This window comes from Meles meles, chromosome 2, assembly GCF_922984935.1.
Source record: "Meles meles chromosome 2, mMelMel3.1 paternal haplotype, whole genome shotgun sequence".
NCBI classification, from domain to species: Eukaryota; Metazoa; Chordata; class Mammalia; order Carnivora; family Mustelidae; genus Meles; species Meles meles.
In genome coordinates, this window is record NC_060067.1 from 89522066 (window position 1) to 89810423 (window position 288358).

Genomic DNA, 288358 nt, shown 5'->3' on the forward strand with positions numbered 1-288358 from the left:
TGGTCATACACTGTCCAGGGTCTGCACTTCAGGAAGTATTTCTGGTGTATTCTGTGTGCACTCAGCTATTGGGTTTTGGCTGCTCTTTCCCACTGGTCTGTACTCTGCAGAGCTCCTCCTTGCCTATGGTGGGGAGTGTTTGGAACTTTATCTAGATGTGCTTTGATTTGTTTCTAGAAAAAAGCATGGAAAAAAAGAAAGGCAAAAAAAAAGCAAAACAAAAAAAAAAAAGCAATCAAAAACAAAAAACTGTAAGCCTGATTCCAAAGGAGGAAAACAAAAAAAGAAGATAAAGTGAAAAAGAGGCCTGATCAAAAAAAAAAAAGGACAAAGAAAAAAGCAAGGAAGCAAGCAAGCAAGCAAGCGAGCGATTGGAGGAGGAAATGAAAAAACAAGGAACTATAAGCCTGATTCCAAAGGGGGGGAAAAATAAGGGGGAAAAAAATACAGCCTTGGTCCTATTTCCACCAGAACCGAAGAGGGTGCTGTAAGGCACTGTATGATCAGTAGACTCGGGGCATGTGGCATGCTGCCAGTGTTGCTCTTCTGGGTGAGAAGTGCCCTGTGCTGGCTCAGTCACTCCTGCCCAGGCGAAAAAACACTTGGCAAGCACAGGGGGGCAGGCTTTGGTTTAAGCGGCTCTACTAGGGGCTGCTGTGCTGCTCTCTGAAGTCCAATCCTGTGTGTAGTGAGGATAACGTGGTGCAACCCTGCTCTCTCATCCAGAGAAGCAGGAAATCTCACACTTCTTGCTCTTCAGAAGCTCTGAACTTTTTACTAAAGGCCTTCATCATGCCTGGCACCACAGCTATCCCTGCCCTTTATATTTAGTGTGGCTGGGATTCAAAATTTCAAATCTTTAATAAGGAGTGGGCACCAGTCGGATCTGCTCCCTCCTCTGGGTTAGAGTCTTGCTGCTCTCTGACTAGTGCCCTTTGTCCCACAAAAACAGTCCCACGCCTGCATGGTGGACGGATTCTATGCTGTTGCACCACAAAGAGCAGTGACTGGGTTATCTACCTTCTGCACACACGTTTGTCCCCTCCCGATGAAAGGCTGTGTTTGTTGGCTGTTTGTTGGCGCATGCAGGGTCTTTTATCCTTTGAGAGGCAATATGCCCTCCTCCAAATATATTCCAGGAATGGTAATGATCTCTCTGCCAGTGTGACCCAGGAGATCCCTGTACCACTTTGTGCATGCTCTGAACCACAGCCCTCCTCTCCAAGATCGCAGGTCACAGCTCTGCTCTGGTGAAAGTCACACACTTCCAGAACCTGAGTTTTGAAAAAAACCTGTGACACTCAGTTCCCATCTCCCTAGTCTGGGGTCCGAGAGATTTTCTTCTTGTGCAAACCCAACACCGCACAATCTCAACAACCACCCCCTCCTCCACCTCCTTCTATTTTCTATTTTCCCCTGGAGAAAAGGGCTTCTTCCCTCCATATCTCTGAAGTTTTTTGTCTTCCCCAATTCATTTCCATGCACCTTGCATGTGCCATGCTGTCTCCCTCCAACCACGGAGATCCTCCTTCCAATCCTCAGATGGATTTCTTAGATGTTCTTACTGACTGAACCTCAATACAGTGGTGTTTGAGGATAAGAAAGCCCAGGTTCCCCTTACTTCTCAATCTTAACTCTTTCCACAAGGATTTTCTTTTTTTAAGTTAGTTAGTTAGTTAGTTTGCTTATTTATTTATCTTAGAGACAGAGAGCAAGTGCAGGGGAGCAGGAGGAGCAGAGAGAGAGGGACAAGCAGACTTGGTGCTGAGCTGGATCCCATGACCCTGAGATCATGAGCTGAGCTGAAATTAAGAGTCTGACTCTTAACCAGCTGAGCCACCCAGGTGCTCCATGATTTGATTTTTGTAAGTTTTAATCATCTTCTATGAAAACATTCAGTAATAGCATAGGCATCTATTATAAAAAAAATATCAAAAGAAGAAAACACTCAAAAAGAACTACAGAGTGAAACCAATTATTGTGACTTTATTACAATAGTTACAAACAATATTTTAGTTGTAATCATATCACAATTACTCAAACTATATACAAATAGGTATTTATACAAGACTACATTTTAAAAAAAGAAAAGGCAATTAATGACCAAAAAAAAAAAAATCACATTATCAACGACATTTTTTCTAAAAGTTATGGCCAATAACAAAAATTCACAGTTACTCTGAAAATATTTTAAAGATGCAGGAACCATATTGCACATAATACAATTATAAATGCTACTGAGCAGATTTATATATTTTAATCTAGTTTTTCACAAAATGTACATTATCATGCAATACTTCACTGTATACAGAATGGTAGAAATAGAAATAAACAGGTTAACTTACAAACTTTCAATATAATGGCCACAAAATTAGAGTTATTTTAAGTTATACTGAAAATAATTTTACTATACAAAAAAAAAACCACTCCAGTGTAATAAAACTTAACAGACACAATCTTAATTTGTTCACAGATCAAGTTACTTTTTTTAGTGTTCTTCTTTGTCTTTTCCTTTCTTTTCCTTTTCATCCTGTAGTGCAGTACCTAGTTTTTTTATAAGAACTGACAGAACCTTGTCAAGGGGGTCCATGACTCCTCTTTGAAGCCATTTAGGAATAGTAGTCCTGGCATGATGAAAGCCCAGTTTTTGAAGAATATAATCAACACCTACTGGATCAATCTTTCTTCCAGTCCAAGAAATTAATCTAAAATTACAAATAATAGGTATTAAGGAATACAGTGTCATAACACAGTCCTGAAGGTAGGTTCAAGAACATCATTAAGCCTCCATAATATGCTCATGACGGACTGTTCTCAGTAGGTGCAACTGAATAATCTAAGTTATAATTCGTCGGTTTATTTTAACAGTATTCAAAAAATGTGATTCTATGTATTCTTTTTTTTTTTTTTTAAGATTTTATTTATTTGACAGACAAAGATCACAAGTAGCCAGAGAGGCAGGCAGAGAGAGAAGAGGAAGCAGGCTCCCAGGTGAGCAGAGAGTCCGATGCGGGGCTCGATCCCAGGACCCTGAGATCATGACCCGAGCCAAAGGCAGAGGCTTTAACCCACTGAGCCACCCAGGCGCCCCGATTCTATGTATTCTTGAGAGCCTATGTGTAGCAATGGATTTAAATGAATTTCATTCTGATTATTTTATTTTAGGCCTCTTAAGTTACAGGGTCATCTTGACATTTAAAGAACATCTGGTTCATTGTAAAAGATGTTAACTTGATGGGAGGAATCCTTTTACAATGTGTACATATATCAAATTATGACACCATCCACTTAAAATATCTTACATGTTTTGTGAATTATACCTCAATAAAGCTGAGAAAAAAAATAAGAGTTCAACATATATGTGGCATAATGGGGGGGGGGATAAAAGGCTGAGACTTCCTGAGTTTTTGCTATGTGCTAAACATGTTTGGGAAAAACCATTTTCTTCCTATTTCCTTCCATATAGAGGAGCAGCCATTAGTGAAACACACCTGGTCTTTCTCTGTTCCTGTATTAATATCCTATATTAATGATTTATCTGATTGGCAAGTTAACTGAGGAACTGGGTTGTGTAGGTCAGTACTCTCTTCCCTACCTTAAGGGCCACTCATTTTGACTATTGCTCCATGCAATAGGTTTCTCAAGGACAGGGCCCTAAATAGGTTAGCCCCAGACTGTTCACAGCTGCCTACAGCTGGTTGAGTTCACAGGGCTGCCAACTGCAGAACTCAAGGTGGGGGAGGGCATACAATTCTGGTGTTCTTCATGATGAAGATCCTGTAGGTAAGTCCAAACCTGGACTCAGTAGTAGAAGGCCATTATTGCCAGACCACATTCTCTGCTATGAGCTTTATCACTATTACAACTGTCATTTTGATTTCCAGCTGCCTCTCTCTCACTTTTAATTGCTTCTGAACTTGGGGAGGAAAAGAGGGTACGAAGCACTGATCTGCTAAGACTCTACTAGTTATAAGCATTTTGCATTAATTAACTCATTTAACCATTGTAACAACCTTACAAGGTAGGTAATACTGTTTACCAAATTTTTCTTATGAGGCAACTGAAGGAGAAATACGTTAGGTCTTTTGGCCAAGATCATTCAATTTACTATGCTATCTAAACAGGACTTAGAGCTAGAGCTCTTCAACATTCTCTCTACCACTACACCATATTAACTAGTTTCTTGATGGTATGCTTTAAAAAAAAAAAAAAAAAAAGAATGGCAAATTAAACTTTTTACGCTCCTTTTAAATTAAAGGATACTTAATTTCATTATAAAGTTACAAATACAAAACAAATGTTCTCGGTAGTTTTCTGCATTAGGATATTTGCAATATTTTAATTTTGTTCTGAGTATTGACACTGTTAATACTTCTTGTGAGTATGTGTATTGTTAACTAATACCAATTTTTATTTTATTTTTTAAAAAATATTTTATTTATTTATCAGAGAGAAACAGAGAGAGAGTGAGAGTACAAGCTGGGGGAGGGGCAAAGGGAGAAGGAGAAGCAGACTCCCTGCTGGGCAGGGAGCCTAATGTGGGGCTTGATCCCAAGACTCTGAGATCATGACTGAGCTGAAGGCAGACACTTAACCAACTGAGCCACTCAGGTGCCCCCACTACCAAATTTTATTATAAATTATTAACACAATGTCACTACTTTCTGCTTATACATGAGTCCACTGTGTAATGGATATTTGGTTGCTATGGAATTATTTTGTGGCATAAATGTCTGAAATAATAACCTTATCTAAAAGAAATCTGTACTGTTCTGCAGAAATGTGCCAGAGTATGATGGACTTTCTATCGATACTGTTATTCCATGATTCACAGTTAAAATTTGATTAACAAAGCAGATGAGAGGAAAGATAAAAACAATAGGAAGGTTGTGAGTGGTAACCATAACAAGGACACTAGTTACAGCAGCCATTATAACTGTAATTAAGATTGGAAAATACTTTGGAAATTTTAATATGAAAATAAGTACCACTAGTTACAGCAGCCATTATAACTGTAATTAAGATTGGAAAATACTTTGGAAATTTTAATATGAAAATAAGTTGACATAATTGGGATCATAACTGTAGTAGAACAGTCTCTGTAAATGAACCTGAATCTGCCAGCATTAAATTCAACATTTCGGGATTGTTGAATTGCTTATTGTTTAGCACGCAGACAGAACAACTCTGTGACATTGTAGGTTCTATTACACTGTTGTAACATGTGTGAGAAATTGTAATAATTCCTTAATGATGATGTATGGCTGTTATTGTGTCGTCCCAAACTAAGAAACAAAAAAGTTTACTGCAGGTCCCTTAAACACCTGAAAATAATATTCTGGTAAAAAAGATGGTTAAAAAAAATAAGAGGGGCGCCTGAGTGGCTCAGTGGGTTAAGGCCTCTACCTTCAGCTCAGGTCATGATCCCAGAGTCCTAGGATGGAGCCCCGCATCGAGCCCAGCATCGGGCTCTCTGCTCAGCGGGGAGCCTGCTTCCTCCTCTGTCTTTGCCTGCCTCTCTGCCTACTTGTCTGTCAAATAAGTAAATAAAGTCTTAAAAAAAAAAAAGAAAAGAAAAAAAATAAGAGCAATGGTGGACATGGAGTTATTCTCATCTGTTAGTGATTAACTGATGCAATGTCACACAGTGGAGAGTGCTGAGCTAGTTGTGGCGGCTGTGCTTCTTTTGTGTTGTGCTAGAAGCACTTAAAAAAGCAGAAAGGAGCAGAAAACATGGCCAAAAGTTAGTGATGGTAGAAGTAGCTAACTTCAAAAAACTGTTTTTGGTAAACTGTATGTAACTTGCTCCATTATTTATGAACATTTTCTCATGATAACCCCACAGGACACAGGGAAATATATATATCCACTACTTACCTGAGAGTGGGTTCTAGATGCCATGTGTTGCACATAAAATCTCTCCAGTCCACAGTCGTATAAGTGATGCTGTCCTCTCTGTCTCTGTCAGAGGAATTGTCATCATGTATAATAATTGGGCTTTTCTGTCCTGGTCGAGTAGATAAAATCCGAGGTGGAAAAATGGCTATAATGAAAATGATAGATTAATATTACAAATAGATATCTTATAAATTTATTTTAAATCACCATATGAACAGTGTAATTGGCTCCATTTGTCATTTTACTTATGAACAGTCCAATTAATTTAATTACCTTTCTGAAAAACTAGTATTTTAAAATAAGTCATAAATAACTGCCAGTTATTGTTATTTCTTAGAGAAAGACAATGTCAAAGTTAGCATGTCACTTTTTTTTTTTTTTGAGGAATAGCATATATTTTACATATATTTGTGTGCTTAAACTAATGGTAAAGAATGCTGAGATTTATTTGATAGCAAGGATGGCTGCAGTGGACTTTATATATGTAAAATATGTTTTATATTTTATATATGTAAAATACATTTTACATATATTTGCATGCTTAAGACCAATGGTAAAGAATGCTGAGATTTATTTGATAGCAAAGAATGGCTGCAGGTTGACATTTTTTAGCAATTTTATTGAGATACAATTCATGTATCATACAGTTCACTCATTTAAAATGTACTATTCAAGGGCACCAGGGTGGTTCAGATGGTTAAGCATCTACCTTTGGCTCAGATCATGATCACAGGGTCCTGGGACTGAGTCCTGGATCTCTCTCTGTCTTTCTCTCTGTCTCTCACGAATAAATAAATAAAATCTTAAAAAAAAAAAAAAGTGTACCACTCGATAGTTTTAGGATGTTACTGTCTCTCTATATATTTGAACACTGGTACTAAGTTAGGAACTTTTTATGTCAGCAGTCTTTCACTCTTTATAGTGAATACGCAAATGTTTTATGAAAGACAAATTCTTTTTAAATTGGTGATCATAATATATATAAAATTAAAATCAAATCTGAGACAATGTAGCTTTCATTTGGCAAACTTTAATGTATATAGCATTTCTCTTAGAGCAGAGGTTTTCAAGACACAAATTGGGCATAAAATATTTGATAAATTAGGTAATATGACAGGCATTATGTAACTTTGGTTTTAACTTTATCATGAATTAACAGTAGGGATAAATATTCATTGGGAATGAGCCTAGGAATAAAACTGTCCTTACATTCACATTAATTAAGAATATAGATGTCTTCAGTTACTGCCTCCTCACAGTCACTCTGCTTTTATTTCTGGTAGTTGTTATAGTGCTACAGTATCTTGATGTTCTAGAAATATGTTGATTCTAGTCTAGCCTTACATGCTGTTTAAGATTATTCTCAGGCATGTTTATGCTTATTTTGGTCAAACTAATTGCTTTTAGTTTTTAATTACAAAATACACTTATAACTATTAAAACATTTTTATTTATAATTGAAATTCCTAAAAACAATAACATTTGTTTATTGTAAATCTGATAATCCTTATTTCCTTTTTCCCATTAAAATAGTGTTATACAAGTTTGACTTTCTACTTTTAAATATAATTCATACGTAATAAATTAATTTCAGGTGTACAACAAGGTGATTTAGCAAGTACATACATTTTGAAATGCTTGCCACGAGAAGTATATTAAAATAATACTGATTATATCCCTTATGTTGTACTTTTAATCCCCATGACTTATTTTATAACTGGAAGTTTGTAGCTCTTAATTCCCCTTATGCATTTCGCCCATTTTCCCACTCCTCTCCCCTCTGGCAACCACCAGGTTGTCCTCATTGGGTCTGTTTCTTTCTTTTTTGTTGTTGTGCAAGAGTTTGTATCTAAAATTTTTTTTTTAATATGCACAGTTCATGGCAGACCAAAACCAAAACATATTTTATAAAATGACAAAAATTTCACATAATAACTGCAAAAGAAAACTGGCAGATTTTTATATAGACACGGACTAGAAAAGAATTCTGAACTTCATAGGTTTATTCAGAGTCTCTGTTATTTGTCCCACATTAAAAATTAAGGCACAGAGAAAAACAAGAGTATTACTAGGGACTGGTATATGTTGGTGCTTTAAGTGAAGACTGGATCTAATTATATATAATATTTCCGATTATATGGTTTTAGTCATTTAAGTTTCAACTAATGTCTCACAGATTTCTTCCAGTCATCATTACTGATTTTACTCTCACTGGGTTTTTGGCACGTAGATTGAACAGTAATGGAGCAGCAATTCAATCTATGTTATGCTACTTCTGCATTGTTTTTTGATCATCTGTTTTCTTCACTTAAACATTCATCATGAGGCCATCTTGAAATACCTGCTAGACAAATTTTATCTTTTTGCTCATTATGAAAATGAAGCATTATAGGGTGACCTAAACAAATAGCATGTATTCCAATCAATTAAAAAAAAATCACATCTGCTATTTTACTACTATATATTCATATATTTGTACAATAAATACTTATTGGGTAAAGACCATATGTTTGGAGACTATTCCATATCATTATATTTCTGACGACTTCATTCTTTTAAATACTACAGAGTATTCCATTTCATTATATGGACACCATAATCTATTCAACCAGTTCTATAGGGATATTAAGGTTACCATATGTTTCTTAATGGACAAACATGTAAATTTCCAGGAGATAAACCAATGGTAGCTAGCTCATAAAAATAAAACACAACCACTGAAGTCCAAATTATTTATTTATGAAAAGATAATGTTTTCTGCATTTAAAAAGGTTTATCTAGGGGCGCCTGGGTGGCTCAGTGGGTTAAGCCGCTGCCTTCGGCTCGGGTCATGATCTCAGGGTCCTGGGATCGAGTCCCGCATCGGGCTCTCTGCTCAGCAGCGAGCCTGCTTCCCCCTCCTCTCTCTCTCTCTCTCTGCCTGCCTCTCTGTCTATTTGTGATCTCTGTCAAATAAATAAATAAAAATATTAAAAAAAAAGGTTTATCTACTTATTTAATTCTGTTTTCCTAACAATGCATATAATTCATGCTATTATGTAGTTGTTTTTTTGAGCCATTTCATTTGACTAGCAATATTTCCTCAAAGAGCTTTTCCTTCTCTTCTTCCTTTGTGAGATTTTCCTACAAGGCCTGATAATGTACATAACAAACATGGAAACATTTTGTAAAGTATAAAACACCATTCAGCGTGAGTTATGTTTAGAAAAAGAATGTCACAGACATAGCAGACCCTCAGAAACTCTGTCACATAGTTTTACTATTATTTACATTTATTTCACTGATTGATATTTACAACTCAAAGGAAGGAGACACATTCCACTCATTTTATCACTAGACCATAAAAATCCATTTAAATGGTACTGACAACAGCCTTTGCTGAAACTGGAAAGAAAAAAAAAAAAAAAGAAAACGCTACTCACCTTTTTCTTTTTCTTTAAGATAAGCTGACACTAAATCATGAAGAAACATGATGAGCTCAGCATCCATAGTCACACAAATGTGGTCAGTGAACTCTGTCACCACACTACATTCTACCTTCGGCTTCAGGCTGGCATCTGTAATGGCAAAGTTCTATAGTAAAAGATTTAATGAGATATGTCCCTTTCTCTTCCGGTTTATAAGGGATTTACAAGGGTTCATGTAAATGCATCCATTTAAATGCAACTATAGACAACTGAGTAGTTTCTGTATGTGATTTACAAATGATGATATAGTTTACTGAACACTTTCCAAGTATATGCCACTTACTCCTCATAAAACGCTCTGAATGAAATCCTATTATTGTCCCCCATTTTACTGAGGAGAAAGAGGTACAAATGGATTAAATTATTTGCCAGAAGCCAAAAGCTGGGAAGAAAAACTAAGTAAATAAATTAGACTTTATCACTATTACACAAATAACTTGTGAGAAAACAGTAATTCGAAGTTCCTTTAGAATTTTCTTAGTAACTTTAAAAACTATTTTTCTACATACCCTGTAATGAAGGTTCCTGTGGTTCTTGAACATGAATGGATTTAAATTCAAGCTGCATCCTTGGTAATGCAAAGATAGTCTCTGTTTCATGATTGTAGCTAGAACCTCCTCTGAATCCACTCAACAAACTAGAATTCTTCACTGTAGTGCTATTCTCAGTATTATTAGCATCAACGTTACGAAGCAGGTTTAGCTCTACATGGACAATAATAAAGACAAAAACAATCAAATTAAACCAATAAGCAATGATAAACCTATAGCTTTCATGACACTATCATACACAGAATTTTAGAAGCGGGAAAATAATGACCCAGATTTTTAAAAGTAGAGCCATATAAAGCTTTGGTCTTGAGAATAGTTACCTATATATATTAATCTATTGAAATATATTTACATATAAATATAGTGATATGTTTACATATATATGTAGTGTTTTACTCATATATATAGATAGTGATGTGTATCACTATTCTCAAGACTGAAGCTTTTTAACATGATTTTTGGATAAATCTAATACACTTTGTTTTTGTCAAACTTTAAAATGAATATAATTTTTAACTAAATTTCTGTCTAAATTTAAGACTTTCATTAGGCTCAGAGTTCTCCATTGATTGAATACTTTACTCTTACATAGAATTCTCAAATAAATATGTTCCTCACCTTGAAATAAGGTAGAAGTCCTGATTTTCCCCAACATAAGTGCTACAGTTTTCTTATAAAAATTAGCAGTTCTCAGGTACTCGGGTAGCAGTGCAGTTTGCTAATAGCCCCTCCATGGTATCCCAGCCAAAAGAACCCTTTCCTCAAAAATCTCTCTTTGGAAGGCAGCATAGTCAGTACGTAATAGTCAATACATGCATAATCTTTTAATTTACTTCCTTAATCTCCTTTGTTCTCAGAACCTTTTTAATAGTCTCTAATCCCTGGCGCTGCCTATTCCATAGTAACTACGTTCAGTGGTGCCCAAGTCATCTTTCCCATTTTGAAAGGTGGTTATTTTTAAGGAAAACATTCAAGTCTTAGCAGGTCTCACTGTAGTCACTTTTCCATGATTGATAATATCAGTACTATAAACTTGAACACAAAAACAGCCACAAAATAAGAATTTTCCTGGCTACATTATTACAAGACTTGATTCTAATCAAATGGAAAAAACCCATCAAAAGCACTCTTCTTAAACTAACTTCATAGGAATATTATTATTATTACCTTTTTTTTTAAAGATATTATTTATTTATTTGACAGAGAGAGATCACAAGTAGGCAGAGAGGCAGGCAGAGAGAGAGAAGGAAGCAGGCTCCCCGCTGAGCAGAGAGCCTGATGTGGGGCTCGATCCCAGGACCCTGGGATCATGACCTGAGCCGAAGGCAGAGGCTTTAACCCACTGAGCCACCCAGGCACCCCGGAATATTATTTTCATTTTATTCCAACCACCCCAAACCTTAAAGTTGGTGGCACTCTATTACTTAGTTATGTAATAACTTTACCAAGCTTCTCATGTTTAGCATCACTACAAAAATATTTTACTAACTATAATAAACTTCGTTTATTTAAACCAACTTTATTTTGAATATTTTCAGTTACATCTAAAATAATTTTTAGTCTATGAGATGTTACACTACCAGGATGGTAAATCAGGTATTAATATTGTTATTTATGAGTAAAATGAAACTAGTTTAATTAAAGAATTGAAAATTCTACCTCCTCTTAAATTCTAAACACAGGCAACAGAGCCCCGAATAAAGAAAATAAATCTCTCCAAAGACATAAATTTTTAACCTTCATTCCTTGTGGCTGTAACATAGTTGAACCATTCTTTTACACTTGCTACTCCATGGGGTGGGTTTTCATGGCGACGTCTTGTTATCTTGGTTATTGTTGCCATAGGACTTTCCAAAGCCCCACATGGTTTGGTAACCATGGTATTGTGGCCCAGATGAAAATCTAATGTTTGTACTATATATGTAGAATGATCACTAGACCCTAGAAGAAAAATAAAAGTTTCTTGATGTTAACAAACTACATTTAGATGCAAGAAAACAGTTGTGACTCTAGATTAATAGATTTAGTTAACTCATACATAGATAAGGGTGTAAAAAAGTGAGAAGTAAGAAAAAAAAATCACAAATGGTTTTTCTTTCGTTTAGTTATAACTGAATTTATCCCTGGTGATGAGCAGCATCCATTTTTTCCCTTCATCATTAAGAAATCACAGATTAGGAAATAATAACTAAAAGGAAGGAGGTTTATCACTGTAAATACAGGTAAAAGCATAGCCTTACCAATAAAATTTATAGTTTTAGTCTTGACTATTTCCTTAAACTACCACCATTAGTCTTTATATTTTTATATTATTTATAATAACTATTATTATGACTATGGCCAGCCACAACAGCAGAAACTTTAATTGCCTAAAAACAGAATAAGATGGCAAGTTCAGAAGAAAGTTCTTTAACATGTTTCAGATTTTACAGATATTAATTCACTGGCAACGAACTCCTTGACATGTTAAGTACATGAGAACAGAGTTGGACTTCAGAAATATAATGAAAACATACAAAAGACATGAGAAAGGAAAATTACTGTCATTTATAATCATATTAGAAGGTAAGAAAAGGTAAAAGTTACAAATGTGTCAGTTTACCATCTTCCCAGATTTTCTGAGCTTCGGTCCAAAAAGCAATATTTGGTTCTTCTAAGTGAAAAAGGGCCCAGGATTTTGAACGGAAATTTGGACCATGGAAACAAGCCAGTGTCATGTGATTTCCATGTAAGCTCATTGATCCTCCAAACTGCATTCCATTTTCTGGTAATGGAATCTGAAATAAGGATATGTGGCATCCTGATACCACCTTCAATACTCCAGGCCAATGTCGATGATGAGCTGCATCGAGCACTGCAAGAAAACCAAAAACCACTTATTCTCAAAGGCCTCACAAACACCCTGAATGACAGGTAGGAAGGCAGCAAGTGGCTATTTTCTATAGCTGAAGTGATGCGGGTAAGAGATGAAAACAATTCAATACCTGGTTAACTTTAAGTAGAAGCTAACAAAAATAAAGTATGGGAAAAGAAACTGCGTAAGGATGGATAGAACTAATGAAAGTAGAAAGTAGTAACTTGCTAATAATAACTACAACTTAACACTTCAGTAATGATTCATGATTTATAAAGTGCTGGCATTAACTTTTATACAATTTTCACAATAGCTCTGTAAATTAGGGATTTGATCTAGAATCTTTTCAAGTGAAGCAGAAGAGGGGTTAAGTGAACTAGTGATTAGAAGATCTATAAGTCAAATAGAGGTCCTCTAATTTTTTTTTTTTTAACACGCTTATAGCCTAGCTACTCAAAAGTGAAGTCTGAGGACCAGCAGCATCAGCATCACCTGGCAACTTGTTAGATAGAAACAGAGCCAAGTCCACCCTATACCTTCTGTATCAAAATCTGTATTTTAATGGGATTTCCAAGTGTTTCAGGTACACGTTAAAGTTTGAGAAGCACTAATCAGACGTAACATTCATATTTATATTTCTCACTTATCCCAATAATGTCCTTTTTGGCTGTTTTCCACAACTCTCATTCCAGGTAGTTAGCATGTCTCTTTAGTTTCCTTTAATCTAAAAACAGTTCCCTAAGCCTGGTTTGTTTTTCAAGACAAGGACTTTTTTTTTTAAGAATCTAGGTCAGGAGTTTTGGGGAACACTCTCTAATTTGTATATACCTGACCACCAATTCTAGTTTAAAGGAAATATTGGGATAACAGGATAAATGAAACTATAAGCAAACAACTGAAAAAAAATTTTAGAAGACAGGACAACTGGCCAAGTCTCTTCAACAAGTCAGGTTATTAGAAAAAGGACTATGCTGAATTAAGAGAGTAAAGGAACATAACCAGATTTAACCTGGGATCTTGACTCTGATATATTGGTTTAGACAAACCAGTTTTAAGAACAATTTTAGGTCATTTATAGGATGTGGTTAGAAAGCCAGAGGAGAGAAATATTTAGCAAAATGGAAAACTGGATACATATATGGTACCGATACTCTATGGTACATAAATATTATTTGGATACTATTCACTAGACAAGGTTATAAAACAATATGAACAATATTTTGGTAAAAAGCATATGTCTTATATAGGTTTATAGAAAATTATCTGAAAGTATATACTCTAAATTGTTTAGAGTGATGATTTCTGGGTGGAATGTGATGTTTCAATTTTTGCTTATACATATTTCCTAGGCTTTTCCAATGCACATGTCTGCTTCTGTGATTATAAAAAGAGTTATTTAAAATGATCCCCATGGGCGCCTGGGTGACTCAGTGGGTTAAGCCTCTGCCTTCAGCTTGGGTCATGATCTCAGGGTCTTGGGATCGAGGCCGCATCAGGCTCTGCTCAGCAGGGAGTCTGCTTCCCCCTCTCTCTCTGTCTGCCTCTCCGCCTATTTGTGATCTCTCTCTCTCATCAAATAAATAAATAAAATCTTAATAAAATAAAATAATCCTGATTCTGACACTTTTCACTACTTTTACCTCTCTGGTTAAAGCTGTAATCATTTGCTGCCTGGACCCTTCCGACAGCCTTCTTAATATAACTATGCTTGCAACAACACTAATGGGAATTACTGCATTGGTCTCTACTCCCACTCTTTGCCACCTATAGTCTATTCTTCACACAGCAGCCAGAGTGATTCTTCAAAAAGGAGTATTTTAAGAAAAAGTAAATCAAATATGAAAACTGTTCAGAACTCTCCAATAGCTAACCACCATATTCAAAATCTTTTCTGTGGCCATTCATGTCTAACACTTTCTGGCTTGCTCACTCTGTTCCACTGAAGCAGCCACCTTAATGATCCTCAAATAAGCTGAGTTTCTTCTGCGATAGGAGCTTTGCACTTTTTGATAGGCCCTGTCCCCAGAACTCTCTTCCCCAGTAGAGATCTTTCTAGCCTAGAACTTTAAAAGGCTTCTCTGACCACCCTTTCTAAACTAGTTAGCCTCACACACTATTATTCTTTATCTCCTTCCCCTGCTTTCTTAGCATGTCTTTCTATCTAAAATTATGTGACATATTTAGTTAGCAAATTAATTATGGTCTATCTCTCCCATTAAAACAAAGCTTTATGTAGGTGGGAACTTTGCCTAATAGTATATCTCTTATGCCTAAAACAATGCTTAAGAAAAAAGTTGATTTGGGCGCCTGGGTGGCTCAGTGGTTTAAGCCGCTGCCTTTGGCTCGGGTCGTGATCTCGGGGTCCTGGGATCGAGTCCCGCATTGGGCTCTCTGCTCGGCGGGGAGCCTGCTTCCCTCTCACTCTCTCTGCCTGCCTCTCTGTCTACTTGTATCTCTCTCTGTCAAATAAATAAATAAAATCTTAAAAAAAAAAAAAAAGTTGATTTGCTGATTGAATTCCTGAGTGAAAATAATAATCTGCCTAATATGAAACAGCTAATAAATCCAAACTCAAACATTTTTATTCCACAGCCCATGTTCTAAACCAGAACATGGTATTGTCATAACTAGTATTCAAGAGCACGGAATGGGTATGGTTATAGGTGAGTTATGGCAGGGGAAGGAGGTAATATGTCATGACTTCACAAATGATGCCCTTTAATTCTAGTGGTGAGTAGGAAATCAGGTACTTGCTGAGTAAATAGAATAAAGAGCATATGGATCACTAAGTATGGTACATAGGTATTATTTTAAATCAAGACTGTAACACAACATTTAGTGAAAGATAAAGCATATATAGAGGCTTAACTCTTAATTCTTACATTGTTCTTGTGAACTTCTCTCTAGGTTATTAGTCATTGTCTTAGGTGGAAGATACGGAACAGGTCCCCAGGTAGACAGAGCTCGTTTGCTGGTGTCAAACTGTTGTGTGAAAAATTCCTGGAGCTTCATTCCTATTTTTATCAGGTCTGGTGTAGTTGATCTTGATATCATTACTTGGAAAATATCCCACTTCAAATCTCCATGGACAAATATTTCACTAAAGCATAAAACAGAAATATCATATATCTTACAGAAGATAACTAAAAAGAAACAAACAAATTAAAAAAACAAGGAAAATTCCATTCTCCACCCAGATTTTTCTTTCATATTAGTTGCATAATATAAAGTCATTTTGTCAGAAAAACGAATTGTTTTCTCACTGGGTGAGAGAAAACATATTAAAAGCAGTCACACAAAGTGTCCAGAAAGTAACATTTTACTAAATACCTTTTATCAGTCATGCTTGAATCCAGTGTATTATACAGATTTACTTTCCATTCATCCTGAAGCTTCAGGTCAGCATTACTGAAGATACCCATGAGGATACTTGAGCCCATGTAATCAACACGAGCTTCAGTAGAACCCATAGTAATCTGAATCTTGTGACTAGGTTGCTGATTTGGATGTTCAGAAATATGAGCTAAAACAGAAACAATAATTACCTTCATAGAAATGGCTAATGGGGAAAACTTACCAAAATCAATTTTCAAAAATTTGTTTTCAGTTGTAAAATTTCAACATACCAACCATCTCCAAAGCATTTACATCTATGGTCCCTCCAACTACTCCTCCCTTAGAATCCAACTGTGATCTTCCCAGACCAACGGACATGCTTATCTCTCGATCTCGATTACTTCCTACTGACAGACGGCCCTGGCTCTTCAAACCACTAGTTGTCCAACTGGAGAAAAGAAAAAGGGTTGTTAATTAGACAGACAGTTTTCAACATCATGAATTAAAACAGGAGTTAGAAGATTTTAAAAAGTCTGCCAAAACAATACATTTCTTATAAAAACTATGGTAAATGTTTGAATATTGATAATAAAGCATATTACACTGTTTTCCTTACAATTTTCTCTCTTTAGAGAACATATTCCATGTTGTTTTATATTACAACTGTATAAGATAAAACCATTTTTAAGATAAAGCAATTTATAGCTTTTTTTCTACTGTCTCAAGAAAAATTACAACTAATCATTAATTTTTCTTATATCTGAATAGCTTACGTTGTATTTCCCATTACATTACTCATATTCATTTGAACGTTTAATTGCTTCAAGTTGATGGCAAACACGACCAATGTTTCCCATGGGGTCCCTTGTTGGCTGGCTGCTTTGTTCGATTTGTTAAAAGGAGTTGATGTTTTTGAAAGTGAATCTAAAAACAGGAAAATCAAATGCACATTCACTCACATAGGTGCTCAGAAAATTAATAGTTACCACTCTTACCACTATCGTCCCGAAAGTAAAAATATGGTATTCTTAATTAAAACCTAACATTTAATAGCTGCCATTTTGCCTCGAAAATAGTAGCTACCATTTACTGAAGGGCTGTTAGTCTTCTTGAAAGCTCATAAAGTTCTTTACAATATCCATTTTATATGAGGAAATTCTGGTGTGCATGGGGTGCAGCAGCACAGATCATCACCCTGGGATTTTCTTAACAAAGGAGAAAATCATAAGTTGCTGCTGCCAAATAGAGGACTTGAAGGCAGGGACCATTCTGAAATGCAGATGTCTGCTGAGGCGCCCGTCTGCTGGGTTCCTGTGGGCTCAGTGTGTAACTTGAATCCTGCATTTATTCATTATACTCTTATATCACTTTTATATGTTCAGATACAAATAGAGTGCCGAGCACATAAAAGAGTTCAAAAAACACTGGCTGAATAAAAGAATGCCTGAACGGATGAATACCAAAGATTAACTTTTTCATACATGAGTCTGACATTCAGAAAAAAAAAAAAGATCAACTTTTTCAAAATTAAACATCTTTTACAATGTTGTAGGTTTGTTTTACTTCTAAAAATAACCACACTGTGTGGAACAAACTAATAATATGCTCATTCCTCTCTTCTCTTCCTTTTCAAAGCTACTAGCCACCCAAGCTTCTCTTCTTCTGGCAAATACTTTGAAGTGTTTGTTGTTTATGGTTTTTGGTATTAACCACCCCCCCACCATCTTCCATAAAAATCTGCAAGATTATATTTTCCTAGAGTTGAGGCAGAAATCTGGGAGCAACAAATTAAGATTTTTATCTTGCAGGCACTGAGGGATACTGATAACAAAGAGAACGGTATTACCTCTTCGGGGAACTGAAGAATCAGACACACTCCTTGATCTTATGGAAGCTGGGGATTTTAGGCTCTGTGCTGCTGTCCCTGGTGACATGGTGCTGTTTGTCATATGCTCATTGAATACATTAGGTGACTGAGGCATGTGGGTGAAAGAGGCTGACTGACTAGGCTGCTCCCAGGTCCTGCAGTAAGCTTTTCTTGATGATTCAGGTGAAAGATGCTGGCTTACCCCTTCAATGGAATCAGGTGTCCCTGGGCCAGAAGCTGTTAAAAAAAAAAAAAAAAAAAAATTAACAGAACAAAATTAATCAGGGTACAATATTCATGTTATAAAATAATAAATTTTATGACTCTACCTTTTCTAATCATATATTCCTCCTAGTTTTCTATTTGAGAACTATACAGCAATTTACAGTTTGCAAAGTATATTCCAGCATGTTATTCTATTTAATTCTCATGGAAGTTCCTGAGAGGGGCAACACAGGCACTCTTTTTTCCACTTTACAAATAAGGGAATAGGTGGCTCAGTCAGTTAAGCATCTGACTCTTGAAATCAGCTCAGGTCATAATCTCAGGGTTGTCAGATCCAGCCATGGTTAGGCTCCGTGTTGGGTGGGGAGCCTGCTTGGGATTCTCTCTCTTCCTCTCCCTCTGCCCCTCCCAACCCCCGCCACGTCATGCATGTGTGCACCCTCTCTCTCATAAATAAATAAATAAATAGGGGATAGACTCACACCTGGATTTCTAGTATTTTCTACTGTATCCTGTTAACTCTACCTTTCACTTACACAGTATGCTACTACATCAACATCTAAGTCTAAGAGAAAATAATGCAGGCAATGTGATAGCATATCCCCAACATTTTCTGTTTCCCATGCTTAATTAACCATGATTAATTTGGACAGTTAGGTGGTATTTCTGCATTTTCAGATTTTATAAATTATAGAATAATCATTATAGAATATCAGCCTGGTGAATGCAATGTCTAAGAGGGCGAGCTTTTTGTGATCGCCAATATCAATGTATCCCCAATGGTTAGCACATTAGAGACACTCAGCAGACATTTGCTGAATGAGTGAATGAATTACATGGTACAACTTAGCAAGTAAGACAAAGTTTGTGGTATCAATCATTGATTCCTATTACTACTATAACCAAAATTAAAAGTAACCTAAGTATAATTACAATTACATAGCAAGCTTACTTGGCAAATTTATAGTTTGGTCTCCAAGGAATAGGCGTCTTGCAATACTTCTTCTATACCAGGCTCTTGGAAATGCCAGAATTTCACTGAGTCGACGCATATCATATTTAAAGGAGGCAGACCCTATATCACATACAGCTGATAAATAAATAAACAAAATCTGTTAGAGAACAGATTTCTAAAACCTTTAATATTGTCGTATGGTAGGTATGACATATTACACAACTGAATTATAATAATGTTATAAATAATGAAATACCAAAAAAAGTTACATGGTATGATTAGCAAGTGATATTGTTCCTTCCACAAATGATAAAAATAGCACATTCTTACACTACTCCCATTTCTTTTTTTGAGGTGAGGGCAACTTGGAATTCTACTGTCAGTTTATCACGAAAATCTGAGAAGTTCTAAAGATCAGACTTATTGACAGCTTTCAGTTTAACACAGGGTTCTTCTCAAATATGGAAACGGAATAATCACGATGGCCAGGAACACAAACTTCCTCAAAAGTAGTTGCAAACCAAATAGTGTGTGGCAAGAACTACTGTTTTCCTTTTAGACAAAGAGCAGGGACTTGTCAGTCTGAAGGCATTGTGATGGCTGCTTTTTGGGGTTCTGCTCTGAGCACTCTTCTGCCCCTGTTTTACATGCTCTTCTGTTCCTCCACCAGAGCTTCTTCCATAAGGAGTTACACACCAGTGTCCCCCAAACTAACATTTCTGTTTCAGCCTGAGTCTATAACCCATAGCCCATCAGCCAATTATCTACCAGACTCTCCCACATAAACACCCTATTAGGCTCTTCCTTATTTTTGATCTAAGTTAATGATGGTCCACTGTCCCTTCAGTCACCTAAGCTAAAAACTCGAGGCATCCCTGTCTCCTCTACTCCTTACACAACTTGTACTCAAGCTTGTGGGTTCCATTTCTCTCAAAACCATTCCCTCTTCTTTTTTATTGTCACAGTTCAGGGCTTTAATCCCTATTGCTCGGTCTATTTCAACAGTCTTTTCAAGCATCTCTCACATTTTTCACGCTGCCATCGATTCTTTCTAAAACACCAATTTGAAGCATTATCCCATTCCCCTTTTTTAGTGTAAACATGTTATTTTATAATCCATATACAAATTTATTATGTGTGGTAAGAACACTTAAGATGAGATCTATCTTCACAGATTTTTTTTTTGTCTTCACAGATTTTAAAGTGTACAATACAATACTGTCCTCTTTAGCCACAGTATTGTCATTGCATTTCTTAAAAACCTCTAATGGCTTTTCACTGCCCAAAGGATCAGAACCTGTTCTTTAGCCTGCCATAGGAGTCTCCCAACAATCTAGTCCTGCTCTGTTTTACCAGCTTTCCCTCTAGCCACTTCCTCTCTCTCGGGACATTTAACTATACAACAGTTGAATGTTCAGTTACACTATGCTTTGCCTCAGTGAAATGAAGTATGATCCAAGAGCATACTTTTTGATGCTTCTGTACCATTAAAGACCATGTTGCTATAGCCAAGAATCTACTTACATAATTTTGAAGATCTGGCCCAAATATCATTTCTTTTGTGAAGCCTTCCTTCTCTGATCTCCTGAATAAAACAATTTGTTTCTTCCTCTTTATATAAACCTCCATTACAGCATTAATCACACTGCACTGTCATTTATTTGTCTACTTTTAAGACTTTTCCTTACTCATGCCGACACCCTGAATCATCTAGGAGAGTAGTGGCACAAGTTCACTGTAACATATAGACTCAGTGTATGTCTGTTGAAGATTAGCTCTAAGTGTACTTACTATATTTGTGCAATTACTAACTTTAAAGGTTTTCACTCCCATAGTACTTCCAATTCTTCAAAATATTTCACATGCATATAATTTTAAACAGTCACAACATAAAGAAAATGAGCAAGTGATTTGTCCATAGGTTTATGGATAGTTACAAAGCTAGCAATACACATGCACACAGCTTAAGATCTCATGACACTATGTAAAAAATTTTTAACCATCATCCCTCATTAGTGTTTTAAGAATTCACAATCAGAAAACTAAGCTAATGAAAAATCAGAAATTTTACCAATTCATGGTAGAAAAGTGAAGAAAAGAAGTTTTCAGTGATTTAACTAATCATATTTTGGCCTTTGCGTGACATTTCTATGCATTTACCTAGAAATCATATTGTGTTTTTTTTTCCATTTTATTTATTTTTTCAGCGTAACAGTATTCATTGTTTTTGCACAACACCCAGTGCTCCATGCAAAACGTGCCCTCCCCATTACCCACCACCTGTTCCCCCAACCTCCCACCCCTGACCCTTCAAAACCCTCAGGTTGTTTTTCAGAGTCCATAGTCTCTTACGGTTTGCCTCCCCTTCCAAATTTTTTTTTTTTTTTAATAAACATATAATGTATTTTTATCCCCAGGGGTACAGGTCTGTGAATCGCCAGGTTTACATTGGGGAGGGTATGTGCTATCGTGAGTGCTGTGAAGTGTGTAAACCTGGCGATTCATAGAAATCATATTCTTAACGTCGCTTACTTGAATTGAGATAGTACGTTGGCCTAGAATGTAATTCCTCTCATTTAAATCATTCATCACTAAAAGCTTAATACTATTAAATGTATTTAATATATAAACACTATTAAAAAGAAGACCCTTACTTAATTCCAAAAAATAGCATTTTTAGAAACTATACAAGTACCAGATATATTGATTAGTGTAGTGTCCATTTTGCTTGCAGACTTGCTTACAGACTGACTTTCAAAAAATGAGGCACCTCCTGAACGCCTTATCCGAGACAAACTCACTTTTACAAATTCAAGGTTTATACTGAGTGAGTCTTTTCGACCAGTGACTGATGTGGGTTCTTCATCCACATTCCCTTTAAAACAAAAACAAAAAGACAACACACACACACACGTACACACACATAAATACATGTATATATATACATATATGCAACTATCTAGTTAAATGAAATTATCTAATACACTGGAATATGCCATCAATTAAAATCACTTTAAGTGAGGCTAAAAATTTAAGAATGATCTAATGAGTATTAGCATTCTCAACAATAGATTTAATAGTTTCAAGCCCATAAACAATAGTGATTTTTACAATACTTCCCCAACAAAAACTAGCACTGACATGGAGTATATGTTTTTGTTACTTCTCTAAGTAAATCAAGAGACATTCAGTAATATCAACATCTCATGCATTTTTAGTGGTAAATCTGCACTTTAAAATGACAGTGAAATTTAAGTTGGCTAAATAATGATAAGAAGGAAAAGCAGCAGCAGCAGAAGGTAGTTTCATTTTAAATTGACAAATGTGATGCACACACTTTAAAAACTTACTATTTATAGAATACAATTTCCTATACAAATAATGATGTGGTAGAACATTTAAACATTTAAGTAAAATAAATATTCTTTTAAATCCAAAGACTGTTGTGCTGCATATGTCACTTACAAAATATTGTTTAAAATTCTTTAAACAATTAATTCACCTGAATTATTTATTTCATATTTCTACTTATGCAGAGACAGGATATTGTCCCAAAGAAAAATGAAGTTTCTGATCTTGTTTTATATCCATTATTAAAGGTACTGTGATTTCTAAAAAGATCAAACCTTCAAAACGTGCTATAAATTCAAAAAGATGGAAACACTCTAAGTATACCTAGTCCTCCTGATCCAGATGTGAGCCCAGAAACAGCAGTTTTTTGTTTCCCTGCTCCGTACGGATGAAATACATAAAGGGAAAAGTCAGACATGCATGCAGTGAAGCTCAAACCAGATGAACTGCTGCTAGAACTGGTCAGATCTGACTGACTACTACTATGTCGACTTCTGCCAAGAGGGCTGCCCAGGCCGGATGAACCTATAATGTAAACCAGAAATCCAAAATATTTATAAGCCACAGAAAACTTTAAAAGCCTGTCACTTAATATATTCTTAAGAACCAAACAAGACTTGAAATTAAAATGGAAATACACAAACATTAATTGATCAATAGATTTAAAACCATCATATCAAAGTAAAGACTTAGATGTACTTTCCAATTAATTTTTTCTGTTAACTGGGGTTAAATACCATGTTCATCTTTGAGACAATTATTTAGACATTTGATTGGCCAACTCCATAGTTTCCCATTTCTTTTCTCCTTTGCTCCATTGGAAGCAGGTAGTAGAAGAGCCAAAAAATAGCTGGGGCTTAAGCGAAGGGGGAGAACGAACTATAAAAAATCCAAATCATATAACTGGAGTCCACATTTCCATAGCCAGCAGTGGAAATAGAGTAAGGTACAAAAATGCAGAAAGTTAAAATCTCTTTCTCTGAGAAGCAAGTATCCCCATTGGCACCACTTACCACAGGTGTATAGACTAATTCAAAATACACTTTAAATGTAAAAAATATGAGTAAAGCATCTTAAGAGAACATTATATGGCTTTGCTAATAATTTCAAAACATGTATTTCCAAAATATATAGACCTCCTTTGGATTCATATTACAACTGGTTACTTGGCATCCTACTAGAATGTGTCAAAAGCATTTAAAGCTTACCAAGTCCAAAACTGAATTCTTGATCTTTATCCCCAATCTGTTTTTCTTCCAGTGTCTCCCATCTCCAGTAAGTGACATTTCCAAGGACATTGCTTAGCCAGAATCCTGGGAGTTATCTGTCATCCTTCCCAGTTCAAACTCTCTATCACGCAATTTATTACCATTGTCATTTCATGTCTAAGAACATATACTAAGCCTGTCCATTTCTCTGCATCTCACTATTGTTACTCTAGTCTAAGAAGTTATCAGCTCTGGTACTGCTGAAATAGCCAACTGTTCTTCCTGCTTTCTTCTACTCTTGTTCTCCTCCAATCAACTACCACACTGCAGTCGGACTGGTGGTGTTCCAAAGGTATAAATCAGAATCTCATGTCTACTCTCCTGTTTCACCTTCAGTGGCTTCCCCACATGATCTGGCTCTTTCCTGTCTCTCTAAATCTTTTTCATACCAATCTACCTTTTATTTGCCATACTCCATTTACGCTAGTTGTTTTTGTTTTTTAAACTTGCCAAATTCTTTCCTGCTTCATGGATTTTGCATTCTCTACCTAAAGTGTTCATCATCCCAACTCTCTGCTTGGCTAACCCGTACTCACCCACTTCACATTTCCACTTAAAATATGCTTGTTTGCTTATTATCTGTTTCTCCAAATTCAACTTAGGTCAACATTAGCAGCAACGTATCTGCTAGCTAGGTTCACTACCATCTCTTCAACCCCTGGCACTGACCCAGACCCCAATAAAGTTCAATAAAGATCCTTTGAAACAACAGATACTGCTGGGGTGCCTGGGTGACTCAGTTGGTTAAGTGTCTGCCTTCAGCCCAGGTCATGATTTCAGGGTCCTGGGATCGAGCCTCAAGTTGGGCTTCTGAGTAGGGAGCCTGCTTCTCCCTCTCCCTCTTCCTGAACCCAGCAGGAAAAGAGAAATCATAAAGATCAGAGCAGAAATCAATGAAATAGAAACCAAAAGAACAGTAGAACAAATCAATAAAACTAGGAGCTGGTTCTTTGAAAGAATTAATAAGATTGATAAACCCCTGGCCAGACTTATCCAAAAGAAAAGAGAAAGGACCCAATTTAATAAAATCATGAATGAAAGAGGAGAGATTATAACCAACACCAAAGAAATACAAACAATTATAAGAACATATTATGAGCAACTATATGCCTGCAAATCTGAAAATCTGGAAGAAATGGATGCACTCCTAGAGACGTATAAACTACCGAAACTGAACCAGGAAGAAACAGAATATCTGAACAGACCCATAACCAGTAAGGAAATTGAAGCAGTCATCAAAAATACTTCAACAAACAAGAGCCCAGGGCCAGAAGGCTTCCCAGGGGAATTCTACCAAACAGTTAAAGAAGAATTAATACCAATTCTCCTGAAATTGTTCCAAAAAATAGAAATGGAAGGAAAAGTTCCAAACTCATTTTATGAGGCCAGCATTACCTTGATCCCAAAACCAGACAAAGACCCCACCAAAAAGGAGAATTATAGACCAATATCCTTGATGAACACGGATGCGAAAATTCTCACTAAAATACTAGCCAACAGGATCCAACAGTACATTAAAAGGATTATTCACCAGGACCAAGTGAGATTTACTCCTAGGCATGGCTAAAATTAACAAGTCAGGAAACAACAGATGTTGGTGAGGATGTGGAGAAAGGGGAACCCTCCTACACTGTTGGTGGGAATGCAAGCTGGTGCAGCCACTCTGGAAAACAGCAAGGAGTTTCCTTAAAAGTTGAAAAGAGAGCTACCCTATGACCCAGCAATCGCACTACTGAGTATTTACTCAAAAGATACAAAGTAGTGATCTGAAGGGGCACATGTACTAGAGGGTATTATGCTGAGCGGAGTAAGTCAATTAGAGAAAGACAATTATCATATGATCTCCCTGATATGAGGAATTTGAGAGGCAAAGTGGAGGGCTTGGGGGGTAGGGAAGGAAAAAATGAAACAAGGTGAAACAGACCATAAGAGCCTCTTAATATTACAAAACAAACTGAGGGTTGCTGGGGCAGGGGGGTTATGGAGATGGTGGTTATGTTATGGACATTGGGGAGGGTATGTGATATGGTGAATGCTATGAAGTGTATAAGCCTGACGATTCACAGATCTGTAGCCCTGGGGTAAATAATATATTATATGTTAATAAAAATATTTAAATTAAAAATAAATTAAAAAAACATTTTAGCCCATCACATTAACAATGATTAAAAATAAATTTAAACATTGGGGAGGGGAGGCGAACCATAAGAGACTATGGACTCTAAAAAACAACCTGAGGGTTTTGAAGGGTCAGGGGTGGGAGGTTGGGGGAACAGGTGGTGGGTAATGGGGAGGGCACGTTTTGCATGGAGCACTGGGTGTTGTGCAAAAAGAATGAATATTGTTACGCTGAAAAAAAAAAAAAAATAGAGTGAAGACTTCAAAAAAAAAAAAAAATAAATTTAAAGCGTAATGTTAGGAAGAACACAGTGAACCTGGTGTTTATACACACTGTGATGAGGATGCAGAAATCTTATATTTACTAGAAGAGTAAAACATATCAAACACTTTAAAAATGTTCACTCTCTCTGACTCAGGAATTCCACTATTAAGAATTTATCCTAAGGATGTTGATTTATATACAAAGATATTCAACTCAATATTATTTACAAAATAGAAAACAAAAAGCTCAGGTAGTCTCAAATGTATGATCAAAATGATGGATTATCAAGAAATCATTAAAGTTATTTTAACGATGAATATTTAATACTTTGGGAAAACTTATATTTTAAGTTTTTAGAAGATACATAGCAGAAAAGATCATATTTAAATTTTGCCTGGGAAGAAGAATGTATCTACAAAAATGCTGGAGAGTAGGAGAGTAGGTAGGAAGTGATAATATGGTTATCTCTGATAAAAGGTATTATTTTCATTTTTAGTACTCTTGTTTTCCGTATTCTCTATAATGAACAGTGAGTTAATTTTATAATAAAAAGTATGTTTTTCAAAAACTGACACTGTAACTCCAATATTTTTACAGACCACAACACAATTCCAACAGCAATATTCTGGAGCTAAGTGTGACAGTGGGCTACCACATTAGCAAACATTTATTTCTAAAATATCAACTTTTTGTTTTCCTATTTTAGGATGAAAACTTTCAAAGATTCCCACTGCAAAGCAATGTTTTGCTTTAGCCACTACATGCACTACATGCAAAAATATCCCATGGGGGGCGTGCCTGGGTGGCTCAGTGGGTTAAAGCCTCTGCCTTCAGCTCAGGTCATGATCCCAGGGTCCTGGGATCGAGCCCCGCATGGGGCTCTCTGCTCAGCAGGGAGCCTGTTTCCCTTCCTCTCTCTCTGTCTGCCTCTCTGCCTACCTGTGATCTCTGTCTGTCAAATAAATAAATAAAATCTTTAGAAGAAAAAAAAAAATATCCCATGGGGGCTTTTTTTACCTCTGGTTATGAACCACCCTCTTAATGATAGTTCTCTTATTAATAATTATCAATTTCCATTCATTCTGTCTCTTTACAGTCAATAAAATATCATTTGCATATGCGATTTTTTTATGATTTTTAGAGCAGAAATGACTCTAAGCTTTAATAAAGTGAACACTGACTATTTCACCAGGAAATCATTGGTTGTATGTTAAAAACAAAATCTTTCATGAAATGGACATTTGAGATATATATATATATATATATATATATATATATATATATACAGACACACACACACATATAAAATTATGATTGAATACACACACACACACACACACACACACTACCCCTCATACAATTTTAATTCACGGTGATAAATTCTTACAAGATAACACTCTATGTCTTATTTTCCATTTGTAACACTGATTAAATATAAAAAATAGAGCATAAAACATTCAAAAGTACTTAAATGTATAATATGACAGTTACTTCATAATGCTTATAGGGTGTACATTCAAGCCAACCAAAAAATGCTAACCAACTGCCATTCCCTTGTACCAAAATATACTAAAAAAAACTTTGATCTCTCTATATTTTTCTATAAATGCTGTAATTCTCATATATTCTCCTTTTCCAAATTTATTTTTTTTAGAAACACATACTAATTCTAGTATTTGGCTTTCAACCAGCAGAGTAAAAGAGCGTTTCTTTACCAGGTATTCCAGTTTTGCTTGCAGAGGTCTTTGTTCCACTTGGAGTAGCATTACCTCCAGGGGATAAAGTTTCTGTGGGATAAGTGGTCCCTAAAGTCTCCAGTTCACCTCGGTTTGAAGAAAATACCAAGTCCAGGGATGGCAGCTTTAGCATGCATTCTACTCTGGATACTGGTAAGCAACTAAACTTGATCTGTGAGGGCTAAGAAGTGCAGAAAGGAAAAAAAAAGTTTCTAGGTACTAGTTAAAAAATTTCACACTGGATTCCAAAAAACGTAATTAATTTCCATTTCAGTCCACATATAGCAAATTATTGGAGACTTTAAAGGATTTTGTGTTTAATGTCCTAGCTCTTTCAAACAGATACATTATATATTAACCAAAATTTATTAACAAAATGGTATTTTAGGAATCACCTCGAGTGATATATATTTAGATTATTCAGGTAATTCAGAACACTAAAGATGTCAATGTTCATATTACACTTGTTCACAATCAAATTTTGAAAAGTAATTCCTCTTATACTAAAATTTTTTAAAAGCTATGGTAATAACAGAAATTTTATAAACTCTCAAGCCCTCCCCCATTACATGTTTTCATCATATCTTCAAAAGGCTAATGCAAAACTCCCTACTGAAGACTTTTTGGCCAAACAGCTATTGTAGAAAATCGTTTGAATAGACGACCATTAGTGTTTCTTTTATTCTTGAGATTATCAGATTTTAGTTGAAGGTAAACTGAAGCCTAAAGTTTGGTTACAAGTAGTTTTAGTAGTTTTCAAATCCTCTTCAATAAATGGACTCAATCAGATGCTAATATACTCCCAAAGGGCGAGTTATAAGACTGCATTTTACAATAAAATATTAAATAAAAATTCCATAACTAAGCTAAAATCTAACAAAGGTACTACTGTGTGACTTACATCTCAATTACACTTTATATTTGCCCATAAAGGACCATAATGGCAAGAAATACAGGTGTCATAATAAAAAAGGGCAGAAAATTCTTAAAAAAAAAAGGGTTTTAACTTTGCATTTTTGTTTTTGCCAAAGAAGTATAAGATCTAAATTTTGAAAGCCCAAAGATCTATGAACCTCCTCAGCAGAAAAGTAAATACACACATAAAATTGTCCATACACTTCTCAGAGGTTCAGGTGATCTTTAAGCCATTATAGGTATACTAAAGGTCCAGGAATCTAAGGTTAAAGAAACTTTAAGGGAAATAATACTGGAAATATTAAAATAAACTTAAGAAAAACATTTTTCTTTAAAACAAAAAGAATAAATGAAGTATACCCACCTGAACTCGTACATAAACCACAACATCTACAGGGAAGGAAGAGTAAGAAGATGTTGAAGATGATACTAATGACGTTGTCGATTCTTCCATAGGATCGGGTATTTCAAAATGTCCCATATCTTCATCTTGTGAACTGACAGCTGTTAAAATATTTAGTTTTATTATTAGGGCAAAGGCAAACTATTTTTTAAAAGACTTATTTATTTATTTGAAAGAGAAAGAGAAGATGTGTGTGTGCAAGTGGCAGAGGGGGTGGGGGCTGGTGGGGCGGAGCAGATGGAGAGAAAGAATCTTAACCAGACTCCAAGATCAGTATGGAGCCTGATGGGGGACTCCATCTCACGACCCGGAGATAATGACCTGAGCCAAAATCAATACTTGGACACTTAATAGATTACACAAGCCAGACACTCTGGGTAAACTATTTATCAAAAGATCCTTTCTTGGGACACCTCGGTGGCTCAGTTGGTTAAGCATCTGCTTTTGGCTCAGGTCATGGTCCCAGCGGCCTGGGATCAAGCCCTGCATCAGGCTCCCTGCACAGACGGGAGCCTGCTTCTCCTTCTCCCTCTCCCTCTGCCATTCCCCCCACTTGTGCTCTCTGGCTCTGTCAAATAAATAAAATCTTAAAAAAAAAAAAAAAAAAAAAAAAGATCCTTTCTCTTATGCTACTACTGAGATCAGGGATATGAACACACAGAAATGTGCTTCTGTAGCCCATCGTTCTACACATCTTTCCCTATTCAAACCTCTTGCTCATTTCTCCAAATTCCAATCCCCCTCCTATTATAACAAACACTGTGCAAAGAAAATTAAGCCTTTGCCCTCAATAAGTTTCCAGTCCAAGAGGGAAGCCAATGTGGGAATTAAGGATGTTAATTTTGTCTCTAACTAGCTATGGCTGTGGGAAAATCATATAACCGCACAAGATTTATTTTATTTGTAAATGAGGACTAGATGATTTCTCAAGTTCTTTTTCAGTTCTACAATTCTGGATCACTGAATATATTATATCATAATGTATAACATCATTAAAAATCCTTCTAAGTAATAGAATTTTAAAAATATTTATGATGCAGGAGCAACGGGGTGGCTCAGTCGGTTCAGCATCTGCTTCTTGATTTCAGATCAGGTCATGATCTCAGGATCCTGAAATCAAGCTCCACATTGCGTTCTGGACTGGGCATGGAGCCTGCTTATGGTTCTCTCTCCCACTCCCTCTGCAACACCCTCTCCCCAACTGTGCTTGCACTCTCTCAAAAAAAAAAAAAAAAAATTGTGATGGGGAAGTAAATACGTAAGGAGGATACTTACTTGTATAATTCCTTTCAATTGGTGTAATTGGGATAGTTTCCAGAGCTTTTTCCAGAAAATCTAACAGGCAGGGACTAATAACCATTTCTTCTGGCAATGACTGAAGTGCTACCCAAGCATATAATTTGGCTGTTTTTACTCCTCCACTTCCTTTTCCTTTGGCTAAAACATTTACAAATGTGAGGTGAATTTAATAGTTCCCATACAACATATAATTTTGTGAGAAATCAGAACTATGTATGACAGTTTAATCAGGTGAAGATTCTTATTCCTAAACTATATAAGAACACAATAAAAACAGCAGATTGACAAATATGATATATTAATATTAGAATATAAAGATAATGATGCATATAATACAAGTTATTCCTACTTGCTCTAGGTCACAAATGTTGCTTCAATTTTTTAAAATTTGCTTATCTCATTTAGCATTATTTTGTCTACTTAAGAAGATAAAGAGAAACTTGACTAACAATATTTTTTGTTAAGTGAGGAAAAATGTTGTTTTCAGGCTTTCCTGTTCCTGTAGTTCTTAGCTTGTAGATCTTTATGATGCCTCCCTGCATGACTCCCGTCCCTCTTTCCTTCAGAAAGGAAATATTTCTGGGTAAGTAGAATGAATATAATAGCTAAGACTCAGCTAACTTTGGCTTAGGTTTCCACCCCCAACATGTATTAGTTTTGTGAACCTAGAAAAGCAAGAACTTCTATGAACCTGAACTTCCCTCATTTATAAAATGGGGATAATAATATCTGTCCTATACTTAATGGGCATAGATGTGCCTTGCCAATTCAAAAGCGATATAAAAATATTATGCATTATTATCACATTAGATATTTTAAAAGATTTATATATCAAATTCCATCTCTCAAATGAAACTTTTTGAACTAATTCTTTCAGCCCTATGTTCCCTTTTTTAGGGGGAAATTTTACTATATATATATATGGTATAATTCATGTGGTGTGGTAGTCAGATTCCAAAATAGCTTCAGTGTCCCTTGCCTCCTGGTATTCATGCCTTTGTAAAGTTTTCTCCCACACTGACTAGGGCTGACCTGTATGCTCAATAAGATATTGTGGAAGTGATGGTTTGTGACTTCTGAGACTAAGCCATGAAAGATACTGCAACTTTAGTAGCTATGTTCTCTTTTGGATCACTCTCTTCCAGGGAAGTCAGTTGCCTTGTTATAGGAACACTTAAACAGCCAGTGGATGGGCCCAAATGGGGAGGAACTAAAGTACCAGTTTGCCCACCATGTGAATGGGATGTGATGGAAGTAGGTCTTCCAGGCCCAGTTGAGCATTCTGATGACACAGCCTAGCCAACATCTTGATTGCAATGTCACAAAAGACTGTCAAGTTAGATTCACCAGCCAAACTGCTCCTGTATTTCTGATCCACAAACTGTGTTTGAGGTTATAGGCTACCAGGTTTGGGATTATTTGTTATGCAGGAATAGAGAATTAATAAATGTGGTTAAGACCAATGTAGTTTGTCTTAAAAGTATAAGTATAATGTGTCCACTTAGATCAAAAACTCACAAATGTGAACTATATAAAAATTTTTCTAAGTAAATAGATCTAAAAAGTTAAGTAAGTAATCTATTTGGCATATTAAGATTCTTTTAACAGTGATATCCTAGGTAGTATCAGTTTGAAAAATAGCCAAAAGTTGGGCCAGACTTCTATATGTGAGTTTTATACCATCATTATTGACAAGTCTATGGGATTTTTTTCTTTACATGTGAATTTGCAAGAAATTCTCAATAAAGCAAGTAAGTAATGACTAAAAGGTTACCAAAAAAATTAAAAATAAAGCATATTTTCCCGAAATACCTGAGGGAATAGGTGGGGGTTGGGGAGGAAGTAAGGTGTTAGTCTTGCTCTGGACATTGCAAGGTAAAGGAGGAGAAGGAGGAGATGGTGCACTATCTTTCATACCATACAGCTTGGACTCTTTAGAGAGCGTTCTTGGCAAGGAAGATCCTCTGGAGGCATTGGGTGATTCGGTCTTTAGTGTCTTGGAATTGTAATGCAACTGTATTGAGACAAATAAACTTTCAAAATTAAAATAATGAAGATGAGAAAAACCAACATATGTAAAAAAATGTGGAAGAAAGAACACCAATCCAGGGGTCAGAAGACCCAGTTCCAGCTTTTTACAAGTTAACACTGTGATACTAGCAAGATTCTTAGCTGTTTTTCATTTAAATTTTAAAAAGTCATCCCAGATATTAAGTTCCTCCTAGCTTAATGTTATAGGAGTCTATCACTCTATAATCTAAAAAAGTTGTTTAAGTTGGACAAGGAAAGGTTTAGCAAATGATATGACTATCATATAAAAGTAACTTTGTACTAACAAAGTTCAATGGAGAAGCTGTATAAAAGAAGTGGCAACCTGAAATTTGGATCTTCTTATGTTCAGAATATAGTTATATCAGAGAAAAATGTTGGAAAGTCTCACTTTAATATAATTGGTAAAGGAAGAACATGCATGACAGAAAATAAACACTGCGAAGAATAATCTAATCCTAGACTTTAAGGTTTTTACCTTTACATCAACTCCAGGAATGTAAAATACTGTTGTTTCTAAGTCACTAGACTTTGTCTGTAGAGATGATGGTACTTTCTTGCCAGTCATTAAGTGGGTGGTAGAAGCATAATTGGTTTGAAACTTCTTCTTTTTTGAAGGAGAATCTTGATCTAAACTCCTGGAACTTCTATCGTAACTCCTATAAATAGAAAAATGATTTTTATCTTTTTAAAAAGGCATTCATCTCCTTTTGTTTATAATCAAACTTTTACTTATACACTAAGTGGAATATAATCCTTCATTAATAAAACTGAAAAAGGAAAGCTCATTAGTGCTTGTAGCTAAATTGGCTAACACCATGCATGGATGACATTCATATTGTATGCTCTGTAACTACATAGGGCAGCCACCTTTAATCTTTCCTGAGGTCACAGGTGTTTCACATGAACGTATTAGGTTGAGCCAAATGAAATTGCCCTTTACACAGGTAAAACCAGTTGAATATCAGCAATCTATTTTAATGAATTAACATGCTTTTTATCATTACTACTACATTTGTACGAATTTAACTGCTTAAGTGCCTTTTTTATCTTCTCATTTTATAAAGCCATCCTTAGAAAAAAAGACCACTTAAAAATCTTTTTTTTTTTTTTAAATGTAATCTCTATACTCAATATGGGGCTCGAGGTCGCATGGTCTACCGACTGAACCTGCCAGGTGCCCATAAAAATCTTTTATTGTGAAAAATTTCAAACATGCAAAAAGTAAACAGAATGGTAAACTGTAAACTCCTAGGGCTCCATCTTCCAGCTTCAACAGTTGTCAGCATTCTGCCCCCTTTTTTAATTGACATCTCCAGTCACTTCCCATATATTGTCTCAATTATTATTTTCTTTAGTTCTTTTTAAGATTAGGAGAGAAAGGCAAAAATTCAAAGAAAAAATAATCTATTCTTCAGCCTATTTACACCACCACTTTTTCAATGATGGAGATAAATGGTGAAGCTACATTCCAATATACTAAGGCCTCTTTGTCCCCAGTTTCCCAATCTTTCTTTTTTTCTGAATTCACCAAAACTCTGAATAACCAAGAAATCTCTGAGTACTGCACTGTTCTTTAAAATAGAAATATTCACAATACAAGAAGAGAGACTGAGAAATTTCGGCTTATTTAAAGGAAAATTACAAAGACACAACTCTTTTAATTAAATTGCTAGAATCTAAAGAAGAAATTCATTTCCAGTTGTCAGAAAATTTTATATACTTGTTTAAGGAAATAGCATGTTATACAATTAACCACTCAAACTTAAAACTCTGATTAAATCCACTCTTTAAATCTGCATTTTGGGAGATGGGTGAAAAAGTTGTTTGTAATTCAGGGTTACAGCAATAAAGTTAAATGTACCCTTTTCTGACCAAATTCTTACCTTCTCAAGCTTATATCATCATGTTCTTGTAGAAGGGTAGTTGGGTGGAGAACACATTTTCCACTATCAATTTCCACCCGTATATCAAGTTCAAAGTCAATATTTCTCTCTGTAGCTGTGCCACTAAGACTTCGGTTGACTGGAGCTGTGGGCCAGCGTTCTGTAAATAGCTGATGAACAGCAGCAAAGCCTGTTGCTTTTTTACGAGATGTGTGTCTAGAGAAAGAACTGACTGTTACATTTTACTGAATTCGAAGAATTTTCAACAAACTATTTCCCAATATGTTATGTGAGCAACAGTCTGTAAATAAATTTTACCATTTTATAAATTCATACATATTAATCAATTAGCTCGTACTAATTGAAAATTTTCCCAAGTTTGATGGAGTCACACTTTATTCAACAACCATGCACTCAGTAACTATTATGTGCCAGCTGACGTGCTAGGTGCTGAGGACACAGGCATAATCACTCCTATTTGAGGAGTCTGAATGTCAGTGTATGAACTATATTCTACATTTGTGAGATTTCATTTTTGCAAATTGTGAAATGCTATTTTTCTGATTTTATTAAAAGAACAAAGAATAGGGAAAGAAAAAAAATAATGTCATATGGAGATAAATTACATTAGTAAACCATAGCTATGTTTCTTTTTTTTTTTTTTAAGATTTTATTTATTTATTTGAAAGACAGAGATCACAAGTAGGCAGAGAGGCAGGCAGAGAAAGAGAGAGGAGGAAGCAGGCTCCTGCCAAGCAGAGAGCCCGATGCGAGACTCAATCCCAGGACCCTGAGATCATGACCTGAGCCGAAGGCAGAGGCTTAAACCACTGTCTCACTTTGGCTAGGCACATTAAGATTTTTTTCTGTAAAATTTAATAGTTACACATGATTCTGCAAAGCTCAGTTCTAGGCTCTGAAATACTACCTATGGGTCTCAAAACAAAAAGGCCACTTACGAGGGTTTCCGGTAAATATAAAACCTTTCCCTCTCATGGTCTTCATCCTTTTCATCCTTCTCAGAATCTTCACTAGTAGAAGACAAACTGTCATCCCGTCGGCCCTCTTCAGGCTGGAAAGGAATGCCTGATGAATAGCCTCCTGGAGTTTTGGGAGAACTGAACACGGAATATGATCCTTCACTATTTGCGGAGTAATGGGATGGTCCTTCAATGGTTACTGACAGAAGGTCCAGTTCTGTCTCTTCTGGAAACTGAGTGTAAAAAGAGAAGATGTGAGTCAGGTTCACATTATACATCTCTTACTTAAAAAAAGAAAAAGAAAAAATACATGTTTAAGCATTTAAAATTCTCTCAAGAGTTGAATTTCCTCACCCTGAACCGTCGTCATATGAAATGGCACACCAAGGAAGGAAGGTCTTACCACAGACAGACACACTACTGACATACTAAAAATTAGAGTGAAATTTAACATTATACAAACATATCAGCCTGCTAATTAGTACATACTGTGTAATTCTTTAAGCATAGTTAAACATGCTGTGGAGACAAAGCAAACAATGTGATCAACTGTAAATCAGAAGGGCAAGAGAGTAATAAGTGATGAAAGAGCATGCAGTGTCCCTAGAGAAAGTATTTCATGCTTCTGGATGCTTTTTATAGCTAGCTTTTAAAAATGAGTCCCTAAAAAAAAAAAAAAAAAAAAAAAAAAAGAGTCTCTATTTGGCTGTAAACAACAGATGTGTCAATCATTATGTGAATCAAACTTATAAATACTATTTTTTTTTCGTTAGCCACCAACAAGTTTTATTAAAAGCAAACTGCTCATTCAAAAGTGATCATGGAAAGATGAAAAACATCCTGTTCACCAATAGACTGTTTTAATTCTCTCACTATAGGAAACAAACTTTTCATTTTTAGGGAAGGTTAAGTGTAACTTCAGTAGACAGCAATACAGAAAGATTCTGTCACATGGACTAGTTTCTTCAGTTAATTGCTTCTAGCAATTAACTGGGATAGATACATTTACAGAACTGGCTGTGCTTGAGCCTTCTTTGCAAGCAGCTTTAGATCTGCAATGCACTTGGCAATTGTCTCCTTTTCCTGGTGTACAGAGATGCTCTGCACCACATGCTTCTCCACCCAGTTTATCATGTGCTCTTGTTCCTTTCGACGCATCATGTTCTGCACAGAGATGTGATAGTCCAGGCGATTCTTCACCTCCCTGTATACCCTGTGCAGCCGCTCCCGGTAAGTAAGCTCCAGTGCCATAGCAATGTTGTTCCTCTGGACATCAAAAAGGTAATGGCGCTTGTCAACCAGTGCCTGCTGTGACTTCTCCGTATCAATTGCATCCTGGATCTGTTTGATGGAAGCCTGTTTCGCCTCTTCTAGTTGGGCAATTTTTTTTGCTCATTGAGTTTATCAGCAAATTCTCCAATAGAGGCACCATATTTTTTAGCTACAAAGATAAGCAACCCTATTGTTGATATGGCAGAGAAGGTCTCTGCAGTAATCACATATATTTCTTTGGACAGAAAATACAGGTAAGTCCAGTTCCAAGCACATTCGGTCCTGTTACACCAGTTTTGGGATAAAGGAACTGAAAGAATTCTTCAGGAATCAGGCCCAAACAAACTTTTCCTCCATGCTCAGGAAGAGGTGGTACAGGGGCAAGACTTGGCTGCCCTGTGTGGAAGATCGTTTTTGCCTGCAATACCCCTGGACCGAGAAGGGCTGCATTCTTCAGACAGGGGGCCGCTGCAGCGGCCGCAGAAAAAAACACCCGGGACAGCATGGTCAAAAGGGTCCGCCATAATTACTATTTCTTAAGGTGAAGAGTTTATTATAAACACTATGTCACTGAGAATTGCACCAGAAGGCCACTGTATTTAAGTAGATCAAAAAAACAAAACAAAACAATAACAAAACTTCCTATGACCTAATTTGTTTTTCCAATTTGAGACTTGCTCAAATATCCTTTGAAAATGGGATAAGCCTTTGTAAAGTGTTAAGTGCAAGGTAATGTAATTTGTTGATACTATTAAATACAACAAAATTAGATACACAAAAATAGAGTACTATAATAAAAATGTCTTACATGCAGAATTTAGCTTTTCCTTATTTTTTTACAATATATATGTTATTTAGTAATTAAGTAAAACAGATTTTATTCATCAGAACATCTTCAATTTTTTAAAAGTAAGAATTGGTGCAATCCCTTTGTTTTATATTTATTTTACATATAACCATGCCTTAATGATCTATTCCATAATTTGGGATTTTTATATGCTATTTTTTTTTAAACAAATAGCTTGCATTACTATTTAAAAATAGGACTTGAACCAATTCAAATATTAATGACTGAGAATTGCTTGATCATTTCAAAACATACTTGATCATTTCAAAACATACAAATAAATCAAATCACTGGTTTTACATCTGAAACTGATAAAATGTCATGTCTCAATAAAAAAAAAATGGATGGGGAAAAATCAACTAGGAGAATCCCTCAATTCAATTCTTTTTTTTTTTTTTAGTATATGTGCTGCCGAAGCGAGCACCCTCAATTCAATTCTTTAAATGATTTATTTCCAAGTTCATTTTTAGAAAAAAAAAAGGACATGTTTATCAAGCTCCCCATAATCTCATAGTTCTTTTTTTTTTTTTTTAAGATTTTATTTATTTGACAGAGAGAGAGAAACAGTGAGAGAGAGAACACAAGCAGGGGGCAGTGGGAGAGGAAGAAGCAGGCTTCCGGCCGAGCAGGTAGCTCAACGTGGGGTTCAATCCCAGGACCCTGGGATCAGAGTCCAAGCTGAAGGCAGACGCTTAATTGACTGAGCCATTCAAGCACCCCTATAATCTTACAGTTCTAAAACAAAATTCAGTTTGACTAAGTTCAGTGTAACGGCGGGATATGTACTAAAACTATAGCTTAAGAGGGCAGGGAAACAAAATGTATGTGGAATAAGTGCCAGTTTTTAATGTAACATGATGGAAAATTTCTAGACAAAGATTTATATACCTAGTGTACAGATATATTCTTAAAATTTAATTTTACTTTCATGACTTATATTCAAGGAAAATATACGGTTCGTAAAAATGTTCATTCAACTTTTAAGACGTTGAGTGGCACATTTTCCATAATGTTTTGAACATAATTTTTAAATGGATTTTTAAAATAAATGTATGCTTTTTTAATATGTACACAGTGACTCCAAAGAAATAGCATTCAATGATTAATTTGTTGTTCTGAGAGAAGTTTGACTCTAGTTTCAATTAGTTAAAATTTTTTTTAAAGAAAAGATTCATTTTGCCATTGAATGTAGGGAAAAGAGATTCACTTAGAGATTAGCAAATAACTAATAAATAGCAGTTTTTGATTTATGATTTGGTTAATTTGGTAAGCTGATTTAGAAATTCTGGAGATTCAGTAATTAATATTATACAAAGAAATACAGGACTAAAATGTTTTCATGCAAGAGCTTATAAAATATACATGATGAAAAAGAATTCAAACAATCTTAAAGCTTTATGTAAAATATTTTTGAGGTCTGAGTTTAGTATAAAATGAAAGGAAGACATTTTGAAAGCAGATTTTCAGGGTGGTTAATTAGTTTTAAAGCAAAATTTATATTGTTCTTAATAAGTACCTGAAAATACCCTTCCCCAGGACAGCTGGATTGTGGCGTACTTCCCCATATTGTTTTTTTCAACTTAATTAAAATAATAAGAAAATATATAAAAACTCATGAAAAATTAAAAAAACAATGGTTTAAAAGCAAACAAACATTCAAAAAACAAAACAAACATGTTAACATAAATTTTAACATATATAAAATTAAATATAACTTTTAAGCTGACCTTCTAACTTCTGGTTTCTGCTATTACCTCTATATGTTCTGAACTAAAATACATAATAAGATAAATTAAGTATAAACATTCCACATTTACACTTGTGTAAAAGACCTAGTTTAATATGGATTCATACTTGAAAGGAAAATTATTCAACGAAGTCTTTCTACCTAAGATCAAGCAGTATGGAATCTTTATTCTAGGTGCAAAACACTAACATGAGCAGCATGGCTCTCAAATGCTAGCACAGAGGCAGTGTCTTGCTGTTTGGTAATTTAAAGACACTTCACCCATCACACCTGGCACTTTCACTGTAGGTAGGAATTCGTATTTTGAAACTGTAACTACTGTAATTTTGTAATTACTAAAAATTATTTGACACTGTGTATCTCTAACAAATAATATCTCTCTTACTGTATCTTGGATATTGAAAGTTACTCTGGGTCCGGGAGATGCTGCATCCACACGGATTTCAGGTAGCTCCTCAGTTTCTCCTATTCGAGAACTGGAAGAAAAATATGACGTTACAAAACATTAACATTCTTTTTTTAAAATATCCCTGGACTTTATAAAGGTTTAACAAATGTCAGTAAATTTTTTACTGACACTAAATATTTCTAAATATTTACCTTATCCAAGGATTAAACTTTTGGTATCCCATTCCTTAATCTTTAGCATCTCATTAAAAAACAAAACAAAACTGAACGTTTTGATTAACATGAAATTTTCTGAAACTAAACCATATTAAAAAAATATATACTTCTTACTTTAAATGCTCATTTATTAGTAAGACAGTATTTTTCTTTAATACGTAGAATTTCCATTTTTTCATATGCTAAATATGTACGTAGTCACATCTCTTCTAAAATGGCAAACTTACAGCAGCAGTTACTAATCTGCGCATACTCATTTCTTTGAATAGTACATAAGTTTACACATAAACTTGTCTAAATAGCAATGTACTTCTTTTCTAAAAAGCACACAGTGATTGTGGTATAAATACACTAGAAGAATTCCTCAAATAAACTTTTTAGTTGGACAGTATCCATTATTACTAGTATTTGACTAATAAGGTTAATTTTTGCTCCCTTAATTATGTAATTTCCCCAAGTAGAACACAAGAAATTAGTAGTGGATCTTCATAAAGCAGTCAGCAATTATATTACTTGTTTCAGTGATGAAAATAAGTATTACCTTGCTCTTTCCATTCGTTTAAGAGGAGGTCTTCCAGAAGCAGAAATGCTTTTTGAACGGCTATAACTTGGTTTGTAACCCAAACCCCACTTATCCTTTAGAGAAGCAGCCTAATGAAATGGGAGAGGAAGGGTGATTTTAGACAGCTGCTTATTGTCATAATATCTGACTACAGGTAAAATATTCTATTCAACAAAATAGTATGTTTTCCCCAGGTCAATAACATGCTACTTTAAATTTGTCTTTAGGGGCACCTGGGTGGCTCTGTGGGTTAAAGCCTCTGCCTTCAGCTCAGGTCATGGTCCTAGGGTCCTGAGATCGAGCCCCGCATCAGGCTCTCTGCTCAGCGGGGAGCCTGCTTCCCCCTCTCTCTCTGCTTGCCTCTCTGCCTACTTGTGATCTCTATCAAATAAACAAAATCTTTTAAAAAAATTGTCTTTAAATGTTATTTAACAGTATAGATGGATCAAAGTAGAGCAGGACTCAGCCACTCTTTAGTCCTAACGTCAAGTAGAAGGGTTGTACAATGGAAATATGGTTCACTGTTTGGCCTGAGAGAAAAAAGAAAAAGATTGGGAACAGGATGAGGGGTATAGAAATAAGGTGAGAAGAAAGGAAACAAAGAGGAAAGAAAGGCCAAAAAAAAAAAAAAAAAAGAGAGAGAGAATTAAAAGGAAAGATTCTGGGAGAAAGCTGGGTGGCAGGAGGAGGTGAAAGGGAGATCAGCGGAGAGCAGGAAGGGGAGAGGAAGAGGCTGGGATGGGGAGACCAGCTGGGGTCATCTTAAGTACCACCCACAGGCATGCCTGCCACAGCACTCCATTATAAGAAAGAAAAGGAAAGGGTGACCTCAACACTCTACTTATCTCTAAATGTGTAATTAGGGTCTAGATATTGAAATGATTCCAAGACAATGGAGATATGGAATGCAAGAGGACTGAGGAGGAAGTGAGGTGAGGAAGACAGATGAGATATATGCTAAGAACACTGATAAAAGTTCAAGAATTTCCCAAATTCTCTCTACCTAGTTTTTGTGTTTTTTTTTTTAAGATTTTATTTATTTATTTGACAGAGAGAGAGATCACAAGTAGGCAGAGAGGCAGGCAGAGAGAGAGGAGGAAGCAGGCTCCCCGTGGAGCAGAGAGCCGATGCGGGGCTCGATCCCAGGACCCTGAGATCATGACCTGAGCCGAAGGCAGCAGCTTAATCCACTGAGCCACCAGGCGCCCCTCTCTCTACCTAGGTTTATTTTTAACAATTACCAAATATAAACTACCTTATAAATAGTACATAAGCAGTACTTTAATTTTATTGTATGATTGTTATACAGTAGCAAAAATTTTAAACAAAAACTTATGCATTACAGATCATCACTATCCATTTACTATCATCAGAAGCCAGTGATGAATAACTCAAACTGGATTTTATCTTCAATTTGAATAAACAATTTAGAACAGTTTTCAAACTAGGATGTCTGGGAGTCTGGGGTGGTCAAGGAAGGTCAAGCCAATAAACCTGAATCCCTGCAAACTTTCCCCTCTTCTTCTGGTCCTAGCAGCTCTGATTTAATGCTTTTTTTTTTTTCACCTCTTTTTTAAAATTTATTTATTTTTTCAGCGTAACAGTATTCATTGTTTTTGCACACCACCCAGTGCTCCATGCAAAACGTGCCCTTGATTTAATGCTTTTTATGTATTAGGGTGCAACTAAAAAATGGAGGGTTCTGCTGATTATTTAAGAAAAAAAAAAGGTTAAGAACCTATCTCTTCTGAAAAAAGTAGTTTTTCCACTAACAAGACCACCGTGACCCAAGGCAACCTACCTCCACTTGAATACATTTTAGAACTATTTTCTACTATATGTTTATAGTATATCTATCTACATACTTATTTCACTTATTCAGCAACTGACTTATTCAGCAACTGGACCAAAAAAATGTGGTAGGAAATGGGGTCAAAGATAAATAACTTGTTGTTAAAGAAACTCATGTTCTAGTTAGTACAAGCTAAGAAAAGAGAATGAACTGCTGAGAGTACACAGTGGTGAAAAGGTAACGTCAGCTGTGGAAAATGGGACGGGTATAAAATGGACATGTCAAAAGACTCATATTTGAGTTAGACACTAAAAAGACACTACGGTTTTATGAAAGGTGGATAAAAAGTATTGGCTAAGGACAGACTGCAGAGTCCCATGATTTGGGTTTAATTTTGGCTCCACCAAGGTTAATGACTGTATTACCTTGGTCAAATTACTTGACTACTGTCTCAGCGTCCTCATTTTTAAAATGGGGAAAATAATACATGCTACCTCCTTTGGCTATTATAAAATTTAAATGGGTTGTTAAATGTAAAATGCTTTAAATAGCGCCTAGTACCTAGTAGATATAGGATGTACAAATCAAGTGGTATTATCACTAGAAATGGAGAACGAAAGAGAACATAAGTATGGTCACAAAGTTTCATAAAGTGAAAAATAAAAGAACGGTCTACTCCAATAATAAAATTCTTAAATGTTTACTCACTCGCATACTGGATCTCCGTAATTTCTTACGAACATCTCTTCGAATATCATTCACAGCAACAGATTCTAACTGTTGATAACGCTGAATTTCTTGGTTTATGGTTCCTTCACTTGCACCTAATTTTCTGGATGCAAAATAAATACCACAATTAGTGTAAAGGGGTGACAGAGTAAGACTGATTTATATTTGCTCCCTTTGAATTCTTTCACTTTCAGAATATCAAAGATATATGGACAGGCCAAAATCCTTAAAGTTAACACTCATACATAGTAAACTGTTAAAAAGCTCTCTAATATTTTAGGAAACGGCTCTTTCCCACTTCCACATTAATAGCCTCCATGACAATCTCATGAAAGCTATGGACTCACTCTGCAGAATAATGTCGGAATGTAAAATTATACATATATTTAAGCCTCAGGTAAAATTTAAAGGGAGGATGTATATTTTGCTACAAGTCTCTTTTAACCCCCAAGAGCAAAACTCACACTGCAATGTAAGTCAACAGGAAAATGTGAATTGCTGTATCGTAATTAATTTACAGATCACTTTTTAGGTAATACCTTTCATTGTACAAAATGCACATTATTTGTTTAGAGTTCCTGAATGCAAAAACCACAGACACAGGTGATATATGAAGATCAGAAAAGATGAGGCATGACTATCACCTTTTGGGAAAACAAAAATTTCGAAGTTTGACTATTAGGATACTTTGTCTTCTAGAGCAAGTATTATTTAATCAATAATATGCAGCAGGCAATAGATAAAGAAAAAAATATTACCACCACCTACTCCCCACCTCTCTACTCACCTTATATCCATCTCAGTTTTAGAGAATTATTAATACAAGCAGGCAAAAAAAAAGCATGAACTTTGACTTCAGACACACACAAGTTCAAATCCCACTTCTTTTTTTAAAATTTTTTAATTTATTTTTATTTTTTATAAACATATAATATATTTTTATCCCAGGGGTACAGGTCTGTGAATCACCAGGTTTACACACTTCACAGCACTCACCATAGCACATACCCTCCCCAATGTCCATAACCCCACTCCTCTTTTCCTAACCCCCCCTCCCCCCAGCAACCCTCAGTTTGTTTTGTGAGATTAAGAGTCACTTATGGTCAAATCCCACTTCTTTAACCTCTCTGAGCCAGTTTTCTCATCTATAAAGTTTGGACAATGCCATCTAACCTCACAGAAATCTTGTGAGGATTATATTGAAATAACATGTCAGATTCACAATTGGTGCTTAATAAATGCTAAATTTGTTTCCTTCCTTAAAAATTTACATTCCAGACACATGTTGTGATGAGAACTGGATGTTACACGCAACTAAGGAATTGTTGAACACCTACATTCAAAACTAATGATGCACTGTATATTGGTTAACTGAACATTAAAAAAAAATTTACATTCCAGAAATACCAATGTTAGCAAAAGACTAACACATATGTTAATATACATATGTGAAGATATATGTAGATATATACACATATGTAGAGACATGTATATATGATACATAGTCTGTCATTAAACTGCCCAGAAATGGGGAGTTGTGATGAGAGCTGGACAGAACTTTACACCTAACTTCATCACTAATGAATGTATGATCTTGAGCAAGTTATCAAACTCTACTGGACCTTGGTGATCTCATTTATAAATTAAGGGGGAGTGTACTGGCCCAAATCCAGTTTTCTCCCTATTTCTCCCTAAAAAAAAAATAAAAAAACTAAAAAAATAAATTTAAAATTCTATGATTCCATTATTAAAAATATTATATTATATTAAAATCATTACACATACTTAAGATCATCTATTACTTTGGCCTGTTCGTTCAGTTCTCTGATATCCACTATACGCTTCATAATTTTTCTTCCTCTAAGTTCTCCTGGCTGGCTACAAGATGCTCCTTGTCTTCGATAATCTACAGCTTCCTGAAAAATCAAAAGCATGTCTGTCAATACCACTTTAGGTCACACCGCAAATCTATACTATCACAAGAATAACACCTTAAATCAAAGGAAGCATGCAAGAATCAAAGACATCTGTATCAATTAAGATGATTGGAATTCTCCAGTGATTCAAATCCCTTCATTTTCACAAGGAATCTATGTAGCTGCTACCTACATTTCCCCATGAGTGAGCTCTGCATGCTTTCAAATGGGACTGGCTAGACTGAGGGGAGCCCCACTTCTCTGGGTCACACAGATACTCTGCAGGAACAGAATGGCGCTGATTTGGGGGCGTCAGGCCTAGCAGGTGATTTACAAGTCGCTGCCCAAAGGTGAGCTTGTGGCCATCTCCACTTACTGAACTTCCATCTGAACTCTAAATGATAAACAGTAACATTAATTTCTTTCCAAGAACAAGACTATTTCATGAAATAGTTAAAAGCTATTTAAAAAATTTTTAAACCAATACCATAATAAAAGCCAAGAGTAACTTGCTTTTTAACCTACCAAATAATTTATACTTTAAAATATGCAGTACAGAGGGAAATACATTTTTTAAATATATATTTTGTGTACATGCACTTTGTTTTTCGGATTCATTTTTAGCACCTTTATTGAGATATAATCCACATGCCATAAAATTCACCCATTTAAAATGAACAATTTATTGGTTTTGAGTATATTCACAAAGTTGTACAACTGTCACCACAATCTGTTTAGAACATTTTCACCACCCACCCCCAAATGAAACCTCATAACTAACAGCAGTCTTTCTCCATTCCCCATCCCCAACTCCCCCAGCTCGCAGCAACCACTAATGTACCGTCTGTCTCTACAGGTTTGCTTTCACTTTGTTTTTACCATTAGTACATTACCTATAGGTTAAGGCACAAGTCTGTTGACAGCTAATAAGAAAAGTATCAATGAAAAGACAATAATATGAAATATTTAAAAATTATAAAATATAGACACAGGAAACCATCACTCTCTTCCTTCCTCTGCAATTATCAACTACAATATAATAAATAACATTAAGTCAATCTTTTCCCTGTCTCAGGGTAAAGGCCAGTCCAGAAAAGTCTAACAGTGAGTTTACTTACAGTATGGATAGTGGGAGACATAGTATCAACTTCATCCTCATCTGACAGGTCAGCTATGTTCACTGAATTCAGATCAGCAATGTCATCTATGTCCTCCTCTCCTGTCAGTGTCGTAAGGGTATTGCCCAGAGCATTAAGTCTTTTGCCAATGTTAGGATCCATATGGACATCGATCCCACACATCTTCCACAAAACATTGAGTGTCCACGTTCCAGCACTACTACTTTCTGTTTAAACAAAGAGAAGTGGCATTTTTGGTAAGTCTTGAGTTCGGATATTTAAATCAATCTATATTTCAGGAATAAAATGGATGATGGCCTTATTTAACAACTAATCTCTCTCACAACTAGGTCTTGGATTGATTTCCCTCTGCAGAGTGTGCACCTTTGTTTCCTCTGTGCAGCACCCTTCTTTCTCCTGTGAACTATGGATTCCCTCTTCTCCCCACTCCTGAACTGATCTACCCTCCCATGGCTATAATGGGAATTTCCACGACCCTCTCTCATTAGCCAGAGTTGGATAAGTAGGCCAGGTGAGAGTCAAAGTTGGGAATCTAAAAACCCTTCTCTGGACTTCAGGAAAAAAATGGTCCCTTCTCCAGTGCTTGAGGGAGGGGGAATAAGGTTCATGGGCTATTGGCAGCCATATCTTCTGGCACGTGTAAGGAGGAGGTCAGCAGTATGAAGAAAATGAAGCAGCCAGAGAGGAGCAAAGAAGCAAGCCCTGGTGGCAGTCGAAATCTTGGATCCAGGAGTTCCTGAGGGCCTCTGAACTGACCTTGTTCCTTATCTTCACTGAGATAGCCACTTTGAAGCTTAACTGTGATCTGCATGTATCCTAACTCCCCCTTTCAGTTAAGCTAGTTTGCATGGGTTGTTGTCACTTATAAACCAGAGTTCTGACAATGACTTTTATGTGACCTTTCTCCAAATACATATACGTTTATCTCAGTTATCACTCATTTCTTCTAACATTACTCCTGGAAATTTCCTAACCTTTTCAGTTCTCCACCAGTGGGACTGTTGGCCTTGCTACTTTCTGAGGCAAGTTACTTAGGATAAGCACCAAGGCTTGGTTTGGGGAGGATAACAAGAAATAGTAAGGAGAGAAAGGAAATCTACTAACTTTAATCAGCTTCTACTCGCACAGACATTTTGAGAGCCCTTAAATAGCTCCCTTTAGCTTACCCTCACTCTTTACTAAGTAAAATCAATAAAAATTTACATTGTACTATCATCTTAGTCAAGACAGGTTATAACTTCTAGAGTTATCTCCTAACCAGTTTCCTGAGATTTTTTTCCTTTCTTATCTTTGAAAGTGTCTGCTTTCTTGCTCACAAAAATTCAGTGGCTCTCCCACTTTCTACCAAATTAAGTTCAGACTTCTTCTTATTATCCTTTAATATTTTTCCCATATTATTTTTCACATAACTCTGTCCACCCAGTCTGGACAATTCTGACTAGACACTGGTTTCATAGCATAACTAATATTCTGCCTGCCTGAATTTTCTGACCCATACCCTTCCAGGTTTTGCTTCAGAAACAATTTTGTCTGTCAAGTCCATGTTCAAAAATACTTGTTAAATATTAACAACTCTGGGCCACCTGGGTAGCTCAGTTGGTAAAGTGTCTGCCTTTGGCTCAGGTCCTGATCCCAGGGTCCTGGGATCAATCCTGCCTTCAGGCTCCCTGCTCTGTGGGGAGCCTGCCTCTCCCTCTGCCTCTGCCTCTCTCTCTGCCTCTTATGTCTCTAATCCTAGTATCCCTCCAAATTTGAAAATTTTCTCTTTCCTCAGTAGATTTCAGAAGCAATTAGAATTTCATATTTTATTGAACTTACCACTTATAGCTTAGTCATGCTGCAGAGCTTCAACTACATTAGAATTCAAATTTATACAGAGTAAAAAAGTATACCTTCTCTTTGTCTTTCCTAAAACTGTTTGCAGTATATCAGCAAGTGTCTAATAAATGATTGTTAAATAGATAAAAATATGCTAATATTATTATAAAAATGGTTTTTTTAAATCAGGGAACACCAGAATTAGTTTAAAGACTCAATGTTAATATAAAGGCTTTATCTATGTGTGTATATATGTATATTTACATATATAGGTATAAAAGAGCAGAATTCTAATTTATTTATGTAAAAAAGGTAATACCAGCCATGAACTTACCAGCAGCTGCTTGTCCTGTAGTCCTAGAACATACTTCATAGGTGCCATCTGGAACTACACCTGCATAAAATCACCCCAAAAATAGTTTTCAATAAAATTATGCTTGTGATTAAATACTATAATTAAATCCTGTACTATAATACCAAAGATTATTATCTAAATATAAATAGGATCACTAGCCTCTTTAGGCCTTAATTTCTGAACTGCAGAATGAAACATGAAACATCTACCTTAGATGTCTTGTAATATTCCATATCTCAACATTTTTTATTTTATGCTTTTAAGAATTTAGCTGCAGCTTTATCTTAACATTCTGCACGTGACAATACCTGACTGACTCTGAAACTCTAGTTTCCAGATGCTATGACAATTTGTGCCATCCTGTGAATGACACTTTGAAAACGCAAATGGTTTAAAAATAATTTTCTGTTAATGAGAACTTCCACATTTAGGTCACAGACATGATTTATTAGCCTTGTCTTTCCATGGATCATTTTATGAGGAAAAAAATGACTGACTGCCATGATGTCAGTCTCATAACAATTAAGCTCCTAAGGTCATGGACCTATCCCTGGAACATATCTAAATTTACGTCTGAAAAATTTACTACCACTTAGCTTTAATCTGATAACTTCAACTTCAAAAAAAAAGAAAGAAAAAAAAGAGGTGAACTAAATCAACAATTTTAAATAGTAAAGGGGCATACCATCTTTGAGACAACTTTTCAAAAAGTGAAGCATAAGGACAGGATTAAGACTCTTTCTCAGTAATCCTTTATAGAAACAAAATTTCAGTCTAAACCTGACAGTCCTAAATGTTAAATGAAATGTCCTTTTGCAATTCATTCTGTAACCTAAGTTGGTATTCAAATGTTACTCAAATCTGAGTTGCAGAAATACTATAGCTTATTTTGAGAGAAACAGTCTATTAAGTGGCAATATCTATGATGTAGGTTTTTAAAAGATAGTGCCAATAACTTTAAAATCTAAATTATAGTTTTGAACCATATGGTACCTGTGTTTCACATACAAATTACAGAATATGAGAGAAAAATGTCTTGTCTTAGGGTAAAAGATTGCCTAATTAACCTTTAAAAGTCATGGTTATAAATCAGAACAAAAGGGACTTAGGTAACTCAAATCTAAGAATGCTGTAATGAAAAGAAAACCTTCTGAAATTTGAGTAACATAATAGAGGCCAAATGAAAGCTAGTAAATAAAAAAAAGGATAGAAAACTTCTAGGACTTTCAATCCCAAGAATTGTTAGAGAATTTTTAAAAATTAATTTTTAAAAAATTACATAAATTCATATATTATTGAGCCATGATGAATTAAAAAGGAATATTAAGATTTGGCGGAGTAGATCCAAATCCTCAAGGTGAGGAGAAGGAAATCAGTTAGGCTCTTCCCTGTTTTGCCTATGGTCTCTGAGTCAGAGACAGAATGCTGTGTTGGATCAACAATTAGTCTGAATCCAGGATAGCAATTTTTCCCGCTCTTTTGATCTCATGTTACCCAGGTGTTAACACAGAGCTTGAGGCTTTCAAACATCTCCTTTACTCCCCCCCCCATACTCCAGTTTCAAACTTTAATGGTTTATATAATTTTTATAAGTGAATGTTAGTGAAGAGTCTGATCTTTTCTATCTACTTATATGATCCTTTGAATCCTATATACAGATTTTTCTAATTTTTACTGTACTTCCTAGAAAACATTATCCCCCTATAGAGGCAATTCACCCAGATCACCTTTTTTTCCTAGGGCCTGATTTTAAAATGATCTATTAAAAAAAAATCCTACAGCATAACTCTATTGTTCGTTGTTTCTCTACCCTAATTCAAACCTTTCTGAAAATACTTAATGTCATTTCTGTTCTATTTATTATTACTAATAAAAAACTATTTTTCCCGTTATAATTTAGAATATTTGTATCAATAAAACAAATACTCAATGCTTCTGCTTCATTTCCAAGACACCAAACAAAAAGCATGTCATAAAAATAAGTCATTTAGTAGCCTACAAAAACTAAAACAAATAATTTTCAGCATATTAGCATTCTACTTAGTTGGTATAATATACACTGAGGTGCTGAGTTATTGTTTATAGATTTTTAATATATGATTTTGATTCAGGGGCATATTTCTTAGGCATTTTACCTTTATAATAAACTGTTAAGGAAATGGTATTCTCTCTTTGCTTCCAAATATATTTATCCATTTTAATGATTATAAAAAAGGTGAAGATACCATCTTACTAGAAATTAGTAATTTAAATTTATTTTAAGGAAAAAAAGACAGAAAAGTTATTAGGGACTTTTAAAAATATATATAACAATCTATAGAAGCTTATTTGCAAAGATTTCTGATGAAGGCTATATTTCTTCTTATGAATTTTAGGCGTAAGTACTTTGATATCAAGTTCTCCTAGTAACTTGAAGTATTTCACAGAAATTCCACTATTTTACCTATGAATTATTTAAGTGAGAAGCAGTCATAACCAGAATTCCACCCATAATTTGATCTAGGTTTTAGTCAAAGTGAAATGCCAAAACTTCAATTTTTGATATAAAAATTATGAAAAGTTTTCTTGTTCTTTAAAGAAGATCCAGAACTGGGAAGATTTTCTTCCAATGGAAGAGGGAAAAAAACTGCATAAACAACTGCATACCACCTTTTGTAAAGTAAGTATTAATTTTGGTTTAGAGATTGGCTGAGGAATTTTAGTTTGCAACCTTAATTCCTCAGTTTTTCTTTACTAGAAGATTAATGTGATTCATTAACTCTGCTATAACATTTCTTATATTAAAATAAAAATAAAACCACGTACCTTCAAAACTATACATAAACACAGCTTTAGTTATACCCAACCTTGAGTATTATGGAATCAAAGGAATTCACACAAGTTACACATTGTAGCTTACAAATTTAGACACGTGAATTTATTCGTATCAATATTATTTTATGGCTGGAGTTCCTGTTTCTTGTTATCTACAACCTGTTGATCTATGTCATATGATGAACTGGATCTTACACATTTATCACTTCCTTTGAAGATCCCCACAGAGCAAAGATGCTTTATTTGGTCATTCACGAATCAATCATAGGAAAAAATCAGGTAGTAAACGAATCTTCAAATGCTAGACTATCAAGAAGAATGCCTAGTTGATTCACTTGCCAAGACTATTGAAAGCTGCAGTTTTTCACAAATATGACCTATCTTTAACTAAAAAGAGCCCTTATTTCAGAAAGTCCAATAACATTCCTATAAGCTAAGCATCTTTTGGTTTTACAAATGAAGACACTGTTTTTCTGTTTGTTTGTTTTTTTTTAATTAAAAAAATTCTAATCCTCATGTAGAAAATAAAAGGCACTCACAGGCATTCATCACTAGATCGCCACGAATTTCTGGTTTCCAGTCATCCCACGACGTCTCAAAGCCATCAGCAAAACGAATACAAAAGTTTTTGAAATGCCCTTTACTAACCAGAGATTCTGAAGAACAAGCAGTGATGAGAGTACTTTCAATGGTCAATACTAAAGCAGAACCAATGTCAAGGTCTCCAGTGTGATTAGACTGCAAAATATATTAAAAAATAAAAGACAGAATGTTTTAAATTTGTAAATTCTCACAGGATTCGTAGGAACAGAAGTTTAGAAAAAGTCAAGACTAGAAATCTTCATTAAAAAGCAGCTTAGAAAGTTGTCTACTTTTAAAATTTAAATTGTTGAAGTGAATACATATGCCATGAGCATCTTTTCTTTTTATTATGTTCAATTAGCCAGCATATAGTACATCATTAGTTTTTGATGTAGTGCTCAATGACTCATTAATTGCGTATAACACCCAGGGCTCATCACCACCCGTGCCCTCCTTAATACCCATCATCTGGTTACCCCATCCCACCAACCCCTCTTTTCTGTAACCCTCGGTTTGTTTTCGGAGTCCAGAGTCTCTCATGGTTTGTCTCTCTCTATCTAAGTTCTTCACATTCAGTTTTCCCTCCTTTCCTCTATGGTCCTCTATGCTATTCCTTATGTTCCACGAAAGAGTAGAATATTAGTTGTCTTCATCTTTTTTTTTTTTTTTAACTTGCAAAAGGTTAAAAAAGGTTAGAGGAGAGAGCATGAGCAGGTGAGGGGGAGAGGGAGACAATCTTAAGCAGAGTCCATTTGGCATAGAGCCCCAGCAGGGCTCCACGTGAGTCTCCATGTGGGGTTTGATCTCACTACCTTGAGATCATGACCTAAGCTGAAATCAACAGTGTGACACTTAACTGAGCCATGGAGGTGCCCCTAATTATCTAGTTTTCTATCCCAAGCTTCTGTTTTAGATAACTGCCTCTGGTGTATATGGCTTTCCTGAGCTCTGTCCATAATGCCATTAAAAAAACAACATTCTTCAACTCCTGAGGCATGTTGCCAATCACTGACCCAGAATTTTTCTTCACAATGTCTTGCTTAAAAATACTAAAAGTTAAACTCATTCAGCAACTGGTTATAGGTTAAGGTAAATTTTAACAGTAAAACAGACCACTGAATTTGATATAATTGTAACCTCTTAGGTTCAACCCCTGATAGGGGTTTATGGTCCTTTGTTTGTCTCATATGCATGTCCATAAATTATGAAAATTTTTGCTTTATCTGGTATACATAACTTGGAAATTTCATTACCATTAAATATGGCAGCTTACAGGCATTTTGAAATCCTCCACCTTATTTTATTTTATTTCTTTTCAGCGTAACAGAATTCATTGTTTTTGCACCACACCCAGTGCTCCATGCAATATGTGCCCTCCTTAATACCCACCACCAGGCTCACCCACTCTCCCACCCCCCCCCAAACCCTCAGGTTGTTTTTCAGAGTCCACAGTCTCTCATGGTTCATCTCCCCCTCCAACTTCCCTCAACTCCCTTCTCCTCTCCATCTCCCCATGTCCTCCATGTTATTTGTTATGCTCCACAAATAAGTGGAACCATATGATAATTGACTCTCTCTGCTTGACTTATTTCACTCAGCATAATCTCTTCCAGTCCCGTCCATGTTGATACAAAAGTTGGGTATTCATCCTTTCAGATGGAGGTATAATACTCCACAGTGTATATCCTCCACCCTATTTTAGATGAGGTTACTAAACATTATTAAACAATATTCTCAAATGTTCTTTTGCTTCTATTTTATTAACAATTATATGCCAAAGACTTGTTTGTTAAAAAACAAAACAATAAAAAGATTCTGAAAACAAAGCTGCTTATTTTTCCAGGTAAAAATTAAGATTCACCAGAGCACCTGGGTGGCACAGGGGGTTAATCCTCTGCCTTTGGCTCAGGTCATGAACCCAGGGTCCTGGGATCGAGCCCTGCATCGGGCTCTCTGCTCAAAGGGAAGCCTGCTTCCCCCTCTCTCTCTGCCTGTCTCTCTGCCTACTTCTGAACCCTCTCTCTGTCAAATAAACAAAATCTTAAAAAAAAAATTAAGATTTATCATATAGGTATCAATCTCGTCATAATTCTGTGACAAAGTGCTTCTGAGCAAAGTCTCATTAGATTCATATTTAATAATGGCTCAAGGAACCCAATCTTACTTGCTATTTACTAAACTCAAGTTATAAACTGTTAATCCAAAAAATTATTATACTCTATATACACAGAAATGGTAAGTAGAATGCTGTACTCTTAATCTTGGACTATGATTTGATTTTTTGTACCTGTGCGGTATTCGTGATGGGCAGGCATATTCCCAGATCATTCACAGTAAGCTGGAGGAAGAGAGTCCCAAAGGCCTGGGCTGATGTTTGCTGGATACCTGGTAGCATATCTACTACCTCCTTTGTAGCCATATGAATATCTTTATGTAAAGCCATTCGTTGTTCATTCCAGTTGTCATAGGCGGCCTTATAATTCAGCCAAAACAGCACAGCTTTTTATAATTAAGGTGGGTTGGAAAGAAAATTAAAATCAAAGCTGTAAGGCTACAAGGCAAGTAAAACTCAGTAGTTGTAAAATCTGGCTGATTAGTAAAAATTACTCCCACAAGAAAATTATAGCATTAGAATTAAAAAGGATCTAAGAGGATATAGTCAATTTGACAAATGAAAGCAGGCAACTGTATAATGGCAGAAAGAAGAAAATATTCCAGGTCCATTTTTTCACTTAACAGATTATTTGTGAAATGCCTATTAGACGTTATGTACTAGGATGCAACAGAAATGATATGAAAACAGAACATGGTCCCTGACCTTATAAAGCTTGCTGTTATACTGTTAAAAATTCTTGAAGGAGAGAAACCTAACAGTAGGAGTATACATTAAAAAGATAGGACCTGCAAAGAAAGGTCAAGACATCGAAGTCTGTAACAAGAATGGAACCTTAAGGGAAACCTTCATTTAATGCAGTGTAAAGAAGGTGGAACCTAAAGAGGGAGAAACTGAAGAGGCTACGGAAGCAGAAGGAAAAGCAAACGTCATGGAAACTAAGAGTAGAAAGTACTTTAAGGAGTTGTTGAAAGCTGATGACAGGTTAGTAAGATGTGGAATGAAAAAAAGTGCACAGAATTTAGCAAAATAAAACATTATATATAACACTGCCAAAAGAATAGTTTTCTAACAGACTTAACACCAGCTAATGCCTACCACCAATTTAAATCTTAAATGGTTTCATAAAAGGTTCTTCATTACTTCTACAATTCCAACATATATTAGACTCTATCTGTTCAGCCTTATTTCCTATTATTTTCTTTTATGAAAACTGCTACATGTTTTAGACTACTGTATTAATATACATTCATTTTCTTTCTCATTTGGTAAATATTTATTTAGTTTTTACTATAAGCTAGGGACTGTTCTAGACTGTCATATACAAAGGTAAATAAGACTAGCTTCATTTCCTTGTCTCCCTGGTGAACTCCTGACTCCAAGTCAAATCTGAAGGATTAGCTTCTCCTCTTAGAAACACAGGCAAAGTTAGAAGACTCCCTCAGTTGGGGAACAGGTATCTCCAACTCCTCTCTGTAGTGTACTTTGCTCTCTCCCACTGGACTGAGAGGTCCCTGAGGGCAGGGATCCTGTTTTCTATATCTCTATTCCACTTCCAGACAGTAAATGTTTACAGAATAAATGAATAAAGACAGTGCCAGAAAAATGGATGCAACAGTTTTTGAAACCAAAAACTTAGCATTACAATTAAAATTCTGAATCAGACATCCTATATATCCATGTAGAAAAGAAATGACTTTAAAAAAGTAAAGTAAGTTTAAAAAATGAATAAGCAAAACATTTTTCTTGGATGCTCACATTTCAGAATTAGGAGCCATTCAGCTATCAAGCATTTACACTGGTAAACTACAGATGATTTTTATCCAACATTGCCAAAACATTTCTAAATCCAACAAGATAGTGTTGATGGACTTTATCTTACCTCTGTCAAAGGCCACAGGTTGTGCATAAACAATTGGTCTATTCAAGGTAATAAGCACAGCTTCCCTATCTGAAGAACCACTGATTTCTTCTCGGAGGGCATTTCTTAATCCAATTCTGGTTTTAAAATAAGCAACTTGATGAAAATCAGAACCAGCTTCCTCATAAACCTAAAATAAAATTAAAAGCTCAATAAAAGCAAGTAATGGAAGACATTTTGATAAAAAACCTAAAAGTTTTAACAATTAATAGTATTATTCATCAAATGAACTACTGTATACTTTTCTCAGTTTTATTTGTCAATGATACATTCCTTATATTCTATACCATAAACACCTGAAATTAATAAAGAACATGAATGGGTAAATAAAAAGTAAGTATGAAGTCATACATAAAATTCATAGAAAAGCTAGAACAAGGTCTATATTCCTTTTTTGTTTGTTTGTTTTGTTTTTTATTTGATAGAGAATATAAGTAGGCAGAGAAGAAGGCAGAAAGAGAAGGGGAAGCGGGCTCCCCGCTGAGCAGGGAGCCCAAAGCATGGCTCGATTCTAGGACCCCGGGTTCATGACCTGAGCCAAAGGCAGAGGCTTTAACCCACTGAGCCACCCAGGCCCTCCAAGGTCCATATTCGTAATGTCAACATATTAACTGTTCTAAGATAATTAGATCCTTTCTTTTCTTAATATGTGTTTCCATTTGGAAAAAAATTACTGTTTTTTTAAAAATGGCAAGAAATTTTTCTTCATTTCCCCACATAATGTTTAATACAGCCATTCAATTTAGAAAGTACAACTGATAATCCTTTAATTAATTCTTCAAATAAAAGAAGGAAAAAGGTTAAAATCTACATAATAATTTCTAGCAAAATAAGAATAAAAAAAATGCCCCAATGAGCTATGAAAATTTTACTTTTAAAAAACAAAATCTGATTTATTACTGTGAATGTGTATGTATGTGTGTGTACAACTTTCTATACATATATACACATACATGTATAGACATATATACACATATGTGTATACACTTATATACAAATATGTGTGTAATATATATGTGTACATACATACGTAAAACCTGGTATATGTAAAGCTTTCTATGTTTAATATTACAGTATGCAAAACTTGCCAATATTAAACAGGCAGTTAAGAAACTTAGTAACATTTTAAAAACTGACCAATTGTTAGTACACAGTGCTAAAATAAAAAAAAATTCTAACAAAATCAAGAGCAATTATAAACAAGTATTTATGAAGATGCTGAATTAAGCTTCATGAGATTGCACTTGCACTAAACTATAGCAATACTCCACCCAAAAACACTCAATGAAATGCCAAACTAAAACTGTAAAGGCCTTCTTTTTTTTTTTTTTTTAAAGATTTTATTTATTTGAAAGAGAGAGAGAGATCACAAGTAGGCAGTAGGCAGAGAGGCAGGCAGAGAGAGAGGGGGAAGCAGGCTCCCCGCTGAGCAGAGAGCCCGATGTGGGGCTTGATCCCAGGACCCTGGGACATGCCTGAGCCGAAGGCAGAGGCTTAACCCACTGAGCCACCCAGGCGCCCCATGTATAGGCCTTCTTAAATGACATCTTTCTCCAATTTAAAATTGGAAATTTAGGAATGTTACATTCTTTTTTAAAGTATAAAGTAATTCAAATTTACATACATTTATATAATTATATATAATATATAATATAATATTAAATATATGTATTTAAAAGCCAAAATTCTAATATCAGCATATTCTGTACTCACCTGATGTTTGACAATTTGTCCTAATGCCAGATTTAAATCCACTTGACATTTACCAAACAGTTTCAAATAGCTGCTACTCCCTGGTGAAGCTTTGGTTTGAAGTCGGTTCGAAAGTTCCAGCTCTATCAATCCAGTTTCAAATCTCACAGCTCTCATTGATGGAGTAGTGGCTGTTACTTGAATACCCTAGAGCAGGGAATTTTTTAACTCTTAAATTTTATTTTAATACTTTGTACTTTACATCTGAATTGTTCATGAGTTAAATTCGTTAATTATAATTAATCGTTAGGTGACAGTATTTTAACACTGCTATCTTTTTTTTTTTTTAAAGATTTTATTTATTTATTTGACAGAGATCACAAGCAGGCAGAGAGGCAGGCAGAGAAAGAGGGGGAAGCAAGCCCTCCACTGAGCAGAGAGCCCGATGTGGGGCTTGATCCCAGGACCCTGAGACCATGACCCGAGCCAAAGGCAGAGGCCTAACCCACTGAACCACCCAGGCGCCCCAACATTGCTATCTTAAGTACTGGAAATATTAAGGTTTCTATTAAGGTACTACTGTTAATTGGACAAATGTACAAAATACTTCTTACAGAGTAACTTACAGCTATAATAATTAGAAAAAATTGATATATTTATCAGAAGGGGCAGTTAAATAAATTGTTACAACTGTATAAAAGATAGGACAGCTATTAAGGAAGATAAAGTTGATCTATATGTTCTGACATGAAAAGGTATCCAAGCATAAATATATGCATAAACATATGCATATATAAAAGTACAAACAGAGAAAAGTCCTAAAGGACATTCAATTGCTAAAGCTTTTCCTCTTGAGTGGATGGGATCATACTTCATTTTTATTTTCTACTCACACATTTATGTATAATATGAATTCCTACAATGAGAATACATTAAATATTTAGAAAAATACTTCGAAAAGTATAATTACTTATATGTTACCTTAAACTGCAAGTTCAGAGAATAGAGTAGAATTTTAGGCTTATCTCCATCTGTTGTTCCATCATGTTCATTCCAAAGAGGAATAGGCTGCTCCCCACCTAAAAAGATTAAATAATTGAGGGTCTGGGGCAATCACTTTAAGAGGAAAATAATAATAATTTTGTGCAAAAACAGTTATTTTCTTTTTTCTGATCATTAACTTATTCTTTAGTACAGACTGTAGCCATGACACATTTCACTGACACAGATTTTTGTAAGTTAGGGATAATACTGCATATATAGGCATTTATTAAGAACATTTTATAAGGACTAAAAACATTATGTGTATAATTAAACAAATGTAATTATATATCTCAGAAAATGTATCTGAGGGGAAAAAAGTAAACTGAATTGATTTCTTAAACCAAATACGTGAACCTGTTATTTACATTTATATATGCTGCAAACAAGATTAAAAGAAAAAATAAAGATGATGAAATTTTTTTATTTTCTAAATTTTAAATTTATTTATTTTTTTCAGTGTAACAGTATTCATTGAAGATGATGAAATTTTAAAATAAGGTAATACGTCCTAATAATAAAGAGTGTGACAGCAAAGGTTTGTCCTACAAATTAAAAAAAAAAAAAGGAGGAAAATTTCCTCAATTTAAAAATATCTACAAAGGTCTACAGTTAAAATGATATGCTCAATCATGAAAAGCCTGAAACTTCCCTAGGCTTAGATAAAGTATAAGGCAAGGATGACTCCTCTTACCATTTCTGTTCAACATCATACGTAAAGTCCTAGCTAATGCAATAATACAAGAAAAGGAAAGAAAAGATACAGAGTTTGGGAAGGAGAAAATAAAATTATCTTTGTTGTTCACAAATGACAAGATTATATATGTGGAAAATCTGACAAAACTGACAAAAAAAAACACAAAAAACAACAAAACTGCTGGAACCCATAAGGGATTATTGCAAGGCTACAGGATTACAAGGTTACAGGTCAATCACTTTTCTGTATACTGTATAATGTATACTATATACTGTATAATGAAGAGTGGAATTTGAAGTTAAAAACACAATTCCTCTTATATTAACATCACAAAAGTTAAGTTAATCAGGTATAAATTAACAATATATGAATAAGATCTACATGAGGAAAACTAAAATTCTGAGGAAAGTATCAAAGAAGAACTAAATAAATGGAGAGGTATTTCATGTTCATAAACAAGAAAACTCAATATTGTCAAGATGTCAGTTCTTCCCAATTTCAGTTTTAAATTCAATGCAATTCCAATCAAAATCTAGCAAGTTATTTTGTGGATATCAACAAATTGATTCTAAAGTATGTATGGAAAGACAAAAGACCCAGAATAGCCAAGGAGAACAAAACTAGAGCACTGACACTTTCTGACTTCAAGACTACAGTAGACAAGGGAGTGTGGGGTTGGTGAAAGAACAAACAAATAATACATCACTGGAACAAAATGAAAAGCCGAGAAACAGACCCAAACAGTGAACTGATCTTTGACAAAAACAAAAAGGCAATACAATGAAGGAAAGTCAGTTTTTTCAGTAGACGATGCTGGGGTAAGTGGATACTGACATGCAAAAAAAATGAATCTAGACATAGACCTTATACCTTTCACAAAAATTAACTCTAAATGGGTCACAGATAAAAATGTAAAATGTAAAACTATAAAGTCCTATAAAATAACATAAGATAAAACATAAATAATCTTCCATATGGTGAGGACTTTTTAGATACAACACCAAAGGCATAATCCATGAAAGAAAGAACTGATAAACTACACTTCACTAAAATTAAGAACTTCTATTCTACAAAAGACAATGTCAAGAGAATGAGAAGACAAACTGTAACTGGGAGAAAATAATTCCAAAAAATACATGTGATAAAGGACTGTTGTCTAAAAATATGCGAAGAACTCTAAAAACTAAAAAAGATAACAAACATGATTAAAAAATGGGCCAGGGGCACCTGGGTGGCTCAGTGGGTTAAAGCCTCTGCCTTTGGCTCAGGTCATGATCCTGGAGTCCTGGGATCAAGCCCTGCATGGGGCTCTCTGCTCAGCAGGGAGTCTGCTTCCCCCTCTCTCTCTGCCTGCCTCTCTGCCTGCTTGTGATGTCTATCAAATAAATGAATAAAATCTTCAAAAAAAAAAAAAATGGGCCAAAGACCTTAACAGACATTTCACCTAAAAAGATACACAGATGGTAAATAAGCACAAGAAAAGGTCCTTTACAGAGCATCATCATATCATCAGGAAATGAAAATTAAAACAATAGTAAGATACCACTATAAATCCATTAGAATAGCCAAAATTTGGAACACTGAAACACCAAATGCTGATAACGATATGAAGCAGCAATATCCCTCATTCATTCTTGGTGAGAATGCAAAACAGTATAGCCACTTTGGATGATTTTGGTAGTTTCCTATTAAATTAAACATATTCTTACCGTATGACCCAGCAATCATACTCCTTGGTTGCAATCCAAAGGAGATGAAAATTTATGTCCACACAAAAGCTTACATACAGATGTTTGTAGCAGCTTTATTCATAATTGCCAAAATGTGGAAGCGACCAAGGGACGGATAAATAGGTAGAGCACTAAGAAGTTTTAGGGCAGTGAAACTACTCTGTAGGATACTATAATGGTAGATACATGTCATTATTCATTTGTCTAAAGCCACAAAGTGTACAACACCAAGAGTGAACCCTAATGTAAACGATGGACTTTGGGTGATAATGGTGTGCGGATGCAGATTCATCAGTTGTAACTCAAGTGCCAGTCTGGTGGGGAACGTTGATAATGGGGGAGGCTATACATGACTGGAGGCAGGAGATACCCGGGAATTTCTGTAACTTCCCTCAATTTGCTGTGGAACAAAAATTGCTCTAAAAGTTAATTTTTAAAAAAAGCCTATTTGTTTTGTTGATCCTATCACTGCCTTGAGTATCTTTTATGTAGTCACAGAAATTTTTTTCTCTTAAAATTTAAAAGCAAGAGTTCTGCCTCTTACAAAATATACTGCACCATAATTTTAGCTTACAGAAATATTAGAGACACTATTAGTTATATTAACTCTACATTTTTTTTACCTCATTTTAAATTAAATATATAATTGGCCCAATTCTCAGAAGGTAACCTCCTTATATATTTCTAAGATGGCTGTCCATATTCAAAACTAAATCTCTTCTGTTTACTAGGTCAGTGCTTATCTACATCTTTCTAAAACCCAGAGAGTCTGTGGACAGTAAAATTGTAAGAACTGATTCCTCAAAAAAAGAATTTTACTAACAAACTTAATGATTGCTGTAATGAGTATTTCTATACAACAGAAAATGCCTAGAGCTAAATTTAATATTAAAGACAAGCATAAGGAAAAAGTGTAAGAAATAAAGAAATAAGGCAATAACTATGAAGATTATGGTAAAGTAGGGAAGCAATACAGAGATTAGAATACTAAGAAACTTGGCTACAAGGGTTCAAAGTATTCCCTCTCAATAGCACTCTCCGGTTTTGTAAAATCTCTGCTCCATAAGGTCCTGGGGCCAGCTAGATGATAAATGACTTACTTTCAGCTCTTTTCCTAGAGTTCACTCTATTGTCAGGAAGAAATGGTTCAGGGATTAGACCTAGCCACTGAATGACTTTGGTATCTGGATTCTTCACAGTGATTAGTAAACATTCATGGTTAGAACGTTAATTTCTAGTTTTCCTTTCCAGCTCATTCTCCATAGACCTAGGAATATACTTGCAATTCCTCACTGACTGCAATTCGGAAGTTAAGAAAAGCCTTTCCTTATGGAGGGCACGTATTGCATGGAGCACTAGGTGTGGTGCATAAACAATGAATTTTGGAACACTGAAAAGAAATAAAAGAAAAGAAAAGAAAAGCTTTTCTTTCTCTTTCATCAAAACTACCTTAAGGGCAACTCATAGTGCTAGTCTGATACTAGAACTCTACAATGTTAGCTTTTTAACCATCAAAGATTCAAAATTACTTTAAGAGTCTATTTATTTAAAAAAAGAGTCTATATATTTTTATGTTTTTTCATTATACATATTTAGTAACAACAGACTTGAAAATATTCTTTAGAACTCATACAAACCAACCAGCTTAAAATATTCTTAACTTCCATATCTCAATTTTCTAATGCAATTTTAATCAGGTAAATGGGCCACATTAAAACTTCTGTATATTCCCCAAACAGAGGCACCTTCAGTGGCAGAAAGAACTTTGCTATTTATTTTTTCTTCTTACTTAATGGTTTGTATTCAACTATTTTCAGAAAAATTCCAAGGCTACCAATTGAGCTAATTTTTTAAAACTTAACTTGTGAAATTCTATAGCTCTACTGTGCCTCTTCAATATAATCATTTAGTAGTTCCCTGACTTCAGATAAAATCAGAACCAGCCCATGAGAATCAGGAAAATCTGTTCACATGGGTACTACACAATTTAATTCCCTACTGCAATGAGTTTTGTCCCCCTTTGGGGCCTTATTGAATACTTGTCCTTAAGCTCTACCTGCATCTTCTCTACCTCTCCTTTCTTGCCGAAGAGATTTCATTTATGAGGTTTGGGAACAGGATTTCTTCTGTAGAGTCTTTTCTGATTTCTTCAACTAGTTTAGCTTCTCCTCTGGCACAGACACAGCACCCTGTTCTTGTCATTCATAGAACTCATTAAAATTATAATTGAATACCCAAATACTTAATAAATCTGTTAAGTGAATGAATTTATTCATCAACATGGAGGAATCTCCTCTTGATAGTAATTTGTAGATGTGGCTTCACTATTATTTTAACATGATTATATCCATACTGGAAATATTTAGTCTCAAGAATTTTTATGCAGTCAACTTATTTTCCATTCTAATACCTCTTAAAACTTTATCTTATGAATATGATATACTTTTATGTATATGTATATGTAAAGCATATGACCACTTTATCTTATGAATCTTTTTAAAATCAAACATATATTTCCTCTTTAAATATAAAACTGTTATTAAGATGCTCATTTGTAATCTACTTTTGATGCATAATAAAAATATAAGGGTTACTACAGATGATTTACTGGGTAACAAGCAGAGTCATCATATGGTATAAAGTTAAAATCTTATCTTGATCCATATCTTGCTCCCAAATGAGTAATATAAGTTTGGTTAATAGACATATACTGTTAGCTCTTCTTGTGGGGGTGGGGAAGAAGCATAAAGGAGCTTTGTGAAATTTATAAATCATAAATGTATATATTATACAATGACAAAAGTAATAAGCAAAAGAATCTGTAGGTGGAAAAGCCAGAAAAGGAATGCAGAGTTTTAGGGAGTTACTCAACAACTATATCTAAATGATAAGATCAATACTCATACCACAGATAAATGAAACATCATGGGCCCACTGAGAATAAAAATCTGCTATATATTCTATATTACAAGGTACCAGATTATCTTACCAGAAACTTTCTGTATTACTTCATTAACTTCCTTCATGAACACTTTCTGTACAAATACCAAGTGGTTTAGAAGATCAGTTGTGAGATTATGTTCAAAGGAACCAACCTGCCAAGCAAAATCAGAATATTAGATTAACAATATTCACTATATTAGTTGTAAATACCTCTTTTGCTCACATAGGTCAACCCAAACTCTGAAGAAAAACAATGAATTATCAACATATTATTTGAAAAACAGGTTAAAAAAATATTCAGATCGCCCAATATTTACTGGTCTGACATTATCATGGGTCATTCCTTAATTTTTTTTTAATAACAGGAGTCAATAAAGTATCTTTTTTCTATCTTTCAAGAGTGAATGAAATTTATACTTTATGTAACCTGCTAATCTCAAAACTGAAATTTTGTCTAGAGTACTTTTTATTTTCAATGACTACTATTATAGTTAGTGGTAGAACCATGGACAAGTATCATTACACGTGAAAGTAAATTTATTTGCACATTCAAATATTTATTGACCATCTACTTTGTACATCATTATATGTTAAGGACATAGCTGTGAATAAAAACAACAAAATCATGGCTCTCATGAGGCTAATATTCGCATGAAATAGCAAATCAGATATATTCAACCAGCTTTGATATATCTCTTTAATTAGTATAAAGTGTAAGATTTCTGGGAAGAATTGAAGCTGAGTATTATAGTAAAGATAAGTTGAAACACCCTTATGAGAAAGACAAATGCTTCAAACTTGCCACTTTGTTAGCAGCAATGGCCACAGTCGCCAAACTGTGGAAAGAACCAAGATGCCCTTCAGTGGACGAATGGATAAGGAAGATGTGGTCCATATACACTATGGAGTATTATGCCTCCATCAGAAAGGATGTATACCCAACTTTTGTATCAACATAGACGGGACTGGAAGAGATTACGCTGAGTGAAATAAGTCAAGCAGAGAGAGTCAATTATCATATGGTTTCACTTACTTGTGGAGCATAAGAAATAACACGGAGGACATGGGGCGAGACGGAGAGGAGATGGGAGTTGGGGGAAACTGGAGGGGGAGACTAACCATGAGAGACTATGGACTCTGAAAAACAATATCAGGGTTTTGAAGGGGCGGGGGATGGGAGTTTGGGTGCACCTGGTAGTGGGTATTATGGAGGACACATATTGCATGGAGCACTGGGTATTGTGCAAAAACAATGAATACTGTTACGCTGAAAATAAAAAATTTAAAATAAAAAAAAATTTAGAAAAAGACACGTATATCTCACTGTGATTTTGTACTTTAATACACCACATATATTCAGGCTAAAAAACAAATTAAGAAATCAAAATAGATTTAGTAGTCTTTACTTAAATGAGAAGTCACATAAAGTCTAAGTTGCACCAGTCACTTTTTATTTTGTATAGAGTAGTACAGAATGGGCTAAGATGAGTTTCATGTGTATTTATTTTAAGCCACAGTAAAACAGGCAACTGTCTGAGGAATGCAACTTTAGATTCTTTCAAGAGTCTGTATTTAACTGCATTCGTAGCAAATCTGGGATTGTGTTCTTCCCCAATTACAAACTTTATACCTCACTAATAGCCAATATTAGTAAGGAATTATGCAACATACTGTATCAGATTTATTTTCTGTCAAATGAGGTATTAAGAATAGTATTGCTAGAGTTTGGAGCACGTATTTTTCAGAATAGAAAACACAAACAAAATATGCTTTATAATCTACCTTTTAAATAAATATCTGACTTCTAGAATTTTATATACTATTTTTTTTATTTTTATTTTTTCTCATTTTATTTATTTTTTCAGCGTAACAGTATTCATTCTTTTTGCACAACACCCAGTGCTCCATGCAAAACGTGCCCTCCCCATTACCCACCACCTGTTCCCCCAACCTCCCACCCCTGACCCTGCAAAACCCTCAGGTTGCCCCAACCTCCCACCCCTGACCCTTCAAAACCCTCAGGTTGTTTTTCAGAGTCCATAGTCTCTTATGGTTCGCCTCCCCTCCCCAATGTCCATAGCCCACTCCCCCTCTCCCAATCCCACCTCCCCCCAGCAACCCCCAGTTTGTTTTGTGAGATTAAGAGTCATTTATGGTTTGTCTCCCTCCCAATCCCATCTTGTTTCATTTACTCTTCTCCTATCCCCCTACCCCCCCGTGTTGCTATATACTATTTTTTTTGTACACTCACTTTTCATATAAAGAAATCCTAACCTTTAGAGAGGCAGCAGGTTAAGCAGTGTCTAAAGAAGGTAAACCAAACTTAAATATCTCCCATAGCGCTAATATTTCTAGCAAAGAACTCAAAGAGCACTCTCACAGATGCTTCACATTCTAGAGAGTAAAACTTACAAAAAGAAATAGTTAGAAAGTTGCTTTTTGATAAAGTTGCCACTGTTTCTGACAAACTGACAAAGAAAGCTGACACCCACACTGTGTAAGAATTCTACATTGCTCATTTGACTGTGGAAAGATTTAGGGAAGTTATTTCATTCCTTTCAGCTTTAACTTTCTGCTATATTAAATTAGCATAATAACAGATGACTTGCTTACCACAAGTCAAGTAAAAAATATGTATCAGAAGGTTTTTTAAACTTATGACAGTTGTAACAATATAAAGTGAAAAAATAATGATGGAATCACATATGCTGGTTTTCAACTTCCCTTAGTAAAGAAATTAGTCTGAATTTAACTGTAATTATTTTATTTGTATGACCTTTAGATTGCTAATAAATATGAAAAAAAGATTGTTAATAATTATGTCTTCCTGATGAATCATGTAACCTCCTGAAGCCTCAGATTTTTCACTTACAAAATGAGAACAAATATATATGCCTCTTAGGATTGATTGAAGTATTATACAAGTCAATGCATATAAGTGCTATTAGCTTTTTTATAACCAAATGAACCATAAAGTATTAAGGAGAAAGATATGAAACCTAATGTAAGAAGTACAAATTCAAAGATGAGTAATAAAAAAAGCATATTTACATAAAACTATAGAGAGACAGAAATATACGCACATGTGTACAAACACATACCCCAGGTTTGGTATAAAATTCTATAAGAATAAATGATTTAATGATCTGTCCTGAAAGTTAGACCTAAAGCTTCAAGACTCCTAAATGACAAAGCATAAGGGAATTAAAAAGTACTTACTTCTGCCACACAACGTAGATAATTTCCCTGTAAATAGTACCCTTGTTTAGAAGGTAGTTCATCAATACTCCACACCTGATCTGAATAACTATCATGTTCTTCCATTATGTATTTCCCTGACATAGTAACAGGAGGAAGGTTGAGACTGGCAGAAGGAGGAATGGTTGACATATCTGTGGCAGAAACTTTCGAAGTAAAACGTAATCTGTGATTTGGCAGCTCAAATGTAAACCTGGTCTGTGCACCTATAAGACATAAGAAAAGTTACTGTTTGTTCAGTGCTCATTCACTCCTTTGTTCAAAAAATGATTTCTAAAAAAATGCATACATATCCCAAATAAAACAAATCCTTATATATACGCATGGGTACAACAGTCAGTCAGTATTATTACGCCAGAAAGTATTATTTATTAAGCCTACAAAGTGCCAGAGAAACACCTACTAATGTTCTTTATTTCACAGAAGGTAGAACAGAAAGAAACTGTCCTTATCACAGAAGAGTTTTAACAAGAGAAATTAAGTGTAAAAAAAATTATCATCCATATTCACATTCATTCTGCTTTATTAGCAGAGAAGTCAGCACCTAACAACTAGGCTCCTATAAGTGATTCAGTGAAAACTATTAAATCTTTGTACTCACTGAAAATATTCACCAGGTATAAAATTATGCAAACACATGTATTTTTGACCTTAACAATAATTATTAACAGGACCATATACCAAATAAGGATATGCTGTGAGTTTTAGTTTACTAAAACTACTGTTGGTTCTAAACACTTAAATCAATAATTTGGCATGCAATTGTTCAAATAATTATAAATATACAACCATATTATTATTCAAGCCATATTTCTCCAGCTATTTATGAAGGTATTAAGGAGTAGAAAAAGCCTTGTTAAAATCAAGATCTATTATCACCCATTGTATATACTGTGTAATGTATACACACATGCTCCTTTGCAACCAATAAAGTCTTACACTGTTCTTTTTTTCCTTTTTTTAACATATACTGTATTATTTGTTTCAGGGGTACAGGTCTGTGATTCATCAGTCTTACACAATTCACAGCACTCACCATAGCATATACCCTCGCCAATGTCCATAACCCAGCCATCCCAACCCTCCCACACCACTCCCCTCCAGCAACCCTCAGTTTGTTTCCTGAGATTAAGTCTTAAACTGTTCTATATATTACCAATTCTCTCCACTCAAACATCATTAGTTTATTTTGCCTATATATATATTATAATTTAATAAATGTGCCTAGTGCTCTCAATTGTGTCAGAAATAATTTTCTTTTTTCAAAATACTAGTAAAAAAGATCACTCATATGTTACATTCACTGTATTCACTAACTATACAATAATGTTTATACTTGAAATGAGTTAGGCATAAACAGAAAAAAGTTTCTTCACCAAATGTTGTATACAACTGTGAGTGGCCAGACAGATCATGACTGCTCTAACTTCTTACTAACTCCAACCAGGCAACTCAGTGACTATCACTTGCAGGATGAAAAGGTGGTGGCTACCACAGTGTAATTACTGTGTAATTACCATTTCTATACTACCACCAGCATTACCAAGTACAAACATCTAGACTGAAGTAATCCTAGGCCTCAAGTCATCCCTTATCACTAGTGTGGTCATTCTTTTGCTATTTTTGTCCCTTTCCTTCATTTTGAGAAGAACTATGTGTTCCTATCTGTCTAGATATTTGATATTACATTTACTTTGCTCCTAAATATTCGTATCTTCCTAGTTCCAAATGCCTATTTGGCTTTTGACCTACTGTCTTTGTTGAATCCTATATCACATGGATGCCCTGAAAAAATGGCCAAGATGAGTCTAATTTATTGTCAACTCAACAGCCAAAGGCCCAATACTTTTGACTCTGACAAATCTGGAAGCTCCCTTCATAGTGCTTCTCTTTCTAGTAATAGAAAGATCTAAACGTTCAGAAAAATCCCTCTCAATAAAGAAAAGTTAAAATGCTAGGAGTAGGAATAAAGATATACATGTAAATATATAAAAATACATATATGTATTTATATATATTTATATATGTCTATGTATGCACATGTTTAAATCAGTAATACAACTTACATTAATGGTATAAAGGAGAAAAAACATTTTAATTTCAATAGATGTAGGAAAAAAGCATCTGATAATATTCACCAGTTTCTCTTCATAGAAACTCTTAACACACTAAGAAGTCAATTTTGTTAAATTCCCTGATAAAGAGAATCTAGAAAAACCTTATAGCAAACATCACATTGATGAAATATTGATTTCTTTAAGAAATAAGAGTAAGACAAGGATGCCCACAATACCCCCTTTTCTGAACATTGTAGCAGAGCACAATAAGAAAAAGAAATAAAAATTCTTAAGGACTGGAAAGGAAGAAAAACAAAAGCATCATTTGCAAATGGTACAAGTATCTACTTAGGAAATTCTAAAGAATCTTGTTAGCACTAAAAAAAAGTTCATTATGGCACTGAGTATAAAATTAACATAAAAGGATCAAGTGCATTTGTACATCTTACCACCAGATTAGAAAATGCCATTTTACAAAATATCCCATTTGTACTAACTAAACAACAATAACAGTAACATAAGGTACCTAGGAATTTATGCAAATAATTATATTTTGTGACAGAGCCACAAAAACCTTAGGTTGAAATATTTTATTTTAAACTTTGTAGAAAAACACTGTAGAAGACCTAAAGAGACAAAGAAGTACATATTTGAGAATAGAAGAGTTAAATATTATATCAATTCTCAGTATTAATCAATACTGTCAATTCTCTGCCTGGGTTAAACGTCTGCCTTCGACTCAGGCTCAGGCTGTGATCTGGGATAGAGCCCCACACTGGGCTCTCTGCTCAGCGGGGAGCCTGTTTCTCCCTCTTACTCTCCCTCTGCCTGCCACTCAACCTGCTTGTGCTCTCTGTCAAGTAAATAAATAGAATCTTATATTCCCAATTCTCCCCAAGTAAATCTATGGATTTAATAAAATTCTTGTAAGAATCCAAATAGGTTTCTTCAAAGAACTTGACAAACTGACTTCTAAAATGAATATGAAAGAGTAATTAAAAATAATCAAGATAACTCCTTAAAAAAATGTCAGATAGCAATATGAGACTGTAAATAGGTGGTGCAAATAGGCCAATGAAGCATAATAAAGAACTTTGAAACAGACCCGACATATATCAGCACTTAAGAGATAACAATAATGGACTATGTATCAACCAAAAAAAAGGACAGATCAGTCAGTAACTGATGGTGCAGTAACTGATTAGACAAATGCATATCAAATTAAAGAAAAAAATAATTCCATATGGACTAAAAACTTAAAAAGAAACATTGAAAAACATTTAACAGAAAACATAAGAGAATAGCTTCATAATCCTGAGAAGATAAGAAATTCTTTAATATATAAAAATACATATCACCCAAGAAAATACTGGTAAATTCAATTACTTTAAAATTAAGAATATTTGTCGGTCAAAAGACAAGAAAGTGAAATAAGCCTCTAATGAGATGAAAATGTATGTTAAACCTATAATACTAAAAGTATAACATAAAACATATAAGGAATTCCTGTGGACAAAAAAAAATACAAACGATTCAATGGCAAAATGTGCAAAAAACAATAACCATCAACAGGCACTTCATAAAAGAAAACATATAAGGATATCTTAATAAAAAATCAGCTTAATTAAAGAAAAATAAATTAACATTGCAGTGAAATACCATTCCACATTTACCATACAAAGCAAAAATTTAAAAGTCAGAATATACCAATTGTTGACAAGGATGTGGAATAATGGGAACTCTTAATCTAATACAGGAAGGACAGTAAATACTGGTGAACACAAGTACTTTGGGAAACAATTTTGTACTTTCTAATAAAATTGAAGATGCATTTACCCTACAATCTAGCTGTAACACTCCTAAGTAAATATCCTTGAGAAACTCATGCACAAGTACTAAGAGATGTATGTGAGAACTGTAATAGCAAAAATATAAAATGAGCCAAAGATCCATCGACAGTAGAGTAGCTAAGTTGTAATAATCACTTAATGGACTATTAGGTGTTAGTGAAAACTGAATGAACCACAGATACATGAATGAATAGATGAATCTCAAACAAAATGTATAGCAAAAATTTTCCAATTAAAAAATACATTAGTGGGAGTTCATACAAATAAATTTCAAAACAAGCCATTTATGAGTATATAGTATATACATACATGGTAAAACTATACAGAAAAGCAAAGGAATGGGTAACACAAAATTTATGGTTAGTGGTTATTCCATTAAGAGTCTTGAAGAAAATCTGGTAGTGCTAATATTCTTTGAAGGAGCCTTCACAGTACTGGTAATGTTTTCATTCTTAGTTTGTATAATTGGTTGGTAAGGTCACAGTTCTTTATTATTCTTGAAACTATGTGTATATAACTTACATGCTTTTTATATATGGTAAGTTCCAGAATAAAAATACAGCAGCAAAAAATTTTTGGAGGGAGTATATAAGGATCACAATATCTTATAAAAGTAGCTATTTCGAAGAAGCCAAATAACCTCTGGTTTGCACCCAATTCACCAATGAGAAAATAAACCAAGTTATTCAGACTATAAAGAAATGAAGAAAGGTGGAAATTGATTTAACTTAAGTTTGATTAGAAATGGCCTCAATAGTTGAATAGCTCTGAAGAGTTCAAATAAAAAAGGGTCCCTGCTGGTCATTCAAGGAAGATGTAACTGGTATTTTTTACCTGACTGAAGCGCATCATTAATGAAATTTAAAAGTGCTCTCATTAAAATTATTTAAATTTTAATATAATATCTTCAAAACAAAATGTACTTTTCATCAAAATATTACTAACTTCTCAAACCAATCATAAATTTTAAGAGACTGAATTCATTGTTACCTGTCATTCCATGACTTCTCATTCTTCCCATTTTGTATTCTGCTTTCAGAGATGGTAAAAGCGCTGCTCCAATGGCTATACCATCTAACATGGCACTGAATTTAAGAACAATGGGCTTCTTTTCTAAACCTTCGGGTAACTGAGGAAATTCATTTGTTTCAATAGGAGTTTGATTAACACTTGTTGGAGTTTTTTCAGAAGGTAGGGGTGTTGCAATATCTTCTTTCATAGGCTGTGGGCTATAAAACAAAAAAATCACTTAAAAATATGTAATTAGAACAGCTACCATTTTATTCTATGAAATTACTAAAATTCAAAATGAAAAATAGCGAAAATTAACTGTATACAGAGGTCTTCTAATACCAGACCATCTTAAGACTTCCTAAAAAAAGCCACAGAAAAATGATGATCTAGAAAAGTAAACAAGAAATAATTAAAATACAAATGAATGTTATACTGTCAAGGCCAATGATATCCTTAATTTGAAACTAGAGTTAAGACTCATGTTTGATTTCAAATTCTACGACTTAAGCATTGTGCACTTTACTAATTCCTCTAAACTACTGTTAACACACCAAAGACCAATTTAAAGTATTACACAGAACCAGAGAACTTGAAGAAATAACTTACGCTGTAGAAGGCTGTCTGATAAGATCTGAGATCTGCTTAGATAGTTGGTGGGAACTTCGAACCATCATGCTATGTAAGGTGGCAGGGTGCTGGGGAATGTTGATGCTGATAGCTCCTACTTTGAACACGGCAGCATTGTTAGTCTTCAACCCTCTCTGGGCACTGTAGAGGGCTTGTGACTTGGCAATACTACATTTCACTACAGTTCTATTAATAAAGAAGGAGGAGCATTAAAAGAGAGCCAATAAATAAAGAGCAATGTTGAAAAAGTATTTTAAGAGTAAGACAATGCTTTTAAATCATTCAATGAAGTAAATGACTTAAGATTTTTCATGCATTTAAATCATATATTGAGGAAATACTTTATAAAAACATTGAAATATATTTATTTTATATTGTTTGCATTGAAAACCATTCTATATCTTAACAGAGTTTATGGAAGAAAACATGTATGTGCTTATAAGTAAAAGAATGAACACTGACATACTACATGTATACAACACACAAAATTCCATCTTTATTTTTCCTCTATTCAGAACTCTTTTTGCCCCCAGCTTATTTTAGGGATATGTGTAACGACTAAGAAAGCATAGATGCTGAATATCTAACAAAATACTCACTATACTTGCTATACTTCTTAGAATCTAATCAAAGGAATTCATCAATCATCTAATATGTTGGAAGAAATTAACAAGAAGGAAAAAATTTAACTTCTCTTTTCCATTTTTTTAAAATTTTCAACAAGTGTCAAAGAAATGTTAGAAGTCCATTTCATGATAAGTAACTACTACTTAGTTAAAAATTAGTAAGCTTCACTGACATAGACATAAAGCAGAGATACCATCTTTCTTGATTTCTTTTCTCGCTTAAAATGACTACAACAGTTCATTGAGCATGGTGGCACTCACTGAATTTTGTGAAACAATAAGCAGAAAGAAGTAAAGCAGAGGAATGACTCCCTCCACTATAGCTGTGGAATTCCACAGATAATGTGTGATGTATGTAGAAGCCATGATGAAGCCGTTTTCATGTACAGAATGCAAAGGTTCATGTCAATGAACTGCGCCACAGAGGGCCTGGTTAGTAAAAGAATACCTTCAAACATAAATATTATCTTTCAAATGGGCAAAAGATTCTTGACAATAAATAGATTTAGCCAAACAACATATAAAATGCAAATTTCATTTTAACTACAGGTCGGTTCACATACATTTATCTCTACTTAGACTGTAGAGGATTTGCTGAGAATTTATTTACAGTCTCAAGGATCTAAGCAATCAATTTATCACATTTAACTTATATTAAAATAAACCCTGAGAAGCGTAATAATGGCTCTATCAGAGGTGTTGATTATTTACAATGAAATCCAAGTATTACATAAAATTAAAAAAAATTACTGGAGAACTATATGGTTTTCTTCTACAAAGGCAACTATTTTTTCAGAGACTATCCACTGACTAGAAAAAAAAGTAATCTATGAAATTGGTCTAACCAGCATGAAAATAGATTTGGGGATACTGACTAGTTATTGAATTTGGAATCTTTTCTTAAATATTATAATAAATAAAGCTACTTTTGTCATAAATGAGATTTCATTTTAAATTCAATTTCAACATAAGCCAGAACACTCAGATGGTGCTAAAATGCAAATAACTTTTTACTTGTGAACAGTATCCATCTACTGAATGAAACTAAATATATAAAGAACTCTACCTTGTTGTCATGACAGTAAAATTCTATATCTATCTCACTGTTTTTTACCTTTATACAGCAAAAGTAAAAATGGAAAGCTAATGGGGCTGACTGCTCTCTTATTTTGGATCCTACTATGATATTTCCACTGAAAATTCTTATGTTAAGGACTTCAGGTGCTCTGTGCTGTCCAGCACCAGAGGGTCCCATTCACAGTGTAGTCTGTATAAACGATGCCTACCACTACAATGTGAGTGTTCTTTTAGCTGGACAACATGATAGACCTATCCTGTTCAAACAAGACTAGAAACTACAGAGGATGTCTGATTAACATTAACTCCTGCAAACTATGCGTGTTAAAGACATAAGGAGACCCAGAATGAAGAATTAAAGTTTACAAGCTGCTAGGTGAGTTATCTATTCATAATTTCATTCTTGAAGAGAGTTGTCACTTAATCTAGGTCCTACAGTATGTAGTGTGTATAAGACTTTTACACAAGAAAGAAGTGGTCAAAATCTCTCTGAAGAAAAGACTATAACAACATGTAGCACCCTAGACATGCCTCATATACACAAAAAGTTCATGGCAAATGACCAAACAATCTTGTTAAAGAATTCATTGACAGTGGTAGTTTACCCTCTTAAGGTTCTGATAGATCTATTGTGATCAGCTACAATGACTACAGTGCCTAATGAGGCAAGTACGTTTTCCCCATCTTTTTTTACTTCCTGAGTCCAGGCTATAGGGTCTTAAATGCAGGCCCCATCCTTTGCTATTCTATAAACTGAGTGAGTAGTCTGAGGATGTACTCTGGGGCTTCATTATCTCTATCTCCACCCCAATGCAAGACTCATGTAATGGATACTTAAATTACTGACAGTCAGTATAGATTACTACCACAAAATATCAGATATATTTGGGTCAAATCAAGCCCCTCAAAATATAAAAGCGCATACGGTAAAAGCTATACATAATATCTGTCAACAGAGTAGTAAACTCTCCTCATCTTATTTTTCTTTTAACTCTCTTCATCTTAATAAAACTATATGGTTGAGATTGTCATTGCTTTCACATATTAAGGTGTTAATAATTATTTTTGTAATTAGTGAAAGCTCATACACAAGTGAAACTTATTAGTTTCTATTATCACATCAGATGTTAAGAGGGATTTATGATAATATAAATCTTAACAGTGAGGTATCTTAAAAAAAGTACAAGCAACACATAACTAGTGTTAAAATCTTTCAATAAAACCAAGTGTGAATTATCAAAAGGTAGCCCTTATTACCTCTGTGTGTTCCTTGAATGTCAGTAAACTTTAATCTATAAAAGGATCTACATAAAAGCTACAAAATAACAACTACATACATTCACAGCCATGCAGATAATCTAAATATTTCTTTAAAACTATTCAATACTATGTTAATCACAAAGCCCATGGGGGAAAAAAATAGTATGACATACAGAAACTCTTGTTTGGCTGTGCTTGTAGGAGATGTAGGAAAATCCTCCAGTCTATAGATGAAGATTCAAGAGAAAGCAGGAAAACAAAAAGGAAGCAAATAAACATTCATACATAAATTAGTTACAGTATGATCAATCATCTGGAATGCTTTTCTTATTTCCCACTTTGTAAATTCTCCCTCAAAGAAACTTCTCAATTTTTTTTTTTTTTTAGATTCATTTCCTTTTAACTGAAATCGGAAATGAAAAACTAAAGACTAAATCCAGAACATCTTAACACTACTAGACTTTGGCACTAAATAATTAACTTTTATTTTTCCAGAAAAAAAGTTAAGGGGGCTTTACCTGTTTTTGTTTTTCCCAAAGGCAAGAAATATAACTATATAATACTTTTTAAAAATCTGTTTTATAAATACGTTTTGCAAGTCTAGAGACTATTTGAAGCCCTTAAGAGATAACAGATAATAGAGATAAAAGGTTCAAGAGGAAAGAGGAAATATGACACCTGAGACAACTAGAGAAATTTGTTATACTTGCTGCAAAAGTTAAAGTAACCACGGTACTTTCAATTTAGAGCCAGCAAAGGAACCATGGAACTGAAGGTCTGCAGTGACATTTAGCAGAAGCACAGGTTCAGACAACAATTCTGACTGTACGATTTTAAGTATTTTAGACACACACTTTTATCTTTCCGAATCTCAATTTATTGCTCTGTAAAGTGCAATAAAACCACCCCAGTTCACAGGATTCAGATTAGGATTAAATCTATGTGAGGCTCCTGGCTCACAATAGGTCCTTGTTAGGATTGCAATTACTGCATCATAATCCTTACTCCCACAATGAATTATCAGAAAAGATCTTGTCTGTCTTAACTTCTATAATTTCCTCGTCTTACCAGACTGCCTAGGAAATGCGATCTGGACCATGTAGGGCAGCTATGATGAAATATACTCTTTGGATCTAGGTTTACAGTTCCAAACTATCCCAGCAAGCCTTAATGAACCATTTCAAGGAAATGTTCTCTAAGATAGTTATCACATCACTCATGTTTAAAATATGAATAGAACTGTTACTAGTCAATACATGATTAATACTTAATTTTTATGCAGGTGCACAAAATCTTCTATTTAGTCAGTATTTAGTATGACAGATTCACTATAAGATGACAGAACATTAACTAGTTATAACATTAAGAAACAGCATATTCTCAAAATCTGACCTAAGTTATCAAAGCTGCTCCAATGAAAAGAAGTTAGGAATTAAGATATATACCCCCAAGCGTATGAACAAAAGTCAATGGTTAAATTCAATTCAGAATAGATCTAAGAGGAGGACTTAAAAAGAAAAGGTTAAGAGCAAAGAATCAAGAGAAAAGTGATAAGGTATGGTATACTCACTATTAAAGTTTACCTATATTATTTTACAAGTCTCATAGACCTTATTATTAAATTCTTTATATGAAAAATGGCAAGATACAATAAAGAATGGCATGAATTTGAGTAATGATTACTTAACCTAAAATCAAGAGACGATCTGTATTCTTTGACTAAAATTTTTAACTATGTAAATTATGTAAGCTTTTGCATGTTATATGTTTAACTGAAATTTGCATTATAATCATATTTTGTTATACGATCTTACAGTGTTGCTGGAGTCAGTTTTTTTGAGGGGTGTGGGGGTGGTAAACCAATTGTAGAAAGGGAAAAAAATTATTTTTCTGAAAACATTTCATTTGGTGATATTCTTAATGACAGAACTATAGTATCTGGTAACATAATGTATATACATCTCAAAACTCAGTATGTATGGGATTCATCCAATGAATTTTAACTTTTCTATAAAACTGTAATAAACAGTTTTAAGATAGTAATAAAAATTGACACACTTACTGTATATTTGGTGTAATCCCTTCAAGCAGCACAATATTAACCCCACCAATATGAGCAGTGGCACACGTCTCAGTCATCTTTTGATGTAAAACATCTTAAAAGTAAGAAAAAAGAATTATGTGAAATCTGGAAATAAAATAATTGTACTTTGTATTAAAGTTGCATTTTATCCATAATACATTCATTGATAAAAGATAATTCAAAAGTTTTATTTATAATAAAACTTAAATTATTTCTGAACTACTTAAAATATTTTTATTTCTATGCATCACATATATATATATATACACACATCTTATATGTCAAATTGGAATAATGACAAATATAGTTCAATATGCCATTCATGTATTAAATAGCCTAATAGCATTTTAAATCTTAGAAGTAATACTTGGTATAGAAAACATGGAAAATTTTAAACAATAGGAAAAGAAACTATATAAAGCAGCATTCCTGATCCATATAATAGGGAAAGTTCATTTTTTGAAGAAAAACTGCCAAGTAGGAATTTTAGAGACGTGGCATTGGCTTTTTTCAGAAAAGTAGAACTACAGTGTTAGAATGTCATCTTACCTTTCATTTTTTCCTTAAGTGTAAAGCTACCATGGATCCTCTTGAGTTCTGATTCCATTGTTAGCCCCCCAATGTCCGCCTCTAGGTGTGTGCGGTTCACCATGCCAATCCCAAACACTATGAGAGTAACATGCTGAGGTTCAGAAGTCACCAAGCTACGTTTTCTCTGTGTCTTAGTCAAACTATTACTGTCTTGTTCATTTTCAAACACAACTTTACATGTTGGCTCTGTAGGGCTCCGAACTCCTTTAAAAGGAAACAAAACATACGGAATATAAAAATCGAAGAACACTCCAAACACCATCTTAACCTTTCTTCATATTCCAAACCAGCCCTCTTACTCACCAAAATGACTTGTAAAATTTTTCAACATTTTCCCATGATCATACTGACAGTAAAATAATAAATATTTGAAAGCAGGTATGCTTGAATCTTTAAGACCAAACTGTGTATGGAAGGACAGGAAATGGGGTGGCGCATTATCTGACTGCCATTACTACCTTTTCTCCATGGATGACTGGCAATTTTCTTGGCATTTCAATTATTGACTTACAATATTAAGAAAACATGATCAACAACCTGTCCATTTTAGTATTACTGCTGTTCTAAAAAAAAATATAAAGATATCCATTACCTGCTGGTCCAAATGTTTCTGAAGACTTTTCCAATATTCCTGTTGGATCAGAGATAAGTGAATAGAAATTAAGTAATTTATACATATTCTGCCAGCACTCAGCTGAAGGCTCACTTTGTTCTGACACTGTAATTGAATCAGAGTCATCCATATGAATAGTCATATGGTCCACCACATCTTTTGAACCTTTCCTAGACACTTTTGAAGTTCTTCTTTCAGATCTTCCTAATGAATTTTTGTTTCGAGATTCCTTTTTGTTATTTTCATTGTTGGTCCGTTTGTTCTTTGCATTGTTTACTCTATTGCCACCATTCAGACTTCCTCTAGAACTGCGGCTGAAGTCAGACGAGCGAAAATCCCGATGTTTTCTGGTTTTGAAGGTAGGTGTTGGGGAGGCCGATCCAGCTGTATATCTGCTAAGTTTAATGTCAGTCTGAGTTGCTTTGATGTCATCTATCATTGTACTAAATTGATGAATAAGACGAACCAAAGCCATATCTACATGCTGGCTTATTGACTGACAAGAAATAGTAAAGTTACAGTGAAAGGTATTATAATACCGTTTGTTGAGATCATGAAAAGAAAGAGCACTGGTAGAGTTCTGAGGGGTGCACACAGACTTTTCCATTACAACAGCACTGATGCTGAAGGTTTCCAACATTAATGCTGGTTTGAACTCAAGTGGAGGAAGATTCACATGACCTTGTCTAAAAATGAGGAGAAAAGAAAAAAATGTCAAGACTTTATTTCCTTTTTCCCAGAGATGCACAATCTTTATTAGTTTGTTAGCAAAGAAACCTCCAAGGTAAAACATCTTATAAAACATTTAAATAATTTTAAGCAAGAGATCAAGTAGAATTTGCTTTCTCATGAGGCCAACCTTTTATATGTTGGAAACTAGGCCTTAAAACTTCCCTCTTGATCTTATTCCATAACTGACTAGTTAAAATCAGATTTATGTTAATTATTTCAGTGAAGTAATTAAACATTTTCCTTGCCAATATGGTAGTATACTCCAATGGTAATGGAATTTAAAGTCAATTATCGTCAATTAGGGTGCCTCCCTTAAACATTCTCTCCCCATCTGTTAAATACATTGTTTATAAATTTAATCTCACTGCATTTATATAAATTAATTTGCTATTTAAAATGAAAGCCTACTAGCTTACTTTGCCAAAATGAAAGTGGGGAGGAATACAACTGGAAAAAATGAAAAATGCACATTAAAAAACTATGAAAATTATTTGGCAAATCCTCCTGCTTATCTGAAAATTTTCATATAGGAATATTATAGTCAATTTTTATATTTAAAAGCCAAACTGTCACAGATTTCTATAAACCAGCTGCCAATAACAATAAACTACAGGCCACCAAAACTGAAAAAAAAATTATTTTTTCCTTCTTCTTCCATGTACAATATGAATGTATAGTCACATAGGTCAAATTTTTCTAATAGAAAAAAGAAACAGAAGCTGCTTTGATGTTCTCAATTTAACTTAAAGATTTTATAGAGAATAATTCTTTAATGAATATTGTTTTAAGAAAAACCCTACTTTGGAGTATAATCCATGAAAATGTACAAGCTCATAGTAAGGCTACAATCATTGTTAAGCCTGTAGTCAAAGAACGAAAGACTGGATTTTGATAAGTAGAATGGACAGGAGAGAGAAGGCTCAAAAGAAATTAAAATAATCCACAATTGCAAAAACAAGAATTGAAAATATCTAAGGGAAGTAAGAAAGTCTCAAAGAGAGGAGATTCAAGTAAAAGGAGGAAAAAACAGTGGTATATAATGAAGCAGTCACTTATGACAAAAGTTGCCATACAGATAAAGAGCTGGTGTGGGCACCGTAGAGACAAAGTTAAAATTAAATTTTAAAAATATTTATTAAGTCCCTATTATGTTCAACTATCTTGTCTAGGGACAGCAAAGATATGAGGAAACTGATGTTTCTAGGAACTTCTACATGCCAGAATCTATGCTAAATGATTTAATGTCCTGGCTTTACAGGATGGGATATATATGTTTACACAAGAAACTATAACCCAGTAATAATGTATAGTAACTAGCAGAATGAATAACATTCCAAATGTTGAGGAAAAAAACCCTGAAATTAATAACCAGGAAAAGTGTACTGTGACAGAAATCTCCAAATAAATAGAGTTTAAGGTGGAACAACAGGAGATCTGATAAATAAAAGCTAACCATGGACCAGTAACAAGAATGTAGAGTACTCAGAACTGATGTAGCAGTAGAAAATGAAAAGGAATGTTAAGTTCAGCTAGATCAAATGCAATAAGTTCAAAGTGAACTTAAATGCAGTAAGTTCTCTGTGAATAAAGTATGGTCAGATGAAGTTCTAGTCCATGGCAGGCAGTATTATTTAGCATTTAGTAAGCCAATAAGTAGGCTGTAACTATAATTATTCAAATACATATAATCTAATTATATATAAATTAATTATATCTACTGATGACACATATACTGTGCATACATATGTGTATATATATATATGAAAGTCAGCTATTGCAAATAGAAATACAAGTTTAGCACTGAGCTTTTAACAGTAATTACGGAGTATAAGTTCATATTAATATTTTGGAGTCTGAATTTATGATTCCAATGTGAATGGATTTCAGTTACCATGGTTTAGTCACATAACACCAGTTTCCTAATAACATGGTTTAAATCTTAAACTAAAATGTATTGCGAATAACTGCATCAAGTACAAACTTGCTGCTAGCTCTTCAGTCCACCAATCACTATGTAAATAACAGATGGACACCATGATCATTAACCGATCACATTATGTATGTCAGTGATTGGTCGATGTACATTTGTTATTCATTTCAAGCACAGACAGTAAAGCTTGTAATTGCGTTGCCTCCTCATGATAAATCCACGTGACATTTTAAAAAAATCGATAATCAAAAGGGAACTGGACAGCAAAGATAAAAATGCAGAAACAAAACAAAAAAAATGATAATGCCATGGTGAAATTAAAATAAAAGTAAATGGAGTTACAGAAGAAATAGCTAACTGCAGAAATGTTGATACTTCTACTGTTCTAGAAACTATACATACACAGCTAGAGGAACTCAGTGAAGGCAAACTTACTGGCATAAAGAGGAAAGTGGCTGTAAAAAAAAAAAAAAAAAAAAAAGGATGACAATATCCCAGAGAAGTGATAAGTGATGCTGGCAAAAAATTTCATAGTAAAAGGAACTCATAATGGTATTTCATGACATTAAAAGTACAAAGGAAAAAGTGTTGGAAACTCAGCGGTGCTTAGAATGGAGTATAGCATTACACCAAGGTACATAAAGGATGCTCTTTCTGCATTGCAAGTTATATAATAAGATAGCAAGGGCTATTCAAACTATCCTTTGATGAGAATTTTAGAATAAAGTAGGACACTTTAATTCTCGGTGTTTTTAATGTTTTAAATGATAATGTACTAAGTATTAGTTTTACTATATTTTTCATTTCCCTACACATTTATAATAAGCAGTAATAGAAAGTTTAATGTTTTAACAAACATTTTTTCCAGGTCACAAAACAAAGGTAATTTTCCCTCACTACTCTTGATAATCATTAAGGACACTTTGTGGTGCTTTGGATTGCCAGTCATTGTTACGGTGTGACACTACTATGAAAAGCAGTGACTGTCTTATATTTAACAGAAAAGACAAGGAAACTTCCATGTTCCTGTCATTAGAAAATCCTCGGATATCTAGACCTGAAATAAAATTTGAGAAAGCTGTATTTTTTATTAATAATTGCCATAAAAATGTTTACTTTGTCAAATTATTTAAAATTTTAAATAGAATACTTCAAATGGAAAACATATTTCACTTAGTTATATGTGTGATACATGTGCATTTTACTTTTAATTTACCACCCTGCAAAAACCTAAATTGGATGAAACCAAGAATGCCGCAAAACCTCTTGTCATAATTGCCACCTATATCCATATTCTACTATTCCTAGCTACATCAGCAAGACCCATGCAAAGTAAAATTTAATGTTCACAAAAAGATAATCAATTATTATTATGGGCATAATATCTCCTATTCAAACAGTAAGGAAACTAAAGAACTATCCCTGATAATAATGACGATAAAAGATGGTTCTTAACTTTCACCATGCTACATTTAGCATTCCTGTGTATTTGTTTCTCATGGCCATACTCTCAATATGACTTCTACCCTGTTTCTAACAGAAAATACTACAAGTTGGCTCAGAATGGAAGTTAGGAATAATTTTAAGTAAGATATGTAAAATTACAATGCAGAAGATCCTAAAAATTCAGCTACTACTGCAACAGTAAACAAATTCTGAGGATATATATAACAAATGTACTTTAGATATTAAAATTACTCTCATTAGCATTAGAGGAAAATAAAGTTAAAAAAAGATGTTATAACCTGTATACAACATTTTACACAAAAAGAACAATAACACAAGACACCTTCTTGCTCTTTTGCCTTTTCTCTCTTTGGCTGTGTCCGAATCCACAATATCTGCTCTAAGGCAGTCCAAAGTCCCTGAAAATGAAAGGTGTTCTCCGAAGTACATTCGGTAGCAGAGTGGCATTGCATCCTGTGACTGAATACCCGTATGACTGAGAAGAGGTTTGAAAACAACCTAAAAGATATAACACATTCATTAATTAGCTTAATTTATAATTCGTCATTTACTGTGGCTTTTTTCTTACCCTACCTCAATACATATATCATATATCAATGTTGTACTGTGACCAAAAAAAAGTACTTGTGTAGTAAATATAACTCTAATTGTACTTAAAACTTAACAGTATTTTTCAACACCCATTATGTGCAACTCATTCTCAAATTAATCACAAGGACAAAGATTCCTCCCTCCTGCCTAAGCATCTGAAAGGACAAGGGAAATAAAATTGTGAATTAATTTAAATCATTCTACGTCTTGCTTTTAAAAAAGGTATGAATAGGGGCGCCTGGGTGGTACAGTGGGTTAAAGCCTCTGCCTTCGGCTCAGGTCATGATCTTGGAGTCCTGTGATCAAGCCCCGCATCAGGCTCTCTGCTCAGCAGGGAGTCTGCTTCCCCCTCTGTCTCTGCCTGCTTCTCTGCCTTGTGATCTGCCGGTCAAATAAATAAATAATAAAAAAAAAAGGTATGAATATACACTGTTTCCATAAAAATCTGGTATATTAGAATGGTTTATCACCTTCCTATGTTAATATTAAAAATATTTCATATGTAATATTATGAACATCTGACCTCTTTTTAAATAGTATCACTTGGTTGTAACAGTCATTGAACATTTATTTTCTGACCAAAAAAACCCAAAACCGTCCTTTACATTTTAAGTACCATACAAGCTTATGGAAATAGATCACTCTGGTTATACCTCTTATTAACTGATTTTGTAGTCATGAAGAGGTAACCCAAAGAGAAGCAACTATATGTGTTCAGCAGTTGATCACTATAATCACTCTACTTATTCTTTGCTGCATAGTTCCTTTTCTTCCTTCTACATCCAAAATATAGTGCTATCCAGTACTGCCCGTGGGCCTCTTACAATCCTTTCACTGTATATCTCCCTTAGTGATATTTTTCTGAAAGTTAAATGATACTATTAAAATGGATAGGTGCCATTTATGTATTAAGACCTAAGTCTACATGTTCAATTATCTCTAGGTCATCTCATTTGTTTGTACTTGGGAAGACAGGCTACTCTTATGAAGGTCAAATGGCCTATAACAGAGAACTCCAACAATTATACACTAGAGTGGAACCATAGGGAGAAATTCCCTCTCCCATATGTACTTGCTTGGGATATTCTTTCTTGGGTTTTATCCCTTTCATTCTAATGGGAAAAACTTTTCCCTCTTCAAGGTCCAAACCAGCCTCCATCTTTTCTACTGTTTGTCATTTATTTATCCCCCATCTTGTTAATCCTCCATACCTATCAGAAACTTTGATTTTTTACTTAATTTCTTCTTTTTCTTTTCAATCCCAATTTATCATCCTGAATGACTTCTTCGACCATGGAGATAACTCAACCAACACTTCAGTTCCAAAGTTATGTGACTTCTTTTCCCCCCACAATCTTGGCTTCAACGCCATTTTAGCAACTTCCTAACACCTATTTCTCTTTTTACATCTGCTTTGAATCAATCTTCTTATACTCCTATAGCTGAGCTGCTAGCAACAATGAAAGAAATTATATAATTGCATTCACTGGTACCCTAACACTAACCTAAACTCTTAACAAGGCTCTCAGCACATCTGGCAGTCCTTTTAGAGAGTCTTGGTAAGCTCTCATTCATATTCACGCCAGCCTGTACATGTATCTATATCACCTTACAAAGCATTTTACTGAATTATTTAGTAATCCTGTTTCTGTATATTTTAGAATCTTATATATAAAACAATATAATTATCTCTAAAAATATGTGCTGAATGCTAATAACTATAATTGATGTAATCTATAGGACAAAACAACAATAAAAGGGTTATTTATTTTCCCACTCTCTTTTAGTAAAAAAAATGAAGTCCCTAAAAGCTACTCCAATGTATTGGAGAAATAAATCTGAAGAAAATTTAGAAGTGCCTGACACATTTCTTAACATAAAATTACCTTCTACTATAAGAGAAAATTGAAACTATCATCAATCTGCAAACTTATCTCTATAACTGTGAACTGTCCTTATTGCCTTCTTAGTTTCTCAGAGGAAAAAAGTAATTTTTTCTGTCTAAAACATCTGTCTCTGTGAGTGACTCTAAATTCCAACACTCTTCATCCCTCTCTAAATCCTGCTCTATCAGTTTACCCTTCTTTTTATCTTTTTTTCTGATCGGGACTTTCCTAATTTCTCCTAAGTATGCAACTATGGTGGAGTCTCTCTCATTCTGAAAAAATAACATCTCTTAATACCCATGGTCCCACTCACTCACTTGCCTTGTGATCACTCAGACTAAAATATACATTTAAAAGGATTTTGCTCTCCTTTCTTACATTTAATCAATTGAATAAGACCTCCATATTTTGCCATTTTTACCTTATCAAAGCCACAACCATCTAAGTTAAAAGCTTCATTTACCACTTATGTGAACTATTTCAATAACTTATCTTTTTACCTATAGTGTCTCTACTTCAATCCATTTAACACATTGCTACCCATATAATATTTTTACATGTATAGTTCAAGTCACTTGTTTTCCTCTGCTGTAAAATCTTCAGGGCTTCCTAACCACTCCCTCAGTGAAGTCTTAACGTAACATTTAACACAGCCTTCCAAAGGACAGGGTTAAATTTAGCTTTCTAGTTATGTTATTGAGCCAATCTGTATCTCCATATAACAAAAATGTTACTATATGAGAGAACTAATTATATACCACTCTTCTGTTTAATGCATATCTATCTACAGATGCTAAATTTGCATTTGTAATTAACCCATGTACTTTTAAAAGGCTCTTCCATTTTTGCATGAAGACTTTAGACAGACAAGCTCAGAAAAAAGATTTTCACTAGAATTCCAAGGTGAATATGACTGGACGGCTCCAGTTGCTAAGAATTATCTAATGAGGAGTTAATATATTTGCAGACAAACAGACTGGCTCACCTGTGCATCAGCAAGCTGCACAGCAGGAAACCCTTGGTTGGCTTCTTCTACACCTGCCACATCATCCTGACTAGTGCTATGCTGAGAATGTGTTCCATCCAAAGTATTCTGGTCACTAGATAAGACCGTGTTGAAATCTGAGGCTGAGGGTATTGTAGGAAGATTGGGTGCAACACCTAACAGAGTAAATGTTCAAGAGTAAAATCTGAATTATGAGGAAATAAAAACAACATAAAAGGGCACAGAAAAGTAAACTTATGAAGTCCGTATTATAGCAGTATTACCAGACCATTTAAACTGAATGAAGGTAAGAAACAGAACTTTTTGGTCATTTTACAGACAAGATTTAATAATAAAAATGAATTTAAACTAAAATTTCAGAAAATATCAGTCATCCTCATACATGAAGTCTGTATTCGAGCCAGTCAGTTCAAAATACAGAATTTTTTGGCCAGAAGATCTTTCAAAAGCATTTGCTATCTCATCAGTTTTGCACTGAGGAGCAGAGTTACAGACAGCAGCAGGGCAAAATTCACAGATGTCACAAAGTCCTACATATAAATTTCTTCCCAATTATCTTTCCTGAGGCAGAACAAAAATAAAATGGCACTATTTCTTTCCTCTGTATTCCCTTTATCCTCTAACTCCCCCAGGCAAAGGATCTGTGATAAAGATGAAATGTTCTTTTCTGGTTTTCTCAAAATTTAAACTGCAGTAGTGAGACTAGAGCTGGCAGAAACACTGTCCTTCTACCTTCTTCAACTAAGAGCCAATGATAAGAATTAGAATGCAGTCATAGTTAGGATCAGTTCCAGATTCAAGAGTGACCCACATACCAGCAAAACAAAGGTCTGAGTGGTAGTCACTTATAAGCACATTTCATAATATCACATTTTCTATATGAATAGAATTTGCTAGTGATGCAAATAGCTATCACATGGGCCAATTTCAGCTGCCTTCAGTACCTAGGATCAAAGTCTACTACACATATTCTTTAAAAAAATTTTCTGTAAAGAATATATGTATCTAAAAAAAGAAAAGAATATATGCATCTAATAAATTTGGAAAAATACCCTCCAAAAGAAAAAACAGAAAATGAAGGGTGGCACCACCTATGTTTCTGCAGATAGCCACTAACATTTCTTGGTGAATTCCCTGCCAGTGTTCTTACTGTTTATATGCATTATTTTAAATTAATAAACTGTCCTCATTGCCTCCTCAAAGGCAAAATCTTACTTTATTCCTTTTAGTACACCTTTAGGCTTAATTATTTAAGTAACTATAAGAGTGAAAGAATGCTAGTTATCGTATCTCAGTGGAATCTGAATAAACTAAAATATTTTCTGTATTATAGGCACATTATGCCATATTCTTCATATTTTTTCATTAATCTCCTTTTGGTATTTTGAAAATTAAGTCAGCCACATTAACTGGACATTTTAAACTCTTTAAATTATATACGATCTAGAGGACATGAACAGACATTTCTGCAAAGAAGACATCCAGATGGCCAACAGACACATGAAAAAGTGCTCCACATCACTGGGCATCAGGGAAATACAAATCAAAACCACAATGAGATATCACCTCACACCAGTCAGAATGGCTAAAATTAACAAGTCAGGAAATGACAGATGCTGGCGAGGATGTAGAGAAAGGGGAACCCTCCTACACTGTTGGTGGGAATGCAAGCTGGTGCAACCACTCTGGAAAACAGCATGGAGGTTCCTCAAAATGTTGAAAATAGAACTACCCTATGACCCAGCAATTGCACTACTGGGTATTTACCCTAAAGATACAAACGTAGTGATCCAAAGGGGCACGTGCACCCGAATGTTTATAGCAGCAATGTCTACAATAGCCAAACTATGGAAAGAACCTAGATGTCCATCAACAGATGACTGGATAAAGAAGATGTGGTATATATACACAATGAAATACTATGCAGCCATCAAAAGAAATGAAATCTTGCCATTTGTGACAACGTGGATGGAACTAGAGGGTATCACGCTTAGTGAAATAAGTCAATTGGAGAAAGACAACTATCATATGATCTCCCTGATATGAGGACGTGGAGATGCAACATGGGGGGTTAGGGGGATAGGAGAAGAATAAATGAAACAAGATGGGATTGGGAGGGAGACAAACCATAAATGACTCTTAATCTCACAAAACAAACTGGGGATTGCTGGGGGGAGGTGGGGTTGGGAGAGGGGGAGGGGCTTATGGACATTGTGGAGGGTATGTGCTATCGTGAGTGCTGTGAAGTGTGTAAACCTAGTGATTCACAGACCTGTACCCCTGGGGATAAAAATCCATTATATGTTTATAAAAAAAAAAAGAAAGGATGAATACCCAACTTTTGTAGCAACATGGACGGGACTGGAAGTGATTATGCTGAGTGAAATAAGTCAAGCAGAGAGAGTCAAGTATCATATGGTTTCACTTATTTGTGGAGCATAACAAATGACATGGAGGACATTGGGAGATGGAGAGGAGAAGGAAGTTGAGGGAAATTGGAAGGGGAGGTGAACCATAAGAGACTATGGACTCTGAAAAACAACCTGAGGGTTTTGAAGGGGCGGGGGTGGGAGGTTGGGGGAACCAGGTGGTGGATAATAGGGAGGGCATGTATTGCATGGAGCACTGGGTGTTGTGCAAAAACAATGACTACTGTTATGCTGAAAAAATAAATAAATAAATAAATTACATACGATCTCACATTTGACATATCTGTCTTTCCACAAGAACACCAAGTGACTGCTTACAATTCATACTGAATTCTCAATTCAGTATTATCAAAGGCATTTCATAAATGGGCAAATTTCAACTAAACAGTATTAAACATTTGAGATGTTTAGAGCATTCTGTGAAAAATAGAATTTTGTTAAAATTAACATATGTCCCTTAGACAGTTAAGCAAAATAACATTATAACTCAATACCTGATGGAAGACTATTGTGTGCTGATTTTGTAACAGGAGATTCCTGTACCACACTTCCACGATTACCCACAGCATTTGACATCCAATTATAGAAACTCACAGATGATGGCTCAGAGAGCAAGGGATGTTCAGATAACATATCAGTGGCCATTGTATTTCCTGAAAATAAAATTTTATTGAGTATAGTATTACTTATGTAATAAGCAGAAAATGTGATTTATGTAATTATTTTTTAAAAGTCAGACTAAATTGTTGTTTGCAGATGTTTTCAAACTCAGTGCACGATGTTCATATTTGGATATTGAGGCACCAATAAATAACTTATTTTAATATAAAAAGAAGAAATTCACTGTTGGATGGTTTAAACATCATACCATACCATGACTAGGTTGATAATAATATCTAATGCTACAATTTAGAAATGCAAACTAAGAGTATGAAGACACCAGAAGTTACAAAGAGAACAGTTTCCCAGAATACTTTTTCAAAGATGAGGTATAAAATACAGATTAGGTATGCAACCAAAGTATAAAGCAAAATAAACTTAAGTTCTGTTTTTTGTTTTTTAATTCTCACATAGAAGTAAACTTGTAATTGTCAAAACCAAAGATGTACCTGCTCTCGTTAGGGAGCTGCTTTTTACAGCTGCACTACTTCTTTGAGGAGTCCCTTCTAGGAGATTGTGCAAGCTTGGGAAGCTTCCAGTCAGGTAGCTAAGCAGGCTCTCCTTCCTTGGACTCTCCTTCACTGGCATCCCAGCACGGCCAACATGCACAGGAGAATCTGTGGCAGTGTCCCCACTGGTATAGCTCAAAGAATGATATGGGTGAATACCCTACAACAGAACAACATAGGGCTCTTTCTTATGCTTATAAAAATGACTGCTAATAACAACCACAACTAGTACTGTTATTACTGCTAGTTACTATTCACATTAATACCAAAACAGATTGTGCCTACTAGGATTGTGGTGAATCTCAAATATACATAAAAGTGTTTTAAAACTTTACAGTACAATACAAAGGACAGCCTTTATTATCATTCACTTATTTTAACAATGAATTATTAATTCCTTTTGAAATCTGAAGAGTGTGTCTGGTGGCAAGATATCGATCCCAAAATTCTTAATACTATACTACCCTTGTTGGTACCCTGATAATGAAAATCTGTAAGAGATTCTTTGTAGAGTTCTTTTTCTTTCTTTCTTTTTTAAAATATTTCATTTATTTATTTGACAGAAAGAGATGGCAAGTAGGCAGAGAAGCAGGCGGGAGGGGGGGAAGCAGGCTCCCTGCTAACAGAGATCCCGAAGTGGGGCTCGATCCCAGGACCCTGGGATCATGACCTGAGCCGAAAGCGAGGCTTTAACCCACTGAGCCACCCAGGCGCACCTCTCTGTAAAGTTCTAATATGCCAAAAATCATTTCCAGCAATACTCTGAGGAAAAATAAAAAATTGCAGAATTGCCCATCTCAATCTGTTCTGACACATCTAAGGTTAGAATTTCAGATCAGTTTAAAATCATACAAGAAAAGACTATATAGACAGAAAGATCCTGAAAAGAGGAGATCTGAAACAAAGAGTTGTAATTCAATTTTTTGGAGGACTTCTATAATTCATAAACAAAGGAATGTTTGTGGGCTAGGAAAAACCATCAAATGGGAAAAAAAATCTGAGACTGATTAAGAAGTTGAGAATTTAAAAGTATCCTGGCTTCAAACTACACTATAGAAATAGAATAAGCCTAATAATTCAAACTTTTAAAAAATGTATATTAAACGATTACTGAACGTTTTAATTAAAAGAGCAATACCTTAAACAGAATAAAAACTTTAAAAGCACAAAGACAATCTAATAAATTGTATCCCCTGAGCTCCAGTCTACTAGATTCCTTCCCCTAGAAGTACTCTTGTTTCTTGTCTATTCTCTTTAAATAATTTATAACTATATAAGCACATGTACATATTTATCTTTGTTTAAGACACAGATACATATTGTCCTACGTTTTGTTTTTACTTTAATCTAGGCATTTCGGTGACCATTCCCTATCCACTTAGAGATCAATTTCATCTTTCTGAGGTCTTCATGGTATGCATCTCTGTGTCAGGGGACACTAGTTTACTGGCCCTCAAATAGTCATTTATATTGGTTCCATTATTTTCTTATTATAAACAGTGTTGTAAAGAACATTATTGCACATGTGTCTTTGGGCATTTATGAGCATTCCTTTCTTTAGAATGAATTCCTGGGCATGAACATACTGGGTGAAAGAATCTTACATATTAAATTTTGATACAGATTGCCAAATTGGTCTTCGAAGAGTTTGTGACAATTTACACTCCCACCAGTACCGCAGAAGAGTGTCTGCTTTCCCTTATCTTCATCAACATACACCATTCAAATGTGTTAGTGTTTTCAATCTGATCGGTGGAAATGGAAATCTCACATTTTAACTTACATTTCTTTAATTTTAAGAGGATACATGTTCATATTTGTGTATTTCTCTGTGAACTCCCCATTAACTAATTTTCTACTTGTGTTAGTGATGAGAAAAAATATCTTTATATATGAGGAAATTAGTCCATAGTCATATGTCTTTCTGTTTTGTTTATAATACATTATTTTTTCTGTGTAGAAATTTTATATTTTAATACAGCAAAACTGTTAGTCATTTACCTTATGGATTCTGAGCATTAATGTAAGTCTATACTGAAACTTTCAAAGAAAGTTAAAATATTGTCTGTCATTTTCATTGCTCAGAAAAGGAAACTAACAAAACATAAATAACCCATGACAACAACAAATAACTTACATACTTATTACGTGCCAGGTATTGTTTAAGCATTTTTCATGTATTAACAGTTATTTTTTGGCATCCATATTCTGGAAAAAGTTACTGTAATCTCCATCTTACAGATAGGGAAACTGACATGCAGTATAGTTAAAAATTTGTTCAGTCACAGAACAACTAAGTGTCAGAGGCAGAATTGAAACCAAGGCTGTCTGGCTCCCAAGGTGATAGTTAACCACCTTGCTATTTAAATGTCTTACCAAGCACTGGATAAGTTTCTTAAAGCAGCATAATAATTAAAGTCATAAAATAATTCAATTCAAACTGTTATGTTGCTAATCATGTTCAACTATAAAAATATTTATTATTACTCAATTATTAAATTATTAATTCTTGAATATAAAATATTCAATATAAAATACTATTTGAATATTTAAATTTAAATACCTAATATTTGAATTTGAGATATCAGAAATTTAGGTCTTCCCTGGAAATCTACTCTAACCAAAAAACAACAATAATGTACCTTTATTTATTTTTTTTTAAAGATTTTATTTATTTATCAGACAGAGATCAAATAGAGAGGCAGGCAGAGAGAGAGAGGGGGAAGAAGGCTCCCCACCAAGCAGAGAGCCTGATGTGGGGCTTGATCCCAGGACTCTGGGATCATGACCTGTGCCGAAGGCAGAGGCTTTAACCCACTGAGCCACCCAGGTGCCCCTGTACCTTTATTTTTAATGCAGAGTCACTATGGGTATGAGTCTTAGAAAGTTTCCTCATTATCTCAGCTCCAGTTACAGGTCCAGAGCCACCAGGTGGAGGACGGTTGGCTATTCCTTCTAATAGCATTGTGTGTTCACTGACTGTGGCTGAAACAGTAAAAAAGAATAAGTGGGCTACAGATTATCATTTTCTTGAAATATTAACACCACTGTTCCTGGTGGTATAATTACACTCAACTTTATATATTCCTTGAGTAAAAGGGAGATCATATGATAGTTGTCTTTCTCCGATTGACTTATTTCACTAAGCATGATACGCTCTAGTTCCATCCACGTCGTCGCAAATGGCAAGATTTCATTTCTTTTGATGGCTGCATAGTATTCCATTGTGTAAAAATTAAATTAACTAAATTTCCTTGAAATTAATTGTGGAATCTGCTATATTATTTTTTGTCTTTTTTTTTTTTTAAGATTTTATTTATTTATTTGACAGACAGAGAACAAGTAGGCAGAGACGCAGGCAGAGAGAGAGGAGGAAGCAGACTCCCTGCTGAGCAGAGAGCCTGATGCGGGGCTTGATCCCAGGACCCTGAGATCATGACCTGAGCCAAAGGCGGAAGCTTTAACCCACTGAGCCACCCAGGCAGGCCTATTTTTTGTCTTTCTTTCACTCTCCCAACCCCAATCTTCTCACTCAGTCTCAAGAAAGAAACAAATAGCTTGTATTCAGTCCCTTCACATCTCAACCAAAGGGTTTAGAGAGAAAAAAACCAACTAAGCTAAAAGTACAGAAATTTCAGATTAACCCAGGAATGTCCAGATAGTTAATTAGAAGGGAGCCAACATGAGGTTTGGTATTATGACACTGAAATCAGGACCTGAGCCAAAATCAAGAGTTGGATGCTTAACCAAATGAGCTACCCAAGCACCCTTCCTCATAGCATATTCACTTTAAGTATAAAGTTGTTTTTTTTTTTAAAGACAATAAAAAAATCTGGATAAAGTATTATATATCAGTGTTCTGAGACCTTTAGTTTTAAGGCAACTGTCCTTTTTCATGGTACTTTCAACTTTTTCAAAATATCATAATTCAATATTATTGAATATTAGATGCTGTGATAACAAAAATTTACCTCTGAAAAAGCATTCAAGTGTGCACATATATTTCTGAAATGCACATCTACCATCTGTGTTCTGGCATAGTCTTGATGCTGGCAGAATTATAGGCTGAATGCATGACTCTAAACACTACATAAATGCAGAATCAACCAGGCACCAGGTAAAATTCAAAGACTTCTCTAAGTGGTGTAGGAAAGATGATGAACAAATATAAATATGAATTTCATTTTTTTTCAAATGTGAATTTTAAAAGGAAGTTAACATGCTTCACTCAAATATTCTAGCTATGCAAAGATGTCTGTTATTGTACAGGATAGATTAAAGAAATCTATCATATTTCATGAAATTAAATGTAAAAACCAAAAGTCATTATTATCATTCCTTTGGACTAATACAAATCATACTTATATACTTAAGCCATAACATTTTCAAATTTGGGACACAAACGATCAAAATTATCACATACATATGTTACCAAGTTACAATATTTGACTAAAATATTTACAAATTACCTGCATCAAATTCAAATTCTGCTCCATCAGCACTGGTGTCACTTTGAAGACCACCTCCATTGTCTAGCCCAAGTCCGTCTTCATGTTCGTGGTCCACAGCTGATTGAGGTTTCAGTGGCTGAGCTGGTCTGTGTAAGCTAACTCCTTTAAAGGCTGGTGTCACCACAATAAACTTCATCCACTGTCTTGCCAGTGCAACTAAACCTTTCTTTAAAGTTACCAAAGCAGGAAGACCATCACTCTGTAACAACAATGATGAAATAATGTTACCACTTAAGTGCTTTGCATACATTTATTCATTTAAATCTCATAACCCCCATTAGAGATGAAGAAACTAGAATTTATGTGTTATAATTTGTCCACAAAAGAGAGTATTTCAAGCTGACAAGAGAACTCAATTTCTAAACACAACAGTGCGTCTTTCTGTCATAAACAATGCAGTACCAGGTGAATAAGAGGCTAAACATGGGGTGCAAAATTGGAATTCTCCTTAAGAAGTACTCAATCCACTTTACCTTTATTGTTCTATTGAGGAAATCAAATGTATTTTGAGCTATCCAGGATACTCATTAAACAAAGAGGAAATGAAATTACTCCCTTCAAAGATTAGGTAACCACCATTATTTTAACATTAGAAAAAACAAATTATTATAGTTAAATGCCGGACACAGATGGATATGTAACTGTTTTGAAAGTTAAATATATTATCAGTAACAATTACATAATTTAGAATATACTTTATCCCACATGGTAATGATTATAAGAAAGAAAATTTGGTTATTTTTCCAACTGGCACCTTAGCCTAAGAGTAAAATATCCAAATCCCCTCCAACCCTTCTTATAATTCCCTGTGTTAAGAGAAATGGCTCTAATAGAAGAGAGCCATTTCTTAAACAACAGAAATCACCTCATTTACTTTCTGAGGAACATGAGATCTCGTTGCCTGTCCTTTCATTCTTAGACTCAAGTAAGGAAAACCATACTGTGTATTTTCCTCTTACACGAAAAGCTTAATCTCGGCAGAGCATCCATCCATGGGAAATGCCTGCCATTCTGTATGTTTCAAGGTCTCTCTGCCTATGACTAGACAGGCAAGTTAGCCTTGCACTGTGGGCCTCCAGTCTTCATTTCACAGGGTAGGAGTAAAAAGCACTATAGTAGTCTCAGGTCTAAGTACCTTTTTCAAATCTACCATTCACTAGAGATTCTCTCATTGGAGGTTATCAGAAGTTTAACTGGCTATTACATATTGATCTTAATTTGGCTAAACCTTTTGTGCATTTTCTATTGACCAAAAGGTTGGCGAGATGAGAGATCTCAAGTTCTAAACCCCTAATGATGAGGTGTTACCTTCTATAGTGCTTTTCTAGAGGCAGACATATATTGTATTCATTTTGTGTTATTAAATACTCTCCCCATAACCATTAGCTAGCCCTTCTTTTATTAAACATTTCTGTGAAATTTCATGCTGGTGATTCTTGCTTGAAATTCTTTAAACCTCTGGCTTCAAAGACATTTTTTCCTGATTCTCCTACCTCTTCCTTTCCCTCCTCCGCGTTCTTTGTAGCTCTCTCCACCTTCCTTTCATGCCTCCCCCACTTTAATTTTGGTGTACTTCAGATATCCATTCTTGACCAGCTTCTCCCTCAACATACTATCATTTCTAGAAGGCTCATCCATAACCACAGCTTCCAACACCTTCATGCTGGCACTTCCCAGATCATTCATCTCAGCCCATTGCTGTCTGTAAGCTCATATTTTCTTTTTTTTCTTAAAGATTTTATTTATTTATTTGACAGAGATCACAAGTAGGGAGAGAGGCAGGCAGAGAGAGAGAGAGGAGGAAGCAGGCTCCCTGCCAAGCAGAGAGCCCGATGAGGGGCTCGATCCCAGGACCCTGGGATCATGACCTGAGGGAAAAGCAGAGGCTTTAACCCACTGAGCCACTCAGGCGCCCCTGTAAGCTCATATTTTTAACCATATTTCTCCTTTGGACTTCCCAGCTGCATCTCAAACTGTGGGCCAATGAATGGCTCCTCAAAAGGACAGAGGATTCTTCTTCTTCTTCTTTTAAAGATTTATTTATTTATGATAGAGAGACAGACTGGGAGCATGAGCAGGGAGAGGAACAGAGAGGGGGGATGAAAAAATCCAAGTAGACTCCACATGGAGCCCAACACAGGGCTTGATCTCACAACCCTGAGATCTTGACCTGAGCCAAAACTAAGAATAGGATGCTAACTGACTGGGCCACTCAGGCACCCCAAGAATAGAGGCTTCTTTAAAGCTAACATATGGTTTCAGTAACTCACCATTGTAGCATCATCAATGATGGAGTAATTTGCCTGGTGCAGGTAGTGATGTAGTATATTGCAAAGTAAACATGAAGGATTTTCTTGGAGAAAACGGGCAACTTTTGTAAGTCTGTTGTATTTACTTCTTAAGGGAAAATGTACACTTTTATTCTGAAACAAAGCAAAAACAATAGATACAGAGTGATGATGTATCAAAGACACTGCAAATAGAAGATATCCAGTAATCAAGAACTTGCAGGTCTGTTGTTTTCCAACAATGATGAATAATTAGAGATCATGTTCTATAATAAACTGTATTGGATACCTTGTATTGTTGATAGACATACCTCTAATGCTTCTGTCATTATGCATCCCATAACAGCACAAATTCTCAAGGTGCCCTCAGTTTCTAATTTGTTTAAGGATGATTTGAGTTGATCAATGGGAACAAGCCATGCACCAACAGCTGGAGTTGCAGTGCTTAGAAGATTCAGCTGCCTTTGAAAATTAAAAAAAAAAAAATTATAAAAACATCTGTCAAGACTGGTATTTCAAACAATCTTCCATACTTACTATACTTAGTGGCCATTTTACTTAGGCAAAATTACTTTTCATTTTGGCTATCAGATAAATTATAAACATATAAGTAGAAAATGTGAAGAAAAGATAATAGAAAAGAAGGAAACATTAAAACCTATTAGATGTGACAGTAAGAAGTTCATGGTGGTGTGACATATAATAGTAAAACTAAAGCCCTACGAAAGCAAAAGGGTCAAACAAGATAAGAATAATGTCTACAGAAAGCATAAGATAAGAAAGATGGTAGGAAGGTGGCAACCCTAATGCTAGATAGATCAGAAAAATAACTTAAAAATAACTGAAACAGAATTGTAGGTTATTTAAAATGAAAAAAAAATCAAGGAATAGTACTACATGTTTAAAACTTTTTACCTAGAAAATGCATGTGTAGGAGATCTCACATTGGTGGGAGCTGCAAAACTAAACCAAATTTCCTTGATGGTCAACTTCATGCTACATGAATCTGGAGGTGGAGGCATCAGAGGTAGATCTTTTTTCAAATCATCAGATTCAACTCCTTCATCCTACATAAAATCAAAAATCAAAAACTTCTAATGTATAGCTGCTTAAAACCACTAGTGCCAAAGTAAATGTTTAAAGCACAAAATCTTCCCATCGAATCAAGTTCTACTGGTGACACCTTATATAAAACAGGTAACATAAACTTTGCTCAGCCTAACCCTGATTCTGAGAAATACCTATAGATCCTTGAAGCTCTACAGAGCAAAGACTGAAAAACCACTGCACACTGTAGTAAGCCATAAGTCACAGATCCTAGAACTGAATGCTTCTCTTGATCACTTCATTCAATTACATCTGTTTAGGGATATTTAAGTGTTTTTTTTTTCCAGATGAAAAAAGTGAGAGAAAGAGGTTTTGTGACTTGTCAAAATTCATACAACTATTAAGGAGAATGAATAATAGAATCAATGTCTTCTACTTCCTACTACAATCTGTTTTCCATTCCATTTTAACAATATATTTCAAATTTCCAAAAACAAATGCCACAAAAATACTAGTATAGTCCATGTTCTAAATAAATAATACTCTATAATAAAATAGTCTTATTTATCTTCTATGCAGCAATCTGAATCAGTGTTAAGAAGTAGCAATTTTTTAAAATGTATAATCACTCTTTAGAATGCAGGGAGGTAAGCATAATATTAAAGAAATAAACAAAAAAGTCTACCACCTGTTATGTCTCTTCATAGTTCTCTAATTCACTTTTAGTTATTACTGGTCAAGATAAAAGACTGGCATTTCCTCATGGGATGATTAAAGAATGAAGAATATCCACAAAATAGCTCCGAATCCTAAAACAATGTGAACTATAGGCAATAGTTTACAAAACAATGTGAATTGTAGGCAATAGTTATTTTAAAGTTAGCAGATGCTAAATATAAGTCCACATTCCTTATCAGCAGCTCTAAATCGCACAACATTCTGAGAAATCTAAATATTTTTGTGTAAATGTGGCATCAAAACCTGATCTGAATTTGATAAGAGGCTATTTATTCCACTTGGAATTTTTATGAATGTTGTGCTGCAAAAGTATTTATATATTTCAAGATGGAGTGCTGTCCCAGATTCCACTAAGAGCTTATGTAACATATAAAACACATACCATATTACCTTTCTGTTAAAGGAAAAAACATCTGAATTCTCAAATATATCTGTCCTGTGGGTTTCAGATAAGGTTGTGAGCTAGGCACTAAGGTTTATAAAAGATAAAAAGAAAGTCTTCAGGAACTGAAAATTTTAAAAAGGGAAGGCAGCTTATAGATAATAAGTAACTAATTATAATAGTATGTGAAGCAAAGCAATAATAAACTTGGATTTAGGTTCACTGAATTTTTGATACCTATGGCATGTGTAAATGAAGATAGCTAACCAATGGGAAAGAGCGTCATCAAATTATGGAGCAGGACTAGAAAATGAAGTAAATCAGGGAGTGGACATACAGAATTCAAAAAAAAAAAAAAAAAAAAAAAAGGTAGCCAAGAACAACATGGGAAGAATACCCACACTGAAGGACAAAGAACTAAATAAGGACACGGATCAAGAAAAGTCAGAGAATCCAAAGAAAGCAATGTTACAAAATTTAGGGATATTCAGCAAAGAGAGGAGGACCACAGAAATCAAGGAAGACACCCGAGTTTCTGTCAAGTACTTCAGGGGGATAGAAGGAGAAGGAAACAACAGCTGGGTTCTTCCCAGTTCTTTTGTCCAGTGAGTAGCTATTGTATTTTTTAATTTCCTTCATTAAAGTGCTAATCCCTAACCACCACTTAAATACATCCAAAGACCTCACAAGAAAACTGTGATTAGACTCCTAAACTATGGGGTGTCTGGGTGGCTCAGTGGGTTAAAGCCTCTGCTTTCGGCTCAGGTCATGATCCAAGGGTCCTGGGATGGAGCTCTGCATTGGGCTCTCTGCTCGGTGGGTAGCCTTCCTCCTCCTCTTTCTCTCCTTTCCTCTCTGCCTACTTATGATCTCTGTCTGTCAAATAAATTTTTTTAAAAAATCTTTAAAGAAAAAAAAAGACTCCCAAACTATGTATCAAATCAAAATAAATATTTCAAAAAATAAACTACCTGAAACCTGGGTTTCAGAGGTGATTATGCCAATGAATGATGGATATCCATAACATTTCTTAATCAAAAGGTGTTTTTTTTCCTCTTCAATTGGTCTAACTTCCAAATGATCAGAAGTGTATGTACATATGCGTTTAAAAACATTTACCAAGTTCTTACTATGTACTAGACACTGAGCTAAGCCTTTCATATGTATTATCTCCTTCAATCTTCACAAGTCTAGCTCAGTATCCTTACGATACTATTATAGACAAAGAAACTTCAAAGAGGAAAATATCTGCACCCATCAGTTAGTGGTACAACTCTCTAGAATTTTGAATATTTGTATTATTTCTATTATTAATCATCATGACATTCTACCATATTAAATATAATAAATGAGTTACATATAAGGTATTCTTCAGGACTCTAGCTAAAAGGGGTGGATACTAAAAAATATATAGAACTTACATGAAATACTATCAGTGCCAAAACTAAGTGTTTACATGAATTCTGCTAAAATCCTTGAAACAACATCAAAGCAATGCTTATTTTTCTGAAATCCTATTAATTCAACAAATATTATTACGTGCCCAATATGAGCAAGGCATTAAACAAGGTACTATGATAGATAAAAATATATCTATGGTACAGTACCTATGCTTCAGAAATTATGTTCTAGTAGTATAATCACCAAAATATATTGACTACAATTTTAGCAAAATTCCAAATACTGAAAGAAGCAAATATACTCCAGAAATTAACTTTGAAATGAGGATATAGACTTGTTAGTTTTTTCAAAGCACTGTCATTATTAAAAATTCACCAACTTGTTCATCTGAAACAGAATTTCCATTTAAGTCTGAAGAAGGGCTTATTCGATCACAAGGAAGATTGTCATCAGAGACATCAGTATTATAGCCACTGCCAGTTGGAGAATCAGAAGAATTATTGGATGTCAGCACTCCACCTCTTTCTGTGACACTAGCTTTACCCATAATTCCAAAAGTATTATATAAAACAGCACCAGACTGTCTTCCTCCTGTAAGAGAGAGGAACGTATTCATTAAAAACAGTGGGTAGGGGCACCTCAGTGGCTCAATTGTTAAGAGTCTGCCTTCGGCTCAGGTCATGATCCCAGGGTCCTGGGATCTAGCTTCTCATAAGGCTCCCTGCTCAGTGGGAAGCCTGCTTCTTCCTATACCACTCCCCTCTGCTTTTGTTCCCTCTCTAGCTGTGCCTCTCTCTGTCAAATAAATAAATTAAATCTTTAAAAAACAAAACAAAAACAAAATTAAAAAAAAAACAGTGGGTATCTCAATGCTGTACTCTACAGTACCCATAAAGATAAAAAAATAAAAATAAAAATTCTTAAGGGTGCCTGGTGGTTCAGTTGGTTAAGTTTCTGCCTTCAGCTCAGGTCATAATCCTGGGGTCCTAGGATTGAGTCCCGAGTTGGGCTCCCTACTCAGTAGGGAGTCTGCTTCCCCACTCCCTCTGCCTCTCCCCGGTGCTTGTGCTCTCTCTCTCTAATAAACAAATAAGTAAAATCTTTTAAAAAATTTTTTAAAAATTAAAAATTCATAAAGATCTTTTTTTTCTCACCAAAACTTTGCCCTTATCTATAAAGGTCATATAAGACTGGATTATCAGGTAAAGAACTGTAGGCATTCTTGATTACTATTATATATATGACTAAACCTAAAAGTTTACATATAACTTATAACTCAGCCTTACATAAAACTCAGCCTTCCTTTTTTTATATATTACTCAATAATGCAGAAGAAAATTGCATGTAACTGTAAGTTACATAACTGTAAGTCAGTCTGTCACTGAATAAAGGATTTACAGTATTTTCATCCTTCAAAGCTCTCCTAATAAAAAATCCAGTTTCCAAAGATGCAAACTGTCAAAAGATAGGTGGCTCTATATTTTATTCAAAATTTTTTTTCTGAACCACAGATATTTTTGTTCAGGCAGTAATGTTTTGTATGTCTACATGCTCTGTTAGTTTTGAATCACACACTGAAGGGAAAGTCCCACTTACAAAATTGGGATGGGGCACCCACCCTGGTAAATAATCCCAGGTCCCAACTTTATGCTTAAATATGCGGATTCGGGTTATTCAAAGTCACAACTGTTCAAAACATTTTAGCAATGTGGGGCCAATTTGTCCCTCACTTAAGCAGAAATGGAAAAAAAAAATGCTTACCTTTTATGGTTAAATTTTCAAGTCCACATTCAAACATTATCCAACCCCATTTTTCTTGGCTGGGACCTATTCGAGTTACATCTGGAACAGCTTGCTGATCAGTTTCATCCACAAAAGTAAACTCATCCAACTCTTCAAGAGTAAATAAAACTTTGGACTTCTCAAAAGGAATAGCAGTGATGGCACAGGTACCAATATCTATTACCAAAAGAGAGCAAAATGAGCATATTTAAAGACAGAGAGGTTTGCATTTGTTTTAAAAAAACATTTAGACACCGTCTTTGGGGTGATCGTGGTGGACATTTTGAGGGCAGCTGAACTGTAGCCCGTGCATCCCAGACTGCCTCCTGTGGAAGCCTGAGCCGGTCATGTAGCTTTCTCTCTTTGTCTCATAACCATGTCCACCAATGAGAATGCTAATTCACCAGCTGCCCGCCTTAACAGATTCAAGAACAAGGGGAAAGACAGTACAGAAATGAGGTGGTGTTGAATATGGAGCTGAGGAAAGCTAAGAACGATGACCAGATACTGAAAAGAAGAAATGTAAGTTTGTTTCCCGATGATGCTACCTCTCCACTGTAGGAGAACCACAACAACCAGGGCACTGTAAATTGGTCTGTTGGTGACCTTGTCAAAGGCATAAATAGCAACAATTTGGAAAGCCAGCTCCAGGCTACTCAAGCTGCTAGGAAACTACTTTCTAGGGAAAAACAGCCCCCCATAGACAACATAAATCAGGATGGTCTGATTCCAAAATTTGTGTCCTTCTTGGGCAGAACTGACTGTAGTCTCATTCAGTTTGAATCTGCTTGAGACCCCAAGCAGATTAAAAAAAAAAAAAAATTTGGGACAGTGTCTGCCTTAAAAATATATCTTAATACTGTCAAAAAGAAAGATAAATGAACTAATCAACTTCTGAAATAATGTCTAATGTCCTACAATTTAAAAAATGCCAGAATCACACTGAAATAAAAGGGAAGAAAAAAGATTCCATATTTAAGAAATAATTGCTCAGAGGCAGAATGAATTCATTTCTGAAAGATTATAGGGTACTCTAAAAATCTAAAGTAAAAAAAGCTCCTGAATAATTCAGCTTCATGGTAAATTATTTTTAAATACTTTCTCATCATCTTACACAATAAAAAATCATTCTAATTAATTACCCAGCTACAAGAAAAACATTAGAAAATAGGGAAATTATAGCTTTTACTAAAGGACTGCTTTATGCTAACACATTTTATGTAATTAAAATTCATAACAGACATTGCCATAATTCCACCACTTACAATATGTGATATGGAAACTAACATCCTGAATGTTTGGCAAAGGCTTGTGTTTTATTTACTTTTTTTCATTTCTTTCTCTGATTACTGCTAATAAATACAGAAAAGCAAAAAAAAAAAAGAAAAGAAAGATGAAAAAAATGTAAATTTAGCACCCAGAGATAACTTGTTTATAATCAAATTAAATTTCCTTCTAGCTTTTTAGAGATTATTTTACAAACAAACCAGCTTTGATTTTCATATTTCAAGTAACAGTAAACCAAGATAATTTCCTAATGGCATTAAAAATTCTTCAAAGATATTATTTTAAGCTACATAATACTCCATCATATGAAAATACTGTATTTCACATTTATGGTTAGAAAATCTTTCTGATCAGAGAGTAAATATTCGGTTAAGTTTTTCTATGCTTTTCTCATTATTTTTTATATCTGCCTTTAATCCCATGAACTTATTCTTATTATGAAATAAGGTGAGGATTAAAGTTAAATTTTATTTAAATTTCTTGATTAAGTAATACACTTGCATTGATCAAAGACATAAAACGAGTGAAAGGGTATACAATGAAAAGCCTCTGACACACACCCAGGGACATAACTTCCTCTCCCTATATGTAACAAATGTCATTAGATTATTGAGAATCCTTTCACAAATATGTTCTAAACATGTAAGCAAAGACAACTACATTTTTCCTTGCATTTTTATACAATGTTCAGTGTACCTTTCAAAATTCTATTTAGTTACTTCTTGCACTCTTGTGCAATTGCAAACTGGTAACCAGTGTAAATTACAGAGCTAATAAAGTCTTTTTATATTCCAGCCACTGTATTTTGCACCAGCTTTAGGACGATAGATCTCAGGAAGCCAAGAAAAGTCTCTTTATTTGGAATCCTCAGTCAAATACTTTGCTCTCAAACACAAGGATACTGAAAGAAGATCTGAGAAAGCCACAACAGTCATACAGACCCAGAATACAGACAAGAATCATGGAAACTTCAGAGCCTACAGAATACAATGAGCAAACTTAAGGTAATCATTTGTACATTCAGGATTAGTCATCTGTCCCACATGTAGATTTTAGCATAGCGATCCTCTCTAAAAGACTAACTCAATGTTTTCTAGTTTGAATCTCTGACTGTCTGAGTCATTTAAGCTTCTAAATGCACTGAATTACATCAAAAATATTAAAAGGATATGTGACATCTCTGGTTTTCTTTTTCATCGCACCAGGGAGTTTATTTAAGAGGCATAGCCAGATCTATCGTTCTAATTGTTACTGTATTTTACAAACTTGACTATCTGCTTTTGATACTGCAATTAATTCTTTTTTTTTTTTTAAAGATTTTTTCCATTTATTTATTTGACTGAGAGAGATCACAAGTAGATAGAGAGGCAGGCAGAGAGAGAGAGGGAAGCAGGCCCCTGCTGAGCAGAGAGCCTGATGCGGGACTCGATCCCAGGACCGAGATCATGACCTGAGCCGAAGGCAGCGGCTTAACCCACTGAGCCACCCAGGCGCCCCTGCAATTAATTCTTTTTAATGAAGTTGTGCCAACGGAACAATTTTAAAAAGTAAGAAAGACAATAAAGATTCATATTCTTTCTTCTTTAATGGGCAAGCAGATACCATGAAGAAAACAAGAGATACAAGCAGTTCCTAATTGGGACCATTACCACTTACTTTCCTACTAAAGTTTACCTTTCATTCTCATAGAATGTAGTAAATAAACAGCTGAATACCATGTGCTCAATATACGAAGAAATACCTTTCTATAGAAATACTCAAATTGTAGCAATATTTGAAAAAAATCATGTTTCCTTTTGCATTATCCTCTTACATTTTTACATGTCAAAGAAAAAATATTTGTTGTAGATCCTACCTGTTGTATCAAGACCTCTAAGTTGCCCATGAACTCGATGAATATTTAACTTGGCTGCAATTTCTTTGCCTTTTTCTGCTCCGGCATTTGATCTGAGAGATCCAGATGACTGAGGCTGCATCTTAGTGGCATGGACATACCTATCAAAATTTGATGTTCTACCAGGTTCTGTATTATTTGAAGTCTCTTCAACTACACCTCTTAATGAAAAAAAAAAAAGTATGATGGTTATCATTGAAATAATATAGTTCAGTAAAAACATTTAATAAGCAGTTATTTTTAAAAATTGCACTGTTGTAATTATTAATAATTTTTCAGTGTTTACTGAAAAACAGTATGAGTAAAAACAGTAAAAACTTTTAAAAACCTACTTTGTTATCTATAGTAATACCTGAAATTCCAATACCAATTTTTAGTTTAAATATTAGAATTTTCAGAAACGTATCTAAATGGTTATGGCTTGCTTTTACAACCAACAAGAAAATTATGGCTCAATAAAATCTTTCTCACCTGTTCATACGAACTTGTGTAGCAATTCTGTCAAAACACAATGCTACTAGAGAAACATGAGTCACACTTTTACTAGGAGCTGTACTTGGAGATTCTTCCACTGAGGCTTGTAACAAACATAAGTTTACCTAACACACAAAATGTCATAAATTTCAGAGATACAAAGTGAAATATTATCACTTAAACATAAGATATACAGGAAAATGAAAAACTACTATTAGGAATGGTATATCTATGTGTCTGAGAGTAATGAAGATAAAGCTTATAAACAGACTCATTAAGTAATCATAATTCAATTGTTACTGGATAGATATGGAATATTTTAGTAAATACCAACCAATATTCCATTTATTAAAACTATTTGTATTATTAATTTTTATATTAGATCATCAAAGGAATAAGATATGTATTTTTGATATTATAATCTATTCTACCGCCATTCAGTTTAGTAAATTCAGAGGATTAAAAACCACCAAAATGTTCTCCTCTTTCAGGAAAATTTTTTAAAATATTAAATGGTTACCTTTGGTATGCTAACATTAGCCTGAAGACCTTTAATTGTTACATTATCTTGCTTCATTACAAGATTTGTCTGTGCTTGTCCTTGATTAGTCGTTCCTATGGTAGCATGTTCAGTTTTTGTTCCTCTAACATCTTGTTTGGAAGATAGCTAAAGAGATTAAAGCAGAACTGTTATTTCATAGAACTTTCATAATTTCCATAACATCCACAATAGCAACTTGCTTATTCACTGTGCTCCCTTATGCCCATCTATCTGCCAGCTGCCTTCCCAGTTAGCACCCATACTCTTAAAGTCCAAACTTCGAATAGCTAGGAAAAATACTGGCAGCTTCAGGGCTGAGAGAAGTTGTATAAAATAAAGTGAAACCAATCTACAGAGAAACAGAAAAAAAATGGCAATAAGTATTATTTAAGAATCACTAAAATGTATTTATTTGATAGTATATTCTGGATTTGATAATTGGCTCCTTGTTGACTGGGAATATTTTCAAACTACTTTGATGTATACTCCTCTACCCTAGGTAATGCCAATGTTTTGAACAGTTGGATCATTAAAAATAATCAGCCTCACTTTACCTTACCTCTGGTCTCTTGCCCAAATATGACCCAGATAAATTTGAAAGTCAAATGGAGAATCACCAGAAGAGCATCAGGATATGACTGCTAAGAAACTGGCTCCAGGGGCGCCTGGGTGGCTCAGTGGGTTAAAGCCTCTGCCTTTTGTTCAGGTCATGATCCCAGGGTCCTGGAATCGAGCCCCGCATTGGGCTCTCTGCTTGGCAGGGAGCCTGCTTCCTCCTCTCTCTCTCTCTCTGCCTGCCTCTCTCCCTACTTGTGATCTCTATCTGTCAAATAAATAAAATAAAATCTTTAAAAAAAAAAAAAAAAAAGAAACTGGCTCCATAGCTAGAACTACTGCATAAGTAGACTATCACATATAGAAGATGATGACTTGAGTCCCTGAGGTGAACAAAAATAATCTCAAAAATATTTTTTTTTTCTGTTTTAGTGGGCATCTGTTTTGCCTGCTACTTTATTTTCCAAGCTAAAATTATACCCATTTTTTAATAATCTTTTTATTATGTTATGTTAGTACAGTACATCATTAGTACTGCACAGTACATCATTAGTTTTTGATGTAGTGTTCCAAGATTTATTGTTTGCATATAACAATCTGTGCTCCATGCAATCAATCCGTGCCCTCCTTAATACTCATCACTGGGCTCACCCATCTCCCCACCCTCTACCTTCCTAAAACCCTCAGCTTGATTCCTGGAGTCCATAGTCTCTCATGGTATCATGATAAAATAATCTCAAAAATATGAAGTTACAAATGATCTAATCACAGAGAAAAGCCAAATTATATTATATGCAGCTTTGCTGTCTTAGAAACTGAATGTACCAGCCTGAAGAATGCTCATTCACTCAGGACCAAAGTTCTTTAGGAAAGGCTTACCATTAATTAAGCTACTCCCAAAATAAAAGAAAAAAATAAAGCTACAAATTTAATAAATATTTTATCGCTATTTAATCCACAGTATAGTTATATACATTATCTCTTAAGGAGCCAAAAACAAACATATAAGGAGTATTTAGAAGTGTCCATGTATTCCAATTTAAATGGCTAATAAAATTTTAATATATTCCATTTTTTTTTCAAGTTCAGATATCATGTATACATGAAGAGTACTCAACTTGCTAAACTCATTGAATAAAAAGTCCTTACATTTTCTGAGAAGGTAGTCTTGCTATTTTGGACAGCCTCCCTGAGGACTTTGGCATGGAGATCATCTACAATTGCAGCTGGATGGCGGGTGCTAGCACAATGAACCATTGCTTCAATGTACCTGAGGGAAGAAAAACAGTACAGGAAAAACCTAAATATCACTTAATATTATGGCCTAGTTTATCTAAACTGTTCTGTTATGTTCCATTCTAGAGTCCATTCATGGTAGTTTTGTTTCCCTCAGTAGATTATAAGCTCCTTGCAGGACAGAGTAATCTATTATTTCCCCCTTTATCCCTTCATTAACCAGATAGTAGTAAAAATATAAAAAAAAATAGTAGTTAGTTCCTGGGTATTGGATCATTTTATGCTCATCAGCCCAAAGCAAAAAATGGAAAATATAATGCAATATTAAAATATTGCAATATATTTACCCTGAAAAAGTAACAAATGATAACAGACCTTTTTAAACCTATTTTCATCTTTGTGCAACCAAAACAGCCATCATCAATATTCTTATTCATGAATACGTATCACACATGATAATTATATCACATATACTTAATCATTTTATAAAACATTACTTAAAAATTATATTCTTCAACAAAATTCATACCTGTCTAAAGCTTCGGCTACCAAGGGAGTCAGAACAATATCAACAGTCCCTTTCACTTCAACTATGGCTGTGGTCCTGGTCTGAGAGACTGGCTGATCCAGGGCCCACTCTTCCGTCAATGTTTCATCATCTGTGTTATCAACAGTTTTCTTTTCCAGAGGGGTGTATGGTGTACTATACAATTTAAAAACAAAATATGTATTAAAAAGACCATGAAAAAGAACAGAAGTTAGTGTTTCCTTATGATGAATAATCACTCAAATACACATTTATTTCAACTAAAATTTTCATGGAATCAGACTAGATGCTTATGTCCCAAATGCTTGGCAGAGATAAGTGAGGTGCAAATATGCAAACTGATCAAAGATGGTTAATACATCAAGTAAGAAAAAAAAAAGGTTGATATATTTACTTGAGGGGGCTTTTCCAAATTATGAAAATTACAATACCAAATTCTTAATAGTTCCCGATTTCAATATGCCAAGTTATGGCTTGCACATTAGGTCCAACAGAAATGCTAGTGGCTGCTAATAAAAGTTGGCAAAGCCATGACAGACAACAGAGTTGAATTATTTACGGTAATTAATTCATTTTTTAAAAATGTTCCAGGGTGTCTGGGTGGCTCAGTGGTTTAAGTGTCTGCCTTTGGCTCAGGTCATGATCCCAGGGTTCTGGAATTGAGCCCTACTTCAGGCTTCCTGCTCAGTGGGGAGCCTGCTTCTCCCTCTTCTTCTCCCTCTGCCTGCCACCTCCCTTCCCCCACTTGTGTGCTTCCCCACTCTCTCTCTAATAAACAAATAAAATCTTAAAAAATAAATTTTCCAGAACTAATTTTATTTTTTTTTTCATTTTCCCAAGGCCCTGGACAATTCCTAAATATGACGGCCAATGAAATGTTACTTATAAGAATAAATAAATAAAAATGAGAAGCTGTAAAAAAGATGAAATAAAATAAAATGCAAGGCTAACTACTTACTGTTTATAAGAAAATACACTTATATAAGTATAAATACTATAGGCAGGTTGAAAGTAAAAAAAAAATAATAGTAATATTGGAAAAAGATACTCCATGAATACATATGTATCACTCAGCCTGAGAAAGCTGAGGTGGCTGGATTAATATCAAAATGGACTTAAAAGAATTATTACATGGGCTAAAGAGGAAATTTAGGTAATGATAAAATGATATAAGCAGACATATCAGTGTGTAAAAACTACTAAGAGTTTCAAAATACATTAAGAAAAAACTGATGGGGTGCCTGGGTGGCTCCATTGGTTAACTGACTGCCTCCAGCTCAGGTCCCTGAATCTGGGGCCCCAAGATCAAGCCCCACATTGGGCTCCCTGCTCAATGGTTGAGTCTGCTTCCCCCTCTCTCTCTTGACCCTTCCCGCAATCATGCTCTCTCTCTCTCAAATGAATAAATTAAAAAAAAAATCTTTAAAAATTTTTTAAAAAACTGATAGAACTGAAAGCAGAAATAAATTAACAACTTTAATTAAACTTTACTTTCCCAGCAACTGATAAAAATGGTGAACAACAAACCAGTAAGCTTATAGAAGATTTGATAACACCATCCACCAACTCTGCCAAGTGTAGAACACTACTCCATCCAATAACTGCAGAAAACACTTTCCTTTCTACTGCTTGAGGAACACTTACCAATACAGACAAGCTGGGGTACAACACAAGTCTCAACAAATGTAAAGATCAAAATCATAAAAACCATACTATGTGATTACAAAATGAAATTAGAAATTAAAGACAAAATGATATCTTTTAAAATTCTCAAGTATGTGGAAATTAAGCACTGCATTTCTAAATAAGCCATGGGTCAAAGAATTAAATTAAAAGAGAGACTATGGACTCTGAAAAACAACCTGAGGGTTTTGAAGGGGCGGGGAGTGGGAGGTTGGGGAACCAGGTGGAGGGTAATAGAGAGGGCACGTATTGCATAGAGCACTGGGTGTGGTGCAAAAACAATGAGTACTGTTATGCTGAAAATAAATAAATAAATTAAAAAATAAAAGAGAAAAATTTAACATAGATAAATAATAAAATTTATAGCCAAGTAAAGAATGGCTATTTCTCAGAATAAACTCTACATATCTAATAATCAATAAAGACTGACTTTAAACTTCAAAAGTATGTAACTTCTACTTACTTTGAAGTTGATCCTGAAAGTTGCATTCCTCTGTCTAGTAAAGAATTAGCTGTGAGTCCCTGTTTGATAACCTAAAATAATATAAAATATTACTCACAGGCTAGAATCTTAATGTTATTTGTTCTCTAATTTTATGCTATCAACTGGTATTTGTGAATATCCGGATTACCTTATTAATATGACTCTGATATGTACAACAAAAATACTTAACATATAGAAGCACCTGGGTGGCTCAGTGTGTTTCAACTCAAGTCATGATCTCAAGATCATGAGACTGAGTCATGTGTAGGGATTCTCTCTCCCTCTCTCTCTACCCTCCACCTGCTCATTCTCTCTCTCCCTCTCTCTAATAAACAAATCTTAAAAAAAAAAAAAACTTAACAGACAAATTGAGAAATATCATATAAAATATGAATTGGCAATTTCATTTTCTGACTATTCAGATAAATGACAGGGTAGGGCTGACAATGAGGTTAAAAGACTATACAATTAAAGCTCAAAAGTAAGTGCTTCAAATGTTTTTCCTCCTGAATTCCTTAACAAACTGAGCTTTTCTTAAACTAATTTTAGAATGCACAATCAATTTTTAAGTAGGGAAGACTCCCAGAGAAACATTAAATTATAAGAAAAACTAACATATTGTATGTCCGTAAAAGAAAACAAATAAAATAATACATTTGATTATTCAAACCAAAATGAATCCTTTTATATGTTAGACAGTTATTCAGATTTAATAGAGAAAAATAACTTTCTTACAACCTATATTCTATACTGATTTAGCTAAAGATATGAACTCCTTCACTGACTTATTTATTTCAGAGCTTTGATTGCCTAATCAAACTAGAAAGATTTACTGAAAATACTAAAATAATTCTAACTTCTTAGGTACAATTCTGTATTGGAAGTACCATTAAGTTTTATACTGGAAAATTCATATACCTACATACTTTCACATGGAATAAAGAGAACATTTTGAAAGCTTAATGGGCAATTTATACTGGGCAAGAGGCACAACCTTAAAACTAAAACTTTGGGGGTGCTGGGTGGCTCATTTGGTTAAGAGTCTGCCTTTTGCTCAGGTCATGGTCTCAGGGTCCTACGATGGAGCTCTGAGATAGGCTACCTGTCAGCAGGGAGTCTACCTGTCCCTCTCTGCACCCCCTGCTCATGCTCTTTCTGCCTCTATCTCAAATAAAATCTTAAAACACACACACACACAAAACTTTGTAACTGTCACTAATGTTTCTTCTTCAACACATATTGCTCAAATGTATATATATATTTTTTCCAACTCCATCTATCACATTTCCAGCAGTACTTAAGTCTAGTCTTGTCACCTCTTACACAGACTGCTGCCAAAAGGTTCCTAAGTGATCATCCCACCCTTCCCACTTCATGACAGTTCAATTCTTCTACTCAGTATCCAAAGTACATGAGAGCACATTTCCTTAAAGCTCTCACAGATTTCCTAATGAAATTTCAATGAAATTGTAAGAACTGATACCATGGTCTATAAGTTCTTAATGATCTGTCCCTTGTTTAGGTCTCTAGCTTCAAAATGAGCAGTTTCCCTGCTAACTTACTTATGTGCACTGACTTCTCTCCCACTTGAGAATTTTAGCAAGGCTCCTGCCTGTGCATAGATCTTCCCATCATCAGTTCCTTCTCATACTTTAAGTTTCAGTTTAAATATTACCTCCTCAGTTAGACCTTTCACATCAATACAATATAGGTAGCTCCACCCCACCCCCCATTATTCTCTATTTTAGCATCTTTGGATTATCTTCATAAGACTCTTCTCAACTTGTAATCATATACTTACCTGTTTTATCTATTAACTGTCTGTCTCCCACACCTAAATTCTAAGTCCTATGCCTATTTTCCTCATCACTGCATATCAAATGCCTGGCAAACGGCAGTTCATAATAAATACTGAATTAAGAATATGTAAATTAACTATATAAGTATACACCTTAAGATTCCTTAAGATACCACATAAGATTCCTACACAGTTATTCAGTTCTGTAAGATTTTATCTGCTTAATTTTGTTTTTTAAAATCATAAAAAATTCTCTTATAAATGTATAATTTCATAAAAATAGTTTTCATATTGGCTATTATCACTACTTTGTTAATGTATTTTCAGTTTTCCTTTAAAAAGCCACTATAGAATTTATTACAGAAACAGACAATAATCAATTCCTGCTAAACTACAAAATCTCAAATGTCAAGTGCATGGAATTGAATTTGCACATAGCAGTTACAGATTAAGTAAAAAGAACACCAGCTATTAAAAACAATTTCAAAATTTTATTTTTAAGACACAAAGAAATTTGAATTCAGAGACTTGATCTTAATCTTAGAACATAATGTAGACAGAGACTATATATTAACTGGTTAACATTGTGACAATCAAGTCTGAAACTACTCCTCAATTTGAGATGTTTAAATTTATAATACTCATCAATAATCCTGAGATTTATTGTCACACATGAAGCCATGACTTCAGAAATTCTTTTTCAGTAAGGTAGTTAAAATGACTGAGAATAATTTTAGAAACATCTTAAAAATTGATTTATCTAAGTAAACCTATCAGTGGAAACTAATGATTTAGTTTATACCTTAAAAGTTGGAACAGAAAGCTGTTCAAATGACGATGAGCTTTCTTCACTGGTTGGAGTATCCAGATCAAGGGGACGATGCAATGAGGACTTAGAGGTTCTTTTGTTAGTAGGGTGCTTCACTGACCAATTAATTACCTGGAACTGAGTAAGATAAGTCTGATAACAATTCATCACAGGTTGTTGAGAAGTAATCTGTTCACTCTCTACTGTTTTCTCAACCTCTACAACATATGGATGTTCTATAACATCATCTTCTCCACCTAATGCAGAAACAAATGAAGCCTGGGAAGGATGAGTTTTGAATGGCAGAGTTCGGGGATCCTGAATGGTCTCTCCATGGCCAGTAAGTGGTCCCTCTACACTGTGATATATGGAACCCCTACTGTAGTCAATCTGCTGTGTTTGCTTTTTCTTCTTCTTTCTACCTGGGTAAGTTCCAGGGCCTTCATCACTGCTAATAGGCTCAAATTCCTCAGCTGCAGAAAAGTAGGCTTCGCTATCAGCCATTGACATGCTGGAATCCATTGACCGATACTGATGAAATGAATTGGAGTCTGCCGATGGTGTGTATGGAAATGAACCAAAACTTCTTCTCTGCTTTGGTGAGTCTAATACATTCTCATCACTTCGGGAGACATCACTACTAAACTGAACTCCAACTGTAACAGGCTGCTTGTCCCCATAAAAAGCAGCAGTAAGGCTCTTGGTACTCCCAAGTCGAGTAGAACATACAGAGGCTTGTCGTTTCAAGGGAGATCTCAAAGGAGATTGACCTACTGACTTTTCCTGAGTATTAGGAGACACGGGGCTGTTTCCTGGAATTTCTGTAGGAATGCTAAAATGGAAAGCAAAGCTATTACCATTTACTGAACATCATATAAGTATCAATAGAAGTATTTATAAAATCTTTATAGTAATTTTAATCATTTATTTTGCAAATAAAGGAAAATCTAAAATTTTACAATGAATTATCTATATAAAGTAGTAAAACAGCACAATAAGTGCTCATACTCCATGTAGTTCCAAATAAATCGAGGCAGTTTATAACATAATAAAAACTTAAACCCAGAGTATAATCTTCTATCCATGATTTGTGGACACTAATGCATTTATCCTTTTTTTTTTTTTTTTTAACATCCTTTAAAAGTTTGTCTAACACAATATATCAGGGACCCCTTTGAATAAATGAGAGGGACTAAAGGAGAGGAAAGAGCTATAGATAGCCCTACTATCATCACCTTTAGAAACTGGTGCTAGTGCCATTTACTGAGGCAGAACAAGTTGAACATGACAGGTACAAGGTCATTTTTTATAGGATGAGTTTGAGGTCTCCATGAAACATACAAATAGAAATATCAAAAAGGTAGCTGGGCCTAGAGGCACAAAAGTTTTGGCTAGAGTTTTAGATTTAGAAGATGTTGGCTACAGATCATAACTAAAGCCAAATCATCATTGAAACTATCTAGGGAAACAATATAGAATGAGTGGAGATAAAGGTACAGAACAGAGTCCTAAGCATCCAGCCTGCTTACAAATGGCAGGCTGAAAGAGGAAGAAAAGAAGAAATGGAGGACATGGAAATAGGGAATAAGAAGGAACAGCAAAGGAAGTTGGAGGAAAATCTAAAATTTTTCTATCTGGAGGATGACAAATATTTTCATTACATTTTTCTATATTTTCCTATTTCTGGAATGACACATATATATACACACATATAAATTTTTAATTAGCAAGACAAAAGTAAATGAACATTTAAAAATATGTTCAAGAGGAGAAAAGAATTTTCTATAGTAGGTGAGTTGAGAGGAAAAAAAGTTTTTCTTACCAAAATTTTAAGTAACTACAATCTTATTATAATTTCTAATCTAATCTAGTTTCTGAATATAATTGAATACTGACCTTACATGGCCATCATCTCTTTTTGCATTATGCAAGAATTCTTTTTGAACCAAATGGTCATCAGCAACAGAAGAGGGACTTTCCTTTTCTCCAGCCAATAAAGGCTGTGCAGCACTAGAACTACTATTCTCCTCTGAGGAAGAGGATGAACTATGAGATCGTAATGGTACTTGAAGACTAAGGTGCTGAGTTTTTCTTTCTACTTCTATTCCCACTGATTTGTTTTCCCATTCTTTCCTCTTCATGCCATTCACATTACCTGAATAAACAAACAAAAAAGCAGGTTACATGAACATAATAATTTCAAAAACAATTTATGAAAAATAGGAGCATTTAATCCAATTCCCTATTTTTATAAATATAATCAGTTTTTTAAAAGCACAAATATCCAATTTCACATATCAATATGCTAAACACTATAGAAAGATATTATAGTAAGTATGGATCCAGAGTCCATAGACAGTGAATTTTTTTAAACTTTATTTGAAAATTTTCACACTTACAGAAAACTTTAAAGAATAATACAAAGCTACCATGTATCTTTTACTCAGAATTACCTATTTTAAACATTTTGCCACATCTGCTCTAATATGTATAATACATACATAAAAGTTTTTGAATTGAAAGTAATTTGTAGACATAGTGACATTTTACCCTAGATAGTTAAGTGTTTATTTCTGAAGAATAATATATATAATCTCTACATAATTATCAACTTGGAAATTTAGTATTTATGCAATACTGTTATCTAATCTACCAAGTGCTCTCCAATTTTTTCAACTGACCCAATAATGTCCTTGAAAGCACCTCTGCCCCTTCCAGTACAATATTCAACCTAGGATCATATATTATTGCATTCAGTTGTCATGTATTTTTTAATTTGGAAAAATTCCTCAGCCTTTTATAAAAGCCCTGTGACATGTTATGTAAACTGGCGGTGGGGGGAATGAAAGGAGAGTCCTACTAAATTGCTTAGATTAAAAAACAAACAAAACAAAACAAAAAAACAACTCCTGCCCAGTTTCTATTCTCCTCCAACCATTCCTGTATTACCCAAGCAAAGAGGAAGCTGTTAGTAGGAAAAACACCTCTCCCAGCAGAATGCAGTTCTAGATGGAATTTAAGTGGTAAGAAGACTTTAGAACTTACAATGTAAGTAGCAGTATTCGCTTCTACTACCACAAATGGAAAAATCAGAACAATAAATGTCAAAAGAAAATTGGGTTTCATTCTCTTCTTGGTGATAGGAAACTAGTGGTCACTGACCATCCAAGGAACTCCTGCGTTCTACCATAAGCCCTCCTCGATTCTATTCTAACACTGCATATCTATACTTGGCTCCTAGAAACCTCAACAATCAGAAGTCAGATACTTACACAGGGGTTAATTCTATACCAAACTCATAATGACTTGTGAATTAGAGCTCACTCCTGAAAGAATCAATAGGCGATATAATCACTATTATACATTATAAAAATTACAATGAGCTTTCCTTTTGTTCGGTTAGGGAATTTGTTCTCTTTCTTTTTTTATACCATCTGTAACTCCCCTGTAGATTTTTTCTTCCCTTTGTGATGGTTAAACTTTGATCTGCAGATCAGAATATCAAACAGTGTTTATAATTAGTGCCAGCTGTCGTGCGGTAGAATGAACACTGCGAAGTGGCTTTGATGGCCCTGATTCTAGTTTCTGCTTAACCATCTGATTTTGTGCAATTCTATCTCAGTGATGACCCTCACTTTCTTCACTAGAAGCAAGGAAGATATAGAACTCACATGGTAACTTGAAGATTAAATGAGACAATGTCTGTGAAAACCTTTAAAAGCAAATATTAATCAGATGTAAGAACGTAGTATTTTAAGAAAAATGATAAATTTTATTTAGCATCTTTCCTATCCTTTAAATGTCAAGAACTTTTGATGTTTGCAGATTCTGTAGGATAATCTGCTTTTATTCTAGGCAAAACTGCTGAAGTCAAATAACCTTAAATAAGATGTACACACTTATGTATTAATATTTAGTGAGAAATCATTAAATCAAGAATTTGATATATATAGTCCAGCTCTTTCTTGTAAGAGCTCCTTATACATGGAAAATCAAAACTACTTCTACCCTCCTTTTCCTCTACTGACAAAAGGCAGTGCTGTAAATGTTTTTGAATAGATCAAGGGGGAAAGGCTGATATTAGTAAAATAGCAAGACTTTTCCATATTTCACTTCTTGACAACATGACAACTTAAGCAGTAAATACTGCATTTAATTGTAGGAACATACAACTAAAAAACCCAAAGGAAAATTCACTTCTGAAGTCTTCAGAGGTACGATACTAGATAAATCTAAATCTAGTATACTTAAAGCCACCATTTACTGCTTACAACACACTTGTCTATCTGCAAAGTTATCCTACAGGGTCTAAGCAAAGGCCACATTTCTCTTCTTGACATGTTCAGTTTTAGTGATAAGAAGAATATCCTGCAAAAGAGTTGGTAATATGAGGGCCAACGGTATAAATATTACCATTGATAAGTTTTCCTATGTAAGTAAACTGGTAAAACTGTTACCTGGAAGCACAGCTATTCTTAAGTAAATCTCTGGAAGCTGAGGTCACAGAAAATAAGAATATATAGAGAGAAATACTCAGAACAAGCTTGTCTAGGAAAATCACCAATGTCAACAATAGGTCTGAAGAGTGGATCTACTTTTGCCTTGCATAACTGTAAAAACTCACTAGTATTCTCTGGCTTTAGTTAAATCACCTGCAAAACAAAGGAAGATTATACTGAACCTACCTATAAGACTGCTCAAAAAACTGAGTTGAACAAACTAACACTGAACTTCTCTCAAAAATGGCATAAGGATAAAGATAAAAAAAGATTAGCACAAGTAACAAAATAACACATTACCATCTACAATTTTGGGAATTTCTTTAGTAATAATCCATTCTCCAGGCTGTAGCAGAGACTGTCCATAATACATATCAGATTCTGCACTCGTGCTTGAAAATGCAGAACTACTGGAAGGTGTCAACTCTTCAAGTTTGAAGAAATCTAGGCCAGTTACTGTGCCACCAAAGAATCTGCAGCCACCGAGACAACCACACTTGTTCCTACACCTCTTATTCTTCAGGGTATCATCTGGCCACAAAAACCACAACCTAAACAGAACCCAAAACAAAACAAATTAAAAGCAACAACATAACAAAAACTCATTAGGAAATAAACTTTTTGGCAGATAATTAATTAAAACTAAGTTAATTGTTAATATTTTTAAAAGACAACGTAAACACAAATACAAAAGCTTATTTTACTGTGGAATGTCTAATCATTTTGCCTTTCTTAAAAAAAGTCTCACCATGATGAGATGAAAGTAAGTAGGAAAAGAGAGAGAGATACATTAAAAAAAAAGAACTAAAAAGAAGTAAATATAAAGATCAGACATTTAAATCCAATTTAAAAATAGTAGTAAATATTCTCAAAAGGACGAAAAATTTTAAACATCAAAGTAAAACACGGACAAAACTATTGGTACAGATTATACTAAATAGATAATTTATCACCCTTAGCATTTCAGAGCCTATTTCACAGGCAAATACACCAAAATACTATAAATGTAGAGCAAATAAGAAATTTATTTCTCAATAAAACCAAAATAATGCATTCTATGTATTAGAGGAAAAAACTGTAATAATTTTGTAATAAGGACTCAGAACAAAGTCTTAAGAATTAGGACAGTGGGAGAAAATGTGTGTAAAATTCTTTAGGTTCTGTAAATGATCCACACAAAAGCCCGTCAGTATATTAACTTTCTTAAAAAAAAATTCTATAATGCAAATATGGGAGATAAATATTCATTCTTCTTTTTTTTAACTTTAAATAATAGAATTACCTCATATTAACAGTCTGTTTTTCTAAGTATTTTTACATGCATTATCTCATTGGATCCTCAGGGCCCTCAAGGAAGACAGAATAGGTATTATCATTTTCATTTTACATTCTCTCCTTTATATTTCTTGAACATATTGATATGTGCCCAAGTACTGTGCTAGGTGAAACTGACAGTCACAGTCTTATCCATATGAAGTTCAGAGTACAGAGGCAAAGACAAGCCAGAAACAAAATATCTAATCATAAAATGTACTGAGTGCTATGAGGTAAAAACAAAACAAAACAAAACAACACGAGGTGTTGTGACAAGGAAAACAGAAGGAAACTTTCGAAAAGTAGTATTTGAGATGTGAAAGATGAGATGAAATACATCAAAATAGAAGTGCAACATCAGTCTAGAAGACAGTAGGAAAAATGTAAGAAAGTCTTACGATTAGTGAGAATCTGACATATTACTTTAGTTAAATGTTACCAAATTCAAATCACTTCTCTAAAGTATTAAGATTCACTCAGCAAACTACTGCAAATACTGTAAAAATAAAAGACCTTATATATTATACACACTTTTATATTTAGCTCATTTGTGTAGCAACAGGCTTAGAAAAATGCATACGTTTGCATTCATCTAGGTATGGGTTCAAATTCCAGCTGTGCCACTTAGTAACTCTAGGACCTTGTCAGATTAGTTAATATTTCTGAGCTTCAGTTTCCTCAACTTTAAAATTGTGGTCTGATACATCTAATAAGACTGTTTTGGAAATTAAATGTAAAGCCCCTGATATAAAATCTTGAATATAGAAGTTGCATAACAAATGTTAGCTCCCCTTCCCTCCCTTTATTACAATCCAATGCACTAGTTCTCAATTTTAGCTTGCATTCGAATCACCCTGGAGGGCTTATTATACTATAGAGTGCAGGGCTGCACCCCCAGAGTTTCTGACTGAGGCCTAGTAAGACCTGATTATGTAAACTTCTAACAAGTTCCAAGGAGACACTGGTGTTGGTGGTTTGGGAACCATACTTTTCAAAAACACTAAAGAAACTAATGACCTGTGTATCTAGTAACTTTTCCAGTTATATCAAAAAAGAATACAGATAGGCCCCCAAACTCCTGGGAATCAGATATGCACAAAGGCAGCCAAATCTGAAGGTCAGTGAGTTACCATGTTGGGAGAGGGAATTGCCAATATGCCCTAAACATCCCTACCTGTTTTTGCTGGGTATGCCAAGTATGCAAAGCTATGACCAGGCCATTGCTTGGGACTGTACTGGCAGTAAACAACCTAAAGAGATGAGGTAATGTCTCACCCTGGAAAAGAGTAGATTTGCTTTTATGTACTATAAAAGTCGTAGAACCCTTAAGTTCAATATTCTTCTTCTATAATGCACCCCCCCGTGTGTAGATACCCATCATGGACTTTTTGCATCACCTCCAAAGGATTCATAAATATGGGTACCAGATATCGCAAATAAAAGTAAGTTTGTCCTATGCAATGTATGGGACAATATGACACAACTATCCTAAAAAGTTATTTGTTGCATATCTCAAATTCAAATTTAACTAGGCATCCTATATTTACTCTGGCAACCCAACTTGGGGGACACAGGGGACCCATGCAAACACATATGACTCTGGTTCATACTTTGGTTGTAATAAAGTCTTTTGTCCTTGACCAGGAGTTTTGTGTCTTCTGGCAGCACCCATGAAACTGTGGCAGGGTAACTTGTTAGCTTGCAAGTAGCGTAAAAACCCACTCTTCACAATTATTAACCAAACAGAGCACTGAAACCAATCTAAATGGTTGGACTTACTTGAACACCTGGAACTTGAATCACATGGTGCCATTTTCTTCACTTCATTAGCACCCTGTTCTACAATCTGACCTAATTAGACCCAGGCACTTTGTTCATAGTTACTGGCTTCCTGAGCAATAATTAACAAAGAAACCCACATTTTTTTTAAAACATTGTTCTCCACACATGAGCTTCCATACTTAGATTTACAGGATGTCAGGATCTTAAAGTAACTTAAAAGATTAATGTAATCTCAGTAAAAAAAACTCAGAATTTTTTAAAACTAGACTAATAGTTCTTTTGGGAAATTAACAAATGAAAACACCTAAAAATTTGTGACAAAATGGAAAAATAAGTGTGTATTAGGTATAAATTTTTACTCCTGTATTTGAATACATATTTGCAAAAAAATCTATTTACACCCTTGGCTGGATTAATACAAACACACCATAAAAATCCAGATAGAGGGACACCTAAGTGGCTCAGTTGGTTAAGCATCTGACTCTTTTTTTTTTTTTTAAGATTTTATTTATTTATTTGACAGAGAGAGATCACAAGTAGGCAGAGAGGCAGGCAGAGAGGCAGGCAGAGAGAGAGGGGGAAGCAGGCTCCCTGCTGAGCAGAGAGCACCATGTGGGGCTCGATCCCAGGACCCTGGGATCATGACCTGAGCCAAAGGCAGAGGGTTTAACCCACTGAGCCACCCAGGCGCCCCTAAGCATCTGACTCTTGATTTGCTCTTAGGATCATGAGATAGAGCCCCCGACTGGGGTGCTAAGCATGGAGCCTGCTTAAATTTCTCTCTCTGCTCCTGCCCCGCCCCTACATGCACAGGCTCTCTCATTCTCTAAGAAAAACAAAAATAAACAACAAAACAAAAAAAACAGAGTTTAATGTTAACAACAATAACAACAAAAGGAATAGGGGAAAAAAAAAAGAAAACATAGATGCCATGTGATTACTAGCAAAAGAAATATTTTCTCAAATTAGTACAAGAAATTATAAAGGTTAAAAACTGACATATTTGAAACACAAAAATAAAGTCTGTACATAAGACTAAAAAAATTTTAAAAAGAAACAAATTGCAAAATATTAGTAACAAGGACTACTGAAAGGATATGTAATCTATACAACAGATTTAAGAGCTCTTAAAAATTGGTAAGAAATATACCAATATGCCAATAAATTAAATATACATAGAATAATAAGACGCAATTCACAAATGAGGAAATAAAAACCACCAATAAATACAAGAAAAAAATACTAATCTCAGAAACAATGAAATGCAAAATAAAACAGAAATATCATCTTCCAGTTATCATAAAACATATAAGGGAAGCAAAGATGCAGTGAGACACAGACTCAACTTAAAAAGTCACTGGGAATATAAGGTGAAATAATCTTTCTGGGAATTTGGGAATGCATATCAAAAGGCTCAGTTTTTAGCACAGTCACACACTCCCTTTTTAAGGAAACTTTAAATTTAAAGAACATGTGGGAAAATATTTTATGTACAAAAAAATGTTTCTCTTACGATTATATATAATGAGGAATTTAGAAACATTTTCTATGCATTTAATGAATAAGGGCAATGGCTAAATAAAGTACAATGTATCTTTTTGATGGTATATTATCATTTATTTTAAAGGAAATTTATAAAATTTTTGATCATATGGGCAGATGCTTAGGATATAAGTTTAACGTTAACATGCAGAATTTATTTCAAGTATAAGAAAGATACATTAAAAATATGGGGAAGAAATATGATAAATTCAGTGTGGTAAGGTTATGGTAATTATTTTCTTTATTTCTTAATAGTTTTCTCCATTTTTAAAATAAGCTCAATTAACTTTATAATGAGGGAGATGGGGATGGAAAAAGTTATACTGGCAGTTTAAATAGGTATGATTCAGTAAGAGGCTCTGGCAACTTTTTAAATGGCAGATAACAATTATTTCTTAATGACTGTTTCTTGAGGATTAGATTCCCTTAGTCTCCCTTGCAGTTTTGAGAGCCCACAAAAGAAGAGTTTCGTAGAGTATGTGGTGATAGCAATGATGTTTTCTAGAAATGATGAAATGAAAGCGGCAAGCTGTGGTGAGAAAGAAAGAGGGGTAGTGCTCTATAAAATGTTACTTGGGAACTAGTAATTTAAGCTCATTTCACTGCTATTACACATAGTTTGGGCTTAGAGACACATTAAAAACAGTGTTATTTCCATTAACTGCACCATTACAAGAGATGAGGTATATAACATATTTACTTAAATATCAGGTTCTTGTATCTTTACTGAGGCGTACCCAGCACAATCATATTTAGTCTTTATGTAAAATGTTCCTATTCCATTCCTAACAGTGGAATTTCCTCTATAATTATAAGGTAATTTTCATCTGAACTTGGGATGATTAACTTCCCTAAATTTTACTTACCTCTTAGTTCTGGCATCATGAGTTTCTAGGAAATGTCTTTGAGCCTCATGTTTAGAATGATGATCAGCAGCTAATGCAATATCAACAGTAATGAGTCCTAAATTGGCTGACCCTGCTTCAAGCCAATAAGCCCTCCGTAGTACTGCAGGCTGAAGTCCAACTCTGGAATTATTTAATTGTTCAATGTACTGTCTCACTTGAAAATCCTGAATTGCAGCACTTATTCCTTCCCCAACCGACTGATTGTGGAGATTACAGTTTGCAACTCGAATTGCACCCATCTAAATTAAATAAAGAAAATGAAATAAAATGTAGTTTCTGCATTCTTAAGCAACTTAGAATAAACTACAGAAGAGGTATCATTTCAAATTTCATGAAAGAGAAAAAGGGGAAATGGAAAAGAAAAATGCAACAGAAAAGTAAACATTCAATTAGTAAAAAAAGGATAAAAGGAAAAGAACTTAAGTCAAAGGGAAAACAAGAAAAGAGGAAAGAAATGTTGGTAGTAAGTAATAAAATCACAAACTTTTAACAAGGCTTAATTTTAAGCAGTAACTCACAAAGCAGAGGTGGCAAACAAATCTCTTCAGTAGCCAAGCAGGATATAAATGTACAAAACCTAAAGGCAGTCAAAATTCAAATTGCCTAAAGGCAATCAAAATTTAAAAACACTACCAATTTAATCCCCACCATAAAAACAACCTCCAAGCTTACATCCCTGCCATAAAACAAAGTTATGATAATTCCGTTAGAGTAAAATAGTAGTGAAAGCATGCTTTAAGAAACAGACAGGAAGGGAACATGGACAAGCCCAAAACAGAAAGTTATCCCCTGGAATTCTGTAGTGTTCTGTGAGATGGCAAACTATAAATGTGTGTTCTATGTCAAGAAATGGAGGTTTTGAATCTTGGCATCTATAATCATCAGGGATATTGGTCTGAAATTCTCCTTTTTGATGGGGTCTTTGCCTGGTTTGGGGATCAAGGTAATGCTGACCTCAGAGAAAGAGTCTGGAAGTTTTCCTTCTGTTTCTATTTTTTGAAACAGCTTCAAAAGAACAGGTATTATTTCTTCTTTGAATGTTTGGTAGAATTCCCCAAGGAATATATCAGGTCCTGGACGCTTATTTTTTGGGAGGTTTTTGATCACTGCTTTAATTTTGTTACTAGCTATTGGTCTATTCAGGTTGTCAAATTCTTACTGTTTCAGTCTTGAAAGTTTATAGGTTTCCAGGAATGCATCCATTTCTTCCAGGTTGCTTAACTTATTGGCATATAGCTGTTGATAATAATTTCTGATGACTGTTTCTATTTCCTTGGTGTTAGTAATGATCTCCCCCCTTTTATTCATAATTTTATTAATTTCAGTCCTTTCTCTTTTCTTTTGGATTTGTCTGGCCAGTGGTTTATCGATCTTATTAATTCTTTTAAAGAACCAGCTTCTAGTTTCACTGATGTGTTCTACTGTATCTGTTTTCTAATTCATTGATCTCTGCTCTAATCTTAATTATTTCCCTTCTCTTACATGTGGTAGGCTTAATTTGTTGTTGATTCTCCAGTTCTTTAAGGTGTAAAGGAGCTTGTGTGTTTGGGATTTTTCTACATTTTTGAGTGAGGTTTGGATGCTAATGTATTTCCCCTTTAGGACCACCTTTGTCATATCCCATAGGTTTGGGGCTGATGTGTTTTCGTTCTCATTGGTTTCCATGAATTGTTTAAGTTCTTCTTTGATTTCCTGGTTGATCCAAACATTCTTGAGCAGGATGGTCTTTAGCTTCCAAGCGTTTGAATTTCTTCCAAACTTTTTCTTGTGATTGAGTTCCAGTTTCAAAGTATTGTGGTCTGAGAATATGAAGGGAATAATCTCAGTCTTTTGATATCAGTTGAGACCTGATTTGTGATCCAGTACATGTTCTATTCCAGAGAAAGTTTCTGTGCACTCAAGAAGAATGAGTATTCTGTTGTTTTAGGGTAGAATGTTATGTGTGTATCTATGAGGTCCATCTGGTCCAGTGTGTCATTCAAAGCTCTTTTTTTGTTGTTGCTGATTTTCTGCTTAGATGATCTGTCTACAGCTGAGAATGGAGTGTTCAGATCCCTCACAATTAATGTATTATTATCAATATGTCTCTTTATTTTGATTAACAATTGGTTTATGTAGTTAGCTGCTCCCATGTTGGGGGCATAGATATTTACAATTGTTAGGTCTTGTAGCATAGACCCTTTAAGAATGATATAGTATCCTTCAGTATCTCTGACTATAGTCTTTAACTTAAAATCTAATTTGTCTGATATGAGGATTGCTACCCCAGCTTTCTTTGTGGTCCACTGACATGAAAGATGGTTCTCCATCCCTTTACTTTCAGTCTGGATGTATCTTTAGGTTCAAAATGATCCAACAGTACATTAAAAAGATTATCCACCATGACCAGGTGGAATTTATTCCTGGGATGCAAGGGTAGTTCATATTCGCAAATCGATCAATGTGACAGAACAAATTAATAAGAGAGGAGAGCCACATGGTCCTCTCAACTGATGCAGAAAAATCATTTGACAAATACAGGATCCTTTCCTGATTAAAACTCTTCAGAGTGCAGGAACAGAGGAAACATTCCTCAATTTCATAAAATCCATCTATGGAAAACCCACAGCGAATATGATTCTCAGTGGGGAAAAGCTGAGAGACTTTCCCTTAAGATCAGGAACACAAAAAGGATCCCCACTCTTGCCACTATTGTTCAATACAGGACTAGAAAGTCCTAGAAACAGCAATCAAACAACAAAAAGAAATAAAAGGTATTCCAGTTGTCAAAGAAGTCAAACTCTCTTCACAGATGACTTGACACTTTATGTGGAAAACCCAAAAGACTCCACCCCAAAATTACTAGAACTCATACAGCAATTCAGAAATGTGGCAGGATACAAAATCAATGCACAGAAATCAGATGCTGTCTTATACACTAACAATGAAACTGTAGAAAGTGAAATTAAAGAATTGATTCCATTTACAAGAGCACCAAAAACCATAAGATACCTTGGAATAAACCTAACCAAAGAGGTAAAGGATCTATACTTTAGGAACTATAGAACACTCATTTAAGAAATTGAAGGAGACACAAAAAGATGGAAAAACATTCCATGCTCATGGATCGGAAGAATAAGCATTGTTTAAATGTCTACGCTGCCCATAGCAATCTATACTTTCAACACCATCCCAATCAAAATACCATTGGCATTTTTCACAGTGCTAGAACAAACAATCCTAAAATTTGTATGGAACCAGAAAAGACCCCGAATGACCAAGGAAATGTTGATAAAGAAAAACAAAGGTGGGGCATCATGTTGCCTGATTTCAAGCTATATTACAAAGCTGTCACCACTAAGACAGCATGGTACTGGCACAAAAACAGACACATAGACCAATGGAATAGAGTAGAAAGCCTGGATATGAACCATCAACTCTATGGTCAAATGATCTTTTACAAAGCAGGAAAAAATATCCAATGGGGGGGAGGACAAAAAAAAACAGTCTCGGGAGGAGTCAAGATGGCGGAGAAGTAGCAGCCTGAGACTACATCAGGTAGCAGGAGATCAGCTCGATAGCTTATCTAAACATTGCAAACACCTACAAATCCAACGGGAGAGCGAAGAGAAGAAGAACAGCAACTCTAGAAACAGAAAATCAACCACTTTCTGAAAGGTAGGACTGGCAGAGAAGTGAATCTAAAACGATGGGAAGATAGACCGCGGGGGGAGGGGCCGGCTCCCGGCAAGCGGCGGAGCAACGGAGCACAAAATCAGGACTTTTAAAAGTCTGTTCCACTGAGGGACATTGCTCCAGAGGCTAAACCAGGGTGAAGCCCACGCGGGGTCAGTGTGGCCCCAGGCCCCGCAGGGTCACAGAAGGATCGGGGGTGTCAGAGTGTCGGAGAGCTCGCAGGTATTAGAACGGAGAAGCTGGCTGCAGAGACAGAGCCGAGGACTGAACTCTCAGCTCGGGGTTACCTTGAACTGGTCGCGGGCTGGGTGAGCTCGGAGCGCGGCTAGAGGCTGGGGATACGGGAGTGATTGGGTGCCGTCCTCTGGGGGCGCACTGAGGAGTGGGGCCCCAGGCTCTCGGCTCCTCCGGGCCGGAGACTGGGAGGCCTCCATTTTCATTCCCGTCCTCCAGAACTCTACGGAAAGCATTCAGGGAACAGAAGCTCCCAAAAGCGAACCCGAGCCGATTACTTAGTCCCGCCGCTGGTAAGGGCGGTGCAATCCCGCCTCGGGCAAAGACACTTGAGAGTCACTACAACAGGCCCCTCCCCCAGAAGATCAACAAAATATCCAGCCAGGACGAAGTTCATCTATCAAGGAGAAAGCAGGTTCAATTCCTAAGACAGCAGAGCAATTCCAGAGGAGGAGAAAGCAAAGCACGGATCTCATGGCTTTCTCCCCATGATTCTTTAGTCTTGCAGCTACTTCAATTTAATTTTTTTTTCTTTTTTCAATTTTTTTTTCTTTTTTCTTTTTTCTTCTTCTGCTAAATTTTTTAAAACTTTTACCCTTTTCTTTTTTAACGTTTTTTGACTAGTTCATCTAAATATATATATATTTTTTCTTTCTTTTTTATATTTTTTTATTTGTTTTATTTTTTAAATTTTTTCTTTTTTTTCCTTTTTTTTTTTCTTTTTTTTTTTCAGAACCTGTTTTTATCCCCTTTCTCCCCCCCACAATTAGGGGTATCTTCTGATTTGGTTACAGCGCATTTTTCTGGGGTCTTTGCCACCCTTTTAGTAGTTTATTTGCTACTTCATATCCTCGTATCTGGACAAAATGACAAGGCTGAAAAAATCACCACAAACAAAAGAACAAGAGACAGTACCGAAGGCTAGGGACCTAATCAACACAGACATTGGTAATATGTCAGATCAAGAGTTCAGAATGACGATTCTGAACATCCTAGCCGGGCTTGAAAAAGGCATGGAAGATATTAGAGAAACCCTCTCTGGAGATATTAAAGCCCTTTCTGGAGAAATTAAAGAACTAAAATCTAACCAAGTTGAAATCAAAAAAGCTATTAATGAGGTGCAATCAAAAATGGAGGCTCTCATTGCTAGGATAAATGAGGCAGAAGAAAGAATTAGTGATATAGAAGACCAAATGACAGAGAATAAGGAAGCCAAGCAAAAGAGGGACAAACAGCTACTGGACCATGAGGGGAGAATTCGAGAGAGAAGTGACACCATAAGACGAAACAACATTAGAATAATTGGGATTCCAGAAGAAGAAGAAACAGAGAGGGGAGCAGAAGGTCTATTGGAGAGAATCATTGGAGAGAATTTCCCTAATATGGCAAAGGGAACAAGCATCAAAATCCAGGAGATGCAGAGAACCCCCCTCAAAGTCAACAAGAATAGGTCCACACCCCGTCACCTAATAGTAAAATTTACAAGTCTTAGTGACAAAGAGAAAATCCTGAAAGCAGCCCGAGAAAAGAAGTCTGTAACATACAATGGTAAAAATATTAGATTGGCGGCAGACTTATCCACAGAGACCTAGCAGGCCAGGAAGAGCTGGCATGATATATTCAGAGCACTAAACGAGAAAAACATGCAGCCAAGAATACTCTATCCAGCTAGGCTATCATTGAAAATAGAAGGAGAGATAAAAAGCTTCCAGGACAAACAAAAACTGAAAGAATTTGCAAACACCAAACCAGCTCTACAGGAAATCTTGAAAGGGGTCCTCTAAGCAAAGAGAGAGCCTAAAAGTAGTAGATCAGAAAGGTACAGAGACAATATACAGGAACAGTCACCTTACAGGCTAATAATGGCACTAAATTCATATCTCTCAATAGTTACCCTGAATGTTAATGGGCTAAATGCCCCAATCAAAAGACACAGGGTATCAGAATGGATAAAAAAACAAAACCCATCTATATGTTGCCTACAAGAAACTCATTTTAGACGCGAAGACACCTCCAGATTTAAAGTGAGGGGGTAGAAAACAATTTACCATGCTAATGGGCATCAGAAGAAAGCTGGGGTGGCAATCCTTATATCAGATCAATTAGATTTTAAGCCAAAGACTATAATAAGAGATGAGGAAGGACACTATATCCTACTCAAAGGGTCTGTCCAACAAGAAGATCTAACAATTTTAAATATCTATGCCCCTAACGTGGGAGCAGCCAACTATATCAACCAATTAATAACAAAATCAAAGAAATACATCAATAATAATACAATAATAGTAGGGGACTTTAACACTCCCCTCACTGAAATGGACAGATCATCCAAGCAAAAGATCAACAAGGAAATAAAGGCCTTAAATGACACACTGGACCAGATGGACATCACAGATATATTCAGAACATTTCATCCCAAAGCAACAGAATACACATTCTTCTCTAGTGCACATGGAACCTTCTCCAGAATAGATCACATCCTGGGTCACAAATCAGGTCTCAACCAGTATCAAAAGATTAGGATCATTCCCTGCATATTTTCAGACCACAATGCTCTGAAGCTAGAACTCAATCACAAGAGGAAAGCTGGAAAGAACCCAAATACATAGAGACTAAACAGCATCCTTCTAAAGAATGAATGGGTCAACCAGGAAATTAAAGAAGAATTGAAAAAATTTATGGAAACAAATGATAATGAAAACACAACGGTTCAAAATCTGTGGGACACAGCAAAGGCAGTCCTGAGAGGAAAATATATAGCGGTACAAGCCTTTCTCAAGAAACAAGAAAGGTCTCAAGTACACAACCTAACCCTATACGTAAAGGAGCTGGAGAAAGAACAAGAAAGAAACCCTAAACCCAGCAGGAGAAGAGAAATCATAAAGGTAAGAGCAGAAATCAATGAAATAGAAACCAAAAAAACAATAGAAAAAAATCAATGAAACTAAGAGCTGGTTCTTTGAAAGAATCAATAAGATTGATAAACCCCTGGCCAGACTCATCAAAAAGAAAAAAGGACCCAAATAAATAAAATCATGAATTAAAGAGAAGAGATCACAACTAACACCAAAGAAATACAGACAATTGTAAGAACATACTATGAGCAACTCTACGCCAACAAATTTGACAATCTGGAAGAAATGGATGCATTCCTAGAGACATATAAACTACCACAACTGAACCAGGAAGAAATAGAAAACCTGAACAGGCCCAAAACCAGTAAGGAGATTGAAACAGTCATCAAAAATCTCCAAACAAAAGTCCAGGGCCAGATGGCTTCCCAGGGGAATTCTACCAAACATTTAAAGAAGAACTAATTCCTATTCTCCTGAAACTGTTCCAAAAAATAGAAATGGAAGGAAAACTTCCAAACTCATTTTATGAGGCCAGCATCACCTTGATCCCAAAACCAGACAAGGATCCCACCAAAAAAGAGAACTACAGACCAATATCCTTGATGAACACAGACGCAAAAATTCTCGCCAAAATACTAGCCAATAGGATTCAACAGTACATTAAAAGGATTATTCACCACGATCAAGTGGGATTTATTCCAGGGCTGCAGGGTTGGTTCAACATCCACAAATCAATCAATGTGATACAACACATTAATAAAAGAAAGAACAAGAACCATATGATACTCTCAATAGATGCTGAAAAAGCATTTGACAAAGTACAGCATCCCTTCCTGATCAAAACTCTTCAAAGTGTAGGGATAGAGGGCACATACCTCAATATTATCAAAGCCATCTATGAAAAACCCACCGCAAATATCATTCTCAATGGAGAAAAACTGAAAGCTTTTCCGCTAAGATCAGGAACACGGCAGGGATGTCCATTATCACCACTGCTATTCAACATAGTACTAGAAGTCCTAGCCTCAGCAATCAGACAACAAAAAGAAATTAAAGGCATCCAAATTGGCAAAGAAGAAGTCAAACTATCACTCTTTGCAGATGATATGATACTATATGTGGAAAACCCAAAAGACTCCACTCCAAAACTGCTAGAACTTGTACAGGAATTCAGTAAAGTGTCAGGATATAAAATCAATGCACAGAAATCAGTTGCATTTCTGTACACCAACAACAAGACAGAAGAAAGAGAAATTGAGGAGTCAATCCCATTTACAATTGCACCCAAAAGTATAAGATACCTAGGAATAAACCTAACCAAAGAGGCTAAGAATCTATACGCAGAAAATTATAAAGTACTCATGAAAGAAATTGAGGAAGACACAAAGAAATGGAAAAATGTTCCATGCTCCTGGATTGGAACAATAAATATTGTGAAAATGTCTATGCTACCTAAAGCAATCTACACATTTAATGCAATCCCTATCAAAATACCATCCATTTTTTTCAAAGAAATGGAACAAATAATCCTAAAATTTATATGGAACCAGAAAAGGCCTCAAATAGCCAAAGGAATATTGAAAAAGAAAGCCAAAGTTGGTGGCATCACAATTCCAGACTTCAAGCTCTATTACAAAGCTGTCATCATCAAGACAGCATGGTACTGGCACAAAAACAGACACATAGATCAGTGGAACAGAATAGAGAGCCCAGAAATCGACCCTCAACTCTATGGTCAACTAATCTTCGACAAAGCAGGAAAGAATGTCCAATGGAAAAAAGACAGCCTCTTCAATAAATGGTGCTGGGAAAATTGGACAGCCACATGCAGAAAAATGAAATTGGACCACTTCCTTACACCACACACGAAAATAGACTCCAAATGGATGAAGGACCTCAATGTGAGAAAGGAATCCATCAAAATCCTTGAGGAGAACGCAGGCAGCAACCTCTTCGACCTCAGCCGTAGCAACATCTTCCTAGGAACAACGGCAAAGGCAAGGGAAGCAAGGGCAAAAATGAACTATTGGGATTTCATCAAGATCAAAAGCTTTTGCACAGCAAAGGAAACAGTTAACAAAACCAAAAGACAACTGACAGAATGGGAGAAGATATTTGCAAACGACATATCAGATAAAGGGCTAGTGTCCAAAATCTATAAGGAACTTAGCAAACTCAACACCCAAAGAACAAACAATCCAATCAAGAAATGGGCAGAGGACATGAACAGACATTTCTGCAAAGAAGACATCCAGATGGCCAACAGACACATGAAAAAGTGCTCCACGTCACTCGGCATCAGGGAAATACAAATCAAAACCACAATGAGATATCACCTCACACCAGTCAGAATGGCTAAAATTAACAAGTCAGGAAATGACAGATGCTGGAGAGGATGTGGAGAAAGGGGAACCCTCCTCCACTGTTGGTGGGAATGCAAGCTGGTGCAACCACTCTGGAAAACAGCATGGAGGTTCCTCAAAATGTTGAAAATAGAACTACCCTATGACCCAGCAATTGCACTACTGGGTATTTACCCTAAAGATACAAACATAGTGATCCGAAGGGGCACGTGTACCCGAATGTTTATAGCAGCAATGTCTACAATAGCCAGACTATGGAAAGAACCTAGATGTCCATCAACAGATGAATGGATAAAGAAGATGTGGTATATATACACAATGGAATACTATGCAGCCATCAAAAGAAATGAAATCATGCCATTTGCGACGACGTGGATGGAACTAGAGCATATCATGCTTAGTGAAATAAGTCAATCGGAGAAAGACAACTATCATATGATCTCCCTGATATGAGGATATGGAGAAGCAACATGGGGGGGTAGGGGGATAGGAGAAGAATAAATGAAACAAGATGGGATTGGGAGGGAGACAAACCATAAATGACTCTTAATCTCACAAAACAAACTGGGGGTTGCTGGGGGGAGGTGGGATTGGGAGAGGGGGAGGGGGCTATGGACATTGGGGAGGGTAAGTGCTATCGTGAGTGCTGTGAAGTGTGTAAACCTGGCGATTCACAGACCTGTACCCCTGGGGATAAAAATACATTATATGTTTATTAAAAAAAAAAAAAAATTTGGAAGGGGAGGCGAACCATAAGAGACTATGGACTCTGAAAAACAACCTGAGGGTTTTGAAGGGTCAGGGGTGGGAGGTTGGGGGAACAGGTGGTGGGTAATGGTGAGGGCACGTTTTGCATGGAGCACTGGGTGTTGTGCAAAAAGAATGAATACTGTTACGCTGAAAAAATAAATAAAATGGAAAAAAAAAAAAACAGTCTCTTCAATAAATGGTGCTGGGAAAATTGGACAGTTATATACAGAAGAATGAAACTCGACCATTCCCTTATACCATACACAAAGATAAACTCAAAATGGATGAAAGACCTCAATAAGAGAAGGAATCCATCAAAATCCTAGAGGAGAACACAGGCAGTAACCTCTTCGACATCAGCCACACAAACTTCTTTCAAGACACATCTCCAAAGGCAAAGGAAACAAAAGTGAAAATGAACTTTTGGGACTTCATCAAGATAAAAAGCTTCTGCACAACAAAGGAAAACAGTCAACAAAACAAAGAGGCAATCCACAGAATGGGAGAAAGTACTTGCAAATGACACTATAGAAAAAGGGCTGATATTCAAGAATTTCTCAAACTTAACACCCAAAAAACAAATGATCAAGTCAAAAAATGGGCAGAACACATGAACAGACACTTCTCCAATGAAGACACAGAAATGGCTAAGAGACACATAAGAAAATGCTCATTATCATTAGCCATCAGGGAAATTCAAATCAAAACCACACTGAGATACCATCTTATACCAGTAAGAACGGCAAAAATTAACAAGACAGTGAACAACAAATGTTAGACAGAATGTGGAGAAAGGGAAACCCTCTTACATTGTTGATGGGAATGCAAGTTGGTACAGCCACTTTGGAATACAGTGTGGAGGTTCCTCAAAAAATTAAAAATAGAGCTACCCGATGATCCAGAAATTGCACTACTGGGTATTTACCCCAAAGATACAGGTGTACTGAAAAGAAGAGCCATGTGCACCCCAATGTTCATATCAGCAATGTCCACAACAACCAAACTGTTGGAAAGACCAGAGATGCCCTTCAACAGCTGAATGGATAAAGAAGAAGTGGTCCACAGACACAATGGAATATTACTCAGCTATCAGAAAGGATGAATACCCAAATTTTGCATCAACATGGATGGAACTGGAGGAGATTATGCTAAGTGAAATAAGTCAAGCAGAGAAAATCAATTATCATTTGTTTTTACTTACTTATAGAACATAAGGAATAACATGGAGGACATTAGGAGAAAGAAGGGAAAAACGAAGCGGGGGAATTGGAGGAGGAGATGAACAATGAGAGACTGTGGACTCTGAGAAACAAGCTGATCGTTTTAGAGGGGAGGGTGGTAGGGGGATAGGTTGGACCGGTGATGAATATTAAGGAGGGCACGTATTGCATGGAGCACTGGGTGCTATATATAAACAATGAATCTTGGAACACTACATCAAAAACTAATGACATACTGTATGGTGACTAACATAACACAATAAAAAATAAAAACAAAACAAAAAAAGAAAGAAATAGAGATTTGGGGGCATCTGGGTTGCTCAGTCACTTAAAACGACTAAGTCTTGATTTACGCTCAGGTCATGATCTCAGGGTAGTGAGACAGAACTCCATATCCGGCTCCATATTCAGTGGGGAGTTTGCTTCTCTCTTATTCTCCCTCCCAGCACCTGGTCACGGTCTCACTATCTCTATTTAAAATAAATAAATAAATCTTAAAAAAAAAAAAAAAAGGAAGAAGTTCGGTTTAGAAAAGGAACTAACGATACTGGCCAAGAAATAAGACAAAAGTGTACCTTTAAAATAAGAGTACCTTAAAAAAAAAGAAAAAAAAAAAAGAAATGGAAATTTTGGTTTGGAAAAAGAACTATATTGGCCAAGAAATAGACAGAAGTGTACCTTTAGATTTGTAGCACAGCCATGCTCCACAATATAAATATCTGCTCCATCTACTGCTAAACGAGTCATAGTATATTTCAAATCATCTGAAGTTGGACAAGGGCCAGGAATACAACTCAACTGAAAAGAAAAATAATTGAATATTTAATTCTTCACCATCACGTCACCATTTTTGGTACTCACACCTGCTGATTTAAATAAAATTTTCATTATGTGCGTATTTTAAAAAATTAGTCAAATCTCATTTTCATAATGATAAATTAAATTATCAGTAATTAAAGACTTACTAATTAGAAACTAATCATAAGTATGTACCATTTTCATTCATAAGGGGAAAAAAGCAAGTCTAAATTGACAGAATATAGTTACTGAAAGTCACAAAGAATAATCAAAGTAAAATGATAAGTAAAGTGTCACAGGATTATAAGAACTGTATAGGAGTTTAAAGTTGTAAGATTTTCTTATGAGTACTCTATACTACACAAACACACTTGTTTTTACAAATATATCAACTGTAAATCTTATTATGATATCTAAGGACAATTGACACAAATTTAATTTATTTTACTCCTGAAACAGATTTGGTCATGGTTAGGCTGGAAGAAAACATACACTTCACCTACTTCTTGGCGAAATGGCAACCCTGAGTAAATTATTGGCTCAATGGCATACAACTGTTCATTAGTGGGAGAGCCAGAGTAGAACACAGATGTCTTGCATTATACTCAGTGTTCTATAATAATAAGGCATACCGTGGAGATATTGATTGCGGGTTCCATTCCAGACCACCGCAATAAAGCATATATCACAATAAAGCAAGTCAAATTTAGTGGCTAAAATCAAAAACACAAGAAACAAGAAGTGTTGGGGAGGATATGGAAAAAAAAGGAACCCTTCTGTACTGCTGATGGGAATACAAACTGGTGTAGTCAGCATGGAAGGCAGTATGGAGATTGCTGAAAAAAAATTAAAAATAGAACTAACCTATGATCCAGTAATTGCACTACTGGGTATTTGCTCAAAGAAAATGCTAATTCATAAAGATATAAGTACCTCTATGTTTACTGCAGCATTATTTACAATAGCCAAATTATGAAAGCAGTCCAAGTGTCCATTGATAGATGAATGGATAAAGACGTGGTTACTGTATATGTGTGTGTGTGTGTGTGTGTGTGCGCGCACATGTGTGCATGTATATACATAATGGTGTGTGTGTGTGTGTGTGTGTATAAAAACAAAATGGAATATTACTCAGCCATAAAAAAGAATTAAAATTTGCCATCTGTGACAACATGGATGATCCAGAGAGTATAATGCTAAGCAAAATAAGCCAAAGACAGATACCATATGATTTCACTTATATATGGAATTTAAGAAACAAATGAATAAAGGGGAAAAAAGAGAGACAAAAAAAATAGACCCTTAACTATAGAGAGCAAACAGATGGTTACCAGAGAGAAGTGGGCTGGGGGAATGGGTGAAATAGGTGAAAGCGATTAAGAGTACGCTTGATAAGTACAGAGTAATATATGGAAATACTGAATCACTACATTGTGTACCTGAAATTAACATAATACTAGATGTTAACTGGAATTAAAATAAAAATTAAAAATAAATAAATACTGTAAGATGAAAAAAGTTAATTTTTTGGTTTCTCAGTGCATACAAACGTTACGTTTACACTTTATACTATAGTATAAGTGTGTAATAGGCTACGTCTAGGAAAAATGTACATGCCTTTATTGCTAAAAAATGCTAACCATCATCTGAGCTTTCAGCAAGTCATAATCACTATCCAAAGATCACTGTAACAATAATAATAATGACAAAGTTTGAAATATTACAAGAATTACCAAAACGTGTCACAGAGGCATAGAGTGAACAAATATTGTTGGAAAAATGGTGTTGATGGATTTGCTTGCTGCAGGGTTGCCACAAACCTTCAACTTGTTAAAAAAAACAAAGACACAAAATCACTGTATCTGCAAAGCACAATAAAACAAGGTATGTCTGTATATTTCGCCCCCACAAAACAGACCCAAAAAACCCTGATCTAAAATGACAGAGGCACATCAGTGGTTGCATGGAATAATGAATGGCTGACTGCAAAGGGACACAAGGTAATTTTCTAAGGTGATAAAAAAATGTTTGATTTTAAAAATTTTATTGTAACATGAAAGCTTTGAATCTTAAAAAAAAAAAAAAAAAGAAGGAGGCGACACCTACAAGTATGTGTGATTTATCCATAAGGAACTAATTGTTTGACATATAACTAAGGATTCTCTAGATCCTGGCAGTGTTTATAACAAGAAAAAAAAATAATTTTCCACCAATTATAGCAGTTTCCTTTATTGTCAGTAAATTAGCAGAGGTTATAGATATTTTGGACATAAAGTTAAAAGCAAGATGAATTGTTCTCAATTCACACTAATGTAACAGCAAATAAACATAGTATGTATAACAAAAGAAAAAAAAGGAAAAACACATATAAGATGAAATTAGAAAGAAAAACTAAACTGTTAACAATGGTTATCTCTATGTTATAGAATTAGGATTAAAAAAAATTTTTTTTGAACTGCCATGTTTTCTTGGCAAATGCCAATGTTACTAACCATGTTACAAAAGAACAGGTATGTTCTAGGGAGGTCTATAAACAATGCCATGTAAGGAATTTAACCTTCCTCTTGCTTCAGTTTCTAAATCTTCTACATAAATATGCAGCCATATCTAAAATAATGTAATTACATAAGAAAATGAGTTAACAGTAAAAATGTAAGAGGTAAGATATAATTTTTGTAATATCTCTATTTATCGGTGAATTTTTGTTTTAATAATTACCTCATATGTTAGAAACTTGCAACTGAATAACAACTGGCTACAAATCTGCAAAATAATTTATTAATTGAGAAAACTGAACAATAACGCTTACTTCATGGCTATGTGTATTTGATTTAAAGCTGGTATCTCAATCTTTCATTTTAAAAAAATCCATAAATGTCTATAATACTGCTAACATATTTGTTAACATACCTTGGATTCACAGAACCGACGGTCAAATCCATGCTGACATATTATTACTGATTTAGGTCTTTCCAGTTCATACTCCCGACATACCACATGAAAAACAAATGTCTGTCCCCACTCCAACAGACAAGCTAACTACAAATAAGCAGTGACAGGTTGACAACAGTGTTAGCATTCTAAACACATGTTCAGAGTTCAAAAGCTTATCAAGAATATTAATACAGTTTGAAAGAACCCAAATGCTGTATTATACCTGCTGCTACATAGCACAATTTTTAGCCAGAATCATGACGTCTACCTTGACATCATTTTTAAGCTTATGTTACTTTTCATTTGTGAATGACAAAATGCATGACAACTGAAAAATTCAACCTCAGCAACTTACAAAGTAAGTATTTCCTTCAAGGTTAAATCTTTTTTCTTATATAACTGGAATCCTCTGTACACAAAAGCACCTAAAATTCTCTACCTAATAATAAACAAAGCTTGGATATGAAATTATTATCTAATTATCATAGTGAGCTGCAATTTTGGAAAATCAGATATTTTGAAGATTATAGCACTTTTGTTTATGTAAACAGAAACTTAAGTATATATTAATTCTTCATCAAATCTTTGGTTTACAAAAAAACCCCTTCATTTTATAATTGATTAGAGTTGTTAATAAACATATTGAAATACAGGTATACAGGATATCATTCAATAAAAAAGTTTAATTTAAACTATCGGAAAACATGAATTTCACTTTTAAAACATACAAAGAATTGAATATACATTAAAAAGCACCTATGGATTCATGGAATGCTCATTGAAAAGTGATGCTAAGATTCTAGTGCAGAAGAAAGAAATGTTTCATCTTCTAATAAGGGCAATTTAGAAACATATGAGATTCTAGCAACTGTTAGATTAAAGGAATTGTGTCCATTATTGTACAATCAGAATAGCTTTATTCTGTCTTTGTTAAGGAACAAACTTTTTTTTATAAGTTTCAGTCTTTACTTATACATTAGAGAAAAGAGATGGTGCATAATAAGGAAAGGATAGTCACCAGCCCAGAAAGCACTGAGTATTTCTTTCCATCCATTTTTGTATACTCTATTATGTATTTTATCTACTTTTATATAAAATATCCCTTTTCAAATCCATTTTCTTATTTCTAGAATCTTAATTTTTGCTGCCTTTCAAAAATTTCTTGCAGATATGCAAGGTATCTAGAGTCTTTACCCACCTTCTTGTTGCTATTTCCTACCTATAAATGTTTCATACACATTCTGTAATTTTTATTAAAATTGAGCATATACATTTCAAACATTCAAGATCAAATTCCACTCTTCTGAAATGCCAAGATAAGCATGTACATCATAAATATATGGATCAATAGGTGAAATGTTACAGTAATACAGCTATTTGGCTAAATATCAATGGTCCGTTTCAAGAACTAAATGAAACTTATTACCTCTGAGTCTTCTAAAGATTAAAGGGGATAAGAGGAGGAGGGGGATTTTGTCAAATTTGTTCTTATTTTTTTTTTAAATCCACATCGTTAAAACAGATACAAATGATATTATCTTGCTTTGAAAATGATAAGAACTGAGCTATTTAATCTTGAATTTCATAAACAATACTTTTAAATCCTACTTAAGAAAGATACAAGAAAGCAAAATTCTTAAAAAAAAATTACTTCATAATACTGGGGAAAAATGGAATTTTTCAACAGCAGAGAAACAACTAATATAATTTTAATAATATATAAAATTTCCAGACCAGTTCCCATACTTCCCAAAGTTTTGATCTTGAAAGTGTTATGCAGTACTATAAAACATTACACCCTTCAATTTTATGTGGCTCAGAAAAGTGAAACTTGTCTCTGACTCATCTGTTGCTAAGAAAATCCTGAATGGCAAGAATGACTCCCAACCAAAAAGCAAAGAATTGTCAGGCCCTCAGAATGCTATTAGTGAAAATGCAATGAACTTTCAAACAGGCATATAACTTGCTCTTGGCAAAGTGGGTGAGCAAAGGAAAAAGAAGTCAGGTAATCATACCTGTGGTGCTGTGACCTTAGCTGTAAGACTTCCAGCCTGCACATCAATTAACCATGCATATTCTAAGGAATCACTTCCCAAAGGAAGACCTTCTGCTGAGAACATAGCATGTGCTCTCAGCTGGAGACCTGACAAATTGATGTGCCCCTCCCTGAGTACTTCATCCACAGGAGGTCGCTGCTGAAAACAATAAGAAGAAGACTGTAAGAAGTACAAGAAAACGGCATTATTATTTCTAGTTGTTTTTTTCTCCAGAGACTAACAGTAAAAACACGCTATCTGGAAAGTAACACTCAAGGGTCCATAAAATCCTAACACACAACCTTGTACCAGAGAGTCTCAGTTAAGCTTCTTTAGTGACAATATCCATTAAGAGTCCAACTGCAAAGCAAGAGAGCAAAATCCTAGAAAGAATGATACTTCTCTGATACAAATGAATGGCTCAATATTTGAATACAAAGAAATTAGTATTCTGACTGACAGGGAATATAAGAGACCAATCTTTGGTGGGAAGACAGGAATAATGAGATTAAAATACTAAAAAGAAAAAAAATAATAACAGGGAAGAACAAAGACAATTAAGACCATAAAATGAAGAAGTTGGGAAGAAAGCCATCTTTCATATAGGTTTTGAGAACTATACAAATATAAAAAGGATAGATTTATCTTACAAAAATTACATACTTACTACCAAAAAGCAGCAAATATTTCAAAAAGAAAAGTTCTGGAACTTACAAAGCTAAAAGATATGTCGTAAAATAGGGCAGTCCATGGAACACTAGTTCCACAGAATAGTAATATAGTAATACAGAATATATATAGTAATATAGAATCAAATAGGTTTGGCAATGCCCTACCCATCAGTCGCCAATTTTGTAGAATCTACCTCCCAATCTCTCAGAAATGCACTGATTTTCTTCTATCTTCACTAGTATCATCATGGTCCAAATAATATGACCTCTTGCTAAGATGTGTGCAGAGACTCCCAGTATTCATTTTTACATCTCCCTCCTCCATACTCTACAAAACAACCACAGAGACCTAAAAAGGCAAATTCTATCATGTTTTTGTCTCAAAACCATTGTTTTTTATTTCTTCCGTATTTCTCTTCTCCACCAGGTTTATTAGGGTAAAGATTATTTCTGTCTTATTCACCATTTATTTCACCACACCTAACAGTGACCACAAAAGGAAGATAATGCTAAATGACTATATAGATTTCTTCACAGCAAGTCTTTTCAGAGAATTCAATATACTAATATACATTGGGACAGTTCACGGGTATTTCCCAAACTAATTTTACCGCAGTAGTCTTTTTAGTATGTGTATGCAGGCCACCTGCACAAGAAACAGTGTTGGCAATCCTTGTTTCAACACATTTTAGGAAATGTATTCTTAAAAAACAACAACAACAACAACAACAACAAAACTAAGGATATGAGCTAAATCAAATTCATAAGTAATTCTTAAAAGGAAATTTCTAAGTATGACTATAATAATAGCTTTAGCAGCTCCTTCAATATTTTTTATTTTCACCTAAGCTATGTGACTATATATAAAATCACAGAAATTTCTCCAGGTATCAGTTCCCTTCTATTTTTTTTATCTGAAGAAGCTGGGGAGGATGGTCAATAAAGATCACTTCTGGCACCAAGATTCGAAAATTCTCAGTATAAGATACTTCTGATTGATATTTTTTGAGCTCAAAAATACATACAAATCTAGGCTTGGTACATCAACAAAGATCATAGTCTAGACTTTATGGGGTGGTTGCATCATATTAGGGGCTGAATTGTGTACCCTAAAAAGACACAAAGTCCTAAGCCTAGGCACCTGTGATTGTGACCTTACTATATTTGAAAACAGGGTTTTAGCAGATCTAATCAAGTTAAAATAAGGTTACACTGAATTAGGGCATGCCTTAATCTAATGACTGGTGTCCTTTAAAGAGGAAAACTGGGACACAGAGACACATGAAGACAATGCCATGAGAAGACAAAGGCAGAGATATGCATCTATAAGACAAGCAATGTCAAGGATTGCTAGCAACCACCAAAAGCTTAGAAGAGGCAAGGATTTAATCTCCTACAGCCTTGAGAGAGAGAATATGCCCTGCCAACACTTTGATTTCAGAATTCTAGGCTCCAGAACCGTGAGAGAATATACTTCTCCTGTTTTAAGCCACCCAGTGCGAGGTACTTTGCTATGGCGGCCCTAGGAAACTGATATACATCATAAGATGTTCATAAATTAAAAGGGGACGGTTTCATAAGCTGGACACAATAACCCATCCATCACCTCAGATCCTTAACCTTGAGGCCCTGCATTAAGACTAATGCTATCAAGAACACACAGCCAAATCCTGGAGAACTCACCTGTACCAAAGGTTTTAAATTTGCCCAGATTCACCAGAAAAATCACTATCTATGGCAGCTGTAGTCTTATTACATGTATTTCTTAAATAAAAGGACTTGAAAGTCAAAGTAAGTCTTTGATCCATGGGCTCCAAAATGGATCTTATGTTCATCGGGCATGAAAACAACATTGATTTCAGGGTAGATCTCCATCAACACTATTGGGTGACCAGTTGCATTGTCAATGAGCAGTCATATTTTGAAAGGGCTCTCTTTTTCTGAGCACTAGGTCTCAAAAGTGAGCTTAAAATATTCAGTAGACAATGTTATAAAGAGACTGTCATCCAGGCTTTGTTGCCCCACTGAGAGCACAGGCAGCAGTTTTAGTATAATTCTTCAGGGCCCTAGAATTTTCAATGATTGGCTTCAACTTAAAGTCACCAGCTGTGTTAGCCTGTAAGTACAATGTCATCCTGTCCTTTGAAGTTCTGAAACCAGGCACTGACTTCTCCTCTCTATGAAAGTCCTAGATGGTGTCTTCAACTAGAAGGCTATCTCATCTACTTTGAAAATCTGTAGTTTAGTATAGCCACCTCCATGAATTAACTTGGCTAGATCTCCTAGATAACTTGCTGCAGCTTCTACAGCACTTGCGGCTTTACCTTGCACTTTGGTGTTATGGAGATGGCTTCTTTCTTCAAACCTATGCACCAATTTCTGCTAGCTTCAAACTTTTCTTCTGCAACTTCCTTACCTCTCCCAGCCTTCACAGAATTGAAGAGCGTGAGGGCCTTGCGCTCGATTAGGTTTTGGCTTAAGGGAATGCCGTGGTTGATTTGATCTTCTATCCAGACCACTGTAACCTTCTGCGTTAGCAATAGGCTATTTTGTTTTCTCATCATTGGTATGTTTATTAGAGTAGCACTTCTGATTTCCTTGATGAACTTTTCCTTCACGTTCACAACTTGGCTGTTTGGTGCAAGAGGCCTAGTTTTCAGCTTGGCTTGGGTTTGACATGCCTTCCTCACTAAGCTTAATCATTTCTACCCTCTGATTTCAAGTGAGAAACATGCAATTCTGCCTTTCACTTGAACACCTGGAGGCCACTGCAGGGTCATTAGTTGGTCTAATTTCAATACCTTTTTTTTTAGAGAACAGGGAGGCCCAAGAAGAGGGTGAGAGACAGGGGAACAGCAGGTTGGTGAAGCAGTCAGAACACATGCAACATTTATCACTTAAGTTTGCCATCTTATATGGGCACCCCAAAACAATTACAATAGTAACATCAAAGATAAGTGAACACAAATCACTATAACAAATATAATAATGAAAAAGTTTGAAATACTGTGAGGATTACCAAAATGTGATAGAGACATGAAGTGGACAAATGCTGTTGGAAAAATGGCTTTGATACACTTGCTTGATGCAGAGCTGCCACAAACCTTCAATTTTTAAAAAATGCAGTATCTGCAAGCGCAATAAAGCAACATACAATAAAATGAGGTATGCCTACTATTTCAAAAGTCTGATGAAGGAAACAGATTCTGTGGCAAAAATAAGCCTATATTAGGTGTTAAGTTTCAGCTACTATGAGGTTAGGTGTGTCGATACATGCACATATGAAAAATTAAATTCTTTGTAGAAAAATACAGTCAGTTATGGCAAAAGAGTTACAAAGGGGGGGTAGGTTATTTTATATAAAATGATCAGTTACTATACTAAATCCTTATCATCTGTTGATGATTTCGGGGTATCAGATTCATTCTCCCATTTATAATTTTACTTTGCCTTATATTAAAATCCACTTACTTTTCTAAAACTCATAACTTGACTAAAAGTAGAGAAGAGCCCTAAAGTAGTGTTAAATGAAAAGTGAAGCCATTTGGCATTAAAAAATAATAATAAAGTGATAATCCTACCGAAGAATGTAAATTATTCCCATTTGCTGAATATCATTGGTTCCCCTCCAAAAGAGCCCTGGGGATATCTTGAGGGATTAATAAAGTGTCTTGTAAGTATGTTAGGTAAAAAGAATAATCCATGTGGATATGGATGTTTTGAAGATTTATAGTACTGGTTAATATGAATATTGAGGTTGTAATTTCCAAAAGACTCCACCAAAATTTTATACAATTTCACATCCATAAATATATGAAAAAATTAAAAACTATGTTTTTCCATTTCTAAAAACAATATATATAATATAATTATACGGGATCACAGAAACAGGGAACAGCAGAAAAAAAGAGAAAACTGAGATTCTTGAAAAACTCACACATATATACAAAACTTCTTACTTGTTAAATTACAAGCTCTAATTTAAAGAGCTATATATACCATGCACAGAAGCTTAACACACTGTTTCAACCCCATAAGCAATAATACATCTCTACGTCTCTACTGTAACTCATTTTCATATTACCTGATAGTTATCACTGACAAACACATTTAGGGGTGACAGGACAAGTTGCAGCATGGTCTCCCGAAATCCCTTCTTCATTTCAAAACACAGTCTTTCCAAGAATGCTGTAGGGCACTCAGGGCCATCAGTGGTTCCGTGCTAAAGTCGAACAAAATACCATAATCAAGATATAGAAAAAAATAAGACCAAGGAAGTGCAGGAAAATAACAATTACATTTATATACAAAATATAATTTTTATTTAATTCTATTTTAATTTATTTATATTTTATTTTAATTATATTTTTAATTTTTATTATATTTTATTAATTTATTTATATTTTAATTTATTTATAATTATATACAAAACATAACAACATTTATATGGTTAAGAGATTTGCTTCTTAAAAAGGAGAAACAGTGCTTACTGACAAAATTAACTATTTTGTACCTCAGTAAGAACATTAGGTTCACTAAGCACCAGAGGTGACTCCCCTGCTTTGCAATCCTAGGTGCATGGTATGGAGCCAGTAGGCAGTACAATGCTCTAGGGCCTCTCCCTCCCTATCTGGTCTCACTCCAACAACCCTGGGTGCTCTGGCAATGTAATCTCATTCCAAGTCTGCCCCAACAGTCCACTGGTCAACCTAAGACTGAACCAGGATTCTGTGCTAGGTCTGAACCCCTGAAAACAATTCAACCTGCAGGGTGAAGCTGAATGTTGATTTTGTAGCAGGCTCACCATAATGGCCCCAAAATGTCTAGAGTTGGAAAAAGGATAAGAAAATGTAAATCCTAGAGTATCCATTAGGCTAACTATAAACCCAGCAACTCAACATTGTGACAAAATGCTCTCCCTGATATGAGGACATGGAGAAGCAACATGGGGGGGTAGGGGGATAGGAGAAGAATAAATGAAACAAGATGGGATTGGGAGGGAGACAAACCATAAATGACTCTTAATCTCACAAAACAAACTGGGGGTTGCTGGGGGGAGGTGGGATTGGGAGAGGGGGAGCGGGCTATGGACATTGGGGAGGGGAGGAGAACCATAAGAGACTATGGACTCTGAAAAACAACCTGAGGGTTTTGAAGGGTCAGGGGTGGGAGGTTGGGGAACAGGTGGTGGGTAATGGGGAGGGCACGTTTTGCATGGAGCACTGGGTGTTGTGCAAAAAGAATGAATACTGTTACGCTGAAAAAATAAATAAAATGGAAAAAAAAATGCTCTAAAGTTACAAAGAACAGAAAGAAGGAACTGAAGTGAAAGAAGAAAAGCAGAAAATTAACAATGATCAAGTAATCACATTAGGAAGAAAATAATAAACTAGCTTTATTATGGTAAAAGGATAAATTTTAAAGTTTTCAAATCTGATTTTTTTATTAGTGTGTGCATGTGTGTACACACACTTAGAGTTTAAGTTGAGAGAATTTCGTAATATACTCCAGACTATTCTGATACGTAAACACTTACAACAGGAAGACGCCCATGAACTTTGTACAAATTAACAAGTACAGTAATATCCCAAGGACGTAAGGTAAGTGGATGAATTGACTTGGCTGAACTTTCATTTTCCTTTTTGTCATTTTCCATCCCAACAGCAGTCCACCCAGAGCTCGATGATGTTGACAGTGACAGAACAGGACTTGAAATAACCTCTTCAAAATCCATATACATGTCATCTTCCCCAAAGTAATTTTCCTATAAATATTAAGAACAAACTTCTATTAAAGAGGTATGTAACAATAACTTTTCAACTTAGAGTCTGAATTTTGTAAACCAAGCATTTCCTTAAACTATTTTATTTAGTTAAAAGTATATGGTCTGCTTCCTTGAAATGAAAAACCAACAACAAAAAAAGATCCATATACTTAAGACATAATACTTACTTGGCTACTTAGCAAATAAACATTTTATAGCAAAAAAAAACAAAAAAAACCCAAAAACATAAAAAATTACATAAGTTTATAGTGAAGTTTCATGACAACACCACTTCCAATTACAGCAAAAACTTGCAATTTAGGTTCTAGAAGAAAACTCTGAAAATCTGAAAATGTTCAATAGTTTTCAATCTTAGAGTTCTGAGGCAATAGTACCTAGAGACATCCTTGAAGGGAAGATGAATTCACTAAAAATTAATTTGACTAAATCCAATTAGCTAACTACTACAATCCATATATTCTGAGTGAAATATTTATCAGAAGTGTTTTTAACATCTTAAATAAGAATCTCCAATTTTGGTTACTGATGAAAAATACATGTGTTATCAATTGTTACCAAAACACCCTTTCACATAATCCATCCTGGCTTCTCATGCAAAGTATTTTAACTATTAATATTCTGGTTCCTTTTGTGTCAGAATTTAAATTTATTATTATTTTTTCTTTTTTTAAGGTTTTTTATTTAAATTCCACTTAATTTACACAGTGTAATATTAGTTTCATTGAGTAGGATTTAGTGATTCATCACTTATGTACAATACTCGGTGCTCATCACAACTGCCCTCCCTAATCCCCATCATTTATTTCACCCATCCCCCTACCCACTCCCCTCTGGTAACCATCAGGTTGTTCTCTATAGTAAAGAGTCTGTTTCTTGGTTTGCCTCTCTCTTTTTCTCCCCCCATGCTCATTTGTTTCTTAAATTCCACATATGAGTGAAATCATATGGTATTTGTCTTTCTTGGACTTATTTTAAATGAAATTCTTTTTTCTTCCCATTATTCTGAATTTAAATTTTATCTATTTGATCTGTTAGTAGTAATCAAAAGCTGCTAAAATATTCCTTACACAGTTAAACATATTTGTTCAATATTAGAAATCGAGTCAGTATTTTGATAAATTCTGCATTTTATTTATTGACACATTTATTTCTAGCTAGAATTCTAGTCAATCAATCAGGCCGATTAAGTATAGGAAAGTATAATATATATATATATTATATATATATATATTTTATATATATATATAATATAAAGAATTCTAGTCAATCAATCAGGCCGATTAAGTATAGGAAATGATGTTGAAGGGCTTGCAGTCATTTGGTTAATTAGCGGTGGGACTAATAATAAAATCCCACATCTATGGACTCACAAAACTGATGCATTCTCTATTGTTATCTGGCTCTAATAACACAGGTCCTACTTAGAACCCACCTGACATCTTGATAATTGCCCTTATTATATAACTCTGAAGCATGGACAAACTCAAGCACAAATATAAATGTAAATAAACATTAGTTTTTATCCTAAATTCTAACATTAAATTTCTAAAACTTAAAATAAATTTCTAATTGATTTTAATCAACATTAAAGATCTAGAAGTACTCAAAGCAGCAGTCCTCAGATCACTTGAGAAGCCTTTTCAAAATACACATGACATTCTGGTCCTGAAGACAGGTCCAATAGTTTACAATGGGCATGGATGTCAGAGAAAGAAGAAAAGTAAAATATTTCCTTCAGTGATTTTTTTTTTTTAAGATTTTATTTATTTATTTGACAGAGAGAGAGATCACAAGCAGGCAGAGAGGCAGGCAGAGAGAGAGGAGGAAGCAGGCTGCCTGCGGAGCAGAGAGCCTGATGCGGGGCTCGATCCCAGGACCCTGAGATCATGATCTGAGCCGAAGGCAGCAGCTTAATCCACTGAGCCACCCAGGCACCCCCTTCAGTGATGTTTATCTACAAATGGCCTCCAGACCCAACCACCTCTACACCCTTTCTCCATACAACTGATCAATGGAATCAGTGTACAATGTTCATGTTTATTAGCTTTTGACATACTAAGAGTTACCAACAAATCAATAAAAATAAGTTATATTCATTTTAGTCAATTTTTAATAATCCTACTCTTATTTTTAAAAGATTTTTAAAAGATTTCTTAGAAGTCTCTTACAGTCTCTTGCAATTTTTAACCCTAAAAACAGAAGAGATTCCTGTAGATTATTAAAGTCAAAAGAAAAATGTTCTCTTGGGCCTAATGTTCAATTTCGCTACCAAAACAATCTCCATTTAATTATCTGAAACAGAAATAACTCACAGCAAATTCTTTAGGGAATATGGAATCCCCAAAATAGTAGAGAACATTTGCTAATTTTTATTAAATGTGTCAATGACTGTTTTTTTTAAATATTTTATTAATTTAACAGAGAGAAATCACAACTAGGCAGAGAGGCAGGCAGAGAGAGAGGAGGAAGCAGGCTCCCTGCGGAGCAGAGAGTCCGATGTGGGGATCGATCCCAGGACCCTGGGATCATGACCTGAGCCGAAGGCAGAGGCTTTAACCCACTGAGCCACCCAGGCGCCCCTCAATGACTGTTTTTAAAGAGTTATGAAACTCTAGGAGTCTTTTATGAGTTATCATATTAGTACATATGGAATATTATAAACAAAATGTACTTTTAAATTATAAATGCCTTAAAACATGAGCCTCATGTTAAATGTTTGATGTTGAGTGTGTGGTTTAAGTTTTGTGTGTTTTAGTTTAATCTTGTTTTTTTAGTAGGTGAACTTCATCTGCAAAGGTTAACTTCTTGAGGATTCACTAAAAAATTTACCAAAAGGTTGACCAAAGTATAAGGTAAGTAATAATATATTATGGCAAACTTTTATGGTATATTAAGATTAATAAATGTACATAAATTTTTACAAGTACAAATAAAAGTTCCATTTCCATTTTATGGTAGGTAGTAGGCAAAATTGAACCATCTCTAAAACAAATCCCAAACAACCCCAGAAAAAAAAGCAACTTATATAACTTATATAACTGAAAAGATGTGTTCTTTTGTCAAGTTTGCAGCATGAATGAATTTAAACATGATAAAGCAAGCTGTATTTCCAATCAACTTAAAAGCTCTAGGAAATTTTATTTTCCTAGAGATATTTTATCATGAGTGTCAAGTAACTACTTCAAGTAACAGGACACTACCGTTTTTCCCCCTAGCCTATTTATGCAATGATACCCATTTCTCAAAGAAGAGGAAAAAGAATTACCACTATAGTTAAAAGAAGGGAGCTAATAAATTCAGAGAAGCCAGAGAGGGGGAGAAAAAACAACCTACAGGTAGTCTGTTTTCAATATTAATTTTTTTCTAATAAGAAAAACATAATGCCATATATACCAACCCTTAATCCACAGTTACTACTGACTACCACCAACATGCTATCACTATTTAGATTCAGATTTTCCTTCTTCCATTAAGAAAAAATGAAATAAGACTAAGAAAAGTCAATTCAGATGATGTAAACAGTTCCATAAAATATTCTCACAAATTTTAATGCATGTTTATATATATTCTTCTCAAATTTCCTGGTAATAATAATGGTAACCCTAATTTCTTTTGTGGATTCTGGAAATCAATTTTTCATAGTCAAACAAATACGATTTTTTTCTAGTCTATTCAGAATTTCTTGATGTTTAATTCTAGTAACTAAGGAAAATACAATCTCAGTTACATGAATTTTCACATTCTCTTTGTTTTCATTTATATATACATACATTCTAACACTAAGTAGAATGTAAGTTATGTATTAAAATAGAATACATCTCATTTAGCATGACACTGAGCTTTCTGGTAGGCAGAAAGAAAAAAAGAAGATAAAAAAAAGAAAGAGTTACTTATATTCCTAATAAAAGGAAGCATGGAGCTCATTGGCCTAGAAAAATTTTTGTTTGTCATGTTTTAAATACATATTTTTAAAAATATTTCAAACCTTAAAAATTTTTGTTTTAATAGCTACTTCATACAAGCTCTATGTTAATTTGATGAATGCCAATACTAATATAAACTTTAGTACAACAAACCTTTGACACTACTTAATAGTTGTTATAAAATCTTAATGCAAGGAAGAGACTGCATCAAAAAACAAGAGAGGTTATGGGGCGCCTGGGTGGCTCAGTGGATTAAGCCGCTGCCTTCGGCTCAGGTCATGATCTCAGGGTCCTGGGATCGAGCCCCGCGTCGGGCTCTCTGCTCCGCAGGGAGCCTGCTTCCTCCTCTCTCTGCCTGCCTCTCTACCTACTTGTGATCTCTCTCTCTGTCAAATAAATAAATAAAATCTTTAAAAAAAAAAAAAAAAAAAACAAGAGAGGTTACATTTATGAAGACTTTGTAAAGAAATCTTAAAAAAGGGCATTTACTCCTTTCTCTTTAATCTTCGTTATCATCCTTTTAATTTTGACAAGTATGTATTATGGAATTTTTAAAAGAAAAAAACTGAGGCTCAGTATACATAGAGTGATGCAAAAAACAGTGATAATACCTCTTAAGTAGTATTCAAAACTGGTATTATATCAATATAACCATCTTCATTTGCTAACAAATCATTACTTACATTTAAATTAAAATACAGTTCAGTCTCTTCAGGGAAATTATAACTTGAAAATTAACTTTAAATCCTTAATATTCACAAGCAATCCCAAGAAAATAAAATATTGGGAGAAATATGTGAAGAATACTTTGAGTCAAACAACGGTCACAAAAAAAAAAAGGCTTATGTGTGTGTGTATGTTTGTGTATTTCTCCCCTTTGAATATCTGAACAATCACTCCTTCAGGAATCTCTCCTAAAACCAAACCAAAACTTTAGATTTCCACAAATATTAAATACATTATCCCTTTCACCTTTTATCTTAAATTATATCATCTGATGCTTTCCAGTAGTTTATATAAGACAGTAACTCAAATTTAAAAATTTAAATATAAAAACCTGTTCAGCTAGCATTTCTCCCAGAGAACCTTTGTTAACAAACCTTGACTGTCCTTCCCTAATTAAACCTGATCATCCTAAGCCGTTTCCAGAATTAATCACACCTGTCAGTGTACATGACAGGATTGCCTGTTACCTAAGCATTCAATAACCAAACCTCCACAGTTGTGAAATCACAAAAGGAAGCAAACAAGTAAACACTGACAAAATCAGACTCACACAAAAACCTATCCCACAAATAAGGCTACTGCCCATGACTGTTAATGTTTGGACAATTAGTCTCACTTTGTTTATCAGATGTAGTAAAGCATCCAACAGTATGATAAAATCTAAAGCAAAGTGAACTAGCAAAATCCTGGAAAAATGCAAAATTTCATGGAGTTGCTAAAAGTGATATTGGATAACCGCTCAAATCACAGGGAAAGCTATCAGTGATAAGTGAAGATAGTGCTGCAAACAAATCTTTGTTTCTTACTTAGCATGAAATAAAGTTTTCTGTTTTTACTGAATTTACTTAAAGTCAGCTCTTCTGGGTTTTATTTTATTACTCTCAGATGACAAAGTTCTCTTGTACTTCTTTTGCTGTGTTACATTACAATGTGTTAAAATCTGTCCTTATATATGTCTATCCTACTATATCCTCTAGCTTATTTCCTTGAGAACAGATGCTGTATCATCTCTATCTCCGGCAACCTGCACAATTCCTAGAATGTATTAAATGCTAAAAGTACAAAATAAAAACTCAACTGAGAAGTACACTATTTTTAATAAATAAGTTTGTAATTAACTCTAGCACTGGAAGTCTAGTCAACATATATTATCTTCAACAACTTTAAACCACCAAAACTGGCTACTTCAGATGGTCTCAATTTTAATTAGATAGTACCCATTTTGCCTATGTTTAAAAATGTATAAGATCTTTAAAAAATCATACCTTTATACATAAGAAGGCATTTAATAGTGGTCCATAAAGAGTTATTTGAGAATCTGGGGAAAGTTCCATTTCTACATGAAGTTTATCAGGTGGAAGTTCTGAGGGATCGATAGGTGGGCGTGAAGATGTAGAAGGAGAAGAAACAACTCTGTCTGATGTTTTCTGGGATGGCCTTAATACAGATAGCATTGTTTCTTCCATTTCTGATACTGAAAAAAATTAAGGAAAAAAAATTGTGGTGGGGAATTTCTCAAAAGTTCTTTAAGGAATAATTCTCTAAGAAATTCTATTTTGTAATTTTTCATGAAATCAACTATGATACAGTATCTATAGTATATAATGAAAACGACTTGCCAGACTAAAATTAAGAATGCAAAATAAACAGACTTCATTGAAATATGTGTAGAAATACATAAATCAGATGGTATAGAATCAAAGAAAATTTCCTATTAACATTCTCAAGTCCCTGTAATATAAATTCAGGTCACGGTCAGGGCTTTATCTATACTTGGGCATTAAAGTACAAAGTTGTTTTCACATAAACAGCTATTCAAATGCAGTGTGACATAATCAAGCTCAAAAGAAAAATTATGAAAACTATTCGTACATTAAACTCACTAGAAAAATACAAAGAAAATATCACTTGACTCTAATTTCATTTTGGACCCTGGTAATAAGGTACAGAAGCCTCAGGGAAACTGGTATGATATCATAGTTGTGAAAATGCATTAAAAAAACTAATATTTCATGAAGCCAAACACTTTCAATATATTTATATTCACATACACTTTATTTGATATTCTACCTCTTTTGTTTCTAGCTTGGCAGAACTTGAAAACTTATTTACTTTCTCTGAACATATTTGTTCAAACCTACAATAACAACATTTATCTCACAGAGTTGTAAGGATTAAATGAGATAATGTAAACCAGTAAACAGCCTGGTCTAGTATTTGATACACAGTAAATACTCAATGAAAGTTAGTTTTAATTATGCCAAAATCCTTAAAAGATTTTTAAATGTTTAAAATTACATCAAATGAATAGATACATTTCCAAATTAAAAAAAAAAATTTCTTATACTTTCAATGGCCATCAATCATAAACCAGATGTTTCAAAGTACAAATTATATAAAAAAACACTTACATGATTGTTTTAGTTGCTCATCTGCTTTTTGTGGATAAATTGGATGCCATGTATAATCAATTGTAAGCATGACACTTGGGACAGTCCAGCATTCAACCCAACCAGCTCTTTGAAGAACAAAAAATAAAATTCTGGTCAGTTATTTAATTCATATAACTGTGTACAAATACCACTTACAAGTAATCAACTTTATCTTTATTTTTTGAAAGAATCAGAAGAATCTTCTCCACATATAAACACAAATACTTAAATCTCTAATTTTATATACTCACTTTTCTTGTGTAATATTCCGCCATTTTGGTTTAACTGTTTTCTGACCACTTTGACACTCAGCAGGAATACCAGTATCATGAGTCATTTTATTTGGGTGGCAATTCTTTACCAACATAAATAATGAATATTTACTAGGGTGGCAATCTGGTAGAAATAAATGAAGATCAACATCTTCTCCCTAAAAAATAATTTATAATAACCCAAAGTAATAAAACAGGTACATAAATATGTCAGGTTTCTATTTACAGCCAAACCTGTTTATAATAATCTTGAGAATAAATTCAAAAGAAAATAAATTTCAAAAGGCAGATTTTATAATCAAGTCAGTTAAATAACTGGGATAAGATTTAACATTGACTAAAACTAAATTCTGCTATTCTTTTTTTTTTTTTTAACTAAATTCTGATTAGAAAGTTAAAAAAAGTACAGGAATAAATAGCATAGTTTTCACAAAATAGTAAAAAGATTATCTCTATGGGTATCCATGGTTATTTCACATGTAACTCAGTAAAAAAAAAAAAAAAAAATTAAAAATCATCTCACTGAGGAATGCCTGGTGGCTCACTTGTTTAAGCATCTGGCTTCAGCTCAAGTCAAAATCTCAAGGTTGTGAGATTGAGCCCTATGTTGGGCTCCATGCTCAGGACAGAGTCTGCTTCAGTTTCTCTCCCCACTCCGCTCATGCTCTCTCTCTCAAATAAATAAAAATCTTTAAAAAAAAAATAAATAAAACCAAAATCATCTCACTGACAATAAGTTCAGGTAGAATATGTTCTGCATTTTATTAATTTTTTTTTTAAAGATTTAGTTTAGAGACAGACAGGGGAAAGAGTGCAGTGGGAGGAGAAGAGGGAGAGAGAAACTCAAGGAGACACTGTGCTGAGTATGGAGCCCAATGCAGGGCTAGATCTCACGAACCTGAGATTACAACCTGAGCCTAAACTGACTATACCACCCAGATACCCCTACTTAATTTTCAAAATAGGACTGTCTTAGATTATCAACTGGCTTTGAAGAATTCTGAATTGATATGTTTTCATTTGGCTTCACTTTTCTCCTTATAAGTCGGTGCCCTAATCTTGTTCATCATGTTGCCTGATTTCTTTTTTTTTTAGATTTGATTATTATAGAATTTTATTTCTGTTTTTATTTACATTTTAAAAATATTTTATTTAAATTTTAATTTTTATTTGAATTTAAATATTAAATTTTATTAAATTTTAATTTTTATTTGAACTTAAATATTAAATTTTATTTAAATTTTAATTTTTATTTATATTTAAATTTTAAATTTTATTTAAATTTTTATTTTTATTTTTATTTAAATTTAAATATTAAATTTTATTTGAATTAGTTAACATTCGGGATAATATTAGTTTCAGGAGAATTTAGTGATTCATCACTTACATGTAACACCTGGTGCTCAACACAAGTGCCCTTTTTTTTAAATTAACATATAATGTATTATTTGCCCCAGGGGTACAGGTCTGTGAATCATCAGGCTTACACACTTCACAGCACTCACCAGAGCATATACCCTCCCCAATGTCCATAACCCAACCACCCTCTCCATACCCCCCTCCCCCCAGCAACCCTCAGTCTGTTTTGTGAGATTAAGAGTCTCTTATGGTTTGTCTCCCTCCCAATCCCATCTTGTTTCATTTTTTTCCCTTCCCTACTCCCCAACCCCCCTGCCACTCGGCCTCTCAAATTCCTCATATCAGGGAGATTATATGATAAATGTCTTCTTCTGATTGACTTATTTTGCTTAGCAAGTGCCCTTAACCTTAATACCTATCACTCACTTAGCCAATCCCCATCCACCTCCTTTCCTGCAACTCTCAGTTCTTAATAGTTAACTATTTTATGGTTTGCATCTCACTTTTTCCCCCCAATGTTCATCTGTTTTCTTAAATTCCACATATGAGTGAGATCATATGGTTATTTGTCTTTTTCTGACTTATTTCACTTAGCATAATACACTCTAGCTCTATCCACTTCATGGCAAATGACAATATTTCATTCTTTTTGATGGTTGAGTAATATTCCACCATGTATATATACCACACCTCTTTACCCACTTATCAGTCAATAGACATTTGGACCCTTTATAATTTGGTTATTGTTGATAATGCTATAAACACTGGGGTGCCATGATTCCTGATTTCTTAACAGGCAGCACAGCAGAATGGTTAAGAGAATGAAGCCCTGACCTATACCACTTGGGTTCCAATTCCAATTAAGCTACTCACCAGTCACATGATAAGTTACATAAACTCAACTTCTCGGTTTCCTATTTCATAAATGCAGATAACAACTACCTTAAGTAAACTGTTCTGAGAATGAAATGAGCTAATACACATAAAGCACTGGAAATTGTGTATGTCACACAGAACATGTTTAATAGGTATTGGCAGCTCTTATTGTTGCTATTTTTTACCATCATAACTTTCATCAATACTAATAACTACTTCTGATTGTTCATATCCTAAAATTAGGTATTCCACAAAATTTTGAACTCACTACAGCTGCCTTTCAGAAAAAGGAAGAGACGTATTTGTGGCTATCCCTTGAATTCATGTTTATAATTAGTAACAAAATAAAGGAAAGTGTAAAATCTAGTTCCTACACTGTAAACATTAGAGCTAGAAGGGGTTTTCAAAAGAACATGTAAATTAGCCACAAAGGTTAGAAATGAGCTGGTTAGGAAAATATTCAGCTCAGGGAATTTTCTTTTCATTGCTCAACTCCTCTAAGGTGGAGTTGGGGAACTACAAAAAACAAACAGCAGCATTTCTGTGACACCGAACCTCATGAACAATGGTGGAGAACTAAAATACTGCACGATAACAATGGGATAGCAGGGAAAAATAAAGATAAGCTTCGGGAAATCAAACTTACTAATAAACTAATCAAACTTACTAACAAAGAATTCAAACAATTATACATACTCTTAAAGAGAACTTGGTGTTACACGTAGCTGGAACAAAGTCCGTAAAAGGCAAAGAGAAATCAATGTTTAATGTTTCCCCACAGGCTGCCAGATACACTACAAGAAGAGGAAAAAAAGAGAAAATTTATTTTTAACTTCAATAAAACTTTAAATAAAAATTGACTTAAATACATACCTAAGAAAATGTAACATAAAATGCTTAGTCCAATAAAAACTCTGAAGTAATTCTCCAAGAGTATTATAAGACAATGGAAAAAAGATCAATTCTAGTATCTATTAAAACTATAAAATCAACACCAATTTGCACTGTTATTTCTCTTAATTGTTCGAACAGAATACCTAACCTAATTTTTAAGTTCTTACCGTTTTCCTGTTGTTTAGTGGAACAGTCAATCCAATTGTGTTGATTAGCAGCCCAAATCATTTCAAATTGATGAAACATGATTTTAAAATTCCACGTATATGGCACAAATGAAAAAATATCTGGAGCGCTATCACTAGACCAGTCTTGGATTAAATCTAAAATCATGGGAGTGGAAGACAGAAAGCAAAAGTTAACTGAAATTAAGTAAACAAAATATAAATATTCTAACACCAGTCAAAAATGATTTTTCTTTTGCAACTAAAAAAGAACTTTTATACTGAAATACTAAAAGAAGATTAAGAACAGGTGATTTAATAGCAAACCAATGTTTATGTGCTAATCACAGTTCCAAATAAGAGAAATTTTATGCATTTTATATACACATTTATTTTTAATTTTTATACCTACTATTTATTAGAGAAATTTTAGAAGATAAAAGAAAAAAAAATCACTTGATAATCCACTATCCAAATATCCAGCATTGTGGGTATCTTTCCTTCTAGTTTTACTTTCTATGTAGTTTTTTATACTATTCTAGATGTACATATTTCATATATTGCTTTTTCTCACTGAACTCAAAATTTTTCCATGTTATTTCACAAACATTAACAAAAATTTTAATAAGAGTTCAATAAGGAGATTTGCCAGGATTTACTTAACCATTTAGTAATCTTGGATATTTAGACTCTTTCCAAATTTTTGTGTTATATATAATTTTATATATATTTTCATGGAAGATATTTTACAGACTCAGGATTACTTTGTTAGTATAGATTCCAGAAGTAGAATGGCTAGGTCAAAGTCTATAAAGTTTTTCAAAGCTAATATAAATTACAGAATTGCTTTCTAAGAATAGTGAAACCATTTACACTCCTACCAGAAATATATGCTTGACTTATCTATTTCATTGTACCTTCTCCTGCATTATACTTCCTTCTACCTTTCCCTCCTCCATCCCTTGTCCCTCCCTTTTTCTCCTTGAGAAAAATCCTCTCCGTGAGAGGATGTAGCTTGGGAATTAACTGATCACCGAAAACTGTTACTCATTTTAGCTGAACTCCCTAATTACAAGTAGGGTTGAGCATTTTTTCATGTTGTTTTACTGACTAAATAAATACCTACAGAGTGTCTTCTGTGTGCCAGACTCTGTTCTAGACGCTGGGAATATAATGGTGAACACAAACGTGGCCCTGTTAGTATTTACAGTCAATAATCTCTGATTTTTGATTTGTTGTATGCCAGTTTGTATGGTTTTAAGTTTTGCAGTTTAAAATTATTCATTTACTTAGTCTGCCTATCCTCTGGTACCTTTTTTTTTTTTTTTAATCCCGATAGGCAAAAACTCTTTTTATAAAGATATTAGCACTAATCTAAAACAGTGATTTTACTTTTTCTTCAGGCATTCATGTCACTTATATGCCTATACTCCCAGCAATCATATCTTTCAGTACATGGTCTCCTCCTTAAGGTGTCAAGCTCATTTCTATACCCATACTATATAACAGTGTTATGCATATAAAATTAGAACTTTGTATATATGAGACAGAAAAATGACTAGAAACAGTATTTAGCACAGTTTGATAGCAGACAGTACTGGGTTTAAATTCTGCCTTTACCATTTTACTAGCAATGTAATCTTAAATGAATAACACAAATGCTATTAGTTTTCTCTTTTACAAAATGAGGACAACTTCACAGACTTATGGTGAAAACTGAAATTACACGTGTCAAGTTTTAGCACAGTAACTGCCACAGGGTAAGCATTCTATGAACGGAAGCATTTATTATTAAAGATATTCTAAAGAAAATAATAGGTAAAAATAATTAAATATTTGAAGTAGTTTCTCTGGATTTTAAATGAGGTCTTTAAACTAAAAGATATTACATTCAATAATGAAATCAGAAGTCAAATTTATCTTACATAATATATGAACTAATTTAAAATTTAGCTGTAATGTACAAAAGCTTGTGAACATTAAAAATCCCTCTCTTAATAAAATGGCAAAATAATACATTAAATATCAAATATCAGTAATTTAATATAAATAAGCTGCAGAAGGGGCGCCTGGGTGGCTCAGTGGGTTAAAGCCTCTGCTTTCGGCTCAGGTCATGATCCCAGGGTCCTGGGATCAAGCCCCGCATCGGGCTCTCTGCTCCGCAGGGAGCCTGCTTCCTCCTCTCTCTCTGCCTGCCTCTCTGCCTAGTTGTGATTTCTCTCTGTCAAATAAATAAAATATTTAAAAAAAAAATAAAAATAAGCAGAATTTTATATCAATCAATTGAATATGGTAATTAACCTGTTCTATGAATAAAGGAAAACTCCACTTGACAATTTTAAGTGTATTTTTATTTCACTGAACAAGCAATCACGTGGTTCATCACACTGTATATCTATGCTTACTATAAACTTTTACTTCCCCATGCCATGCCTACCTAACATGCCACCCTACCTAACAACTTTCTAACTTTCTAACTTAATTCTTTAGCACAATGGATAGCAATGGAGAGATACCCAAAAGTCATCTCTGGAATTAATTCTCTGGAAATAACCAATTCTACAGTATAAACTTAACATTATTCAAGCTGAGTTTCTCACTTTTCTTCTTCACCAACATTTTTAGTTCTGCACTTTTATTCAAACTATTCATTCTATCTAAAATAAGTATATTCTTTAGTATCCTCTCTGCTAAAGGAAAACTCTTAAGTATCTTAAATATCTCCTCCACTTACTAACCTCATTGAGTCTGACCAAGTCACTGAATGTTTCCCTGCTTCAATTTCTCTCGTTAAGTCAGGGATAAGAGTAACAGCTATCTCTTTTCAGAGTCATGAAGGTAATATAAATGAACATGCTTTAGAATGTTCTATGGAGAAAAACTATGCAAATTATCAGTTAATATTACTGAGTTCATTATACAAAGATCATTTCAGATGTTATGGTCCTCCCCTTACCTTCTCTGATTACTAAGGTCATAGCCATTTCTTCTGCATTCATGTCTTACATGCGTTTGTTATTTTCAGTTCATGCTAGCAAAATACATACACTGTTTTGTATTGCTTAATTTTCTGAGTATAGTGCACAATAAACTTGGGACTGATAAATAATACAAAACAAGAAATGCCCATAAAGTGACATGCCCATGAATTCTCTGTGGGCTGAGGTCATGGTTTAAATTTGTTTTGAATCATTATTAGTAAGGGACTTTAAACTTACATTGGTTCCACTTATCCACTTTACACTTCTAGTTAAAAGATTGAGATATAGGGGTGCTTGGGTGGCTCAGTGGGTTAAGCCTCTGCCTTGGGCTCAAGTCATGATCCCAGGGTCCTGGGATGGAGCCCCACATCAGACTCTCTGCTCAACAAGGAGCCATTTTCCCCCTCGCTCTCTGTCTGCCTCTCTGCCTACTTGTGATCTCTGTCAAATAAAAAAGTAATATCTTTTTTAAAAAAAGATTGAGATATAATTGCTAGTAAACACATTCAAATAATCCACTAATCTTAGGAACAATGTAATTTTATAAGGTTATTAGCTAATTTCTATTTTAACAAGTCTTACTCATTTTTTCTTCCATATTTTATTTGAATTTTCAAATATTCTGCAGTATAGTCTCATTACCACTTTATACAATATCTTTACTGATAAATATTTTAAAATATGGTAAAATATTTTTACTAGCCTCAACAACTATATTTAGTATGTATTTCTCTTTAAACCAAAAGTTGGTTTATGTATGTATGTTCCATACATACATCTCATTAGCAGATGGTTTTATCAAATAATTTAAAAAAGGAAGCAGTTATTTCATGACTGCCTTACCCATTTAGACAACAAATTTTTTAAAGTTATTAAGTTGTGATGAGCACTGAGTGTTGTATGGATGTGCTGAATCACTATATTTTATGCCTCAAACTAATATTACACTGTATGTTAACTAAATGGAATTTAAATAGAAACTTTAAAAAAAGTTATTAAGTTGGTAATCTAAATATTTACCTGGATAAAACTCATGGTGTACAACTCACTTTCTAATTATGTTGGTAGGCAAATACCTCATAAAATATCAGTCAGTTGTACTGGAACTTTGTAATACTGTAGCATTGTCTTCTCCTCCTCCTTATCAGAGTAAATCTAAATCAATTTTGATATTAGCAGAAGAGACTTCACTCTTGCCTCTGTCTTACATCTTTTATTCCTGAGATTCTTTTTTATATTTATCATGAAGTTCTCTTTGCCCCACACTAAAATCTGTTAAGAACAACTTTATTGGGACACCTGGGTAGCTCAGTTGGTTAAGCGTCTACCTGCCTTTAGCTCAGGTCATGAGCCCAGGGTCCTAGAATTGAGCTCTGCATTGGGATCTTTGCTCAGTGGGGAGTCTGCTTCTCCCTCTGCCTGCTGCTCCCCCACTTGCGCTCTCTCTCTCTCTCTGTCAAAAAAATAAATAATAAAAAAAAATAACTTTATGTAATAATTGGCATAAGAATGGCTACTGAGGAATATTAGGCATGCCCTCACACCAAATTAGGTCATTTACTTTCTGCAGAATTCTGTCAATGGGGAAACAGAAAACTGAGAACAGAGAAAAGCAATTCAAACACTATGACCAAGTATGTTCACCACCAGGCTAAACATGTTACTCTCTAATAGTCATCCTTTTTAAAGAATAAATAAGGTTTTAAAGGATTCTAAAAAGCAATATAAAAAATATGAATAAAAGTTACAGCTGTAAAATCTGAGATATGAGAACTTAAGCTTTGTCTCTTTCAATTTTCTTTAAATTTCTCCAAATAAATTTTAGGGAAAAAACAAAAAAACAAAAAAGTGAACTGCAATATGTATAGGCTTAGAGGTTAGATATAAAGAAAATAATTTAGAAAAAAAAGAAAAAAATTTTTTAAAGATTTTATTTATTTATTGTAGAGAGAGAGTGGCGAGCAAGCGAGGTAGCAGCACGGGGCAGGGAGTGGAGAAGGGAAGAGGGTCAGAGGGAAAAGCAGACTCCCCAATGAGCAGGGAACCCAATGTGGGGTGGAGATCATGACCTGAGCCAAAGGCAGATGCTTAACTGACTGAGTCACCCAGGTACCGAAAATAATTTAAGGAAAACATGGTTGTAACAGAAAATGTGTATTTGAAAGTGACTAGTACAATGCTCAGTCTAAATTAAAGTGTTACTACAAAGTTAAAAATTTTAAATCTTAAGGAAGTATCTACTCCAACTATTCTTAGCACTGCTAAAGTCTAAGAATGTGAAATGTCTGGAATAAAAACAATGTGAAGGATTAAATGCTTGAAAATAGGAACCTATTTTAAAAGGTTAGCAAAGTTATAAAGTACAAAACCTTAAGTGAGAGAGAAATGGCTACTGTCGAAGAAACTAAATATAACAGATTCTTGAGCCAGACGACTTGGGTTGGAACACTAGCTCGACAGACTTACTAGTTGTGTGACCCTGGACAAACTGCTTGACCACTCTGTAACTTACTTTCCTCATCTGTAAAACAAGGATAACAATAATATCGATCTCAGGAATTATTATAAGGATTCAACAATTCAATATGTGCAAAGTGCTTAGAACAGAGACAGACACATAACACACACTGTGAATTTTAGCTATTTTTTAAAAATAAATTGAGCACTACTTATTCAATGTTCAGCTTCACTGACAAAAATTTAACTTGCCAGGGATTTTGTTACAAATTCTACTACTGGGACCCCGACTCAAGCCTTGAAGAACTATATAACTTCAAGAATTTAGAAGCTTTCTATCTAGTTCCCACAATAAAGTTCCCAATCAAACTAGAAAACAAATATAAAACACTTATGATTGAACATGTTGTAGTAATGGCATTATACAATGCCCAAACTCTAACAATACCAAAATTAGGGTAGAAATTATTATCTCTATTTCACAGATAAGGAAACAGAAGGTAAAATAATTAGATAATTTGGCCAACATCATATTGCTAGTAAGTAACATAATGGCAGGACTATCTATGTATACCTACCACATAGCCCCAAATATCTAATAGTACTTAGCACAGACCTGATGTTTGTAAATGACTGGTGGGTACAGGGAAGGATGGAGGGAAGGATGGATGGATGGATGGATGGATAGATGGATAAATGTAGCAATCAGTAAACCAAATATTAGGTGCTCTGGGGTAGCCACTAACCCTGGCAAATCAGCTCAACTCTGTTTAGCTAAACTTTCTATGGGAAGGTTCTATAAATGCAACTTATTTTTATGTAGTCATATATATGTTAGTCAGAGACCAAGACTGCATGCTCCTAAACCCATGAAATGTGAGTAGCTATCATAATATGCTTCAAGAAATAAAGGAATTTTTTCCAGCTAACGATAACATCAACTCAATATCCATGCCAATGGAAAGAAGTAGGAGTTCCAAATACAAAAATAACATACCCTCGTGCACTGTTAGTGGGAATGTAAACTGGTATAGCCACTATGGAAAACTGTATGGAGTTTCTCAAAAACTAAAAACAGAAATACCATATGATCCAATAATTCCACTACTGGGTATTTACTCAAAGAAAATGAAAACAGTAATTCGAAAAACTGTATGCACCCGTTTATTGCAGCATTATTTACAACAGCCAAGATATGGAAGCAAACTAAATGCAACAATAGATGAATAAAGAAGATGTGTTGTGTGTTGATGTATAGACACACAAACACACACACATACACACACACACACAGGAATATTAAACAGTCATAAAAAGGAATAAAATTTTGCCATGTGCAACAACATTTCACTTACATGAGAAATCTAACAAACAAAACAAATAAAAAGCAGAAAAAGACCCATAAATAGAGAAAACAAACTGTTGGTGTTCAGAGGGGAAGAGGGTAAAGAGATGAGAAAAATAGGTAAAGGGGAGTGGGAGGTAGAGGCTTCCAGTTACAAACCGAGGAAGTCTCTGGAACGAAAGGCATGGCATAAGGAACATAGTCAGTGGTGTTGCAGTAGTACTGTATGGTGACAGATGGTAGCTATACTTGTGGTGAGCACAGAGTTGTTGAATCACTATGTTGTATAACCAAAACTAATGTAATGTGTCAACTATACTTCAATAAAATAAAAAAATAACATACTTGGCTATTTGAATATACTGTTTGTGGATTACATAATTGAAACAAAATAATGAAACTATGCTGATGCCTAATTCAGGCAAAGAAAGAAACTGATTCATCCTCCCCAAATTATCCCCTACTATGATGACACAAAGCACCAGCCTAAGATGAATTCTTTCATTTTTTTTGTAAGCCCAATTTTGGGTTGATATTTCCCTTGCTTGCGGTAAAAGAGAACACAAAATACCTATATTTAAATTTTCCCTTTTATATTCTTAGCCCAAAAAGAAGTGTAAAAAAAAAAAAGTATGAACTCTACCAGAAAATCCCCATGTTGAATCTAAAGGCAAAACATACTGAATGCAAACAAGTTCACTGTGATAAATCTCATTATATTTACATTTATTAGAAAATTACCAGTAAAGAAGTTCTTCTGTGCAAAGATAAAGTGGTAGGTGGCTTTATAAACCTCTAATTCACACTGCCAAGTCTGTGGCATGTTCCATATTCGGGGATAACTGGCATTGATGTGGAACTGCAAATGAAATGTTAAGTAAAAATGTTATAGCTTAAAATGTGACATTGTGTGAAGAACATCAGAAATAAATTCACACATACACTAATAAGAGTAATTAAAACTTATTTTCCCACTGAGCTGAACAGAGGTCCCTTTGAGATTCTAATATTACTGAAGCTAAAGGTCAGTATCGATGGTTATATCAGCTCCTTGAAATAGTAAGCCATGAAAACTTTAAGAACAACAAAGGAGACTAAAGTTTTGATACTGTACTCTAGCTAAACTAACAGAGTAGCAACCAACGTCCTTAATTCCTCTTTAAACCTAATCTGTTATGTGAGAGGTTCAGGGTTTGGCCACCGGTGCCTTCCAGGTTCCCGTTTGGCAGTGTGATAGGGACTTTTATCATGTATTTAAGGTGTTTTATCATGTATTCCATCTGCCAAAGTTCAGAGAGTCTGCTAAAGGCAAGAACTGCCTAACCAGGAATAGCATTATTGCCCAGCACCATTTATAAGCAATAGCTCAGGAATTCATTAAAATGCTGAATATGCCAGTTTAATATACATTTATAGTATTCAATATATTCTTGGTAGTTACAAATTTCTCCTCTTAATTTATATATATATGTGTAAAAATGCTTTTTTTTTACACAATTAAGACCTAATATAAGAGAATCTTATTATAAAAGAATCCTTTCTGAATATCAGCCATTCTACATAGTGGCTTTTATTATTATTGTTAATGTCATCTTCCCTGATGTAGAATAATCCACCTGATAATGAAATGAGGCCCCAACCTGCCATTTAATCATAAGTACTTCCATATTTTTTCTAATATGGAGCAATCTGCAGCATCAATAAGACTTTCTTCTTTTTACCTCATTCATCAAGTAAAAAGGAAAATGATTTATTAAGCCATGAGCAGGAATCCAATGGGGCCAGAAACATATATAGTGAAAAATTATCTTATTTATAACACAGGAATCAGTCTAAACATAAAATAAAATTTAAAAATAATCTCGGGCGCCTGGGTGGCTCAGTGGGTTAAGCCTCTGCCTTCGGCTCAGGTCATGATCTCAGGGTCCTGGGATCAAGTCCTGCATCAGGCTCTCTGTTCAGCAGGGAGCCTGCTTCCCTCTCTCTCTCTCTCTGCCTATCTCTCTGCCTACTTGAGATCTCTCTCTCTGTCAAATAAATAAATAAAATCTTTAAAAATAATAATAATAATAATCTAACAACTTTCCACATTTTTAAAGACCAAAAACCATGCCAGCACAGCCTTATATTCACTTTGCCCATAACCAGAAGCAGAGCAAAAAAGAATGCCAGAGTCCACAGCACTGGGAATCTACTCCTCTTCCCAAAAATAACATCAAAAGCACCTGGTAGTTCTTGAATGAGAAGATTAACTATTTAATAACTTCCTGGTCATTAAAATTTTATATTAAAAAATTAAAACCAAATTCAGATTTTATGTATGTAAACAATATCATCATATACTCTAAACTTACTGCTAACATTTCTGCTTCTAAAAGGGTCCGGTATTGCATGCTGGTGGTAGCATCAACATGTAAGAGCTGTCCTTTAATTGCAGGAGTATAACCTAGTAAGTGAAAACACAAAAATTAAGTACCTAAAAAGATATATGTATGACTAAAAATTTTGTACTGGAAACAACTCCCATCACCACCCAAAGAAGGCATCTCTGAAAAATGGTGATCAGAAACTCCACAAATACATCCCAGTGGTGGGGAACTTGCTATCTAATAAGTGACCTTTCTCATTTCGGACAACACTAAAGGAATAAAGTTCCATCTTCACAAAATGTCCTTCTGATTTTGCTTGTCAGTACAAAACTGTTAAGTCCATCCTCTAAATGACAGTTTTCAACTATTAAAGACGGTTCCCATGTCTCTTCTTCTCCTACTGACTCAAAGGAAGTTGTTTTAATCATTTTCCTTATATGGAAAATGTTCCATATATAATGATAGTTTCCAAACAATGGCTATTCCTTATGTAATTAATGACAGTTAGCAAACAACATAGCTCCATTCTGAACAAAAGAAGAAAACTGCAAAGTATTTCACTTCTTTTCTTGAAGGGCTGCCCTTCTATGAATACTAATGCTACTATGGTCATTAGTATATAGCTAATTCAGCATGCATCCTGTTCTGGGCATTTTTTTTCAAGTACCTGAATCTCTGAAAAAAGTTTTAAATGTGTTTGAACTATATTTTGTTAATATCTATGACTTAATCTATGTTTCCCCTCAGACAGTCATCTTAAAAGCCACCTAACCTTTCCCAAGAACCTGACTGGACTTTCCTTAGACCCATAACTCACTCGGAGTTCCACAACCAGTGTGCTGTGGCACTGACCATGAATTCATAGTAAGTATGCTCAAGATATCGATTCCTCAGCCCTCAGTGGTTCCCTTACCCCAGGTGTACCCATAACTGCACAAAAGAAAGGTGAACAAATATTTCCTATGTGGAATATCAGTTTAAAAATGGTAGAAGCACTCCCTTAATTCAATCATTCTCAATTTTATGCAACCCCCCAACTCTCTTTTTCCTCCTGCTGTGTCTCTGTAAGGCTACCCTAAAAGATGTTCTTTACAGCTACTAATCTGAACCACCCAGTCCTAGAGAATCTCAAGCATCTGCTTCAAGACTTAGTATGACCATTCTTCTACAACAAGCAAAGGTAAGGTTTAAATCTTCACTAAAAGAGCCTCAAAGTACAGGGAAAAGATACTCTATGCCACTCTCAGTCCCTGTTTCACAACTGATTATCTATGTAGATAGACCCAACTCCTACCTTTTTATACAAGCTAATGAATGCAGTCAACCCACTAGCTTCTTTCTTCTTATACCAGGAAAAAAAAAAGGTGATAGAAACAAGTAAAGAGAGCCAAGCATGATACAAAAACTACTCAAATTATACTCAGCCATAGTAACACTGTTGGTTAATGACTTAAAAATATGGGTAAGTTGCTATTCTCTGTACTCTCAAGAAGTGAATAAATAAAGTAGAATTTCACTTTAATTATTCTCAATTACAAATACACTAAGAGGATAGGAAGAAGGAAAATGAAAAAGGCTATATAATATTTTGATAAATTTAACAAAAGGTATTTAATCACATTATTGATTAACTTGTATCAGAGTCCAAATTTCAAATGTATGATAAATTTAGATTAGCTTGGATAAAACTATAGCAGAGTATTATTTAGTATTTTAAATATGAAATGTTCTGCTTTCTTACAGCTATATTTTTCAAAGTACCAGGCTTACTCCCTAACAAAATCTATTAACAATAAAACCTTAAAACAAAGCCTTTCAGTCATTCTATCACATACTGCCCATATACCATGTGCCAGATACTGGGTTCAGCACCAAATTTATATCAGTTTTTAAAAAAACAAACAGCACCTGGTCTTACAGAGCAACAGACTAATAGGAAAAATACATTTTAAACAAATTATCCTCAGTCTTACAAAAAATAAGTATAGGGTATGATGAAAGCATAAGACCTAACTTAATTTAAAAATTTTCCCTTCTCTGCAGGTATACAAATAATTTGATTATGTAATTAATATATACTATCAAGTAAATATAATGGAAAGCTGAAAAAGAAAACCCCATTAATTTTAGTCTCAATGGGATAGCAAACTATTATTTATAGATTAATCATTCCCCCATTAATCATTTAAAATAGGAAAGTACTCATCGCAGCTTACCATTTTCCTCAACTGTCATTGGAATATTAATTTCTAAATATGAGCCAGCTCCTACATTTACATGTACAGCATTTGTTTCCTATCAAAAGAAAAAAATTAAACCATATAAAACAATTACTTTCTCACTATTTAATCATACTCCCATCTTTACTTTTCAGTTATTATCACAGATAAAATATAATCATCAATGATATGAAATGGGTAATAAAATTTCTAAGAACAAAAGTTCAAAGTTTTAGTAAAAATACACTAAAACAATTTGGCCAGATATAAAGAAGAAAATGAACCAGATTATAGAATTAAGATTTATTATTAACTTTTCCTACTTTTGGTACTTAATGAAAGCAACATAAATACAATTATTGTGGGGGAAGGGTGACAGGAAGCTCATAGAAATGAATCTAAGTATAGAACTAGTTACCAGAAAAATACCCTGGAAAATAATATGCAAATTTTAAACACTGTTTTCTACTATATTATTTCAATAATTACCCTGTTTTTTGTAAACAGCAAATCAATTGTAGCATCTGCAATAATATTCATTCGCAGTTCAAAAGCAAGGATTTGTCGCGGTCTCCCAGGCTGTGCAATTTCAGAAACTTTCAGAACCTGATAATCAGGTGGGAAGAAAAACTTCCACAGACAATCTCTATATAAGGAGGTATAAAGAATAACTTGTTACTCAAAATTATATCTATAAGGGAGCAAAATCAGTATTCTAACTTTGTACTATCACTGCTATCTCATTTGACAATTGGACATGAAATAGGAAAAAAAAAAACCTAAGTCACAAAATAACATCTATACTAATGTCCTTTCAGTAAAATGAAAGACTCTTTTCTCCAATGTTTTATACTTCCAAAGATCAATAAGCTTTGAGTATTTTTTTAAAGATTTATTTATTTATTTGAAAGAGAGCACATGCGTAGGTGCACACACACATGCACAAGAGTGGAAGGGGCAGAGGGAGAGAATCTTCACACAGACTCCCTCACTGAACACAGAACCCAATGCAGGGCTTAGTCTAACAACCCATTAGATCATGACCTACCTGAGCCAAAACCAAGAGTCCCAACACTTAATCAACTGAGGCATCCAGGTACCCCAACAAGCTTTGAGTATATAATACACTATTGTCAAATGAGATACAGGTAAGAACAAATCTGCACTGCTCAAGCATACTGTGAGAAATTAAAGACTTTCTACAAGCATATCAAGAGTTAAAGAACTAAAGGAGGATGGTTTAGTTAGAATCATCCACTATGGATGAGTTATTTAGCCTTTCTGAAGACACTTGACCTGCTTTCTCATCTGAAAAATAGGAATAATACAACTTGCCTCATAGAATAGATCTGAGGATTAAATGACAACCTATATGGAAAAGACTTGACAGTACATGATGCTTGAAAAAATGGTTATTATTTCTTTTATTTTTACAAACATTATTATTTTTAGAGGAGGGGTGGGGCAAAGGGAGAGGGAAAAAGAAACTCTTAAGCAGACTCCACACCCAGGTTGGAGGCTGATGCAGGGCTTGATCTCATAACCCTGAGATCACGACCTGAGCTAAAATCAAAAGGCAATGCTTAACCAGGTTCCCCTTACAATCGTTATTTTTAATCAATAATCTATCAGTAAGAATCTTAAGGTCAATAGATCTCTAAAAAGTAAAGAAGCTAAGGCTCTAATACATTTGCCTCCCCTCATCATTCTCACAAAGATGAAAGAACCCAAGGACTTTCCATTTCAGAATCAAAATTAATGTAATGTTATTCATACATTCAGAGAAGGTGATAGTTTACAGCTTTTAAAAAGGAAGGGTTGAAAAGTAACAAAAAATGCTACTTGGAATAATAAGGTAGGGAAAAATTAGATGAATAGAACAAAAGGTGAAAATTGACCCATTATAGACTATAACTTGCCATCAAGTTAGTGTATATGAACAAAAAAGTTCTGCAAATGTTCTAGCTACAACATACAAATACATGAAACTAAGACAATTAAAGATTTAAAAAATCCAGTATGATCACTGAATGAAAACTGACTGTTCGGTGGATACCGGGATATAATGAAAAGAGGCGTGGACTTAAAGGCTGGTCTGAATGTTAGCTCTAGATGCTACAGCATCATTATCTTGCCTAACTCACTGAATCTCCATTTTCTCACAGGTGTAATAAGCTTACCATAATCTGTCCTACATATCTCCCTGGGTTATGAGAATCAAGTGTGAAAATACAAACAAAAGCACTTATGTGAAAGCAGTAAGAGGTTAGACAATGTTGAAAATGTTTGCATTATTGTAACTATCACCTAAGGCTTAAGTACAAATCTCATAACGTTTGTATTTCAACTCTGACATGAAAACTCTCAGAAAGAAAATACCATGAAGGAAAAGCTGAATATCGTAATGATTCAGAAAAATCATGTAAAGGTGATAGAATGAAATCAAAATCCAGAAGCTAACAAGATCAAAATCTCTTTTGAAGAGATCAAAATCTCGTCACAAAATTGAATGAACTATCCAATAGCAAAAGAGTTGAGATTTCTTCCTAAATTTCTTACATCTTAGTGGATGCTAAGAAAACTGACCTTACAATTCATTTCTGATTACAATTCATATTTGTATAGAAACACAAAATGGGAGAGAAGAAAGGAAATGGATACAAAAGAGGAAATGCACTGTTTGTATATGTTAAGGAAGAAGTATAGTTAATAAACTAAAAGCATATGAACGTTAAGTTTTTCAGGGCACCTAGGTGGCTCAGTTGGTTAAGCGTCTACCTTTGGTGCAGGTCATGATCTCACAGTCCTGGGATTGAAAGCCTGCTGTTGGGCTCCCTGCTCAGTAGGGAGTCTGCTTTACCCTCTCCCTCTCCCCACCGTTCCGCTTGTGGTCTCCCTCTCTCTCTCTCTCAAATAAATAAAATCTTTAAAAAAAAAAAAAATTTTTTTTTTCTTTTTTTCTCTTCTTTCTTTCTTTCAAATAAACCTGAATGAATGGTTTTAAGTCCAGGTTAAGAAAGATATTGCTGTTCTCGTCTGGCAGTGGCAGGATCTACTGAAGAGAGTTGATAAAACAAATTTTTCTTTTTTTCTTTTTTCATTTCTCCACATAATACAAAGATCACTTCAGAAGTGAGTATGGCTATTTAGTAAAAGAATTTTAGTTTGGATTTCTATGTAAATATACCCTAATTTTTTTTTAATGTAACAAAATGAAATACAGTTTAAAAATAATCATACTTTATTCAAGTCTTAGAAATGCAAGTATTTTGGGGCACCTGGGTGGCTCAGTGGTTTAGGCCTCTGCCTTTGGCTCAGGTCATGATCCCAGGATCCTGGGATCAAGCCCCACGTCAGGTTCTCTGCTCAGCGGGGAGCCTGCTTCCTCCTCTCTCTCTGCCTGCCTCTCTGCCTACTTGTGATCTATCTGTCAAATAAATGAATAAATAAAATCTTAAAAAAAAAAAAAAGAAAGAAATGCAAGTATTTTATGTGTCTATGTTGAAGCTTTTTTTTAATATTTTCCTTTCAAATATAATAACATATGCATATAACTGTTACATAATAGGATGTAAAAACCCTCATTTTTAATATTCTCATTTTCAACAATTCCAATACAGTATGGCTTACTATAGGAAAAATTTTATCATAAAAGGAAAATTTTAATCCATTAATTTGGAAAGCATTTGTTTCCTAACCTGAAATTTTAAGCTGTTCACTTCCAAGTCTAATAAATAACCTAACCCAGCCCTCAACAAAGTAATGTCTTGGCATATTGCAGGAGTTTTCAAATGACAAACTAACTTATTCATTTATCATACAATTGTTAAGTAGCTACACTTGATGGGACAGGTATTTCTATATACTAGAGATCAAAGGTTAACATGCTACTTAACAAAGTATGTATTTCTTCTAACAAGCTAGGTCGAAAGCACTTTTTAAAACAAGTATAAAAAGAATCAGTATATCAAGTCAGTATCAGCACTCTTCATTAGTCCATCAACAGCCCAATAATATCTGCTTCAGTGAATGGTTTGGCTTGTATTTCTCCATTCAAGCTTGTTTATGAACAGAAAAACTAAACTGACTTTAGGCAGTGTCTATTTACATACAAATTTAGGTGTTCCCTCATAATTAGTGGTAAATGTCCCCGTCTTTGCTTAAAACTCTTCAGTAAGTAGAAACGTGGTCAGAATATATTAAAATAAGAATTACTTCAAAATTAACAGAACGACTAAAAAATTAAAAAAAAAAAACCCTTTCAGACACTGTCCATGACCTCCAGTATAAAATCTGTTTCTTAACTACCTCCAAGTCTCCTAACAACCTATAGAAACTGTAAGACAAATCTCCATTGTCATCATGCATTTGCAGAACTCTTCCTTTTTCTCAATTATTTGTCCTCCTCTTCCTTCATTGGCTAACTCCTACTTAAGTGTCAAAACTCAACTTACATGTTACCTCTACTAAAAAGCCTTCCCCAAGTCTTCTCTGATGAGTTATATATCTGTTATAAAACAACTGTGTCCCCCTAAAAATTTATACATTAAAGTCCTAACCTTGAGTACCTGAGAATTTGATGTTTGGAAATAGGATATTTAGAGAGATGATTAAGCTAAAATGCAGTCATTAGGGTGTGCCCTAATCCAATACAACTAGTGCTCTTCTAAGACAAGGAAATGTGGACACAGAGACCTACAAGACACACAAAAGGCAAGACCATGGGAAGACCAGAGAAAAGATGACCACCTACAAGCCAAGAAGAGAAGCCTTGAATACACCCTTCCTTCATAGCCCTCAGAAGGAACCAAACCTACCAACACCTTGATCACAGAATTCTAACCTCCAGAACCATGAAAAAATTTCTGTTGTTTAAACTATACAGTCTATGATTCTTTGTTATGGCAGTCTTAGCAAACTACAAACTAGTACAGTACGTTTCTAAGTGCTTCATCAAGACTTTTTCCTTACCTCTACCTCAGCCCTTAATAAAACTCTTTTGTTTGTTTTCCTCACTGAAACTGAACTATATGTCTTTTGTCTCTCAATCTCTACAGCCCAACAGTCCCTGGTAAATTCATTGATTAAATACAAAAGAAAAAACAAAGAAACCAATAAATATGCTCCTCATTCACCATTTTTCTAACAAATCAGCCCCTCCTTCAGAATGAACTTACTTATGCCAACTTATAATTTGAATTAAAATTATAACTTATAATTTGAATTAAAATGCTTATAATTTGAATTAAAATGCTTAGTGATGTCTTACCCTGCCATAATAAAAGAGCTTATAAAATATTAAGCCACTTTTTTATAAAATCTCTATCATTCAACATTAAAAGACTTACTAGAAATATAATTTACTCAAGTACCTTTGCCTATCGGCCCATGGCCCATAGTTGAAATCTGTTCCTTTACCACAAACTATATCCAGTCCCCAACACGGAGGCAAATCTTGTAATTTGCAATCCTCACTGCTCATTTCTCCTTCAATATTTTCTTCTGTTTCTTCTGGAACAAGTCCTATATTGCAGAATATACAATAGAAAGGTAATTACTTAAAATTACTGTTTAAGGATTCCCTAGACCAGGAGTTCTAAAAATGTTGCTTTCAGTAATCCTTTACACTCTTAAAAAATTACCAAGGATACACAGTGGAATTTTTTTTGTATTATCTCAATCATAATTTACTGTATTCAAAATTGAAACTGGGCAATTTTTTAAAATTTTATTTTTAAGGTAACAACTCTTTGCATGTTGATGTTATAAAATGTTTAATAAAATTGAACTCATTACATTTCATTTAATACAACTTAATGAAAATATGGTATGAGAAATTATTTTATAAAAACTAAAAGAAATTTTAATTACACTTTTGATGAAAGTACTTTTCAATGAAAAAATAACCATATTTTCTAAAACAAATTCATTTAGAAGTGTTGGCATTGTTTTCATTTCAGCAAATCTCTTTAATGTCCAACTTACTAAAAAATAAGCAAATTCTCAAAGCTGCTTCTGCATTGTTATTTAAGTATCTGAAGAAAACCTAGCCTCAAACAAACAGATATTTAGAAAATGGACAAGTATTTTAATAGCTTTTTCAGATAATTGTGGATATTCTTCTCTGACACTATACCAAAATTCAACAAGTGGTAGTTCCTTAAAAGTTAGTTTCGTGGAATCTGAAACCCTATACTGAATTTTTCATACTTGGATACACTAAAACTTACCGATCTCACTTACACTTTGAATGTATCTTTTATCCATGGCATAACTTTGTAACATTTGGAAAATATTGGTTCAGAGAGACACACATATGTTTTCCAAATACTGACAAATTTCATCATTAAACATTTTTTTTAAAGATTTATTTACTTGACAGAGAGAGAGTGATCACAAGTAGCAGAGCAGCAGGCAGAGACAGAGGGGGAAGCAGACTCCCTGCTGAGCAGAGAGCCCGATGTGGGCTTGATCCCAGGACCCTGAGATCATGACCCGAGCCCAAGGTAGAGTCTTAACCCACTGAGCCACCCACGCGCCTGCAATCATTAAACATTTTTAAAATCACATATGTTAATAGCACTGGTGGTCTTATCAGAAAAGTCCTTAAACTAACAGTTGGCAGACCCAAATTTTCCAAAATTCTGATTTTCACAGGAAAACTCAAAAACATAGTTTGTCTCTAGTTGCATCTTCAAGTAAAACTGGTGCTCCATGAAAAGAGCATATAATTCAGCTAGAAACTCAACTATTTGAGTTTTCCTCCAAACTTTTCCTCCAAACACCAGTATACTTTGGTATGTAGCAGAGGTATATTATGTGTACTTGGCCATTTTATCACACTAATTATTAAAAAGTTTACTCAAGGGTCAAGATTTGACAGAAACACTTTTTACGGCTTTATCAAAGGTTTTTAAACTGATACTGGCATTTGTTTTACTGTAAATGGTGGTAGTGAAAAAGACAGTGATTACTAGCATAGTTTGGAACCTCTGCTTTAATTCATACCAAAACACTTTCACCCACCATTGCTTTTGTACCAGCATGCAAATATCAATATGGTTAAAAAGGCAAGTAACGGTCACACTAGTGTAATTTATTAGGTTAGAGATCATTCCACTAAAACATTTATAGTCTTTTTGCATTTCATAGTCAGGGATCCCATGTGAAAATGTTAGAATTCTGAGTTTGATTTTATTGACTTGTTGCTTGCTTATTTTAGGCTTTGTAACTTTTAATATGTTCAAGTATACTATCCAAATAAACTGAATACTTTAGTATCTTACAGAATATTTGCTTTGAGATTAATTCTCATTGTGATAAAATAGAGTACTTAAATCTCAAAAAGACCTCATAAAAAATCCCATTTTCCAAGTAAAAAGGCAAGTAACATCCTCACTTTCCTATGAAAACACTTTGACCTCATAAACCCCATGAAGGCATAAAAAAAAAGAAGTAGGAAAAAAAGGGCTAAAAATCCAATGTTTAGTGACTTTTATAAAATTTAAGCCACCTGTGAAGCACTCTAACCAGCTAGATTTCAATCCTTAAACTTCAAGCCTCAAAGGATTTTCTTCTTAAGCTACATGAACTACCTTAACTGTTACCACATTCTCTATAAAGGTTTTCACACCAGGTTGCTTGCATTCACAACTTTTAAGGTATACCTCTGAAAACAGAATTGAACAAAAGATTCCTATATTGTTCTTTTGGTCTGAAATAATAATATTCAATTTTTGATAAATTTATTTATCAAACACAGACATTTTTTAGGTAGGGACTCTTCCATCCACATTTATGATTTATTGATGTTTATTTTATCTTAACTAAGGAGACTTAAAATATTACTAAATATCAACATTTCATAGAATAGAAGTGCAGCTATGAAACACACTTTCAAAAACTAATACCTGGCTGGGGCGCCTGGGTGGCTCAGTGGGTTAAGCCGCTGGTTTCGGCTCAGGTCATGATCTTGGGGTTCTGGGATCGAGTCCCGCATCGGGCTCTCTGCTCAGCAGGGAGCCTGCTTCCCTCTCTCTCTCTCTCTCTCTGCCTGCCTCTCTATCTACTTGTGATCGCTCTCTGTCAAATAAATAAATAAAATCTTAAAAAAAACAAAAAAACAAAAAAACTAATACCTGGCTCATCCATGTAGTAGTAGATGTCAACATCATTTGACTGCATCACCACAAACCCTTCTCCCATTAATCTTGGTGGTCTACAGAAGGAGGGGGGACAGCAAACTAAGTACATCTCCAGAATATAAAATGTTCTGTATTCTAATAAGGTAGTAATAGTTGAGAACAAAAAGAGGAAAAAACCTAAAAAACAATCAAGTGTAGCATATTGAAAAGGGAAAACAAAACATCTTTTACATAGACAATGAAGTTTTGCGTAGTTGTATTCTATATTAGACTAAATAAATTGGTACTGAAAAATTTTTAACCAATATATTAGTTTCAAAAAGAAAAAATGAAAATTTGTTTTACATTTTTAACTTTAAAAGAGAGAAATCAATTTAAACCAAAGTTTGATTAAGTATAATCGAAGAACAATGATCATTAGAATAATCATATTCTGCATTAGCCACAAAAATTTAAAATTAAACTTTAAATTCAACCATTTTATATTAATACTTTATAACTTAATAGGAAATATTCTATATATCTTAAAATAAAGTTTAATCTTTTAGAAACATTAAATAAGAAAAATATTAAGTCATTTTTTAACAACCTGATATTATCTTTGTCTTTATATTATCTATTTCTAAGAATATTTAGTTGATCAACTTGAAAAAATTCTGGAATTAATGTTTCTCTACAATCACTTCCCCACAAATTATTAATCTTTACTTGCTTTGATTCAACAACTTTTCTCTTTTTTTTTCATATACCACATCTTCCTTCCATATCAAAATTAACTTCTCAGTCATTAGATAATATATACAAATTCAACAACCTTTTTTAAATACATATTAAATGATGAAGGTTAATGTTTAATATCATCATTCAATTTCCACACTTACTTTGAAGAGTGAAAAATACAATTTTACCTTTTTATAAAAATTAGTAAGAAAACACCTTTTTATCTTACTCTGTAAACTTCATAAGGTCCAGATTTATCCAGTATTTTAAGTTCTACCTATAATATATAGAACTATGTGCACAGCCCACATTCTACGAGATGCTTAGCAAAGCCTGTGATTATGAAGAGTGAGATGAAGTAAACCCCATAGCATCCCTGCTACTCACATAGGGAAAACCTCTCCATCATTCTAGTGATGGAGAAATCTAATAAGCAAGCTAGCCAAAAGTTGGAATTAAGAAGGAATAATCATGCTTCTTATAACCTCATAAATTTTATACTACCAGCATACAAAGATAAAAGCTGGGACAGTTCTAAAACTGTATCATACTAACTTCACCAGTTTTCCAAGGGTAATTTAGATTCAATTTTCAACTTTTTATTAACTCAAAATGGTATTCCACTACACTGCATTTGTTGAATGTACTATTAATCCATCCCTTCAGGAAATAAAAGCCTACCTATAGTGTATATTTTCTAACCTACAAACATCAGAGCCTAAATGCCTCAAATAAGTTTCCCAAGTACAGTGAGGAGAAAATGGTAGAAAAATTATAGTTATAATCTTATAGGAAAATGTTTAAAATTAGAGTTCATCAATGGATAATATATCATTTATAATTATAAAGCACGACTACGCTGTTAACTGGTTTAACAGAGAAATATGCCCAATTATCACCCAACTTAGAGCAAAAAAATTAAAGAGATGACAAAGATTCTAATTGATATCTATATTAGATATAAAGATATTATGTCATTTTAATGACTTTTTTTATTATGTTCTTAACCAACATATAGTACATCATTAGTTTCTGATGGAGTGTTCAGCAATTCATAGTTGGGTATAACACCCAGTGTTCATCACAACATGTGCCTCCTTAATACCCATCACCTGGTTATCCCATCCCCCACCCCTCTCCTTTCTGTAACCCTCAGATTGTTTCCTAGACTCCAGAGTCTCTCATGGTTTGTCCACAATAGTCAAACTATGGAAGGAGCCAAGATGTCCTTCAAGAGATGAATGGATAAAGATGATGTGGTTCATATATACAATAGAATATTACTCAGCCATGAGAAAGGATGAATACCTACCATTTGCATTGACATGGATGGAACTAGAGAGGATTATGCTAAGTGAAATAAGTCAATCAGAGAAAGACAATTTTTAAGACTATCTTACTCATCATTTTGAAGACCAACATATCTTGGACTAGGAACAAGCATGACTCGAACATTTTCAAGTTTCCCTTTCACAATATGCATGAATTGATCAAGATGACTAGAAGGCGGTTTTGTAGTGTAAGTTAAGAAAGCATCATCAAAGTTGATACACAGAGTTTGAGGTTGGTAATGATTTCCAAAGGCCAAACGTCCCTAAAAAATAAATAAGAGAAAATATGCTGTAATATACAAACCATACATTCTTCCTTAGTTGACCTAATAACAAACATTTTCTTTATTTTTTTTTAAAGATTTGATTTATTTATTTGACAGACAGAGATCACAAGTAGGCAGAGAGACAGGCAGAGAGAGGAAGAAGCAGGCTCCCTGCCGAGCAGAGAGCCCAATGCGGCACTCGACCCCAAGACCCTGGGATCACGACCTGAGCCGAAGGCAGAGGCTTTAACCCACTGAGCCACCCAGGCACCTCTGACCTAATAACAAACATTTTCAAGCAACAATTAAATTATTCCATTTCAGCACTATACACTATCCAAATTACTCCACTGTTCAATTTAGACCAGTGTTTAAAGAAATCTAAGTACTAGTGAATAAGTAGCCCCTAAGACCTAATAAATGTGTGCTAAGATGGTATTGGGTATTGAAATAATTCTTTCACACCTTTATGAACTTTGGAACCTAAACAACTCTACAAAATTACTTTCTTTAGTGAAAATTTTATTTGCAAAAATAAGAGTTTTCATTATTAACCCACCAAATATTAAATGCCACTGAATTTACTTACTGTGCTCACATTGACCTTTATGACTGGAATAAGTGATCTCCATGAAGATGTGGGGTCTTGAGATTCTGTTTTCACTTTAACTCTGAGAAAAATAAAAATAAAAATAAACATACATAAGAAAACTTAGATAGTTGAGAATACAGTTGACTTCTTCACAATACACAGTAATACCAGCTGTAACTTTCCAAATACATCTAATGATTGCTCCAAAATAATGACAGCAACTAACAGAATACTAGTATCTCTCAAATATCTCTCAGGATGCACTGTATCATTTATCAATTTTTAAGACTGGCAAGGTAATAATAACAAAATTACATTTTTAGAGTAACAAGTTCTAATGACAAAAGTATAAATTACGATATGCTGTCATTACATCCACCATTATACTCATTATAATACAACATTCTTTTTTTTTTTTTTTTTCTTAATTTGACATAGAGAGACACAGCGAGAGAGGTAACACACACAAGCAGGGGGGGTAGGAGAGGGAGAAGCAGGCTCCCTGCTGACCAGGGAGCCTGAGGCAGGGCTCGATCCCAGGACCCTGGGATCATGACCCCAGCCAAAGGCAGATGCTTAACGACTAAGCCACCCAGGTGCCCCAATATGACATTCTATAAGAAAACCCAAATTACTAAAATAACAAATGACCAAGGTACAAGTCACAATGATATTTTCTACTGTTTTAAGCACTTTTGGTAACTCAGCTGATCCATTCCCTTCCTTATCCCCCATCACTTTATGACAGAATAAAATTCCCTCTCAATACAATGAAAATGATAGGCCAAGAATAAGAAAAAAGAAATTGACCACACACAAAGTATACTAAATTTAAGCTATGAAAATTTCACAGCAAATCACTAAAGATTTCAGATGAGAAGCCATAGTTCTTCAATAACCCAGTGACTGCTAAATCGTATTTCTCAAGCCATCTCCACTCAGGTAGACCTCAATGCTTAAAACTAAATTTGATACTTGACTCTCTCTGCTTGACTTATTTCACTCAGCATAATCACTTCCAGTCCCGTCAAGTATCATATGGTTTCACTTATTTGTGGAGCATAACAAATGACATGGAGGACATTGGGAGATGGAGAGGAGAAGGAAGTTGAGGGAAATTGGAAGGGGAGGCGAACCATAACAGACTATGGACTCTGAAAAACAACCTGAGGGTTTTGAAGGGGTGGGGGTGGGAGGTTGGGGGAACCAGTGGTGGGTAATAGGGAGGGCACGTATTGCATGGAGCACTGGGTGTTGTGCAAAAACAATGAATATTGTTACGCTGAAAAGATAAATTAATTAAAAAATAAAAATAAATAAATAAAATTGAAATGGACCTCATTATCTCCCCTCTAACCTGCTCTTTCTCTATAGTTCCGTGAGAATAACCACTAATTAGAAACTGGATTCATTACTGACTCATCCTTCTTACTCATTCTCCACACCTAATCTATCACTGTCTTATGGATTCGTTTGCCTAAGTATATATGGAATTCATATACTTCTCTCCCTTCTCCTTGTTACCAACCCAACTGATGATCACTCTTCCCAGAACTGTCACAACATCCTTCTTCCTTTTCCATCTGTGTAACTTTTATTTCCTTTTGTCTTACAATAGTTACTACTTCCAGTACAAAGTTGAAAAGGAGTGGTGTTAAGGGGACACCCTTACTTTGTACTCGATCTTAGTGAGAAAGCTTCTAGTTTCTCACCATTGAGTATATTGTTAACTATAGGGTTTCTGTAGAAATTCTTTATCAAATCAAAGAAGTTCTCCTTTATTCCTAGTTTACTGTGAGATTTTAATCATGAATGTTAGATTTTGTCAAATACTAACTCTGCATCTTTTGATATGATCATTTGGTTTTTCATTTTTAGTGTGTTAATTGATTTTTGAATGTTAAGAACTAGCCTTGTTTACCTAATAGTTTTTTAAGTAGATGATAAGAGAACATTTATTCCCAAATAAATGTTTCATAGATATTATGTCCAAGGCACTGAGCTGAGGTATTAGGGATCCTGAGAATATGACAACTGTTCTGCTTTGAGGGAATCTGTACCCTACAATGGGAGTAAGAACAGTTATAATAGGCAATTTTAGTGCAAGGAGTGTTACCTTAGGAGAAAGAATAGAATTCTGTGGGCACACATAGAAGGATCAGGGAGACCTGAAGGATGAATGAGTTAGGCAAAAAAGATTAAGAGTCAAAAGACAACTATCATATGATCTCCCTGATATGAGGACATGGAGAAGCAACATGGGGGGGTAGGGGGATAGGAGAAGAGTAAATGAAACAAGATGGGATTGGGAGGGAGACAAACCATAAATGACTCTTAATCTCACAAAACAAACTGGGGGTTGCTGGGGGGAGGTGGGATTGGGAGAGGGGGAGCGGGCTATGGACATTGGGGAGGGGAGGCGAACCATAAGAGACTATGTACTCTGAAAAACAACCTGAGGGTTTTGAAGGGTCAGGGGTGGGAGGTTGGGGCAACCTGAGGGTTTTGAAGGGTCAGGGGTGGGAGGTTGGGGGAACAGGTGGTGGGTAATGGGGAGGGCACGTTTTGCATGGAGCACTGGGTGTTGTGCAAAAAGAATGAATACTGTTACACTGAAAAAATAAATAAAATGAAAAAAAAAAAAAAAGATGAAGAGTCTTCCATAGAGAAAAAACATCATGTGTAACAGAGAAGTTGTTTACTGAGGCTGGAGTGAATTAAGGTGGGAAAGGAAGAAAAAAGACTTTCTTTGTTTGCAGATGATCCAGTCATCTGTGTGGACAATCTGAAAGAACTGACAAAAAAACTCCTGGAACCAATAAGTGATTATAATAAGGTTGTAGGATTCAAGATTAATAATATATAAAAGTTAATCACTTTCCTATACACCAGCAAAGAACAAGTGAAATTTGAAATTAAAATCACAATAGCACTTATATCAGCACCACAAAAATGAAAATCTTAGATATAAATTTAATATATGTAGATTTATCTACATAAGGAACATTATAAAACTGCGATGAAAGATATCAAGCAATCAAATAAACGGAGAGATATTCCATGTTCACTGATAGGAAGATTCAACATGATCAAGAAGTTAGTTTTTCCTGATTTGATCTACAAATTCAGTATAATCCAAACTGAAATCCCAGTAAGTTGTTCTAAAGTATATATAGAGAAGCAAAAGACCCAATATAGCCAACATACCATTGGGGGAAAACAACAAAGTTAGAGGACTGACACTACCTGACTACAAGACTTACTATAAAACCACAGTAATCAAGATAGCGTGGTACTGGTAAAAAAAAGACACATAAGTCAATGTAACAGAAACAATGCAGAGCCCCGAAACAAATAAAACAAAATCATATATTTGTATATGCATCTTAACTATGTATATATGTGTATATATTTATGTACATGCACTTTTGAGTGCATGTACATAAAACACAAATCAATATGGAAGAAAGTAGGACTAGTAAGCAGAAGACTGCTTCTTTTTAAATTATATAATTCTGTATTATTTAATTTTTAAAGTAATTATACAATTTACGTGAGTGTAAGTTTTAGTCAAACTACAAAGAAAGATTAGGCTGTGTTTAGGTGAGTAGCATTGATGATATTTAATAAAAGTAAATGCTAAATGTTGGAGATTAATAAAATTCAAGTGTAACTATGAACCTTTCGATTTTGGACTGAGTTCTCGTTCTTCCATTTTCCCGTGTTTTATCATCCTCTTTCTTAGGTGGAATTATTGTTGGCTCCAAACCAAATAATTCTTGAAGACGTCCATAAAGATCCGAACGATTATAGACATGAAATTCAAAGTCATTGACTGTGATGTATAATCTGGTTTCTGCCTTTGGATCTAAAGATACCAATTACAAAAAAAAAAAAAAGTTTTTAATCAACTTTTTAAAAACCTCACTCAAAGTTTTTAGTCAATCTTTTCTCACAGCTATAGTAACTCTATTTTAAAAATAATTCTATGATAAAGAGAATTTCAAAAACTTACAAATCTATTTTTAATTTATGTAATATATAAAATGAATATACAAAATATAAATATATTCTTTTAATTTTTTTAAGTTTCTATTTTTTTAAAAGATTTTATTTATTTATTTGTCAGAGAGAGAGCACAAGCGGGCAGAGTAGCAGGCAGAGGCAGAGAGAGAAGCAGGTTCCCCGCTGAGCAAGGAGCCCAATGCAGGACTCAATCCCAGGAGGCGAAGGCGGATGCTTAACCAACTGAGCCACCCAGGCATCCATTTAAGTTCCTATTTTTTTTTATAAGATTTTATTTATTTGTCAGAGAGAGAGAGAGAACATGTAAGCAGAGCGAGCAGTAGGCAGAGGGAAAAGCAGATTTCCCGCTGAGCAAGAAGCCTGATGCAGGACTTGATCCCAGGACCCTGGGATCATAACCTGAGTTGAAGGCAGATGCTTAACTGACTGAGCCATCCACTCATCCCTACAAATATATTTTAAAAATATATAAAACACTGGCAAAAGAGAGAAAAAAGCTGATGTTACTATAATATTTCAATTTAGCATTCTAAAACAATCTGGATTTCTAAATTTTGACTGTATAACAACAGAATTTAAGGATTTCTATGCTAAGAATAGCAAAGTGCCATTTATATCAAAAGTAAAACTTTATCCTAATAAATTTATTTTATATCTCTCTCTCTTTCTCTCAAAATGTTCAAAGTCTGATGCATTTAAATATTACATTAGTATTTAAATTTTTATATCACAGAAACAAAGATTTTTCATAAATACTAGCTTATTTTTTTTAAACTACACAATACTAAGGGACACCAGGGTGGCTCAGTTGGTTAAGTATCTGTTTTAGGCTCAGGTCATAATTGCAGGGTTCTGGGGAGGGAGTCCTGCACAGGCTAAGAAGCTCAGCAGGAAGCCTGCTTCTCCCTTTGCCTGCTGCTCCCCCTGCTTGTGCTCTCTCACTCTCACTCTCTCTGACAAATACATAAATGAAATCTTACCGAAAAAATTTTTTAATAAAAGTACACAATAGTAAAACCAAGATCTTAAAAACTGCAGACTTGAAAGAAACAATAATCTTCTCAAATAAAAGACATAATTACCTTAAATATAAGTAACAACAGCAATTATTAAATCCAACAACAAAATGATAGATGGGGCACTTGTTTCTACTGAGGAAGTAATTTAAGTCAGTTATCACATGTCAACCAAAGAGGGTCAGAAAAAAAATACTGCAGTGCTTTCTTTAAGTGCGTTCTTTTCTTATGTTATACATAGGTTTTTGTGAGGGTTATTTTTGAGATTACTTTAATTTTTATTCATTTTTCTCTCTATCAAATTCAACTGAAGGACAATTAAAATTAGATATGATCCGTTAGAAGAGCTTATTTTTTTTAATGGTTGTGGAAAACTATTACTAACTTTCGTTATAGTAGCTTAAGCTGTGTTTAAATATGAAGTATACATCTTGAGTAATAAGCCAAATTATACTAAAACTAATTTCTTCTCGAGTTACTAGAAAATAAAAAAGTGTAAGAAATGTCAAATACCCTAAATAAACATACATTTTAGTTTAAATGAACAAACAAAAAATAGTCACTCATACCTCAAAAATAACCCATGGAAAATGAATCAACAACATTCATTTTTTATACAGTAATACTTTCATTTCTACTCCAGTCTAGGTTTTTTCCCTCACTACTTCCTAAGGTAAAAAAAGAAAAGATAAAAGAAAGGAGCTGTAATTTTTCTGGTATTTTTCAAATAGCTCTTGACCTATGTTCCCTCCTATTCAGATTTATCACAGGTCTAAAAACTAAGACAATCCCCTAAATATTACAATCAAGTGTTTTTCCCCTTTTCTCTTGTTATAGATCAAATTATTAAAATTAAAATAGGAAGCACTGTTTTTTAATAAATTTGGAGCATTCGAAGACCTGATAGTAATAAATATCATCATCCATTTTTAAGTCAGTCATCAAACTCTATCACCCATTAGGTCTAAACCTTTCTTCGGTTATCATCCACAACCTCTTCCCAAAATGCCAGGGTCAACTATGCAGAAAATTACTCAAATATTTCCAATGTGATATGTTAACAGGTACCTCACACTTGACATTTCCAACCAAACATGTGCTTTTCTCACATGACAAAACTTAATCCACGGCATTCCCCATCTTATCAATAGTAAGTCAATCTTTTCAATTACTCAAGCAAGAAAAACTGACTGTTCTCTTTCCTGTCCCAGATAGTATTGGGAAATTCTGTCAGATTTCCTTTCCTTTTCCTATACCCAAAATCTAACCACTTCTCACCACTCTGGGTCAAGTCACTATCAACTTATACCTGTTTTAATACAATAGCCTCCTAACTAGTTTCCATGCTTCTGCCCTTATTCCCCTTATGTGGGTGCCTTACACATCTTTACAGATCTTTAAAAAACCTAACTGAAATCATGTTACTCTTCTGTTCCCTAACTTTTTGATGGCTTCCCCTCCTACTCAGATTAAGATCAAGGTCCTTTAATCTACCTAAAAAATCCTACAGGATCCATACTCTTCTCTCCTAATCTCTTTAAAAACTGGTCTCCACTTTGGTAATGACAGGAACAGAAAAACCAGGAAATGTTCTTCCCCCAGACATTTACAACTCATTTCCTTACTTGTTTCATGTTTCTGTTTAACTAGCCCCAAACAATAAAACCTTCCTTGACTTCCCTATGTAAAAGAGCGCCCTCCCCACAAACCAGCACTCTCTATTCTACTGAATCTGCTTTTATTTTCTTCAATGCCATATTTTCCTCACTCATTCCTCAACACTAGATATATTTACTTACTAATTACCTGAATCCCTCCCAACGTGAATGAAGCAAGCTCTGTAAGAGAAGGGACTTGTATTATCCAGTGTTGTATCCATGGTACCTACAATTCTTGGCACACAGAAGTACTCATTTATATGAAAGAATAACAGCATCTTACCACAAATCATACTCTAGAGTAGAACAAAAATATCCACAAACAGATCTTAGAATTTTTGAAAACCCTACATGTAGAAGCATAATAACTGCAAAGTTGGATATTTTTCTATTTCCCCATTGATCTACACAAGCAGCAATTAATTATTAAGCAATTCTTCAAGGTCATAAACAACTCAATCAAAATTTACCTCCAAACTCATTTAGGTCATTTGTTTTCAAACTTATCTACAGAATAGTTTACCATGATCCCTAAACAGAAATGCCCCAATCATTAGCGACCATGTTATAAAAGCCAGTGGATGAGCAGCAGAAGCAGCAATGGGAAATATTAAGAGTCTTGATTACCCCTAATTGGATAGACAGTGATGAAAAAACAAAAAGTGACTGTATAAAAATGGAAATAGGATTCCTCTCAATTTCATAACTAACTTACTGGACATGCACAACTGATTCTCTTCTTTCGTATCACTGATATGATTTGAATGTGCCTACATTAACTTAATAAGGAGACCAAGGCATAAAGATAAAGATATTAATCTCTGAAAATATTTTGACAACACTGACAAACACTAAATACTTGATACTAAAATACTGCAAGATTCCCTCAACAATACCTATCCTATCTTCCCAAACTTTTTTTGCATTAATATTTACTTATTGTTGCTTTCCCCTACTAGAATGTAAACTCCATTAGAGAAACATTTTTCCTGTTGTGTTCACTATTAAATTCTTAAAACAATGCCTGGTATATAGGAGGTGCTCAATAAATATGTTAAATCATCAAATAGAAATAAGTGGGTTTTTAAAAATAAGATTAAACATGGACATTAAGGAAGGCACATGATGTAATGAGCACTGGGTGTTACATAAGACTGATGAATCACTGAAAGAGTAATACTTCATATGTTAATTAACTGAATCTAAATTAAAAAAATGAAAAACAAAAACAAAACAAATAAGATTAAACAAAATGCCTAGATCACTCTTTTCCTTCCAAAAATCACTTTAGAAAAATAACAACAAATCCACAAACATTTTAAATGCATCTACTGATTTTGTATTTTAGAAGAGAAAGATTTAGCTGAATTCACAAAGGACTTTTTATTTGTTCTCCTGGTTCTATTTGTTTCACCTCCATTATACTACGATTCCAGCCAGCAAACTATGTGATTAAATAATAAATCAGAACTCTACACCTGGCTTACCTGGCTATATTCTCTTCAGGGCCATTGTCCAGGATCTTTTCTGTCAATAATCTCAGCTTTCTGTGATCCCCAGAAATATTCTATACAGCAATACCCTTTCCAGGCCCCTACCCTATCCTAACATACACACGAAGATGCAAAGTACTGGCACACTTACAATCTCACACTCACACAGTAAGTCCATACAGAGGTACACCACACACAATGTGCCTGTTGATCTGAAAAGGTATCCTCATAAATAAATACCTCCACTGACAGATGAGCACATTCCTGAAAGACAAAACACCTTTTCCAAAGACATGTATCTCCTCTTCAAAGGAATGTGCATGTACACACACTCATACATGTACACACAGCTTCTTTAAAAAAAAAAAAAAAAAAAAGTTGGGGACTCCTGCACTGGATTCCCCAGAAACTGGAGAAAAGTAGGAAATAAATAGTAGAAAGACTATAGGTCTTTACTAATGTGACCTAAGGCAAGTACCTCAACCACTGTAAGCCTCATTTTTCCCCATCTATAAAATGAGAATATGGGATGCCTGGGTGGCTCCTTCTGTTAAGCCCTAGTCCTGGTTCTCTTCTCATTGAGGAGCCTGCTTCTCCTTCTGCATGCTACTTCACCTGCTTGTGTGCTCACTCTCTCTCTCTCTCTCTCTGACAAATAAGAAAATAAAATCTTAAAAAGTTTAAACAAATAAAATTAGAATATCTCTACCTACCTGTATGATTGTCATACAAAATAAATACTAGTTTCCTTGTTTTTGCAGGTCAAGCTCTTACTAGACATTAAAATTATGCATTCACTTTCAATTTATGAAAATAAACAATTATTTTTTAAAATAATCTTTCATTTCATAATGATACAATGTTCATAATAATAAAAGCAGCTCTTCTCTAATGAACATATTCTGTGTTCCAGGGACTATTCTAGGCACTCTATTCACCTGATCTCATGTAATCATCACAGCAACCCTGGCAGTTGAAGACTAAGACTACACAATTAGAAAGTAGCAGACAAGAATCCAAGGTTCTAAATACTGGGTCTTAACAACAAAATAAAAGTACTTATCAATTATATTAATAAATGCAATGATGGTTTCAAAAAAAAAGGTTATGAATCCCTGAGAACAGAAATGTATCAAGAGTCCAGTTATTTTGGGGCACCTGGGTGATTCAGTCGTTAAGCATCTGCCTTCAGCTCAGGTCATGATACCAGGATCCCGGCATCAAGCCCCGCATCAGGCTCCCCTGCTCAGCGGGAAGCCTGACTTTCCCTCTCTCCCTCCCCCTGCTTGTATTCCTTCTCTCACTGTCTCTGTCAAATAAATAAATAAAATCTTAAAAAAAAAAAAAGAATCCAGTTATTTCTTTGTAATTTCATGAAAAATTGATCAATATTGAAAGCTTAAATGCATATTTTAAAATTTTATTTATTTATTTGACAGACAGAGATCAAAAATAGGCAGAGAGGCCGGCAGAGAGAATGGGGGGAAAGCAGGCTCTCCACTGAGCAGAGAGCCTGATGCGGGGCTCGATCCCAGGACCCTGAGATCATGACCTGAGCCGAAGGCAGAGGCTTTAACCCACTGAGCCACTCTGGCGCCCCTTAAGTGCATATTTAAAACTGTTAAATTCTAGTAAAACTAGATCTCTCAATGACATTTATTTCTCCTGGGAATTTTAAAAGCAGTTTTTAAGTTTCATTCATTCTGAAGACACTGAAAGTCAAAGCAAAAAATTTAACTTATACATAATTTAAGAAAGGTATAATCAGTTGACTCTTTTTTTTTAAAGTGGTCTCCAGGCCCAGCAGGGAGCCCAACATAGGACTTGAACTCATGACCCTGAGATGGAGACCTGAGCTGAAATCAAGAGGTTGGACACTTAACCCACTGAGCCACCCAGACACCCCAGCTGACTCTTTTAAATCTCATCTCTACATTGACACTGCTCTGTCCTCGAAGCAGAAATCTTTTTCTCATATTCTTGTCATCTAATATTTACATAATGGATTCCCCAAAAATATTTATTAATAAATACACAATTAGATAGATATAAATTATAAATATAAAAGGCTCTTTACTTAATAAGCAGTTAATTTATGGAGGAAAAGAAGGTAAATGAATGTGTAGAGCTGCTTAAGTCTCCTGAGCAAACAGCTAATTGAAACTTGTTTTCCAAAGGGAAATTAGGAAAAAGGCACTTATTTAATTATGTAATTGGGACACATGCTATTTGTAGTAGAAAAAGCTAAAGTGCAAACTGCTGCCAAGGCCTTATAACACTTGGAATCAATACTTAGTACAAAGACAAAATAGTCTACTGACCTTTTAAATTGTTAAGGGATTTTTATTTCCTATATTTAACAAACAAGATTTAGATGCTACACATTTAAAGTACTAGATTACATTAGGCTAAAACTTCTAAATGACTAAATAACAGAAAGGGCTATACTATACCATCATCTCTTCACTTCTTAGCAATGTAAGAACTTCTCTAGATAAGAAAGATGTATGCCTAGTTACTTAGATTGGTATTCATTTAAACACTGAATCATCACATGTTAAAAGGTAACTGGTCCTGCTACTTATTTTCCGAAAGAATGGCTTAAAATCAACTATCCTAACCAAAATAAGGGTTTTTGATAGATATCCTCATTAATTGGCCAAAGCCAACAATCATCTACAGCAGATCACTAATTTCATGACCTAGGGAATATTTTACAACAAATTTTATGTTAAACAAATTAGATGTTTTCCTTTTTTTTTTTTTTTTTAAGGATTAAACTGAACAACTGACGACTCTAAATCTACTCCTGGATTAAATTTTCCCAGCCAAGCTCAATGGCACAGAATTTGAGCACTTGAACACTCCTTTTTTTTCCCTAATAAAATAGTTCCAAAGCTTTCTCATGAAAATCTTAGCCTTACCCAGACAGACCTTAGCCTATCTCTTTGGATGGCTAGTGGTCATTACCTATTCAGGCACATGCTCCAATTAGGCTTCCAAATTTTCTCACAAGAAATGTCAACCATCTCCACTTCTTGCTTAGTTTACTGTGAAAGTACACAATCAGGATCTGACCTTAATCAATGAGAAATTATATCTAGACTGTAAGGTCTCATTAGTAAATGTAAATCACTATTTTAATATATATTCCATAATATTGTCCAACTTTTCACCAAAAGCTTAGTTTGCAGCCTATTCATTCTTCCATGTCCTGCATTCTAAATTCTATCTCTGAATCATGCCAGACTAATGATGTATTTAGGTCAAACCACTTATTCCTGCAATACTATTTGGCATCATGTCTTTACTTTGGAAAAGTTGTAACTGTGAGCATCTTAAGAATGTCATCCTCTGTAACAGAGAATTTCTTTTAAAAGCACATGGAAGACAAATTTCTTTGACCCTCGCCAAAGCTATACTCTTCTTGATGAACACATAGATTTAAATGTTAAAATACATAGAAAACTATGTGCAAATAATTAGAATTGCAAATGTGATAACTAATAAAGTCTACCAACTTTTAACATCATTGTAAAATGAGGTGTATAATCTTTTCTATCACAAGCACTGGCACACAAAAAGCAAGGCAAAATAATTTAGTCTTACATATTAAGACATAAAATATCCAAAAATTTTATTTCTATTTCACATCATGGGCAATTACAAAGAAAGCTGAGACATGGAAATATGTTAACATTACACTCCACCTCTGCCTGACAAAATCCTACCATCATCAGTGATCAGTAAAGTGAATATAAGGTATAAGATTTTTATTAAAAGCTACCTTTTTCAAGATGGATTTGGGTCAGTTACTCTTTTTGTTTTTAAGATTTTATTTATTTATTCATGAGAGACAGAGAGAGAGGCAGAAGGAGAAGCAGACTCCTCGCTGGGCAGGGAGCCCAATGTGGGGCTCAGACTCGACTGAGCCATCCAGGCACCCTTGGATCAGTTACTCTTGACCTCATCTATGTATTTTGCTGAAAAGCAATCCACTTTAAGAAAATAAAATATTTCATGATAAAATGAAGTAATTATTTTCTTCGAAAAAAAGTCTACAAACAATTTAAGATGGTATTCCACATGTCTAAGAAAATTCCAAAGTGAGCAATCCCATTAGGCTTAGGCTTAAAACTTGCAGTTGCCTCTGGATTCTATAAATTATCATATTCACTCCTCCCATAAGCTGCCATCAGCGTTTATATATAAGAATTTCCAAGAACCTACCATATTTGACAAGTCTGTTTTATAATACAAGGAGCGCTGGAAGTTAGCAGACCTAGGTTTTCACTTTGGCTTTAACATTTATTAATAATAGGAATTTCTGTTTTTCCATCTGCAAATCGAGAATTTTTGAGAACATTAGTTGTTTCCAAACTGATAAGAAATTTTGAGAAATTCAGTTGTTTCCTAATTGCGTAAGTCCTTGGAATCCTGGGGTAAAGAGCATGGAGTGGGGGAGGTTAGGTCAAAAGGGCCTCTTCAACTCATATCCCTATAGTTTCACTGGTTCACAAGAACATCTTAAAACACTGAAAAAAATTTAGAATAGAATTTCTAATATAAATATGCAAATATACAAAAAGGCATTTTTAAAAATATAAACAATGAGAACTTTTGTTTCAGCTCTGCTGCAACTCATTAACAAGAAAGCTTATGATAACTAAATGTGGGGAAAAAAGAATAAACTGAGATTAAGTCAAAAGAGCACATCATGGGACACCTGGGTGGCTCAGTGGGTTAAGCCGCTGCCTTCAGCTTGGGTCATGATCCAGGGTCCTGGGATCGAGTCCCGCATAGCCTCCTTGCTCGGCAGGGAGCCTGCTTCTCTCTCCACCTCTGCCTGCCTCTCTGCCTGCCTGTATGCTCTCTCTCTCTCTCCTTCTCTCTGACAAATAAATAAAATAAAATATTAAAAAAAAAAAAGCACATCATTGCAAGATTAACAGAAGCATGACATGCAACAAAAATATACGGTCCTAAAGTAAATCTATCTCTAAGGGACAAACTAGATAGACTTTACAAACCAAATCAGAGGTAGAAATACTGGACCTTCTCAAAGTTAAATGAATGTGTCAAAAGCTGGGCCTGAACTCAAAAGAACTTGGCTCTTAGGAATGAGTGCTAACCATTTCTGAAGTACAAGTAGACTACCTTTATTTAAATTCGACCTTTAAGGTTTATAGTCAAATAAAATATTAAAAATAATCAGGGGGGCGCCTGGTGGCTCACTGGGTTAAAGCCTCTGCCTTCGGCTCAGGTCATGATCTCAGGGTCCTGGGATCAAGCCCCACATCGGGCTCTCTGCTCAGCAGGGAGCCTGCTTCCTCCTCTCTCTCTGCCTGTCTCTCTGCCTACTTGTGATCTCTGTCTGTCAAATAAATAAATAAAATCTTAAAAAAAAAAATCAGGAATATTATTTCCATACAATTTAACATGGATAATACTGTAGGAAAGTGACTCAAACTTTTGAATATATTCATATTTGATAAAAGTCAAAACTTTAAAGATTTCCAGTGCACTAACATATTGACCATCTAAAGAACATTTTTTTCCTGTGAAAATCCTTAGCAATTGCTTTAAAAAAGAGGTAAAAAGGAAGTGTAAACAACAGATTTTCTAAAACCATAGACTAGAGACTTACTAAGACACATTCTGAATCACTGAAGACAGACTAAGAAAAGTCTATTCCAAACTAAGAACAGAATACTTCTATCATATGAAATCAATTAACTTCTACTCAAATTATCTAATAAACAACTCTAATCCAATTTTTAGAAAACTTTTTCCAGACATGAAATCTGCCCATTCTTTCTAGTCATTCTGATTTCATTAATTCTACAGATGCCAAACTGTCATCAAGTTATGCCAGTCTTTTCAAGGAAAAGTACATGATGTATTATGTTAAAGGGGGAAAAGCTATGTGGGAGCAAAGAAATGACATTTTAAAAAAACAAAATAATAATGAACAGTGAATTCAAAAGTAATTTAGGCTAGCTCAGTCTTGTGTAAGTTTAAAAACTTTTTTGGAACTTTAAATCTATTTTCCCATAGAAGCAAGTTGTAAGTGACAGCAAGATTCCTAAGTGAACCCATCAAAAAAATAATAATAATAATAACTGGAAAGTTCCAAGGTTTTACAGACACTAACCACCATTTCAGAATTTTAATGTGGGGTGCCAGAAATACAGACAGTCCTAATAGCTAAGAAAAGGTGGGAGGGTCTCATCATCTTCTGACACTACTCTCCAAGGACCCAGCTAAAACCTTCTAGAGCGGTAGTTACCAAAGTATGGTCTGGGGATCTTTGCAAGGATCCCAACATCCGTTCTAGGGACCAAAGGTCAAAACTATTTTAATAGTATTATTATATGAAGATGTTCAACTTTTTCTCAGTCATTCTCCCATGAGTGGACAGTGGAGTTTTTTTTTAAAGGCTGTATGATATATGGCACTTCAACAGATGAACATTAAAGCAGAAGTGAGAATCCAATTATCTTCTATTAAGCCAGATGGTAAAAAGATTTGCAAAATATAAAACAATGCCACTCTTCTCGCTATTTGGTTTTCTTTTTGCTTTAGAAAAGTTATTTTTCATAAAGTATGGTGTTTATTTTAATACATATGGGTTTATTATAGATATTTTTAATGAAATCAAAAGTATTTCTGTAGTTATCGGGCTTAATTTTTTAAAAGACTTTATTTATTTATTTTAGAGAGAGTGTGTGTGTAAATGTGAGCAGGCAGAGGGGCAAAGAGTGAGGGAGAGAGAGAATCCCAAGCAAGCTCCACACCTAGCACGAAATCCAACACAGGCTCAGTCTCACAACCCTGAGACCATGACCTCAGCTGAAATCAAGAGTCAGACTGAGCTGCCCAGGTGCACCCAGGCTTAATTCTGAATGTAGTACATATCAGTATAAATTACATAAATAAAAGCTCTTTGGGATCCTCAGTAATTTAGAAGAATGTACGGTTCCTGAGATTGAAAAGTTTGAGAACCACTATTCCAGGCAGTAAAGTCAAGATCTACGTTCCTCAAAGTCACTGGTATGATTAATGTTGAGTAGGAGGGTTAGGGGCACAGGAGCACACATACAGAGCTGTGAAATGAAGACTTTGAGAGAAAATCCTAGGTGATAAAATTCTGATGATAAAAGCAGAACTGTTAGAATCTAGAACCTTCATTTCCTCTTTTCTATTCATCCTTAACATGGCAGATAAGTGAGAATTGGTAGCAGTGTCAGGTTGGACTATGAATAAAGGCAAAGAAGCTGAAAAGTAAGAAAAGCATCTTAGCTGATGATTAAAGACTACCAGAAATTCATTTTAACCACAGAATGGGTTAAGGTCCATAGATATAATAGGAGGTAAGACGATGGGGGTAAGGGTCATACTGAGGATAACCCTGAATAAATAATATGCTTAAGTAAATAAATTTAACCAGGCAAGAGGAAAGCTGCTGAAGAATTTTCAGCCAACTGGTGAGAATATCAGAGTTTATAAATGTCAAAGTTTTAAAAAATATTTTTATCTATTATAAAATGTGAAATATTTTAATGTCCATAAAGGAAAACACTGATCATATAATTAAAGACTTCAAATACATAAAAACATGAAGACTCACCATGTTGTTTCTGCTTTGGATTATACATTTTCCACCACCGAAAAATTATAAATCCATCTTGAATTCTATGCAAGATAAATTACAAAAATGAAAACTTCAGTAACAATTTACTCAATTAATTATTATAAAAAGCAGGTAACTGATAATGAATATGCAAATGTGGAAAATTTTCAACAGATCACTGGTATACATAAATGCTTCATAATCTCCAGTTAAAAAAGGAAGAGAATTTACACAGCTCTAAATTAGATTATTTAGGTAAAATTTAATACCAGATCACATGTAATAGGAAAATAGAGTGCTAACAGAAAAATTTTTTTTCTTTTATAAATGATACTTTTTAAATGGTGTAAAAACTATATAAACAAAAAGCCAAATCTTAAAAGGGTAACATTAGGATGCTAACAAAAACTTTTAATGATAACCCTTCATCTCTGTAATCGTATGAAGTTATAGCCTCTCAACCTTTACTTTTCACTTTTCTTTTCAAAATAATTGTAGACTCACAAAGAAAGTGCCTCTACTGTTTCATGTGAGGTATGAGTATTGCCAAACTCTAGGACCTTCTCAACTCATTTAAAACTTTCAAGTTCTAAGTAACAAATGTTAAGATAATCACAAAAATAGAGTAAGCTTTTTTTTCAAGGCCTACAGAAGAAAGATCATATCAAACATATTGTCATTTCCTATATTCAGATTTGTGTTTCCTCCTTACATAAAAATTAGAGGAGCTAAGAGAAACTAAACAATTCTTAAAACTTATTACCTAAAAGGAGCTAATGGATGAATTATCAGCATCCCTGATCCTTGTTTTATGTAACAAATGACCACCATGAATTCTACAAGAAAAATGGTCAGATAATTTAATGGCTCAAGTGTTCATCTAGGAATGAAATGAAATCATTCATTTCTTTAAATTGCTAATTGATAAACTTTGTGCCAGTCTAAATCTTAGCTAAATTAATATACTGATAAAAATATTTTTAAACATCAATTCACCAGATATGATTTATAAAAAGAATTATTTTTATGTTTTTAATTGAAAAAGCAAATCATATTAAATAAAATATAATGAAAAAACATTTTACAATATTTCAAGTTTAAGAAGAGTTTTTGTTTTTTTGGGTTTTGTTTTGTTTTGTTTTACCTAATAGACATGTCTTCTGTAATGTAATAAATTTCACGAACCATGACTTTTCCAGAAAGAACAGAGAAAGAGAAGGACCCTGTTGTGGGGGTAAAAAAAAGTGATTAATGGAATTGTTTTGATCCAGGGTGAGCACTAAAGCTTAAAATAATCTTAGCATTCAATTTATTCAATAATTAAATGTTCTCTCCTAACTCCCTCCTGATACCCTTACAGCCTTTTCTATTGCTCTTTCTTCAAGTATAACAAAAAGTACAAGTACCATCACTATGAACTGAGTTACTAAATAACCATATGAATACAGTAAATAGCTGCTTCAATGAATAATTCCCTTAATTATGCACAACTTTAAACCCCAAAGCAGTGACTAATTCACCACTTTTCTCCATTAATTTCTTTGACTCCAGGAAACAGGGACTTCTGTTTGAGAGAAATTTTATTTATGTCCTCTAAGAACTATTCTAAGGAAGGTTAGAATGGTTCTAGACAGTGACCTCTCACCCCTTTTCCCACTGGTTGAAGGCGTTTTGAAGCATATTTGTTCTGAATAGACCCTCATATCTGCAAACTTTCTAATTATGAGTAGTTGGAAGCTTAAATGAACAACTCAGGGCACAAAATGAAATGCACAAAATGATTCCAACTTATAGATTTTTTAAGTATAGGTTTTTAAAAACAAAAACAAAACAAAAAAACAAACAGCAAAAAACCTCATTGAGCACTAGAAACTCTTTGGTTAGTAGAATCCTGAGAAATTTCTATTTCCATATTTTACATGTGCCTATATTTTTCAAATTGTTTTAATGAGTATCTTTTATATGAAAAAAATCCAAAAGTTACTATAGAAATACTTTAATAAATAAGAATGAGGTAAAGAACCTAACCAAGTGATAAAGTCAGCGTGCTGTATGAGAGCAATTCCAGGTAGGTTAATGTTCATGACACAAAGGTAAATTTATAAAGCTACTATCACTTACAAAATATAAATTTATAATATATATCTCAAGATTATGCATTAGAAAAACATTCACTGTTACTCAAACTTACCAATATGGATATAGCCATGTTTGTATAATCTATTAAGAACCAATGTTAAAATAAGACCAACATTTCGAGAATTGTAATATGTGAGATAAATAATCCATCCACAGGATAAAATGGTAGCTGTTGGGAGAGAAAAAAATGCAAAAGAATCTCACTATAAGTTTCCACAATCACTTTAATATCTCAGTAAAAATTTGTTAGTAAAAGTTCATTTATTACAATCAGAAATGACAGGGTTTACTTCTACATGATAATATGTCTTCTTACAATTTATTTATTTATTTTTATTAAAAGATTTTATTTGTTAATTTGACAGACAGAGATCACAAGTAGGCAGAGAGAGAGAAGGAGAAGCAGGCTCCCTGCTGAGCAGAGAGCCGGATGCAGGGCTCCATCCCAGGACCCTGGGATCATGACCTGAGCCAAAGGCAGAGGCTTTAAACCACTGAGCCACCCAGGCGCCCCTCTTCTTACAATTTAATACTTGGATTTTTAATACCAAATGTTGATTCTACGTTATCCAAGTTTCCTCATTTTTCTCTACTCATTAGCCAGAAAAGCATATATTCCAAGTAAGATCAATTAAAGAAAAACTGCCTGGGACGACTTGGTGGCTCAGTTGGTTAAGCATCTGCCTCTCGATTTAGGCTCATGTTGTGATCTCAGGGCTTGTGAGATGGAGCCCCACTTCAGGCTCCATGCTAGGTACTGCAGCCTGCTTAAGATTCTCTCTCCCCCTCCAGCGCTGCCCCTCTCCGGAGCCCCATTACCCTGATTTTCACATGCAAGCATTCTCTCTCTTAAAAAAATAAAGAAATACTTCCTGTTTTGTTTCCTTTTTCATTGTTTTGTACTCTTTATTATTAAACATAGACAGGGGTACCGGGGTGGCTCAGTAATTAAACATCTGCCTTTGGCTCAGATCATGATCCCAGGATCCTGGGATTGAGCCCCACATCCAGCCCCGCATTCAGCCCCGAAGCAGGCTCCCTGGTTGAGGGAAGTCTGTTTCTCCCTCTACCACTACCCCTACTAGTGTTCCCTCTCTTGCTGTGTCTCTGTCAAAATAAATTAATTAATAAATTAAAAATAAAAATAAATAAATAAGCATATGTGAAGATGCTCTGTAAACAGAAAGCCTATATTTCTGAATATTCTAAAAAATATCCACCTTTATCAGACTAAAAGCTCATGCTATCTCCTATAAGTTATAGTCATTTAAAAAGAAAGAAAATCAGGGCGCCTGGGTGGCTCAGTGGGTTAAAGCCTCTGCCTTCGGCTCGGGTCATGATCTCAGGGTCTTGGGATCGAGCCCCGCGTCGGGCTCTCTGCTTGGCAGGGGGCCTGCTTCCCTCCTCTCTCTCTCTGTGCCTGCATCTCTGCCTACTTGTGGTCTCTGTCTGTTAAATAAATAAATAAAATCTTTCTAAAAAATAAAAAAATAAAATAAAAAGAAAGAAAGAAAACCAATGATTTCTTAAATCAGAGAAAAGGTAGTGTTTTTTTTAAATCAATAATTTCTGCTTTTTAAAAAAAATGGAAAGAAGTGAGAATTTTACCCTACTTAAAGGCATATCTATATTAAACAGTCCATTTTATGCTATTTTACTATAATTCATAAGACAACAACCTACTTTTAAAGAGTGCCAGTGAATACGCTACAGTAAAGGATATTTCAAATTTGACTCATTTTTTGTGAGAAGTGTATCATCACCTATAGAATTTGTACTATTCCCAAAAGAACTTAGTTCATGAACATACAAAAAATAAAACATAAGAAAGCATTTTTTGATAATAACTTTCCTTTACTTAACTATTTTAAAAGTATAACTATTTTCTAAATTAAGACAAAGTAATGTAAAGCAATTTAACATGTACAATCATTTAGCAACATCACATTAAGTTCTGAACTTTTTCAAAAAGTTATTTAATGTGGATAAAACAAAGCAGTCACTGAGTCAAAATACATTTTCTCAGGATAGCTTAGACTAACAGTAATAACTCTGGTGTAGCAACTGCTATGATTTGCCCACAAAAATTATTTTTAGAACAATTCTATTGAAAAGTTATTTTGATGATATGTCATTATTTTTTTTCTTTGTAAAAAGTGTTATGGGTTTTTTTTAACTGAAGGATAGCTGACACACAATGTTACATTAGTTTCACGTATACAACATAGTGATTTTAATATGTCATTACGTTTTAAATTTACAAGCATTTTGTGCTAATTTTTATTGTAAATCACGGTGTCAAAAGCAGGTTATGGAGGGCCAACCAGAAAGGCAAGAGGTATTTGCCTAGAAAGTATGCTTCTAGTATTACACAACCTGAGAATTGTGGCTTTTACACTGCATCATGTTTTCCAATCCCTTCAATGTCATAAGGCCACTTACTGAAACAGCAAGAGTAAACACTCAGTGTTTTTCTGGTTGTTGCTATTGTTTTGTCCTTAAGGAAAGGAGTTGTATACAACAGAAAAAAGTCATAAATTCTAGGTGATAAGAGAAGAGACTGATAGGAAATGAGGAAGAATTCCACCCTTAATTAAACCAAAAGAGAATTTTCAACACTGCTTTTATGCAGTTCTATTTCATATTAATGTTCTGCATTTCATCTTACTTTTTTGGCTTTAATTAGTGATAATTTATAATAGCTCACTTCTGTCAAATAGAGAAAATAGAACTCAAAGTTTAAATCTAATCCTATGTAAAAATCATCAACAATAATAATTCCTTCTATACACACTTCCTCTCTACCCATTTCCTTACCACATATCCTGTGGTATCATGAAAGAAGCAGAAGCATGCACTCAAAAAAACAGCTGTTACCTGTATAAGTTATTTAATTCTTGTGAGCCTCAATTCCACAAGTTAAGTCTGCTTCCTTTATAAGTTTTCTCTGAACATTAAGTGAGACAGCATATGCAAAATGCCAATGATATGTGGCACACAGAAGATGTTCAATAAATACCATTCATTACCCTCCTCTTACTCCATCTTAACGCTATTTCCCCCTCTACCTTTCTAATTGTTATGCTGAAATTCAAATCAAATACTGTTCTTCCACAAAAACTTCCTGGACAACAACAGCCTACAGTGTTCTATCCCTTCTTATTTATTTATTTAAGATTTTTTACTTATTTATTTGACAGACAAGGACACAGCAAAGAGGGAATATAAGCAGGGGAGTAGCAGGCTTCCTACTGAGTGGGCAGCTGGATATAGGGCTGGATCTCAGGACTCTGGGATCATGACACGAGCCAAAGGCAGATGCTTAATGACTGAGCCACCCAGGTGCCCCTCTCCCTTTCTTGATTAGTATTTTGTATTTCCCCCATTATTTGTTCACATGCATTTATTCACTCCTATCTCCCTCTTCTTTTTTGCCACTGATTTATACACTGTTTTATATTACTTCTATGAGCCTAGAAAACTGCTGGAATATTAGACAAAAAAAAAAAAAATTTTACTGGCAGAGCCCAATGTCAAGTATATAAGGAGTGAGTAAAGAGATGATATTAATTAGGCATATACACTCTACTTTGCTATAAAATATATTTATCATATAAATGGGGATTTATCACTTTTAAAATAAAACAAATGTGTGTGTGTGTGCGCATGCACACGCATGTGTGTGTTGAGATGGGGGGCAGTGAAGGAGTGCCCTTGAGAGGGGAAAGATAAGCTAAGTGCAATGTCTTTCTTCTCCTCCCACTCCCCTAAGTCAGATGAGGCAGCCTAAGAAAAACTGCCCTCTAGAGCATTTGCCAGAGCAAATATTCACAGAAACATAAATTAAAACCTTATTTTACATTTTTAAATATTTAAAAATAAACCAATGGTATTGTAAGCATTTCAACTTCAGCTAACTATAGCTTAAAATTTGGCAGTTGTTAATCCATACATGATAAACAATAAAGTATAAGAAAATATATTCTACTTACCAACAAGGAGCCAAACAACATTGGAGTCGTGTTCTGTAAGAAAATCTTCTAATTGAGTAATACTAGGGACAATACTCTCATTCTTCCTTTGATCCATTACTGAAGTTTTTCCAGAGCAGCATCTAAAGGCCTAAGAGTTCAAAAGTTAGCTTTAGAATCAGAGATTTATTAAACTGAAATGGAAATTATGTAAAGGAGAAAAAAGATGAATTTAATAAAAGTGAAAATTCATTAAACCCCATTCCAGTTCCTTCAGTAAGAATGAAAAATATACAACAAACACCAACAAAGCACATCCACATTTCTATATAAAATGTAAGACAACGTTATCACATTTTTGGTGTCCTGATTTCACCACTCTAAGAATAAGCAGAGACTTGGGTTCAGTTACCATACTCCAAATATGAGGTACATAATTACTAAATCTAATCAAATATATTTACATCAACAATAAGAAGTATTAATGACCTACATTAGACAAATTCATCTACACTTGTCTCAAAAGCTGACACTAAATGTATTTATATATTAACTTATATTAATGACTCTTAACTTCCATCAGCTCTGTATTTCCCATTGTTTCATGGGGAAACAATCTTCCTACTTTGGATTCACTCTGAGGATCAGAGTTTGGTCAGGATGCAGATCTAGTCCTATCATATGCTCAGGATGAATTACAAAAATTACATGTCAAACTGTGACCAGACATGTGAAGAATATGTGTGTGTCTGTGTATGTGTGTGTGTGTGCATTTCAGCAGGACAAGTATGAATATATAGATATATTGAGAGTTAGATGAACTGAAAATGAGTAAAAAGGAATAAAAGTTCTTACTTTATGATCAAAGAAACAAGAAAAGTATCCCTCTGTTAAAAATTATCCCTCATGTTAATACAACATTAACTAAAACAAAATTATCGTGATAAATCAGGAAAAAAGTAAAAACAATACAAAACAAAATAACAACAACGACAAAAACTAGCCTTAATCACAAAGAGAGCGACATGGTTAATGATTATTTAAGGCCAAATAGCATAGGTTATTTTTTTTTATTTATTTTTTATTTTTTTATAAACATGTAATGTATTTTTAGCATAGGTGATTTTATAGAAACAAAACAAACAAACAAAAAAAAAACAGATTTTAAAACAGGAAGAATAAGTAAGGACAACTTTCTAGTTGAAATTCAGTACAGCTGACTTGTCAACTTCCTAAAAATGTTCCCTATTTACTCACCAGAGTCCTATCTTCAGAGATCACAAAACAAGTTTAAAAACTGGGTTAGACAACATTGCCAGATTACAATGTTTCATATTTCTAAATTGTTGAAATGTTAGCAATTCAGAGGCAAGTTAAACATCTCTTTAAAAAAAACAGCTCAACAACAAAAGGTTTATTAGTGATAGGGAAACCTAAGGGTAAAAGAACTAGAAACATTAAAAAATGTTTTCATTTTTCAATAAACTTTTTTTTCCTACACTTTAGAAAACGAGTAAAAAATGTTCTCATAGTGTGTAGCAGCTTAGTAGTGACCCCAGGTGGGGAAGTAGGGAAAATGAGTGAAGGTGGTAAAAAAATACAAACTTCCAGCTGTAACTTCTGGAGATATAATGTACATCATGGTGACTATAGTTAACAATACTGTATTATATATTTGGAAAGTTGCTAAGAGAATAGATCTTTTTTTTTTTATTTCCATTTTATTTATTTTTTCAGCGTAACAGTATTCATTCTTTTTGCACAACACCCAGTGCTCCATGCAAAACGTGCCCTCCCCATTACCCACCACCTGTTCCCCCAACCTCCCACCCCTGACCCTGCAAAACCCTCAGGTTGCCCCAACCTCCCACCCCTGACCCTTCAAAACCCTCAGGTTGTTTTTCAGAGTCCATAGTCTCTTATGGTTCGCCTCCCCTCCCCAATGTCCATAGCCCGCTCTCCCTCTCCCAATCCCACCTCCCCCCAGCAACCCCCAGTTTGTTTTGTGAGATTAAGAGTCATTTATGGTTTGTCTCCCTCCCAATCCCATCTTGTTTCATTGATTCTTCTCCTATCCCCCTACCCCCCCATGTTGCTTCTCCATGTCCTCATATCAGGGAGATCATATGATAGTTGTCTTTCTCCGATTGACTTATTTCACTAAGCATGATATGCTCTAGTTCCATCCACGTCGTCGCAAATGGCAAGATTTCATTTCTTTTGATGGCTGCACAGACATTTCTGCAAAGAAGACATCCAGATGGCCAACAGACACATGAAAAAGTGCTCCACATCACTCGGCATCAGGGAAATACAAATCAAAACCACAATGAGATATCACCTCACACCAGTCAGAATGGCTAAAATTAACAAGTCAGGAAATGACAGATGCTGGCGAGGATGCGGAGAAAGGGGAACCCTCCTTCACTGTTGGTGGGAATGCAAGCTGGTGCAACCACTCTGGAAAACAGCATGGAGGTTCCTCAAAATGTTGAAAATAGAACTACCCTATGACCCAGCAATTGCACTACTGGGTATTTACCCTAAAGATACAAACATAGTGATCCGAAGGGGCACGTGTACCCGAATGTTTATAGCAGCAATGTCTACAATAGCCAAACTATGGAAGGAACCTAGATGTCCATCAACAGATGAATGGATCAAGAAGATGTGGTATATATACACAAGAGAATAGATCTTAAAAGTTCTTATCACAAGATAAAAAAAAAAGTTATAAGTATGTGAGGTGATGGTAGTTACTATGGTAATCATTTTGCAAAATAGATTCATATCAATCAGGGCATACAGCTTAATATAATATTTGTCATTTATATCTCAAAACTAGAAAAAGGTGTTCTCATGCTGTTCAAAGCTTTGAAAAATCTATCAACTGGCAACTTAAAATTTGGGGGCTAACTTTAGAACATGAACTTCTCTTTCCTTCTTTTTTGTTTTAAACTAAAAAAAAAGAAATACAAATTTTAAGAGGAAGAAAACACTGGAAAGGCTTATATTCAAAACCAAAATTAATAGCTTATATGTTATGAAGTAACATCTGTGCCTATTTCATATTTACTGTTACGATTTTATAGTACATCACCTCACCACTGCTGATGAAAAGATCACCTACTAACTCCTGGGGATGTTTCATGAGGGATGTATCCTGGCATTCAGGTTTCAATATAAAAAGGTGATCTGTTTTGAATCAAATCCAAGGGAGAGTGATCTATCTACCAAGAGGATCTAAAGATCTCATCCAAAATCTCTACCGCTAACTACTATAACAACCCACAGCCAAGGAGAATGAGAAAGAGGGTGTTCAGATTGCAAAGACAGAAAATGGCAGTATCACACAGATTTAATCAAAGCTTTTCCAATTATTAGTTAATGCAAAAGCTTTAAGAGAAATCAACAGATAAAGGCTCAACAGTTAAAACAACACATTGAGTAAGTACTGAAGTAAAGGCTAAGACTTAATAAAAGCCCTGGGTAAGAAGCAGACATTCTGATGAAAAGGAAGTAAATCAAAGCCACATGGATACAGAGAATCCAGACTGAACTGGGGGCGCATGCTTAACCACACTATTTACATGGTACACCATGAATGGAGAGGTCTCTACTGCATATTCTTCATGAAGCAATTGATGGGTTAACAAATTGGTTGTTTTCTTTCCCTCAATGGTTCAGCCTAAAATCCGTAAGGTAAAGCACAGTAAGGCAGGCATCTGCATTTGGGGAAAAGATGGACAGGCGTCTTAGTGGCATGGGGGATGTCAGAGCCCAATAATATTAAGTACCTAATTGTGTGATAAAGAGGCTAGTGAAACAGTGGCAGTTTTTGAGGACATCAAAACCATAGCAGGATAAGGAGACCATACTTGTAGGGAAGAGGTCAGGCATAGGGTGCTAGAGTCTGAGTGGAAGGAAGAGAGTATCGTTGGGAGAGGAAGCTGAAGAAAGAAACCAGCTTAAAGTGTTGGAACCTGAGCAGGCAGATTGTCAAATGCAGGGCATTAGAACCTAAGAGAAAAACATAGAACCCAAAGAAATAAATAGTGCTTCCATGCAGAAGGGCAATCTGGAGTAGTGTGTTGATGTGGGAGCAAGATAAGGACGGCACACACCTAGGAAACAGCCCTTGCAGGGTATGGGGAGGGGATAAAGTAAGTAACTGTGTTAAGGATAATAAAAGCCAGTTTTCTCACTGTTGGAGGATATATAAATGAAGAATATTAGAATTAATCCAATGGTGTTTGATAAGAACTGGAGTTATACTTTTCAATATAGGTGGATATAGAAATAAATGTGGCTACAAACATGACTATGTATGTATATACATGTGCTCATTAAAGGGTCTGAGAGCAGCACCAAAATTAAAATGAACAGAGAACTTTGCTCCTAAAAAACATTTTCTATCAAGAGGAAACAGGGCTCCTTGAAGAAATGGCTGCTTCCACAAATAGGGCAAGGAAAGTCAAGACGAGCTCGTGTTTTCCAGAAGGTAAAGAAATACCTGAATGATGGGAACATGTCAAAAGAACACAGAAACAAGCTTGAAGAGGCTCCCAGTGGCAAAATCTGGGGCAATTTAAGCATCAAAATAAATACTAGTAATAGATTACAACCCATTTAATAAAAAGAATCTATGAGTCCCTACCAATACAATCAATTAAATTTTGATAAGCAACAGGATTCTCATATCACCTCAAAATAATTATTAATGACAAAGGGGGAAAGAGGAACTTTGTGAAACTTAATTAAGGATCAAAGAAAGTAAACACCATCAATATTAAGATAAATCAGAACTGTGCACTTCTTTTAATTTATTTGATTATAGTTGACATACAATGTTACTTTCACTTCCTGTGTACAAGACAGTGGCTCAACTTGTCCAGGCATTATGCTATGCTCACTTACCGCAAATGTAGCTACCATCTAACAAAAGAACATAGCCTCACTTCTACGATATTCCCACCAAAGATGTATAACCTGAACATAATCTATCTTGTCTCTCTCTTCTGATAGATTATGACCAATAAAGATTATTTTATTCATCTTTGTATCAACAATACCAGTGACAGTACCTTGAACACAGCCACTGTTTTCAAGTATAACATCATTTTAAATGATATTTTTATCTAGTACATAAGAAAATAACACTGATCTACATGTTTCAATGCAAGTTTTCTCAATATTTTCATGATTCATCTACATTCTTTTCATTTTTCCTGAAGTCCATCATATTTACTTCAAAACTGCTGTCCACATTAGAATAGCAATGTGACAATTATTATTTTAGTGACACACCTAGAAAAGCATGAAAATGTGAAATGGTTCAAGCAAACATGCATAAACCGGAGATTTATCAAAGTTCCTAATTTTTTTTTTTTTTAAGATTTTATTTATTTATTTGACAGAGAGAGAGAGATCACAAGTAGGCAGAGAGAGAGGAGGAAGCAGGCTCCCCACGGAGCAGAGAGCCCGATGCGGGGCTCGATCCCAGGATCCTGAGATCATGACCTGAGCCAAAGGCAGCGGCTCAATCCACTGAGCCACCCAGGCGCCCCCAAAGTTCCTAATTTAGTACCACCACAACTATACCAGTTTAGGAAATACCTTTTCAAAATGAATTACCTGTAAAATCTTTTCAAATGCTAGATTCACACTGTTTTATTTCTGTCTCACAGGCATAAAAAAAATAAAGTTATCAAACATCTAATACTTGTATTAACACTTTTAGAGATAGAATTCCAAATATTAATTTGGTCCTTCAAAAATAGAGGCCATCCTACAAATCAGTACCAAAAAATAGGAATAATATTTTAATGTATTTTAATATTTCAATAATATATTAAATATAGCATATAAAATATATAAATTTATATAGAAATAAATATAAATATATAATATAATTATATTAAAATATAGTAATTTTTAATGTATTTTTAATAATATGAAAAAATAAGCAAAATATATAGTCAATTTACAAAGGTGGATAATAACACTACAAATGGGAGCAATCACCATTTATCACCCAGTAGTCATATTAAGTGAAAATGAGAAAGACTGCAAACAACTATGTTGGCAAAAATGTGGGAAAATGGGCACTCATATGCAGTTGATAGGCATAAACTATCTTTGGGAAGAATAATTTATTAGATACTACAAAAATGTTTATGCTTTAACTTGAACATATCAGTTCTAGGACTTTCTCAGAAATACTCAGCCACAATCAGATATTTTTCAAGGACAATCACTGCAGCATTATATAGTATACTGGGAAATTTGAAAAAAATGTCAATTAATAGGAAAATAGTTAAATAAATTACGGTATATTTTACTGGGAAATAATATGCAACCTTTCTAAAAGAATGAGGTGGCTCTATATGGGCCAATAAAGAGAAATGTCTAGAATATATGTAATGTTAGCAGGGAAAAAGCAAACTGAGAAACAAAATGTATAGTATTTCACTTATGTTTAAAAGAAAAGACTATTAGGTATGTTATATGTATATATCCTATATACACACATATACATATATGTGCACATACATGAAGTGTGTGTGTTTGTGCATGCATGTACACTTTTCTAATCTGCAAAAACACTAGCAAAGTCAGAGGTGGTTACCTCTAGAGAGAACAGTGAGAAAGATTTGGGGGGAAGGAAAAAAATCAGTGAAGCAGGACTTTAACTTTTATTCTTGATAATTAGTGTTTAAATATTTTAGAATTGGCATATAATACTTCCATAATTTAAAAAGAAAAAGGGAGAGTGGTGGCTGGAAGACAGAAAATGACAGGTTAGAAAGTGGCTTTTCTTACCCAAGAAAAGTAAGAAAAGTGGCTTTTCTTACTCATGGCCTCTCCTCACAAATATGGCCAAGAAATAGATGTCTCCCAACCCAAAAAAAAGCTTAGTCATCCGTCGTTCTACCATCATGTCTTTCTTCAGTTCTTAAATGCTTATCTTTTTAAAAAATTAAAATGCAAATACTGACCACTATCAAACCCAAACTTCATCACATCAGAAAGATCAGTTAATACCTTTGAAAAAATTATTTGATAGCCTTGAGTATAAAAATGGAAGGAAGAATAGCTATACTGTTCTAGAGAGGGGCAGCTGGTAAGCTGCCATCAAGGCAAGAGGTAAAGAACAATAAAAGGAAAGAGATTGGGTAAGGGAGAAGGAAGAGACAGTTATCAAAGAAAAACAGTTGAATCAAAGAGCCTAAAAAAGGGGCACCTGGGTGGCTCAATGAGTTAAGTGTCTGACTCTTCATTCTGGCTCAGGTCATGATCTCAGAGTCCTGGGACTGTGCCCCATGGGCTCTGCTCAGCACTGTCTGCTTGTCCCTCTCCCTCTACTCCCCCATCCCCCGTTGTCATGAGCTTATGTGCTCTCTCTCTCAAATAAATAAATAAATCTTTAAAAAAATAAGGTTGGGGAGAAGGGGAATGTGACTGGGTGACTCAGTCAATTAAGCATCCAACTCTTGGTCTCATCAGGTTTTGACCTCAGGGTCATGAGTTGCAGTACAAGCTTTTTTTAAAAACAACAACAACAACAACAACAACAAAACAAACCTGCTTCAGACTGTATGTTTCAAAAACAGGCCATTATATGGATTAAGAGCATAGATTCTGTTCTAGACTACGTAAGTTAGAACTAACAGTCCTAACATTATAGTTGTGTCACCACAGGCAAGTTACCTAACCTCTCCATGCTCTATTCACCCATCTGTAAAATAAGAATACTAACAGTACCTACGTCATAGAGCTGAATAGTGAGAATGAATTCATAAATGTAAAGCATTTAGAATATCATCAGCATGTAGTAAATAATACACTGTATAAATATTTGTTAATGGCAACCAATAATACACTGTATAAATATTTGTTAATGGCAACCGTATATTGCTGGCATTTACCTCTATACAAGAATGCTCATTTTAAACACCTGTAACATCTTACTGAGGATTGCTTTTGGACTGCAGAAACATCTCAGCTATATCAGGACAAGCCAGAAATGCCACAGTTAATGTTAATGATGGCTAGAAAAGTGCTGGATGAACACCTCCAGCTTCCTTGCTCTTAGTTTGGGATAACTTGGAGGAGTATTTCATTTGGTCTCTGAGAGTTTACCATTGGTAGTGAGTTCCAGATGCCCATAGCAGTAACTGCTAGGATAATGCCCTTTATTGACTTCCTTTCCTTTCTTACTTCCCCATCCTCTACCAGTGTTTCCTATGATCACTTCCAAGTAAACTAACTTTACTTGAATCCTTACCCAGGTTTTGTTTCTGAGGAAACCCAAACTAAAGCACTATTTTTTTTTTTTATTTGTTACCAGTCCTATTAAATCTAAGGACAGTTTTCTTTTACATGAAAAAAGATTCTGTACTTTAAAGAGATCATGAAATCATACAATTTAAAGGACACAGTATTAAATATTCAGTATTTTTTAAAATTTTGCTTTAATTCAGGGCACATATATGCTGGGTTCTGGAATTGGGTTTGGCAGAAAGAGAAACATTTCCTTTATCTGAACAGGAAGAAAGAAGAAAAGAAAGACCCAGATATAGAGAGATTTGGTGACAGAAAGATGAGAGAATCTGATGGCTTCTACATATTCTTGAAAAAGTCAAATCCATATTTATCTAAAACCTCTTCTATTTCATTCCATTTTTTCTGTTTTCTTTTTTAATTTATATATTACTCCCAGTTTTTTGGCTCTAATCCCATTACTTACAGTTCCTGTTCCTCTTCTGTTTTTCTCCGTCTTTATTTTGTGTTTATAACAGCTGTCAGAAGAATGGCCCTAGGGTGGTAGGTGAAAGGAAATATGGATGAGAGGACCTTCATCTCCACAGCTTACCCCCATGTCCCCCAATTGCACTCTACCTCAGCAATAATTATTTGATTACCTCAGAAAAGGGGAATGGGGGGAACTGGAAGATCTGTGCACCTGCCCACAGCTTCTCAAGAAAACCTCACTGCACTGGTTTACGTTCTTCCAGGGCTGCATGACTCCTCTAAAAGAGGTATCACCCCATAATTTGACACAGGATTTCAAAAAGGTTTTAAACCTATATCAGGTTTAAACAGGAATAAGTCTGTATAGTATTACCTATGATGTGAAAAGACCTAGTTATGAAGAACCAGAGCTTTCCTTGGAACTGTCAAAGGAAAGTATATATTGGATTTTGATTTTTTGGAGCAGTATACTTAGGACAGTTGCATGATAATGTAGAGCTATTTTTCTGCTATTCATTCAATAAATATTGAGCTTAAAAATTCTACAATACAGCAGACACCTAGGTGGCTCAGTTAAGTGTCTGCCCCTGGCTCAGGTCACCATCACAGAGTCCTGGGATCCAGTCCCCCATCAGACTCCCTGCTCAGTGGGGAGTCCGCTTCTCCCTCTACCCCTCCCCCTGCTCATGATCTCTCTCTCTCTCTCACTCTCACTCTTTCTCTCAAATAAATAAAAATAAAATCTTTAAGGGCACCTGGGTGGCTTAGTCAGTTAAGCATCTCCCTTTAGCTCAGGTCATGATCCAGGGTCCTGGAACTGAGCCTGGCATTGGGCTCCCTGCTCAGCGAAGAGGGTGCTTCTCCCTCCCACTGCCCCTGCCCACCCCTCACCCCAGCTCGTGCTCTCTCTTTCACTCTCTCTCTCTCAAATAAAATCTTAAAAAAAAAAAAATTTCTACAATATAGCTAAGGATTTCTCAGTATTAAGTTTAAGATTTAGAATAGTTACAATAATCTTCAGTTAGGATATCTGGCAATATAGAAAATGGTGAAGAAAGGCTGTTTGAATGATTACCTGTATCTTAGCAATTATCATATCATATTGTAATTATCATTTTAGAAGTCTGCCCCCCAACTAGACAGCTGTTGTTAAGGATGAGTTTGCCCTACTCATTTAAGTGCCATATCCAACCAACTTCCTGTATACAGCAGTCCCTGAATACTTGTTTCAGAAATGAATGAAATAAATGCATCATTATAAAAAGTACATAGGGACACCTGGGTGGCTCAGTAGTTAGGCATCTGCCTTCAGCTCAGGTCATGATCCCAAGGTCCTGGGACTGAGCCCTGCATCTAGCTTCCTGCTCAGCTGGGAGCCTGCTTCTCTCTCCCTCTCCCACTCCCCCTGCTTGTGTTCCCTCTCTAGCTGTCTCTCTGTCAAATGAGTAAATAGAATCTTTAAAAAAAATAATACCAAGATTTTAAAAAATTAAAAGTACATAATTATGCACTATTGCCAAAAATAAGTGAGTATTCCCAATGTACCCAAGGCCAAAGAGATGCCTAAATGATCTTTTTCATTCTCAAGAAAATCTTGTTTTCATTTGCTTGAGTTTAAGAAGAGGATATTCAACTTTTTAATAACTCAATGCCAAATATAAAAAGTTTTAATCATTCTCAAATCTCTCACACAAGGCTTTGGCTAAAAAGGTATTCACGTATCTTTAGGCCACTATGTTAAAGTTCTTTGGATTTAATTACAGTTTTTTTTTTCTATAAAAGAAATTTCATGGGTTTTAAGAGTTGGAAAAGCAACTTTATTATTTCCCCTTTAAACTTCATCAACACTGATATTCTGTTCATCATCAGGTAAAATTAAACATCTATTAGAACATAGCAGCACTCTGTATACTAGAAATTGTGGGAAGTATGCACTTTACACATATTTTTACATCACTTGCCCTTGGGTCAAATTTTACTCATCTACATCAACTGTCATAGAAAAATATACTTACATTTTTCAGCTACTGTTTGGTATCTGCTCATACGTAACAAACTATCTTAAGGTACCTTTGTAAAGGTACCAATTTCAAAGACATTTACGTCTTCCTTACAATTAAGAAGTCAGGTAATTGACCCAAACATCTCAGTAAATACCAACACAAAAGAACTATCTGTCTCTACTATGGCATAATGACATCCCAAAACAAAAGTAAAACATAAACCAGATCACAACATTTTTATCCAAAATGAAGTTTCAAGAATGATTAGAACATCTGAGCTATTCATATAGAACACTGACCGCTCACCAATCTAAAGATAAATGGCCTGAAACAAATGACTTTGTGATGTTCCCTCCAACTCCACGATGCTACAGAAATAGAGCACACAAACACAAATAAAGAAGTACCTACTGGGGCACCTGGGTGGCTCAGTGGGTTAAGCCGCTGCCTTCGGCTCAGGTCATGATCTCAGGGTCCTGGGATCGAGTCCCGCATCGGGCTCTCTGCTCAGCAGCGAGCCTGCTTCCCTCTCTCTCTCTCTGCCTGCCTCTCTGTCTACTTGTAATTTCTCTCTGTCAAATAAATAAATAAAATCTTTAAAAAAAAAAAAAAAAAAAAGAAGTACCTACTGTAATTAGACATCTCACATGTATATGTAAATTTTACATTATAAGATAGTAACGAAATGTAGTAAAGACTGTTATTATCCATTTACCACATAGTGATTTGGAAAGCCCTCTCTGCCTAAAAAATTTTACCCATCAGGATACAAGGCCTAAAATTCTACCATCTACTCCTTTAAATGGAGTAGTAACCAATATTTGCTCTTAAAATCCAAAGTAAAGCATCTCAGTAATAGCTACCATTAATTATTACCAAATGTTATTAGTGTAAATTAACTCACTGGATGACTTTTCTCACTAACAAGCAGGATCTAAGGGTATCCCAAAAGGCCCAAGATTCCGAAGATGGGGAAAATCTTAAAAAGGAGATGGTGGGCAACAAAAGCAAACTTAATTTCCTTAACAATTCTGGCCAGGGTAGCAGCTTTGTACACATCAAACAAAAATATATAATGTCCTATTCTGTTCATTTAAACAAACAAGATAAATAATTATCCTCTTATGTTAAACCAGGTATATAATCCTCTCTACCTAAAAAGAGTCACTCCAGGTCCCTTCCAGTCCCAGAATTCTATGTGCAACAAACACAATTCATTAATAACTAACTCTAAAATCCAATAGAATTAAGTGGTAAAATAATATTCTATCAGAAATAACAGAAATCATCTGGTACCCTGGAACTAGAGTAGGCTTTAAAGCCAGATTTGAAATGAAAGCTGGCAGTATCCCTTTAATTCCTCTGTCATTAGCCATGATATAGCTTGAGCAAGTTACTGCATCTCAGAGCCTGTTTCCACATGGCCATCTCTTTCTTGAAGAGATGCTAAAGGCACTAAAAACACAAAGCAAACATAAAACTCACAGTACAGTGCTTGACAAGAAACACATTACGAAAGTGGTAGCTAACCTGTTATTAATGTTCTTTAAAAAAATTGAGCTCAACAAAAAAGGTGAAAGCTAAAAATAAAATAAAATAAATAAAATGCATACCAGTAAACAATAACTAAAATGCATCTCATTGCTTACAATATACAAGAAAAATATATATGTAACTAAATAACAGAATTGTATAATTAGTTGGCATAAATAATAATCAAAAAAGTATTAAGTCAATATGAATAACATAGTTCTACAAATACCAGTGAGCATGTTTCTGAGAAGCAGATCAAATACCAAAAGACAATAGTCAACAGGCAACTATTGCTAAAGAAATATTCAGACATGATGAGCGACAATTCAAACACTACAAATCTGCAAAGTAAACAAATGTACTTTTTAACATCGTAATCTATGCAACAAAAATGGTTCCTTATACTATGTATGGAAGTATTTTCAACATCTATGGAATCATATCATTCAACAAAAATGTTGCACTTTAGAAAACGTGACTTCTATAACCAGAAATTTAGGCTGGTTTACCTAAATACTTATTAAAAGCAAAAGCAAAACAAAACAAATCTCTTAAAAATCTCCAGAAAACATATCTACGAATAGGGTAAAAAGAACTGACTTCAACTTCCAAATCTAGAAGAAGCCACGATTTTTAAATATAACCCACTTTTAATAGTCCACCGGAACTAATTACTATCTTCAACGTATTCCTTGATATGGTCAGTTATGCAGAGATCAACAGTAACTGCTGTGTGAAAGGTTGAATCCTCCAACTTCTACATCCCATACACTGGTTATGGGGTTTTGTCTTTGTTTTTTGTACTGACTAGTGAACACACTCTGCAAGTTTTCTTTATTCTCGAAAGTCCTCACGACACCTTATAGTTAGAATGAGGAATTAAGTTTCAAGAGAGACCCTCTTAAAAGCAGCTAGGACAAAAAAGCTCCTTACGTATAGAGGAAAGCCCATTAGAATAACATCAGACCTGTCCACAGAGACCTGGCAAGCCAGGAAGGGCTGGCAAAATATATTCAGAGTACTAAATGAGAAGAACATGCAACCAAGAATACTCTATCCAGCAAGACTGACATTTAAAATGGATGGAGAGATAAAGAGTTTCCAAGACCGGCAAGGCTTAAAAGACTATGCAACCACCAAGCCGACACTGCAGGAAATATTAAGGGGGGTCCTATAAAAGAGAAAAAATCCTAAGAATATCATTGAACAGAAATATAGAAACAATCTACAGACAGAAAGACTTCAAAGGCAACACAATGTCAATAAAAACCTATCTCTCAATAATCACTCTCAATGTGAATGGCCTAAATGCGCCCATAAAACGACACAGGGTTGCAGATTGGATAAAACGACAGGACCCATCCATATGTTGTCTACAAGAGACCCATTTTGAACCTAAGGATACACCCAGACTGAAAGTGAAGGGATGGAGAAGCATCTTTCACGCCAATGGGCCTCAAAAGAAGGCCGGAGTAGCAATTCTCATATCAGATAAATTAGATTTTAAACTAAAGACTGTAGTCAGAGATACAGAAGGACACTACATAATTCTTTAATTCTTTTAATCAAGAATTCAACACTTCACTTTCATTCTGATTAAAAATACACCAGAAGGTATAACAGTAAAAATCACCAGCAAAGTAAAATTCTATAGGATTTTTGTGATAAAACTATTTCCATTTTCCTATCTGGTCTGCAAACTTCTATCTTCTACCTTATGCACATCAGTCAGAAAACCCTCCCAAATACATGTTCAAACTACCTGCCCAACAAAATAGGGTCATTGGATGTGGGGAGAAAGAGAAAAAAACTGGCCACCTGTGTTTACCAACACTCTCATCATATCAAGTACAAAGAAAATATTTTTTAATAGCATTTCTACCCAAAGAGCCCACAAGATCCATTTAGTAGCCAATTTCTGTGAGCTGAGAATTGCTACAACTGAAATTGAACTTTCATGTAAATGAAACGACAACAAAACTAGCTGCTTCAGGGACTTTTATGAGGATATGACTATACCATACTAGTGGTGATATCAGACACAGCATTTTAAATGACTATGGATAGGAAAAAAATGGATACAGATAGAAATACACTTTACATATACATATAAAGTGACAAAGTACAATGAAATCAATGATCTAAAGTTTAAACTTTAAATATTTTGGTCAATGTTCTCCTACTCTTTGAAATATTCATTCCATGGTATTAAAAGATAATAAAAATATAGCTACTATAACAATGGCTATAATATTTATTCAATGCTTGCTATATGCTAGGCACTGTTCTAAACACTTTTTGTGTACTCATCTAATCGTCACAAATAACTGCTCATTCACAATTCCCCATTTTACAGATGAGAAAACTATGGCATTGAGAAGCTTGAGTACAAATACAGTTAAGACATGTCCTCAATAATTATCTCTTTGTTCTCAGTTTTTTTATATGAAAAATGAGTTCCTTCCTCCCAACTCGACATTTACAAGCTAATAAGAATGCTACCAAAATTCATATTTTGTTATAAAAAATTCGTATTTTTCCCACTATGAAATTTTTTTCTCCTAAAAGGATCCTCCATTAAATCAAAGGTCAACAAGCACTTTTTAAAAAAATAACCCTAAGAGATAACACATCAAGTTATGGAGCCTGATTAGCAGCAAAGAAGGCAAATTATAAAGTAAGCCAAATCTGACTTAACCATCTTCCCACTTTTCTAGAACTCTCTCTCACCTGGTCATAAAGGCTTTATTTTTGTACTTTGAAAGAGCTTATTTGACCCTAAAGAACTTGACAATTGATAAAAGATGTATGGTAGTTTTATAATGTCCAAAAATTCTTTAATATTCCTCCCTTCAAGAGGTTGAACTTAATTAATTCCCCTCTCAAGTGTGGGCTGGACTTAGTGATACAGTTCTAAAAGAATATGACAGAAGTAACGGTGTGTAACTAAGTCAAAAATATAACTAAGTCAAAAATGGCATCACAGCCTCCTCCTCGCTCTCACTTAGATCATCTGTTCCAGGGAAAACAAGCTTCTTTAATTGTCAGTCAGAAATCAACAATTCAAAAGTCAGGTAAAATGAATGGCAAGTCATGTTATACATCCCCCAAACCCCCACTCCTTGACCATTAATTAAGCCAATTAAAACACAACTGAAGCAGAAAGTCAGATTTCTTCTATCTCAGCTTTAATTGGAAATTAGATTTTTAAAAACTTAGCCAAGGGATGACTGGGTGGCTCAGTCAGTTAAGCAGCTGCCTTCAGCTCAGGTCATGATCCCAGCATCTTGGGATGGAGTCCCACAACCAGCTCCTTCCTCTGCAGAGTGCCTGCTTCTCCCTCTGCCTCTGCCTGCCTGTGCTTGCTCGCTCGCTCTCTCTCTCTCTCTGACAAATAAATAAAATCTTTAAAAAAAATAAAAAAATTAAAACTTAGCCAAGATATTTACCCAGTTTTTTTTTCAGAGTCTGCAATGTTGTTTTTCTTCCTCCTAATCTTCAGAAGGTCCACCTGAAGCATTTCATCTTAACAAACCTGAAAAGAATATTTAACCAATATACAAGGTAGTCGGGCTTTACCAGCATTTCCACCATTTCAGATTAAATTATTTGATTACATGCGTGAGAATGCACACACGTGGAAAGTTGTTAATGGTACTCCAAAACTGCATTTCCTACTTTAAAGTTTCCAAAGAAGAAATACTTTTAAATCTAGAATAAGAACACAGTTTTCAAACTACACCATTCTAAAGGTTTCCAAACCATCACACCCATGGAAACAGCATGATTTGGGCAGTTAGAGGGTTGTCGAGGTCAAATCTTACCTTTAAAACATACTCAAGGGGCACCTGGGTGGCTCAATCAGTTAACCATCTGACTCTTGGTTTTGGCTCAGGTCACGATCTCAGACTCATGAGATCAGCCCCACCATTGCGCTCCACACTCAGTCTGCTTGGATGTTCTCTCTTCTGCCGCACCCCCAGATGCGCTCTCTAAATAAATAAAATACTAAAACACACACACACACACACACACACACACACTTTCTCTCTCTCTCTCTCTCTCTCTCTCTCTTTCTCTCTCTCTCAAAGTGTGGCCTTGAAAAGGTTGTTCTCTCAAACTGCTGGGTCCTTGCTGGCAAGAATGATGCCTCAGTTCCCTTCCTATTCTAAGCAACTGGCACACTTTTCATCAAATGAAAACCACTTTGCAAACTCTTAAGATACTTGGGAGATGATAAGCATACTGATTAAGGGACTGTAAACTGGAGTCAGAGTACTGGTTCAAATCACATCTCTTAACTTTGGACAAGTTGATTTTTAGGCCTGTGCATTTATCTATGAAGTGATAATAATAGGCTTTACATGATAGGAATGTTACGATGATTAAGTGAGATAACATGCATATGAGATATGTACCACTCAACAATTATGTAAGATAAATATTCTGGTTAATTCATCTATTTTTATATTTAATATTTATGGTTAATTTAGAATAAATCAGCTTCAATGCCATGCAAAGAGTGAAAGCAGCAACATGAAACCAGTTGAAACTTAACTTACACGACTGGACAGTTAAAAAAAAACACACAAAAAACATGATTTCCTTTTGGAGGAAATTTACAAGAACTCTTTCCATTTAACGAGCGTCCCCAACTTTCTACTGTCAAAACTAAGGCCAATAGGAATGGGAGTTAGGTGTGGGAGAGTGGGTGGGACACGATACTGAGGAAGGAAAATCAACTTCCCTTCACCTTCCTTTGACCAAAGATAATGTTTCCGCTGAAATGTACTCTTCCATACTGTAGACTCGGCAAGGGCTAATTCTGAGTACAAAACACCCCACGCCTTAATTGGAAAGGGGAGTTCTAAGGCTCCACCGCCTTTGGTCAATCGACGCTATAAGCAGTTCAGGTCTGAAGCATCCCAGAGCCGCTCTAAGGGCTAAAGCCCGAGCCTGCAGGTGCACTGACCTTCCCGCCCTCCGAGTCCACACACAGGCAAGTGGGTGCCGCCCACCCGCCTTATCACCATCCACAGAGGCCGCTCCTGGGTCCGCGCCCCCAACAATCCGACTCCGATGGCCTTTCCAGGCCTTCCCATTGACCTCCGGCACCAGGTCTACAAGTCTCGGTGCTGTATTAGAAACTAAGAAATGAGTCGACACCGCAACAGACAGCAGCGATGAAGCCAAACCTCCAGACTCCCACCAGGCTGAGTTCCAGAGATGACGGAAAACCGCGGCTCACCCCAACCCCTTGCCCAGTCCGACCCCGTCCCCTCACCTGGGCGAGCGCCGGGGCGGCCTGGAACCGCTCCGGGTCTCTCCGAGCGACGCCAAAGGCCTCGGGCAGTGGCAGCAGCGCCGAGCCGGACCCGGCCCGCGAAGCTCTGCCGGGGCCCACGACCCTCTAACCCCGCCACCCCGGCCAGCTGCCACAGGTCCTGCCAGGGGCCCCTAGCCACTGACACAGAGGGGCGGAGAAGGATGGGAGGGGTCCCAGCCACGGCCAGGCGCCACTGCGACTGCGCCAACTGGTGGCGTCACACGTCATGGCGCCGGCACGACACCCAAGCGCCACCCAAGAATCTGCGGCGTCCCACCCCTTTCCTATCCGTCCCTTCCCTTCTCCAGAAGTCCCCGGACTGGGGGTGGAGTCTTGGCCCTGAGGTCAGGTCAGGGGCTGGCTTGAAAAAAATCACCTGCTAATCACGCAAAGGGAATGTCAATAAACACCTTCCTAAGGCCCGCAGACGGAGAAGCACAGAAAAGAACAGAACGCTGACAAAAAGGAGAATCAGACTGATGCTATGAAGTGAAATGAATCCGCTAGGAATAGAGAGTAATACTTTTATGACCTTATCAATACCGGGAGCTTCATTGTATGAAATGAAACTATATTGAATCAATTGAGTCTGTTATTGTATTATTGAAAAGTGGTTTGATGCTCACCATTTTTAAAGAGAAAGACTTCATATTATTTAGCGGGTGAACCAAGGCAAACGACTTTCTGGAGTTCGACAATTATCTCAGATATATTGTGCATTTTTTATGTACAATTTGTAATAGGAAGAGGAAAGTGGGTAACAGTCTTAGCTCTATGGAAGATTGGGGATTGCTCGGGACAGATGTGGACAACTAGAAATGCACACAGTGATATGCAAGCAATAGCAAACAGAGTGTTAAGCATGGCCCACGCACTGTTTCAAGCACATTTTATTGATTCATTTAATCCTCCCAAAAATCCTGGGAGATAGGTACTCTTATTATCTCTTCTATTCCCATTTCACAAATTAAAAACTAAGGTACAGAAAGGTCAAATAACTTGCCAAACTGCACCTTAAATACTAAGGTACAGAGAGGTTAAATAACTTGGAAGGCTAGGGTAGAACCCAAGCAATGTGGCACCAAAGTTCATGCTCTTAAGCATTACTGTATTCCTTATCCTCCCTCAAGTTCTAAATGTCTAAAACTCTAGTTCTGACTTCCTTCCTGAGCTGAAGTACCGCACCATATCTCCTAACGTTTTCAAGTGGGAGTTTTACTCTTACGCTAAAAGAAACAGATGTGAAACCAAATATAAAATAAAGCCAGAAAAGATTAAACATATGATATACCATATTACCTTTATTGCATGTAAGGAAATAGAGGCCCTAGCAGAAGCAAGTTATGAAAGGACTGGATAAAAGCCAAAAAGAGAAAAACATGCACCTATTTTAGTTACTTCCGCTTTCTACCAGGACACTCCTACCACCCTTACTTGAATTACCTCTTTAGAGTTTATTTCTCCACCTCTGCAAAGAAATTAATTTCAATAGTCTTCTTCGAAATCTGGAAGAATCCCAGTCATTCTCAATCTTTGTTCCCTAGTAAGGCACCAGAACCCCACATGTATTCAAGTTTGCCACAGCCAAACTACCAACTTTGCCCAAGAGAGAAACTGTCCCAGTACGAATTCTCTAGGAATCTAGAAATTACCTAGATGTGGTTCAGAATCCTTAGATAGAAAACTGAACTGAACTAAACTGCCCTGGAGCTAAGGGAAGGAGGGAAGAAAGGAAAGGAAGAGATTAAAAGGAATAGATCTCTGGGTGCCTGGGTGGCTCAGTTGATTAAGCAGCTGCCTTTGGTTTAGGTCATGATCTCAGAGTCCCAGGACTGAGTCCCCTATGGGGCTTGCAGCTCCATGGGGAGTCTGCTTCTCCCTTTGACTTTCTCTCCTCTCATGCTTGCTCTCTTTCAAATAAATAAATAAAATCTTAAAAAAATAATGAAAGGAGTAGATCTCTAATGTCATAATTTTCATCACAATGAAACAATTATTTAAGAATAACAGGAATTACTTTCAAAATAATAAACAAAGGTAGCCACCAATTTAACCAAATTTACATTGATATTTTCACCATGAAAATATTTTGCAATAGAGTAAAATGAAATGTACTTCAAAAACTAAATATATACTAAGAAAATTTTTTTCAGAATTAATAGTTTATTTTACTCTACAAGTAATACAAGTATTATTATGTTAACGTTAGTCACCATATAGTGCATCATTAGTTTTTGATGTAGTGTTCCAAGATTCATTGTTCTCATATAATCTATACTTTCAACATCCTCCCAATAAAAATGTCATCAGCACTTTTCAAAGTGCTGGAACAAACAATCCTAAAATTTGTATGGAACCAGAAAAGACCCCAAATCACCAAGGAAATGTTGATAAAGAAAAACAAAGGTGGGGCATCATGTTGCCTGATTTCAACTTGCTGTGATCACCAAGAAAGCATGGTACTGGTGCAAAAACAGACACATAGACCAATGGAATAGAGTAGAGTCCAGAAATGGACCCTCAACTCTATGGTCAAAGGATCTTTGACAAAGCAGGAAAAAATATCCAATGGAAAAAAGACAGTCTCTTCAATAAATGGTGCTGGGAAAATTGGACAGCTATATACATTAGAATGAAACTCAACCATTCACTTACACCATACACAAAGATACACCTTCACTTAAACACCATACACAAAGATACACCATACACAATACACAATACACATACACCATACACAAAGATAAACTCAAAATGGATGAAAGACCACAATGTGAGATACGAATCCATCAAAATCCTAGAGGAGAACATAGGCAGTAACCTCTTCAACATCAGCCACAGCAACTTCTTTCAAAACATGTCTCCAAAGGAAAAGGAAAGAAAAGTGAAAATGAACTTTTGTGACTTTACCAAGATAAAAGTCTTCTGCACAGCAAAGAAAACAGTCAATAAAACAAAGAGGCAACCCATAGAATGGGAGAAGATATTTGCAAATGACACTACAGAAAAAGGGCTGATATCCAAGATCTATAAAGAACTTCTCAAATTCAACATCCCAAAAAACAAGTCAAAAAATGGACAGAAGACATGAACAGACATTTCTCCAAATAAGACATACAAATGGCTAACAGACACATGAAAAAATGTTCATCATCATGCTAAGAAAATTTTTAAAAAATTAAATATATGTTAAGTTCTTGGCACTTGGCTAATGCCTTATGGGTACTATTTCATTTAACTTGCACAAGCCCATAATGTAAATACCAGTTGTGGATGAGGAAGTTTATAAAAGTTAAATAACTTGCCCAAGGTCACACAAGCTAGAAAATGGAACCAGAGCTTGAAAATCAAGTGAGTCTAACTCCAACACCTATTATCTTTCACTACTCCACAGTAGATCCAAGTTAAAAAAAAATTCTCAAATTATAGAATTACAACACATAAAAATGTAAAACCACAACTACTTTATAGATAATTTTAAAAGATGTTAAAACAGCATACTATCTGTATTTTAATGCATAAAGGAATTTACTGCCACCAAATTCAAGATGTTAAAGGTTTTTGAATGCTTAATTTAGGTTTTTATTTCTTTATCATCTAATAATTTCTTAAAACCTCAATGTCTTGATGTATGAACTTGACTGTTCCTCAAGTTGTTATACATTTTTTATAATACCAGGATACCAAGTCTGAAGTCATTTCTCACACTAAATTGTCATCATCATCAATAATGTTCTTAAGTCCATAAAAACAAAAAAAATAGATTCCTGTATTATTTCAAAATATACCTGCCAACTGAAATTATTTTTCTTTTCACTTACCACTAGCCAGCGTGGCCACAATTCAACCTTCTGTCATGCCACTAGTCTCCCAGGAGGCACCAATGTTAAAACAAACCAATGAGAGTTAGTCAAATATATTTTAGGAAAACCACAATTACCCACTTTAAAGCTGATAAAAAGTGAAAGGAGCTGAACATGCATTTGGAAAGAGGAAATTTGTACATTTTTAGATATACTAGAAGAACACAGTATTCTAATAATGATTTAAACTTTAAAATAACGTGTAATGTCCTACAAATCAACAAGTGAAACCACCAACCCATGAGCAAAAGATATGAACAGACAGCTCACCTACAAAGAAATACAAGTGAGCTAAAACCATAGAAAAGATGTTCTTCATTCTCTTTAAAAGATAAAGACCAGTTAAAGCTGCAGTTGAGATACCATAGCTTTTCTTTTTCAGGCGACAAAGTTCAAAAACATTTGATAACGCAATATTAGAAAAGGCTTGGGGAAACAGAACCTCCCCCCATACATTGCTGGAGGGCATTTGAATTGATTTAGCTTCAAAGGAGAGCAATACTGTAATATCATCTTAAAGCTGTCAGTGCTCATATGTTTTGACCCAGAAATTCCACTTCCAGAAATGAATCGTATGGATATCTTCATACACGACCGAAATGTATAGGCTATCCATTGTTACACTGTTCATAAAAATAAAAGATTCTTAGCAACCTAATAAAGTTCAATTCAGAAGATTAGTTTAAAAATCATGGAACATCCATAGAGCTGCAAAAAATGTGGTAGCTATAAAAGCACTGATAGGAGATGATCTACAATGTGTACCGTAGAAAAGTGAAGAGCAAAACATGTATGTAACCTGTGGAAACTAATAACAGGCTCAAACCTGTAGACTTCATTTTATAAACACACTGCTCAAAAGACTAAACTGGACAAAAGTTAAAATTTCCAGTCAACGGCGCATAGTGTAAAATAGCATTTTTATGCATATATATATATAGAGAGAGAGAGACAGTATTATTTTTAGGCATAGGTTATATATGAAAAAATGATGAAGAAAAACTGGGTGGTTCAGTTGGTTAAGTGTCTGCCTTCGGCTCAGGTTATGTCCTGGGTTGAGCCCCATATTGGGCTCATTACTCAGCTGGGAGCATACTTCTCCCTCTCCCTCTGCGGCTCTCTCTCTCTCAAATAAATAAATAATGTCTTAAAAAAAAAGAAAGAAAGAAAGAAAGAAAAACTGGTATAGACTACCATTGCAAAGGGGAATTAAGTGGATATCCTGGCCCAGTTTGAGTTTGTAGAAAGATTTCTTTTTTATTGTATTTTTTTTTAAATATCTAAATTTTGTAATGGTGCATGTGTTACCCAAACTAAAATAAAATATTTTGGTGAAATATGACTACCTTTTTCTTTGGTTATCCTATCAATTTTTGCCTCTAGACCCGAGATGAATTTACATTTTTTGTATTAGTTTGCTAAGGCTGACATAACAAAATATCACAGAGTGGGTGGCTTAACCAGCAGAAATTCATCTTCTAACAATTATGGAGACTTCAAGTCCAAGATCAAGGTGTCAGCAGGTAGATAAATGCCTTCTTGCTGTGTCCTCGCATAGTCCTTTCTCTGTGCAAGCATGACCCTGGTGGCTCTTGGAGTGTCAAAGACAACAGTCACATATCATCACCTTAATAACCTCATTTTACCTTAACCACCTCTCTAAAGTACATATCTCCAAATATAGTCATACTCTGAGGTACTGTGGGGGAGGAGGGAAGTTAAGGTTTCAACATATGAATTATGAGGGGACACAATTCAATCCATAATATTTGACAAACATGATCTTTTCCTTGAATTAATCTCTTTTTCATTCTTCTACATTTCTTTGAAATACACATTCCACATACCTTACTTTAAAACTCTGGTTGGGGCGCCTGGGTGGTTCATTTGTTTAAGTGCCTGCTTTTGGCTCAGGTCATGATCTCAGAGTCCCAGGATCGGGTCCTGCATCAGGCTCTCTAGTCAGAAGGGAGACTGCTTCTTGCTCTCCTTTTGCCCCTCTCCCTCTGCCCCTTCCCACCGCCCTAGCTTGTGGTATCTCTCTTTCTTTCAAATAAATAAAATCTTAAAAAAAAATAACAAATCTTGCTGCCTTTATTTTATATTTTATTATCTTGTTCATTTTTCTTACTCTTTTTGTAAAAGTATAAAATTTTAAAATTTTTATAAATTATCATTTGATCTTGTGTGTGCTCCCGAAAAGGCCAAAGAGTGAAGATTTTTTTCCCTCATCCCTTTGTATTGGTCAAACCCTCTCTTGGCATGTCTGCTAGCCTAAGTGACAATCTTATCTCTCTAATAAACTCTCTTTATTGCTTATGTAGCTATAGTCTTTCTGCAATTCATTAACCATTTATCACTATATCTCAGTTCATCAGGTCAATGTGAAAAAATTATTTCGAAGTCTTCTTTAATTTGATTTTCCATGTCTCTATTTTTCGTCTTTACTTAAGTCAAGAAATATTTAGTATCTATATGCCAGACACTGGACTAAACCCTGGATATATATGCATAATCAAGGCAGACAAAGTCCCTGCCCTTGAGGAGCTGATAGTCAGTGCTAAAGATAGAGAATAAATCAAAAGCTAAATTCTAATCTATCACTGCAGTCTAATAATTCCTTGTTATATTTTTCTTCCTCTAACCCATATTAAGCTCAATCCTTTTAATTGGACATGACAGAAAACTGATGTAAATTGGCCTACGTAAAGGAAATGTACTGGTCCTCATAAGCTTTAGACACCAGAATTAGATTAACTTCAGGTCAGGCATGAAATTCCAAGCCATGTATATCTCCAGGACCAGTGCGACTCTCTCAGAGAAGTCATTCATCATGTTAGCTTTAATCTCCTGTTTCCCATGGTAGCAAGACAATGGCAGAGTTCTTCGTCCTATATCCTCCTCATGTTTTGATCCAGCAAGAAAGAGCAAGAGGCTGTTCTCCAGAAATCTCAACCAAAGTCTCCTTGTGCCTCATTCACTGTTCTTGGGTCCCACGCTTACCTCTAAAGGCAATGGGGATTGTGGTACTGTTGGCTGGCCTTGGCCATACACTCCACCCTAGAATCAGAGCTACTGCCAACTTCAAGCTACCATTACTTGATCAATAAATATGTATCACAAAACTCAGTGAGAAGACAGCCAACTATGAATGAAGAAGCAGCCCTCAACAGACACTGAATCTGCCAGTCTAGATCTTGGTTTTGTCAGCCTCCAGAACACTGAGAAATAAATATTTGTTGTATAAGCCACCCGCAACCCACACAAAAAGACGTTTCACACTGTTCACAATGTTTTCCATTTTTTCTGTTTCTAAATACCTTTTTGCCCTACTACTAGATTGTGAATTTCCTCAGGAATGTCTTCCATAGTTTTATAGTCAGGCCTAGCATTGTGTCTGGCATAAGGTAAACAATCAATAAATGTTATTAAATAAATGAAGGAAAGAATAATTAGTTTAGGATAACAGAAATCTAGATAAAAGCAGACATGCTAAAGAGTATTTAAAAATCAGTAAATATCACACCCTTCATCTGAATGTGAAATTCCACATACATTATATCAGAATTCTTTTTTTTCCCATTTTATTTATTTTTTTCAGCATAACAGTATTCATTGTTTTTGCACAACACCCAGTGCTCCATGCAACACGTGCCCTCCCCATTACCCACCACCTGTTCCCCCAACCTCCCACCCCTGACCCTTCAAAACCCTCAGGTTGTTTTTCAGAGTCCATTATATCAGAATTCTATTTACTGAACAATACTTTAAAAATAAAGGTACCATTACCTAGTGTTCCAGGTTGTTGATACTTCTCAATTTGAAATATGATGCAAAGATCCAACAGCTACTACATTTGAAGGACAATACATTTTCTACTAACACTACATATTCAAATTTGCTGAGTGATATCATCATAGTTGTTATACATGCTGAGCATTTAGCATGTCCCAATATATCTTTCCTAAGCATCATATATATATTAAATCATTTGTTTCTCTCACACACACAAAATATATGGCCATCTAAAATCAGATAAAAAGAGAAAAAAAAAAAGCAGATGTCCTTCAGACGAACGTGGGACTAGGAGCCAGAGTTTCCTTTTAATGTATATTAATTTGTTTGATCCAAATTAAAATCTTTCCTAATCTAAAAAGGTATAATATAAAAAGTGATGCCAAACTAACACCTAAATATGCCTTGGTAGTTAGCTGTTGAAAACTGATTGAGTCAAGGATTTTCGTATGAAGCCTTAAATAGAAAATGTTGTAGTGATACAAATTTATTAAGAAATCCAAAGTGCTGACATTGCATCAAAATTTATGAGAATAAAGATGGAAATGAAAATATCCATCTTTGCAGAGACTTTGGAATCTATTGGTAGAAATAAAACTCAAAGCCAGAGGGATACCTGAGTGATGCAGTCAATTAAGCATTTGACTCTTGGTTTAGGCTCAGGTCCTGATCTCAGGATCAGTTCAGCATGGAGTCTACTTGAGATATTCTCTCTTCCTCCCTCTGCCCTGCCATTTCATGCTCTCACTCTCAAATAAATAAATCTTAAAACAAAAAAACCTAAAAGCCAAAGAGAAACACTATTTTCAATGCAAACTATATTATTTATCACTTTCATTTCCTTGAAATGTTTTTTCTTCCCTTTCAGTGTCATTTCCTTCTTGTCTGAACAAAGTAACTTTCCAATATAGTTTCAAAAAGTAGCTACCTGTATGTGATTAAAAAGAAGTGGAACTAAAAATTATCTTCCTGAAAAAATTATCTTACAAAAGTATGGTATATACTACTTTCATTCTAACGACCTTTTGCACATATTTAAATCAATAGCCCAACTAAAAATAATGCTGTGGATTGGAGAAAAGAGTTCTCGAAGTATGGATTACTGTATTTCCTGAGTATCTTCTTATAGACAAGGAAACTGAGACTGCACATTTCCTTCCCACCACTTAACATATGACAACAATAAAATGTAGTCATCAGAAATATTGAATTCTACGGTTACTTTTTTTTTGGCCTTTTCAATTGACACATAACATTCTGTATATTTAAAGTGTACAACTTATTGATATATATACATATTGAAACATGATTACCCCTGTAGCTTTAGCTCACATCTCTATCCTGTCATACATTTATTATTTCTTTTTTGTAGTGAGAACATTTAAGATCTGGTCTCATAGCTATTTGGAAGTACGTAATACAATATCATTGACTATAATCCCTATCTACATTAGATCTTGAGAACTTATTTAACTACTAGTTGCACATAATTAATTGTTGCAACATTCTCCCCAACTACAATATATAAATTAACTGTGATATTTGGAATTGGATCTCTACCTACATTCATTCATTTATTGAATTAATATTTATTAAGCACTTACTGTATTTTTATTTAACAATTACAGCACTATTGTAAGTGCTGGTTATACAATGCTGCACAAATCATTTGCCTTCAGGGAAATCATATCAGGAAGTGGAGACAGACCACATCCAAGTAAACAAACTACTTTCACAAATAGCGAATACAAGATACGAGTACAAAGAAGGAAATCAAATAAGGGAATGTGGTAGAAAATGACTGGATTTAACTTTAAATGGGGTGATCAGAGAGAAGAACTAAGCAAACAAAAACTTTCAGGTTGCTGCATCAATACCAATTTTCTGCTTTTAACAGTATAACATGGTCATGTAAGATGTTGTTAATGGGGAAGTTGGGTAAGAGGTACACAGAACTCTCTGTACTATTTTTGCAACTTCTTGCTTGTCGGAGTATTTCAATATAAAAATTTAAAACTAATAAATAACTTACACATTGTGCAAAAAACTATAAAGAAAAGAAAGAGGCGACAGAGTATTACAGACTTTAGAAGGGTAATAATGAAAGCGCTGAGGAGGTGATTTTGAGCAGAGATCAGAAAGATGAGAATAGTCTATTGAGAAGGAAAGGAGTAGCATTTCCAGCAGAATTCCTACAGCCTGCAGAGAGGCCCTAAGGCAAGAAAAAGTTGGCATGCGAAAGGAATTGATAGAAGATACATTTGGAAGGAGGCATGGCAAAACAGGGAGAGACTGAGAGAGGAGAATATGGTTGATGAAGTAGAAGCCCTTGGGTGTTTTGTACTAGCTGGATTTTGTTCTTTCATTTTCAAGCCTCAAATCTACCATACAACCAGTGTATGTTGTTAGAACAAATATTTGTTCTAAGCTAAAACAAATACCTTGGCTATCACTACATTGTCTATTCTACTATGTAAATTACTCATTTATGATCACGTATACCAGTTCTCTACATACTTTAACATACATACAAAGTACCTAGGAATCTTTTTATTTTTTTTATTTTTTTTTTTTTAAAGATTTTATTTATTTGACAGAGAGAGAGATCACAAGCAGGCAGAGAGGCAGGCAGAGAGAGAGGAGGAAGCAGGCTCCCCGTGGAGCAGAGAGCCTGATGCGGGGCTCGATCCCAGGACCCTGAGATCATGACCTGAGCCGAAGGCAGCGGCTTAATCCACTGAGCCACCCAGGCGCCCCCTAGGAATCTTTTTAAAATAAAGAATCCGATTCAAGGTATGAGGTGGGATCTGAGATTCTGCAGTTTCAACAAAATGCCAGATGATATTGCTGCTGCTATTGTTTCATGCAACAGACTTGGGTTATAGTCTGATAAGGGGTTTGGGATATATGCTAAATTCAGTGGGAAGCCATTGAAGGACTTTAAATGACACATAACCCAATTTGCTTTATATTGTACTTCAAGTTCCATAAGACTCATTATATTGTTGGCTCAGGCTCTTCTCTCTCTCCAGCAGTTATTTAGTGAGAAGGCTGTTTCAAAGTTCCGAGTCACCTTGCATGTTTCGGGTTTCTTCTCTGTATTATTCTCTTTGGGGCTTAAATCCAGTTAGTGAACTAGGTAGGTCAGGCCAGCTAGGTCCAGGTCAGTGGCCTTCAAAGGCTCTTGCTCATGTGTTTCTAAAAGGTTCTGTAAGCAATATAACCCTACACACATTGATATCTTAAATTTTCCAGAATAAATTTAAATCATTGTAAAGGATGCAATTTTCTATACTATCACAAATATTTTCTAAATAAAACTTTAATAACACTCTTTTAAATGTATCTAATGGGACCTAAATACTATAGTTATTTATATCCACCATCATTAATGGATAAATTAATAATGGACAAATAAAAATAATAATGGGCAAATAATAAAATTAATAATGGACAAATTTTTCTTTAATAATTGCAAATTATGATTTCTTTTTCTTTCTGAATTTGCAATTTCATCATATTTCCCCTGCAGAATGTTACTTTATATTTAATGTTTAAAAGTCTTTTATGGAGTGCCTCTCTTTCTTACCTGCAACAAATTACATAAATAAATATAAATTTAATTTCTAAAATTTTATGTAACCATAAAGTTTTAATAATTAACTTTCTCCTCTCTTGAATTCCCCCATTGAGTTAAAACTGCAAGTATTAATGAAAACCAATTAACCAAAATATTTATTTTATAAAATGTGATAATTATTACGTAATAAGTAAAATGTACTAGAAATGTATCTCTTATTGTGAAAAATGTGGTCTTTTTTCACCAATTATTTAATAATGTATCTATGGATGAATCCTACTGATTGCTCGAAAAAGGCCGATTTCTATTTGTTCATGTGTGTTGACATAGACTTTGGGAAACTTTGTTCAAATAAACAAGGAGATAGGGATGAAGGGAGTTTTATTACATCAATATCACTTAATTCTTTGGGGCGCCTGGGTGGCTCAGTGGGTTAAGCTGCTGCCTTCGGCTCAGGTCATGATCTCAGGGTCCTGGGATCGAGTCCCGCATCGGGCTCTCTGCCCAGTGGAGAGCCTGCTTCCCTTCCTTTCTCTCTGCCTGGCTTTCTTGTGATTTCTCTCTGTCAAATAAATAAAATCTTTTAAAAAAAATCACTTAATTCTTTGAATTCCTTTAGAGTTACATGCCAAAATTTACATTATGATCTATTATCAAAAATTATTTCTTTGATGAGGTCCCTATAATACTAAGAATTAGAAACCAATCAGAAATCTGAGTCACAAAATAATTTATTACCTAATTATTAGTCATTTGTTGTTAGAGGAAAGTTACCAAAACTTCTCAAATGATATTAGCTATATATTCTTTTAACTTCAATGTTTTAATATCATGAAATACAAATACAAAACATTGTGCGAGTGTGTGTTGTACTACATGTATATGGAATAATACATTTGTGTTTTTATCAAACTCTGTATCACCCAGTGCTAGCCACTGTACCAACAGCTATCCACAAGGATTTTTCTATTCTTCCTATAAGGTTTTATCATGAAGAAAAAAAGCTCACAAATCTTTCCAACCACCGCAGATTTGTATTTGTCATTAATTCTTGTTCAGATGCTTTGGAAAACTGTTAAGAAATACAACATTGCCATAGTGAACAGTTCTGAGTAGCTAAAGAATATTGTTATTTCCTGTTGGCCAAATCTCCCTTATGTCATCATTGCAAAGATACTGTGCACTTCAATGGGATAAGAAAAAGCATTGTCTCAATGGTTCTCTTACAGTTTAGGAAGGCAAATTACCATTTCTTGAAATGTACAAAATATTTTAATAGTTATTGGCTAAGCTGTCATTCATGAAAATCCAGTTATATAAGACAAATAACAGCAACAGAGAGCCGTAAGTCCCCACATATACTAAAGAAAGCAAGTTTGGAAATATTTAAACTGTTTTTCCTACCTCTACTCTGGTTAACCACATCAAGGGAACCAGTAAAGAAAAGTATCTAGAATTCAGCATCCATAGTATACCTCAGCCATTTCAGCTAAGACTTTTTAAATGACAAACCAAAAAAGATGATGAAAGTAGCATTTACTTTGTTGGAAATTAAAACAAAATTAAAATCTGCTAATTTAATAAAGTATTTGAAACTAGTTTTGTTTTTATAATAAAATGATGTTTATCTTTTTTAAAGTTTTAATTACCATTCTTGCTGTTAAAAAAATCAAAGTGATATCAACCTTTAGGGATAACCTTTGGGGTATTTAAAATAATGTTTAGAAAACTGAACATTTTTAATTGCCAGCATTATGCTTTGTTCTTGGTAGAATCATCTTTGTTTCTTCTATTCATATCCCAGTTATAAACCTCGGACATACTGATTTCTGTGGTAGTTAATTGATCTTGAAGAAAGTCAAGGTCTTCCTCAAGAGAATCAAGATTCTTCGTGGTAGTCAATAAATTCTTTCCCAACAATGCCTGAGCTTCATCAATATCACATTCAAGCATTACATTAACCCCCAACCACAGACACATTTTATGAGTAGGAGGAACAGAAGGTTTGCAATACAAGTTATCCACCAGTAAGAATCTGGTCTCCAGTGAACTGGTGGGCTCTTTTTTATCTCCTGCATGTATTTTAGAATTTCAAAGTCTGCTTAATTTCAGGAATCTGACCTTTCAGCCTCCTTTTCTTTTTTTTTTTTTAAGATTTTTATTTTTTTAATTTATTTGACAGACAGAGATCACAAGTAGGCAGAGAGGCAGGCATAGAGAGAGGAAGGGAAGCAGGCTCCCTGCAAAGCAGAGAGCCGGAAGCGGGGCTCGATCCCAGGACCCTGGGATCATGACCTGAGCCGAAGACAGAGGCTTTAACCCACTGAGCCACCCAGGCGCCCCCAGCCTCCTTTTCTTTTGAGCAAGTTTGAGTTCCCTTCTTTAGTACTGCTTCTGCAGTCTCATTCTCAGGCTGTTTCATGAAGGAATCCACATCTTCCACAAACACGGCCTCAGGAATCCTTAGGTGGAACTGCTTTAGGTTCCCTGCTGCCACTTTTCCTGAGCCACAGCTATACTTAGTGGCCACCATATTGGGGAAGCATTAACCATGTATTTTTTTCACTTGAAGCCACCTGTTCCAGGCACAAAGGGAAAATTAAAATATTCCTAATTTTAGCATATTTTCTATACAATATATTTGATAAAATGTTTTGTCATGTCACTTGATTTAAATGTTTCATCAAGGGGCACCTGGGTGGCTCAGTGGGTTAAAGCCTCTGTCTTAGGCCCAGGTCATGATCTCAGGGTCCTGAGATCCAGCCCCGCATCCGGCTCTCTGCTCAGCAAGGAGCCTGCTTCCCCCTCTCTCTCTGCCTGCCTTTCTGCCTACTTGTCATCTCCGTCTGTCAAATAAATAAAATCTTTTAAAAAAATAATAAATGTTTCATCAAAATCTTAGAGCTGCAGGTTAAACTTGCTTATAGAAAATGTCCGCTTTGAACTTGATTACAAGGTTATGTTTCATTGTTACCCCAGTTAGCCAAATCAGATTGACTTTCTGTTAAAGAAATAACAAGTCTTTTTTTTAATTCAAATGAATGTGTTCAAATGCATATTGAGGGGTAACACCACTGAAAAATAAACCATAAAGTTGTACTAAAAAGTAAAGACATTAAGATTAAAGTCATATAGTCTAATATAATTTTTTTTCATTTTCATAATAAGCTAAAAGCCAAGGAATAAGCTCTATACTAGCTTCCAATATTAAACTTAGAATAATGTAATGCAGTGGTTAACCCAAATTATAAGTTATTTATATTATATAAAGCATGGAGCAAAATTAGAAAAAGAGAGAGAAACATGGCATATGTTCTATACTGGGCTTCCCAGAAAGCAGAACCAAAGGCAGAGGCTTAAGAGCAAATGCTGGGTCTGGAAATAAAGGAGAAGAAAAGCAGGGATGGAAATGAAGATGTTACAAAAGTTGGCTAGCCCTGATCAGTTGCTGTAAGAAATGTGCCTTGACCCCTGGGGTTTACAGCAGCATTATCTACAATAACCAAAATATGGATAAAACCCAAATGTCCATTGACTGTTGAATGGATAAAGAAGATGTGATATGTATATGTAATATATAAAATGGAATATTACTCAGCCATAAAAAATAATGAAATCTTGTCATTTGCAATGATGTGGAGGCAGCTAAAGAGTATTAAGCTAAGTGAAATAAGTCAAACAGAGAAACACAAATACCATATGATTTCACACATAGAAGAAGAGAGGAAAACCAAGGAACAGACTCTTACTTATAGTGAACCAACTGAGGGTTACCAAAGGGGAGGTCGTTTGGGGGATGAGTGAAATAAGTGATGGGGATTAAGGAGGGCGGTTGTGATGAACACCAGTGTTGTAAGTAATTGTGGAATCACTAAATCCTACACCTGAAACTAATAGGACACAGTATGTTACCTAACTGGAATTTAAATAAAAACTTGAAAAATAAAAGAAGAAAAGAAAGAAAGAAATGCTCCTAGGGGCCATCCATCTGGAGGAGAAATGGGGAATAATTTTTCTTTCTTGCCAGTTAGTGAAAACTAAGATTTTATTGTGGCTCTTCCAGATTCCAGATTCCAGTTTGCCACAAGTAAGTAAGGGCTTAGGGCGGGATTTTCAGAATGATGAAGTGATGAAGTAAGGAGTTGAGCAGACACTCTCCTCAGTCGAACAATGTTTTAACTGGTGAAAATTACAAAAGTCAATCATTCGAAGTCTGGAAATTGTACGAAGGACACAAACCAAATGAGTAAATATTCTTTCAAGAAGTTATGGTAAATCATGGGTGAGAACAGTGAGCAGCTGGGACATCTGAACCATGATCCACTCCTTTACATACTCCCTCAGTTCCACGTTATGGAAGTTTTACCTCTTGGTTGGAATTTGCAACCAAGAATGAGATTCCTCTCCCCCCCCCAGCTCCCAGTCTGGGGCTATGATGACAACAAGAAGGGTAGGCAGGTGGTGTTTCATCTTCTTCAGGTCCATGTTACAGGAGCTCTATTACTGAAGGAGTAGTAGATGGGGTCTCTCTTCTTATATACAGCTTCTCCTCAAGACAGAAACCCTACCCTTAGGTATGGCAAGCTGAAAACACTAAGGTTCCATCCCCATCCCCACCTAGCTGGAAGGGAGGAGGTTCCAGGCTGGGAGAAGCAAGCTGAGAAGACCAGGGTCTGCCCTGACCCCAGTGAGGAGCCACTGGCAGTGGGTGAGGGATGAGCAGTTTCCTGCCAGAGATCTAGTATAGTGGCACATGGGTTCTATCCCAGAGGAAAGGCAGCCACAAGGACAAAGGGCTCCAGCAATGCCTAAAAGGCCTGCCTTTATTCAGAACATAGAGTGGAGGACTCTATGCTTAAGAATGTTATTGAAAATAACATAACATGACATAACATAACATAACATAACATAACATAACATAACATAACATAACATAACATAACTAAGATCTTGGTGGAGAACATTTAAGAGAAGGCTATTGTTCTTATACACAATTGGATAGCAGCCAGGAGTTTAATGGAAAGAGCCAGGGAAAGAGGCAATCAAGAAAGCCTTCTTGAGATTATAGACATCTCTGGGGACAGAAAGATGTGTACATATGCTAGGCTGCAACTACTGAGAAGCAGACAAAGCAAGACATGGGGCAGACTTGAAATCATTCTCCAAGTTGCACACAGCTTATCACCACAGAGCTGATACAGATGCTGTAATTATCAGCTATGAAATTTTAAATAACTGTGATTAACATCTCAAGGGGTCTAATGGAAACAGTAGACAACATTAAAGAAAATATGGGTCGTATAAAGAGAGAGTATGAAGTCTAAGAAAGAATCAAAAGAAAACTCGAGAAATCCAAAATTCAGAAATGAAGAATGCTTTTCATGGTTCACCAGTAAAGTACAGGTAACCAAGGAAAGAATCAGTGAGCTTAAAGATACGTAAATACAAACTTCCCAAATTGAAATGCAAAGAGAAAAAAGAGTGAAAACAAGCAAATAGAACAAAACATCCAAGAACTGTGGAACAATTATGGCAGCATTATTTATAATAGCTAATTTATGTAATTTATAATAGCTAAAATATGTAAGCAACCAAGTGTTAATCAATAGATGAGTGGATACAGAAACTGTAAATATGGGATATATGTGTGTGTGAATATATATATATATACATATATATATATATACATATGTCTGTACATATGTGTATATATATATATATATAACTCAGCCATAAAAAAGAATCAAATCTAGCAACAATATGGTTGGAGCTAGAGGGTACTATGCTAAGTGAAATAAATCTGACTGAGAAAGACAAATACCATATGATTTCACTCATATATGGAATCTAAAAAACAAAAGGAACAAATAAACAAAAAACCCCAAAACAGAAACAGACTTATTTTTGGTGAGTAAATATGCAAACTCAAATTATAAATCTCCTAAATTTGACATAAATTTTCTATCATTTCTTTTTATAAGAATTCAAATTCTGACTGACCAGAAAGGTGAGCAACAGCAAAAAATGCCTAACCTCTTCACTTAAATGGCATAGGAAAAATATATTTCAGTTAATGTACATATACTCAATCTGTGTTCCAATCAAGTTTAAATGTTGGACATCCTGCCTTTGAATTATTGTTCTAAAATTGCTAAAATTTCTCAGCAATAGGTATAATACTCAATAGCAATTTTTATGATACCTCCTTAATAAAGTCAAGGTCACAAATCAAAGTGTCAGCATTTTCATTAGGACAAAATATTGCAATTTATTTACCTATTACTTTGTGCCAAGGATATAATTCTCCAATATACACACTTTTGTTAAACAATAATCATATTTTCTTTTCCACAAATTCCCACTTCAATAACATGTAACTGAATTATTCCCCATTCATACAGCTGTTACAAGCAGCCCACTGCTACTTTTTTCTCCAAGCTATAATGGTAATTCTTATTAAAAAAACAACCAATTATAACATGACTCATCTCAGATTATATAAGCTAGCTGTATCCCTAGCAGCAGACACAAATATTGGTTGATACTGATATTAGGTTGTGTGCTCTCAGGTCCAAAAATACCTTGAAAGTCCCTCTCTTTTGTGTTAAGAAAGGAATCAGATTTGAGAAGAATTTGAATGAAAGAAAAACTTTAAAAGTATGTAAATATGGAGGTTATACAAGATTTTAGTGTCTTTGAAGAGCATGCTTTTAAATATTTAGAAAAAGAAAGCTAGAATGGTGACCCCAAACAGTGTAGACATGAAGAACAGAATTGGGTATGGAATTTCCCATGGAACAGACACACACAATGGGTGCGGTTGTTTTTTTTTTTTTTTAAGATTTTATTAATTTCTTTATTTGTTTGTTTATTTATTTGAGAGACTGGGGGTAGGGTGGGGGAGAAAGCACACAAATGGGAGGGGAGAGGAGCTGAGGGAGGAGAAAAGCAGGCTCCACACTTAGCTCAGAGCCCTACACAAGGCTCCATCCCACAACTGTGAGATCATGACCTGAGCAGAAACCAAGAGTCAGAGGCTCAACCAACTGAGTCACCCAGGCACCCCCACACATAGTGTTTTGGGTTTTTGTTTGTTTGTTTTAAGATTTTTAAAAATTTATTTGACAGAGAGAGCGCACAAGTAGGGAGAGCAGCAGGCAGAGGCAGAGGGAGAAGCAGGCTCTCTGCTGAGCAGGGAGCCCAATGTGGGACTCGATCCCAGGACCCTGGGATCATGACCTGAGCTGAAGGCAGCTGAATAGACTGAGCCACCCAGGAGCCCCACACACAGTGGTTTTAAAGTGTTTTACAAACAGGGACCTACTATAAAAATTAGTGATGTAGATTTCTTTTTTTTTTTTTACAGTGTGTAAATGCTATTCTATACCTTCAGTAACCAATTTCAGCTAGAACTGTAACAGCAAATAGGACGCCATTAACAAAACCAGCAAGAACTAGGAATTAAGTAAAGAATGTATGAACCTTTATGAATAAAACATTTAAGGATATAAATGATCTGAGTAAGCGAAGAGATAGCTATGCTCATAATTCAGTGTAGCCATATAAATTTTAGTGAATATATAAATATTCAGTGCAATCCCGCCCAATAAATTCAATTCAAATATAGGTAACTGGACAAACTCATAAATTTCATATTGATACTAGAAGCCTAAATTCCTAAATCAATTTAAATAAACAAGAGGAAAGCACAGGGGCATGTCTTACTAGCTATTAAGACTAAATTAAAGCTTTACTAGTAAAAACTATGAGGCAGAGCAGGAACAAATAAGCCAGTGAAATAGAACAGACTGTGTGTGTGTGTGTGTGTGTGTGTGTGTGTGTGTGTGTGTGTAAACTGATATGTGAAATTCATACCCCAAAACAATGGAAAAGTGAAAGCACTTATTATCAGGGGTATTAGAATGATTAGTTTAGTAGATAAAGAAATACACACTGTATCCCTACCTTATCCATATAAATAACAGACTATAAGTAAGCAATAGCACTAATGGAAGAAAATATAAGAGAATATTTTTGTGATATATGGTTTCAGACAATCTTCCTAAACAGGATCCTGAAGGCAAACAGTAAGGTGAAAAATAGTTGTTGACTGCATTAAAATTAAAGAAAAAATTAACATTCACTGTTCAGGGTAAGACACCACAAGCAGTATTAGTAGACGGGTGAAGTATTTGTGTTATTTAAAACCAATGAATCATTAATACAAAAAACAAAACAAAGGGATGTAAAAACAAAGTGAATGTATAACTGAAATGGGAGATAGAAGAGCACCCAGGTGACTGTTGGTTAAGCATCTGCTTCGGCTCAGGTCATGATCCCAGGGTACTGGGATCGAGCCCCACTTTGGGCTCCCTGCTCAGTGGTGAGCCTGCTTTTCCCTCTTTCCCTCTGCCTGCTACTCCCCCTACTTGTGCTCTCTCTCTCTGTGTCAAATAAAAAATCTTTTAAAAAAGGGGGGATATAATTGAAAAATGGGCATAGGACACGAATAAGCATTCACAGAAGAAAAAGCCCAATACATACTAAAAGATTCCCAAATTCACTAGCAACCAGAGAAGTAGAAATTTTAACAATGTCATGTTAATCTCTCATGTTACTTAAATTATAAAAATGAACAAATCCAAAATTTGGTAAGTAATGGTGTACTGCTGGTGGGGGTTCCATTCTGGAAACTATATGAGCATGCTCAAAATAGTTAGATTTAGATCACTTAGACACTAAGACCCACTGACCTTATCCTGATATATCCCAGAGAAATCTTTTTACAGTCCTTGGTGAGCTATTTTGGAAGATATAGTGACATTGTCAGGTATCAAGGGGAGCTGGAGGCTAGAGGAATGAGTGTATAAAATATGATGCATACCTTATACTAATTCACACCAAACAGAGGTTACATTTATGTACAGCAACTTGATAGGTATCAAAAATAAGAAAAAGTTAAGAAAGAACGGGATTTATACCAAATGCATAACACTGCATCCAGTATCATATACTTTACAATGATAAATGCATAGTTAGGAACATTTATCTTTGTATTTGTTTTTAACTAGAATGGGAACCTAAGGTAAGAGAAGAATATGAGTAAGGATATGGACAGATACTGATAATGCACTAAGAGCTGAGGAGTGAGACTAACCCAGCTCTCCTCTTGGCACCTGAAAAGGGAAGAAAATTCAATAAATACTACAGAAGCACAAGTAGACATAGGGATAGTTCATTCTTTTTTTTTTTTTTTTTTTTTTAAATGACAGAGAGAGAGAGAGATCACAAGTAGGCAGAGAGGCAGACAGAGATTGGGGGAAGAAGGATCCCTGCTGAGCAGGGAACCTGAGACCAAGACCTGAGCTGAAGGCAGAGGCTCAACCCACTGAGCCACCTGGGTGCCCCAGGCATAGTTCATTCTTATGTATAAGAGTTACACTGCTCATCTAATAAAAATACTTTTGGGCTGTTCTGTGAGCTCCAGCAGACCTATAAGGACAACCACGCAAGAAAATTACTTTGTTTAAAAAATGCAACTTGGCTTCCTAGTACTGTTCTTGTAAATACTATCCTAGGTGATTCTTCTCACACTGAGGTGCACTGTTTTCAAAAGAGAATCCCCGGTTTTTTGTTCAAGATCTCTGAAAAACAAGCTGCTCTAGTACCATCTTTGGTAGAGGGAATCTAAATCCAGTTCTTGACCTAGCTGAGGGTATTGTATGTGGGTTACATGAGCCAGATAAGGATTGCACTGAATGACCTGCAAGGCTCCTTCCAACTCTAACCATCCCACGGTTTTGCTCTTCCTCCTGTGAGTTTCGGACTCTTGATTTATGCTCCAGTGAGAAAAAATAATAAATTAAAAGAAACAGCTCAGTTGGATGTTTTTTTCTAAATAGAACTGAAATTATTTAAATCAGACATTCTTTAGACAGCAGTGAAAGATTTTGCTAACACCGTAGTTAAGATACATGAGTGTGAGACAAAAGTGATGAATTTTTCAGCCCTGAGAACAACTGGAGATCTTATTTTCAAAATCTCTTCCTGCCTAATGGTGGCCTCTCCTTGTTAAAGAAAAAAATACAACTTTTATCCCTCTTGTTTTATTTTTAATACCTTCACTAGCACGGCAAACTATGATTCCACTTAGAACCATGTGTTTCAAGAACAATTACATAGAGAACTATAATATACAATTTGGAAACATTTGCCTTGCAAAGGTCTGACTCATCTCTGATTAGCAATGAGATGCCAGAGGTGAAAGGAGAGGAAGCAGAAACAGTAAAGCAAAAGGAGAAAAAGAGGAAGAGCATATGATGTTACAACCCTGCAACCCAGCCCGTGAAAGACCAGTGGATCTCTTTTCTCATTTCAATGAGAACTCTGGCATCCTTTGTCATCCCACCTATAAATATGAACATTAGGAAAAGTATCTCAAGACAGGGTCCCAGCTGAAATTTGAGAGGAAACTCATCAAGAACAAGGAACGCTGAGCTATTGGTATTTGCTACATGAATCCCAAAGACCTGCCCGATAGATCTTTTTCTCTGCATTGGTGTGGAAAGTTATTCCATACAACACCAGAGGAATATGGTTGGGCTTAATAGAGCCAGTGTGTAAATATGTAAGAATATTTCTCCCAAGACAAGCACAGAAAACAAATGAAATAGTTGCTGGGGTGAGTTTTTCATTTTCCTAAAAAGGAGTCTGTCTCTTCAGTATGTAATACAAAGAGTGGAGTCCATGGCTGTCCCCAGAATAGGCAAACACAGAGGCTTACCTTGTTGGCTGCACAATGGTCTGCTGAGAAAGAGACGTTGATAATGAGAAAATGTTGACTCAACAGGAAGAAAGTAATATAGATGCTAAATGTGCCATACTTTCTTTCCTGTTTGGAGAAAGCTTTACATGTTTACAAAACTTAATTCTATAGTTAACAAGGGCTTAGAAAATGCTGACTTTTCAATAATTTATCTCCAATATCCAGTTCATGCACTGCCCATTCCTCAGTGATGAAGTTTTAGAATGTAAGTGAGGTTCAGCGGAGTGGAGTCCAGAGCTGACGACCAAGAAAGAATTCTTGAGATGTCTTTGGTGCAAAATGGTGGTTTATTAAAGCAGGGGGTCAGGACCCATGGGTAGAAGGAGCTGCTACTCTGGGGTTGTGAGGAGTGGTCCATTATATACTTGCAAGTTGGGAGGGGGTCAGAGATAGTGTAAGTCTCTAAGGAATTTTGGAAGCAAGGTTTCCAGGACCTTGAGGGGCTAGGTGTTGTTGGGAAAAAGGTCATTTATTACGATCTAATAAAACCTTAGTTAGGAGACTCTTCAGATGTATATCGGTGGGTCATATGTTTGGGGATGATTGCCAGCACAAATCTTGGAGGGTTTAGAGATAAAGGAAGTTTCCAAAGGAATTTTTATATGTTAAAGTAGACTTACAGGATCCTGGTTGGGGGTGGGGGGAAGGGGGTCAGGCTAGGATTGCCTTTTGCCCTTCGCAAAGTATTAAGGTGGAGACAGTCGAGTCCCTAGAGGAATGTCACTCTGCCTGTTTCAAGGACTTGTCAGTAGGCTCTAGGTAGTAAGAAAATTTAGTAACTTTTCTTCTGGCTTTGTTTCCCACATCATCGGGGCTTATCCTTGGGGTTCATGAGAGAAAGAACTTGATACAACTTTACGAAAGAAGGATAATCCCAGATCTTCTGGTGGCATTATGGTTGGAACTGTGACTTTCTTAGAGAAAAGCCAAGAGGCAGGGGCGCCTGGGTGGCTCAGTGGATTAAGCCGCTGCCTTCGGCTCAGGTCATGATCTCAGGGTCCTGGGATCGAGCCCCGCATCGGGCTCTCTGCTCTGCAGGGAGCCTGCTTCCTCCTCTCTCTCTGCCTGCCTCTCTGCCTACTTGTGATCTCTCTGTCAAATAAATAAACTCTTAAAAAAAAAAAAAAAAAGAAAAGCCAAGAGGCAAACTGAAGTCCCAAGGTGACCTCAAGTTCAGGGCTCTTTCCCTGGGACGTGCAGCAGGCTTATATGTTTGAAAGTGTCTGTGTATCATTTCCCTGTAATCACATAAACTGGTAGCAGAGCAGAAAATACTAACAGCGATGACAACATAAAACTTCTTCACTCTCTTTTCCTTCCCTCTGCCCTCCATTATCCCCATTCTCCCGCCCTAAACTTCACATTCTGCCTGAGAAGATGGTTTAAGTCTTGGGGAGACTCTTCATAAAATCATTTCTGCACAACACTTTCCTTCTAGCTACGGAAAGTTCTATTGTACCACATATGCAGCTTCTCCAAGTCTATCTCTTTATCTTCCTAGCATTCACTGGGACAGTCATAAGCTTTTCCTCCGTGTCAGTCATATGTTTTGCAGCCTTGTCTATATTACGCACTGCTGTTCCTAATTTTTTTGTCTTTTAAAACCGCTTTATTTTGTGTATCAGTAACAATCAGTTTTGCAAAAAAATCAGTTTTGCAGTGTGTTTGAAGATACCACATTACTTTTGAAAACTTTGTGCCCCCCCAAAAGGTCTATTTTTAAATAAATTCAAACTTATAGAGAAGTTGAATAGTAAAATTAGTACTCCTTTATCTTGCAACCTGATTTACCCATCATTAACATTATGGCCCTTTGTCTCACAGGATACTTCATTCCTAAATACTTCAGTAAGTCCTATGAATAAGTACATTCTGCTACATAATCATAATACCATTATTATACCTAAGAGGCATAACACTAACATAATATTTTTATCTAGTATGCCATCCAATACTCAGTTTTCTCCAATTGTCCCCAAAATGTGCTTTATACTTGTTTTTTGTTTTGTTTTTGCTTTTGTTTTTGATCCAATGTCCAATTAAGGGTCACATATTGCATTTGGTTGTCATAACTCTTCAAACATCTTTAATATAGAAGAGCTCCCTGACTTTTTAGTTTGCTTTCAATGACTGGCATTTTGGAAAGCTTGTTTTATTGTGGCTTGTCCCATAGTCCTGATTTATCTATTTCCTAGTGGGTTTTTTGTTTTTGTTTTTTGTTTTTTTTTTACATTTTATTTATTTGTTTGACCAAGAGTGAGAACACAAGCGGAGAGACAAAGGGAGAAGGAGAAGCAGTCTCCCGGCTGAGCAAGGAGACTGATGCAGGGCTCCATCCCACAACCCTGGGATCATGACTTGAGAAGATGGCAGATGGTTAACAGACTGAGGCACTTAGGAGTCCCTCCTTGGGTTTAGTTTCAACAAGAATCTATGCAAGCTATGCAAGAGCCTAGTCTAGGTAATGTCATATCTTTCTAAGTACATCACAAACAGAGGCAAAAAAATACCTGTTGCATTTGTTATGAGGCCAAGTTTCATCTCTTGGTTAAAATCGTGTCCACCACATTTGTCCATTATAAAACTCTATCTTTTCTCTTTGTAATGAATAATTAATCTGTGGTATGACATTTGAAAACTCGGTGAATATCCTGTTCTCTAGTAACTTTTTACCTATAGGTGTAGCATTCATGAATGATCTCCACCTATGTGTGAATTGGTTGCAAATGGTGATTTTCTTATCATTTCTACTGCATCTATTAGCTTGTATTCTTTTGTAGATAAAGGATTTCCCTTCTCTCTCCTCCCTCCTACTTTTTTTAAAAAGAACTTTACGGACTTATAACTGTCTTTTTATTCGATGTGTCATAATTCATTAACATCATTATTTAACTTGATGCCCAGAGAATCCCAAGTTTTTGGTGGGAACTCCTTTAAGTGGGGTCCTGTGAGCTTTTGAGCACTTTCTTGCTTTGTTAGTAATGAAAATATATTCTAGGCTTGCCTTGTACTTTTCCTGTTCCAGATCTGGAATCCATTTCCCTAAGGAGCCCTGCTTTCTTTTAATGGAGTTCAGTATTTTAAAAACCAAGATTTAGGAATGAGATGTACTCATTGCTACTGAAGTACTATTGCTTCTAGGTCATGCAGTGGCTAGCAATTGGAAATTAACATATCATACTGACACTTGTGCCTGTTGTGCCAGTACTTAGGTGGGCACTGACAAAGACTGGTGGACATTAAGTGGCCAAATCATTTGGTCAACTTGGTTGTTCACAAAATGAAATTATTTTTCCTGTTATTTTACCACTAAAAATCACAATATTGAAATCAAGGTAAAAGTCAGCAATACAGCAGAAAGTAAATATGCACAGAAGGTCACTAGACTGACTAGGGACAAGTGCTGAGTTTGATGAGGCCCCCGTAACTCCAGTGGGAACACGACCCCTCTGCCAGGAACATGTAGACTCCTATGGAGGACATAGTGGGGGCTCTTTGGTGGAATTAAGATATGATATGAAAATCCTCACACCTGTGTGCACCTCCATATGTCCATCCACATGCCTCTATCCCAGACCTCCTTGTCACTGATCTTGGCCAAGCCATTGCCCATGAGACCTTTCCCCATTGAGATAAGCTTTTCCTGATTACTGCCAAGGCCACTCCTGAATGAGGCTATAGTGCAGCTGACTTACTTGTCACCTTGCTCCCACAATATAAAGCTGACTCATCTACAAAGCAGGGTTAGACTTTTTCCTCCTCCTTCACCTAAGAGAGGGCATGAGTGCAACAGGATTGTGTATCATGGGAGTTACCTGCACCACAGCTTGCTTTGTGCCCTCTGGCCCTCATCGTGCCCAAACCTGGATATACTACTTCTGTCTTATGGGAGAATATTGCTGGCTATTCAATATTACAAGAAGTCTGTGAGTTCTCATGAAAGGCAATTCTAGATGCATGGTGGCTTGGTTTCCCCATGGTTAGGCATTCCATCTTGACAGGGCAAACATAGCATGTCAGGTATATAATTTTCTGCTATCGTGGCATAGCCTTATTCCAGAACCTCAGGGGTCTTGCTCCGATTTCCTTGCTAGAACTTGCTACAAACTCCACACAGCATCCTTTCCTGCTGCTGTTATACTCACACCATAGGTTCTCTGGATCACGTGGTCCCAGTGGCAGAACTGCTTGCAGAGCAGCTTGGAACTATGACAGAGCCCTTTTTTGCTCTGGGCGCCATTCAGACCTGGCAGCCATTCATCACCCAGTATATAAGCAGAGACTATTGCTTCTAGAGACCGAAGCTTACCAGCTAATATACTTCCTTTCTCATAGTAGGGCATATAAGAGACAGGAATTTGTCTTTTCCTTCGGAGGGGCTGTCCCAACACAACCCTGACTACTGAAACTTTAAATATTTTACAGATGTATCATGTCCCTGAAACTCTATATTTATTTACTCCAGCAAGGGAATGAAAGGGGGTTGGGGGCAGAGGGAGAGAATCTCCAGCAGACTCCACACTCAGCTGAGGGCCCCATGTGGGGTTTGATCCTACCACCCGTGAGATCATGACATGAGCTGAAACCAAGAGTCCGATGACTAACCCACTGAGCCACCGAGGCACCCCAAGACGTTTAAATTGTCTACTAACTGGCCTTCAGCTGCTTACTGTCTTTTTGCAAGGCATCAGTGGAGTTTGCCAATACTGTCATTTCCTGTATACTTCTCAGACAGGAGTTACAGAGCACCAATTAGTGCATTTCCCTCCACTGGTACACCCTTCCAACTCACCACCAGTGAGCAATTGGACCATCACCTTGTGCCAGGGGCCGCTGTACTCCACCTGCCACCAGTGAAGGGGTCCTTATTATGAGCCAGGCAATAAGTAATCTGGCTCTTGGCTGCAACTATGGCAGGCAGGGTTCTTTAGAAACATGCCGAGCTGGAGTTTGGGGTGCAAGGTGTTTTTTAGAGATCAGTATCTGCAAGAGAAGAGAAACAGAATTTGGGAAAAGGGAGAAGACCAACTGTGATACAGGCCAAACAAAGCTTCAGCCAGCCTGGCAGGAGTTCTGGAATATTATCCAGCTTTGGGCCTTTTGCCCCTGCTTTGCTCAGTCACAGGATGTGGTTGGCCCAGGAAGGGTGTGACTTTGCCTGAGGCGGTTCATCTGCAGCTGAGGCAAGCCCTCAGGGAGCTGACAGTGGCAGTCTGGCTGCTGCCTGCGTTTCTCAGCGCAGGGCAGCCCTTAATAGAGGATTTGGTAGCAGATTTCAATATCTATCCCATCGTTTTAATTTTATGTTTGCAATTATTGAAAATATTTAAATAGCATAAATGTCAAAGTTATGTGACAAGCTATATGTAAGGAAGTCTCATTCCTATCTCAATCTCTTCCACTCCGTAGGAAAACATTTTTCTAGTTCCTGCTATTTTTTTGCCTGCATTTTTTTGCAAAAACAAGCAAATGTGTGCGCACTGGCTCGTGCACATACACACACAAACACACTCTTATTTCCCCTTCCTTCTTACTGAGAAATCAGCAGTCTATTTATATTATTTTCTCTTTGCTTTTCATTTAACAAAATATCCCATAAATCATTCCATATTGGTACAAAGAAATCTTCCTTTAAAAAAAAAAAGCTGCTCAGAACTCTACTGTGTGCATATACTGGAGTTTCCTAACTGATATCCTATGGATAAGCATTTTTTTTGCTTTCAATATTTTGCTATTACAAATAATGCTACAAAGGAGAATTCTTTGTGTTTTTCATATTTATGAAGGTACATCTTTTGGGTAAATTCCTTGAATTGGGGCTGCTTGATCAAGCACCAGAGATACTTGAGAGTCTTTGTTTTCACATAGCCTTACCACAAAGTACATTGTCAGTTCTTGGAATATTTTGTTTTTTTTTTCCGTTGTAATTTTGAAGTAGTGATGGGTAAGAATTATTTTGAGCTATCTATAGCAACTGTAATAAAATATAAGAGTATCTATGATTTCTTTTTTTAAAAAGATTTTTAAAAAGATTATTTATTTGAGAAAGAGAGTGAGAGGGAGAGAGCATGAGCATCGGGGAAGGATAGAGGGAGAGGGAGAAGTAGACTCTGCACTAAGCAGGGAGCCTGATATGGGACTCAATCCCAGGACCCTGGGATCATGACCTGAACCAAAGGCAGACACTTAACCAACTGAGCTACCCAGACACTCATATCTGTGATTTCTATTGGAGATAAATTCATATGCACAGTTGATGCTTTTCTGGCTTGTTGCCTATATTAATAACTAAAGAAATTAGTAAGTTTCAGTTAGAGATACTAAAATAAAATGTTTTTTTCCCATCCATGTTTATGAATCCCAGATTAACAATCACAGTTTGTAAAATAATCATTATTATGAGTTTATGCTTTAGATTTTGAGGTAGCTCACCATCATTATTTTTTTTTTTTAATTTATGAAGTGCCTAATTGTATCTAGTGTTTTGCATGACTGTTTGATGTGACAGTTACATAGACTCAGTCTCTGATTTCCTGGAATTTAGAACCTAAGACAGTTGGATATGGACATAGAACAGAATAAGATCATTAAACCAATGCATGAATCAGTAAGTCATCCATCCAAAGACAAGTGTCTTTTAGGAGGATGGAATAAGAGTACATGTTAGGGTCCTAAGGGACAGGTTCTCATTCTGATTGCATAGAGATCAGGAAGCAGATGGGAACGGGAGGAAGGCAGTCAGGCTTATCTAAGAACAGAGAAATGTCCTTTCTCTTTCCAAATGAATCTACTGTTTTGGCAGATAGGACTAAAGTGAATGCATTAATTACCCACTGCCCTTTTCTTAACACACCAGGGTATCTAAGATTCTCTTGGATTTGCACAGTCTTGCCATTTGAGAAGAGAATGGGACCCCCCAGAGTGTTGTCATCTAGCTACAATTTCCATATATGGAGTGCCCTCCCTCAAAATAGTATCAGAATTCCAGGAACGCTCTCTAGATTTCCCTTCACATCTTTTCTCTGCACAGGATACCTTTCCTGTTACCTAGAAGCCACAGTGATTCATTCACTGAGTGCCTCCTATATGCCTGGAACAATTCTAGACAATGGGGATTCATCACTGAACAACCAAAAATGCCTCTGGTAATAGGTGGAAGGTAGGCATTAAGGAGATAAGCAGAATGGTGAAAAATAGCAAACTAGAGAAAACCAAAAAGATACTATGCGACTCTGCAGACTAGTGAACATCTGTGATACACAAAGAGTATTCATTGCTCTTATCTCCCAGGCTGTACTCCGATCAAAGTGCTAAAATCCATGGTGCTGGTCTGAAGCAGTTATGAACTCTGGGTGATTCAGACCTGCCCTAAATATGGCCATTCCCATCTTGGCCCAACTGCTAAGTGCCGAGAATCCTGAGATAGAGCTAATACTGGTTGGTTTGTACTAGTGTGGTGAAGGATTGTTAAAAACGTTGAAAAATGTTTGTAAACAGTTGGTAAATAGCTAGCTAATGTCCTGAGCCTCCTGCAAGGCCTCTACCCTTGCCCTGGTTACCCCTGCAATCCTCAGGGTTTCCCTGCAGTCCAATGACCAAATGATTAATACCTGGTTTGTCAGAAAGCCTAGATGCCCCCACTTCTGCAGCTGGGCTGGAGTCCCTCCTAACTGATCAAGTTGTATGCCATATTAATCATCAAATATATTTAATATCACCTCAAACCAAAATTATCTGTCAATGGAGGCCACAGGGAAAAGGGTAGGCTAAGGTCCAAAAATGTGTTGAAGGAATGACAACTTTGCTGTGCATCTCCTTCTGGTCAGGAGAAAAAGCATCAAGAGGACCTCAGGGGTATTTAGAGGCTCTCATCTTTTCAGAGCTAGAACTTTAGCTTGTAAGTAGCTGACCAGTATGAGATATTAGGTAATTGGCATACTGAGGGTATGTTTGTAATTACTTAATTGCCTTTCTTGTTGATAACTTTAAGGGACACTTTGGGTAGCCATTGGGAAACTCACCTGCGGATGGAGTCTAGCTCATGCCTGATTTCATCCTTGTGCTCTATTCCTACAGGAGTCCTGGTTATTCAGTCCAGAGAAGATCCTCCAGTGGTTCATGGCAAGTGTAAGCTTTTAGGACTAGTTACTCAGCTTTCTTTCTCTTTCTTTTAAAGAGTTATTTTATTTGAATGTTAATAACTTATTTTTTAAAAGATTTTATTAGAGAGAGAGAGAGAGAGCATGAGCAGGGAGAGGGTCAGAGGGAAAAAGAGAAGCAGACTCTCCACTGAGCAGGGGGTGAGATGTGGGGCTCGATCCCAGAACCCTGAGATCGTGACCTGAGCCAAAGTCAGATGCTTAAGCAACTGAGTGACCAAGCACTCCAATAATTTAATTCTGTTTAAAAGATTTTATAGACACACGGCTTTAAAAGTCAAGTTGCTTTACCAGGCCAAAAATAGAAAACAGCAGCATCATTCTCCTTATCCTTGATTCCTTCTCCTCAATGTACTTGATTTTATGTCTTAGCTATAGTATCTGGTTGTTTATGCCCATATTTCTAAATCACATGCATATTCAGCTACTATGTGAGTTTTTAGTTTTAGATACTGTCTACAGGCTTCTGATTATGGAGATGAGGATCAGTTCTCTTATATCTATGCCCCCCACTACTATCTTTCTAATATAGTTACTTCATTTAAAAAAGCATTTTATTATGGGCAATTTCAAACATATCCACAAAAAGAATATTACTAAATGAACCCTGGTGTACCCATGACCCACCACCAACAACCATTAACCTATGGCTAGTCCTGCTTCATCCATTCACCACCTACTTCCCCCACCATCTCATACTATTTTGAAGCAAATCGCAGGATCTAGTTTTATCACTATTTCTTACTAGATCAATATTCAGTGTTAACATTATTTTAACCATGATACTTGCAATTGAACTATATGGTAAGCTATGATTACCTTTCTTTTATAATTTTATATCTTTTTTAAAGATTTTATTTATTTATTCATTTGAGAGAGCAAGAGAGAGGGGAGAATGAGTGGGGAGAGGCAGAGAGAGAGGAAGAAGCAGACTCCTCATTGACTGGGGAGCCCGATGTAGGGCTTGATCCCAGGACTCTGTGATCATGACCTGAGCTGATTGCTGATGCTTAACCGACTGAGCCACCCAGCCACCTTAGATAATTTTATGTTACCTGGTTAATAATTAACTTAATTTCCACTTTGATTTTTTATGTGTCTATCACCAATTTATCCCCGCAAATCTCCATACATATATCCATATGTATAAACATTTTCTACTCTTTGGAGTCCTCACTCCTGGAATCCTCCATACTCCTACCCTATCCTCCACAAGCTGATGGCTGTCTAGGTCTGCTGCATGGCTTTATCCTGGGATCTTCTTTTACCCTTATCCTGGGAATTCCTCCCAGTGTTCTCCTATACTGGATACATTGTTTTCTAATCTGTATGCTTTTCACGTGCTTGGTTTATTTTCCTTTTTGGTGTAGTACATGCCACAGAGGCTTCCTGAAAAAGGTGTAACAAGTGAATATTTTTTGAGATCTCACATTTCTGAAAATTGCCATTTTAATTTCATAGTTACTTTTTCTATTGGCAAGATTTAATTTTTTAATTAAATTTTTAAATTAAAATTTTAAATTAATTCAATTTAAAATTTCTCTTACTTCTCCTTAATGTAGATAAAATTTCCAAATACAAGGTTTCCAAATGCTATATTCCATGAGATTTTATGTTATGTTCACATTGTTCATTTAACTGAATGTCTGTTTCCAATATTAAAATTTTTAAAAATTAAATTATTTGAACTAAATCATGTATTCACTCCTGGAATTCTGATAATGAGGATATATTCCAATACACATAAATTTCATTTTACCTACCCCATGTTAACTCACTGATTCTGTAACCTCTTCATCTTAATGTCCTGTTTAACTGAGTGAAGTGACCCTATTCCTCTGTAGCACCCACCCATGGCCTCTGTACTTTTGGTTTTTTGGTTGACCAGCTTCCTAAAATCATTCTTATTTAGGAGGAATCCAATGGCAGGTGAGAAACTGCCTAATTTCTTTTTATAAAAACTGATGGAGGGGTAGATATTTCTTTCTTCATTGTCCTGGTAGCAAGAGCCTGGACAGCTGACCTGAAAGTGTCTAATTGGATGCTTCTGTCTAGAACTCTCGATCTCAAAGAATTGACTTGAAGGTCAAGGGTCAGTAAAAGAGTTCCGGGTGGATGGCTGTTGTGGAGTCTAGAAGCCAGTGTCTGGTGAAAAGTACTGAGAGGCAGTGGTATCAGAGGTGAAGTCCTAAGCGGCCATGACTGAAGCTGATGTTGGCTTTGTCTTACAATGTTTAGGACCAGTCCAATCCTGTTGTTCAGCTTTCTCATGATACTATTAGCATCTCTTACCTGTTTCAATTATTCACTTTTACTGTTTAACTTAACTGGAGTTGATTTCTGATGCAATGAAAAATCTTAAGTATAGTCTCTAATTTTAAAGCTTCTCTCAATCCCCACAGAGATATGTGGTTCAAAAGCCTGTGAAGAATAACTGAGTGCAAGAAGATATTCTGACGGCAGGATTCTTGACAAGATTTCTATCACACTGGTGTAGAAATAATGTAACAAAACTCTTCTCCTAAGATACAAGTGATATCTGGGACATTCTGCAGTCCATCCAGGTGCAAACTAAATTGGCATCAGAATAGAAAGAGAATCTTTACTGTGTCAGTGCACGGCAGCTCCCACTTCTGGAGAAAAAGGAAAATGAAGTCATAAAATTAATGAGGATTTTTTTTTTTTCTAATCATGGTGGTAGTTTGTTAAAATAAATACTGGATTGAAATAATTTTTTTTAAAGATTTTATTTATTTATTTGAGAGAGAGAGAGAGAGAGAGAGCACGAGAGGGGAGAAGGCCAGAGGGAGAAGCAGACTCCACATGGAGCTGGGAGCCCGATGTGGGACTCGACCGGGACTCTGGGATCATGACCTGAGCCAAAGGCAGTTGCTTAACCAACTGAGCCACCCAGGTGGCCCCTGAAATGATTTTTATATATTGCAAACATGAAATATTTTATCAGATATGGTTGGTTGGGCTATCTATCTATCTATCTATATAACAACTTCCCCTTCTTTGATTGATATATTTTGGGTGTTGTGGCTGATTAACAGTTATCCTACAATAATGTTTACTTCCTCCTTCCAAATGGATAGAATTCATCAGTGCCCTTGGCCACCCAGAATAAAGACTGCATTTCCCAGATTCCCCTGTGTGGCCATATGACTAGGTTCTGGCCAACTGGATATAAACAAAGAGTTACTTAGAATGTTCCTTAAAGGACAGCTGGCATGCTGTTCACCTCAACTTCTTAATTTCTTTTCTCATTCTGCAGCCTGGAATGTAGATATGGTGGTTGACATCTTGGATCAGGAGGACAAGGATCATACCCTGAAAATAGCATACTGGTCAGCTGAAAGGAACAGAGCCACTGCTGTGGTAGATTGGTCTGCAAAAGTGAACCCTACTATTCTACTTCTTGAATCCATTAGCCTTGCAATGTGACTGCAGCTATGCTCATCAAGAAGTGGAGTGTATTACCTAAAGGGATTAGAAAAAAAAAAATGTAAAACCAGCAGAAGAAAGGAAATAGTAAAGATTAGAACAGAAATTGATGATATATAAACAAAATAGAACAAAACAAAAACAATAGACCATGTCAATGACACAGATTCTGGTTCTTTGAAAAGATAACAAAATTGGGGGCACCTGGTGGCTCAGTCATTTAAGCATCCAACTGTTGATCTCAGCTCAGGTCTTGATCTCTGGGTAGTGAATGTAAGTCCCATGTTTAAAAAAAATGAATAAATAAAAGAAAAAGAAAAGACTGACAAAATTGATAAACCTCTAACCAGACTTATAAGAGAGATAAGACTCAAATAAACAAAATCACCAATGAAAGAGAATAACCAACACCACAAAAATATAAACAATTGTAAGAAAATGTTATGAAAATTATATGCCAACAAATTAGACAACCTAGAAAAAAATGGGTAAATTCCTAGAAATATATAACTTCCCAAACTAAGGCAGGAAGAAATAGGAAATTTGAAAAAGCCAATTACCAACAAGGATATTGAATTGGTAATTTTAAAACTTCCAACAAACAAAAGTCCTGAACCAGATGGCTGCACAGGCAAATTCTACCAATCATTTAAAGAAGAGTTAATACCCATTCTACTAAACTATTTCAAAAAATAGAAGGAAAACTTCCAAATTCATTCTATGAGGCCAGCATTACCCTGATACCAAAACCAGATAAAGACACCAGTGAAAACGAGAACTATAGGTCAATATCTCTGATGAACATAGATGTAAAAATTTTCAACATAATACTAGCAAGCAGAATCCAACAATACGTTAAAAAAATTATTCACCACAATCAAGTGGGACTTATTCCCAGGATGCAAGGGTGGTTCAATATTTGTAGGTAAATCAACACGATACATCATATCACATCAATAAGAGAAAGGACAAAAACCATATGATCATCTTAATAGATGCAAATCATTTGACAAAGTACAACATCAATTCATGACAAAACCCTCAATAAAAGTAGGCTTAAATGGAATATGACTCAACATAATAAAGCCAAATATGAAAAACCCACATGAACATCATATTCAATGAGGAAAACTGAAAGCTTTTCCCCTAAGGTTAGGGAGAGGACAAGGATGTCCACTCTCACCCCTTTTATTCAAAAGAGTACTAGAAGTCATAGCTGCAGCAATCAGACAAGAAGGAAATAATAGGTGTCCAAATTGGTAAGAAAGAAGTAGAACTTTCACTATTTGCAGGTGACATGATACTCTATATATAGAAAACCTGAAAGACTCCACCAAAAAACTACTAGAACTGGTGAATGAATTCAGTAAAATCACAGGATACAAAATCAATGTGCAGAAATCTGCTGCATTTCTACACACTAATAATGAAGCATCAGAAAGAGAAATTAAGAAAACAATCCCTTTTACAATTGTACTGAACAGAATAAGACATCTAGTAATAAATTAACCAAAGAAATGAAAGACTTACACTCTGAAAACTATAAAACACTGATGAAAGAAATTGAAGATGACACAAAGAAATGCAAAGAATTCCATGTTCACGGATTAGAAAAACAAATATTGTTAAAATGTCTATTTTCCTAAAGCTACCTACAGATTAATGCAATCCCTATCAAAATACCAATAGCATTTTTCACAGAACTAGAACAAAAAAAAAATCCTAAAATTTATATGGAACCACAAAAGACCTCGATTAACCAAAGCAATCTTGAAAAAGAAAAACCTCAAGGCACCACAATTCCAGACTTCATGTTATATTACAAAGCTGTAGTAATCAAAACAGTATGGTACTAGCACAAAAATCGACACATAGATCAATAGAACAGAAATAGGAAAACCAGAAATAAACCCACATTTATATGGTTAGTCACTCTTTGACAAAGCAGGAAAGAATATCTAATAGGAAAATGTCTCTTCAACAAATGGTGCTGGGAAAACCGGACAGCAACATGCAAAAAAAATGGAACTGAGCCATTTTCTTTCACCATACACAAAAACAAATTTAAAATGGATTAAAGACCTAAATGTGAGACTTAAAACCATAAAAATCCTATAACAGAACACAAGCAGTAATTTATCTAACATTGGCCATAGCAACATTTTTCTAGATCTGCCTCCTGAGGCAAGGGAAATAAAAGCAAAAATAAGCTATTGGGACTACATCAAAATAAAAAGCTTCTGTGCAGTGAAGGAAACAATCAACAAAACTAAAAAGCCACCAATGGAATGGGAGAAGATAATTACAAATGACATATCCAACAAAGGGTTAGTATTCAAGATATATAAATAACTTATAAAACTCAACACCCCCCAAATAAATAATCCAATTAAAAATTGGCAGAAGAAGGCACCTGGGTGGCCCTGTCATTAAGCGTCTGCCTTTGGCTCAGGTCAGGAATTTGGGGTCCTGAGGTGAAGCCCCATGTTGGGCTCTCTGCTCAGTGGAGCGCCTGCTTCTCCCTCTCCCTCTGCCTGCTGCTTTCCCTCTCTCTGTAAAATAAGTAAATAAAATATTAAAAAAAACTACAATGATAGCAACTCACACATGTTGGAATGGGTAAAATCAGTAACACAAGAAACAATAAGTGCTGGTGAGGATGTAGAGAAAGGGGAACCCTGTTACTGGTTGATGGGAATGCAAACTGGTGCAGCCAGTGGGGGAAACAGTATGGAGGTTCCTCAAAGAGTCAGAAATAGAATTACCATATGATCCAATAATTGCACTACTGGGTATTTACCCAATGAATACAAAAACCTGAATTCAAAAGAATACGTGCACCCCTTTGTTTATAGCAACATTATCTACAATAGCCAAATTATAGAAGCATCCCAAGTATCCATCGATAGATGTATGGATAAAGATTACATAATCCTTATATAATAATGTATAATTATTACATATTATGATAATAATTTTATATGTAATAGAATATTACTCAGCCATTAAAAAGAATGAAATATTGCCATTTGCAATGACATGGATAGAGCTAGAGAGTATATGTAATTCTAAATGAAATAAACCAGCCAGAGAAAGACAAATACCTTGTGATTTTCTCATGAGGAATTTAAGAAAAAAACAAACAAAAGACCAAGGGAAAATAGAGAGAGGTAAACCAAGAAACAGACTCTTAACTACAGAGAAGAAACAGATGTTTTACCAGAAGGGAGGTGGGTAGGGGAGATGGGTAAAATAGGCGATGGGGATTAGGAGTGCACTTGTGATGAGCACTGGGTAATGTATACAATTGTTGAGTCACTACTGTGCACCTGAAACTAATATAACACTGTATGTTAACTATACTGGAATTTGGAGTAAAATTAAATTAAAAAAACAAAAAAGAAGTGGAGTATATTTTCCAGATACCTTATATCTGGGCTGGCCTTCTGAGTAGCTCTGGTCAATAGAATGCAGAAGTGACTCTGTGCCAGTTTCGTGCCTGAATCTCAAACACCCTTGCATGCTTCTACTTTCTCCCTTGGACCCCTACTTCCACTAGGAGCACAAACTCAGGCTAGCCTGCTGGAAGAGGAGAAACCATGCTGAGGGGTTCTAGCCAACAGCCTTCCAAACTGCAGAAGCAGAGTGACCTAGCCATCACACAGCTGCATGTAAACAGATGAAGGAGCCCAGGTGAAACCAGCCTAAAGTGCTGTTTGCAGGCTCTTAAACTACAGAAATGGCTGTTTTAAACCATTACATTCTGGGGAGCTTATGCCATACTAGGAAGATACACATATTTCTGCTTGCTCTTGCCTGAGCATGGAAACAGTCCTGGACTACTTTACTCCAGGTTGAGAGACAATGTGAAATAGATCTGAGGCAGCCTAATTGGCACAGCTGAGGTCCCAGACATATGGGGAAATCCATCTGGCCAACAACAAATCCTACCTGTGGCTGCATACCCACTAACAGGAGATCCTAAAGTCCAGCTGAGACCACAGAACAAATCAGATGACCCTCAGAATCATTGCCAAATGTTTTTTGTTTTAAGACACAGTGTGGGAATAAATATTTTGTACCTAGTCTAGGATTGGTCACCTCTCAATTTTTATGGGAGTGATTTCCTTTCTTATTTAAGTCTCAGTTATTTGGGATCTCCATTACAACCAAATCTATTATTAAGTGATATAGTTGTCCATCTTTCCAGCATGAGCCAAAGTCTTAAATTACGATTAGTTCTAAATTAATCATTGGGTTATATTTGTCTTGCCAGTGATTGGTTTTACAGTAGTCATATGACCCAGTTCCTAAAGAAAGGAAAGTAGGGGGCTCCTGGGAAATGTTTCCTCCTCTCAGAAAGAGATGCATGGGAAGAGATGGCCACATTATCCAGCAGAGTTTGACATATCTACTCATGATTCCTGGGACATGGTAGCCATCTTACAAACTTGAAGGGAGCTGGCTTCTAAGCAAAAGCTGATATTCTGAGGATAGTATAATGGAAAGCTTTTGGGTCTTTGATAATGTGATTGAGCCACTTTTTAAAAATATTTATTTATTTTAGAGAAAGAGAGAGAGCATGAGCAGGGGAGGGGGAAAGGGAGAGAAAGAATCTGGAGCAGACTCCCCACTGAGCACAGAGCCTACGACGGGGCTCAATCTCGACCCTGAGATCACGATGCTGAGATCATGACCTGAGCCAAAACCAAAAGTCAGACATCCAGCTGACTGAGCCACCCAAGAACCCCATGATTGAGCCACTTGATAACTTCCCTTAACTCTGGACTGTTGGTTGTATAAAATAATACATATCTCTAAGGCTTGAGTAGGTTGAAATGAGTTTTCCATTAATTCCAGCTGAAAGCATCCCAAATGATACAAAAATTTTCTGATTAATTAATATGTTACCAACTGGAGAAGGTCTTTAAATCAGTGAACAAAATGTGTAGTCATTGTCCTCTAGGACTTTACAATCTAGACATTATGATTATAAAACAGATCGAGTGTAATAAATTGCTCATTAGTTACTCAACTAGAAGTTATTCCTTCAATATCAAAAGGGAGCTCTGGGTCACTGTTGAATTTGTTAAATATGACTTTAAAAAAAAATTTTCCCCCAGAGGAGTCTGATCCTTATGTAAAAAAATCTCTTTTGAGCATACATAATATTAAGTGCTACTTATAGGCTTACACTTTTTATTTTCATTCTTTGTTCAATTCAGAGTAATCTTGCCTTAGTGGGTCTACACTTAGTAATATAATGATGATGTAACATGATTTATTAATCACCCATAGACATACCAAGTCACAAATTACTCTGAACTTAAAATATCAGTCTAGAAATAAATGCCTTATTTTTAGATTGGGGACTGAATTAGGATTACTCACCTTCCTCATCCAGTTTTACGTACTTAAGTGATTTTGAGGTGGACTTGGTAACCTTGGCCGAGTAGTTCTTGGGGACTGATAGAAGCAAGAGGACTTTTAGTTGCACTGAGAGGGATTTGTGAGCACCAGGAGATGGGGCAAGCTGTGGCAAAACTTACTTTGGGATTCAAACTTTAAACTTCTTCCATGGGTTCACTATTTCAACTCCAGAGGTTTTTCTGTGGCAGTTAAGCGCTCTGCTCATGAGACATTTGCTTTCTCTGTGGTTTTTAAAAGTTATTTCTCAAAGACATACTTTTTCTTCCAGTTTTTTTAATAGCTGTTCACATGCTGTGTCCATTGTGTACATCACAACAGGAACTGTTGCTTCAATTCCTCACAGTTTGAAGTATTTTTATGTTGTTAGTTCCCTGCTGTGATTTGTTTCTAATTCTCAGGAATATCCATTTTCAGTCCCATCTTTTGAAGCTCTTGTTGCATTCTGGCAAAAATGGAGTGAGACATGGGGGCAAGTGAGGACTCAGACCTCTGCACGTCACCCAGGAACAGCTCTGTCAACCAGTGTAGGCAGTTCTCATCCAGGACAGACTCATAGAATCAAGGATGTCAGCGGGAGAGATCAAATGACTTCAGGATGAAGATGGATTCTGGGGGGAGGAGGGTGAAAGCAGTGACGCTACTATTAAATATGGAGATTGGCTCTAACACTCTGATTTTGTGTGCCTGTCAGATGGTCACATGTCAGGTCTGGTACAGGATGGATCCTGAGGAGAGGATAGGATTATTAGGGGGGTGGTAGGGAGTCATGTTAACTTTGTGTTCACATGCTTTCAGCATGTGCAAAGTTCAGTTTGTGTATGCACAAAAGAAATGGCTTTATAGATTGTATCATCTAGCTTTAATTTGTCTTCATAAAACAGACAGGTGTCCTCAAAAATATTCCTGTAAAAAAATCTCAGATCAAAGGAGAAACAATACGCAAGTGCAACTAAATGAAAGGAAAATGGCAGAGATAAATCTTTAATTCATAGCACAAGCTTTCTTGGGTTACTTTAAGAGGTTAAATAATTACATCTAATCATACCTGACTACCATTTACTTAAAATTTTTTTTTATCCATCTTGCAAAGAAAAGATGATGTTTGAAAAACCTGAATGAGAAAATGACTCTTTTCAAGTGAGAATTTTGAAAACATATGAAGAAGTGTTGTCATTGTTACATTATCTTTATAACCAAAATGGTATGACTGTGTCTCCTCCTTAAAAATCTTGTAACTGACCACTTAAAAAACTTGAAAACAGAACCTTCTAAGTGAAGATTAAATGTTTTCCAAATGAATAGTTTTTAAATGAGTTTTGTACCTACTTCTTAAAAACATAAAACTTGGAAACCTGGGAAGTGATCAGAGGAAGGATTGTTAAAACTGAGCTTCTTTGGGGCTGGCTCAGTTCATGGAGCATGGAACTCTTGATCTTGGGGTCATGAGTTCAAGCCCCATTTTGAGCATAGAACTTACTTAAAAACAAACACATACACATACCCCAAAATTGAGTTTCTTTGAACCTGAACCCCCTACAGGGTGTGGATAAGCTATAGCTCCTGTTGGGTCGGCGGCTTCAGGAATGCAGAAGAAACAATAGAAATGACCCTGGCCGCCATCTTCCAGCCCCCCCCCCCCTTGACTCTCTCGCCATAAGGATGTATGCCCAGGTCACGTCTCCACAAGTAACCTGATACCTATGCAAGAAACAGGAACATCAGGACTCCCCCAACCCTCCAATCCCCGAATACCATACCTTATATGGCTGTGAACCTATTCCCTGTCTTAACCCAGATAAAAGCCCCACTCGACCCCCCTCCCAGCGCGACTTCCCCGACTCCCCTTTCCGGAGTCGCAGAACCTCGCCCGAGGGTGCCCACCTCCTCCCAGCGCGACTTTCCTGGCTCCCCTTCTCCTGAGCCCCGAAACTTCGTCGGAGAGTGCCTTTAATAAATCTTGCCTTGTGTCTACTTTGCCTGGTGTCGTGTTTATCTCGCCTATAAAACCTTACAGTTCCTACTTGTCTATTACTCAAAACTTGTTGAACAACAAACATTGCACAAGAGAGCTGATTTCAGAGCAGTTAAGTTTAAAAGTTTGACACTGAGTTAGAAAAATAATTGAATTTATTCTAAAATGACATAACCCTTTAGCTGAAAATGGAGGTTTCTTGGCTCTGCCCTCTTGCTCATACCTTGAAGGATGATGACACATAATCAGAACTGAGATTGTTCTCCTGACCCAGGAGATTGCTGTCTGCCCCTGAACTCTTTATGTCTTTGTCTTCTACATACATTAAGGACAGTTAGTATTAAAATGGAAAGTGCTCTCTTTTTTCACATCTTGCCTTCATTAATGGTCTCATTTAGGCAAACTTGTGATTCTAAAAACTTGGGAATTAGCCAAGTCTAGTTTTTATTTCCATCTGTGTTGAATCCACCCCAGGGGACATTAACTTCATTGGAATAGTCTAAGGAAGAGCCACTTATTTAAAGAATTATTCACAGAATTTTGTTTTTAGATTTTCTTTCTTTTTAAAAAATTTTTATTTATTTTTTAAATTTCTTTTCAGTGCTCCAGAATTCATTGTTTATGCACCACACCCAGTGCTCCATGCAATACGTGCCCTCCTTAATACCCACCACCAGGCTCACTCAACCTCCTACCCCCTGTCCCTCCAAAACCCTCAGATTGTTTTTCAGAGTCAACAGTCTCTCATGGTTCATCTACCCCTGTATTAGCAACCATGATGGTTAATTTTATGTCAGCTTGAATGTGCTGTGGAATGCTCAGATACTTGGTTAAACATTATTTCTGTGTGTCAATGAAGGTGTTTCTGAATGAGATTCACATTTGAATCAGTAGACCTGGTAAAGTAGATTGCCCTCTCCAATGTGGACAGGCCTCATCCAATCTGTAGAAGGCCAGAACAGAATAAAACACTGAATAAGAAAAAATTCTTTCTTTCTTCCTGTCTTCAAGCTGGGAGATCCATCTTCTTTTGCTTTTGGACTTGGACTAGAACTTATACCATAAGCTCTTTTTGGTCTCCAGTTTGTTGACTACAGATCTTTGATTTCTCAGTCTCCATAATCATGTGAGCCAATTCCTTACAATAAATCCATTTTATCTATCTCTCTCTTCCTCACTCTGCTCTCTCTACCTACCTACCCACCTGTTTACTCACCTCCTATTGATCCTATTTCTCTGGAGAACCCAGACTAATATAGCAACTTTTGAAGTAGAGACATTTATTCAGTATTATCTATAATAGAAGCAACAGGATACTTGGAGGTAAGAAAGATACATACTAGAGGTGATGAACTAATGAAAATGAACTGATGACTTTTTTTTTTAAGATTTTATTTATTTATTTGTAAGAGAGAGAGAGACAGAGAGAGAAAGATCACAAGTAGGCAGAGAGGTAGGCAGAGGCAGAGGGAGAAACAGGCTCCCTGCTGAGCAAAGAGCCCGATATGGGACTCGATCCCAGGACGCTAGGATCATGACCTGAGCCGAAGGCAGCCGCTTAACCAACTGAGCCACCCAGGCGTCCCAACTGATGATTTTCTTTAGCTGGGATAGCCAGGAGAAAAAAGTTCTGACTTCTTGATTTTCTGGTTTGTCCTCCAGAATGACCTTTGATGTCCCATATAAAATTTCAGTGAATCTGCCTTCATTCATTCAACAAATACTTAGAACATGCTTACCGTGTTCCAGGCAATGTTCTAGGCACTAGTATATATCTGGGTCAGAATTCTTCAGGAGCACATGAGGTTTTTGTTTTGTTTTGTTTTGTTTTTTTTTTTGGACACCAATCCTAGGCTGAGGATGAGCAGGAGCTATACAGAACAACAAAAATGTTGGATGGATATTGGCTATGACCAACATCCTAGATTATCCCCACCCACCCACACTGGTTTCTCTACATAGCACTTGCTAATCTTCAACTTTCTGCCAAGATTCCTATAATTATGCTATTTAAGGTTATTAAAAATTCAATTTATCCATTCTCATCTGGTCCTAATCTTTTTTTAAATTCACCTATTAGAAAATAGCTTCTCTCATTAATAGAGAGCACAAAGCCATCCAAAGTTTGATCAGGGAAACATTAAAAATGAGATCTTTGTTTCTTCTCCCAAGTGTTTATATCCCCAATGGTTTCTTCTTCTTCTTCTTTTTTTTTTTTAAGATTTTATTTACTTATTTGACACAGAGAGAGCACTAGCGGGGGGAGCAGCAGGCAGAGGGAGAGGGCGAAGCAGGCTCACCTAGCAAGGAGCCTGATGCAGGGCTTGAACCCAAGACCCTGGAACCATGAACTGAGCTGAAGGCAGATGCTTAATAACTGAGCCACCCAGCACCTCTGGTTTCTTCCTTAATACCACCCTTACTCCTGTTAAATCACCACAACTCTTTGGACAGTTGTTTTTTTTGTTCGTTTGTTTTGTTTTGTTTTGTTTTTGGTATGGCTTCCTTCTGTCCTGACTTCTCACCTACTTATTCAAATTTGGCGATGCAAGGTCCTCAGAGTGGCTGTCAGGTGCTCTACCTAACTTTTATCTAGGTTCTACTCCTCTCACTTTGGCTCTGGCAGTTCAAACCTTCCACAGTCTCCTTAATCCACCCACTTAGGTTCAATTTCCAGCCCTATGTCACAACAGATTCACAGGTCCTCTCAGGCTAAGGTTTTGATCTTGGCCCATCTTTGGAGATTCTACTGGGAACTTTTTCAGGTGATTCTTTCTCCCCCAGAGAATTGATCTTGAAAAATATATATTCATTACGTGTTCACTGTGGCAGCCATGAGTATGTCGACCTCAAATCCCCTGTTGCAGAGAAAAATTGAGCTGCCTTCTCCCTGGATCAACCCCAAGGCCCACTCCCTGCTTTCTGGCTGCTCCCAACCAGTGTCTGACCATGGTATACTGAAGCCAGCCCACTCTTGCAAGATGGGAAACTTCCTTAACAGGGGACTTTGCTTGAGGATTTCCCCTTGGCTTGGGAAAAACTTCTGAGAACGGCACTGAAGTTTGAGACTCTTCCTAGCTAATCCTTTCTCCTCCTTCTCCTTCACAGAGGTCAGACCTGCACAATCTGAGGGCTCTCCCCACCTTCTACAACTCCCTCCCTTCTACATTTCACAGGCATTTCCTCTGAATAAGCTTCTTGCATATCTAATCCTGACTCAACATCTGCTTTCTGGAAAGCCTAACACACTTATAACATACTCATCCATTTGTTTATTCTGATCTGTAAAGGACTTGAGGTGTTAACATGTTCAATCATCATTAACATGGAATATGCACAATTCGATTCTCCTATCTGCAATTATGCTTCTATATTATCCTTGGGCACATTTCATTCCTTATTGCCATTGTCTAAAATAATTTCCACTCCTCAAAAAATCTCTGAATCCTTCTCTTCCCTTTACTCTGACTACACAGAGAGAATCAGGCTATTTAGCTTGACATCAGCCTCCTCTTCACTTCAAGACTTCTCTAGAATTATATCCATTACTCTCATCTATATTTCAGGGTAATACTTTAGGGTATTATTAGGGTAAGACTTTCTGCTTTCCAAAGATGACCTCTTACATTCCTGATCTTACCCTCTTTAATGTACCTTAGAGCAAAGCAATTGTCAGGTCCTCCATCCTAAGACAATCCTCTTGCTCCTGGTTCATCCACAGTACTTGCTATCTTCCTTATACTTCCAGATGTTCTAAGTGCAGACTGTATTCGCTGTTGTCCCTTTCTTACCTCATCTTACTTACTCCCCTATAAATTGGTTCCTATCCACACTGATCTCTTCTCTTCTTTTTTTTATTAAGATTTTTTTATTTAATTGAGAGTGAGAGAGAGACTGAGACAGAGTGAGAGAGTGCATGAGCAGGAGGGGGGGCAGAGGGAAAGGCAGGCTCCCTGCTCAGCAGAGAGCCTGATACTATCTACACTGATCTCTTAAGATCGTTCTCTTTTTTTTTTTAAAAGATTTTATTTATTTATTTGACAGAGAGAGATCACAAGTAAGCAGAGAGAGAGAGGGAGAAGCAGGCTCCCCACCAAGCGGAGAGTATGATGCAGGCCTCGATCCCAGGACCCTGAGATCATGACCTGAGCCGAAGGCAGAGGCTTAACCCACTGAGTCACCCAGGCGCCCAGTCTTAAGATCGTTCTCTTAAAGATGACACTCACTTCCTAATTGTCAAGTTTAAGGCCTCATCTCATCTTTCATATTATTCAGTCTCAGAATTTGACTCCATTTACTACTGCTTCTTTTTTGAAATGTCTTTTATCTAGGTTTCGATGGTGGATCAAAAAGCCGTCTTTGATATTCTCACTTTCTGTAGGGTCTTTTCCTTGGTCTACCACTGACATTTTAATTACAGGCATTCTCTAAAACTGGCCCACGTCTATTTTGGGTTTACACTCCTGCTAAATGAGCTCATTTATTTGTAAAGCCTCAGTTTTTGACAATTCACCAGTCTATTCCTTTACAATTGTTTCTTTCCTGAACTCTATGTCTCTATTTTTTTCTTAAGAAAAACAAAATGCTTTACTGAGTGAAAATAGACAACAAATTCCAGAGTGCATGGTTTTCAGGCCACTCCATCACCCCACTAGCAATAGCAATAGGAACACAGACTAGCAATAGGAACACAGTCAACACACATTCTCCTACCTCAGAGAAGAAGTATCTCAGTTAACACCTGGTCTGAATGCTGCTAGGGGAAAGGGCAGGAGGAATGAGTGTCTGGAAATTCCATCCTTTCACTCTTTCTTTCCTTCCTGGCCTATTGTAGTAGAATATAATTGTCCCAGGATGCAGAACTCCTGGTTAGGGACAAAGAAATAACAGAAAAATTTCTACATGGACATTTCCTTGGAAACTTGAGCTCAGAGAGTCTAAACCTAAACTTGTCTTCATTTGCAACCTCATCTCTGCTTCTGCCTGAAGTACCACTATCTTCTTAGTTACCCATACCCAAACCTCTGTCCATCCCCTTTTTGTTTTTTTTAAGATTTTACTTATTCATTTGACAGAGAAATAGAGAGAAAGCACAGTAAGCAGAGTGGCAGGCAGAGGGAGAGAGGGAAACAGGCTCTCTGCTGAGCAGGGACCCGATGCGGGGCTCAATCCCAGGACCCTGGAATCATGACCTGAGCCAAAGGCAGCCACTTAACCAATTGAGCCACCCAGACGTCCCCCAAAACCTCTGTTCCTTTAACTCTACACCTAATTTCTCAATCCTAGTGATTCTGCCTCCCCAAGGGACATTAAGACCCATTCTATCCTTCCCATACCCAAAACTGTCATTTCTCATCTTTTCTCTACCTTCTATCTCACATTTCTAAAAGCACTCTTTATATTGCTGCCAGAATCATAAACACTGTTCAGGTAACCTTACTACTCACCACAGATATTTGCATTGGCTAGTCTCCCACTAGCCAAAACTGAAAAAATTTCTATGTCAAAATAAACAATGGTATGAATGACTTATAATTCATTGAATAAGAGTTCATGTTTATTCTAATATAAATAGATAGATAAATGTGCAAGAAAGAAAAATCTCTTCCATACAGTAATAAATGTAGAAGAAGTAATGAAATTGAAAACTCACCATACGGCAACTTTCATAGTAATAACTATTTCAGGTGAGAAATTACTGGTGAGAATTTGATGAGAAAGAGGATATTACATGGTCTCCAGATAAGATATGTATTATCAAAGGGAAAATTGATAGTGGAAAAAACCAGTAGATACTACCTTACCAAGAGTTGAACGTTAACATTACCCACAATCAAATAAGTAGACATCATGTATCTCCCGATATAATGCACTGAGAAAGGACCAAGCATCACTCTGTAAAATTCCTGCCCCCCCAAAACATAGTATGAATCTAATCATGAGGAAAATCAGAATCTACAAACTAATGTTCTTCAAAATAAATGGCATGAACTCTTCCAAAGTGTCAAGGTTATTAGAGTGGAGATTCCAGATTAAGGAGACTAAAGAGAGAAAAAACAAATGATAATTTGTGCTCCTAGAATGAATCTTAAATCAGATTTATTTTTCTTTTTCTATAAAGGGTATTTGTAAGACAACTGGTAAGATTTGAATGAGCTCCATAAATCAAAGTTAATTTCCTGGCTTAACTGTATCAAAGTTAATTTCCTGACTTTGATGACTGCTGTGGTTATGTGGAGAATGCCCTTGGTTTTAGGAAATAGACACTGAAGTATTTATTGATAAAGGAACATCATGTCTACAACTTATTCTCAAGTGGTTCAAAAAACACAATTATATCTATTCATTTATCTATTGGTACAAAAAATGGATAAAACACATGTAAAATATTAACTTTTGAAGAATCTGGGTGAAGAATATAGGGAAATTTGTTTTTGTAGTATTATTACAACTCTTCTATAAATCTTAAATCCTTTCAAATGAAAACTCAAAACCTTCAGGGGCAGGATGAATTACAAAATGCTTTGTGTTAGCATTAGGAAGGCTCCATGACCTGGTGCAAATTTTAACAAAGACAAGTTAAGCAATCTCTGCCGTACCCATATTCTCTACTGTTAAGTAATTACTGCCTTGGAAGAGGTTTCTCGGACTGATAGCTTAATAGAGAATCAGTCCTAATGTATTTCCAATAGGCATAATAATGATAGTCATGATGATGATGAAATAAGTCACCTTACATCTATACCTTGAAGACTTGCTTATTGTAGTATCAATGTGTGTTTTGCCTTTTCTCTTGATCAATTTGTTAATAACTATAATATACATAAGAAATCACAGCCTAATAGCTAACTTGTCTTAGTACTCAATGTAATATTTGGGAAAGGAATTACATACCCTATATACAACTGCTGAAGGAGTTTAATTCTTGGCTCTCAGCATTAACACAAAGAAGGGAGAATGGGCCTTCCACCAAAATTTAGGCTGTTTCAAAAATTAACTGGATTTTGGAATATGGTTATATATTTATATTTGGATACAGATATGATTAATTTAAAAACAGAAAATGATGAATACCATGGGACAACCCAGTAATATTTGGGAAACTGCCCAAATTGGCCATCTTGCTCCTGATTAAATCTTCTGGGTAACTTATCTCCGGCTGAGAACAGAGGATTCTCTTCCAGGTTATTTTAAGTTTACCTACCATTAACAAACCTATTCTGAAACAGAAGAAGTTAGCATATGAGTTTCTAAAGCTTTCTCTGTATAGATGGTAATTAGAACAGATACTGTCAGTAAATATTCAAAAAAAGTTTTAAGGAGAAACCACCTAAAAGGGGTATAATAAGAGGGTGGTGTTTTTCTCCAGCTGATGTTGTTTTGATTTTCCTTAGTCACAAGAGCACCAAGGGGTATAATACTCTTGGTAAGTATTATGGCTGGACTCAGGCTAAGAATAAGTCTCTTCATGGTGCTGTTGGAAGAGACAAGTATCCTGCAGGTGACACACTTCAGCTTTGAGGAGAGCTTGAGACAGCGAAGTGGAAGCTGTCTGATTAGTGGTGAGGAGGAGGTGCTCATGTCAGCTGTGTTCGAGAGGATGCATCTGTGGATTTTGCACTTATCATGCTTCCGTAATTGAAGATTTTTACAATTGAATTGAAGCTAAGAAGCCTGGCAGTTCCCAAAAGATTTAAAACACACAAATATATATACTCTTTGTGTGTCTGAAAAGTAAAGAGATACCTAATCAGTGAGCCTCTTTTTTTTTCTTTCTTTCTTTTTTCTTTTTGAGATAGTGAAAGGATCTGGATTCAAGATGCGAAATATTGGCCCTATAAGCTCTGTAATTTTGGGCAAGCCATTTAACCTTTTAGAGAAGAGATCAACAAACATTTCTGTAAAAAGTCAGTTAGTAAATCTTTTCAGCTTTGTAGGATGCACATTCTGATGCAAATACTCAACCGTGCTGTTGTGGTATCAAAGCAGCCACAGGACAATATTTAATAATATTTAATAAATAAGCATGGCTGTCTTCCAATAAAACTTTGGTAACAAACACTGAAATTTGAATTTCATATAATTTTCATGTCATATAATATTTCCCATGAAATATTTTTCCCTCTCTCCACTTTTTTAGAGGTCGAATGGACTTTATTAAGCAGGCAGCATCCCATTTAGCAAGTAGAGGGGAGCTCCCACAAACTTTCCATTTCTCAAGTAGAATCACCTATTAGAGGAGGAGGAGCGCTAATGCTAAATACTAATTATATGCCAGGTTAAGTTCTTTAAAGTGCTCATCCATTTAACCCTCAAAATAACCCTATGAAATAGATACTATTTTTCAGATGACAAAACTGAAGCATGGAGGAGATAAATAATCTTGTCAAGGTCTTAATCTGGGAAACAGGAGAACCAGAATTCAAACCCAGTTTACCCCTACTGAAGTTGCCCAGTTTAACCTGGATGCCTGCTCTGGTGTCCACATCACTGAATTTGACTCAGGGCAGTAAAGTCATGGAGCCGGCCCATCTGCCGTCAACAGACAGATCATAGCATGTGCTTGATGGTGTATCCGTATACATGAAGAGAGTGTTTGGGCCAGTAAGGCACCACCTCTAGCTTTGGTGTTCAATCAACACAGTATATGTACTTCTCCCACGTGTAGGTCCATATATAGATACATACCTGCCTTTTATAAAAACTTGGGTGAAACAAAAGGAGCCAACCTTCAGCACTGAATTAGCTGGGTGTGAGTCACAATGTCTCCAGGTCTCAGTCTGGATATTTAAGGAATGACTATGTAATAAAAATGCTTTCTGTGTATATACACATATGTATATGTACATACACATATGTATATGTACATATACATATACATATGTACATATACATATGTGTATGTACCCAGGCATGCATATATACACACATACAAAATACACATATACATACATATATAAGTATATTTTTGTGTATATATGTGTATGCACACACATATACATCATAAGCCTTGACTTTAGGAAATCTAGTTAAGTAGTAAAACCAATATATAAATATCTATAATATAAAGCAGTATACCAAAAGTGCTATATGAATTCAGAAGAGTAAAAGGAAATTAACCCATGTTTAGTTACCAACTATTTTATGCCAGATGTTTTTACATAAGCAATTATCTCATTTAATCTTATAACAACCCCATTAGGTAGGCATTTTCCCCATTAGATATATGATAAAACTGGGACTGAAGACAATTAAGCTTAATGGAACATAAGCTCAAGTCCTTGATCAACATTCAAATACCATGTTATTTCTAGCTGAACTCTTACGATACATTTCATGGTGAAGATAGCACTTCAGCTAGCTTTGGAAAGAAGGAAAGAAGGCTTGGGCTTTATAAGGAACAAAATGAAAAACAGAAGAGATAGACATTTCCAGAGTAAAATAAAAGCAGGATAGAGGTAGAAAACCAAATAGTATGACCACAAAAAATACCAGACACATTAGCTAAAGCGCAAAAAGCATATAAGCCAATAGAGGAAGGAGTTATGGAGGGCCTCAAATGCCAAATTAAGAAGTTTGTAGCTGATAAAGACATATTTTATAGTGATAGTTAAACATATGCCCTCTCCTGTAGGAATCTTCAGATGAATAGCCCTTGTTAGGTGGATAACAGATAGAGTTTTCTCTTATCACTTATCCTTATTAGAACCAAGTTTTAAGAGAAAGAGTGCTATAGTAATAAGTCAGCGGGGTCATGAATTGTAAACTGGGGCCCTCCCTGGAAAACCAGGAGGTAGGGTTACCTCAGGAATGAGACTACATGACCCAGTCCCTGGCTATACCTGACTCCCATCTCTAGTATAAGCAGTTCTGGGGTCTCTGTTTGAGGGTCAAGGGAGAAAAATCATATGAAAATTGTATATGTATATGAAATGAAAATCCATATATGTATTATGTATATATAGTTAAAAAAATATATATATATACACACACATATACATAGAAGCTTAAGCAACTGAGCCACCTAGGCATCCAGGTCCACATATATATATTCATTCTATTATATATATATTATATATTCATATGTGTGTGTGTGTGTGTGTGTGTGTATTCTAACAAATTAAGAAGAGATACAATGGAGATCAAGTTTTACTGTGGAGGTCCAGTAATTATCTAAGTACAAGGTTCCCTAGTAAAACCAGATTAGGTACTCCCTTGGATCTGAAGCTAAAATTGAGCTTTCCCCTAGATTGAAGATGATTAACTGCTTAGGAAGGATAGGACTGATGATCTCAGATGTAGGCAAAAAACTGGAATGAAAAAGTGTAGGTCTAGCTAGGTGCATTGGTTTGCTTGTGACGAGGTTCAGGACATATTACCCTGAAATATGGCACCTTGGCATATTGAATATTTTTCAAGCTGAAGGAATTTGAGAAATAACACATATAGGAAGGACTTTCTGACCTTCTTCCAAAGTGGATCATAAAAACTTTGTGTAAGAGGTGTCCTCCTATACCCAGAAAAAAGGGGCATTTTTATCTTTGAAGACACAGAGGGACACAGAGAAGAATCTAAACAAACAGGGCTTGCTGCTTCCCCCAGTTAATGACACTTTGTTCAAACCCTTATCCTATCACATCTTTCTACAACTTTTCACTTTTCATCACACCTGGCACAAAAATACTGAGATTCAGCTACAACTTTTCACTTTTCATCACACCTGGCACAAAAATACTGAGATTCAACCACTTCCTTGGGTCTTCATTTTCTTTTTTTAAATCTTTATTTTCTTACATATTTTATTTATTTATTTGAGAGAGAGACAGAGAGAGCACAAGCCAGGCTGGGCGCTGGTGTCGAAAGAGAGGGAGAAGGAGACTCCCCACTCAGCAGAGTGGCTGACATGGGGCTTGATCCCAGAACCATGGGATCATGACCTGACCCAAAGTCAGACACTTAACCAACAGCCACCCAGGCATCCTGGGTCTTCATTTTCTTATGAAGACTCATGTGTCATATAAAACTTATATTAAATTTGTATGTTTTTTCTCTTGTGAATGTGTCTTTTGCTACAGGAGTCCCACCCAAGAACTTAGAAAGGAAAAGGAAAAGGTATTTTCCTCCCCTACACATACTTCATGGATATTGTACATATAAGGTAGCCTGGATTCTTAAGTGCAGCTGAGAGAGAAGGAGGAGAAGAGAGGCAAGAAGGAAGGGGAGGACAAATGGAGGAGAAGAGGAAAGAAGAGGCAGAAGAGGGGAGGGGTAGAGAAAAGACAGTGGATGTGGAGGGGAGGAAGAGGGATGGGAGAGAAAAAATCAAGGTGCAGAGTGTTTGGGGAGCAAATGATCCTTCCTGCTGAGAAGATGGCCCAAAGAAGCCAAGTGCTTTATAGTCTCACTGATGTCATACATCTTTGGACACCCACCCAATGACAAGAGACAGCTAAAGAATAGAGAAAACTAGAAGTATTGATTCCTATACTCTCCCACCTCTGGAGACGAATAGAGACCTATCCTAAAGAAGTGTAAGAAGGGGAAATTTAGGGAAATATTCTTTCTAAAAGTTAGCGACAGATGATGAATAGGTTGAGTAATCTTTTTTTTTTTTTTTCAGGGACTTTGAAATTGTGGAACTGAGACTCTGTTGCAGACAGTGGGGGTCCCTGAACTTGGGAAGTCAGGCAGAATTGGTCCTGGCATGGTACAGTTACAAGCAATAGAATAAGCAAAGGAAACCAGGTGTGGGGGTGTTGGAAGACACTGTGGCTGATACATGAAGATAAGCAGGGAAACCAGGAGGGAAGAAAAATAGGAGAGCAGCTCAATTTGAGAATTGCCTTAACTCACTTCTACGAGTCTTAGCTCATGGACTCTTTTCCAGATTCCTATATGCACATTCCTTTCAGCCTTTATTACCAAAATATTGGTACATTATTTAGCAGAGGAACAACTGAAGCTTCAAAGCAGAGGAGTGGCACAAGTAGTTGTTTGCGGGATTAATCATTACATTATTATTAACTCATTGTACCAAACTGAATGAGTTGGATAACAGAGAGACTGGAAGTGTAGACACCATTTAAAAGTTTAGCTTAGGTGTGAAGACTAAGACCTGAACTAGGTCTTTACCTATTATGACTTGGAGAGGAAATAATTTGATATCCTAAAAAGAAATTTGATTTCACACATAATGGGATTTGGATACCATAGAGAGAAAGGAGTCAAGAATTTGTTAGTGATTTGAACACAGATAACTACAGAATAACGGAATCAGAAACACCAAGAAGACAATTCACTGTGAGGAGGTAGTGCAGGATTTCAGTTTTATTTAACCATTATGAGCTTGAAATGCCAGTGGAACATCCATCCACTTTTGGCATTTGGTCTCTAGAGAGAAATGGAGTATGAAGTTTCAGTATTTACTAAGGTGGTAGTTGACTATGGGGCAAAGACTGCAAACTAGCAGCTTGCCCCAGTAACCTTAATTCAAAGGACAGTGGAGGGTTTTTGGCAAAAAAATCAAATTAAATTAAAAATTTAAAAAATTTAAACAATTTTAAAAATGGGGGTGCCTAGATGGCTCAGTGGGTTAAAGCCTCTGCCTTAGGCTCAGGTCATGATCCAAGAGTCCTGGGATCAAGCCCTGCATTGGGCTTTCTGCTCAGCAGGGGTCCTGCTTCTACCTCTCTCTCTGCCTGCCTCTCTGCCTACTTGTGGTCTCTGTCTGTCAAATAAATAAATAAAATCTTTAAAAAAAATTTAAAACGTGTTTTTGAATTTTAATGGTTTTTGTAGGGCATGACCTTTATAGTAGGTCCCAGGCTACATAACTTCCTATTATCTTATACCCGGTTCTATTAAAACACTGGTTTCTGAAAACAAGGGAGGGAGTATTATCCAGTGTATTGGTTAAGAGCGTGAGCTCTGGCCCCAGATTATGTGCCCTGGAATCTCTACCCAGTCTTCAGGAACAGTATGAACTCCCATACGTTATTTAACCTTTTTTTAAAGTAGGCTCCATGCCCAAAGTGGAGCTTTAATTCATGACTCTGAGATCAACAGTTGCATGCTCTACTAACTGAGCCAGCAGGTGCCCTGTTATTTAACTTCTAAGGGAAGGTACTAGGAACACTTGCCTGGCTCAAAGTAAGTGCTCAATGAGATATTAGCTATTCTCACTTTTAGAGTTTGTTCCACAAATCAAGAAAGAGAATCTTAGATTTTTTTTTTCTTGTTTACTATATTCCTTATGTACCATTTACCACCATGACTTATTCATTCCATAACTAGAAGCCTGTATCTCCCACTCTCCTTCACCCATTTGGCCTAACCCTCACCCCTCCCCTATGACAAGCATCAGTTTGTTCTCTGTATTTATGGATCTAGTTTTGCTTTTTGTTTATTTTTTAGATTCTAGATATAAATGAAATCATGTGGTATTTATCTTTCTCTATCTGACCATTTTACTTAGCATTGTATTCTCTAGGTCTATCCATGTTGTTGCAAATGGCAAGATCTCATTTTTTTAACATTTTATTTTTATTATGATAAGTGTACTCTTCAATCCCCATCCCCTATTTTTCCCATCCCCTGACCTATCCCTTTCTAGTAACCATCAGTTTGTTTTCTATAGTTACTGTCAGTTTCTTGGTCTCTCTCTCTTTTTCCTTTGCTTGTTTTGTTTGCTCTCTTTCATGGACTGTTGGCCTTCTTTAGTGATATACTTGGATCCCTTTCTCTTTATTTTTTTGCATGTATGTTATGTATTTGTGGTTCCCATTTTGTTTATATATAACATCTTCTGCATATAACAGTACATATTAAATTGATGATTTACATTTAAGCCATTCTTTACTTCTCTTCCTCCCATGTTTTAGGCATATTGTTTCATTTTATGAATCTCTTGAATGATTTTTACAGAAATATTTTTACTGCTTTTATTTTTTTATTTTTTTTCCTTTTCATACTCTCACTTTTGGCCTTCCTTTCCACTCAAAGAATCCCCTTTAATATTTCTTGTAGGACTGGTTTAGTGATCATGAACTCCTTCAGATTTTGTTTGTCTGAGAAAGTCCTTATCTCTCCTTCTGTTTTGAATGATAATCTTGCTGGATAGAGTATTCTTGGCTGCAGACTTTTTCCCTTTCAGTACTTTGAATATGTTATGTACTCTCTTCTGGCCTACAAAGTTTCTGCTGAAAAATCCACTGATAGCCTTATGAGTTTTCCCTTATATGTAACTATCTTCTTCAGCTGCTTTTAATTTTTTTTCTTTATCAGTAACTTTTGCCATTTTAATTATAATGCATCTTGGTGTGGATCTCCTTGGGTTGAATTTTTTGGTGGGATTTCTGCATCCTGGATCTGGATATCTGTTTTCTGCCCCAGATTAGGGAAGTTCCAACTATTATTTCTTCAAATAAATTTTCTGCCCCCTTCTTTCTTTCTTTTTCTTCTGAGAACCCTATAATATGGATGTTATTATGATTGATGGGAAGGTCTTGTTCCTTTTATAGCTGGATAATATTCTATCTCTCTCTATCTCTCTCTCACACACACACACACACACACACACACACACACACACACACCACTTCTTTATCCATTCATCTGGTTGCTTCCATATCTCGACTATAATAATTAATACTACAAGAAACATAGTGATGCATATATCTTTTCAAATCAGTGTCTTTTTTTCTTTGCATAAATACTCAATAGTGTAATTATTGGATCATATGGTAACTCCATATGAGGAAACACCATACTGTTTTCCACAGTTGCTGCACCAATTTACTTTCCCACCAACAGTGCACAAGGGTTCCTTTTTCTCCACATTCTCACCAAGACTTGTTATTTGTCTTTTTGACAAGGAATTTCTTAAATAGAGGTTGACAAACAGACAGAGAGGCCCATCAGAAATTGCAAGGAGGGGACACCTGGGTGGCTCAGTCAGTTAAGTGTCTTCCATCAGCCTAGGTCATGATTGCAGGGTCCTGGATCAAGTCCTGCCTCATGCTCAGCATGCTTCTCCCTTTGCTGCTCTCCTTGCTTGCATTCTCATGCTCTCTCTCTCTTTCTCTCTCTGGCAAATAAATTAATAAAATCTTAAAAAAAAAAAAAAGAAGTGGCAAGGAGGAGGGCTAGGATCCATGCAGAATGGAGAAGTGGGTGGGCAAACAGGCAGGGTTATCAGAGTTCATATGGTGATAGGACATTGAAAAGCTCATGCTGAATGACTCATGTGAGTGAGGAAAAATATTTTATTTTACCCTCTTTTGTTTATATTGGGGAGCTGTAAATTAAACTGACAAATAATTAATGAAAGACAAAATTTAACCACATAAGTATGGAAATTCACAGACAAATGTGTATCAAAGGGATGATTAGAATTTGGGGGCTTAAAGGTCATTATGACCTGTTGCCATTTGCAACAACATGGATAGACCTAGAGGATATAATGCTAAGTAAAATGGTCAGATAGAGAAAGATAAATACCACATGATTTCATTTATACCTAGAATCTAAAAAATAAAAAGCAAAAACAGATCCATAAATACAGAGAACAAACTGATGCTTGTCAGAGGGGAGGGGTGAGGGTTGGGCCAAATAAGAAGAAAGAAGAGAGAAGAGAAACCAAATGATGTTTAGGAATAATGAATGGACCATTAGAAGTATAGATAGGAGATAGTAGTAGTTTTAAGATAATGTGATTTAAGTGTGGTGTGTGACTTCTCTCTAGTTTAAAGAGTCCATCTTCCCTTAGTTTGGGAAGCTCCTAGGAAGGGGATTTAGGACAATTGCGTTCCTTTGGGAGACTCTGCTTTTAGGAAGATAAGGAAATTCAGGAAAAAAGCCTATTTCAAGTACCTTCTGGACAAAATAATTTTTATGTCACAATGACATATTCTAGACCACTTCACCTGTATTTTATAAAGAAAACATTAAAAAAAACCCTGGATAATGATAAAAAGAGAAAACTAAGGGCTTTAACATTTTCAGCAGTTAATATGAAAAGTTAACTGGTTACTAGATGATCTCTAAATTGTATTCTAGAGCTGTTGCAAAAATACTAGTGGCTAAGTGAACATGTCATGCCATCATTCTGCCTTTATTCTATGTAAGTTTCCATGGATAAAAAAGCCATGCCATGGTAGGCAGCAGATGCCCGATCAAAAAGACAGGGAGACAGAAGAGGAGTTATTAATGTTCAAGAGAGAGGGACATGGACCCCAGAGAGTAAAACCATATCAGCCACAAGCTAGAAAGCTATTAATAAGTAAAACCAAACTCAGAAAGCAGTTACAAGGAAACTGCAATGAAGAAACTAGGAAAGTTTTCTCAAGAGAAGGAAAAAGATTTGAGAGTTTGCTTTTCGAGACAACATTTCAAGTATTCTTTTTAGCCCTTTCTTATTGTCACTAATTTTTTAATTTCAAAATGTGTGGCCTCCAGGCTGAATTATAGGGCAAAACCAATCTCATTTAAATATTCATTATCCTCCATAGATTCTGCCTCTCAGCCAGTTAACTTCTCAGCCAGTTCCCAACCTTTATTTATGGGAGTTTTTTTTTTTTTTTTGCTTTTTGGTTTTTTTTTTTTTTTTTTTTTGAACAAAATAATCCAACTAGATGTTCTCCTCTTCTGCTTTGCCTTGCAAGATTTCTATATTTGACTGTTCTGGTTGTTGATTTCCTTTAGCCATCTCATGCCTTCCATGCTCTCGTGTGCTCTCTCGTGACACATCTCAAACACAGAGCTCTCCTGTTTCCTTTCTCCTCTCCCTTATATCTTCCTGTTCTGCCCAGTACACAGCAGAGCTGCTTACTCCTCTCTTTCTTTTCGTCAATTCCCTATTCTCACAATGGCAGCTGTCCAAAAAATCCTTTACAGCCTGCCACTGTATTTATACATTTGACTGCAAGCAAGCTAAACAAAGAATTAACTCTACAAGAGCTGAGGCCACAGATGTAAACAAGGGCAGCTCAGAGAGTATAAGAAATTGAATCCAAATCTTTGATTCAGTTTGAAGGCATCTAGTAAATTATACTTAAAATATCAAATGCATGCCCTGCCAAGATGCTGACAGAGGTGGAAGGCTGAGTGCAATATTTCTGCCACCATCAACATCACTGAACATTCAAGAGGTCCATTTAGCTTAGTCCTTTCCCCCAACTCTGTTGACCTTGGACAAGAGGCTGTTTCTCCAGGGCTGCAAGCTTCCCAATCCAGTGATGAGAAGTGGACTCTTGAGAAAAGTAACTAAACACGTTCACAACGTCAATGATCTCAGCATGAGTCTTTTCCCTTGGGTGTAACTTTTCAAACAGTTCACATTTTTCTCATGGTTTTAGGAAACAAACAGATTCAATCATGTTTATTTCCTGGGTAATATTCCAGCATCATGGGAAATGGGAAGGAGGAAATATAGGACTTTGCTCAATGTGACTATAACTTTCGGAATAGGGAAAAAAAGAATAAGTTCTTCCTATGCCACTTTGGTAAGATAGTCAAGTGAACTTCAATTGGCTTAAGAAGTATTATTTTTATACTATATAATGTCAGGGATATTCTGTTAATACCTCACATTCTGTTTAAGAAATGTTTTATATGAAAGTTTAAGATTACTTTTTCTGTTGGGGGAAAAATTAACAGTAATAAATATCTGAAAATCAGTTCTCTGCTTTCTTCTCTCACTATTTCTGATTATCTATCAAGGTCAACCTCTGATGTAACATTGATTTCACATGGTGGGGGAAAAATAAAATCAAACAGATTAATTAACTCATGCTTTACGGAGTTAGCGCATTTTAGACAGCCAGTCCTAATTCATACAAACAAAAGACCACTGTAAAAAACTCATGACACAGAACTCAATATAGAGAATGTAGATAATTGTATGAACAGAAGATTAAGTGGAAAATGAGTTAGCGAGAGCAGAGAGACAATGCAAGGACGAGGCATGCAGATCATTTAAGCCAGTTCTTCATGCTGTTACAACTCAGTCTGTGGCAAAAATTCAATTTCTTTTGGTTGGTTGATATTTGTTAACCCTTATTATTTCTTAGAAATGTCAATGTATTTTGGATGTAAGACTCTGAAGGAATATATATTCTTTCTACTTCATCTCATTAGTATGAGAAAGATACCTGTTAAAGCAATATTCAAGTTTTTCCAAAATAACAACTTGATCTTCTTTATATGACAGGAAAAGTATGGATGGAGGAATGCAAATCAGATGTGTCCTGGGCCAGAGGAAGCTACTGTATTTTCTCATTTCCCAGCTGGGTTGTATAGAAAGTAGCATAAATGAAGACAAGCTGCAAGGAGCTGGCATACTCATTCATGCACGCATATTCTTTTTTTTTTTTTCAGTAAGAACAGTAGCTGTGACATTGGGACATTTGCAGCTGCAGAATCCCTTGGGTGGCAGCTAGAGAGCAGTACTCCATCTATAGAGAACTATCTCATCCTGGCACATGATGTGGTCACACAATCTCATCCTGCTGAGCTTCTCTTTGGTTGTAGCTGAACCCCACGCTTGAGGAGTTACAAACCAAACTCAGAAAGTGTGGTTTTTTTTTTTAAGATTTTATTTATTTATTTGACAGACAGAGACCACAAGTAGGCAGAGAGGCAGGCAGAGACAGAGGGAAGCAGGGACCCCGCTGAGCAGAAAGCCCCATGTGGGGCTCGATCTCAGGACCCTGAGATCATGACCTAAGCTAAAGGCAGAGGCTTAACCCACTGAGCCACCCAGATGCCCCAGAAGGTGTTTTCTAATAATGGAAAGATAGGTCTTTTAAAATGTAATAAAATAAAGCAGATTACCCCAAATCCTCATTCTTTATAGCCAAACCACACATGAATTTTAAGTTTTGAGCCTTTTTAATACTTGAAGTGATGAAATAGTTCTATACATGTAGTACGTATTCCTATCTCCTCATTGACAGAATTAGGGCATCTCCAAGATGGACTTGGTTTTCTCTTGAAATGATCCGATCTAATCTCCTCACTTACAAATTAAGAAGTCAGGATTCAGACTTCAACCAACAAAGCAGCTCTAGTCTTTCTTAGAATTCCCTCTTGAGAAAGAAGATTTGTGATGAGAGAGACTGGAGAGGAGAACCTGCCTCAGGAAACCTCCTCCCTCCTCCTCACCCTCCCGCTCCTGCTCCGCATCAGGAGTGTGAGTTTCCCAAGTCCTGGAAAATAGTAATTCTGACTTTTCCACCATATATCCCAGAAACCAACTACTGCTGCTATAACCAACTCCCATAAACTTACTGGCTTAAAACAACACAAGTTTATTACCTCATAGTTCTGTAGGTCAGAAGTCTGGAGTACATCCTACTGGGCTAAAATCGAGGTGTTCATAAGACTGCTCCTTCTGGAAACTCTAGGGGAGGATCCATACCCTGCCTTTTCTAGCTTCTAGAGGCTACTTGCTTTTGTTGGCTTGTGACTCTTTTCTGTCTTCAAAGCCAGCAACCTCAGTCTAAGTCCTCAAGCTGCTCTGTCACTGGTTGTTGTTCTCCACTTCCTCTCCCTATCCCTATTTCCCCCTTTTAAGGACTCTTGTGATTACATTAGGATCACCTGGATAACCTATGGTACTTTCCCTATTTTAAAGTCCATTTATTAGTACCTTCACTTCCCCTTTCTCTTCCTTCCTTTCTTTCTTTTTTTTTTTAAGATTTTATTATTTATTATTTATTTGACAGAGAGAGACACAGTGAGAGCAGGAACACCAGCAGGAGGAGTGGGAAAGGGAGAAGCAGGCTTCTTGCCAAGCAGGGAGCCCAATGCCTGGCTCAATCCCAGAACCCTGAGATCATGACCTGAGCCCAAGGCAGACACTTAACAACGGAGCCACCCACGTGACCCTTCATTCCCCCTTTCATGCAACCTAACATATTCATAAATTCTAGGGATTTAGAATGTGGACGTCTTTACGGGGCATTCTGCCTACTACACCTATGAACATTAATTTCATGTTCAGGAAAACTTTTATTACTAAAAAATTGGAATTTTCATTTTGGAAAGTTTTTACTTCCTTTGGATCTTCTAAGCTTACGTGACATGCTTCCTGGAAATTTTTACTACTGAATGGAAGGGAAGATGCTGAAATGAATACCAGTGCTTGATTCTAACTGAAACAGTATAATGATAGCAGTTTGCCTCTAGGAGATCTTGTAGATTTAGATATCCCTGTGAGGAAACAGGATGTTATTCGCCCCCTTTGATAAGTGACAGAACTGCAACACAAACATTTCCAAAGTGTGCTAAATAAAACTCTGCAAAGGAATTCAACACATATTTCTATAAACTCCAGTGTGTATGTGTGTATACTGAAATAATGAGTTATCTATGATGTGCCATTTGTACTAAATTCAAAAGCAATATTAAAAAGTTTAGAATTGAGGCTCCTTGCATTTTTTTCCTTCTCAGCATCCACTGTCTGAGGTAAAATGATGAGGGATTCTTCACCAAGGTAAGTGTGACCGAAGTATCAAGCACTGATGTCTTAATACAGCAGCCTCTTCAGACTGGCCCATTAGTACTAATGTCTTGGCAGGGAGCTTCGGGTCAGCGCATTTAAACTCCAGGAGCCTTAAGAACTTTCTGAGATGAAAGAGAAAGTACATAGGAGTGGAGCAACATAAGAGAAACTAAAAAGATGAGAAAAACATCTAGGTCAATTCAGGCCAAATCGAAGACTTGGAGCCTTGTGAATATTTCATTCCTGGTCATGATTGTTGGTGGACTTGTATTTTATACATTTTAAAGTGTGTTACCTTTTATAGAGTTGAAAATATAGTTTAAAAATTGTTTTCAATGAACTTTGCTCCTTTTGCTCAGATCTGGAACAGGCAAGGAGTTTCGTTACCAGGGAGAAGTTGGGTCCAAAGGCATCGACTGGCCCTACTCTTAGCCAGCCTCCCACTGCAGGACTGCCTGTGGTCTGCCCCTGGTGGGAAGGTGAGCAGGGACAAAGGAGGGGAGAGAGGAAAGGGCATTCAGTAGCCCAGGCATTTCAGTCCCAAGTCAGCCCTGTTGTAGCTAAGCAGTCCAGTACTGAAGTGAGCCCTGCTTAGCCACGGCAGGTCTGCCATGTTCTTAGTCTAAGTCTCCATTCATGTTCTCTGCTAACAATGTTCTAGTCTTTTTGTCCTGTACCTGAGACTTTGTCTTGCTTAATCTCCCTTCTGTTCTAAACAAATCTCACTTCTGTTCTAAACAAGCCCTTGCCTACCCCATCCCTTACCCTGCAGGGCCCTAGGGGCCTACTCATAAAACTCTGTTGTAGGACCAGAATAATTCGACCTTTCCCCAGAGCTGCCCTCCACCAATGCTCCTCTCAGGGCTTCCCTGTCACCTCTGTGACATTTTAAAACAACATACAGATAAGCATAGAGAATACTCTTAACACAAAGGTTCTCAAACCTGAGTAGTCACCAGGATCACCTGAGGACTTATTGAAACATATATTGTTTCTGTTTCTAGAGTTCTGTTTCCAGAGTTTCTGGTTCAGTAGGTCTTGGGTAGAGCCTGAGAATTTGCATTTCTTTTTTTTTTTAATTTATTTATTTATTTTAATTTTTTTATTTACAGCATAACAGTGTTCATTGTTTTGGCATCACACCCAGTGCTCCATGCAGTACGTGCCCTCCCTATTACCCACCACCTCGTTCCTCAACCTCCCCCCCCCCCCCACCGCCCCTTCATAACCCTCTGGTTGTTTTTCAGAATTTGCATTTCTAATAAGTTTCCAGGTGATGTCAAAGCTGCTGGTCTGGGGACCATACTTTGAGAACCACTGGTTTATTATATACACAGGCATCCACCACCCAGATTTAACAAATATTCTCATTTTGCTGTGTTTGCTTTAGATCTCCCTCTCTCTCCCTTTTTAGTAAGAAATGAAATGTTCTAGATTCAGTTGATGACCTCCCCCTCTTTCTTCCCCATTTCTTCTTTTTCCTGATGATAACTAGTGCCCGCCAGGACTGTATTCTCTGGCTACAGTGCCCTGGCACATGGTTGAGTTTCCTGCCACTTGAAGTTGGATCTGCTTCCCTTTTGCAGCATGACTCCTGAATTTCCATCTTGCGGTATCTCTCATTCTATCCCATCTGCTACTCTTAGTTTTTCTATCCCCATTGGGTCACAGGATGTAGCAGAATATACATGAAACTTTCATTAGAAGAAATTGAATTGGGTTTTTACTATGAGGAATACAGAGTTTATGAGGCAGAAGGTGTTCACTTTATTAATTAAGTTTAGGTGGGGAGAACAAAGATCAGTAATGGGGCACCTGTGGGACTCTCCCTAAGTAGACAAAATAGATGGAACCCAGGCATAGTAATTTAGAAGACTGAAAAACCTTGATACTTAACAGCAGATTCACCCCAGATTGTGGTGAATACTTCCACGACAATACTTCCGAGTGATACTTTCCATTGAGGACACCAAATAACAATCTTATGAATTAAGGGGTCTCAGCTGCTCTCAGACAGGACCACAAAGATCAGGTTTTACATGGGTTAAACACAGGAGTTTTCTAATTTGGTTCTCCCAAGATTACAAATGTTTGCCTACATGAAAGTTTAAAATCATACAAAATTAAAATGATCTAAATAGCCAAAGGTACTCATAACTGCCCAGGAATATTTTTTCATTCTTTAATCATTTGCATCTTATTGATAAAATTGACATGAGTTGATTCATATATCATTTGGCCCTGGCAAAGTTAATGCACACACTTTGCACATAAGTGCAAAGAAGACCCTTTTCTGGGTCCTCTTCTCATTATCTGTCCTCTACCCATTTTCTTCTTAATATCTTTGCTGAACTTTCTGGTGAGCATTGGCACCCCTCCGCTGGTCTTTCCCTTTATTTACGTGATCTGGTTGGCACAGTCCCTGTCAGCTCCTGGGGCTGGGTGAGAATTTCTCTCCACTATGTCTTCTCCTTTTCTTTATTAAAACAGATTTTAACCTAGTTCTCATCAAACCTCCATCCAGTGTAGCTCTGTCTGGTCTGAGAGGTTGTTCAACTTGGCTTACTTACCAGCAAAGTTCCCCACCTTTCCCATGACTCTCCAGATTACCGGGAAATGATGCCATCTGTCATATATTCTAGACGGACATCTAAATGCTGCAGGAATTTAAATAAGGGAAAAAGTTAATTTTGATCTAACACTCAATTATTTTAATTAGTGTAAAATCTAATACAAGCACTATGTTTATTTAGTCATTCATAGATTAGCATAATGTTTATGGTCTGATATTTACACTGTGGCCATCAAACAGTTCTATTATTACCCTGTCAGATTAAAAAAAAAAAGATCAAAGCTGCAGATTAAACAACATCAAAAACTCAAAATTAATCTAAGCATACACAGACACACACAGACACACATACTATCTCTGTCTTAAGGATAACAAAATTCTCGTAAGAAAACCTGTCATAGAGAAGGCTGGAGTCAGTTATTTGAAATCGAACATTTTAGATTCTTCCCTTATTCCATTACCACTGCTATCATTATTTTCCCATGACAAAATATTGCATTTTGTCACTTTGTTAATATAAGAGGTCAAACCTCTGGGAAGAAAAAGAACAGAGTATAGAATTTTCTATGCAAGTGGGAATTTAAATCTTCTTCAAACTGATGAAAATATTTTAGGCTAGTTTGAAGAAAGAAATGCTGGAAATTCAGTTTTTGAGAAAACTGTCATACGTGAGAGTTTTTCTCCTTTTTAAATCTGGGGTCCGAGCCATATAGAGAGTTAGGAATTCAAAACTCAGGGACAAAAAGGAATGTCAATATTTGTTTATGATGACACTGTTTTCCTCTGCATTGCATCAGGTTATTAATATCAGTGTTTTTTCCAATGACATAAGCTTACCAAGTGACCATTCATCCTGAGTGAGTTTCATAAATAAAACATAGAGGCAAGGGGCGCCTGGGTGGCTCAGTGGTTTAGGCTGCTGCCTTCGGCTCAGGTCATGATCTCAGGGTCCTGGGATCGAGTCCCGCATCGGACTCTGTTTGGCAGGGAGCCTGCTTCCCTCTCACTCTCTCTGCCTGCCTCTCTGCCTACTTGTGATCTCTCTCTGTCAAATAAATAAATAAAATCTTTAAAAAAAAAACATAGAGGCAAATGACTGCTGTAAACACAGACACCCATAAAACATCCAATGCTGGGGAAATGCGAAATGCTCAAGTGGTTAGACTGGCAATCTTTTGATGTAGGGATCTCAAGCCACAGGCTGATGGAATTTAATTTAATATGCTTTACTGCCATGCAGAGTTAAGCATATATTGCTACAATCAATAAACTGCAAAGTGTTGCCTGAGGGACAGGTTTGAAATTCGGTGTCTTCATATTATGTTACACTCACTAATGAGAAACAGCTTTGTTGCCATCACGACTGAGATCATCTCTTTCTTTCTTTTTTACTCCCCAGAGTGAAATAAGAGCATTTCTCAAATTTTAATCAAACATTTCTCGCAGTTTGAGAAATATATTTATGTCTGAAATCCTTGTTTATAAAATAGGAAATCTCTAGGGGCACCTGGGTGGCTCAGTTGGTTAAGCGTCTGTCTTCAGCTCAGATCATGATATCAGGGTCCTGGGATGGAGTCCCGCATCGGGCTCTCTGCTCAGCAGGAAGTTTGCTACTCCCTCTCCCTCTGCCTCTCCCCTGGCTTGTACTCTCTCTCTTGCTCACTCACTCTCTCTCAAATAAATAAATAAAATCTTTAAAAATAGAATAGGAAAGCTCTAATTCAGTTCATCACCTGGCACTAGGTTATTTCTCTTAAGTGTTCCATGGGCTTCAGATTGCTGTCTCCTCCTTCCTCTACTCGACCCTCCTATCCTCCTCAAATCCTAATTTCAACTGATTTATTAAGACATCTGATTCCCATTTGTTTAGTATATTGTGTTTTTTGTTTGGTTTAAAGATTTTATTTATTTGTTTGAGAGAATATGAGTGGGAGGAAGGACAAAGAGAAAGGGAAAGGGAGAAACAGTCTCCATGCTGAGTGTAGAGCCTGACTTGGGGCTCAATCCCGTGACCCTGAGATCATGACCTGAGCCAAAGTTAGATGCTTAACCGACTGAGCCATGCAGGCATCCCTGTTTGGTATATTGTAAATGTCCCATTTGATAACCTGAAAGAATGTGTATTTGTGCTTCTGACTTTTTTTTTTTTCATTTTGTTGATTTTCTATACTCTAACAAAAACATATTTTATCGAAGTCAATATCTGGAGTTAACCAGCACATATCACACTGTAAAACCTGTCCTTGGATAGTCAACAAGAAGAACGAACATACATACTAGACTGGAAACTGGTGTATGTATAGAGATAGATTACTACTGCCCAGAAAGGCATTACTAACTCTTGAAAGTAGCTGGGAGAAAGGGAAGCAGGGATGGAAACATTTCAGGAGAGGTAGTACCACCATGAACAAAGGGTCCTGACGTTATGTCTATGGGAAGAATGATGGGCAGCCAGAATGACTGGACCTTTAGGCATGTGGACAAGAGGGGTGGGCATCATCTGCCCAGACACTTTGGGGCCAGATCACAGAAGTCTGAGCAGGTGAGACTGGAGTTGGTAGCAATGAGAAACCATGGGAGTTTGGCAAAGGTCAGTGACACAAAGTGGTGCTTAAGAAGATTAATCTTGTGGCAGATTGTTTCAAGACCTCATTCTGAGATTTAATAACAGGCAAGAGATTCTGTTAGAATTAACCTATCCTCCTTTTTCCTCACATCCAGTCCTTATTGGAGGTGATGAGCAGTTGGTTAATACCTTCTGAAAATAACCCCTTCCCAGGCTTGAAGTGGAAGTCTCATTTAAAATTATAGAATATGAACTGAGGCATAAAGGTGCCATAATTTAGTCATCCCCTCTGGAGAGGAAGTGGGCACTTGCCCATCTAGTCAGTGGTGGCCCCAGAAATCCTGGTGCCTTAACACTTGTTCTTTCTCTTACTTTGAGACTTTAGTGGCTCAAACCACCTCCTCTCTGAGCCTCTCCCAGGTCCATTTTCTCTGCCATTTCCCTGAATCGATGGCCTTGGCTTTTAGCTGGAGGACCTTTGAATTCTCCAAGCTGGAGAGTCACTCTTCTCTAGGATTCCTTCTGCCTTGTTTTCTTCTGGGAAACCTTTCTTCTGAGTTAAACCATCCCTACTCCAGAAGACTTCCCTGAATAAACCCAATTAAATCTGATAATTCCTGTATTTCGTGTCCTCTCAGTTCTTCATAATGAAAGCATTTGCACTTTTCTGGCTTTTCGAGGAAATGATCTGTTCTACACCAGGGACAATTTTTAAGACCTAAACTCATTTCTTTAACTGCCAATGGTTAATCACCTAAATTGCTTTTTTCCTCCAAATTGTTTTTCAAAGGTATATTTTCTATGCTGATATATTACCTATTTGTTCTGCCCTTTGTCACCAAGTCTCCTGAATATAAGTTAACTTGTTCTTGATGCCAAGACACTGTCATTAAAAAGCATTAATCTTTCTGTCTAACCTGCTCCTCCCATAGTCTTTCCCATTTCATTTATTGGCAATCCTGTACTTAGAGTTGCCCCCAAAAAAGTGTGGAGTCATCCTTCACTCCTCCCTATCTCTCACATACCACATCCATCCTAATAGTAAATTCGTCTGGTGCTATCTCCAACATGTAACCAGAATCTGAACTCTTTTTACAAACCCTACTCTTTCTATCCAGGTCCAGGTCTCCATAATCTTACCTGGATGGTTGCAATAACCTCCATGGTTCTACCTTAGACCCTTCCTACTCAGTCAGCTCTCAACACGGCAGGCAAAGTGATTTTGTCAAAAGGAGTGAGTTCATGGTCAGATGGTAGCTATACTTACTGTGGGGATCACTTCATAATGTATATAAATTTTGATTCACTATGTTGTCTACCTGAAACTAACCTAATATTATATATGTCAACTACTTCAATTAAAAAACAAAAAAAAGTAACACAGGGAGTTGTTTAGTTCATGTCACTCCCCTGCTCAAAGCCTTGCAAAGCCTTCCTCACTTTCAAGAATAAAAGCCAAAGTCCTGACAGTGTTCTGAACTGTGGTTATGTAAGATGGCTCTGATGAAGGGCATGCATTTTCTAACTTGTGTTTTCATTTATCCAGAAACTGTTTTACCTGTTCAGGATTTAAGGCTGTGTCCCAGAGTTAAGATCATTAGATAAGTGATGGCTTGATAGGACATAACTGTGTATTATTTGCACTTGCTGTATTGCTTTGTAGAAATGCTTGGCATTTTGTTTTGCACTTTCTCCCTCTGCAGCTGGACTGTTCTTCGTGGAAACCTCTACTACCCCCCCGCACCCCCATATTGCTCTTCACACAGTGAATGCTGGCTTACAGCCTCTGCTTACAAACAGACCTCACACTTTGGAAAAGTAAAAATGAACAACAGAATCAATGGTTCAGTGGACTGTAAGACGCCTGTCATAATCAGTTTCATCCATTGGAGAAGCTGTTTACCCTTTTAATTTTCCACCGTTTCCTCTTCATTGGCACCACAGCTCATCTCCTCATTTCCAGGATCAGGAGCTTGATTCACAAGCAGTCTTGCTGTACCAATGCAGAAGGATCGCTCCTGTGCAAGCTGATTTTCCACTGCTTAACACCACAGAGCCATCGCCAGCCTACTAACCAGATCATGGCAGTTTTACAAATGTGAAGTCCATATACACTATTAGTCTGGTGTATTCTTGCAGCGACAGAGGGCTAACTTGTGTAAAAACAACATAAAAACCT

The 288358-nt window shown here is 35.6% G+C and overlaps 2 protein-coding genes and 1 pseudogene across 11 annotated transcripts; all 3 read right to left on the reverse strand.

The window, feature by feature from the left end:
• Positions 1 to 2242: 2242 nt before the first annotated feature.
• KIAA1109 (KIAA1109 ortholog) lies at positions 2243 to 219638 on the reverse strand. Of its 10 annotated transcripts, none has more exons than XM_045987374.1 (89): positions 219426 to 219638; positions 217591 to 217676; positions 210601 to 210669; positions 201873 to 202002; positions 197933 to 198049; positions 196886 to 196964; positions 195739 to 195803; positions 183597 to 183783; positions 179913 to 179994; positions 179127 to 179320; positions 177001 to 177080; positions 174235 to 174385; positions 169352 to 169508; positions 168860 to 168938; positions 166629 to 166720; positions 165016 to 165133; positions 157495 to 157650; positions 157130 to 157227; positions 154178 to 154356; positions 153906 to 154012; positions 152760 to 152968; positions 146597 to 146824; positions 145145 to 145282; positions 140369 to 140545; positions 138330 to 138458; positions 135300 to 135419; positions 123483 to 123763; positions 118279 to 118529; positions 115376 to 115634; positions 113474 to 114311; positions 110853 to 110923; positions 108689 to 108862; positions 108073 to 108193; positions 106348 to 106494; positions 105825 to 105952; positions 105315 to 105514; positions 102152 to 102349; positions 100770 to 100981; positions 97738 to 97889; positions 97134 to 97284; positions 96805 to 96957; positions 94493 to 94733; positions 92866 to 93008; positions 89964 to 90183; positions 89349 to 89507; positions 86405 to 86580; positions 83265 to 83440; positions 78793 to 79499; positions 78159 to 78404; positions 77589 to 77682; positions 75700 to 75750; positions 72543 to 72749; positions 71913 to 72151; positions 66977 to 67221; positions 63804 to 63909; positions 58328 to 58425; positions 57368 to 57553; positions 55616 to 55784; positions 53908 to 54119; positions 51578 to 51776; positions 48204 to 48263; positions 46031 to 46257; positions 45106 to 45306; positions 44782 to 44912; positions 42976 to 43099; positions 40455 to 40564; positions 39675 to 39765; positions 39059 to 39121; positions 35403 to 35656; positions 34444 to 34659; positions 33036 to 33216; positions 32321 to 32522; positions 30485 to 30646; positions 29171 to 29310; positions 27871 to 28072; positions 22829 to 23029; positions 21849 to 22028; positions 19151 to 19288; positions 17953 to 18210; positions 16880 to 17030; positions 16397 to 16554; positions 16101 to 16293; positions 15653 to 15870; positions 12519 to 12770; positions 11654 to 11857; positions 9875 to 10069; positions 9321 to 9455; positions 5878 to 6043; positions 2243 to 2705 (listed from the first exon to the last, which is right to left on the reverse strand). In XM_045987374.1, exons 4-89 carry the CDS (start codon positions 201967 to 201969, stop codon positions 2489 to 2491), a joined length of 15279 nt encoding a protein of 5092 aa, XP_045843330.1. In that variant the 5' UTR covers positions 201970 to 202002; positions 210601 to 210669; positions 217591 to 217676; positions 219426 to 219638; the 3' UTR covers positions 2243 to 2488. The 10 variants fall into 10 exon arrangements, with proteins under 10 accessions (XP_045843330.1, XP_045843356.1, XP_045843300.1 ...); XM_045987400.1 differs by having other exon boundaries at positions 32426 to 32522; positions 140369 to 140548; XM_045987344.1 differs by having other exon boundaries at positions 140369 to 140548.
• Positions 36280 to 37232, reverse strand: LOC123930921 (annotated as a pseudogene).
• Positions 219639 to 232445: 12807 nt separating the features above from the next.
• Positions 232446 to 233238, reverse strand: LOC123937458 (prefoldin subunit 3-like). Its single transcript, XM_045998300.1, is given in 4 exon segments — positions 232446 to 232772; positions 232775 to 232800; positions 232803 to 232842; positions 233026 to 233238. Coding segments are annotated over 4 exon segments (594 nt in total). The 3' UTR covers positions 232446 to 232457.
• Between the last annotated feature and the right edge of the window lie 55120 nt (positions 233239 to 288358).

What these genes read in the sequence shown, in the direction of transcription:
- KIAA1109 (XM_045987369.1), bottom strand. Translation starts at nt 201,969, where the DNA reads ATGGATCAAAGGAAGAATGAGAGTATTGTCCCTAGTATTACTCAATTA. An exon ending in ACACAATAGTCTTCCATCAG is followed by an intron (nt 86,581 to 89,348) that starts GTATTGAGTTAT and finishes TTACTCTGTTAG; the next exon opens with GTGTTGCACCCAATCTTCCT. An exon ending in GAGAAGTCATGGAATGACAG is followed by an intron (nt 67,222 to 71,912) that starts GTAACAATGAAT and finishes TATGTCTTATAG; the next exon opens with GTGCACAGACCAGGTTTACA.